Source organism: Marmota flaviventris, chromosome 2 (assembly GCF_047511675.1).
Source record: "Marmota flaviventris isolate mMarFla1 chromosome 2, mMarFla1.hap1, whole genome shotgun sequence".
NCBI lineage: Eukaryota > Metazoa > Chordata > Mammalia > Rodentia > Sciuridae > Marmota > Marmota flaviventris.
In genome coordinates, this window is record NC_092499.1 from 133,245,177 (window position 1) to 133,533,534 (window position 288,358).

Below are 288,358 nucleotides of genomic sequence, written 5' to 3' on the forward strand. Positions count from 1 at the left end.
CATCCTTCAGTGGTTTCTTGACTTAACCACCCAGGTTCAGCCCCACCTGGCAGGAATCTGGACCACTGATCAAGTTTTCAGACCCACAGTCAATGACAGCTATGGCATGACTGCTTCCTAGCTGACTGTCATTACAAACGGCATCATTTTAATATACACGTTGCATCTAGAGAGGCTCAAACATGATAAAACCTTGGGTGTCTCAAAGAGGGAAGATAGCAACTAGAAAGTGAGGACTTCTGAAGGGAGCCCACATCCTACATGCGCCAACTGTGCCATCTACACATCAATCTGCTGCCCTGGTCCCTTGAGCATCTTACACAATTATGAAGGGCTTTTGACACTTGGTTTATTTAGTTCCCACAGTCCCTTGGGTCTTGATCACTACTCATCTCCACTTCCTGGGAAGTGTCTGTTAAGGGAATGAATGAGTTAATAAATGATGAATCCATTTATAGAGGAGGCACCAAGCATGGAGGAGTGAAATACCCTGCTCAAGGCCACAGAGCCCAGAAGCAGCAGAACTCTGGCAGAACTAAGCATGCTTGCTCTCCTTCTAGACCAAAGTTTCCTAATATCAGCACTCTTATTTACTTTATCTTATTATTTTATATTTATTTTCCCCAAATAATTTTTTTTTCTTGTGGACTGTCCTCTGCATTATATGATGTTTGGCAACATGCCTAGATTCTGCAGTAGTTGCACTCCTGTAGTTATGAGAAACGAAAACATCTCTAGACATTGCTAAATGTCCCCTGAGGGAAAATGTCCCCTAGGGGAAAATCTGTCATTCAAGGGTCACCATCCTAGACATTCTTCTCGATGTTTATTTGCCATTTTCAGAGGATGGCATAAAAGGTTCATTCCCTCTCCTCTTTTCTTTCTTCTTCCCTTCTCTTCCCTTCCCTTCTCTTCCCTTCCCTTCCCTCCTCTCCCTTTCCCTCCCCTCCCCCTCCCCTCCCCCTTCCCCTCCCCCTCCCCTCCCCCCTCCCCTCCCTGCTTTCCTGTAGAGATCAGAATATGTGGTCTATGAGATGCGTTCTAGGGATCTTCATAATCTGCTTTGAACATCTGAGCTGGGCTTTAATGCAAACCTAGAATTCTGGCAGATGCAAACTGGCCCTCCAGGAGCAAATGCTATGCAGAGACCTGAATGCACATGTGCCTCAGCAGTGGCCTCCAGTGTGGACCACACAAGTTGGCCCTTGAGATGTGAAAAGAAGACTTCAGGCTTCTATATATATCATTATTATATCCTTCAAAATGCATTCACGTGTGTGCTTTACACTGTTCAAAAAGTTTTTAATGTGCATAATATTTTGGCTTAGTAGGCATGAATAAAACTGATAAATAGAAGAAGTATACTTAAGTGTGTTTCATAGCAAATGTTCAAAATTTGTGGGGAAAGGTGCATAATCACAAAGTGTGGAAACCATCCTACATGCTGTGAGTGCTCACATGTTATACAGCACCAAGTCACTGTTGCTATGACGATGCACACAAAGCTCTGCCTTGAGTTGTGGATACAGTCCCCTCCAAGATCTATGGTTGACTTTAATTCAATTGAACAAATGCTTATTGGTCATTTACTGAGGGCCAGTGTTCTACTTAGGGTGGCCAAGGCAGAGAAGAATGAGGTAAAGAGCCTCTGAATGGGGGAGACAGGGAAAAAGAGGCCTCAGTGTGAGTGTGCTCAGGCTGCTCTAAGATTCCAGTGGAAGCACAAGGAGGTTACTCATACCTGGAGGCCAGGAAGGCTGCCCTCAGATGACACTCGAGCTAGAAAGGACACTGGAAAGCACTTTCCAGGCAGTGAGGCCACATTTCATTTGCAGAGGCCACCTCTATATCCCTGAAGTGTGACATCTGGAATAGCAGGGAGAGGTGGAAACTAGGAATAAGCCAGTTTAGAATAGACTGTGTACAGGTAATACCCAGTGTGGCCCTGTACGGGTTCTTAAAATACTGCAATACCTCAATCCTTATTGTAAGTAGCTACTGAACCTAACCCCTGAGATGCCCCTGGGAGTCTGGTACCCTCTTGGACTTCCCTATAACACAACTGGGGAGTTAATGTCTGGCCAACAGGGGGCCTTCAGGTTCCTGCCTAACACTGTTACTAAAGTTCTTTTTGTTTGATTGGTGTCCAGTGATTTTCAGAAAGTCATACAGGTTGTTAAATATTTTTAACATTGCTCTTGGCTGCATGTGTCTGGTTATTGAATTTGAATTTTATCTCAAAATGATAGCCAACCTTTGAAAGATTTCAAGGAGGAGAGTGGCATGTTTTTTTTTTTTTTAATTTTGATACTAGGGATTGAACCTACCACTGAGCTACATCCCCAACCCTTTTGATTTTTTATCTTGAAACAGGGTCTCACCAAGTTGCTGATACTGATCTTGAACTTGCCTTAGCATCCTGGGATTACAAGAGTGTACCACCACATCCAGCCGAATGGCATGATTTTGAGCTAGAAAGATTATTATGGAGTCATCAGGGAGAATTAGGTGATGAGATTTTGAGTGCAGGCTGTGTCAGAATACAGAGAAGTCATGGGGATTAGGGGGAGAGACAGGACTCAATAACTTGGTGGATGCAAGGTCAGGGGAGGAGGAGAAGGTGGACATTCTTCCCTAAGATTCAAGCATCAGAGGAAGGTAGGTGTAGGACAGCCAAAATGGTTGCCTAGAGACCCTGAGTAGAGGCTATTTTCTGTGGCTGTAGCTGCAATCCAGCTACAGTGCTGTCATCTGCTGGGCTGTTTGTCCCCATCCAAAACCCAACTAAGCCCTTCATAGTTGGTAGCAAATCCAATCTCAGGATGAGTACCTTAACTTTCTGCCAGTAGGTACATGGAGAAATCTAGCAAGAACAGGGAATTGGTGGCCTACCTCCTTGCTCTGAGAACTTCACCTTGGAAGGCTACAAGGAGAATTGCCTGTGTCAGTAGGGGGACCAGGTGCTCTGGGTGTGCAAGGGCTGCCCCTGCTTCCTTCTGCCTTCCTAAGCAAGTTCAGAAAGTGAGTTCATCTCTATCAACACACTTAGCTCCCCACTGCCTGGGGTTGGACTCCTCTTCTTTCCTTTATACAACAGAACTTTTTATATTCAATGAAATCCAGTAGACATCATAGACAGTTTTACACCAGGCATTGAGCTAGACACTGGGATCCCAAGGGAAATGAATGTGTTCCCACCTTTATGGCCTCTAGTGGGGAAATGATGTTTGGGAAGTAAAGAAAGGCTCTTCCTATTGGGGAGAAATGACAATAAATATCAGCATAAGGGAAAGCCATCGACATGGGGAAATGCAGGATGTTCCTTGAAGTAGAAAAGTTTAGTTTGCCTGGAACATGGAGGGAGGGAGGATCAGAAGGAAGTTAAAGACATTGAAAAGGTGGGGGCAAGGGTGTGGAAAAGGCGAAGGGGCAAGGCTGTGGCATTTAAAAGGTAGCCAGCAGAGAGTCACATATTTCTGAGCAGGACAAGGATAGGAAAAGGAAGGAAGGTCAGTCTGGGACGGAGGGGTACAAGGCACATTGAAAGAGGTTGTTTCTGAGTTTGGAATCACAGCTGGTGAAAGACTCCAAAGCCAGGAGATTAGGGAGAGCAGAGCTGGCAATGCAGATTGATGGGTCTGAGCAGAGTCTTTTATTTTTCTACTATCTCTTCACCAAAGGCTAAAATAGTAGAAACAACTTTTTTTTCCATTGGTAAATTCACTCAGTATCTCCCGATATCATCTGGAGCTTTTTTTTTTTTTTTAAAGTTGCTTTATTTTTTGGGAATAACCATTCAAAACCACTTATAAGGTTCTTATTAATTATAAGGTCTTTGCTTAGCATCTGGATGGAAACAGATTAGCCATTGTAAGGAAACAGTTTCACTTTCCTGCCCAAGGGTGTTTCTGAGAAAGGCTGACCACTCCCTCATACCAACACAACCCTTAACCAGCCGCATTAGGACCCACCCAGCTCTGAGTCTTGAGGCTCCTCCATAAAAGTCCCAGAACTCTCCTATAGAGAGATGGCCTTTATTTGTCGCTCTGACAAATAAACTCTCATGTGTATCTCTGCCTGCTCTCGGTCTTTCACTTCTTGCTTACCCATCTCTCATTTCTTGCTTTCCCTTCAATAATAATCCAGTATAAATTTAGTAATGTGGTGAAGAGCCTGATTGGGTTAAAGTGTTCGGTTCCCAAGGGGAAAACATGTTGTAAGGAAGACAATTGATTAGTAGATAAACTCTTACAAGTGAAAACAAAAATAACAAACATCCCTTTAGAGAAATAAGGTAAAGGGCTTGAAGTGGCAATTATAAATAATTCAACTGTCTAAGAAGCATTTCAGAACATATTACAGTCAGCACAATGCAATGCCAATTTTCTGTCCATCTAGTCAGACACCAGCAACAGAGCCATACTATGTCAGAATCTGCAAAGACCAATGCTCATGTGGCTGGTTATTTGCAGATGGGGAAAGGAACCCTGGGAAGGGAAGGGATACACTTGAAGCCTTGGGAAAGACAGAGGCAGGGTCTGGGAAGAATAGTTAGTGAGTGATGGGGAGGATCAACTTCATGATCCCAAGCACCTTGGAGACAGGACCTGGGTTAGGATCTGGAGTGCTTTGAAGCCAGGGAGATCCTAGGTTCTCACCCATTGATTTGGTCTTGCTGTTTCCCAAAGTGGCCACAAGATGTCAATGTTAATAACGTTACAAGTCAACCCTTGAAATTGCTCAACTGTTGAACTGATTTCAAAGTACAGAGGAGTTTCCAGTTTTCAAAATGTACATTTTAAGAGGGGAAAAACCATAAAAACACTGTGGTCAGGGTATCTGTTCATTTTTTTTCTTTATAAAAGAAATGGTGTATGAGTCTCTGTAAAAGCTGGTTTAAACAGCATTCCGGGGGCTTGTGCCAAGGGGAGTCCAGGTTAGAATACAGCTCCTTTGGGATTTTCCATCAGGGAGTCTGGAGTTCTCCAGGAAATTGTGCCCTGAACCCTGGGCCCACAGGTCCAGCATGACTTGTGGAGTGGCGACTCCACGGTCCTCTCTGTTGTTTATCAGCCTTGGCTGAATCCTTTGTCCTCAGCAAGCATCAGTTTTCTAAACTGGAAACTATCTTCCTCTCAGAGTCATTTAAATTTAAAAGAACAAATTAAATGAGGCAATGTATTTTAGAGAGGCAGGAGGATACAATGGGTCCAAGCTCTGGTGTAGACTCAGATGACTCAGTGTAGACACGTGTTACTTCCTCACTGTGTAGCCTTGGCAGGTCATGGCACTTTTCTGAACCTCTTTTCATCCATAGATTATCAAAAGGGCTAAAATAAGATGGGCACAGTGGCACATGCCTGTAATCTCAGCGATTTGGGAGTCTGTAGCAGGAGTATTGCAAGTTTGAGGCCAGCCTAGGCAACTTAGTGAGACTTTGTCTCAAAATAAAAAGTAAAAAGAGTTGCAGATGGAGCTCAGTGGTAAAGCACCCTGGGTTCATTCCCTAGCACTGGAAAAAATAAAGGACTAAAATATTAACCCTCACCATAGACTTGCTGTGCAGATTAAGTAAGGTTATATGTGTTAAACATTCTGCATCCTCTCCAGCTCTACATCAATACAATTCTCATTACTACATGGGTCTTCATGCTGATCTCTGCTTATTTTCCATGTAACCTTCTAATTCTAAAGGTAAGTAAGGGGAAGCTTGGAGAGGGGGAGTGACTTGCCCAGCATTGCACATGAACTAGCACTTTCTCTATCACGGCAGCATTTTCGTTCTGCATTGTCTATTGTGCCCGACAATAGGCTCCCTGAGGACAGGGAAATTCATTCTGGGTTTGTGTTCCCTGTGGTAGAGGATCGTCATCATCACCACCAGCAGGACTTCACTATGTGCCAGGCTCTTTGCCAAGCACTTTTGGCATGTCTTAACCAACTTAATTCTCACATACAACCTGTGAAATAAGTTCTATCATTTTCTGAATTTTACCGAATAGGAAACAGGCTGAGAGAGGTTAATTACCCAGTGTTGCACAACTTGCAAGGAAGGAGCCAGGAAGTCTAAAACCAGGCCCAGAGGACTTAACCATCAAGTGGTGCTGCCTCTCTGGCAGCAATCCTTCATGATTTTTGTTGGATTGAATTTAGTCAGTAAGATTGGGAATTGAGCAATGTTATAATGTATTATAGGGAGTGACCCTGGACATGCATTCAAATTCTATGTTGACACCTGCTTTAAAGGTGTCATCTGAGACACACACAGGAAGAACCATGCTTCAGGGTGTGACTGAAGGGGAGGGAGTGAAAGAGGCACTGGAGGGAGGTGTAAGGAAATTCTCAGCTCAGGGACACTCTGGGATAGCGGGGAGCAGAAGTGGGTGCTGTGGAGGATTAGGAGCTGGCACCCCTCATCCATGCCATGAATGCATGGTGGGTCATTTGTGACAACATGGATAAACCTAGAGGGCATTATGTTAAGTGAAATAAACCAGGCACAGAAAGACAAATAGGGCATAATCTCACCTATTTGTGGAATCAGAAAAAGTTGAATTTGTAGAAGCAGAGAGTAGATAGGTGGGTACCAGAAGCTGGTAGTGGTAGTGGGGAGATGTTTGACAGGTAAAAACTTTCAATTAAAAGATGAACAAGTTCTGTGCTTGCTTCAGCAGCACTTATATTAAGTTGGAAGGATTCAGAGAAGATTAGCTTGGCTTTTGTGCAAAGACAACATTCATGCTTGTGAAGTTTCCATAGTTTTGAAAGACATCTATGATTTGGAAGGTTCACGGTGAAAGGGAAACCAAGATTCCCTTAGTTGTTCAACAGTTATTTGTAAACCATCATTTTCTGCTTCATGGTAGGTGCATGATAGGATATCATCCTTTTGTAATCACATCTAATAAACTCTTTATAGCCATTTCCTAAAGGCAAAAACAGGTTAGTGCAATGTAGAATTTTTCATTTTGTTAAAAACACACTCAAAGATACATGAAATTCGTGGCTCAGCAGACTAACTTATCATAAACTCCAAATAATCTTGTTATTGATTTTGCTACCATTCACCTCAGATTCTACCAAAGAAACATAAGTATTGGTGAGTCTTTGTGACTGAGTTGAAAAACATTAATGAGAAATTTTGGAAAATAATGCTGACAATATTTAATCTATCATGCAATTCCTCCAATTATGATGAAAAGACTTGAACTCCCTGAAATTAAAAAAAATACAGTGAAAAATTGATCAAGTTTTGGGGACCTAATGTAAAACCTGGGTAATGATGAATGTGTTAATTAATTTGGTTGGAATAATCATTACATTATGTATATGTCTATGAAATCATCACATCAAAAACATAGAATTTATGCAACTAATGTCAATAAAAATCTTTGAAATTTTTAAAAAGAATACACAGACTGCCTTGGCTCACTGGTTTCTGAGTTTCTCAGTTCCCCTTCCAACCTGATAGATGGAACCTGGGGTTAGTCTCACATACCGACTCTGACAATGAGAATAGGTTCTCTGGAGCTCTGTGCTAACCAGTATTTGGAAAACATCTAGTTTCAGTGGAGAATGAATTTGAGGTGCCCCACATGTGTCCAGGAGCAGACCATGGGCCATGTTTTAGCTTGCCTAGCTCCAGTTCTTCCCTTTCTGATAGATCCAGATTCCTATAGCTTGTCCTGGCCTCCCAGGCTACCTGGCGTTGGGGCTGTGGGCTCTGTCTAGGGAGCTGAGTGACACAGGCTGACCCACCCAGAGCTCCACCCCAGATTCTTGGCACTGTACGTACCATGTTCTAGCTCACTACATGCAAACACATGAGCACCCTGCCTCCCTCCCATCCAGAGGGACAGAGGCGGTGCCTCCTGTGGCCATCTCCACTGCCCAGCAATTCTCTTTCTTCCTTGTCCCTGCAACGTCTCTGCACTGTGTTGTTGTTGGATGATGGGAACAAGGTTGAACATCTGCCAAACATCTGCTCATGTCTCCTGAATGTGCTCCCAACCAGACGGGCAGGAAGCAGCTCCACCCTTGAACTGATCTGCCAGGGCCTGGGGCTGCCACTCCAGGACATTGCCTGGTTTGCTTGTGGGGAAGGAGGGGGAAACCCTGAGCTGAGATCTGGTCTTTTACTTTAGAGATGGGAGAGGCCTCTGGGTTCTGCATCCTTCCCTTTCTTTCCCAGAAGGGGCAGTGCTGTGGGTTAGGGGCATCCAACAGAAGAGAGAGACCTGCCAGAGATGACTGGAGAGGTAACAGGAGAAGTTCAAAGTCCCTGAGAGACAAAGAGGGGAGGAAGTGGCCATTACTCCTGGAATGGATGTGGGAAGGAGACAAGGATGAGGGTGAACAGCTTATTTGGGAGGTAATAGGAAACAGGGAAGAAAGCAACCTCAGGAACAGGTGTCTGATCAAATAGGTAACATGGGGGGTGGGGCTGGGACTTCATTCCACTGGGGGAACTGAGTTGTAGGATTTTGAGACAGGGTCTTACTAAATTGCCCAGACTGACCTCCTGAATCGAACGAAGTTGAGATTACAGGTGTGTGTCACAGCATTGGTTGGACAGCCCTGTTTGAAAGTGGCAAATAAAGGTTAACGATGGAGAGTAGTTGGGGGCATAGTCCTATTGGATAGTTCTCTTTCTCTTCCTTCTCCCGTCCTTTACTCTCTCTTCTCCTATTATTGTTCCTTACCCACCTCTTCCCCTCTCTCTTCTGTCATCTTCTCCCGTCTCCCTCTCTCATTTCTTTTACGCTCTCCGTCTCTTTCCTTTCCTCCTCTCTGTGTTCCTTATATAACCCAATCATCCCTTGTTTAAGAGATGAATTCATAAGGTGATTTTAGCCAGGTGTAGTTGCGCACACCTATAAACCCAGCAACTTGGGAGGCTGAGGTGAGAAATTTCCAAGTCTGAGGCCAGCCTGGGCAACTTTGTGAGATCCTGCCTCAAAATAAAAATATAGAAAGAAATAGAAAGTACTGGAGATGCAGTTCAGTTGTAAACCACCCCTAGATTCAATCCATAGTACCAAAAAAAAAAGAAAAAAAAAGGGACAACTAATTCTTTCACCTTATCTTCCTACCTCTTGAGGAGGAATCCTTCAGTCCCATTCTTTGGGGTCAGTTCCTCCCTATCCCCTGGATGGACACTGAGCTATTTCCTTTGGCCACTTGATGTTCCTAAACACTTCAAAACCTACTAGTGTAGTTATTAAAATGCTCTTTTTCCACATAATGATTATCTGTTGAACTTGAAGTACAGTTGCGCCTTCCTCCCTCCTTCCATCTGGCTTGATCCTGGCTGGAGACCCCTCCTGGTCTGCTCCCAGTTTTGCCCACTGCAGTTTCTGACCCTCTTGGAGTTGGAGTTTGAGAGAAGAGAGTAGGACATCAGGAAAGTTCTTTCCTGGCGGCACTCATGGGAGACCTGTCTGTGTTCTGTGTTCTCTGGTCTTGGCAGATGGCCAAGGTCAGCCTCTATGACTTTCTTGATATGCCCAGGGGAGTTCACTGGGATATCACTTGCTCTAAGCATCTTACCTGGGGTTTGTGTTTCTTGTCCAATCTGTTGCTTATTTCAGCCTCTGGGTGTCCCCTGTACCTTTGTATTCTTTCTGCTGAGGTCTTTCTACTCTTCCCAGGATGCCACCTAAGTGAGACCTTAAATGAGCCTACATTTTTTTCTTTCATGCGTCCACAGAAACTAGCCATGAATTCTTCGAGCCCTCTCAAATTCTGGGAGTGTAGTAGATCCATCACAATACAGCTGCTTCTTCTTCTTTTTTTGCCATCAAAACAGCAGCTCAATATTTCTTTCTCTCCTTAGCCTTTCCAGGTGGGGTCAGCACCTGGATGTCTTCCTCCCTTCTGAGCATGCTAATCAACATCACCAAATGGTCTCTTTGAAGCTCCTTTCATCGAGTTTGGGGTGGAGGGAGAAACATTCTATACTTCTTTCTTGGGGGTGGAGGGAGGACACGCAAGCCATCAATCTTCTCTCAAATACCTCCTGTTGTGCTTGAGTCTTGTAAACCTCTCTAATAGCAGCAGGAGGAGTGATTGGTTACTTTATTTGCAAATGTTTCCAAGAGAGAGCCGTAACACATAGTTCCCCAAACTTATGCCATTACAGAATTCCTTTTGCTTTATTATAGTACCTGGAACATTAGACTCTCAGAGGACTGCTGTATTCCTCTGTCCCTCCAGTTCTTGCCCATCCAGAAGATTGATCCACCAAGGCTCAGCCTGATTTCCCTGTCCTCTAGGAGGCATCTTTTGGCCTCATCAAGTAGAGTTAGGTACTTCCTTCTCAGTGTTCCTTGGTTGACCCATCCACACCTTGGTCCTCAATGGTGCTGAGGTGGCCCTGCTGCCACTTTGTCCCTGTAGTAGGCCTCTTCTAGTCAGCGCCCAACAAACCCTCAGTTAACTTCTGCTTATTGTCTTTGGCAGATTGGAACTTCTCGATTATGTACATAACACACAGGAATGGGAGCAGCTCACGCGTGCTCCCCTCAGGGATATGGGCTCCATCTCCCTCTCTCCTGCGCACCTTGAGTTTGCTTTGTGGGTTTCCCTCCAGGCTGTGCAGTCTGTGTTCTCCCTATCACATGTGGGTTCAGCTTGAATTAGGCAAAAGTATTTCCTGAACTTCATTAAACACCAGGATCCATGTGTTTTTTGTGACCATGTGCCCTGTTTTCCTGTCCTCACCTCTTTTACCTCCTGTTCATTACCCTTTGGGATCAGAAGTGTGAACTTCCATCTCCCTATCTCCTCTGTCATAGCCTCCCATTTAGGGAGGCATCTTAGACTAAGATTTCCCTCATAGGCCAAAGGCATTTTCTTTATATTATGGAATAAATTATGAAATTCATCATCTATGCCTCTATTTTGATAAGCTTGGTATGAAAATCAATTGGAAAATCCCTTTCTGGCAATGAATCTAGTTTTTAGGAAACTTGTGGCTGGAGATTAAAAAAAATGCTATGAATGTATGAGTAGCCAGATGACTTGCTTTACCTTCCTACTTAAGTGGCCTCTATCTGCCAGCTTCTCCCCCTCCCAGAGAGTGTCCAGGCAAAGAATGAAAACCAAAACACAAAGGAGAAAAGCACATTAATATATTTAAAAATAATATACCAACAAATAATAATACACCTATTCTAAGATAAATAAATAGGAGGAGGGAGAACATCCCAGGGAGATGCTTTTGGAATTAGGAAGACTTCACAGAATGAAAGCCATTCCAATAGTGAGAAGAGCCTACCTTGCAATTGTGAAGGTCTATTCAGGAAATGTAGATTTCAAAGGTGAGTCAAATAAATTGTTTAAGGACCATATATTCTAACCCCAAGCAACTGAATTACCTGTTGACTTCAGAATTTTTAGTTCTATTCTGATTAAAAAGTAATAAATGTTCACTGTGGGAAATGGAGGAAAATGAGATAAATATTGATAATTTTCAGTGTATCTCTTTAACATGTATTGTATATACCACCATCAGAAGCTATTACTAGAGACCTAGGCCAGAGGCATGATTATAGATCTCAATAAATCAGGTGTGACTACTGCCCCCATCTCCACTCCAACCCCCAAAATGAAAAAAAGTACTGGTGAAAAGCAGAAAAAAATCTTCAATTAGTATAGCTACACCAGAAAGACAAGGTGACTCACATCCATCTTGTCTTCAGGGGTACTGATATGAACTTCCATATTATATAGACAAGAGGACCAGAAATGTTCACCATCGCTCAGTCTTTGTCAAAATGTGCTCTGGTTGATTATTGTCTCAGGTTTCATCAAATGGGAACTTGCCTGTGATAAGGAGGGTATACTGGGGTGGGAGGTATTACAAGAAGTTTATCAGAACTGTTGGTTCTGGAATCCAAGGTGACTCAGAGCACAGGAGACATATGCAAGATGGAGGCAGAGATGCCAAGTTTTTGGTTTTTTTTTCCTTTGAGTTACCCACTGGACTTTTGCTTTTCCAGCCTCTGAATCCTTGTTACACTGCCACACTTAGACTTTATATGTACAAGCAAGTGGCTTGTGTTAAAGCACTGAATGTTGGGATTAATTTGTTTCTGCTATGGTTTGAATATGATTTGTTTTCTCTGAAACTCATGTTGAAATTTGATTCCCAATGTAAAGGTGTTGACAAGTGATGGGAACTTGGAATGTTTTCTCTCATATATGGGAGAAAGAGCAAGAGAGCGCATGCAGGAATAAGACAAATGACCTCACAAAAATAGAAGGAAGACTAATAGAATAGAGGAAGGGGACCAAGAGGGGAGGAGGGAGTGAAGGACATGGGGAAGTATTGGGGAATCAAATCTACCAAATTATGCTATGTAGTATTCATCAACATACTACAATGAATCATTTATGTGTATTATTTATATATATCAAACAGCAACAGCTAGAGAAGGAAATTGGAAAACTAAAGCAAGCAGATCAGGAAGAAAGGGAAGGTACTGGTACAAAGGGAAGGTACTGGTACTGGAAGGTGCTGGTGTTTGTTTGTACAAATATGGAATAATGAATTCCACTATTATGTGTAATTGTAATGCACTAATAAAAAATAAAATAAAAAAGAGATGTGATGGAATTTTTAAGAACTGTCTGGCTCATTAATGGTACTCTCACAGGACTGGGCTAATTCTTGCAGGAATGAGTGAGTTCTTGCTTCCAAGGGACTGGACTCATTACCGTGAGAGGCTGCCTGTTTTATTTTGTCTCTTTCATGTGTGCCCAATTGCCCTTCTGCTTTCCTCCATGAGTCAAAGCAGCATGCGTTGGACTTCCACCTCATGCATTTGGGCTTTCCAGCCTCCAGAACCATTAGTCAAAATAAAACTCTATTCTCTAAAAATTAGTAAGTCTTAGGTCTTTGGTCTTAGCAACATAAAATGGACTTGGACATTGACCATAATATAACCTGGCTTTTTCTGACTAATTTAGAAATTGGAAGTAGAAGTGGGATGCTGCTGTAACCAATAACTAAAATATGTGGCACTGACATTTTGGTTAGGCAACAGCAATAAGGAAACTGGATCAGAGACTAAAAAACCAGAAGCCCCTGTTACAAAGTGGCAAAATATTTATAAGAATAGCCTGGGATAACTTGGAAGGCATATTGCTTCCTAATGAACTTGAAGCTACGGTGGAGAGTTTAGAAATGAAGTGTTGGCACTACACGCTGGTTGCTATTGACCATATTTAACAAAATGTGAGAAGGAAGAAGCAAGCACAAAAATTTTACTAGTTTCCAAATAATTGACTAGTTTCAAGAGTAATAAAAAGGAATGGAGAACGGCCAGAAACTAAGGTTGAAAACTATTTGCCTCTAGATGACGAACGGTAAAATATGGGATCATGAAAGGCTTTGAGAGGTCAAAGGCAAATATCAGATTGAGAATTTGCTACCCAGTTGCAATCTGGGAAAAAATGAAATTAAGGGTGTGGCTTTCACACCTATCATTAAAATTTTCCCTCTGGCTATGATATCTTAGAGAAAAATTAGATGAAGCTTTCACACCCAGTACTCCAGGTTGCTTCAAGGTAGCCCCCATTGCAATTGTGTGAAAGAAGCTCAAGGAAACAGGTGAGGAAGCAAAGCAGATCTGGGAATCAAGTCTTGAAGGAACAGTGGGTGTGGCTCCTGGACGAGGAACTGACTACTAATTTTTGAGAGGCACACTGCCAACAAAACAAAACAAGAGGTCGGTGGTAGAGTGCTTGCTTGGCATATGTGTGAGGCTCTGGATTCAATCCTCAGAGTAGAAGAAACAAAAAACAAAAGGAAGCAAACAAAAATCCTTTCCTAAAAAAAAAAAAAAAAAAAAAAAAAGCAAGACACCATTCCCCCCAACGACCACTACATGATTTTGGCTGTAGAAAGCATCTATAGGTAACAAGCAATCTGACAAAGCTATGAAGACCCCAAGGAGGACACATTTTCCAAAGCCCATTTCAGATGAGGCCAAGGAGGCAAAGGAAGAGGAAGGACCTTCTAGAATGTATCCATGGAGCATAATCCCAGGGGCTCAGGAGGTGAGGCAGGAAGATCATGAGTTCAAGGCCAGCCTCAGCATAAGTGAGGTGCTAAGCAACTCAGTGAGATCCTGTCTCTAAATAAAACACAAATAGGGCTGGGAATGTGGCTCAGTGGTCGAGTGCCCTTGAGTTCAATCCCAGTTACTGCCCCCTGCAAAACAAAAAAAGATAAGGGGTTGCCCTCTGGAGAGCAGAATGAAGGATTCTCAGAGACTACCACTCTGGAATCAGAGGCCTTTACCAAGGTGTCCAGTAAGATTTGAGTTTCTATGGTTCTGTGAAGGCTGGTTCTTCCATTTAGCTCCTCAATGACTTCTGCCCTGTCCCTGCTCCACCACTGAATCCTAGGTATATAGAAGGCAGATAACTTGACCTTTAGGTCAGTGGTTGGCAAACTGCTCCCCATGGCTAAATACCACCTGTTGCCTGTTTTTGAAAGTGAAGTTTGATTGTGTGTTACCTGTGACTGCATTTAGTGCTTCAAGTGGTTAGCTAGACTATCATATTTATTTTCTGGCCCATTAAGAAAATGTTTGCTGATCCCTGTTCTAGAATAATAGTCCTCTGGACCAAGAAGAGCCACATCTGACCTGAAGCAGAGATGGCTACTCATCTGTTGGAGATCTGGTTTTCTGATTTAGATGCCCTTTGACTTGATAGGACTTTGGATTTTGCAGGGTAATTTTTTTATTTTTTGTAGGGGGAGGAGAGAGAAAAGGAATAGTTGGTGATCAGACTGGCTGACGCATTGAATGCTCACTCAATATCCATGTGCCCATTCTAATTGCTTTGCAGTTAAATACAGTCAAAAGATTGAGTTCTAGGCGACAGGTCATGAGTGAAAGTGACGTGTCACTTTTGGCCTGAAGCATTGAAAGCCCTTGTATATTTCTCCATGCTGTCTTATCCCCTGCCATGGAACTCTGAATCATCATGTTGAGAAGGTGAAGACACAAGGTGGAGACACCCTAATCTCTGAGTCACCTCTTGGAAGGACTAATAGAATTACACCTATGCCATAATTTCAATATAATTAAATTTATACTTTCATAAAATTTATATTCAGTAGTATAATTTTATATTTATATTACTAATAGTTTCCCATACTACATAAAATAGTCTTTGAGGACGTGATTTTTTAGTAACTTCATAATATTCCATTGGATTGTTTCATTGCTAATGCTCCATGCTTGGGAAGGAATGGTAAGAAAGGTAAACTCATTCAATGCTTGGAAGAGAACAGCTTTGTGCAATTTTTCTGAAATGCAATTTAATAATGCATTTCTCCCCAGTTTTGAAAATTTACTCATTGGAAATTTACCCTTAGGAGGGGCTGGAGTTGTAGCTCAGTGGTAGAGCACTTGCCTAGCATGTGTGAGGCTCTGGCTTTAATCCTCAGCACCACATAAAAATAAATAAATAAAATAAAGGTATTTTGTTCATCTACAATTAAAAAAAAGGAAAAAAAAATTTACCCTTAGGAAATTATGAGTAAAGTTTATCGATGAGGATTTTGTGTTAGCTTTATTTATAATGTCAAAATTGGAAATATTCTAAATGTTCACAGAAACAAATCAGTTTCATAAATGACAATGTGTTTCCAGGCATCGCCTGTTTGTTGATGTGGCTTGTTTAGCATGGAGTGTCTGGAACTTGAGACCCAGAATGTGGATCTGATCTAACAGTTGGCAGATTGGATGCCTCTGCCTTTCACACTGTATCTATTCATTCCCTGCTGACTGCCTCAGATTATGGATGGGGCTGGCCAAGGTTTTTCTTCTCTTAATTTCCTTGGCAGCTCACGACTTCTGGCTGCAAAGACTCTTCAGATGGTCTCTTGGACATCAAACAACTACAGCCCAACATTTGGTTACATAAAGTGCAAATGAATCATGAACACGTGGATTATATTTCCGTTCAAATACACAGGGATTTCAAATTATGGGAAATGGACTCTAGGTTGTACAAATTAGAACTGTGTTGGAGAAACCGGTGCGATCACAGAACAGATCCTTGGTTTTGTTATGTCCATCTGCTCTTCCCCAAAATATTTCTCCTTAGCACCCTAGAAATGGAAGCTATTTAAATCAAGGGGATGCTGAGAGCTAGTTTTTTCTCCAAGAGAGTTGGGAGGCCAGATGAATTTGCCAAAGGTTCTTGAGATTTATTTGTTTTGTCCCAAAGCCAGTGGAGACTAAACAACATGCAAAATGGTTCCTCCCTTCTCCTTGGCTTCTGTATTGGAACTTCTTAATTTCCATCCCTCTTTAGTATCATCTTTGTCTTGATATTGCATGTCTCTTCCATTGATTATCCCCCCAATATTGGAGTTTTCTAAATCCCATTGTTCCTACTGTACTTCTTAGTTATTTTAAATCTGAACCCTTGACTTTCTACTTTCTATATGCAGATGATGCTCAAATTTCTAACCCTATCTGTATCTTTCTCCTGATCTCCAATTCCTGCATTCATATGCCCACTAGGAATCTCCACCCTCTATAGCCCACAGATGCTCAAAACTCCCTATGTCCAGACTGAACTCATTGTGATTCCTCCTCCTTCCAGCTGTTCTCCCTGCATTTACTATTTTAGTAACTGAAAGTGTCAATCATTCAGCCACCCATGCCATTGTTTAACAAGTTTAAAAAAATTTGAGTTCTCACTATATGTCAGAGCCTGAGTTAGGTAAGGAAACATAAAGATGAATAAGATCTAGGCTTTGCTCAGAATGTACTCACAACCTAGGGAAGAGGATGGACATATAAATGAAAAGGAAGAACGCAGCATCAGCAATATGCAGAGGATGTGATAGCATGGGAAGGAGGTTTGACTCACATTGGCATTGGGGGTCTTTGAAGGAGGGTTCAGAAGGGTGACCCCTGAACTGAGAATCAAAAGGCAAGATAAAAAAGCAGGAGGGAACATATGCAAAAGCAGGGAGATGAGAACGGTGGGAACTATCACTTCAATGTCAGTGTGAATTTGATGTGGCTGCAGAAGCAGACAAGGGACAGTTGATGAAAAGCTTATATTCCTTGTTCAAAAGGCTTGTACGACCTTTTGCACAAATAATTGTGCCAAAACCAGTAGAGATACAGAGAGTTTATGTCGCCTCTCAGAGGAATGATAAGTAGAAAATGAAAAGGTCAGATTGCTATGGCTGTGGGAGAGGGTGAAGTTGAGGAGTGTGAGACTGGTGAATGGGTACAGAAGTTAGGGAATATGAGGGTCACCTTGGCTGTAGAGCATGAGAATCTCAAGAAGGAAGAGGCAGGGCAACAGGGAGAGGTTAGTGGGTTTGAGAGAAGGTTAGGATGTCTAACCGTCAGGAAGTTAAGATAAGGAAAAGAAGGAGTCAAGGTGGTTTGCAGACATTGGCTTGGATGATGGGAACACAGTAATGATGCAAGGACAGAAGACAAAGGAGGTCTCAGAAACAGTCTCCACATTTAGATAGTGGTCCCTTGAACTCATTCTGTGTCTCATGTTTTTGAACCAAGGTATACAGTGGTTCCTGTGGCTCAAACATGCTCACTGTCCTTTCCCATCTGGCTCACCCATCAAATCTTCAGAGGGAACTCATTGGAGCAGAACCTTTCTGACTTGGCTCAGTGGGGTCTGTGCCATCTTCTGGGCTTCTTCCACATCACCCAGAGCTCAGGCTGTACTTATTCCCAGATAATTCTATTCCAGTGCGTTCTCTCTGTCCCTTCCATCACTCTCCATTAGACAAGGACAGAAGGCTGGAGCCATTCAGTTGCTGTTTGCAGACTGATGAACTCATCTTGGGAAGAGCTGAGGGTTCTTTCTGGCTATGTAGCTAAAATCCAAGGCACCTGGGAAGCAAGGAAAACTGAAGTTTTGACATTGTGACAGTTGTTATCAGTGTGGTTTCAGGGAAAGAGGAGGAATCGTGAGGAGTGTAGTATGTGACCATCTAATGGTGTGATTTGGGGCTGTAGTAACTTCTCTTCCTATTAGGAGAGTGGAAAGTTTCTTCTGTGTGAGTGAATGACCCAGTACATTTGGAGGCAAAGCATAGAGGCAATCAAGTATGGGCCAAGGTCATTCAGGAACCATGGTGGGAAAAGAATGGCTGGAGGAAAAGTAATAGCAATGGAAGGATCAGCAAGATGGTAACAGGAGGCTGCACTAAGAGCTCAGTTGTGAGGCTTTAGGCAGTACTCTCCCTTGGTTCCTCAGCACTGCAGGATGAAAACCAGACACAATGGGATGCTTGAAAAGGGCAAAGAGGAGAACAAAGATTCCAGGTGCAGAAGCCCAAGGCTGAGACTATAACAGTAGAAGCAAAAGGATCATTGGGGCTGTGTCCCGTACAGATAATACATGCATGGAGACAGTAACTCAGAAGTGCTCCAAGACAACAGGAGCATTGTGTCCAATGCAGACAATGTGGGACAGCAACCCAAGTGGATTTCAGGCCTTCAATGTGGTTCTCATGAAGGTTTCACTGACTGGCAGCCTATTGGTGACCTCTGTTATCTCCATGGCCAGTGCAAAGAAGAGACAGTGCAAAACAGCTCTGGGAGGAGTTGGAAGGTACTTGTTCTGCAGAGAATGGGAAGCTTAATGACTTTCTCTCCATGGGGTCTTGTCTGCATTCTCATTGTTGGAGCTCCTCTCTCTCCATGAGCTCACTCTTGACCTGTACATCTTCCAGTCCAACCCCACCTCTGTGCTTACTAGCACTTTGATGTTCTTTTATTCTACCCTTTGGACTTTGGGCTGAGATCTGGTCTTTATAATTTGACTCTTGGGCCTCCCTTGATAACTGAGCCTTGAACCTCCCTTGAACCTCTTGTGTCAACTCCCTGTACTTCAGTCTGCCTCAGAGAGGAGATATGGCCTTGAGTGGACCATTGGCCTGTTTTTTGTTTTGTTTTGTTTTGTTTTTTTTTTTTTGGTTGACATCCATCCAGACACATTCAGTTCTCCGTGGAGAAGTAGGAGTCAGACAATGGACTTTTGTCCTCTGAGCATGGCATTCTCTGTCAGCCTTCATCCCAGCATTCTGTCAAATAGTGCCTCTTCCAACTTTCCCTAGGTGGACCCATTGAGTAATCTGAGACCAAAGATACTTAAGGCAGGAAGAACAAAACTTTCTTGTACCTTAAAATTGTGGTTGCATTATCTATTTATTCCCCACAAGGGAGAACAAAGACATGATGCCCCAGGACTTAGCCTGAGACTTCTGTGTTGATTTTTGTTCCCAAGTAATTCTTGGGTCCCATCTGTCACTCTTTGTTATTTATTGTTTCCTGGGCCCCTGTCTAAACTAGCAGTGGAATTCTTTTACTTCTCATTTTTTGTACTATGATACCATCATCATCACCACCATCATCATTGTTACCACCATGATTACCACTACCACCATCAGCAGCATTGCCAAAATCCCCACCATCGCCATTAACATTTTTTTTTTTTAACAAGGACATAATCTGTCCAACTATTACTGTGAAAACCCACTTGAAAGTATCACACAGAACTCAGGGAAGCTGGCATATTGTGTTCAAAATTGAAGGCATCAGTGTACCAACGAGCACGTTTCATCTCTATGGAAAAAAGACAAGCCATGGTCCAGGGAGGAAAGCTGCAGGCCTTGAATTCTGGTAGTCTCTGGGTATAGTCCTTCAAAGGTCAGTCTCAAATTGGAAAGAGGCTGGAGAAAAACAGCAAGTCTGGAACCAGAGGGCACAGAGTTCATGAAGAAGGGCTGGGAGCCGGAGCAGGCAAAGTTTTGCTCAGAAGTGGCCTCATAAATGTTGGCACCCATTGCAATGATCCTGTTCTACCAAGAGTTGACTTGAGTCAGATTTGTGAGGACAGAAAAGAATGTAGTTAGAGGGCAGGCATGTGAGTCACCCATGCTGATATGTCTGCAGCACCATTCCTAGCTCAGTTCAGGTACCCAGGAGTCCATGTTGCATTGAGCTGACTTCCTGGTGACAGATAATATGGTGAGCTTCTCTCCATGAACTATGATTGCTTTTGGGACTTATATATAGTTAATACAGTATTTTAAGAATTTTTTTTATGTTGGCCATAGATAAATAATAATAAACATGCATGTGTGTATACATATGCAAATATATGTGTGCCTATATATACACACATATATATATACACATAATGTAAAACATATGCACATAACCTAAAACTTTTACACTAAAACAATAAAAGTCTTCCAGAACAAAATAAGACTTTATATTTCTGGGTCTGTAGAATGTATTTTATGATAAATTAAATAAAAAGACCAGAAGGTTTTCAGGAATGTACTTTCACAAGTTCAAAGCACATGAAATACTGATAAAACAAGATTACTGGTCTTTATAATTTACTGAGATGTCTTTCTGCTTGGGAGCCCCTGTGAGCAAAGAAGACCTTGACCAGGACATCTCTGGGATCCTCTTTTCAGTGCACTGTTTACAACACTGGTTACAACAGGACAATGTAGCAAGCATTGTTGAGAGCCACAGCCGGGTCAGAATGACGCCTGGCATATTGCCAGAGGGAATGGTTGAAAGGTGAGCCAGCGAGCCATTGAGATGATGATTTGAGTTAAGCTGTATATAATTGCTGTGATGCTGGATTGATTGAGTTGTATATGGACCCTGCTTTGGGAATAGGGCGGCTCTGGGAATCTGCCTCTGGCGCCCTCTACTTTGGAGTTCCCGTGCAGTTCTCCTGGGGTTCGGAGAGATTGGGCGCCCAGAGCCCGTGGAAGGAATGTGTTCCCGAGTAGTGTGTGTGTGCAGTGTCGGTGAGAGTTGGGGAATAAAGAGTTGCTGTTTGAACCTACAAGGCTTTGTGGCGGCTCGGTTATTTGTGCCCAGCCAGACTGCAGCAAAGCATAGGTGGCTGAGATGGATTCTGATGGTGCAAGAGTGGTTGGCATGAGTGAGTAGTCCCTAGGGTTTTTCCTATTTCTATGATTATTTGTTCTTGAAAATATCATTTTCCTTCCAGACTTCAGTATTCCCATGTGAGAGGGTTGCAGTGCGAGGGCTGCTTTTGGATATGAGTTTCCCTGATGTGTTCAACAAAGTTCTAGGGGACTGCTAGGCAGGGTAAGGGGGCAAGGACCATAGACTTGTCACCCCACTTTCAGCCAGAGAAACTTCACATTTATCTGTGTTAACTATTACTGTTCCATGCAGGATATTGTTTGAAGAAAGAGATCTGGTCCTCTCAAATTACATGAATTAGATCATCTATTATCCTTTCAGCTCTGACTTCACTAGGTCCATGATGATGCTTGCCCAAGGCTTAGACTGGGTACCAAAGTTCATTTCAGGCCTCTCTGGGAACAGGTCTTGTTAAGTCTTTTTTGCTGATGCAGCTATTTAGTTCTTGATTGAGAAACTATAATTGTCACTTTTATGGTCCTTAGGTAAGAATGTAAGAATACTGGGTATTAATCCCACCTTCATCATTCCTTAGTTTTGTGATCCTTGGCAAGTCCCTGACCTCTGTGGACCTCTATTTCCACATCACAAAATGGGGAAATGATGAAGAGTAAATAATATATGTGGTAGGGTAGTTCTTTGTAACGTGTGAGGTGTGTAAGGATCGACCATCATTATTGGGTGTTTGATAGTTAATCAGATTTTGAGATTTCCAGTGCTAGATGACCTGATGGAATTTCAGGACTTTTCCCTGAGATTTGGGGTTATCAAATCTTCCAGTTTAGGGAAGCAATCTGTGCTTATGCTCTTCTTTGAACTATTGTATGAGGCTCAATTCATACTTAACATAAATGTTTAAAAATTATAAAGCATTTTACTGTGCATGCTGGCCCACTCCTGTAATTCAAGTGACTCAGGAGGCTGAGGCAATAGGATCACAAGTTCAAAGGCAGCCTTAGAAACTTGGGAAGGTCCTAAGCAACTTAGCAAGACCTTGTCTCAAAATTAAAAAAAAAAATAAACAAATAAAAAAGAGGGGCTGGGGATGTGGCTCAGTGGATAAGTGCTCTGGGTTCAATTCCTGTTAGTTTATATATATATATATATATATATATATAAACACATATATATAAAATTTAAAATGCTATAAGTCAGTATAATAGAGTTTTTCTATAATTTTCTGAGTGCAAAAATAAACGATCAGTGTGTCAAAATGCATTCTACTGTCATGTATAACTAACTAGAATAAATTAAAAAATAAAAAAAATTAAAAAAGATAAATGATGAAAGCAATGAACATGTTAAGGCTAATGGGTTTACTGAACAAGAAAAGATTTTTAAATGTATTTATTACCCACAAAGTTGAAGGCAACTGGGTTAATGATTACATTTTAAGCTAAAATATAGTTTACTGGCTTTCACTGAGTCACCCTGGCTCCCTTAGGGTCACCGTCACTCCACATGGTGTGGCAGCTCTATCTGTGAGAATGTGTGGGAAGTGGCCAGCAGTTGGGGAGACAATGCTGACCTCTTCTGATGACAAAGCTTGGGGGACACTGCAGGCCACTTGCTACATAGTGCCCTGGTGGAGAATAAAGAGCAAAGTCTTCAAGGTTTGTGAGCTTGGGGTGGCTCAGCCCCCTTCTGAGTTAAATGTGACTTGATAATGTCAGCAGGGAATTCAGAGGCCCAGGCAATGGGAAATGGGAGGAAGTAGGCTGTGGGAACTGGTCTTGGGGCTGCCATGGGTCTGGCCCCTAGAGAACACGACAGATTCATTATATAACAGGGAGTGGTGGAGTTGGACTGGATCTGGGCTGTCTGCCCTGGGGAAGTAGCCTGAGCTGGAATATGATGGGGCAGTAGCTGGTGGCCTTGGAAGCATGGAGCAAGGGCACACGGCATGTCCAATCTCTCTGTTAGAGGCTGCCAAACTAGATGGAGTCTGAGTCAAGAGGAAGGGAGTGGGAAAGGCTCCAGGATCTTAGGGAATGGATAAGCCAGTCTACTGAAACAAGAGGCAGGCTCAGCAGACCTCTCCAGTACATGAGGACTGAGAGGACTCAGGGCTCCTGCCAGGCCCAGCAGTGAGGTCACCGTGGGCCTCACCAGTCAAGCTTTTTGAGTCCCCCAGCATCTTGGCTCTCTGGTCAAAATTGGCTCAGGGCTGGGTGGGGCCCACTTTGTAACTGTAGGTATCTGTGTCCATACCCCTGAGAGTCTGAGGGACTCCAAGGACTAATCAAGGAAAGGACATGGCTGGCTGAGGTGAGCACAGCTCAGGGTACTGCAGAGTAGCTGGGAGACATCAACACGTTCAGAGCTCCAGCATTCTGCCCCTGAAGGGCTGGTGAGGGGGTGCTGCTACTGGAGGTACGGCAAGGTCAAGGGGAGGACAGAGTGGGAAAGTGGTTGGTTGAGATTACATTTCTCCCCAGGTGGTTGAGTGAGAATTGGGACCTTTCATTTTTTTTTTTTGTTGTTGTTGTTGTTGTAAACTCTTGGATGTAACCAAAAGATGCTTGCTTAGTCTCCTTTGTACAGGGGAAAGATGGCAAGGATTTAGGATTTAGATTTGTGTATGGAAGAGTCACATATAAGGACGAAAGAAATAGAAAAACTTCCCACATGTGGAAATCCCCTCCTCCGCATTCTAGCTTTTCTCTATGATTTGTGATTATAAATGAGGTTTGCTGATTGACACCTCTCCAGTAGCCCTCACTGTGGGATATATTCTGAAAGAAAGGGATTGTACAAAGAAGCTTGGTGATTTAAAATCTTCTGCCTAGAGCTGGTGGTGGCCTGAAACTAAGAAGTCAGTGTCAGGGGCCTTCCATCTCAGACACTTGTGCTTGGGATCCTCAAGCCAACCAGCTGGAAATCATGTGCTTGCACCTTCATTTGACCACTGCTGTAAATTTGGGAAATGTTAACCTCAGAAGACATGGTGTCTGGCTAGTGCTTTCCAATGCAGCCTCCTGAACTTCCCACCAAACCTCCCACAGCACAAAGAATAAGTCAAAAACTTCACCAATGCAGAAACCTGGATTTAAACCACACAATTTGGTTGAGAAAATCAATCAACAAACATTTATCTATTATGTGCCAAGAACTGTTCCAAGCACTTGGGATAAATCAATGAACAAAATAAAGATGTCTTCCTCATTGAGAATGCAATCTCTATATCTATGCATACCTCCCTCCCTGGGAACAGAACTTGTTCCTCTTGGGGGAAAAAAGCAAATAATACAGAAAAAAATATATATATTTTTTCTTTTCAGGGAACAAAATCTGTTTTTGTTTGGAAAAAAAAAATATACAAAATACAGAGAAAAAGAAATCAAAAGCACTCCCAATCCCTCTAGCCAGAAATAACCTCTGTTCACACCTTGGCATAATCACAGAAAAAAAATCATATATAAACACATAGTCTCCCTTATTCTTCTGTAACTGAATGTAACTCTTAAGACTTCTTTTGGGCAGATGATGGGAAATTAATCTTTTTCAATTCAAAATAATTTTACTCACTTCTGATTTAAAATTTAGCCCCTTCTGGGTAACTTGTCAATTCCGGGTTCCTTCCTTGTGTGTCTGCTGTGCAATATCGTGGTGTTGGGCAGGTGTGCACAGCCCACTGTTGCTTCTCTGCTGGAATTCTCTGCAGATGTAGTCATCAGCATCTCCAGCTTGTCTGAGGAGGCTCCATCCTCACTATATTGAAATGAGGAGTCATCTGGTTCTTTGATCTGTGAAAGTTGACCTGCTTCCTCCACATTCAATGGTCAAGGATTCCCTGGAGCAGCTGGCATATCCAGATAACTCTAGATAGCTCTACTAGGACCCCACAGGAGCATTCAAATGCACTCATAGCCCCTCTGTGAGACCCAGAAGAATATTCCAGAATCTTTGTCCTAATACCTTGGATGGATGTTTCTACTCCAGATAGGTTCAGGTTACTCAAATGAGGCTCTTTTGTCCCAGAATTTCATGCAGGAAGTGTGCATGGTGTGTGAGCTCTTCTCTATTGCATTCCAATGCTTAATGCCAGCTTTTGGAAGGGGCAAAGTCCTTTTTTGGTCCAACCTGTGACTTGGAACCTTACTCTCCCTAGTGCTAGGTAGACTTTTATCTCCTTTTGGATATGAAAAATACTGCCCTGGTATCATCCCCTGTCTTCTCAAATGGTCTCTGATATAAATTTTGTGCTTTGCTTAGAGTTCTCCAGGCTTCTTTCTTCATAGTAAAGCCAAGCTTTTGACATCAAAGAAACAAATGAAATAAAACACAAATGCAAATCTAGTCATTTCCATACAAAGTTTGTAAGACAAAATATCATCTTACAGTTCTGAAAGTCAGAAGCCCAAAATGGGCCTCGCTAGGCTAAAATCAAAGTGTTGGCAGGATTGCATTTCTCTCTGGAGGCTGGAGGGGAGAATCTATTTCCTTTCTTTTCCAGCCTCTGGAGACCACCTGCATTCTTGGCTTGTGGCTCCTTCTTCCATCTTTGAGGCCAGCCATGTGGCTTCTTCAATTCTTTTCCTGGCTCTCACCTCCTCTTCTGCCTCCCTCTTCCTCTTGTAAGGATTCTAGTGATTATGCTGGGCTTGTCTGAGAACCCTGGCAATCCCCTTCACTGATTAGCAACCTCAATTCTGCCTGCCATCTTCCTTCCTCCCTTACCATGTGACATTACATATTCACAAGTTCCTGGCATCAGGCATGGACTTCTTTGGTGGAGCCATTATTCTGCCCATAATATCAAAGAATAATTCCTTGGTCAAAGGCTTGATTCATATGATCAAAAGCCAAAGCTGCTTTTTTGATGTTTCTGTACTATTTTTAAATTTATTTTGTTTTTTCACTTAGTGTGTTATAATTACATGTAATATTGAAATTTGTTGTTAGACATTTGTACATGCACACAATATAACAACATAATTTGGTCAGTCTCATTGTCCACTACCTCCCCTTTCCCTCCTCACCTCCCACTTGTTCTCTTTCTCTATTCTATTGGTAAAAGCTATAGCTTATAATATTATAGCTTTGAAATTGATTGAACAAAGTCAGCTTAGGGTTTTCAAAGATAATGATTTGACTTAAAACAGTTTTTAGTTAAAAAAATTTTATCATCCTATAGGTGGTAGACATTGAAAGCCATTGCTCCTTCCTCAATTGTGGGGTAAATATAGTGAATAGTTGAAAGTTCAATGGGATATTGGTGAAAAAAAAAAACACCAATTCAATTTTACTTGTTTGTATTTAATCTTGTTTCCTGTATGTGGATCAACAGTATACCCTATTTTTTAAACTATTTTACTTATTTAGCCACAACATCAGACATGTTTCTATGAAGCCAGGTACACTGGCGCACACCTGTAATCCCAGCAACTCAGGAGTCTAAGGCCAGAGGATCACAAGTTCAAAGCCACCCTCAGCAATTTAGCAAGATCCTCTCTCAAAAATAAAGAAATTAAAAAAGGTCTGGGGATGTAGCCCAGTGATAAAATGCCCCTAGGTTCAATCCCCAGTACCAAATAAATAAATAAATAAACAAATAAATAAATAAGACATCTTTCTGTGACCATAAAAGCTAATTTATCACTATTCATGCCATGCATCTAGGTCATTCCCATTGCTGCTGAGGTTGGGTACTACTGAAATGCGAGACATTGTATATCTCCTGGTGCTCATGCCACAGTGGTGGCGTCCTACAACCCCAGGGCCTAGGAGATTAATAAGTTAGTCAGAGTAAGATAGGACTGACAGTAGTGAGGTGGCAGCTCTGACCCCTGCCCTCACCATGGGTAAGAATGACTCTGGGGGAGCTGTTCTGATTCCAAGTGCTGATAACAGAGATTTTTTAATCTGTAATACTCCCTTGAGAAATGATTAAGTTTTTTTCTTAATTACTAAGGATTTAACCCAGGGCTGCTATACTACTGAGAGAGCAGTATCCCTGCCCCCCCTTTGTTTTAATTTTGAGACAGGGTGTGGGAGGCCATCCTCTCCAGTGATTTGAGTTACCTCCCTGGCTGGGCTGTAGGCGCTTAGGCACAGCTGTGTCAGAGCTTTCCCCACCCTTCTCAGGTCCAAGGGCTCATCGGTGCAGAGGCGTGTCTGGCCACTACCTCGAAGACCCAATAGTTGCCCCTGACCTTGGGATGCTGCCCCCCTTAATCTTCATTGGATAGGATTTTCCCTAGAATTTTTTGTTCCCCAATAAAAGTCCACTCCCTGACGTGTTCTCTCTCTCTCTCGCTAGCCTCTTCAGTAAACCTCGCTACCACAATAGGTGGCTGGAGGCTGGGGCTAGGAGGAGCTGTCCTCGGGCTGGTTTAAAGGTAATTAGAGTCTTCTCTCTCTAATTCAAAACTCCCTAGTGGTTTCTCACGTCTCGAACCTTCGTTCATGAAGCCAGCGCTGGTCGAGGGCTAAAACAGGGCTTCTCTAAGCTTCTGAAGCTGGCCTTGCACTAGCAATCCTCCTGCCTTAGCCTCCCAGGTCAGTGGGATTTCAGGTGTGTACCACCACACCCAGCCTTTAAGGTATGTTTGTGGGGGCAAGTGTGTGTGTGGGTGATCACCTTGATTTTGAGGTGGATTAAGCAGAGTTACAGTGATTCTTGGAGGTCCCAAGTGGTAATATTGGTCAATGGGCTCCAGGCAGCCCCATCAAGGACCATGCCAGGAAGACTTGGGCACCTGGCAGGCCACGAGTTAACTTGGGAACTGGACAGGGTCTATGTTGTGGTGTCCCTGGTAGGTTTTTGTCTCTCTACCAAGCAGAGCAGGCTTTCCCTTCAACCCAGTCACACTGCTATGTCCAGAGACATGAACTGCTCTTCAGCCATTAGAGGAAGTTTCAGTTTTATTTGCTCACTTGTTACATATTTTGCTTTTTTCAATGGGGACCTAAGGATTTATTTAACCCAGCAATCAAATCAGTCATTTAAAATAGTAGTACAACTTGTCCAAGTCGGAAAATAAAGCTTCTTGGTATGAGAAGACAAGCAGGGGAAATTGAGTAGAGGAGGCTGAACACATTTTACAGCAGGGTTACCCAGAGCTGGGTCCCCTTTCCTTTGATCCTTCCTTGTTCTGACACAGGCAGGAGTTCCAGCGCCTTCTGTTTGTCTTGATTAAAGCCAGCCTTCACCTTCCCCAGAGCCTGCCTGCCCTTCTGGGGACACAGACTGCATTCACCCTGAGCAGCTCTGCCCAAGCCTCTTGCAACTTTTATGAAAGGCGTTTTCACTTGGATTAAATGGGCACTGTGTTTGTGTGTGGTGTGTGAGGGAGAAAATGAATCACTTCAATTTGGGGTAAAGATTTAGGTGTTGTGTTTGTCCCACTCAAGTACATAAACACATCAGAACTCATTAGAAACACTGGGGGCGGGGTCAGAGACTCAGCATCGGGACGATGTGAACAGTGGAGCACATTTTCCATACATTAGACCTCAGAAAGAATTGGGCTCTGCCCTCTCACAACATCTTCTGGATCCAAAGGAAAGTTTGAGGTTTTACATTTCTGTTTGCGGTACAGGAAAAGGCTTATGATCTGAGGGCTTGAGTCAGTGAAATAACATTGCTTTTATACACATTTGCTTCGCAAGAAGTGCAGGAGTTGGAAGCGACCGTTGTGAAACATTAAAGATTTTCTGGCAGAGGGAAAGGGATTTTTTTTTTCCTCCTCCCTCCCTGCCGAGGAAAAACAGTTCTAACGAGGAGTTACTTTGTAGTTTTAACTCCCATTCAAATACTCCCAGCCCTGGAGGCTGTGGTTGATCGCCCCCCCACAGCATCTTGATCCGGGTTTGGAGGGAGTTTTCCCGGCTTTCCCTCATCCTCCGAGCCCCCGTGGTCATGAGTTTGCAGAAGAGAGTCTTCCCCAGAAAGGAGACTGGTAAGTGGAGCTTCTTTATCTGTCTCAGGGGATTTATGGGGAGATGGATTGGAGGGGCTGATCATTTTTGACATCTTCTGGGAAGGGTGGAAGAGCAGTTTTTGTTACACTGTGCAGTGTGTGTGTATGTGTGTGTGTGTGTGTGTGACTGTGTGTGTGCACATGTTTGTGTGTACATGTGTGTATGCATGCCCATGTGTGTGCAGTAACAGTCCCTGACTTTCTATCCTTGCAGAGACTGGCTGAGCTCTACCATGTGCTTGGCAGAGGGGTGAAGGGACATATCATAGGACCCCTGAGGGGATAAAAGTGCCCTCCCTTCCGTGAGTGTTGCAGGCAATGCTGAGGCAGGGGCATTCACATCTGAATGCTATAGCTGTCAGGATCCCCATCAGCTGGGCTCCAGTTTCAGCAGAAGCAGAACAGAAGAGGGAGCTGCTCAGCTCCTAGAGGAGAATAGAGCCCAAGTCTCTGGAGCACAGGGACCCTCAAGACTGGAGTCTTGAGCCTTGCCTGGTAAATCTTAGAACTGGGAGGGGCCTCTGGTATCCTGGCTGGACCCTGCCTTCCTGCAGGTACAGCCCATTAGATGAGATCATTTCTTATAATAACCTTCTTCTTTGCTCCAGAAAAATAAACAATGAGGCATCAGGGTAAAGGATTTTAACCCTTCTGCCCAGCTTTTAAAGTCAGTGCTGGCGAAACTTCAGTTCTGTTTTAACTTTGGCATAAAAGAATAAACACATGGTTTTCTTTAAAAAGGAGAATGAAGCAAGTCAAAGTCATACTCTGGCTTTTCCAGCTCCAGGAAGATATGGCTAAAGCCCTTGGGATCTTTTGCTTAGGTTCCATTCAAGCCTTTCCTGAATGCTGAAGAAAGGCTGTGGGTGGTAGGAACTGAGAACTGGGGCTGTAGTGTCTGGCCACCTGGGCTGAAATCTTGGTTCTGAGAGGAATCCACTTGATCTTGGAAGAGGTATTTCACTTTGCTATGGCTCAGTTTCTTCCTTTGCAAAACAGCAATCATAAATTCTTATCATACAGGATGGCAGAAGCAATAAATGAGATAAAGCTTGTGAAGTGCCCTGGGCAGTTTGTGCACAATACAGTGAACATACCAACTCTCAGAAGCAGGCTGCTCCCCTATTCTGTCACACAACCATCCCAAATGTTCAGGGCTTGTGGATGAAAAGCAGCTGTGGCCTCCCTCTCTAGCTAAAAGCACTTGAAGTGCCCTTCTTTGGAGATACACCACGTGAGTGTATCTGATCTGGTGTTCAATAGGTGCTCAGTATCTAAAGAAACATCATCTCCACATTTATTCACAGGGAAGTCTTACCACTTCCTGTCCCTGGCTGTTTTGCCTTTGGTTAGGTTTCCCTGGCAACAGACTCTGAGGCAGGGATTTGTGTGTAGGAAGTTCATTGCTGAGTGCTCTGGGAAGGACACCTGCGAGGGCGAGGGAGGCAGAACTGGACAGATGGAGGAGTGGGCTGTAATACAGTTGCAGCACTGGCTGATCCCAGGGGGTTTTGTACCCCTGTAATGACCAGTCATATCCTAGGAGCTGTGCTTGGAACTAGGGCATTATCCTGGGCAAAGTAGGTTGGAGGCAATGCCTGGCAACTCAGCAATGAGTGGTGACAAGCAACCCTGTGTTAGCTATGGGAATGAACACCTTGGTTCTGGGGTGAGCCCACAACAGCCACTCAGTAAATTTGATCGTGTGCTTTCTTTTTGCTGAGTTTAGCTGTTTAGAAGATTGGGCCTGAAATACATGGACACCTGTCCTCTTCAACTCTTACATAGTAGCATGATATTGGATAAGAGCTCTTCATAGCTAGAACTCAGAGTCCTTGCCTATAAAGTGGAAAGAAGGGTGTTGGGCTATGGATGACTTCTAGGAACTCTTCCAGCTCTACCATTTCACAAGTGCAGACTTCGAGCTTGTGATTATGGTGGTTGGTTGTGTCTCCAGGTGTAGTTAGCTCACGTGACTACAGATGTCTCAATTCCTTCTGCTAGGAAAATAGGAATCAAGATCTCTGGGGATCCTTGTTATAAGACCAGCTATCAGTGGGGAGATGTTCAACTTGAAAAACAGAGGGAAGTTCTGCCTAGTCCTGGAGCTAGGTGGGGAGTGGGGCTGGAGAATTCTGCTGTCTATCTCCCCCACCCCAACATTTTCCCCAGGGGGTAAAAATGTAACCATATGAGACACTGCATATATCTTCAATAGTTAAGAGTATCTACTGTTGCCTGGGACAAACATAGATGTAGCTGGATTTCTTTTATTACCATCCTTCCTTGACTACTTCCCAATTTTATATTTATTTTTCAATATACAAAGAGTGAACTCACTTTTCCAAACACTTGGAATTCATTTTCAACAAATTATTTGTTTAGAGCTTTGTATGCTTCTGGCACTGTGCTGGGATCTGGGGATTATTGGGACACATTAAACGAATATGTACATGCAACAATATAAAAGAAAAGAAGGCTAGGCTGTAGTGGGAGAACTGACCTAGCCTGGCTGATCAGAGGAGGTTTCGTTTGAGCTGTTTTCTGCAGGGTATGTGGGATGGGGAAGAAGATTCTGATATGATCTTTTAGTATCTCCTAATAAAAATCCACACATTCCAAGCCAGGTGCCATGGCAATCATCTGTAATCCCAGTGGCTGGAGAGGCTGAAGCAGGAAGATTGCAAATTCGAAACCTCAGCAACTTAGCAAGGCCCTAAGCAACTTAGTGACACCCTGTTAACCACTGTGGCTCAGTGGCTAAGTGCCCCTGGGTTTAATCCCTGGTACAAATAATAATAATAATAATAATAATAATAAATAAAAAATCACACATTCTAAAGAGGAAAAAATGTTTGTGATGAAACATGGCCAAAATTTCAGTCAGTTATCAAATTTATTTCACCAGTGGAGGGGGAGATGGAGCATTGAGGAGGCCACAGCATCAGTCTGGGTTGTTCCTGAACATGAATCTGATCAGGGAAAACAGTGTGGGCAGATCTGGCATAGGGTCATCTGTTGGGGACAGAGTTGGAGAAGCCAGCCTTAGATGAAAGGGCAACACATTTTTTTATGGTTTGATTATGGGGTGCCCCCCAAGCTCCTGTGTTAATGGAGAAATATTGAGGTGAAACGATTGCATTGTGAGAGCTGTAACCTCATTAGTCCATCCTAGTTGGAATGGACGGACTGGGTGGTTACCATATGCGGGGGAGTATAGCTGGAGGAGGTTGCTCCCTGCCAGCGAGCCATGGAAGGGTTAATATCCCCTGTGGCCCCTTCCCTACCCTCTCTCTTCTTCCAGACTATCATGACTTGAGCGGTTTTCCTCCACCAATCCCTTCTCCCTGATGTGCTGCCTTACCTTTGGTCCAGAGCAATGGACCTGGCTAACTTCAGACTGAGACCTTTGGAACTGTGAGCCCAGAATAATAAACTTTCCTCCTCTAAGTTGTTTTGGTGAAGTATTTGGTCACAGCGATGCAAAGCTGACTAAAGCAACATTGCACAACAGGGATGAGAAATGAAAACTGTTTCATACCTTATGGGTTTAACTAGCCGCCGCTGTATCTTTTTAAGTCTACTTCCATTCAGGCTCTTTTTCTTGCAGCACCTTTTAAAAAACAAAAAACAAAAAAAACCCAGACAGCTACTTAGGAGGCTGAGGCAGGAAAATCACAAGTTCAAGGCCAGTCTGGGCAACTTAGTGAGACCCTATCCCAATATAAAAATAAAAAGGCCTACTGTATAGCTTAGTGTCAAGAACCACTGGGTTCAATTCCCTGTACTAGGAGGGCGGGGCTGGGAGGACTTGTTAGCTCAAGGAGTAAGAGCTTTTTGTTGGTGGGGCTAAAAATCTCACTGTGTATCAATCATCTGTCTATGTTCTTCACTCTGGCAGCCAACCCCCAACCTTGAAAGCCTACTTTATAAAGAGAGGCTCCCTTCTCCTGAGTTGACATAGGGTCACCATGGGCATGGCCTCATTTCATCTGCTCCACTCTTTGAGCAAAGGCTAGTTGTCTTTATTTGACAAGTGAACCAACACAGGGCACAGTGGCTTTCCCTGGACAGTGAGTGACAGGACTGAGATTTGAACCCAGGCAGGTGCATTCCATTCAAAAGTTTATGTTCTTTGCATGCTACATTGTTGCTCAAAAACAACAGTGATCCTTTTACACACAGGTAGTTTTTCCCATGCTCATGTTCCCACTTGATGTTGGGTTATGGATAACTTCACATTTTCCTGCATAGATGTTAGAATCACCATCTTTAATGGCCTTAGATAACCTCTTCAGATGCCTGTGCCATGGTTTATTTTACTATTTCCCATATTATTGACTCTTTGGTTTGATTTCAATTTTATTTTTTCCAAAACATGATTATAAAGATTTTTAAACATGTGGAAGAGTGGAAAGAATTGTAGTTAATAACCACTAGCTAGTTTCTACAAAGAACATTCTTACTATATTTCCTTTATCATGTGTAGCCATCTCTCTGTCCTTCTGTGTATCCAAGCATCCATATTTTCTTAGATGTGTTTCCATGCATGTCAGCCATCACTATAAAATCCATCATAAAATTAACTCAAATTTGAACAATATTTCTTGGCTATTCTCCTTTTAGAGGTAAAATTTACATACAGTGAAACACATATCTTTTATTTTAAAAAATAAATGTAGTTTATTGTTACATTAGTATTTACATAAAGAAAAGCGGAGGAGTGGAGAATAATTTGCACACCTGATTCTAAAGACACACATCAGGACATTTTGTGTGGTAGCAATGGGCTATGACTGGGCTACTTAGGGCAAATGTAATTTCAAGGCATTCTCAACCCCATGGTTTATCCATGTTTACTTAAAAGCAACAATGATAACCTCCCATGTTACTTAGCTGCTACAAAGTCTGTTTCTAAGATGTTACTTCTTCAGAGTGAATGACCCCAATCCAGGAGAACTTGGCTGATAGATATCCTCACAGTGTGACTTCACCTGCAGATCATCAGTGTCACTGACTTCTTTTTATGATGACCAGCAAAATGCAATTATCTGTAAAGTAAGTAATTCATGAGCTAATTTAGGTATATTTGATCTTCAACAAAATGTTGCGAATAAAGAAATATTTGCTTTGGTGAGGTAAGACTGGTCAGGGGTCTGAAGTAAGAAATTTGTTAAGTTCCTGTCTTGCCTCCAGCATCCAGTTTTGCTCCCTTTGCAGTACTGACGGCTGAGTCCATTAGAGTGTTTTTAAAAAATTATTTGTTCTTCTTAGATATACATAACAGTAGAGTGTATTTTGACATATTATACATACATGGGGTATAACTTATTCTAATTAGGATCCCGTTCTTATGGGTGTACATGATGTGGATTTTCACTGGTGGTGATTCGTATATGAAACACACATATCATAAGTGCACCATTCAGTTAGCTTTGACAAGTGTATACACCTGTGTAAGTTGCACATACTCCTAGCAAGATATAAAACATTACCACCACCCTAGAAAACTTTCTCATGCCCCTTCTCAGTTGCTTTGTTTTTACTGATATTATATAACATGTCATTACATTTAAAGGCTTAGTTAAATACAGTATGGTATCTCTTTCATCCTCCCTGAGCCATGGGGGCAGAGTCCTTGCTTGTAGAGACCCCAGCTGTGGTGGACAGGCCTTATGATGTGTTAAAGTGCAGACACTAGTTAGGGTTGTGGGACAAGGTAGCATGCCAGGCAGTAGGTTATCCTCAGCTAAAGGACCAAGGGAAGAAATGTTCAGAGAGTGTCCCAGGCTGTCACTAGGATGAGGTTAAGGTTGTTGTTTTGGGTACTGATAGTGGGGTTAGGAATGGACCAGGCAGGGAAGATGGAGCAGGGGGCCTCATCATGGGAACCTGATGCAGAGATGGCGAGAACTGTATTATGGCTCTGTAAGTATTGGTACATCCTAATGCTCTCCTGTGGGGCCCCAGGATCTTGAGGCAGGTGAGGGGTGCCAAACTGTAATCACTAGGCTGTCCTTATGCTTCCTGCCCTAGTCCATCATGGCTTCGGCACTTGGGGCAACAAGTGCATATTTATTGGCAAGATGAACACAGAAGCAACCCAAAATGGGTTGTAGGTAGTGCAGGGTGGATGGACCTTCAACTGTCTGAATTTCTGTGGTGTTATGAAACATAGATGGAAAGGGCCCAAATGCAGGAATTTCTGCCTCCCACACCCTTCCACTCTTTCCTCCCCATTTCAAAGGGCATAGGGACATTGCAGGTGGGATGGGGTTGAGGAAAGGCAGAGCCAGTACATGTTAAACCACCACCATGTGTCAGGCAATGAGACATCCTTATTTAAGTCTCATGATAACTCCCATTTTACAAATGAGAAATCTGATGCTCAGAAGGGGGAATGTATCATTCCAGGTCAAACAGCCAGCTAGCAGCAGTCTGGGGAAAAGAACTCAGCTGCTGCACTCCTGGACAAGTGCTCTTTCCAATGCTTGCCTGTCTCCTGTGTCTAGCGTGTGCTTATGCATGTGCGGGCTTGCAGCGAGCTTGTCCGTTGGTCCATTTGTTTATTTTGCATCTGTGTCTATGGGTTGACCACAGTGACTTCTCTCTCCTGCTTTCCATTGCACTCCCAATCCCTTCCTCTAACAGCTATTTAGTATTCGCTTTGTGCCAGGTACTGTATTAGATGCCAGAGCTACAGAGGGAAACATAAGACCTTGTTCCTGGCACCAAGGAACTGACAGTTACTGGATAAGGCAGACAGAGATGAGCGAGATCAGCATGGTATGCTTAGAGAGTGCCAAAGGGCAGCTGGTAATTTAATGGGTGAGTTGGGAGACAGGGTTGGGGAAGGCTTCCTGGAAGAGGTGACTTTGAGCCAAACCTTAAGAAACATGTCGTGAGTTTGTTGCACGGAGGGTGCAACATGCCGAGGTGGAGGAAGCAGGGAACATCTGGAAGAACTTCAAACTAAGGGTGGGGGGACAAGCCTGAGACCTTGGGCAGGGATTTAAAATTTTTACATATTGAGTCAGTCATGTTAGGACAATAACAAATAAAGAAAAAAGGGATTTCTTCATCTTTTAAAATGTTGCTTTCCAATGCAAGGCAGGAAGCAGCCGTTCTTCAGATGATTGTGTGGGCAGAGAGATTGAAAAAGTGGGATGAAAAACCTCCTGGCACGGCCAAGCACTGTTCACCTCTGACTCCACCCTTACCCAGTGTAAAAACACATGGGAAGGGCCTGTCCTTCTGTTGGGGCATCTCTGGCTCCCTGTAAGAGCCACAAAAGGTGAGGGACCCAGTTGCCTCTGGAAATGTTAAGACCCCACTGAATACATGGCTCTTGCCAAAGCCTTGCTCAGTGGAACTGTCCTGTCCTTCCCCTCAGCCCCCAGGAGTGTGCTTCATTGGTACCCAGCCTTTTCCTTCTGCCAGGTGGAGAGGCAGGATGCTGGTGCTTTGTAAACTATCTTAATCTTGACCTTAAAAAGCACCACCCAAGCTCCGACTGCTCCCTCTAGTTCTGGTGTCTGATCTTTTCTAAGCCTCTCCACGTGATGGGGGATAACCGGATAGGCAGGGATCTCCAGATGCTCAGCTTGTTGATGTTGATTTACTCTGCTTTTGTTACAAGGTCAGGGACTGCCTGGACTTTGTTGTCGGATAACAAAGCCAGGTTCACACCCTGGCTCTGTGCCTTGAGAAAGTTGTTGCACAGTCCTATGACATTTCTCTTTCCCTTCCTCACAAGGACGTGGGGGATAATTTGGTACCAAGCCTACAGGCTAATTGTGGAAGTAGGGATTGTGCTGATCGACCATGCTTGGCATCCTCTGACCCACAGCAAGGGCTGCATAAATGGTTGTTGTTACTGTTACCAATTAATCCACCAGGGCTCTGCATCCTCAAGCATTTTTCTTTGCCCTGGAACTCTGAATGAAACCAAGTGATTCTGCTGGTCCAATCCAAGGGGTTATTAGTGCTCTTGGAAACTAACCTCTCTTCCCTTGGAGAGAACATTCTTACTATTTCCTAGTCTGTGGCCTTGATGAGCTAGGATAGAAGAGGGTATGTATTAAAGTGCCATTTAAAACTGAGTCTAATCACATGAGTTGGATGAAGGCAATGTCTGTAAGAACTCTTTGTAAACTCTCAAGTACAAACAAATGTAGAAACTCATTATGTGGCATTAGTCATTTATTTATTCATCCAGTTATGCATTAATTCAGTCAGTAAATGTTTATTGAGCCCTTATGGGCCAGGCATGTTCTAGTGCTGGGGCCCCTGCAGGGAACAAGGTTGATGTGGTCCCTGATGGGGGCTCATGCTCCAGATGGAGCAGATGGATGATGCCCAAGTACCTAAATAGACTCTGAGGATGCCTTCCAATGGTGGCAAGTTCGATGAAGAAAACCAACAAGGAAGATGTAACAGACAGTACTGAGGGCTCATTTAGATTGAGTGGACAGGAAAGGCCATATTTAGGATGTTGAGGTAGGAAGAAGTCAGCCATACAGAGATCTGAAAGAGGAAGCTTTGGGAAGAGGGAACAGCTAGGGCAAAAGCCTTCGTGCAATGTGAGTTTGGCCTGTTCAAGAACAAGCTAGAATTCAGAGATGATTGTGAAATGCAATAAGAAAGAGGGCAAGAGGTGGGAGCTAAGGTTGGGAGGACAGTCAGCAAGGAGATCATGTAACTGCTTTGGGCCATGGTAAGGAACTTGGATATTACTTTGAAAAAGTGATGCAAAGTGTTAGGAGGGAATAGGTGGAGCACAAGGCAATTTTAAGTCAATAAATGCATTCTTTTATTTGATACTATAATGGTGGATAAGTGACCCTATGCATTTGTCCAAAACCCATAGAATAATAATACAAAGAATGAATCCTAATGCCAACCATGAACTTTAGTGAATAATCATATGTCTACGTGGTTGATCAGTTATAAAAATGTAGTATGCTAATGTAAGACGTTAATAGTAGGAGAAACTCCATATGTGTGTAAAGAAAGAGGGCATGTGGGAACTCTGTACTTTCTGCATAATTTTTCTGTAAACCTAAAACTGCCCTGAAAAATGAAGTCTATTAAAATTTTTGAAAAGTCTTAAAAAGCAATGCAAAGTCCTTGACTATTTTATGTAGGTGAGTACTATGATCCAATTTATATTTGAAAAAATCTAGCTAGCATTGTGTAGAAAATGGATTATAGAAATCCATGTAGGAGCAAGAAGCCATTTAGAAGGTGATGTAGGAATCAAGGATGGATTAAGAAGGTAGCAGTGAAAATGGAGAGAAGTGGATGGGTTTGGTCTGTCCTCTGGGGATGGAACCAACAGGAATCACCAATACTTTGGATATGATGGAGAAAGTCAGACAGGAGGGAAGTCAGCATTCTAAGAAGGTTTATTCTGGCAGGCAATTTTCTAAGACCTTTATAAGTATGATCACATTCAGTCCTCTAACAATCCTTGTGAGGTAGATAGCAGCACAGTAACCACCCTACAGATGAGAAGAGCAGGCCACAGAGAGGTGGTTCTTAACCTGCCTACAACTATGCATCACCTTCCAGGGACAGATGGTACCAAATGAATCCAGGAATTCTAGCTTCAGAGCCCTTGTTCTTAATGGGGTTTTGTGGAGTTCAAGTTCAAGGCCAGCCTTAGCAACTTAGCAGGACCCTGTCTCAAAAAAAAAAAAAAAAAAAAAAAAAGGGTGTATGTGGGGCAGACAGTGTAGCTCAGTGGTAGAGCATCCCTGGGTTCAATTGCCAGTACTGAAAACATAAAAACCCAGAAAAACAAAAACTAAAAACAAAATTATGGAAGTCTGGGGAAGAAGCAGGTTTTGTTGAGGAGAAATCAAAAGCTCTACTGGGCAATATTACTTTTGAAATATATTTAGTTTCTAGGAAAGTGAATGGTGGGGAAAACGTTAGAAGCCAAGGGCAAGTCCAGGGATGCAGACATGAGTCTGGGAGTTGGCGCACATGCTCGCGCATATGCTCATGTACCTGCATCAGCAGAACCAGTCCCTGAGATTTGTTATAACTGCATAGTGTATTAGTGATGGAATATTACTTTGAAAGGATGCGAGCCCAGAAAGGGTAAGTTGAAAGAAGGAAAAGCCAGAGAGAACACCCATGGTTAATACAGAAGTTAGCTAGAATTTTCACACAAAGTTAAGTGTAAGGCCTTGGTTTGAATATGAACGTGGTGGGTTGGTGAGGGAAGGACCAGCCCTAAGTGGGACTCAAGGGACCAAAATCTTATAACCTCCCACAGGAAACACATTTCTTGGTCTTAGGGTCTTCTCTAGGCCTTCAGATCTGTATCCACAAACATGTTCTTACTATTAAATCAGAAGTCCTGGCTTCAACCTTGTCTGTAAATTGAAAATGCCAACTGGGCGGAGAACTTGTTATTATTATATCATGATGTTAACATTTCTAGTTGGAATTTTAAAGTTATATTCTATGTCATGATAATGTAGTTTGATGACCTAACTTTCACAGCATAAAGACTTCTTGAGGATTTTTAAAGAATACTAAATAATTGTTTGCTTAAAACTCTAAGCAGCTCTCTCAGATTGTTGGATTATTGTTCCCATTGTATGGATGTGGAAGCTGAGGCTCAGGGAGGTAAAAAGACTTGCCACTGTTCACAGTGTTGGTTAATGTAGGAGCTGTGGCCTTAATACTGCTCTGACTCAAAAGCCTTTTTATTCTTCTGTTTGATCTGATTAGGTGACCCTGTTGCAAAGAACACAGTTTTCCATTTGCCTTCTGAGTATTTTGCCACCACAAACATGCATTACCTGTGTAATTTAAAACAAGAGGAGGGGAGAATATCAGAAGAATATATAAGTTGTTGGTGATGAAACTTTAGCAAGTATCAAATAATTTAATAACCGATTTCTGAACTCTGTAGAATGAGGTGAGCCAGCTTCCCCCTGGGAAATACGGGGCTTCCCGACTTGCAGGAAGCATCGCCTGGGGCAAAGTTGAAAGGCTTCAAGGCACACAAACAGCATTTCATAGCAGCAGTGTGCCCAAGAAAGGCAAGTGGTTCTCTAAAGCTTTGGTCTTTCCACCTGTAAAATGGGTACAAACAGAACCTACTTCATGTAGTTGCAGAGAGGACAAAGTGCTCATTGGAGTATATAACACATAAAAGGTCATCTGTCATCTGGTATGTATGTGTGTGTTTGGGTGCATGTGCCTGCACGTGCTTGTGTGCAGGTGTGTACAATAGGGACAACAGGGAAGACCCCATGGAAGCAGATTTTTATTAGTTTTCATGCTAAGGAAAAATTAAAATAATAATGAAAGGAGCAGTGGTTCTTTCCAACACGGCATGTCTGCAGAGCTGTTAGCAGGGAGCCTCCTAGATTGTCACATTCTCTCAATAACACTCTGTGGTAGGAGTTTCTAATTTCATTTGGCCGATTTGAAAACTAAAACTGAGATGTCACCAAGACTGCTCCGGAGGGCTAGGCTCATGGTTCTAAGCGAGGTGGGGCTGTTCCTGCTGTGTTTCACCCTTTCTCTGGGCACAGTGAGCTGGCCTGTGGGGTGCTGGGCAGGTGGGAGTCTCCTCTTTTTTTTTTTTTTCTGCAGGAGGACCTTCATGAAGGGCACACCTTGAGGTATAGGCCGCCCTGTATGTGTAAGGGTCAGGGAAGGGTCCCAGCTGCACTGTTGAGAAAATTCACCTCTGGTGGTGGGGAAGAATGGGTGGTTCAAAGACAGAGGGAGAGGCAGGAGCTGGACTCAGACACAGGAGTCAGAGACGGCTTAATGCTGGAATAGGAGAGAGGCTGTGGGGCCTCTGTAGGCCACAGGATCCGGGAAGAATGAGGCTGGCCTCCAAAGTCCTGGGGTACAGAATCACACGCCCCTTGCCAGATGGAGAGAGCCATGGTAGGCAATGCCTATTCTGATCCCAGATGCCCTGGGCTGAGGAATTTCAAGAGAGGCTGTGGGTGGTACAGAGCAGGCAGCACTGACCGATGCCCCCCATTCCTGCACTTCTGAAATTCTTCCCCTGCACGCCAGACTCAGCCCTACAATGTGGCACTGTCCCCAGAGCCTGCCAACAAAGGCACCCCTATGTCCAGCATGCCCTCCCGGTGCCTCCTGGGTGACCGTAGCCTGGTTTCCCCAGCAGTGGCTGCACGTCCACAGCCATGCCTGGAATTTCAAGAGCTTCCTACAGTTCGCACCTACACCCTCATTAAAGCCCCCAGGAGCCCTGCAGCATTTGGTGGTGAGCGTCACAAAACATTCTATTTTTCAGAAGAGAGGGCCACGCAAAGGTCCCAGTTGGTCACATGGGAACAACTCACAGAGGCCCAAGCTTGGGAGAGATGTGTGGGATGCTCTCTGGGGGCAGCGGGGTTAAATGTCACCCTGAGATTAGACCATCTGAGGGGACATGCAAGGGAAAGGCATTCTGATCATGTGCCGCTAAACTCTATAGGACACACAGAGGTGTCATGTCCCTTTAGGTTGTGGTTTTCAACATGCTTGATCTAAGTTAGGCCATTGGCCCTTGAACTTGGGCATGCACCAGAATCACCTGGGGGGCTTGTGAGTTACCTAGAATGTTGGTCCCACCCTCAGGACTGGGGCCAGAGAATTTACCTTTTTAGCAGGTATTGCTGCTGCTGCTGGTGGTGGCTTAAAAACCAGACTTGAGGACATTGCATGTACTACTGAGAGCCAGTTTGATTTAAGATAAGTCTGGCACAGAGAGGCAATGGGATAGAGCCTGGTGTGGTATTTTGCGGGCTGTGTGACATTGGAGAAGTTGCTTGACTTTGTTGAGCCAGTGATTAGTGTTGACTCCAGGTCACCAAGCACAGAGCATAGTAAGTAGGAACTCAGTGAACTTTGGGACAGTGATTTTCTCTGCCTGTAAAATGGGTATGATAATATTCACTGGATTTTCTGGTAGGAGGGTGAGAGATGAAGTTTATGGAAAGCTCCTGTCGTGTGCCAGTCACATCATAGACACTGAATAGTGTCTGTTACTTCCCTGCCCTTCTTCTGGTCACTTCTGTGCTATCCAGGGAAGGTGGGAGAAAACTGGGCCTGGAACAAGGAGCCTCGCTTGGGTTCTGCAGCTCTGGAAGGGGCCTGCCTCCCACGTGTTCCCTGCCAGCCCAGCAGATGGTGGACTTTGTTCCGAAGCTGAGCTTCTCGGCCCTGGCAGACCCCTTTTTGGACCAAATCTTTTCCCATGGAGATGTCAGATGGCTACAGTGGGGAGTCTTTGAGCAAATCTGTGCCAGGATGGACACATTTGCCCACAGTCACCTGTCAGAGCAGGTGGCATCAACAGTATCTGACTCAGAGTCCCTTCCATGGGAGCTGAGATGTGACTCAGGAGCTGGCCTCTGTGTGAGGAGGGAACATCCACTGCTCACTCTTTGACGGATCCCACCCAGCCTTGGACCCCAGGCCGTTCAGAGATAGATGGTGCTGCGGTCCCTACTGGGCAGTTGGAGAGAAAAATAAGGAAGGTGGCAGCCCTGGGGGGCTATGCAAAGGAAAGTCGATGGGCACCAGGTGAGTGATCCTGCAGCCACCTGCACCAGGGGGGGCTGTTCCCTGAGGTAACGAGCTGGTTTCCCTGGCCTCCATGGGGGTAGTTCTTGGTTGCTAGGTCTCAATTTCACATTTTAAAGTCACACTGGCGTCAGGACAGGAGCAGAAGTGAGAACCCCTGTGCACAGTGGGCTGGGGAGGAGGCTCGGGGGTCTGGGGGTGGGCAGAGGGATGCCGCTTGTTCTGGCTCTGCCGTGCTGAGCTGATCCTGGGATTTCTCGTCTTATCCTTGGTACTGAGAATGTGGAAGGAGATGGGAGAAAGGAAGCGAGGGAGGCAGAAAAGGGACTCGTGAAGGCGCCTGTGAGGCTCTTCCTCTTCCAGGTGGGCACCACTGACCGTGACAAGAGTGTTCTCTCTGCTTGTCAGCCACTCCACTCCACAGGACGGTCCTGTGACTGCGTGTCACGTTGGTTCTGTCCCAGTGCTGGCTTTCCTTTGGTTCATAAGCGTGTTTGTTTTTTGTTGTTGGGGGAATGAGGCATGAGCAGAATGGGGTTCCCCAAGGCCACCGGGAAGCATTGGTTTCTCCCGCCCGTATCCGGTAAAATGGTCTCTTTTCCAGACTGAGCTCCATCATTGTCCCAGGAGCCCAGTGCAAGCCATGCAGGGCTCCCCAAAGCAGCCCTAGGAATCTGCTCTCTGTGGCTCCCCTTCCTCTGTCACCAAGCTCCCCAGAAGGGAGAAGACTCTTCTCCCCTTTCTTCCTAATAGCCCTTATTGTGTGCTGTTCAGTTAGTGTTGATCAACGCTTATGAGAACAGTAGAGGGCACCTCCCCTTCCTGTGAGCTGACAGGGTGGGTCAGTCTCTTGTTGCTATTCACTTGTTCAATGCAATGAGGTTTATTACTGATATTTAATGCTCCAACAATTTCCTGAAAACTCTCCAAGCTCCAGGCACTGTGCTAAAATCTTCACATTCATTACTTTGCCCCAGCCTTACAGCACTGAGTTTCTGCTCATTGGGGTGCCCCCAAACTGAAGAGTAAGGATCACTCAGCTAAAGAGAGGTGTACCCAGGACCTGAGCCCCCAGCTGATGTGACCCCAAATTCTATGCTCTGTGACATGCCTCAACAATGTTTATATTCTCCAAACACCAAATTGTCATATATGCACAGAGTTAAAAAAAATAACTGTTGGATTACAATTACCCAAAGCAGTTATTTTCAAATTCTTCTTATCCACAAACCATTTTAGAATTAAAATCGTTCATGAATAGTCACATATAAATGGCTAAGGCAGAATTGTTTTGGCAGAAGGCAGGCCAAAAGCTTGAGACTGGCCCTCTCGTCAAGGCTTTCCCTCCTTTCTGGATCCCAGCATGGCTCAAAGCTTGGGAAGTTGGTGGGGGGATGTGCTCTCTGCATTGAAATCCACTCTCCAGCACAGAGGGTCCTCATTCCTGAAGGGGCTCCTTGGTTCTCCATGATTGCTCATCATCCTGATTTGGCTTTTGGGTCCCTCTCCTCTCTGCCATATCCCTGGGCTCTGCAGTCACCAAGAGATTTGCTCTGACCTGGATACAGAAGGCTCATTCCCTTATTCTGCTCTCAAGCCTCAGCTCATGGTTTAGCTCCTTGAACTGCCTTTCCTAACCAAAGCTCCAAAGGCTTGGAGCCATTTGTTTATTTTGCCTCTGTGGATATTTTTCTCCCCATATGCAGGGGTATGTGGGATTTACACTGAATTACCACTTCAAGCTGTGGCAGATTATTCCAACCTTTAATGTGTGACTCCCCACAGGAGGAATATTATCTGTTTACACATCTGTCACCCCCAATAGGCTATGAAAGACCATGTCTTTATCTTTGATATAGTGTCTGATATATAGTGAATCTTAGAAAACAATGATTGCAGAAATCAACAACATCGAGAACAACAACTTTAACAAGTGCAAGCATACCTTATATTTGCATTGTCCATTTGGTGTAACAATGCATTTATATATATAACTTTTTACATTAAAACACCCCTCTGTGTAAATAACCACATACTCCTGTGCATAGGGGATAAAAATAGCCATGGAAGCAAAATTTAAAAATAGCTCCAAAAGCTTGGAGTTGGGGTTAGGAAAGGCAGCTTGAATTCAGGGATTCACTCTGACATTTTCTTTTGCATTTCTATTAAAATCAGGACAAATGGATGTCAGTTTTGTAGACTAGGCAAGGTGGCTCAGTGTATGCCAGAAACATGGAGGCATCTCTGCAGGAAACAGCAATGGAGCAGATGGGGGTGCTGAGCATAGCTTGTAGATGAGCAGGCCGCCTGGGCGTCAGGGCAGAGCCCACGGGAACTGTGGTGCTTGTCACACTTGGAGATGCTGGAGAAGTTTGTGTTGGCTAGAAGCAGCTTGCAGGGCTGGTAGTGGCTCTGCATGATGACCCAGATGCTGGGGACTACCCAGAATAAATATCCACATAGGTTTTGCCTGTGGCTTAGGTTTGGCATGCAAAGCATGATGGACAGGTACAGAGGCTGGGATGTGGCTGTCCTGCTCAGCCACTTGGAGATGATCACCACCAACATCATCTTCAACTCCCTACTGCTGGGATTCTGGGAAAGGACTCATAGTATCTCATGTGACAAAGCAAAGTTAGAGTTAAATCTGAGCCCTTTCCTCAATCTTACATCTGTGTCTGAAAAGTTCCAACAGGGAACTTCAGAGCCCATTCTAGCTCCCACATCTGGAAAATTGTAAGTTTCTTGAAGAAGGATGGGCAAATGCAGCAAAAGTCATCTATATATGAAGAGTGAAGAGGTCAGGGAAGGGAACTAGGTGAAGAATCAAAGCAAATATCCCATATGAAGCTGCAGTGAGAAATCAGAGAAAACTTACAAGTGGTGGTTTTCAAACATGATCCTGGAGTGGAGTGAAAATGCATTTAGTGGGTTGGGACCAACTTTATATATATAAATATATATATATATATATATATATATATATATATATTTACATTAAAAATATATATGAATGGATATATCAAAAAGCATCAGGGTCTTGGCAAAATTATACTTTATATGATTTTTTTGTGTTCTTACTTTATTATGCCATAGTGAGGGTATTGCTCCATGAAATGTATGCTTTAGTGCTTTAGTTTAATACACACACATAAATATATATATTTGTAAGCATTTATATACATATGAATCTTATGTGTGTTTATGTGATATATACTATGGTGTAAAGATGTAAATTCTTACTGTAAGTCAATATTTTAAAAGCTTACCAAACAGTACTGTAGAACATGGAGTAGGATTTAGAATAGTGGAGATGTGTAAGAAAAGCACTTTATATCCAAGTGTTCTTGACTTTCTTTTTTGACAAGATGTCCATTCTGCCATTTTCCTAGGCAGGAATCCCCAGCAAAGTCAGCCATGGGCACATCTCTCTCTTTTCCTTCTTCGTAAATGGCTTAGTAGAACTGTGAGCAGTGGCAAGGGCTGGAGAGGGCGGGCAGCTGGTCCAGTCTCTTGTGCCTACCGTCTCTCCCTTTCTTCTCCTTCCCTCCAAAGATGGTTGAGGCTAGTTCCAGCCAAACTGACGGGGCTGGGGGACACCACAGCAGCTGCTAAAATAGGCAGGGGACTGATCACATTAACTAAGGCGATGTCTAGGCAATGTGTTTCCCCTGCATTGAGCTAATTGCCAAAAACAGATAATAAAAGTGGTGTAGTGGTGTGTGTGTGTGTGTGTGTGTGTGTGTGTGTTCATATGTGATTTTACACACTCACACATACAGAGTCATATGCCACACAAGGACATTTTGATCAATGTCATTCAATGTCAGACTGCCTGTACGATGGTTCACAGAACTCTTAAAACACTGTATAACTGATTAAAACAAATAAAAATTTATTTAAAAGAAAACACTGCCACATTGTATACTAGCTTACAAAGTAAACCCCAATACATGCCCACAACTAAAAAGTGCTCAAGACACAGCCAATCAAATTGGAATTTCCTAATAAGAAATTCAAGAACAAACTTGAAAATTTAGCTCCATGGAAGAATGAAATTAGTGATAGCAGTTTTCTGAAGAATTAAGTTTAAACTGGAAGTCAACTACAATTATAGAATAAAATAACAACAGTTAGAACATTATCTTTCAAAATTCATGGGTTTTGGCCAAAGGGACATTCAGAGGAGAAGCCTCTGAACTTTAAATAATAGTGACAATGGTGACCATGGTGGCAATAATAGCCACCCAACAAACTGGGCTAAGAGACCTTATATTTCACTTTGTTATCATAAAGTTGCAATGAGGTGCTCCTGGAGGCATCTCAGTTTTACAGGTGACCGAGTCACAAAAGATTAAGCAAACTTTTAGGGTCAGACACAGTGAATGATTGGACTGAGACTGGTACCCAGGTTGACCTGGCTCTGAAGCCAAGCACATTACTACCACACGAGATGCTTCTGTTTCTAAAGTAGAGTGACTAGGTCTGAGGAAATAAGTCACAAACACTAGAGGATATAAAAACAGAGCAAAGAAAATACAAAAGGAGTAAGAAGGGGAAAAGTAAGTAAAACAGAAATAAAATCTATTAGGAAGCAAATCAAAAAGAGCAGTAGTTGTTTTTTCATTACTTCTAAGAACAGGTCCTTGGAAGGGACCAACAGAACAGGTAGCCTGTCAACAGAACAGGTGGACTTTGGTGAAGACAAGGCAAAGCCAAAAAGAGGGGCAGTGTCTGAAATATGCAGCCTTGGTGATGCGGACACACAGCAGGTGCAAAGCGTCTCAGAAAGTTTTTACAGTCATGAGTCTGGGATGAAAATCTGAGTAGAAGGGCAATTTCAAGACAAGGTAAGTGATCAAAATTAACAAAGAAAAATATTTAAAAAATTTGAATAGACCCACATTCAGGGAAGTCACTGAAGAAATTTCAAAGAACTACCTAAAAGTGATGCCAGAACCAAAAGATTTTATGGAAAAATTAATTTAAGCCTCTTTATATTAGATATATTTTAATCTATTAAGTGGTTTCAGAAAGTGGGAAGAGACACCCAACCTAAGATGAGAGGATGGACCACTTCTTTCTTTTCTTCTCCCTCCTCCTCCTCCTTCTCCTCTTTTCCTCCTCCTCCTCTTCCTCCTCCTCCTTTTTTTTTTTTTTTTATTAGAGCATTGTAGTTACACAGAGTTGTAGTTGATCCTGAAAGAATCCTACAGGCAGGGAATTCAATTTCAGTTCACATTCCTTTTCCCTCCCCCTCCCCCTCCCCCTTCCATTTCCCTTTCTCTACTAATCTTCCCTTCACTCATCTATTTTTGATTGGTTCCTTTTACTTGTTCACAAAGGTGAAATTCCTTGTGGTATATTATACACATAGCATGATTTAAAAAAATTCATTCATGAAGGATCACTTTTATTAGCAGATGTAGATACAAAAATCCTACAAAATATGAGCAAGCTACATCTAGTTCTCAGTTAAAAAGTACATGGGGCTGGGGTTGTGGCTCAGTGGCAGAGCACTCGCCTAGCACGTGTGGAGCCCTGGGTTCGATCCTCAGCACCACATAAAAATGAATGGAATAAAGATATTGTGTCCAACTACAACTAAAAGAATAAATATTAAAAAAAGTACCTGCTGTCATCTAGTGAGACTTAAAATAAGAATGAAATTTAGGGGGCTGAAGCTTAGGCAGGCCATTAACATATTTCTTCACTTCAGCAAGTCACCAGAGGAAAGGTCCATACTAGTGCCAATGAGCCGGAGAGTATTAAATAAACAACTTAATTTTGATGAAAAACTAAAAGATACTTCCTTATATGATAAAAATTAATTTCATCTCACTATATTAGTCATGGTCCTACTTACCAGAGAATGTTAGAGGAATTTCCATTAATGTCTGGAAAAAGACATGGAAAATCTGTATTGTCATCATCACTTATGAGTTTTTTTAGAAATCTGGTCAGTAAAATTAAAAAAAAATAAAGTCAGATGAATGGTACAAACTTTATTAAATGAAACAAGTTTATTAACTTTCAGAGATCACACAATTGGAAACTCAATACAAGCTATTGAATAATGACAGAACCAATAAGAGATCTCTAAGGTTTTCAGTTATGAAATAAATATTAAAAAGTCACAAATTACTTACATATGAAAAATAACCAAATAGATGATACATTTTACCAATGATTCAGTTTAGAATATAAATTAAAATGTTGAGAAATACATGCAAGTAGAGATTTTTAAAGCTTAAATAAAGAAGAATATAAAATTTGGTTGAAGGTTTGAAAAGAAAATTTGAACAAATATAAAAACAAAAAATAATTTAAAAAATGTCTCCAGATGGGAAAACTTTTCCCTACAACTTGTTCATAAATCTGAGACAATTCCAATCAAAATTCTATCCAGATATTTTAGAACTTGAGAAAATTATTTCAGAATTATTAACTGATAGAAATTAGTCATGGATTTTACTTTTGTTCCCCCAAGTAGACAACCTTTGTTTTTCTGATGGTAACTGTAATATTTGACCACTATAAAAAGAAAGCAAGTACAAGAAATTATTACATGGAAAGGACAGACTCCTTGTGAATACACTTTCTGGTGCCTTTCAGAAATCTTAATTGTTTGGTGTTTATTTGTACAAGTCCATTTTGTAAGTAAAACTGAGTCAATACAACTATGTTATGGTATTTCTTATCCTTACAATGTATTGTGTATATCTTTTCCCTATCTTTCCATGTTATTGGCTATATAGTACTCCATTGTATGAAAATATCATGATAGAGTTAAAACCTCTCACTGATGTACATTTAGTTTGTTTATACTCTTTTAGTACTTTCTTTTAAAAATTTCTCCCACTCTTTCTCATTCAGTCACATATCCAAGGAAGTTGGGCCACCATGAGCTAAGCTTTTCATATATACTATTTTTTTAGTCCACTTTTTTTTTTTTTTTTTTTTTGGTGCATGCTATGTGCCAGGCAAACAGGCTAGAAACCTCTTTTTTTCTCATCTGCACAGTGGTTAGCATTGCCATCTCCATCTTATGGGCAACTAAGCCATAAAGGCGTGAAATAATTTGCTTCACGTTCTCAGATAAGAAGAGGCAAATCTGACATGCAGTCTAAGGCTGACTCTCAGCAGTGGGCTTGCGCCTGCATTCCTAGTTCTCGTTTCTCCCACTTACAGACGGCACTGTGTGGAACCCCCATGTGGGCTCTGTGCAGACGATACTCATTCCCCTCTCCGTGGCAGATACTGAGGGCCTTTTACATGTGAAGCCCTGCTCTAGGCCCTGGGTTTCCATGAGGAGCGAGCCTTGGACAGCCCCTCTAGAACAATGATGGAGAGACAGGCCCTGTTTGAATTTATCTAGATTCTCCTTAAGATCAATTATATAGTCCACTTCCACCATCTTGGAAGTAGTACGTGCTGCAGGGAAAATCCATTCTGATTCACCCTGTGTCCCAGGGTCTTGTCCATGGCCGTGGGTCAACGGGCCGGGAGCCCCTTCTAGATACCACACTTGCTGAAGGTACCACAGTTCTTAGGGACTCTCCACAGCAGCAGCTTCCAGAATGTCTTTCCTGAAGGCTCTGAATTGTCTTCTGCTGAGGTCAGCACACTCTGACTGGTGTAAGTCCGGAACTTGGAGCCCTTCATTCTGTGGCCCTAGATGAGGTGGCTTCTCGGGGAATATTTCACATTATGATGGTGCAGGGAGAGCCAGTTGAAGGGGTCTCTGAGACACTCAGCGCCATTCATTTACTGAACAAGCAGATGCCCCTGCACTGAGCCAAGCCCCAGCCAAGTTCATAAGATAGAATCTCTCCCCTCCAGGAGGAAGGAAGAAAAGCGACAGGTATAAAATGAACTCTGACACAACCAGCTCACTTGGCCAGCTGGGACACTGAGGCCCAGAGGTGCCCAAGTCTGTCTTCCCAGTCCTCTGCTCCATGCCCAGAGGCGAACATAGCACCAGTCCCAGCCACAGGCCCCACAGGGCCCTACGAAAGCTATGCCTTTAGGAGGAGAAGGAGCCGTACAGTTCTTCCCTTCATTTCTTATCACTGAGTCACTCTTCACTTCAAGACAAATAAAGACCCCCTGGACTGGAATGACCAAACTTTAAAAATCGCCTTTGATATAGGACACTGTCAGAGAATTCAGACATCTAACACACATCTGATCAACCAGCTCCCCTTTTCTCCATATGGTTATCGACCCTCCCAAAGTTCTCCAGGGAATGAAATATGTTTGATCCAGATGGAAAGACTGTTGGCTTTGTCCAGCACGATGACAGTATATCGCTGTTTCTCAACCAGTCCTTGCTGAGTGAGAAGAAATGACCGTTGGAGGAGGAAGAGAGGGACAGAGGGAGGGAGGAGGGAGAGAAGGCCCCAATCCCAAAGCTGTCTGGTGGAGGATGCACCAGGGATGGAGAAAATCTGGCAAGAATTTGGCAAGTGTTAATGGAGCTTGAGGCCAAATAAGGGAAAGCTCATCAGTTGTGACCTTTGAAAGGGAGCCGGCGGGGAGGGTGGCATGGGCCTGCCCCCAGCTCTGCTGACATTTGGTTCCATGAGGGAGCAATAGCTGGTCCCACTGTCCTGAGCACAATTACCAAAGCTAAGCTGAGCCATGTGACCACAGCGCTGTGTTTTCAATTATTCCTCCTCCTCTCCTTCTGGGTGCCAGGCCTGGAGGGAAAGCGGTCCCCACAGAAGTCCGACGCTGGCTTCTCTACCACAGCCCGATTGTAATTGTTCTTTACTCTCTTTTCATTTTCTGTAATGACAAGGCTTATTTTGAAGACTGTCTTTGCTAACTTTGGTTGGGGGTTAATACCGCCCCCTCTTCCCCAGGCTTCGGCACACTCCCATTCAGCCCCCCCCACCCGCCTCGTCCAAGAGCTGAAGTGGTGGATCCTTCTGGAAAAGCTTATTAAAAAAAACAAACAAACAAACAAAAAAAAAAAAAAAACGACTTACAGAACTCATGAAACGCTCCTGAGAATGTCCCCACCCCACCTGGGATTAGCAGTTTCCGCCAAGGAATTCGACCCTTCTGCTTTCCGAGATCCTGCTGGCAGCCAACCCTTACCCTTTGAGTGAAGCACATAGCATGGCACCTGGCCCCAAAGGTCCCACAGAGATTTTTGTCATGGAAAATGATCAGTGAGGGACTTGTCACCTCTGGGAGAGTTACTGTTGGTCAGGAGAGAATATGGAGGGGAAAGGAACTGGGTTTGCATTCCAGGAATCCATGGAGACTGTGGCAATGTTTGGTGGAACAAGAATACTCGAGCCTGGCACTAGAATGGGGACAGGGAGGAGAAGAATTCAGCTTTGACTGGGACTTGGAGCAGGATAAGAAAGCAGATTAAAAAGCTCTCTTGGCCTTTGTACGTGATTGTTTTTCATGCCTTAAGCCAGTGGAGTGAAGTACCATTGTTCCAGGAGGATTTGCTATTGGCTTACATAATTAAATTGATGGTGATAGCTTCAGGCATGGCTGGATCTAGGTGCTTATGGGATGATATCTGGATTCAGTCCCTCTCATTTTCTCTGTGTCCTCTTTTCTTTCTCTTTACCTCTTTGAGTTCTGTACCTTCTGTATTGAATTCACTCTTAGGCAACCCTTTACAAAACATGGGGACTTTTACTAACTCATATGTATATCCACTCTGTTTAATGCCTGGAATATTCTAGAAGGATTTTAATGCAAAAGTGATGATCTTTCAAATTTTTGAAAGAGAAAGAAGAGAGGACACAGAGAAAATGAGAGGGACTGTTGTTAACTCTCTCTTTCACACATACATTCCTTTCCCACAAGTTCCAGGGCCATCATGGGGAGTCCTAATGAGGCTGATCAAAATGGACAGAACTCTAGGTATATTAATATGTGTAGTGACATTGGTTTTGAGAGTCACTAGTTTGAGATTGATTTATTCATGTTTTTGCTGCTGGGATTGACCCCAGGGGCACTTTACCACAGAGCTATATGCCCAGTCTTTTTTATTTTTTATTTTGAGGCAAGGGTCTCACTAAGTTGCTGAGGCTGGCCTTCAATTTGTGATACTCCTGATTGAGCCTCCTGAATCACTGAGCTTACAGGCATGTGCCGCCACACCCAGGTAGATTCTGGGGATTTGAATGGGCAGAGTGTAGTCCGTCCTGTGTTGAAAGACGGTGGCTGAGGGGGGGCAATGACAGGAGAATGAGGTGGAAGAAAGGAAAACCGGCTCTAGCAGTGGGAACTCTGCACCCAACAGATCCCAAGGGTGAGAGACTGCTCCCAAGTCCTCTCCAAAGAGCTCATGCCTCTGGACTCTGGGTTCACGACTCTGGGACACATCAAATGCAGAACTGGTTCCCCAGAGTTCCTGTGGCTTGAGGGGAAGGAAGCCGACTCTTGGGTGGAGGCTGGAAGAAGCCTTGGCACGGGGAGAGCAGGTCCCAGGTGCAGGGCGTTTACTGAGAAGCTATGAGGAGCATAAAAGGAAGGGCAAGTGACAAGGGGAAGATGTGGAGTCACAGCTTCTAAAAGAAAGAGGAGACATGAGTGTGTCCACCTGTGATGATAGGGACGTGGCACAGAGGGAGGGACCCAGGCTGACGGTGAGAGAGGAGATAATCAGTGTCAGTGTAGAGCCAGGATAAAGGCTCCAGGCCCCAGGGTCACACAGCATGGCTTAATTCCTGCTTTGGTTGCCTCCTAGCTGTGTGGTCTTCACAGTCACTTTACCTCTCTGTGTTTTAGACCTCACTTCTCCAAAACGAGGATATTGAGGAGCCTACAGTAGGTTTCATGAGGACAACGTAGAACACTGTGTGGAACACTGGTCCACCAGAAGGAAGTTTTGAAAGAGTCATTGCAAATGTGTGATCAAGGTGATTATGGAAACACGGCACCATTGTTGACCCAAACTGGAGGTCCCACTGGTGGCCATGAATGTTTCCTGGTACCAATTTGCTCAAGAGGGTGTGAGCAAGAACCCTGTGACCAGGCATGGTGGACCCATCTGTGTTTAGGGTTTCACTCAATTGAGTTGGAAGAACAGAGATAGTGGGACTTTGGGAGGCTGGAAAGAGAGTGCTTGATGAAATGGACCAGCACTGAGATACCTCACCCTGAAGCATCCGGGCTTGCTGCAAAGCGGGCTTCCATGTATTCATTCATTCATTTGAATTTACTGCTACTGGTTGCTATTGATGGCTGGTGAATAAACTGGTAAAGGCAAAGGTTTGCCAGACACACGTGCAATCCCAGCAACTCAGGAGGCTGAGATGGGAGGATGGCAAGTTGAAGGCCAGCCTGGGCAACTTAGCAAGACCTGCCTCAAATTAAAATGTTAAAGTACCGGAGATGTAGCTCAGTGGCTGAGGGCCCCTGGGTTTGATCCTCACCACCAAGAAAAAAAAATGTAAAGGGCTAACACAGAGAAGAATAAACTTGTGTGAAGTAGGTGCTGCACACAGTCTTCTTTCAAGAAGGAATTCCCTTTGACGTGGGGGGTATGTGAAAGGGTTTTGACGTGATGAAATGCTGGGAGGTTGCTGCTTTCCCTTATTCTGCCCGGGAGGTATGTGAACAGCAGTCCCAGTGGGTCAAGCACATCCCACCATGTGCCGTCTACAGCAGGTCTATGGCTGGGCCTGAGTCAGAGCTCCTCGGATGCAGCCACAGGGCCCCCTTGGCCACCTGCCTCATGGAACCTCGACCTAGGGGAGGTGAGACTTGCTGAAGGGCCACACTTGGGCCTGGGGTGGGGAGCCGGTCTCTGGTCCTTGACCCAGTGCAGGAACTATGGTGTCTGCTTGATTGCCACCAGCGTGTGACCTGGGCCCAGGAGAAGGCATACATGTTCACCGAGAGCCGGTCATGTGCTGAGCCCTTTGGCAGACGCTGCCCCAGCCTCACCTTTGTTTACACACGTTGGCCTGGCTGCACAGTGTTGGGTGGGGCTCCCGACCCTCTTAGTCACAAGCCCTTCATTTTTCATTTTTATTTTGGTACTGGGTTTTGAACCCAAGAATTTTTATTACCGAGTGACATCTCCAGTCCTTTTAATTTTGAGACAAGTTCTCGCTAAACTGCTGAGGCTGACCTCAAACTTGGGATCCTCCTGCCTCAGCCTCCTGAGTAACGGGGATTACAGGCATATGCCACCACACCCGGCGACACATTAATGGTCTTTGATTTGAGCTCCCTGGATTCTGGGGCTTCCTTAAAGATGCTATGGGAGTCCCCAATGATAGTCAAACGGGACTAGGCAGGTGGGCTTAGTCCTCCCTGGTTCCCTAGTCAGTCTGCTCTAAAGATTGGAGTTCCCTTATAAACTTTTATTTTGAAGATTGGTTTCCAAGTTTATTTATTTTTTGGTTTCCAAGTTTAAAAGTGCTGGTCTCTATGATACCTAAACTCCCTCCCGGGACCTTGGGTTTGCACTTTTCCTGTCTTTGCCTCAGTTTCTCTGCCTGTTGGATGAGGCTGTGCACAAGCGAAGTTCTGGGATAAGGTCTCTGTGAGCCCGCTAGTGGAGGGGTGTTAACCACTGGGCTAACTGAGCCCCATTTGGCTGGCAAAGGGAAGGGCCAGGGACCCTGAAGGATGACCTGCCCATCTGCCCTGTGTCCCGGGCACTGGGCACCGTGGCTCGGTTCTGGGACGCATGTCCATCTCCACTTGTCAGCAGCAGGTCACGTGGCTTCTTCCCATTTCCTCTTTCCTCCAGGGACTCATGAAGTGGTGGCTAAGCCCAGTTCAGTTGCCACCCATCAACCGAGGGCCAGAGACCAGGAAAGGAAGAAAGGCAGCTTTCCGTCCTCTCTGAGGATGGAGCCACACAGCTGTTCTGCAAAGAGCCGAAAGTCCATGAAATTCCGGTCCCTCTCCCGATCCCTGATCCTCTGCAATGCCAAGACTAGCGACGATGGATCCAGCCCTGATGAGAAGTACCCGGATCCCTTCGAGAGTCCGCTGGGTCAGGGCAAGGAGGGCATTTCCCACTCATCCGTCCAGCTGGCAGACACGTCGGAGGCCAGGCTCAGCAGCATTCCTGATCTGGCATTGGCCTCAGAGGCGGCTCAACTTCAAGCAGCTGGGAGTGATCGCGGCAAGAACTACAGGAGGATGTTCTTCATGAAGGTATGCCCAGGGCTGGGTGCTGGTGGAGCCTCGGTAGCGTGTGGGCTAGAATAAAGTCTTTGGATTCATTTTTTCAGAGTTCTAATCGTGAGCAAAAGCAAGAAAAAAGTTGAGGCAGGGCCCCCTGGAAGTGCAGGAATGAGCGTGGTAGTGAATCAGGCCCAGCTGACACTCCGGCTTCAGAGGTTCAGTGAGACACTCTGTCAGGCCAAGATCGGGGCCTAGATCCCTGACGGAAAGTGGCAGGTGTGACAGTCAGTACTCCTGTAAGTTGTCATCTGCAGTCTCTTTGGGGTCTATCATAGGCATGTCAGGTCACACCGTCATGTACGCACGCAGAGGAGAGGTTGAGGACTTGGACACAGGAGGAGGCCGTGGGCAAGCAGAGGAAGGAGTACAGGTGAGGAAGTCAGCTCCCCAAATGCTGACTGTGAACATTTTCCAGGGTGCTCTGCCAATTTCAACCTAGGTGGAGCGCTGACAGTGCCAAATGAAGCTATAAATTGGGGAGGGGTGCTTAAATAGTGTTTGGGGACTTGGCCAAAATTCATAATGTCTTCTGTTAGAGCACGTTTCAGTGTTTTGCCATCATAATGAGGTGGGAATTGCAGGGTACCATGGGATCTGGGCTGACTGGATTTTGTCCTGTTATCCCCTCTCCTTAGTACTGTGCCTTAGTGCCTTCTGTTGATGGAGGGATTTCTCGTCCAAGTGACCTGGACCTTGGAGTCAGTGCTGCTCACTCAGTGAAGGCCTGCCCCAGGGGGCTTCCCAGCAGACTACTGCCAAGAAACCCTAGGGAGTCACCGACTTGTAAGCCTCCAAAGGAAGTCATTCCAGTGCCTGGGAAGGGTCTAGCACTTTCATACAGCTCAGTTAACCTCCCTCACGAGGGAAGTGACTGCTTAACACTTATATGACAAATGACCTCAGGTTACTAAGGTTCCATAGTATGCAGCAGGAACAGCCCTGATGATCTCCAGACACAAAGAGCCCCCGGTCCAGGCCGTGCCATCACTCATGACTTCTGTTGACATGTCCTGAACTCACCTGATAGGGGAGAAGGAGAATCCTTCCAGTTTGTCATAAATGATGAGAAAAATATACAGTCCACCAACCAAATGCCATATTTACTAATGATGATATGAAAGAATCCAGAGGAGAGCTCAGGTAAACCCAACTCAAAAAATCATTTCAAGATCCCTGGAGACACCTAGAATAGATTATTCGCTTGCTTCTGATTAATTGCATAGGCATTTACTGAGCACCTACTAAGTGCCCCCGGCACTGTGGGGATTCAGACTCTGACCTCCAAGAACTTGCTTTGAATAAAATTTACACTGCAGGAGACACAGGGGGCCTGTTAAAGTCTCAAAGGAAGAAGAGAAGGGACCACAGTTCTGAGGCAGCATCTGTCTGTCTTTCTTTCAGGAAATATTTAAGGAGCACCTGTCTGGGCCAGGCACTGTTGCAGGGAGTGAGTGAGACAGACTCGGTCCCTACCCTGATGCAGGGGACACAGTTGTTAGTTACTTAAATATAGATGTATAGTATTAAGCAATGAAGGTTATGAAGACGTATTAAGGAAGATAAGGGGTTAGAGAATGAGAGGTATTGCTGAACTTTTGAAAAAGATGATGGCAAAGCCTTTTCTAACCACATGACTTTCGGTTAAGTTTCTGAAGTGGAGGAGAGAGTCCAGTAACTGTGGGAGGAGGGGCACCATGAGGGGACAGCCAGTGCCGGCAGGAAGAAGGCCTGTACTCAAGAAGCACCAAGGATCAGAACACGGAAAATAGGGAGAAAGGGGAGAAGGCAGGAAATGGAGTTGAGGTGGAACAGGGGCCTGAGCAGATGGCAAGGGTTTGGACTTTTATCCTAAGAAGGATGGACACCAGGGGAGTGACATGTCTGACTGCTGAGCTGAGAGCGGTGTGCAGGAGGACCTGTTGGGGTGCAGACAGCAAAGACCCAGGCCAGGGATGACCTAGCTTGCCAGTGGCAAAGGCACCGAGAATGGTCCAGGTAGGGATTCATTTTCTATGCAGAGGCAACAGGATTTGTTGTTGGAAGAACACAGAGCATGAAAGAATGAGAGGGATCAACCTTGGCTGCGAACTGAGGTCTGAGCAACTCGGGGTGGGAGAAAAGAGGTGCCCTGTCCTAAAATGGGGGGAAAAACAGTGGGGGCTAGAAAAATGACAAAGAAATGAAGACATCGATTTTACTAAGCAAGGGTGGGTGGGAGAGGAAATTGCAGAAGCAAAGAGGTAGAGAGGAAGGCTGAGTGCTGTGTCTGGACCACCCGGCCCAGGCAAGTGTGTCTGGGGCTCAGTTCTTGCACCTGCTCAGCAGCAGGAGGTTGCACACCTGGGGAAAGTCAGCGACAAGCGGTAGGAGAGGCCAAGGGGAGGTGACTGGGGACCTCACCTTTTTCGGCTCTTTGTAATTCTCACCTACTGCTGCATACTTTAATTTACAAAGCAATTCACTGCTCTGGGGTCATTGTCTTTATTCTCCAAAACCTTAGGAAGGTCACAGCAGTCTTATAGTAGTATTATTTCTTGGAAGCAGTATGGCACTGGGATCAGGGATGTGGGCTCATGACTCTGGTTGCCTGGGTTGGAATCTAACTTGCCATTTACTGTCTGTGTGATCCTGGACAATTCACTTGACCTCTCTGTACCTCAATTACAATTCACTTTACCTGTGTGCCTTAATCACATTGAAGTTGCTGATAGTCTATAACTCATATGGGTCTAATGAATTTATTTCCAGGAGAAAATCTGTGCAGAGGAACATGAGCTGGGCTCAGAGGCCAGAAAGAGTTGACTGGGGTGGTGGAGGGGCCCTGCAGGGTAGAGTGGAGGTTGAGGTAAGGAGGAACAGGGTCGGGAGGGAAGAGTGTGGTCTATGTTGGAGCCTGAGACCTCCTGCTCATTTTAAAGGGGCGCAGACAATCTTAAGGATCCACTAATAAATTCTAAGCAAGTGAGAGTCCAGTCATCTGAGCAGGTGTCATAATCACAGGTGGCAGGTCAGAAAGGGGAGAGGTGACAGCTGGTCCCCATATCCTTTCTGAGGGTGTCACAAAGTAACTCACAGCCACCCGCTCCCTTCTAGCGTCCCTGCCCCAGCAGCCTCCCTCCCTGCGTCCCCTCACCAGAGCAGCCCAGCGCTCAGGGTGACTCAGTTGGCCCAGATGCCCTCCCCAGCTTCCAGCAGTGCCATGGTTACAGTGACTTCAAAACAACATCTGGAATGAGACCCCGTGACATCAGCTTCTCCTCTAGAAACGCCTAAGATGAAAATTAAAGAAGAGGAAGTTGTATAAACAGCCAACTTGGGGGAAAAGTCCTTTTTGGATGGGTTGTGTTTGGCACAGCCAGGGCCGAGCAGATTACTTCCCCGGGGGGCATGCCAAGTTTGGCACAGACGTGAGGAATTCAGAGCAAGCATTCGAGCCTGTGTTATATATTAAGATACTGATGGGCTTGTCCCTGGGGAGCTTCTAGACCCCCGCCCCCCACCTTCCCCCATGGATTCACATGGCAGAATGTTAAATACCAGGTTTTCTAATTAACTAACAAACTCAAATTCAATAGATTAAGCCTAGTCCTTTGAGAGGAGGGAATAGCAGACTCACTAGCTACACCAAACCCACTGTCTTTTTTTTTTTTTTTTTCCAAGTGGAAAGAGTATTTTCAAATGCCCTTTAAGCAGAATGTCGAGGCCTAAGAGAGAAACTCAGCCAGGTTGAACTGAAGCTCCCCACACTCTGCCTCCCTGTTCTCTTTCCTCTCTTTCTTCCCCTTTATCTTTTATTCCTTTTTTCCCCCCGGAGTCTCTTCAAACATTGTGAAGCACCTGTTTTGAGCTGCCCTCTAGGGATAAATAAACAATTTGATGCTGCACTCTCAGGGAACTTGTGTGTAAGCGTGATCAATCCTGTCTCCGTCTCCTCCTTCAACCTAGAGCTTCGCTCCTTCAGTTTTCTTAATGAAAGATCTTATGCAGAGGCTGAGTGGTAGGGAGATTGCATCCTAAAATGAGATTGCTAGGCCTCCAACTAGTTTGCTTTCTGGTACTAGAACAAAATGCTACAGACTGGGTGATTCATAAAGAAAGAAGTTTTGTTCGCTGTTCTGGAACCTGGGAATTCCAAGGCCGTGGCATCTACGTTAGGCAAGGCTTTCCTGCTGCATCGTAACAAGGCATAAAGTGAAGGAGCAAGCGTCTGCAAAAGAGCAAACTCACCTTAGAATGACCCCCTCTTGTGGCAAATAACCAACACGCTTCCAACAATAACATTAATCCACTCATGGTGGCCTCATCCCAGTGGCCCCAAAACCTCTGGCTAGGTCCCACCTCCTAACACCACTGCATTGGGAATTAAGGTTCTAGTTCATCAACTTTGGGGGGGACACATTCAGACCATAGCATTTACCATTAATTTCGCTAAGGCACTGGACAGTACGCCCCTCATTATGGAATTTCCTCAAAGGGAAACGAGAGTCCAGTTAACTTTCTGTGAAAGCTAGGCTATCTCAGAAACAAGCCAATAATTGAGGTCCAGCTGAAAATTTCCTGTTCACATCTCCAGGAAGCTCAGTGTGCGTGGAGGAAGGACAGAGGGTGTGCTTCCCTAGAGAGCAAGAGAGAGCCAGGGCAGTGGGATTCCCAGGCAGGTCGAGGTGCAGATAGAGAGGGTCAAGGTCAGGGGAGGGGAGACAATGGGGCTGCAGAGTGAGAGGGGGGCTCACCTATGCCCTGCACACAAATCAAGCCTGCCCCAGATTACAAAGGATCCTTTTGAAAGGAGTTTTCAGAAAGATATTTTCTTGTGCTTCTTGAAGAATTGCTGTTTGATCTTCCACATTTGGATCTTTAATTCACATGAAATCAAATTGTGCACATGTTGAGGGGTAGGGGCTTTTATCCTGTGTGGGTAGCCCGCTGGCCCAGGCCCAGTGTTGGGAAAGCTGTCTGCCACCAGGCTTGTCTCTTTTATGAATCAAGGACCCCGGGTACGTGGGTTAGTCTCCAGTTTCTCCATTCTTATCCATTCATCTTTTCTTTGTTCTATCCTTGCACTAAGAGCACATAGTTTTAATTATTGGAGCTTTATAGTAAGGTTTTTTTTTTTTTTTTTGATATCTGGCCATGTGAGTCTTTGTTCTTCAAACTGAACTTGGTTATTCTGTTGGGAACTGCATTGGAATGGCACCGACTCAATGGATAAATTTAAATCCATGTACGTGATTTGTTTTTTTCTCCAAAAATTTGCTATAGATACTTTTGGTTTGTTTTCAGCAAGCCAAATCCTTATCTGGGCTGGGGCTGTGGCTCAGTGGTAGAGCACTTGCCTCACCTGTGTAAGGAACTGGGTTTGATTCTCAGCACCGCACATAAATAAATGAATAAAATAAGGTCTATCAACAATTTAAAAAAAGTTTTTTTAAATTCCTTATCTGACATTTTTGAATAATCATAGTTCTATTTCTCCCTTGCCAAATTTTATGCTTTTCCACCTCTTGTTTCGTTGTCTATAGCCTATAGCACAGTGTTGAGTAGAAGTGGTGAGAGCAGGACTCTGTTTTCTCATTGATCTCAAGAGCAAAATTTCTCTCCCTTGTTTTTTTTTTTTCCCTTTCCCCTCACAACCTCTTATATGTAATTTTGTATAACAATGAGGGTCTCTGAACAACCAATAAAAAAATGAGCAAAATTTCATTTTTTACTATGTCACTGGGTATGATTTTAAAAATTTATTATTTTATTTTGTTATTGTATTAAAGAAATTTCCCTCTTTTCACAGTTGGCAGACAGGTTTTCTTCCCCTCTGCTCACTATGAATTGTTGTTAAATTTTATGAAATTATTTTCTGCATTTATTGAGATGATCATATGGATTTTTCTACTTTATTCTTGTTAATTTGTAAATTATGTCAGATGACTGTTTTGAATGTTAAAACATTTTTGCATTCCTGGAAAAAACTCAACTTAATCATCATATGATCATCCAATATAACTCTAGATTTGATATGCTAATATTTTGATTGCTGCCTTTTGTGTTTGTGAGAAAGATCAACCTAAAATTTTCTTTTCTGGTAATGCCCTGTGTGATTTCTCATAATATGGGTATATTCGTCTTTCCATTCTCTGGGATATCTTAGCTAATATTGGTGTTTTACTTTTAAAAATGATTGGAATAATTCTCCTATGAGCCATCTGGACCTAGAGATTATTTTGTAGAAGCGTTTTAAATTTTCAATAAGCCAGGCGTAGTGGTGCACTCCTGTAATCCCAGCGGCTCAGGAGGCTGAGGCAGAAGGATCACAAGTTCAAAGCCAGCCTCAGCAAAAGTGAGGTACTAAGCAACTCAGAGAGACCCTGTCTCTCTATAAAATACAAAATAGGGCTGGGGATGGGTTCAGGGGTCAAGTGTCCCTGAGTTCAATCCCTGGTACCTAAAAAAAAAAAAAAAAAAAAGAAAGAAAGAAAGAAAGAAAATTGGTTAAATGTTTTTAATGAATACAAGGTTATTCAGATTTTCAAAGTCTTTTGTTATCAGTTTTGATAGGATGCATTTTTGTTCCTGGAAGCTATCTGAATTTTCATATTTATTAGCATAAAGTTTATAAATTCTTATTATAATTTATTAAAATTTTGTTGAGATTATTGCATACTTACCTAAAGTTACAATCCTCTATACCATTTCCCAATGTCCTCCTTAGATAATAGGTAATATTTCACAAAACTCTGATATAATATTTAAGCCAGCATAATGATGATGATACAGTTCTCTGATCTTATTGGATTTTCCCAGCTTAACTCATACACATTTGTATGTGCTGTGTATGTGTGTGTGTGTGTGTATTACCTTTTAGATATGGATTGGAACTGTCTTGAGGCCCAATTTTCATTCCCAATGTTGGTACTTGATGTCTTGCTTCTATTTCTTTCTTAATCTGTCATTAGATAGAGAAATTTTGTCTTCTCAAATATTTTTTTTTTGTGTTTATTGAATTTTCCCCGTCCTGTGTCCTCTACCTAATCAATCTTTACTCTTTTCATTATCTTCTTTCTTCTGTATTCTCTAAGTCTAATTTTCTGCTTTTAATCTAACTTTTTGAGAGGGGAAGGTTGGATAATAGATTTTCCTACTTTCTAATGAATGCACTTGTTGGGGTATAAATATCCTATGTTTTGTAGTTTAATCCACAAATTTTGATGTGTCATATTTTATATAGACAGGTATAGATAAATTTTTATCTCTTGTGATTTCTTGTATGATTCATGGTTTATTTAGAAATGCATTGTTTAAATTTCAGGAAGTTGAAAATTTTCTAGCATATATTCTTCTATGTGTCTTGATTAATTCTGAGATTAATTATTCTGTATGAGTAATTTATATAAAAAAGAAGAGAATATACTATAAATGATCCTAATCATTGAGAATTTGTGAGGCAATATATATATGTGTATAGGTGTTATTGGATGCAGTAGTCCATATTTGTCTTTAGGTCAAGTTTGATAGCCATTTTTTCCAGATTTTTTTTATCTTTCTCAATCCCATCTCTATTACTTACTGAAAGAAGTAAATTAAAATTTCCCATTATGATTGTAGATTTTATTTAATTCTTTCAGTTCTGTTAATTTTTGCTTTATTTATTTTGAAACTTTATTTTTATATGTATAGACTTTTATAACTTTTTAAATATTTTCCTGGTGGATTAATACTCCTACAATTTTGAAAGGTCTCTCTTTTGCCTAGGGAATATTTTTTTGCTGAAAAATTGTCTGATATTGGCATAGTTTCGCCTACTAATTTTTGGCTAATATTTGCCTGGTATATCCTTTTTCGTCTTTTTGCTTTCAATCTGTATTTATGTATTTAAGGTTCCTTTTATGTAAGAAGCACATATTGAAGTTGTTGTTCTTCCATCTTGTAATCTTTGTCTTATTTTGTGGGTTTTGACACTATTTGTATTTTATGCAATTTCAGATATGTTTTGATCTATGGCTACTCTATTACCTGTTTTCTAGTTGTCCCAAGTGTTTTATATTCTATTTTCTCTCTCTTTTTGCCACCTTTTGAATTAATAATTTTATTCCATTTCCCTTTTGATTTCCTTATTCATTCTAATTTTCTATGATGATTTTTATTAAAATATAAAAATACACTGAACAGATTAGTCTCATGTAAATTAGTATTTTGTGTCAGTTCTCAAACAATGCTAAGAAGTTAGAACACACAACTCTACAATAGCCCATCTTTTTTCCACTTTTCTGTCATTAATTTTAATTCAACCTATGTTTAAAACTCCAAAATATACCCTTATTATTCAATATAGTCAGTATTCATCTATATTAATTCATATGTTTAACCTTTCCATCATTCTTCATTTCTTCTTGCATTTCTGTCTTTCTTACTGAGATTGTTTCCTTTTGCCTAAAGCAAACTTGCTTCCAACCTGAGCAGGACATGGGCTGAGAGTACAATGAGCTCTACATGCAAAATGTCTGAATATTTAAAAGTTATAAATCAAGGTAAAAGGATGCTTAAAATATGTGTCCTATACCTTCATAAGGACTTATATGGACACGTCCAATTAGATTCTTGGACTCATCAGAGGTATGCCCTGGAAGGTGGTAGCACAAGAAGATCCCTTTCCTGGCTCTTAGCTGTTGACCATGCCCCTCTTTCTCTTAACCACTCTCAGCACTGTTCATCATGTGGAAGCCTGCAATTCTCTAGTCACTCTTTCCCTTAGCAAACAGCCACCTTGTCACCCTTGCAGCCTAGAGTTACACACACCAGTGTTGTGATTTGCTCTTGATGGTATAGAACCAGGAGTTGAAGCATGAGCTCTCCTGATGGAATCTGATGCCTCCCATCTATATTGTTTTTCAGTTTCTCTCGAGCTGACTGTTAGCAGGTCACCAAACAGCCTGCAGTTCTATGTTTACCTACTCTAGAGCTGGTGCTCTTAAATACTGTGGGACGAAGAACTCGATGAGACTGGGAACTGACAAATAGTAATTGCCAATAAAAACATAAATATTTGTGGAAAGGATGGTTGCATAAATGGGTATAATTAGGCCACCCTTAAGGCCAGAAAGTCTATACATGGTCTGGATTTGCATTATTTCTTTTTGAGCCAACACATAGATTTATATTGGACATGGCTTTGTGCATTTCCATCAACTGGGATCTGGAGTCACTGGGTATTGATCTGGAAGAAGGACAGCAACAGATGAGACCAGACGTGTGGGAGGTCCTCTCCTCGGGAGATGCCCATCTGAAAAGATATAAAATGCTTTGATCCACATGGGAATGGCCTCCCTAGTGTGGAAAATGCTGCTTTTCTTTAAAAATTCAAAATATTGGTTAGGCCAAGTCACCACTCATGCAGTGTGACTCAGGATGCGATGAAGTCAGATCAGCCGTCTGAACCTCTGGCTTATGCTGTGGGTGGACAGAGGGTGGTCAAGGCCCCACCAGAACAGACGAGTCCCTTCATTTTGCTGCTTGTGAGCAGCTCAGCCTGTGGCTTTGAGGCCCAGGCTTCCTTGGCAAGCGGGAAACCCAATCCTTTGGCTGCCTGCCTTTTTCTGCCACAGAAGAGCAGCTTGTGGATGCTGAGAGCAGCCACTGGGAGGGAAGCTTGGGCATTCAGGACTCCCACGGAGCTGGCCACATCCCTGAGTGTGCTGGAGGGTGGGGAAGGAGGCAAGGGTGGTCCTGTACAGGAAGCAGGGAGGGGCTGCACCCAGGTATGATTAATGTTCACTTCTTTATGTCTCCCGAATTCCATGTTATTTCTAGTCACTTTTTCCAATGCCAGAAGACATTTGGAGCTATTTTCCTAGAAGCTAATTTGATTGATTGGTATTTGAATCTCATTGGTTCTGGCACAATACCATTTGGTTAGTGAAGAGGAGTTTGATGAAAAGAAGAAGAAGAAAGGAAATTGGAAAGAGTTAGTAAACCATCTACCTTTCCAACTCTATTTCTCAATCTTGCCCTTCATATATACATTACATCCTAGCTAGGTTTCTCCCTGTCAGTTATGGTTTGGATGTCCCCTAAAGACCCATGTGTTGAATCCTTGGTCCACAGTGCACCAATATTCAGAGGTGAGGCTTTTGGGAAGTGATTATATCACGAGGGCTCTGATCTCATCAGAGGATTAATCCATTGATAACTGAATGGACTACTGAGAGATGGAGGAGGTGGTGAGAGGTGGGGCCTAGTTGAAGGAGTGGGTCCTTGGTTCCTGTCCTTGGGGACTATACTTTATCTCTGGTCCCTTCCTCCAGTTGCCATGAGCTGATAGCTTTCTTTCACCATGATGGTTCTGTCTTGAAACAAGCTAACCCTGGACTGAAACATTGATCCAAAATAAATCTTTCTTCAGGTATCAGTCATAGTGATGCAAAGCTGACGAACACACATTATCTTTGCACATAACCCCTTAGACAGTCTCGAAGACAGCAAGACCAGAGCAGCTCTTGCTGCTGCGTCTGGCTGAAATACTTTTCTCACTCTCTGAATCACCCCAAATCTTAGTCATCCTTTTCAATAGAACAGATGTCATAAAGTTTTATCTGACCTCCTCCCTTATCCTGCATCCCTGGTTTCTATGATTCCTACTTGAAACAGCAAACAAAAAACTATGTGTGGAGCTCAGAGGTAGAATGCTCACCTAGTATGCGTGAGGCACTGGGTTCAATCCTCAGCACCACATAAAAGTAAAATAAAGATATTTTGTGTCCACCTATAACTAAAAATTAAATATTAAAAAAAACTTTACGTCTTCCCACCAAAGAATAAACTCTGGATGCCATCTGTAGGCAGGAAGAATTGACTCTATCAATCTGAGATTACAGTACCAGTATAGGAGAATGTCTCAAAACATGCTTAAGTCTCCATGAGACTCTATCTATCACATGGATGCATCACAATATTGTTTTAAAATCTTTGAAACTATTTTATTAAATATACAGCATTAAAAATAAAGTTATAAAATGTATACATACTCTAAAATATAAGTGTCTCATTTACTTTTATATTAGTCATGAAGTTTAAGAAACAAACCTTGAAAAGTCAGTGGTAACTAACTTTGAGGTCCTTGTGTGTCCTTACATGATGCCATCCATTCTCACTCCTCTCAGAGGTACCCACTGTTCTTCATTTTGAGTGTATCGTTCCTTTGCTTTCCTGTATAGTTTACTGTATCTTTTTGTATACCCTGATGATATTTGTTTAGGTTTCTTTATTTCAATATTTATTTTTTAGGTGAAGATGGACACAACACAATGCTTTTATTTTTATGTGGTGCTGAGGATTGAACCCGGGTCCCGCCCGTGCTAGGCGAGCGCTCTTCCACTGAGCCACAATCCCAGCCCAGGTCTCTTTATTTCTGATTTCATGTTTTCAGGGTATGTTTTTATCCTTTTACTTTCATCCTGTTTGTGTCTTAAGTTTCACATGAGTTTCTTACGAAGAGCCTGGTTAGATAATTTAAAATGACTACATCTCTGCCAATGTCTGGATTGATGTATTTTGACCAATTACATTTAAAGTGATAAATGGTATGTTAGGGCTTGTGTTTTTCATTTTATTATTTTTTTTCTGTTTTTTTAATCTCTCCATTTATTTTCACTTGCCATTCTGTGGATTACTTGAAATTTTATTTTAAAGAGTTCACTTCAATTATTTGTAATGCTTTTATTATACCATGTTTACAGTTTTCCCAGGAAGTGCTTGCTGCATATATTACCGCACACACACATCTTACCATGTCAACTATTGGTACTAACATGCTATCATTTTGAGTAATGTGTAGAAACCCAGCTTAAACTTAGGTCCCTTTGCCCTCCTCATTTCTTAGACAGCATTGTCTTAAGTATTTATTTATTTATTTGTATCTATTAAGCAATACATAAGATAATAAGATAACTTTTCCTTTAACCATAAAAATTAATTAAAGAAACTCACTGCGGGAAGATAATATATTATGTTTACTTCTATTTTCACCCCTTCTACTGGTCCTGTTTCCCTTTCTGAAGGTTCTAGCTGTTTATCATTTTCTCTCTATTTAGATGGCTTTCTTCAGCCACTTTTTAAGGGTAGATTATCTGGCAACACATTCCATTAATTTTCATTCATCTGAGAATATTTTTATTTTGCCTAAAGTTAGTTTTAACAGATGTAGAAATTATAATTGACACAAATTTTCTGCACTTGAAAAATATGCTTTTTTTTTCTGCCTTCCATGATGTGAAATCTACTGTCATTCGAACAGGTGTTTCATTGTAGGTAATACATCATTTCTCTCTGGTTAAAGTTTTGAAGAATTTTTCTCTTTCTTTCTTTGGTTATGAGGTATCTGGATATTGACTTATTTGGGCTTATTGTATTTGGTTATATCACCTCCAATTGTTCATTTTTAAAAACTTCTATTTGTTGGTATTTTCTAATTTTTCATTTGCTTCTAGAGAATTTGTTGAATGATTAATGAAAATCCTTGTCACATAATTCCAATATCCAACTCTTCTCAACATTAGCACCAGTTGATTATCTTTTCTCATTTGAATTATGGATTCCTAGTTCTTGGTATTGTAAGTGACTTTCAATTGCCTCTTGGATATTTTGATTATTATGTTAGGAGACTCTTGATCTGATTCTAATCTTCTGTTTGAGCAGGCAGCCACTGTGTGTAGGTGTAGCGTGCAGTTTTCAGCTACTCCTGCAGTCCTTTGTTGAAATGGCATTGTAGTTTTCGGAGCCCTTGCAATGCTATTCTGGTTCATTTCATTTTTTTTTCTGGCACTATGGAGCACTTGCTCAACATGTGCAGTTCTGCCTAGCGATGCAAGGGGCTTTTCTGGGATCCCTGGTATCATTGGGTGACCATGTGTTGCTCTGGGTGGAGGTTGGCAGAAGCTGCAGGGCTTCTATGCCACCCTTTTAGGTGGAGGGTAAGAAAGGAAGCACTTAGTGGATACTGTCTCTTCAGATGGGCTGGGACACTGCATATGTCCCAGTGACAAAGTGGGGGCTGCATTATTCTTGGATTTGTTGGTGCCAATACAACATATTAGACCACACGTTGGTACCATGACCATGGAGCTGAGGCCATGGCTCTCCACTAGGTCTTTGCTGAACGTTCCTCTTCCCTGGTGTTTTAGCCAGGCCAGAGGGAACAGGTGTTTCTAATTTATTTGCTTGCTTGCTTTTCTTGTCTTTGCCTGTTGACAGTTCTGGGTTGCGGACTCTCCAGTTCCTACTCTGGGAGATAGACTAAACAGAAAGACAACCCAGGGAACTCACCACATTGTTCCTTACATCCTGAGGTCCCTATCCACTTCTTTCTGACTTTTAGAATCCTTTTATCATTGTCTAATAATTTCCAGGGTATTTTGTCAGGGAGGAGGGGGAGTAAGCCCATGCTATTTTGTCTTTGACCTGGAAAGTTCAGTTCCTTGAAGTTTTGAATATGACATAAACACAATTGCACAACAATTCCTCTTTGCTGGATTTGCTTCTGTTACTCAACAGTATATTCCAGAAATCCTTTCATGTTATTTCATTTTATTGTGCTTCATTGATTTTCACTGTTCCATGGAATTCTCCACACAGTTTATTTATCCATTCTGCTCTTGATGGACATTTGGAACATCTCCCTTTTTTCTCCTTTAAATTAGAGACTATACTGCCACTCAAATTCCTGTGCATGTTTTAAGGGCTGTAAATCTAGGTGGGGAATTGGTGAGTCATAGGGTATGGGTATCTTCTATTATGTTAGAAAATGCCAAACTATTTTCTGAAGTGCCAATCTATCCTTCCATCAGCAGGTATAAAATTCTTCCTTTCTCTACATCCTCCTCAGTTCTTGATACCATCATATTTAAAACATTTTCTAGTCTGGGGGCTATTACCTTGTTTCTTATTTTGTTTTTAACTTGCATTTCCCTGATTGTTGATAAGGTTGCACAGATTTTCATATGTTTATGGAAAGTTTTAATTTCCTCCTATATGTTATGCCCATTCAAATGTTTTTGTACTTATCTTTTTGGAGTGCTAGCCTTTTTCTTTCTTCTCCCAGCTTTTAACTTGTCATTTCATTCTAGTTGATGAATAGAAGTACTTAATTTTAATGTAAAACTATTGATGATTTCCTTTATAGTTTGTACTTTTTGCGTCTTATTTTTTAAACGTTATCCTTTTCTCAAGTTATAAACATATTCCATTATACTATCTATTTAATTGTCTTCAGGACACCTGATAATTTTGCCGCTTGTATTTATGTTTTTAATACACCTGGAATTGAAGATTTTGAGGAATAGTTGTGTGTGGTCATTTTTTCCTCATGGTAGACCAGTTGTCCAGTGCTCTCTATTGAACTTTTCATCCTTTTCCATGTAGCCAAAGTGTCGATTCTGTCACAATTTAAAATTTCTCTTAGACATGTTCTTGACTGCATTGAGATTACAGATTGTTGTATTCTATGGGTCAATTTTTGGTCCTTATGCCAAAATGCTACTGTCTTAATTGCTATATTAAAAAAAATAACTATTATTCTCTTGTATGAAGATTTGTCACTCCTGTGCTTATTTAAGTATGCTTTTTTTTATTTGAGGCCATTTGAGTCTTTATAAAAATTAAGGATAGGCATGTGATGTTCTAAAAAACACTTGAAATTTTGTTTAGTACAACATAAAATTTATAGATAAATTTGGAGGAGAATTGATATCTATGAAGTCTTCCATTTTCACAAACATAGTACATAAAAATCTCCATTATTCATAACAGAATGTCTTTTAGTAAGATTTACAATTTTTCCCAGAAAGAACTTACATACCTTTTGCTTACGTATGTTCCTAGACATTCTTTATTGTCTGATTTAACTACATGTTGACTTTTTAATATTTTATTTTCTCACTGCTATATGCTGATATACAATTTTAAAATTGTTTTTAACTTTTAATTTTAACTTTTCCAGAATTGCTCTTTTTATTAAGTAAATCTTTTTAAATCTGTGTGTTATAATTACACATAATAGTGGAATTCATCATGCCATATTCACATATGCAGCAAAACATAGTTTGATCAATCTCACTCAGTGCCTTTATTTTTCCATTAATCCTCATAAAGTTATATAAAGTAACAATACTGTAGCATAATACTTCAGTTAATTGGTTCAAGTCGATGCAGTCAAGATAGAGAACATTTCCATCACCAGGATCCCTCAGGTTGCCCTTTCACTTCCCTTTGACCCTCACCTCTACCCCTTTTCTTATTTTTTCTAAAAGTGTTGTAGTTTTAAATTGTATATGTAAGCCCATTTAAGTTAATTTTTTATATGAGGTGAGGTTTAGGCCAAGCTTCCTTTTCTCCCCTGTGAATTTTAGCAGCATTTATTGAAAGGCTATCTTTCCACCCCTGAAATGCTCTTGCACCGTTGCTGGGCATATTCGTGTGGGCTTAGTTCTGGGTTCTCTATTCTGTGTGTCTATCCATCTTTCAATACCACAGTGTGGATTATTCTATCTGAATAATGATTCTTGAAATTAGGGAGGGTGATTCCACCTACTTTTAAAAAGTCATTTTAGCTATAGTAGGCCTTTTGTGTTTCCATGTAAATTTTAGAATAACCATCTATATTTACAAAGATTCTTAAAGGGATTTTAGTAGGAAATACATTACATCTATCTATCAATTTGGGGAGAATTGATATTTACTATGCTCATTTTTTTCAATCTATGAACATGACATGTATATGTATCTATATTTGGACAAAGAAATTTTTGATTTCTTTCAGTAGCATTTTCACAGTTTGTAGCATATTAATCTTGTACATTTTTGTTACATATATGCATAAATAGTTCTTTCTCTCTCTTTTTAAATTCTTCCCTCCCCCTCTCCCCGTGCTAAGGATCAACCCTAGGGCCTTGAACATATTGACAAGTGCTTTTCCACTGAGCTAAATCTCCAACCCCAACATTTCTCCTTTTCTTTGCTGAGTATAAATTATATGCATTTTAAGAAGGCTGTCTGTATATTCACTGCTGGTAGATGGAAAGATGTTTTATTTTTACATATTTATGTTGTATATCGTGAATTGTTGAAACTTTTTAGTTCTAGGAACTGGAAATTTCTATGTAGACAACCACTTCTATAAACAAGAACAGTTTTGAGTCTTTATTGCCGTGGGTAGAATTTCCAGTACCATGTTGAATAAGAGTGTTGAGATTGGGGCATTCTTGCCTCATTCCCAATCTTAGCAGGAAAGCATTCATTTTTCCTAATTAATTATGTTGCTACAGATTTTTGGAGATTTTAAAAATGAAGTTGAGGATGTTTTCCTCTGGCTCTAGTGTACTGGGAGTTTTTAATCATGTTAAGTGTTTAATTTTGTAAGATGTCTTTCTTCATTGACTCATCATGTGATTTTTCTTTACTGTGTTATTAGGGTAGATAACATCAATTGAGTTTTGAATATTTAATCATTTGTGAATACCTGGAATCCCACTTGGTTGTCATATCTGATTCTTTTTATATATTGCTGAGATCTACTCCATAATATTTTTATAGGATTTTTGTATCTATTATTCATGAAGGATATTGGTCAGTAGTTTTTTGTTTGTTTGTTTTGTTGTTCTTTGTACTGCCTTTGTATGGTTTTGGTGTCAGGGTAGTACAGATTTCATAAAATAAATTAGAATGTCTTCTTTCCTGTTTTCTGGAAAATATTGTGTACAATTGATATCAATTCTTCTTTAAATTGGCAGAATTCTCCAGTATATGCAATCTCTCTGGCCCTAGAGAGATTTCTTGGGAGTTTTAAAGTTACAAATTCAATGTTCCTAATAGTTACAGGAGTATTAAAATTGAATTGTGGTAGTTTGTGCTTTTTGAGGACAAATTGGTCAATTTCATCTAATAGTCATATGTGTGTAGAGCTGTTTGTCATAGTCCCTTATTGTCCTTTTGACCTCTTCACTGTTTGTAGTGATATCCTCTGTTTCATTACAGTATAATGAAACAGTGTAATTGTGTCTTTTTTATTTCATCAATCTTGCTAGACAAAGGTTTGTTTCATTATTTTTTTTCTGTTTTTAATTTTATTGATCTCTGCTCTAATTTTATTATTTCTTTCTGCTTTGGCTTTATTGCATTCTTCTTTTTCTAGGTTTTTGAGCTGTGAACTTGTATTATTGATTTCTCTAATGTATGCGTTATAAATTATCCTCTCACTACTGCATTAGTTATGTCTCATAAATTTAAGTATATTTTATTTTTTTTATCTTTATTCAGTTCAATGCACTTATGTCCCCGAAGGCTTCTTTTTTGCCCTCTGAATTATTTAGAAGTGTGTTGTTTCATTTCCAAGTATTTGAAGATTTTCCTGGTATGTTCTGTTATTGACTTCCAGGTTAATTTTGTTATGGTAAAAGAACTCACTCTAAATGATTTTAAATTTGTTAAGGCTTGTTTTCTGGCCCAGGATATAGTCTATCTCAAAATTTGTTTTGTGGGCACTTGATAAGAATTCATGCCTACTAGTGGTTCTATAAATGTTGATTAGATTCTGTTGGTTGATAGTGCTGCTTTCCTCTATATCCATGCTGATTTTCTATTTATGCTATCAATTATTGAGGCAGGGATTCTGAAGCCTCCAGCTGTAACTCTGGATTTATTTACTTCTCTTTTCCGTTCTCTCAGTTTTTCCTTCACCTATCTTATAACTCTGCTGTTTGGTACCTGCATGGTTTAGGATTGCTTCTTTATGATCCTGCAGCTCAGTTAATTTTCTTTGTTTTGAAGTCTAATTTATCTGATGCTGATATAGTTACAACTTCTGCTCCTTTGTGATTAATATTTATTATTAAATATGTTTTTTATCCTTTTACCATCTGCCCGTATCATTATATTTTCCATGAATTTCTTATAGACAGAATATAGATGGATCATGTTTTAAAAATACTCTGTCAATCTCTTTTAATTGGTGTATTTTGACCATTATTATTTATTGTAATATTATATATTAAGAACTAGATATGTCATTTTTATATTTGCTTTCTGTTTGTTCTTTTTTTCTGTTTTCTTCTGCATTCTATTGAGTTACCTGAACATTTTTTAGAATTCCATTGTGATTTATTTAGAATTTTTTCAAGTGTATCTCAATTTTTAGTTGTATGAATGCCATTATGTATACATAACTTATTATAGTCTATTAGCAATCATTTTAACAGTTCAGGTGAAGCATAAAGATTTATCTCCCTTTACCCTCTCTTGCTTATAATTGTCTTAGATATTTCTTCTACACGCATTTGAAAGCACATCACAGGATTACAATTTTTGCTTTGACCATCAAATATTGGTAGTATTATTTATTTGATCTGTCTAATTAAACATTTAATATTTAATTATGATGTGTCTCTGTGTTGGTATCTTTGGGTTTATCCTGTTTCAGTTTCTCTCCGTATCTTCAATCTTTGATGTCTTTTGATAAATTGGGAACGTGTTCGGCCATTATTTTTTCGATTGCTTTTTTTAATCTCATTCTCTTTCTCCTTCCTCAACGCTGCTGACATGAATGTGAGATCTTTTATTATAGTCCCACAGATTCCTGAGGCTTTATTCATTTTTACTCTAGTTTATTTTTCTCTTGCACAGAATGGGTAATTTTTGTTGTTCCATCTTCTAATTTATTGATTCTTTCCTCTGTCCCCTGAGCCCATACCCTAAAGCTTTTTTTTTTTTTTTTTTTTTTTGGTTTTCAGTTCTAAGATTTGTATTTGATGTTTTATTTCTTCTATATCTTTTCTGAAACTTCCTATTTTTCATTTGTTTTAAGCATGTTCATGATTATTTATTGAAATGTTTTATAATTACTACTTTAAAATCTTTGACAGTTAATTCTAATATTTCTGTTACCTCAGTGTGGGCATTCTATTGATTATTGTTTTTCTTACCTAGTTTGAAATCTTTTTTTCTTTTCTTTTCTATTTGTTCTTTTTTAGTTATGTATGACACTATAATGTATTTTGACATATTATACATACATAGAGCACAACTTCCCATTCTTGTGGCTGTACATGATGTAGAGTTACACTGGTTGTGTATTCATATATGAACACAGGAAAGTTATATCCGATTCATTCTGTCTTTCTTATTCCTATCCTTCCTTCCTTCCCTTTATTCCCTTTGTCTAATCCAATGAATTTCTTCCCTCTTCCCCATTTTCTGGTGTTAGCATCCACATATCAGAGAAAACATTTTGCCTTTGGTTTTTTGGGACTGACTTTTCATGTAGCATGATATTCTCCAGTTCCATCCATTTACAGGCAAATGCCTGAATTTCATTCTTCTTTATGGTTGAGTAATATTCCATTGTGTATATACATCACACTTTCTTTATCCGTTCATCTTTGGCACCTAGGTTGGTTCTATAGCTTAGCTATTGTAAATTGAGCTGCTCTAAACATTGATGTGGCCGTGTCACTATAGAGTTTGAAATCCTTCTGGTTTTTGATACTATGAATAATTTTCAATTGAATCCTGGATGTTTTTACTTTATGTTATGAGCTCCTGGATCTTATTTAACTTTCTGTTTTAATTCTCTTTTTTTGACTGTTCTTGCAGGGGAAGGCAGAGGAGTCACCACCTTGTTACTACAGGTAAAGGTAGAAGTCCAGGTTCCCCACTTGGCCTCCATGACATTCAGGGTGAGGGGCTTCTCATCACTGCTGGAAGAGGAGTGAGTGATAGACTGTGGGTGAAGAGGTCCCCTTCCCAGACAGCAGGTGGAAGGTTCCAGCGTTTCACTTAGCTCTCTCTGTTGCCTTCCCGGCAGTGAGTTCAGAGCCCTCCTTTACAGCCTGGCAAGGGTGGAATTTCAGATTTCCCACTCAGCCATGGCTACCAGGGATGGGATGGGTGTGCCGAATTTCTTTGATGAAAAGTAGTTTTCATCTGAAGTTTCCTACCTTGTGGACCATCCCCATTCCTGGTCCTTTGACTAGAAAGAGCAGACTTCCTTTTTCTTTTTCTTTTAAATTTTTTTTTCTAATTAGTTACACATGACAGCAGAATGCATTTTGACACATCATACATAAATGGAGTCTAGCTTCTCAGTTGTCTGGTTGTACATGACGTAGAGTTACACAGGTCATGTAGCCACATAGGGTGAAAGTGTCTGATTCATTCTACTATCCTTCCTACCCCTATGCCCTCTCCACTCCCTCCACTCACCTCTGTCTAGTCCAGTCCAAAATACCTCTATTAACCCCTGCCCTTATTGTGAATTAGTATCTGCATATCAGAGAAAACATTCAGCCTTTGGTTCTTTGGGATTGGCTTATTTAACTTAGCATAATATTTTTCAGTTCCATCCATTTCCATACTGGCAAATGCCATAATTTCATTCTTCTTTAAGGCCAAGTAATATTCCATTGTGTATATATATCATATTTTCTCTATTCATTCATCTGTTGAACGGCACCTAGGTTGGCTTTATAGTTTAGCTGTTGTGAATTGAGCTGCTATAAACATTGATGTCTGTGTCACTGTAGTATGTTGATTTTAAGTCCTTTGGTATAAACCTAGGAGAGGGATGACTGGGTCAAATGGTGATTCCATTCCAAGTTTTCTGAAGATTCTCCATATTGCTTTCCACAGTGATTGCACCAATTTACAGTCCAACCAGCAATGTATGAGTGTACATTTCCCCGCCCCCCCACATCCTTGCTAAAATTTATTGTTGCTTGTATTCTTGATGATTGCCATTCTGATGGTACTGAGATGAAATCTCAGTGTAGTTTTGCATTTTACTAATTACTAGAGATGTTGAACATTTTTTCATGTATTTGTTAATCAGTTGTATTTCTTCTTCTGGGAAGTGTCTGTTCAGTTCCTTTGCCCGTTTGTTGATTGGGTTGTTTGTTTTTTTGGTGTTAAGTTTTTATTTTTTTAGTTGTAGATGGACACATTACCTTTATTTTATTTATTTTTATGTGGTGCTGAGGATCAAACCCAGTGCCTCACACATACCAGGCAAGGGCTCTACCACTGAGCCCCAACCCCAGCCCCTGGTGTTAAGTTTTTTGAATTGAAAGATCAGACTTGTGTTGTGGCTTTTTCCCCCCAACATCTGTACCTGCTGGAAATTTCAGGTTGCCAGCTGCAATTCTGAGATGTATGAGACAAAAAGAATTCTCAGGGAACTCACCTTCTTGTCATTTCTTGGGCCAAAATTTCTATTTGGTCTAAGTTCTTTTCTCTATCTTTCAAAATCTTCCTGCGCTTGTTTTATATGAAATTTCCAGAATTTTTCATTGTACTTAGTGGGAGAATTAGGAAAAATCAGGCCTGCTTCATTTTCCTAGAGTGGAATGGCAATGTATTTTTGTACATTGATCTTATATACTACTTCTCGTTCTTAAGAGCATAATATTTTATTCGTATATTTTGTTTTGTTTTCCACATAGATGATAATATCATCTATGAATAATGATTTTTTTTTGCTTTTTTTCTCCTTTTTAAGTCCTTTTTGTTGTTGTTGTTGTTTGTTTTAAAGTTTAAGTTAACATACTGAAAAAAAAAACTTAGTTTTTTTGGTGTAGAGTTCTATGAGTCTTAATGTATGTTTATATGAAGTCACCACCACAACCAGGACTGTAAATTGGTGCAGTCACTGTGGAAGGTTTCCACAGATGTGTGTTTCATGAAGTCACCACCACAACCAGGACACAGAAGAGTTCTATACGCCCCTTTTGTAGTAGAGTCTTTACTCCACCCTGAATTATTGGCAACCACTGATCTCCTCTCTGACCTTACAGTCCTACCATTTCCAGAATGGCATATACAGTGAATCCAAACACTATCTAATCTTTCCAAGTATTTTTTTTCTTTAGTTTGTTAAAGTGGTAGATTATTTGATTATTTATTTTTCCAAGGATAAAACATTCTTTTGATCCCTGGATGCAGTTGACTACTGTTTGATGATTTTTATTTTTTTGTGTATGATTGTTCTGTAATTGTGTTTCCTACACTGGTTTCAAGATTGGGCCAACCTCATGCTGGTAACAGAATTTCTTTACTCATCTCTTTCACTGGTCTTGAGGTCTTCTCCTCATCAGGTCTCTAAATTTTTCTGGTCTTAAAAAATGTGAGATGTGTGCTTACACTTTGGAATGGTTTATCTTTTTAGGGTTCGCTTGTTTGTTCTAGAGTTTGAACCTGGGGTACTCTACCACAAAGCTATGTATTCAGTGCTTTTTATTTTTTATTTCAAGACAGAATCATATTAAGTTGCTGAGACTGGCCTTGAACTCACAATCCTCCTGTCTCATCCTCCTCAGTTGCTGGAATTACAGGCATGCACCACCATGCTTGGCAGGAAATTATTTATGTTTTGAATGATTTGTAGAACTTTCTGTTTACAACTATCTGGTACTAATGTTTTCCTTGTGGGAAGACAAAACCACTCAGTTTCTTTAATTTGTATAGGCATATAAAGGTTTCCAGAATATTTTTTTTAAATTGATGATGATAACGTCTATTTTCCTCAGAGTTTTCTTATTTTATCTAATTGCTTAAATATATTCTATAAAGTGGTTTATAATGTCTTCTTATCATTTTTAAAATCTTAACTGCATCTATAATTGTGTTTACTTTTTATACCTTATATTATTTCTGTTTTCTTTTTATCCTGAATAATCTTAAACATCAGCATTTAAAAACTTCTCTACAGAACAAGTTATGTATGTATAAACACACACACACACACACACACACACACACACACATTTTTGGTACTGGGAATTGAACTCAGAGGCACTTCATCATTAAGCCACATCTCCAGACCATTTTATTTTATACTTTTTATTGTTTTGAGACAGGGTCTTACAAAATTGCTGAGATTGGCCTTGAACTTGCAATCCTCTTGCTTTAGTCTCCCGAGCCACTGGGATTACAGATGTGTGCCACTGCAACCAACTCCAAGTTTTAATTTTGTCAATTCCCCATTATATGTTCATTTTTATTTAATAAATTTTGTTTTGTTCTTTTATTATTTTCTCTATTTTCTTCGATGATTATCTCATTAGTTATTTTCAACTCCTCCTCTTCTCTTTCTCCTCCTCCTCATTCTTCTTTTGGTGCTGGGGATTGAACCCTGGATCTTGAGCATGCTAGGCAAGTGTTCTACCACTGAGCTATATCTCTAACCCACTTCTCTTCTTTGTTAATATATTAAGAGTTTAACTTTTCCTATAAGTACTGCTTTATCTTAGCTGCATTTCACAGATTTAGTATATAGATTTTCATTATCATTCAGTACTAAATGCTTTTAAATTTCTAACATGATCTCTTCTTTGACCCAGGAGTTATTTGGAAGCATATTTTATTTCTACATTTTCAGGTATATGAGTTATCTTTAAAATCACCTTTTTATTTTGAGATAACTATAGATCATTAAGAAGTTCCAAAGATAATACAGACAGGCCCATATACACTTTGCTTAGTTTTACCTCATGGGCATATCTACAGGGCAATATCAAAACCATAAACTTGATATTACTACAATGTACCTATAGTTCTGTGCTGTTTATCAGGTGCATGCTCCACCTGGACCAAGACACAGAAGTGCACCATCCCCACAAGGTCTCCTCCTGCTCTCCCTGCACAGGCACAGCCAACCTCCACCCACCATCCCTAGTCCCTACAAGATGGTCTGTTATATATCTCTCCAGTTAACTTTTTCAATGCTTTAGAGTAAATTATGTTTTGTCAGAAAATGTGGCGTGTGTCACTACAGTTCTTTGTAATTGTTCAGAATTGTTTGATGACACTGTTTATGATTATTTTTTAAGTATTTTTTTTCTTTTTTTGGGTACCGGGGATTGAACTCAGGGTCCCTCGACCACTGATCCACATCCCAGCCCGTTTTGTATTTTATTAGAGACAGGGTCTCACTGAGTTGCTTAGCATCTCGCTAAATTGCTGAAGCTGGCTTTGAACTCATGATCCTCCTGCCTCAGCCTCCCAAGCCACTGGGGTTACAGGAATGCGCCACTGTGCTCAGCTTTATAAGTATTTTGTTTATGTTTGAAAAAACATTATATTCTGCTCTTATACTTACTGACTTTTGTCCATTGGATCTATCAATTTCTTGTAGGAGCAAGTTAAAATATCTCATGCTCCATTTTCTTTTTAGTTATGTCATTGCTTCATGAAGCCACATTATAAGGTGTAGCAGATTTAGAATTGTTGTATATCCTTCATGATTTAAAGCAGTTATTATACAGTCACATAATCTTTATGCATTTTTTTGTTTAATCTACTTTGTCAATAAAGCACACCACCATTTTGAATAGCATCTGTTAGATCCACTCATATCTTTTTATTTTTTAAAATATTGTTTTAGTTGTTGATATGATTTATTTTATTTATTTATATGTGGTGCTGAGAATCGAACCCAATGCCTCACACATGCCAGGCAACCACTGAGCCCCAGCCCTAGCCCCCATATCTTCTACTTTTTATTCTTTCATTCTCAATCACACATACATATACATTATTTTTAATTATTTCAAATAATTAGTTATTAATTTAACATACTGTTTGGCTTTCTGTTGTGAAGTGACTAAGTTATTTGTTCCCATTTGAAGGCCACCTTTCATTTCTCTCTGGCTGCAGGTATGTCTTGGTGTTTTGAAGTTTTACTAGGAACTTTCTAAGTAAGCTTTACTTCATATTTATCTTACTTAGGATTTGATGAATTTTAGGATTGATTTATATTTCTAGGACTGGAAAATTCTCAGAAATTGTACATGATATATGTCTCTTCCTCATTATTTCTATTACCTTTCTGGAATTCTGATTAGATGTTAGGCTTTGTCTCTCTAACGTGTTTCTTAACCTCTCTTTCCTATTTCTCATCTGTTTGTGTTGCCATCTGGGTTTTTTTTCCCCCCAGATCTCCATTCTAATTCTTGTATCTTCAGTCTTATCTAATACTTTCTTCAATCTATTTACTTCTGGATATTAATAATTCTAGTTTAAAATGTCTTGGTTCTTTTTCCAGGTCTGCTGGGAAAACTTTGTAGCTTCTCCTACAATTTTGCAATTGCTTCTTTCAAATATTATTTGAATTTTGTATTTTGCATCTGCTCTGAAGTTTCAATCTCTGCAGGTCTGATTTTGGTATGTGTGACTCCTTGTGGTTCTGTCCCCCATGGTGCCTGTTTCAATGTGGGTTGCTTTTTCTCTGATAACTCACACGTCCTGTCACTGCCTCTGTGGAAATCTTCTTGACCCAAGTCAAAGCTGGCTCTTCCACAGGAGATTCAGTATGCCTCTGCCAGGTAGTAGGGGCACCACCAGCCTGGAGCCATTTCAGCTGAATTCTTGTCTAGATGTTTTTTAAGATTTCCATGTGGTATGAATTAGGGTTGCCCACTCTTGTGAGAGCCAGCTGGTAATTATTAATTCTCGGGGGAGGGGGTTCCCCTTTCTATTCAGGACCATTGCCAGACTGATAATTTTCATTCATTTCCTGAGGGGTGGCATGCCTTTATTTCCAGTTCACACTTAAAATGAGGATATAGTCCTGTGGGGCTTCCTCTTTGTGCAAAACATCCTATTCAACTTTTCAAGTTCCCATCTTAGGAAGGAGCTGAGACTTCTCTTCTGCTCCTGTTGAGTCTGTGGGAGACAGAATTCAAATTCAGCCAGGTCATCAATCATCTCAGAGCATTAGTCTGCTTTTGAGCTTTGCATTTTTGTTCCCCCTCAGGAAAGATGTGGTACAGCCTTTTATATATTTATTTTGGGGCCTCTCCATTTTCCTTACTCATGTGCTATTTCATTAATAGAGTTTTGTCCACATCCAACACAGGTACTTGTTTTTAGCAGAAGAATCAATGTAATTAGCGTCATATGACCAGAAAGAAGATCTCCTGTTACAGCTCCCCTATCAGAGTGGTCTGCATCCCACTGTGTTTCCTGCTACAGTGTGATGATGAACATCTTTGCACAAACAACTTGGTGAATTTTTCCCAGTTATTTCTCACAATAAATGTTTAGAATATAAAATGAGACAGAGTTGAGAAATATTTGGGGGATAGGTTGGCACTGCTTGTAGACCAATTGGATTGTTTGTATTCTTAGTATCATTCATTTACTCTTCCAAATGTTCCACTGGACCTAACATGATTAAAAACCCCACTGAAAGGTATTTCTATTAAATAAATAAAAACACAGGCACATTTTTGGAAAAAAAGAGCCTATATGTTTTAAGTAATATTATCTAGAATTGTTTTTAAATTTAGGAGAGTGTCTCCAAAATTATTAAGAGGAATAACTAAAAAAACAAACAGATAACACAATCCTATAATTGTTTGAATAAAATAGTCTATAAAAACAACCAGGAAGAAGAACAATGAGAATCGGATCCTATCAGATATTAAAACAACTGTAGACAGCCATTGATATTTTAAGGCTTCCTTGGCCTATTTGGTGGAGAGAGTCCATGGTTTGCTCAGGAGGCAGCTATTGTCTGGGACCATCACTACCGAGGTGCTGACACCTACATTGATCCTGAAGGGATAAAAGGAGCCAGGACAGGTTACCACACAGGACAGATCACACAAGGATCCACCCATAGGAAGTGTGACTGGGAACAAGGGAGGCTTGGGTCAATCTGGGTAGTGTCAGAGGAGAAAGGACCTTGAATGACATGCCAGGACATTTGGGATTGGTTTTGAATTCTTTGGAAATGGACCCATCAGGGATTTAACTAAGCAATCTGCCGGTTTCCTTTCCATTTTTATAAAATCATATTGGCAGCAGGGTTCAGAAGGATTTAAAGGAGAAAAGACTGGAGACAGGGACATTAGGAATGGATGGATGAACAGTCCATTTTTAATGGTTTTATTAAGACACAACTCACATATCATACAATTCAACCACTTAAAAATGTAATATAAAATGGTTTTAGTATATTTCCATAGTTCCACAACTATCAATTTTAGAATTTTAGAACATTTTCATCACCTCCGAAAGAAACCTGGTACCCTGTAGCAGTCACTCCCTAAGCCCCACATTTACCCACTTTCTGTTTCTGTATATCCCCTGCTCTGCACGTCTCATATAGTTGGGGTCATGCAATACATGGTCTTCTGTAACTGGCACCTTTCACTTAGTGTAACTTTAATATAAATTACCATAACTGTGTGGTCACACGGATTACTATTTCACCCCTTCTGGTTGCTGAATGGCGTTCCACTGTATGAAATAATACATCGTATCTTCCCTTTATCAGTTAATGGGCATTTGAGTTTGTTTCTACTTTTTGACAGTCATGAACATTTTGAACATTTTAATGTAAGTTTTCATGTGGATGTATGTTTCAGCTATGAGTACATGGTTGTTCTCGTCTGTCTTCCCTATGCCGATGAGTCTGGAGTAGGTGTGATCATAGCCATCCTACTTGATGTGAAGTGGAATCTCACTGTGGTTTTAATTTCCATTTCTTTGATGACTCATGATGTTGTTTTATTTTTTCATGTTCCTCCAGGCTTCTTGTACATCTTCTTGGGAAAAATGTCTACAGTTAAATCTTTTGTCAATTAAAAAAATTGAGCTAAAAAATCAGATTTCTATGAGTTTATTAGAATGAACCCAACTACTATGTATAACTATAAAGTGCCAATAAAAAATCAGACTACTGGCATTTTACTATTGATTTTTAGAGTTCTTTATATATTCTAGATATGCAAACCCATTTTCAGATATATGATTTATGAATATTTCTTTCAATAGTGTAGGTAGTTTTTTCACTTTTCTTATGCTGTTGTTTGCAGTGCAAAAGTTTTAAATTTTGATGAATCCCATTTATCTATTTGTTATTTTGTCACTCATGCTTTTATTACTATATGGAAGGTGGCTTTCTCTAACCCAAGGTCATGATGATTTACTGTATTTTCTTCTAAAATTTTAGCTCTTACCTATCAGTATATGACCCCCTGTAAGTTAGTTTTTATGTATAGTGTGAGAAAGAAAGGAGTCTAACTTCATCCCTTTTTAAAAAATGATTTTTTAAACTTTATTTGTTTATATTTTTTATGTGGTGCTGAGGATTGAACCCAGTGTCTCACACGTGCTAGGAAAGCACTCTCCCACTGAGCCACAACCCCAGCCCTTCAGCTTCATCCTTTTGCATGTGAATACCTGATTGTCTCTGCATCAGTTATTGAAAATTAATCTTTGAAACATGTTTGGATCCCCTGGTTCAGTGTCATAGTCCAATAAAGAAAGACTATCTTGAACAGTGGCTCAGGCAATGAGACTGGATGTGCTGGGGAAGTTTGGGAGGTGGGATTATAAGAATTTGGGGACTGTGATCTTGCAGTGGGTGAGAAGCAGGAGGACTTGAGTCCTAGGTTCTGGTCCCTGCCTTGTCCCTCATACCAGAGGGTACATGGCTTTATCATCCCACATGATCACGTGGCCATTTCAGAACCTATCTGCTTGTTTGTGCTCATGATTTGAAGATCAAAGCCTATTACTGCATGAGCAGTTCAACCACAGGAAATAAGCCTCACTCAGGAAAGTTGAATTATATTCTGTGGTCCTTTCAGATTAGAGCAGATATAGTATCTCAGTTCAAAGAGAAAACGGAAAGGTTTGTATCAGAGAGAAACGTAGTCATCAAACTCCAGAAGAATCCAGCTTCTGTCTGTAATGACAGCCAGGGGTCCATGCACAAGAGGAGTGCTCTTAACAGGGATCTTCTAATTCTTGGGGAGAAGTTTAAGATCCAGAATTATCTTGTGTGTAGGACACGATGCCCCGGAATTCTTCATCTTCTTTCTGGATTCATTCCCTGTTTCATGGGGATTGTGGGTTTTCCATTTCTTGGGGTAAGCCATTCAGCCCTGAGAGCTATATGATTAATCCTGACTTCGGGAAAAATACTTTGAAGAGCTCTCTGGACAGTTGACCCCAAACCCCACTCCGTCGCCATTGGGACTGGTAAATGTGGACTGAGACCAGGTAATGATGGGGTACGTGACCCACAGAACAGCTGCCCAGGGCCGCAGTCTCTGAGGGGAATAAGAGAAATGTGTTCAGAAGTGACTTTGCCAGCCCCCCTGACCTCAGTCACATTCCCAGCTTGGAGAGAAGCCCCACCTTAGGAGCAAGAACAGAAGAGCTCTGTTCCGTGAGCTGGGGAGGGAGTCCTAGTGTGCAGACGTTCACGGGCTCCACAGAGATGCCTTTGATGAGAAACCACTCCACCCAGGACAGACTTGCCCGAGAGTGACCAGGCTCCCCTGGGAGCCAAGGAAAGTTATTTTTTTTTCTTGTGAATGATCCTCTGTCATGTGACCATTTCAGAGTGAACCGTAGCCCTGTGGCCCTTTAAACATCAGTTATATTCAAAAGCATAGAGCTGGATGTGGTTATAAAGATTGTTTAATGTACCCCCTCATCTTACAAAACAGGAAACTAAGACCAACCACTGTAAGCTTCAAAGTAAGTCATGGTGCTGGTCTCATGACTCTCTCTTTCATCCCACTGTTAATTTCTGGTGAAGAAATCATTAAGCTTGATATTTTAAGAATGAACAATACCCTGAGATGGTACCAAAGCATGGATAAGTACCTGACCTCTTGTTGGTGCCCTGGAAATAGAAAGAAGGACCAAACCCTTGTGCATTGTCTCTATGTCATGGACACTTAGGAATCATGTGGTATTTCATGTTTGATAGAAAATTGCTCCTTAGCTCTCTCATCCTGTGCCTTGCTAGCACATTTCCATTCTTCCCTGTGGTAGTCATCTAGTGAGCCAGTCCACACAACTGCATATCTGTGTGATGCATGTCAATTTCACACAACTGTCCAAGAGCTTGACAGAGTAGACTGGCTAGACCCAACTTACTGGAGCACCCAGCTAGTTCAGAGACTGGCTCCATGACAGAGTGAAAGGACCAGCTGCTGCGTGATCTCTGTCAGAGACCGCTTTGGTGAGAGGATGCATGTCTGGGGAAGGAGCAGGGCTCCTCTATGCAGCCTGTGTGCACACAAGAGCGCCCCTGCTCTGCACGTGGGATGAAGCCGCTGCTCCTGGTCACCAGGGCAAGAAGAGGCCAATGGAATATGGGGCCCCATGGTGAGTCCAGTTGACTCAGTTTCTTTTGGGCAAGGCCTTCTTCAGTCAACATTAAAACCCCCCAAAGAAAGACTTCCTCCTCTGAACGTGGAATTAAACTTTTCCACTTTACTTTGGGGGAAGATGGGTGGGGGGAGGGGCTCTTTTTCCTACGATTCTCTTGACATCAATTAGTTTTTACCCATCAAGCAATTTTTAAATTATGTTTTGGACATGGGACTCTGTAATGAGGAAAAGAAAGAAATTTAACAATAAATAATATTATGTCTACAAATGAGACAATGGAAACAAATGTAAAATTCATACATGCTCACCATAGAAAATATGGGAAATACAGAAAGGTGTTTTTAAAAAGCAGCCATAATCTCATCACCCAAACACATTCTTGCTAATTCAAGAGAGCAGGATCCTGTGTTTCTTGCATACTGCCATATCCTTAGTAGTAGGAATCATGCTTAGTACGTAGTAAGTGCTTAATAAATATTTGTTGACTGAATCTTGCTTAGAATTTAGTAAGTGCTTAATAAACATTTGCTAGTACTTTGGTGCATTTATTTCCAGTCTTTTTAAATCTCTATTTTACATGATTATAGTAGACCCCATTAATAACATATCTTTTTTAACTTACCATGATAACACAGATATGCTGATGCCATAAAAGTTCTTTATAAATACCATTCTTAAAGATACTTAGTATCTCTATCTTGTATGAACCTCATTTACTTATTTACTTTTATATTACTAAATATTTTGTGGAAATATACATTTCAAAAGTACTTTGTGAAATGAATTGAATTCTGCCAACGTGTATAAGAAATTAGAATAAATAAATAATTTCATTTTTAAAAAAGTACTTTGTGAATAAGGCTTGCCTTTAGAGAAGTAGATCAATTGGCTGCTGTACTAGGCCCAGCCATGTTCAGTGGAACCTAAAAAGTTCCTGAAATCACATTCTATTATTTAGTTCCAGAGTCTCACACTGGAGTGCATGAGGAAATAATGCCAGAGGGAAGTCTTGAAATTAGAATCAGGACATGACCTCATCAGACTCTTGTAATTAAAGAATAGCTTTGGAATATCTTGTATGAAGAAATTAACTCAAAGAAGTAGCTATTATGTTAAATTCTGGAAATACAGAGTCTTGAGAATTCAGTTCAATTAAAGCATTTTCTTATATGTAATCCCAGTTTTCTCTCCTTTTCAACAATTCCCTGGTTTAATATTCAGTTTAAAGATGTGATTTTTGTTCAGGTTAATACAGCGCCATCTGGTGCTAAAATGAAAAATGAGCATGTAGGAGTAGGCTAGGATGGATGACTTCTCTGATTTCAAATGCTGACTTCCATAAGAGATGAAAGGGAATCGATATGTGGTTTCTTGCACGATTCCCTGGTGTCAGAACTGGGGAAACGCTTTAGCTGACTTCTAACTCCAGATTGCTACAGCATACGCTTAACTCAACCATCTATTAGAAATTCCTATCAAAATTCAAAAGGAATATACAAATAGGGAGAAATGCTTATCAGAAAAGGAAACGATATAAAGGGGCCACATTCTGAAATTTTCTGTATGACCTAGTGCAGGTGAGACTGGACTTAAGGAAGGCTCATCTACCACACAGGAAGGGAAAGCATGGGAAAGGAGTGAGGCAGATGTTGGCAGACCCCAATACCTACCAGCTCACAGTGGCAGGAGGTGGAGGTGAGGATGGGTTATGGGTCACTTAGGGAGAGGTGAAAGTGGATCTTCCCTCTGCTTTTGAAACTGCACCAGATTTTGGCAACTGCACTCACTTGGCACATGAAATTCAGGCCTGTTATGCCTGCCTTCCAAGAAAGGGGTCCGGTAAGTTAGAAAGTGAAGTCATGTACCCCCAACAGACTTCCCACTGGACCACTAAATATCAGAAAGCATTTCAGCCATTGACTATTTCCAAGCCCAATAATTAATCCCTGAAGATTCTAAATTCAGCCAATCATTCAAATGTGACAACCACAGAAAAACATTCTCAGACGTGCAACTATTCGGAGAGCTTTCCATCCATGAAGCTTTCCCCAAAGAAAACACATCCAGCATTTAAGGATTGTGGCAGCAAGTAATGAAACCAATATAACTCAAAAATTAGGCTGTCTTTGTACCTAGTAAAGATATATTAGAATAACTGCACCACGAAGAGAAGAAAATTAATACCACTGCCCTCAGTATCAACCTTTATCCATATTACTCTCTGTTCCTAAAATCCTGGGAGGAGGAGAGGGAAGAGAGTGACATTGTCTCAGGTTCTCATCTTGCAGAAGGAAAAGTGATGTTTTCTATTTTGTTATTGACCATGATACAGGAATGAGTCCTATAATGTTGTTTAATATATTGCTTAATCACTTATTAGTACAGGATTATTAGTATAGAAAGAAAGAAGTGAAGAAAATTTGTTCAATTTGATAAGGTGAAAAAAGAATAAGAGAAACAGCAAATTTAGTCTAATTACATTTTTTTTTAAAAAAATTGATACTGGGGTTTGAACTCTGAGGTGCTTTACCACTGAGATACATCCCCAGCCCATTTTTAGTCTTCTTTCTGAGACAGGGTCTCAGTAATTTGCTTAGGGCTTTGCTAAATTGCTAAGACTGGCCTCCACCTTGCAATCCTCCTGCCTTGGCCTCCCATGTTGCTGGGATTACAAATGAGCACCACCATGCCAGGCTAGGAACATTGATTTTTAAAGTTTTAAATTAAATGTTTCCTTATATATAATCAGAGACATGATAAATTATGATATAATGGTATATTAAGAATTGTAATGCATAAATAAATAAATAAATAAATTTTAAACAATAGATTAAATCCTTGCAGATATAAATCAGCAATATAGTAAAATCATAATACTCATAAGTATACTTGGACATTCAATATTTAAAAGTCTATTTCTATAACATTCAGTTAGCAGGTATTTTGTGAATGCCTATTATTAAATCTCAGAATAATCTAACATACTCCTCATCATTTCTAATACATAGATCCCAATCACCTTGTTCATGTAACTCTCTAGTTCTTTTCTTCAATGCAATTATCATTTTCTGCAATTATCTTTTACCTTTAGTTGTTTCCTTGTTTACTGTCTGTCTTCCTTTGCTAAAATGCCATTTCTCTAAGGTCAATGTTCTTGTCTCTCTTGTTCATGGCCAGGCTTTTCCTTCCTGTGTAGTAGATGGCAGGCAAATGAGCCTTCCTTCAGCTCTCTGAACATCTCCCACGTCTAACAAAGAAGTTGTCACCAAATTTACTCAATATTTATTGCATTAATTAAATATTTTTGTAATATTTGTTCATTCAATATTGCCTGTTAAATGGATGAATGCATTTCTATGAATGGAAGGATGACAGTAATCCTGAATCCCTGCCCTTGTATTGCCTGTAATTTAGTAAGGGAGACAGACCACCCAACCAGTACCTCCATGATTAGTATTGAAACCCTATTTTGCTAATCAACCTTTTTAATTTTAACCTGCTGAATAAAAGACAGGTATTGTTTTGCAGGAATCTTCCACAACTTCCTCTAAAGAAAAGCCTGGAAAAGTAGAAGCACAAAGTAGTAACTTCCTGTTTCCTAAAGCCTGCCACCAAAGGACACGAAGCAACTCCACCAGTAAGTGTCTCATCAAAACATCTTCAGGAACAGGGCCAAGTGCTTTTGAATATCAGGAATATCAATGATGAGGGGAGGTTTGGGATGGGTGGATCTCTTCTGATCCAGTGGGACCAAACCAAGATGGCAGACTGCTTGCCTCTCTGAGAGCATTCTTTTTGGCTTGTGCAGGTCCTGGCCAGCTAGAGGGCTTCGCATTGGCTTTTTGAGTTTTCTGTGGTAAACTCGTCTTCTAGCTAGGCTCCTAATGCCATGCTGAGAAGATTTGGCCTGGAGGATAAGAGAAAAAGGGTTACTCTTGTTCTGATTTCTGACATTTCCTTAATCCTGAGTAAGCCACTCTGTCTCCCAGGGCTTCTGTCACCCCATCTGTAACATGATGGGGGTTGAGGCTTGAAGACTTCATGATTCTTCATTGCTGCAAATAGACTAGCATTTATATAAAAGTCAGGAAAATGTGAAGAATGCATGAAAGTTTGAAGAAGTTAAAATTACATCAAATTATAATATTAGAAATAATCTATACTGACATTTTCAATTATTTCTCAGTTATTCCTATATAGCCTATAGGAAAATTAGGCACATACATGAACACACATGAATCTATATCTATATCTCATGTCATTGGGAAATCTGTTGTAAAGACTGTTTTTAGTTTCATTGTATGAACATGCACAATCTACTCTTACTAGATATTTAAGTTATTCTCAGTGTTTTGCTAACATAATCCACGTTGCTGAGTTTGTAAGTGAAATTTTGTTTGTAAGTGAAAATTTGTAACATCTTAAAGGAAATACAGTGTGCTACCATATTCGTAGATAGAAATTATTTGAAAAAAAGTTACATCTGCACTGAAATATGTAGAATTTTTTCTTATTATTATTCCCTAAAAAGTATTGACATAGCATTTACATTGTATTATGAATAATCTAGAGATGATTTAAAGTATACAGAAAGATTGTACAGGTTATATGGAGATACTACCCTATCTTAGGCAAAGGATAGAAACACATTCATAGATTTTGGTATCCATGGGGATTCTGGGACCAATCCATATGGATTTGAAATGACTATAAACGAGATAGTGGACTGGTGTATGGTTAAGGGCTCACTTCTGAGAAACAATGCACTTGAATTTGAATCCTGCCTCCTAGAACTAAGTATTGATGTGACTTTGAACAAGTCCTTTAAAAATCTCTGAACCTCTTGCTATGGCTTGAATACAAGGTGTCCTGAAGAGCTTGTGCGTGAGACAATGAAGAAATGTTCAGAGGTGAAATTAGATTATGAGAGCTGCAATCTAATCAGTGGATTAATCCACTTGATGGACTAATAATTTGAATGGACTACAGTACTAGGTGTTAATTGTAGACAGGTGGGGTCCGCGCTTGTAGCCCGGTTGGTGCAGACAGAAGGTGGTCCCCACTTACGGCCCAGTCGTCAGAGATGGAAGGCAGCGCAGAATGCAGAGGCCTTGGTTGTGGGTCACCAGACCAAGCTCTGAACACAGCACAAGAAATGGCAAAATAGAGCCTGGGAACCCACAGCAGACAGGTGGAGTTGAGCACCACGGAGATCTGGCAGCGTAGAGATGCAGGCTTACAGAGCCTCTAAGATTAGAGCGCGCCAGACTACGACCCACGTCACTGCAGGGCACCAGACCGAGGACCACACTCGGGACACAGTGGACGAATAGCCTAGTCCCCTCCACCTCACCAGACACCCGGGCGGGGAATCAGGTGGTCACCATCTTGGAAAATCTACCACATCAGCTTTTGGCGGATGTAGCAGACAGCGAGATTGGCACTAGAACGGGCGTGTGAGTCCCAGCCCCCGCACCCAGCTGTGATAACTCAAAACCTTTCACACCAGCTCTCGGTGGGCATGAATAGCAGAGCCGAGTGAAACTAAAAAGGTGCCTGATCTCCAACTCCCACTCCCCCAGCTGTGATAACCCAAAACCTTTCTCGCCAGCTCTCTCTCTGGGTGTGGCTATCAGAAGGAATACAGACAGAACAAGTTGCTGGTTTCCAACTGCTCCTCTCCACAGCTGTGATGACCTGGTGACTACCCAACACAGAGGTAGTGCTCAGTTGATCAGGAGTGCAGGGCAGCCAGGGCGACGCATGCCCAGAGTGAACCCAGGGCTTCAGAGAAGAGTCCCAGTAATTGGGGCCTGATGGGCAGGAGAAGTGAGGGAGATAGAGACCAGGAGCAACCCAAAGAGACTGGGATTGGAGAGGCACCCAGCAGGGGAGGGTGTGCGGCCTCACACGATTGCTTCCCCCACCCTGAGGGTAGTGACTCAACCTGGAATGCACAACGCCACCTACAGGAAGAGAAGAAAATAGAATTCTAAGAGTATTTTTTTTCCTTCTTTCCTTTTTTCTTTTTATCTTTCTCTTCTCTCTTTTCCTCTCTTTTTTCATTCCCTTTTCTCTATCTTTTCACCTCTCTTTTTCCTTCTTCTTTTCTTTTTACTTTTCTCCCTCCTTCTCTTCCTCTCCCAACCTCCCAAGTGTTACTATTTCTACTACATATAAATTACTAAATGCAAATAGGTAATTCTTTCTATGCTTCTTATTGTCCTCTCATGCACTTAGTCACCCTAAAGTACCTCCTGTCTATGTCCTGTTAATGACCCCCTTCATTAGAGTTCTCCTCCAAAGTAGCTGATATATTAACCCCCATACCCCACATCTTTCCCCCTAAACATAAAGTCCTACACCTGACCCTCAGTTCTCTATATGCCACCAGAATCTGTATGCCTTTGATGAAGCTAATGAATATATTTTAAACTATAATTAAATCCAACATCTCGGGAGGGGAAAGATGGCGGCGAGGGGAGTGCATTGCCCCTGTGTGCTGCTTCACTGTGTGGGAGTATGACAAGTCAGGACGGCTAAAGGATATCTTGTTAGGAATTTCCAGCAATAGTGGGGTGCTCCGGAACCTGGAGGAAGGATTTCCATCGCACGAGGATCAGCTACGGGGACTCAAACGCGAGAGGTTTGTCGCACTGCTTATTCAGCAAATCGGCCCGAGGCTAGAATCTGCAGCGTGCGCTGGGATAGAGACGCAGGGTTACAGCGCTGCAGTTTCTGCCAGCCGCGCAAGCACCGTACTCAGGGCTGAATTCTGGGTTCGAGACGGGGGAAGGAAGCGGTCCATCTCGGTTCTCCACACCGGTCAGACCACAGAGGAGGCCAGCAGCCACCATGTTGGTAAACTGACGTCACCACCGCTGTTTTCGACTGACCGCAGCTCATTCAGCCATAGAACAGGTAATTTCAGGCTGCAATTCGCCTGCGGCTTGCAGACAGATTGCTAGGGCTCAGCGCCTGGGTGCTTCTTAGAACCTGATCTTATCGGAGTGAATACCCAGCGCGGGGCGGCCGAGTTCCGGCTCCCGGAACCGCCCTGGCCCAGGGCTGCTGAGCCTGCGGAGGCTGCTTCTTGGACCCTGCGCCTACCAGAGCATACAACAAGCACTAAGCAGCCGAATTACGGCTCCCGGAACTGAGCCCGCGGGGACTGCTTCTTGGAGCTTACATTTATAGGAGCTTACACCGAGCACGGAGTGGCCGAGTTCCGGCTCCCGGAACTTCCCTGGCCCGGGGCTAGGAGCCCGCGGAAACTGCTTCTCGGTCCGGGTCCTGCTGAGGGCCGGTCAGGACTCACCCGGTGCTTTGGTTGCCCGGCAAGGGGAACGAAATGCTGCCATTCGCATAGGATACCAACATGGCAGAGATCTGATGTCTGCAGAAAGCGGCGGAGGAGGGAACTTCATCAATACCAGTGGTGACATAAGCAGTTGGTCTCCTGGTAGGGGGAGTGAGGCACAGTCACCCGAGTCTCCTCAATTTGTCGTCGAGCCAGAGGGAAGGAGCCGGGCCGCCACCAGCGCCCGGAGCAGGCCCAGTGGCTCGCCAGCGTGGTGACCGTGTGACCCCAATTGGAGAGGGGGCGGAGCGGAGCCGCCACCCGCAACCGCAAGGTGGGCAGACCCGCGACCCAGTGGTACATGGGCATGGTAGGAGGGGCAGGGCAGAGCCGCGGTTCGCGCTTGCAAGGTAAACAGACCTGTGACAGCCTGGTGGGTCAGGCCCAGTGGCCTGCCAGTGTGGTACACACGTCACCCCAACTGGAGTAGGGGCAGAGCAGATCCTTCTCCCACGCCTGGACCAGGCCCTGCCGGTGTGGTGGTCACGTGACCCCAATTGGAGTGGGGGCGGAGCGGAACCGCCACCCGTGCCCGCAGGGTGAGCAGACCAGTGATCAACCTGCAGATCAGGCCCAGGGGTCCGCAGGCGTGGTAGGAGGGGCAGGGCAGATCCGCCGCCCGCGCCTCCAAGGTAGGCAGACCTACAACAGACCGGCGGATCAGGCCCAGGAGCCTGCCGGCGTGGTACAAACACCACCCTAATTGGAGTAGTGGCAGAGCAGAGTCGCCGCCCGTGCCAGGAACAGGCCCAGCGTCCTGCAGGTGGGGTAGTCACGACACCCCAATTGGAGTAGGGGCAGAGCAGAGCCTCCACCCGTGCCCGAAAGGTGGGCAGATCTGCGACCGACCAGCGGGACAGGCCCAGTGGCCTGCCGGTACGACAGACACGTCACCCCATTTGCAGTAGGGGCAGGGTAGAGCCGCCGCCCACGCCTGCAGGGTAGGCAAACCTGCAACCGACAGGCGGATCAGGCCCGGTGGCCTGCCGGCGTGGTACACTCGTCACCCCAATTGGAGTAGGGGCAGAACAGAGCCGCCGCCAGCTCCCAGAACAGGCCCAGTGACCTGCCGGCGTGGTAGCCACGACACCCCAATTGGAACAAGGAGAGAGCAGAGCCGCCGCCCGCACCTGCAGGAAAGATACGCAAGCAGTATGAAAAGACAAGGAAAGAAAGGACCACAAGCAATGCAGGTCAACGCAACTTTAGAAGAGGTAACAGCTGCAGCAGATGGAATGTCAGATAAAGAATTCAGGATATACATGCTTCAGATGATCTGGAGTATCAAGGAAGACATTAAACAGCAAAATCAGACAATGAAAGATCACTTCGACAACGAATTATGCAAACAAATCCAGGAAGCAAAGGATCAACTATACAGGGAGATAGAGGTTATAAAAAACAAACAAACAGAAATCCTAGAAATGCAGGAAGCAATAAACCAACTTAAAAACTCAATGGAGAATACTACCAGCAGAGTAGAACACTTAGAAGATAGAACATCAGACAATGAAGACAAAGTATTTCAACTGGAAAAGAACATAGACAGCTCAGCAAGACTGTTAAGAAACCATGAGCAGAACATCCAAGAAATATGGGATAACATTAAGAGACCAAACTTAAGAGTCATTGGGATACAGGAAGGTACAGAGATCCAAACCAAAGGAATGAGAAGTCTATTCAATGAAATAATACAAGAAAACTTCCCAGACTTGAAGAATGAGACAGAATCCCAAATCCTAGAAGCCTACAGGACGCCGAATGTGCAAAATCATAAGAGATCCACACCTAGACACATTATAATGAAGATGCCCAACATACAGAATAAGGAGAGAATTTTAAAAGCTACAAGAGAAAGGAAGCAGATTACATTTAGGGGTAAGCCAATCAGGATAACAGCTGATCTTTCAACACAGACTCTGAAAGCTAGAAGATCCTGGAATAACATATTTCAAACACTGAAAGAAAATGGGTTCCAACCAAGAATTGTGTATCCAGCGAAATTAAGCTTCAGGATGGAGGATGAAATTAAAACCTTCCACGATAAACAAAAGTTTAAAGAATTCGCAGCTAGAAAACCATCTCTTCAAAACATCCTCGCCAAAGCATTACAGGAAGAGGAAATGGAAAATAACAATGAAAACCAACAGTGGGAGGTAGGACAGTAAAGGGGGGGGGGAATAATCAAAGAGGAAAACAAACCATGTTTAGTAACAGAAATAAACAAATATGGCTGGAAGAACAACCCATATCTCAATAATAACCCTAAATGTTTATGGCTTAAACTCACCAATTAAGAGACACAGGCTAGTAGAATGGATCACAAAACAAGACCCAACAATATGCTGCCTACAGGAGACGCATTTGATAGGAAAAGACTTATATAGGCTGAAGGTGAAAGGTTGGGAAAAATCATATCACTCATATGGACTTCGGAAACAAGCAGGAGTGTCCATACTCATATCAAATAAAATAGATTTCAAGCCAAAGTTAATCAAAAGAGATAAAGAGGGACACTACATACTGCTTAAGGGAACCATACACCAACAAGACATAACAATCATAAATATTTATGCCCCAAACAATGGTGCAGCTATGTTCGTCAAACAAACTCTTCTCAAGTTCAAGAGTCTAATAGACCACCATACCATAATCATGGGAGACGTCAACACACCTCTCTCGCCACTGGACAGATCTTACAAACAAAAGTTGAATAAGGAAACTATAGAACTCAATAACACTATTAATAACCTAGACCTAATGGACATATATAGAATATACCACCCAACATCAAGCAGTTACACTTTTTTCTCAGCAGCACATGGATCCTTCTCAAAAATAGATCATATATTATGTCACAGGGCAACTCTTAGACAATATAAAGGAGTAGAGATAATACCATGCATCTTATCTGATCATAATGGAATGAAACTGAAAATCAACGATAAAAGAAGGAAGGAAAAAGCATACATCACTTGGAGAATGAACAATAGGTTACTGAATGATCAATGGGTTATAGAAGACATCAAGAAGGAAATTAAAAAATTCTTAGAGATAAATGAAAACACAGACACAACATATCGGAATCTATGGGACACATTGAAAGCAGTTCTAAGAGGAAAATTCATTGCTTGGAGTTCATTCCTTAAAAAAAGAAAAAAACCAACAAATAAATGATCTCATACTTCATCTCAAAATCCTTGAAAAAGAAGAGCAAAACAACAGCAAAAGAAGTAGAAGGCAAGAAATAATTAAAATCAGAGCTGAAATTAATGAAATCGAAACAAAAGAAACAATTGAAAAAATTGACAAAACTAAAAGTTGGTTCTTTGAAAAAATAAACAAAATCGACAGACCCTTAGCGATGCTAGCGAAGAGAAGAAGAGAGAGAACTCAAATTACTAGCATACGGGATGAAAAAGGCAATATCACAACAGACACTTCAGAAATACAGAAGATAATCAAAAACTATTTTGAATCCTTATACTCCAACAAATTAGAAGATAGTGAAGGCATAGATAAATTTCTTAAGTCATATGATCTGCCCAGATTGAGTCAGGAGGATATAGAAAACCTAAACAGACCAATATCAATTGAGGAAATAGAAGAAACCATAAAAAGACTACCAACTAAGAAAAGCCCAGGTCCAGATGGGTATACAGCAGAATTTTACAAAACCTTTAAAGAAGAACTAATACCAATACTTTTCAAGCTACTTCAGGAAATAGAAAAGGAGGGAGAACTTCCAAATTCATTCTATGAGGCCAACATCACCCTGATACCTAAACCAGACAAAGACACTTCAAAGAAAGAAAACTACAGACCAATATCTCTAATGAACCTAGATGCAAAAATCCTCAATAAAATTCTGGCGAATCGGATACAAAAACATATCAAAAAAATTGTACACCATGATCAAGTAGGATTCATCCCTGGGATGCAAGGCTGGTTCAATATACGGAAATCAATAAATGTTATTCACCACATCAATAGACTTAAAAATAAGAACCATATGATCATCTCGATAGATGCGGAAAAAGCATTTGACAAAGTACAGCATCCCTTCATGTTCAAAACTCTAGAAAAACTAGGGATAACAGGAACATACCTCAATATTGTAAAAGCAATCTATGCTAAGCCTCAGGCTAGCATCATTCTGAATGGAGAAAAACTGAAGGCATTCCCTCTAAAATCTGGAACTAGACAGGGATGCCCTCTCTCTCCACTTCTTTTCAACATAGTTCTTGAAACACTGGCCAGAGCAATTAGACAGACGAAAGAAATTAAAGGCATAAAAATAGGAAAAGAAGAACTTAAATTATCACTATTTGCAGATGATATGATTCTATACCTAGCAGACCCAAAAGGCTCTACAAAGAAACTATTAGAGCTAATAAATGAATTCAGCAAAGTGGCAGGATATAAAATCAACACGCATAAATCAAAGGCATTCCTGTATATCAGCGACAAATCCTCTGAATTGGAAATGAGGACAACCACTCCATTCAAAATATCTTCAAAAAAAATAAAATACTTGGGAATCAACCTAACAAAAGAGGTGAAAGACTTATACAATGAAAACTACAGAACCCTAAAGAGAGAAATAGAAGAAGATCTTAGAAGATGGAAAAATATACCCTGTTCATGGATAGGCAGAACTAACATCATCAAAATGGCGATATTACCAAAAGTTCTCTATAGGTTTAATGCAATGCCAATCAAAATCCCAACGGCATTTCTTGTAGAAATAGAGAAAGCAATCATGAAATTCATATGGAAAAATAAAAGACCCAGAATAGCAAAAACAATGCTAAGCAGGAAGTGTGAATCAGGCGGTATAGCGATACCAGACTTCAAACTATACTACAGAGCAATAGTAACAAAAACAGCATGGTACTGGTACCAAAACAGGCGGGTGGACCAATGGTACAGAATAGAGGACACAGAAACCAATCCACAAAACTACAACTATCTTATATTTGATAAAGGGGCTAAAAGCATGCAATGGAGGAAGGATAGCATCTTCAACAAATGGTGCTGGGAAAACTGGAAATCCATATGCAACAAAATGAAACTGAATCCCTTTCTCTCGCCATGCACAAAAGTGAATTCAAAATGGATCAAGGAGCTTGATATCAAATCAGAGACGCGCCGTCTGATAGAAGAAAAAGTTGGCTACGATCTACATACTGTGGGGTCGGGCTCCAAATTCCTCAATAGGACACCCATAGCACAAAAGTTAATAACTAGAATCAACAAATGGGACTTACTCAAACTAAAAAGTTTTTTCTCAGCAAAAGAAACAATAAGAGAGGTAAATAGGGAGCCTACACCCTGGGAACAAATCTTTACTCCTCACACTTCAGATAGAGCCCTAATATCCAGAGTATACAAAGAACTCAAAAAATTAGACAATAAGAAAACAAACAACCCAATCAACAAATGGGCCAAGGACCTGAACAGACACTTCTCAGAGGAGGACATACAGTCAATCAACAAGTACATGAAAAAATGCTCAACATCTCTAGCTGTCAGAGAAATGCAAATCAAAACCACCCTAAGATACCATCTCACTCCAGTAAGATTGGCAGCCATTAGGAAGTCAAACAACAACAAGTGCTGGCGAGGATGTGGGGAAAAGGGTACACTTGTACATTGCTGGTGGGACTGCAGATTGGTGCAGCCAATTTGGAAAGCAGTATGGAGATTTCTTGGAAAGCTGGGAATGGAGCCACCATTTGACCCAGCTATTCCCCTTCTTGGTCTATTCCCTAAAGACCTAAAAAGAGCATGCTACAGGGACACTGCTACATCGATGTTCATAGCAGCACAGTTCACAATAGCAAGACTGTGGAACCAACCTAGATGCCCTTCAATAGACGAATGGATAAAAAAAAATGTGGCATTTATACACAATGGAGTATTACTCTGCATTAAAAAATGACAAAATCATAGAATTTACAGGGAAATGGATGGCATTAGAGCAGATTATGCTAAGTGAAGCTAGCCAATCCCTAAAAAACAAATGCCAAATGTCTTCTTTGATATAAGGAGAGTAACTAAGAACAGTGTAGGGACGAAGAACAGGAGAAGAAGATTAACATTTAACAGGGATGAGAGGTGGGAGGGAAAGGGAGAGAGAAGGGAAATTGCATGGTAATGGAAGGAGACCCTCAGGGTTATACAGTGGAGGAGGTAGAGAGAGAGGAGGGGAGGGGAGGGGAGAGGTGGGGAGGGGGGAGGGTGGAGGATGGGAAAGGCAGTGGAGCACAACAGACACTAGTATGGCAATTTGTAAATCAATGGATGTGTAACTGATGTGATTCTGCAATCTGTGTATGGGGTGAAGGTGGGAGTTCATAACCCACTTGAATCAAAGTGTGGAATATGATATGTCAAGAAATTTGTAATGTTTTGAACAACCCACAATAAAAAATTTAAAAAAAAAAATAAAAAAAAAATAAATCCAACATCTCTAGACATTGTCTCCCATCACAAAGGAGAGATCTCGAAACTATAAAAGAGCAATACTAATTTATAGGAAAAAAATAATAACAAAACAGTCACACACAGCTGGAAAGAAATGTGAGAAATATGAAAAAACAAGGAAAGAAAGAGCCACAAACAAAGCAGGACAACTAAAAAATAGAGGAGATGATAATTTCAGCAGAAAAAATATCAGATAAAGATTTCAAGATATACATGGTCAGATGATCTGGAGTCTTAGGAGGACTTTAGACAGCAAATGCATACAATGAAAGATCACTTTGACAATGAATTACATAAACAAATCCAAGAAGCAAAAGATCAACTCTACAGGGAGATAGAGGTTATAACAAAACAAAACAAAACAAAACAAAAACAGAAATCCTGGAAATGAAGGAAATAATAAACCAAATTAAAAACTCAAATGAGAGTATCACCAGCAGAGTAGAACACTTAAAAGTCAGAACACCAGAGAACGAAGACAAAGTACATCATCTAGAAAAGATCGTAGACAGCTTAGAAAGGATGATAAGAAACCACGAGCAGAACATCCAAGAAATATGGGATAATATAAATAGACCAAATTTAAGAGTTATTGGGATAGAGGAAGGTATAGAGGTCCAAACCAAAGGAATGAGCAATCCCTTCAATGAAATAATTTTAGAAAATTCTCCAGACATGAAGAATGAAACGGAAATCCAAATCCTAGAAGCCTACAGGATGCCGAATGTACAAAACCACAAGAGACCCACACCAAGACACATTATAATGAAAACACCTAACATACAGAACAAGGAGAGAATTTTAAAATCCATAAGAGAAAAGAAGCAGATTACATTTAGGGGTAAACCAATTAGGTTAACGGTAGATTTTTCAACACAGACTCTGAAAGCTAGAAGATGCTGGAACAACGTATTTCAAACACTGAAAGATAATGGGTTCCAACCAAGAATCTTGTATCCAGCAAAATTAAGCTTCAGGTTTGAAGATGAAATAAAAACCTTCCATGATAAACAAAAATTAAATGAATTTGCAGCTAGAAAACCAGCGTTTCAAAGCATCATTGGCAAAACATTACATGAAGAGGAAATGAAAAATAACAAAGAAAATCAGTAGTGGGAGGTAGTACAACGAAAAAGAGGAAAAACAAATCAAGTTAAATAATAAAAATAAACAAACATGGCTGAAAGTATAAACCATATCTCAATAGTAACCCTAAATGTTAATGGCTTAAACTCACCAATCAAAAGACACAGGCTAGCAGACGGGATTAAAAAAAAAGATCCAACAATATGCTGCCTACAGGAGACTTATCTGATAAGAAAAGACATACACAGACTGAAGGTGAAAGGTTGGGGAAAATCCTACCACTCACATGGACCTTGGAAGCAAGCAGGGTTGTCCATACTCATATCAGATAAAATAGACTTCAAGCCAAAGTTAATCAAAAGGGATAAAGAAGGACACTAAATACTGCTAAAGGGAACCATTCACCAACAAGACATAACAATCATTAATATATATGCCCTAAACAATGGTGCAGCTATGTTCATCAATCAAACTCTTCTCAAGTTCAAGAGACAAATAGACCACAACACAATAATCATGGGGATTTTAATACACCTCTCTCACCACTGGAAAGATCTTCCAAACAAAAGTTGAATAAAGAAACTATAGAACTCAATAACACAATTAATAACTTAGACTTAATTGACATATATAGAATATATCAACCAACATCAAGTGGATACACTTTTTTCTCAGCAGCACATGGATCCTTCTCAAAAATAGCCCATATATTATGTCACAGGGCAACTCTTATCAAATACAAAGGAGTAGAAATACCATGCATTTTATCCAATCATAATGGAATGAAATTGGAAATCAATGATAAAATAAGGAAGAAAAATTCCTACATCACATGGAGAATGAACAATATGCGACTGAATGAACAATGGGTTATTAAAGACATCAAAGAGGAAATTAAAAAATTCTTAGAGGTAAATGAAAACACAGACACAACATATTGAAATCTCTGAGACACTATGAAAGCAGTACCAAGAGGAAAGTTCATTGCATGGAGTTCATTCCTTAAAAGAAGAAAAAGCCAACAAATAAATGGCCTCACCCTACATCTTAAAGCTCTAGAAAAAGAGAACAAATCAACAGCAAATGCAGTAGAAGGCAAGAAATAATTAAAATCAGAGCTGAATTCAATGAAATTGAAACAAAAGAAACAATTAACAAAACTAAAAGTTGGTTCTTTGAAAAAATATAAATAAGATTGACAGACCTTTAGCCATGCCAATGAAGAGAAGAAGAGCGAGAACCCAAATTACTAGCATTCGGGATAAAAAAGGCAATATCACAACAGACACTACAGAAATACAGAAGATAATTAGAAATTATTTTGAAACCTTATACTCCAATAAAATAGAAGATAGTGAAGGCATTGATAAATTCCTTAAGTCATATGATCTGCCCAGATTGAGTTAGGATGATACACACAACTTAAACAGACCAATATCAAGTGAGGAAATAGAATAAGCCATCAAAAGATTACCAACCAAGAAAAGCCCAGGACCAAATAGATATACAGCTCAGTTTTACAAGACCTTTAAAGGAGAACTAATACCAATGCTCTTCAATCTATTTCAGGAAATAGAAAAAAAGGGAGTACTTCCAAATTTATTCTATGAGGCCAATATCACCCTGATTCCAAAACTAGACAAAGATACTTTAAAGAAAGAAAACTTCAGACCAATATCTCTAATGAATATAGAAAAATCCTCAATAAAATCCTGGCAAATCGGATACAAAAAGATATCAAAAAGATTGTGCACCATGATCAAGTGGGATTCATCCCCAGGATGCAAGTTTGGTTCAATATATGGAATTCAATAAATGTAATTCATCACATCAATAGACTTAAAGATAAGAACCATATGATCATCTTGATAGATGCAGAAAAAGCATTTGACAAAGTACAGCACCCCTTTATGTTCAAAACACTAGAAAAACTAGGGATAACAGGAACTTACCTCAACATTGTAAAAGCTATCTATGCTAAGCCTCAGGCCAGCATCATTCTAAAAGGAGAAAAACTGAAGGCATTCCCTCTAAAATCTGGAACAAGACAGGGATGCCCTCCCTCACCACTTCTATTCAACATAGTTCTTGAAACACTGGCCGGAACAATTACACAGATGAAAGAAATTAAAGGAATAACTATAGGAAAAAAACTTAAACTAGCACTATTTGCTGATGATATGATTCTATATCTAGAAGACCCAAAAAACTCTACCAAGAAACTTCTAGAACTATTAAATTAACTCAGCAAAGTGGCAGGATATAAAATCAACACCCATAAATCAAAGGCATTCCTGTATATCAGTGACAAATTCTCTGAAAAGGAAATAAGGAAAACTACCCCATTCACAATATCCTCAAAAAAAAAAAACAAAACAAAAAAAAAAACACTTGGGAATCAACTTAACAAAAGAGATGAAAGATCTATACAATGAAAACTATAGAACCCTAAAGAGAAATAGAAGAAGACCTTAGAAGATGGAAAGATCTACCTTGCTCATGGATAGGCAAAATTAATATTATTAAAATGACCATATTACCAAAAGCATTATACAGATTCAATGCAATTCCAATTAAAGTCCCAATGGCATTCCTCACAGAAATAGAAAAAGCAATTATGAAATTCATCTGAAAAAATAAGAGACCCAGAATAGCTAAAGCAATTCTAAGCAGGAAGAGTGAAACAGGTGGCATCACTATACCACATCTTAAACTGTACTACAGAGCAATAGTAACAAAAACAGCATGGTACTGGCACCAAAACAGGCTAGTAGACCAATGGTACAGAATAGAGGACACAGAGACTAACCAAACTACAACTACCTTATATTAGACAAAGGTGCTAAAAGCATGCACTGGAGAAAGGATAACATCTTCAACAAATGGTGTTGGGAAATCTGGAAATCCATATGCAACAAAATGAAATTGAATCCCTATTTCTCACCATGCACAAAAGTTAACTCAAAATGGATTGAGGATCTAGGAATCAAACCAGAGACTCTGCGTCTAATAGAAGAAAAAGTAGGCCCTAATCTCCATCACATGGGGCTAGGCCTCAATTTCCTTAATAAGACACCTATAGCACAAGAATTAAAACCAAGAATTAACAAATGGGATGAATTCAAACTAAAAAGGTTTTTCTCAGCAAGAGAAATAATATGTGAGGTGAATAGGGAGCCTACATCCTGGGAACAAATTTTTACCCCTCATACATCAGGTAGAGCTCTAATCTCTAGGGTATACAAAGAACTCAAAAAGTTAAACACCAATAAAACAAATAACCCAATCAACAAATGGGCTAAGGACTTGAACAGACACTTCTCAGAAGAGGCTATACAATCAATAAACAAATATACAAAAAAATGCTCATCATCTCTAGTAATCAGAGAAATACAAATTAAAACTACTCTAAGATACCATCTCACTCCAGTAAGAATGGAAGCCATGATGAAGACAAACAACAAGTGCTGGAGAGGATGCGGGGGGAAAGGTACACTCATACACTGCTGGTGGGACTGCAAACTGGTGCATCCAATTTGGAAAGTAGTATGGAGATTCCTTGGAAAGCTGGAAATGGAACCACCATTTGACCCAGCTATTCCTCTTCTCGGTCTATACCCAAAAGACCTAAAAACAGCACACTACAGGGACACAACCACATCAATGTTTATAGCAGCACAAATCACAATAGCTAGACTATGGAGCCAGCCTAGATGCCTTCAATGGATGAATGGATAAAAAAAAAATGTGGCATATATACACAATGGAATATTACTCAGCACTAAAAAATAATAAAATCATGGCATTTGCAGGGAAATGGATGGCATTAGAGCAGATTGTGCTAAGTGAAGTTAGCCAATCCCCAAAAAACAAATACTGAATGTCTTCTCTGATATAAGGGGGGTGACTCAAAATTGGGAAGAGAGGAAGAGCATGGAAAGATTTCCTCTACATAGGGAAGAGGGTTGGGAGGGAAAGGGAAGGGAGAAAGGGAATTGCATGGATGGTGGAAGGAGACGCTCATTGTTATACAAAATACACGTAAGAATATGTGAGGAAAAAAAAAGAATAGCAGTACCTTAGATTAGGTAGAGAGAAGTGATGGGAAGGGAGAGACTGGGGAGATAGGAAGGATAGTAGAATGAAGCAGACATTTTTATTATTACTGTGTGTATATATGTGACTGCATGACCAATGTGATTCTGCAACCTGTATACTCAGAAAAATGAGATATTGTATCCCATGTGATTCAAATGTATGATATGTCTAGGTCATTGTAGGTCATGTGTAACTAATTAAAACAAAAAAATAATTGTAGACAGGTGAAACATAACTGGAAGATGAAGGTCACTGGGGTTTATATTTCATCCTTTGGGGTTTGTATTTTGCCCCTGGTTCCTTGGGCTTTCTCTACTGTATCCTGGCTGCCATGATCTCAGCAGCTTTCCCCTACCATGCCCTCTGCCATGGTGCTCCTTCACCACTTCAGGCCCAGAGCCCTGGAGTGGCCAGCCATGGACTGAACCTCTGAACTGTGAGGCCTCCTCTAAGTTGTTCTTCTCAGGCTCTTTGACTACTGAATGAAATAGTAATGTACAGTGAGAAGCTGACTAACATGTCTCATATTGTTCTGCAGTAGGCTGCAACATTCTTAAATTAATAACATCCTATTTTAAACTTTTTAAGTTATAAACTTTAACTTTTTCCCCCTTTAGTATTATTTCCTAGAAATGAAATTTAGGGTCAAAAGATAGGTGTAGTTTTAAGCTTGAGATCTGTATGGCCAAATTTTAGTAACTAATATTCCTTCAACAATATATATGAATACCTATTTCTTCAATCACAGGCCACACTGGATTGTAATTTTTAAAAATAATTGTAACGCAGATTCTTCTCTAGTCCCCATTTCTCCCCACCGATTTTGGGTTTCTGTCTGTCTTGCTTTGCACCCAGGACCAGTTATACAATTTGTGGGGCTCTGTATAAAAAGATAATGTGGGAGCCCTGTTCAGAATGATTAAGAATTTCCAAATGTCAGCAGCCTGGTGTTAAACCAAGCTGGGACTTTTCCAGTTACAACCCTGGTGGCCTCATAGGCTACATGCCCACGAAGCCAGCTCTGCTTGTACCCTGGGACCTGACCCCTTCCTACAGAGTCACCCTCTGATTTCTGGTTGAGTTCAGTCACTGAGAGACTTCCACAGGATACTGGTGGTGGAAGAGAGCTGCTGGGGTATTTCTTTCCTGTCCTCTGGCTTGACAGCTTCCAGTACCTAAGGAGGCCTTGCTAGTCTGCTAACTCTGCCCACCCCTGTAAATTGCCCCTCTGTTAATTCTCAAAATCCAAGCCCAGTATGTCTTTTGCATCTTGCTCAAACCATGACTGATGCACTGCTTTATAAAGGAAACCAAAAAGAGGTCCTCCACACACAGGTGAGGTCGAAACCTTCTTCATATATTTATAACATATATACCATATGTTTTTGCTGAGCTCGCCTAGTTTTCTATTGTCATTCATTCATTTTAAAAAAGCCTCTTGGTTAAATTAATATTTCACAGTAATATTTCTTAAAATACTTTTTCAAATTTGTTGTTATTTTAATTTTTTTAACCTAAGATATCTTAACCTTTATATCATCAAATTTTTTGATCTTTTTTTTTTTTTGATGTGAAAGCTTCTCTGCAGATCTGAACCCGTAGCAGGAACAGGAGCCCCTGCACCCCCATGCATGAGGGTTGCCTAGATCATAGAGGGCCCAAGCAGAGGTGGGTGTGGCCTGAGCATCTTGGTGCTGGATTTGCCCATCGCTCTGCAGTTGACTGACTCTGTGAGCCATTCCAAAGTTGCAGCCTGTTTGCATGTCCTTATTTCCTCTGAACCCAAACCACACAGTGCTGTCCTTCTTCAAACTGCAGGTCAACCTTGCACTGCCATGGTCAGAAAAATGGAGTGACTGGGATCCTGGAGGCCTGGATTATGATCCAGACTTCTTTGTTTGCTGCTCTGAAGCCCTCTGAGGTTCCATTTCCTCACTGATGCATAAGAGAGGAAACTCCACCAGGTTCCCCCCCCCCCCACAAACTAATGATGGCTGTCTGCATCATCTGGAGAGCCTGACAAACATACAGGTTGCCCCCGACCATGCCAGTGTGGAGAATGAACTCAGTAGATTGAGTAGGGCACTGAAATCTGCCTTCTTATTAAACACCCAGAAAAATATGACGCACAGGAAAATTTGGATTAGATCCCCAGGCTCTCCTCCCAACTCCGACCCATAATGATGTGTCTCCCTTTCCAGAGTGTGGTTTTCTAAATCATCTGGCTTCTTCTCTCTCTTGGTCCACTGGGATACACTGACCACCTACCTGTACTGAAGCCACTGCTGGGAGCAGCTGTCCTGGCAGGGAAATGTTTCCTCCGTCACTCTTGGAGCCCTGATGGACCAAGAATCTCCCTTTTCCATCACTCCTCCATCCCTTTTGTCACTTCCCTTTTGGCATCTCACATTCTGTCATGCTCATTCTCTCCTCTTTTTTTCTCAACCTACCCTGGCTAGTGGCTTCCTCTCTTCAGCTTATAAGCAACCTAAAGTCTTTCCTATCCTAAAAATGAAAGCAAACCCCAAACCTTGGTCCATTCTTTATTTTCTCTGAACTACCATTTATCTCATTTTTCCCTTGGGGGAATCTTCCACATAGGCCTGTCCGCTGACTTGAGGGATGCTGTAGTCGTCCTTTTAAAAAAATATTTTTAGCCCTTTTTAAAAATTGTTCAAATTTTGAGTTGCTGAGGGTGACCTCAAACTTGCAATCCTCCTGCCTCAGCCTCCCAAATTGTTATGATTACAGGAGTGTGCCACTGTGCCTAGCATCACCTGTTTCTGTTAATTTTTAAAAATATGGCTGCTAGAAAAATTTCAATTGTATTTCAGCTGGGTCGTGCTGCTCCAGACAATTGTGGGTTAAATCAGATAATCTGTGAGGGTTTTCCAACTGTATGCAGTTGTATGCAGTGAGTTCCTGGTTGGGCGAAATGAAGTCTGGAATTCCCATGAAGAAGAGGAAGCGGAATTCTTTGCATTTTCTTAGATCCCAAAGATTTGAGTCGCCTCTTTGTGGGAGGTGTGCACATACCTGTGTGTGAATTCGTGTATAAGAAGTAGATGACTTGTTTGGGAGGTTGGAGGATCCCCTGATCCTCCCCGTCCCTGCCTGGTCTTCCCCTTTGTCGCCCTTGGTTCAGTTCCACCTGTCCTGGGGACACTTGGGGCTTTTTTCCTCTCTCTCCTTGCTGCTTGACGTGCAGGAGATGCATGTGAACTCTTGCAGAGTTGATCTGCAATAAGGGGTGCATGAACAGAGAGAATAAAAATGCCACCCAGGTCTTCAACAGCCGTCTCTCCCCATCGTGCACCTGTTACCGGATGCTAAAGGGTTTATGTTTGCATCAGCCCTGGCTAATGAGGGTTCGGTGGGGGCTGATTTTGTTCCTTATGGAGCTTTTCATCTTGAGAACACAAATGATCTCTGCCTGCTTTTCCTCTCTTGGTTTAGGTGTTAATCCCTATTGCACAGGAGAAATTGATTTTCCAATGACCAAGAAATCTGCAGCTTCCACTGATAGACAGCCTTATTCTCTGTGTAGTAGCCGGAAATCCCTCTCTCAACAACTGGACTGTCCAGCAGGAAAGGCTGCGGTAAGAAGAAAGGGAGGGGAAGCTGGGGAATTGGGAGGAAAGGGAGGGGCCAATGTTAGTAGTGGCTGAGGAAATTTTCCCAAAAGTCCTGTGTCCTGTGTCCTGCCCAGAAGAGGGTCTTGAATCACATTAGGCAAAGAACCACAGTAGGAATGGACATCTATTGAGCGCCCTCTCGTGCCAAGAACTTGTAACTGCAGCCACTTCTATGCAATTAGGAAGCAATAGGTAGTAAAACTCCTTATGTGCAGGCTCATAAGGCATTATGTGGACCCCTTTGTTTCATCTGCACAATAATCCGCAGCGGTAGGCCAGGGGACTGCAGCTTGGACAGGTTAAGGAATTTATGCAAGTTCACACTGCTAATAAGTAACAGGGCTGGGACTTGAAGTCAGCTTTATGACTCCAAAGCCTATGCATCCTATGATTAGGATTACCTTATAAACATTGTCACTATTCTTAAAACAAGCTGAGAAAGGAACACATGATTAGACCCATTTCACAGTGTGCAAACAGGTGTGGCAGGCCATGTCCTTCTCATCTACAGGACATCAGCTTGCAGATTGGGAGCTGAACAGACACAAAGCACAGTGTCCTCTGCACATGCCACTCCCTCCTGCCTGTGATGCCCCCTCCTGTCCTTTCCCTGAGCATTTTCTCAGTGACTCATGCTGCCACTCATATCACACAGTGTCCTCTGTCTGTAGTGTCTTGTCCCTTCTCTCATCTCTGTTACTAGAAATGTTGTCCCCAAACCTTCCCAACACCTCCCCTGCCTGGAAGCATTCCAGGTACCCCCAGCTGCATGGGCTCATGATCTTTTTAAATGCTCATCAAGAGGTGCCTGTATCTCTCTCACAGTGTTTACCAGCTTGGCTTGTTAGTGCCATTTGTTTTAGTGCCTGACCTCCCAGCTGACCATGGGCTCTCCAAAGATGGGCTCCAAAGTCCAATTTGTTTGATTCCTTGCATGGTACATGGTAGATGCTCAGTAAATTTTATTTCTATTTTCCCTTCCCTTCCTTAGATCATTATTTTTCACTTGCAAACTGGCCATGTTGGTGTCCCAGTGTCAGAAGAAGATGCTTTCAAAGTGACTCCCTGAGCTGAGATCTCTCTCAACCCCTGAGTTTCTGGAAGCCCACTGGAGCCATCTAAAATCTAACATCTGCAGCCAGTACTTGTCCTTAAGGCTTGGGATACTGATAGGGAGGCACTTCCTGAGAAGTTGGCCTCTTATCTTTGATGGCTCATACTTTAGGGTTCTAGTCTCTGGAAACAGGCTCATCTGGCCAGTATGGATGGGCTACAGGTCAGTTGGTAGAAGCTATCTGGAAGGATGTGTTGAAGAGCATCAAAAGGGCCACATCTAACCCCTTAATGTTTAATCCAAAGCATCCAGGGGCCCTATCATCCATCTATCTATGTATCTATCTATCTATCATAATGGGCCACGTAAGTATGGAGGTGGGTGAATCTCAAGATCTTCAGGATGAATTAGCAAGCTGGAGACCCATAAGGCATTATGAGGACAAGAAGAGCTAAAGGTTTAGTTCAAGTCCAAGTTCAGAGGTCTGAGACCCAGGAGGACTGATGGTATAGTTTCTGACTGAAGTTCTACAGGTTTAAGACCCAGGAAGAACCAATATTTCAGCTGGAATCTAAGGGCAGGAGGTGAGCTGCCACAGGTTGTAGGTGGTCAGGCAGGATGGAATCTCTTACTTAAGAGAGTGTCAGGCTTCTGCTCTATTCAGGCCTTCAACTAACTGGCTGAGGCCCATCCACATCAGGAAAGGTAATTTACTTTGTCTACTGATTTAAATGTTAATCTCATTCAAAAGCACCCTTGAAAACACACAGAACAATCCAGATATGGTGGCATGTACCTGAAATCCCAGCTACTGAGGCAGGAGGATTTTAAGTTTGAGATAAGCTTAGCAACTTATTGAGACTCTGGCTCAAAATAAGATTTAAAAGGGCTGGGAATGTAGCTTCTTTGTAAAATACATGCCTATCATGTGTAAGGCCCTGGTTTGATCCACAGCACTGAAAAAAAAAAAAAAAGAATGTTTGACTAAATATCTGGAAACCTCATGGCCTTGTTAAGTTAGCACATAAAACTAGCTATTACAGATGCCCACATGCAGTTCATTTGTCTTCAAACCAACACTCAAGGGCAATGGAGAGGAGAAGAGCTGCTTCTAGAAAGGAGGGAGGGAAAGTGGGGCCCACAGCCTTGGGAGGAGCTTAGGGCTACAGGACTTATTTGGTGGGTACCTTTTGGGAGCTCACCCAACTATATGTGGGCAGCTGCAAGCCAGCAAGAGAAGAGCACTGAGAGATGATGAGCTGCTTGTCCAGGCAGTGACAGTAATGAGCAAACCTGCATCCTAGGTTTGCTACCTGTCAGTCATGTTTTATGTAGATTCTTTTATTTAATTGTCATTCAGAGAGGTATAAAACCAAGAGAGTACAACCAAAACAGGTCAGCAGTTTTTTAAAATATTTTTTTTTTAGTTGTCAAAGGACTTTTATTTATTTATTTATTTGTTTGTTTATATGTGGTACTGAGGATCAAACGCAGGGCCTCACACATGCCAGGCAAGTGCTCTACCACGGAGCAACAACCCCAGCCCCGGTCAGTACTTTTAATATCCATCATTTATAGGTGACAAAACCAAGGCTCAGAGAAATTAAGTGGTGTTCCTAGGTGACCTAATCAGTGGGTGGGGGAGCAGCAGGATGTGAAGACAGGCAGATTCAGAGCCCATGCTGTCCTCCATGGCTCTCCTGCCTCCTCTGCCCAGGTACCCTGGGGACAGAGTCTGCCCAGGAGTCAGCAGCCCAGGCTCCTGGTCCTACCTTGCAGCATCCCAGAGCTCAGTGAGTTGGAACCATTTAACTGCCTGGTATATTTGCAACTTGTGTTCACTTTGGTCGACATACAGGAAGCCCCAAAGAGTCTTTCTAGGTCGTAGAAGGTTAAAAGAAGCCAGTAGCAATAAGAAGCGTCTATGAAGCATGTTCTAAGCACTTTCCTAGAACTAGTCTCCAAAACAACACCTTTAGGCAGGCCCTGTTAGAACCATGATCTTACAGTGGAGGAAACTGAGGGACAGTTGCCTAAGCTACTTCCCTAGGGTCACCAGCTGATAACTGACTGAGCCATGAAAAGAATCCAGGCAAGGAGGTTCCAGAGCACCCTCTTAATCACGAGCTGTACTGCCTTCTCTGGGGCAGCTCCCTGGGGCATAGTATGCCTCTGTATAGCATCCTTTGCTTATCCTGTGCACATAGCTAACCACCTGTCTTCCTCCCCCAGAATTTAAATTCCAACTTTATAAATCTTTGGGTTTCTGCATTCTGGGCCACTACCCGGTACCTACTGTAAATGTTTCTTGAATTGAATACCATTTGTAGAGTGCATCCCTGCCAGTTGGATCTTGGCTTTGGGGACTTGTCCTGGGGCAGTGTGGTCTGTGACCTTAAGCCTTTGCTGCTGGGAGACAGGCTGAGGACAGCTGGCTCCTTGGGCTCCTGGGACCAGCCCCTGCCCACCAGAGTGCCAGATTCCATTAACCATGTTCTAGTTCTTGTGCTGTGGGCTCTGGGGAGAGAGGGGACTTGGCTCCTGTCCCTGTCTGGGTCTTCTGCCTTCCCTGGGAGGTGTGTGCTGTTGTTCCACATGGTTCATCTCTGCCTGCCCTGGTTCCTTGTTGCAGAGCGCTTCGAGACCAACACGGTCACTGAGCACAGCTCAGCTTGGGCAGCCATCTGGGGGCCTCCAGGCTTCGGTCATCTCCAACATCGTGCTGATGAAGGGCCAGGCCAAGGTGAGCAAGGACCACTGCCAACAGGGAGTCCTGGAGCAGCACCTCCTGAGGAGTTACTTCTTCATGGGAACAGGCGAATCAGGCATCCCCATGAGTCAGAAAAATTGTCTTTTGAACTCAGAGCCAGCTGAGTTTCAAGCAACACACATTCTTCTCATTAGACGAAGTGATCATTTTTTCTCATTGAGGACACCATTCTCCACCCACTGCCTTATCACTTTCAAAGCTTATTCCCTAATTCATTCTTGGCATGATATTTTTCAGGCCTCTTTTTATCTGTTGCATAAACCTAAATCCTTTACATAGATTTATGGGTCCTAATTTCACCTCTACAAGTCAGATGTTGGAAGAAGAAAGTTGGGCTCATATACAAGTTTAAAAATATGTATACCACCAGCTATGTGTGGATAATTCCACGGTCTATGGTGCTTTTTGGTATTAGTGGGAGCTTCCTGAGTATCCAAAATGACTTTAGCTCTCCATCAATGCTGAGGCACCATGCTTATTTCTGCCCTATAATTGAGGAATATCAAAGGGGAAACAGAAGTGTTGGTGGTGGAGGAGCATCCCAAATGTTCCTTTGTGCTGACCCCAAACATACTCATGTATGGGGTTGACATGTTCCTAAAATAATTAGAAGAGGCATAAAAGTTCTCAGACTAACCCAAGATGCCCAGGTGCTGATCTAATGAAAGCCTGGTTTCTTTAGTCCATCTAATACGGTTTTGGTGTGTGGTGGGAGGAAGGGATTTAAGCAGTGCTTATGGTCTTTCAAGGGCAGAGTTCCACCACACACCTGGACTCCTCTTTCCCTCTGACTCCAGTTTCTTCTCACTCCTGGGAGCTTAGAGAATAACAAAAAAGGTCAGATGTGAGGAATCCTGGAATGAGTGCCCCTCAGATCACCAGGGAGTAACTATCTCCTCTGTGGTTTACTCTGAACAGCCTCACCTTCTGATTAGTCAAATCACAACACTTTCTCTCCTTGAATTTAGAGAGAAGTACTTTTTGAAAAGTTGATTTTTAATTTTTTTTGTAACGCTCAAAAGAAAGCAAAATGGAAAAGGGCATTTAAACTCATGAAAAGATGACCAAAAGTGGTTTAGATGATCCTGGTGTATAATAACATTCAATAAATGTTCTTTATGGAGCCCCAGGATGAGATAAGATATGTTATTTGGTGTCAGAAGCCTGGAAAACAAAGCAGAGGAAATACATTCAGAAATGAGGGAGACCTACCATGTCCAGCTATGCAGTCTATACGCCTATGACCTCATCAATAGCAAGGATGACAGGTAGGGGTGAGGCTGGAGTTGAGATCAGGAGAGGAGGAATCAGAGCTAGAAAGACAGGTAGGTGATGGAGGCAGAGTCAGAATCAAGTCAGACAATAAAACCAGCTACCCAAACCCAGGCCTTGTGCTCAGTGCTTTGTGAGGGAACCCCATGACTCCCCACAACAACCCCATTAGCATCTCCCTTTTATAGAAGTGGAGACTAAGGGTCTGGTAGGTTATGGGGCCTGTCCAAGGTCACATGGTGAGCGAGCAACTGACTCAGGCACTGGCCCTGGACTCCCTGACCCCTGGGTCCCATTCTCACCATTATCCTGTCCAGAGCAATAATTTCAACCAGGATCAAGCTGGGGTCAGCTGTGTTACTCCGGGTAGTTTTTATCCCTGTCATCCTGAAACACACATCACCTTCACCAGAAGCTTTGAATAGCACCCTGACCAATGGCCTTCCTGGAAAGTACAGGCTCACCTCATGGCCTGTGGCATCTTGAAGATGGTTAACAGGCCACCGTCACCATGGTCCAGGAGGAATGCTACTAATCAGTTCCAAGCAGCTGCTGGACAGAGATAAATTGCCAATAGCAGTGCTGCTATTCCATTCACTTTAAGTGTGTCTAGGAGCCAAGCTACTGGCCATGACCTGGTACACTGGTGAGTTGAACCCAAAGACCTGGCTTTATTCCTCAAGATGTGTGTTTCGATCACTTGCCAGAAGCCAGACATTGACAAATAAGCTTCACTTTATGCCTTCAGATTGTTCATAGTCTGGAAACAAGTACCTTGAGGATCAGCTAAGCCTGCCCAAGAAGTTTTCTTTAGCAAAGTGAAGCACATTGTGCTTGAATTTCCTTTGCTGCTCCCTGGGTCTGTCCTAGTCTTTTGGTTACCTCCCTGGTGGGTCTGTAGGGGAAGCCAAACCTTCTCTCCTTTCTCTTCCTCCTGTAGGCCTCATTCCCTCCTTCTTTCTCCTACACCTGACCTTCTCTGCACTGCCTCCTGGAAGATGTCTGCTAGGCCCCAGGTTCTTCCCAGAGCCACCTGCACATCCCAGGATGTGTTTGTCAACTTGTGGGAATGACCTGGTAAAACGATGGGGCAGACAGCAGTGTAGGTTCAGGCAGGAGAACACATGACTGAAGTGATGTCCTTGAGAGGCAGAGGGGTGGGAGGCAGAACAGAAAGGGGACAAGGGGGCCTTTGGTAGGAGAAGGGACAATTTTCCCATGGTAAGTTGCTGCTATTGCTATTGTCCTTGATGTCTTCAATGCTGTTTCCAGGCATGTTGTTTGAAGCACATTGTGCTTGAATTACCTACCTGTGGGTTAGGTAACATCATCATCATTTTACAACAGGGAACTTCAGGTTCAATAAAGAAGAATGAAATTATGTCATTTGCAGGAAAATGGATGGAACTTGAAAGCATTGTGTTTAAACAAAACAAGCCAGACTCAGAAAGTCAAGGGACACATATTTTTTTCTTATGTGAAAGCAGGAAGAGAAAAAAAGGAGGAGAGGAAGGAATTTCATGAAAAAAGATGGGGAGACCAGTAGAAGAGAAAGGAACAGGAGTAGGGAGGAAAGGAGGAAAAGAAAGGTTCTGGGGAATGAAATTGACCAAAGTATGTTGTGTGCATGGATGAATGCCACAACAAATTCCACTATTATGTATAATTATAATGCTCTAATATAAAATTTAAAAAAAAGAAAAGGAAATTGAGACTGACAAGCAAGAAGTGATACGACCTCAGTCACCAAATGGAAAGGTAGAGAGCTAGGGTCTAATCCCCACCCAGCCTCCTTTAGTGTCAGAAGCATCAGATTAATGTGAGAACTTCAGACACCATTCAGGCCAGCTGGATGGCATGCTACTGAGCCTCCCATTCCTTTGTTAATCCCAAAGACATATGAGACTAAAGGTGCCTCCTCCCTTTCTGACTCCTTGGTTCAGGCCAAGGCATGCTCTCTAGAAACATCTGCCCAGGGAGCAGCATAAACCCTCCTGAATCCCACCTTCTCCTCTTCTTTCCCCAGGGCCTCGGCTTCAGCATCGTTGGGGGAAAGGACAGCATTTATGGCCCCATTGGGATTTATGTCAAAACCATCTTTGCAGGGGGAGCTGCAGCGGCTGATGGAAGGCTACAGGAAGGTAGATTTCCTATTCCTTATGAGACCCTGGTTGAGAAATCAAAAGCAGAATCCAGAATCATTAAAGTTATAGAAGACACTGGAGATGCAAAACGTGTCATAAGCACTCAGAACACAGCTTCTGTGGATGTGAGGTTCTGCTGGCAGTGGGGACTCTCCCCCAAGAACTCCATTGTGATGGGCCCATCAGCCCCTGGCACCATCACCTCCCAGCTGGTCCTGTTGCCAGCTTGGGACTGAAGGCTGGTCTTCTCCCTCCCCTTCCTTACCCTGCTCTCTGCTGCCTTCCCTGTCTTTCCAAGGTTCTTTCTTAATTGCTGGGATTCACTGCCATCCCCTTCCTTCCCTTCTTACTCCCTAACCTACGAGTATGGAAAAACCAGTTCTTCTAACAGATGAGTTGGGTAAATATTCTTCTAACAGATGAGTTGGGTAAATATTCTCTGAGAGCTTCCAGAAGACTAGGTTCTAAGAATACATGAAAGTATTAAACATGACCCCTCTTTTGAAGGGCTCATAGTCTACCATGTGGCAACCACCCCCCTCTGACCACCCTTATGCACCCCAACTGTCTCCTCCAAACTCCTTCTTATCTCCATGGAACAAAAGCTCCCAGCCATCCCAGAGTGAGCAACCTGGGGAACAAAGCTGCCTGTCTTCTTGTCCCAGAGGGAAGAAACAGCATTCCACCTCTACCCACAGTCATATTTGGATTATTAGGCAATAGACTTGACCAAAGGAGCTCTCTGGATCTCACTAGGAGGCAAAGTTCAAGGGCATGAAGCCATGGAGCAGACTGAGCCACTGCAAGCCAGGGACTGGTTTACCTATTGGGGGTCTGAAGAGAAGTGACTTCACAGAATCACTTTTCCCTGTAAGGTCAATGTCTGCAGGCTATGTTGGCAGCCTAACCATCTTGAATAGCCTGACTTGTTTAAAACAGGGCATGCACACTGTAGTGTGCTGTAGCCCATTGGCCAAAACACCACGAGCAAAGAATATTTCCACATTTCTAAATGGTTAAAAAATTCAAAACTGCTTTTGATCCTTTTGTGACCTATGAAAATGAAATGAAATATAAATTTCAGGATAATATAAAATATAAATTTCATTTAACGCAATCATGTCCCTTCAGTTACCTACCGTTTCTGGCTTCCACTGTGCTATAAGGGCAGCATGGAGTAGCTGTAACAGAGACTGTGTGGTTCACAAAGATGAAAATATTTACTGTTTCTCTCTGTACAGAAAATGTTTGCCAACCCCAACATGATGCAGCATTAGGCATATGGGTTTCATTGTGTGGGCAGTGGAAGCCTTTGAAGGCTTTTTATCATTTGAGAGGGATCAGCTACAGAGGTTTTGGATGATTCACTTCTCAGACTGTAGGATGCAGTGCACTGGCAGGAGAGCAGAAGTGGGAAGAGCAGCCAAGAGGCCAGTGGGGGAGCCAGGCTCAGCTCCTACGGGCTGCCCAAAGGCAGTAACCCTGTGAAGAGGCAGGGACAGATGAGAGAAGTGACAGAGCCTGAGAAGAGAGGCAATAAGTGAAGGATAGGTTAGGGGAAACTTGAAGGTTTCTGGTCTTAGTCAACTGGAGAAAGAGGAAGAGGAAGAGGAGGCAGTGGGAAGATGTTTAGGTCAAAACTGCAGAGAGAAGACTGATGTGCCCAGGTGACCACAAGGTGGCGCTGTCTATTAGGCCAATGAAAATTTGGGCTACTGCTCAGGAAGGATTCGAATTGAATTTGAATTTGAGGGTCATCAAAATTTTGGAAATAACTGAAGTTACACAGTGAGTGAAAGCATAAAAAAATGAGTGGAAAAGAAAGAGGAGATACAGATACGGCACAATTCTAGAGAAATAGCTACATCAAGAATAGGTAGACAGGAGCCCAGGCCCAGGTCAGGCCCAGGACCATACCCGCTGACAGAAACCCATGTTGGAGCCCAGGCCCTGGCCTAGGACTGTCGCTTGGACCTGTGAGGGAGCCCAGGTCCAGGACCACCCACCAGCCAAATCAGGAGCCTAGACCCCATCTCTGGAAGTGGTTGCCAACATCCATTTTGGGACACCCCCACTGCCATCTTGAGTTACCACTGCTATTGCTGCCACCACCTTTAGTTTCAGTAGCGTCCATCTGGGGACATGGGCTGGGGACTGGAAGCGCAATACCAAAGTGAGGTACAGGTGATCTGCATGGACACTACCAGATTGTAGGTTAGAAACTGTAATATCTCAGATCTGCACTGCAAGAAAGGACGACACATAGACAACACGAAATAAAACAAAGGAAGAAAGTTCCCCAAACAAACCAGGATACTACAACAATAGAATCCATTGACAGAACAGTTGATGAAATGTCAGAGAAGGAGTTCAGAATGTACATAATTAAAATGACCTGTGAATTAAAGAATGACATAAAAGAGAAAAGACAGGCAAAATTTAATTACTCTGACAAAGAGATAAAGAGCAAATGCAGGCATCCATTGATCACACCAACAAAGGGTAAAGGGAGCAAATACAGGTGGCAAAAGATTACTTCAAGAAAGAGAGATTTTGGAAAAAAAATCAATCAGAAATCCTTGAAATGAAGGAAACAATAAACCCAATAAAAAACTCAAAAGAAAGCATCACCAGTAGACTGGATCACTTGGAAGACAGAATGTCAGATAATGAAGACAAAATATACAATCCTGAAAATTTATTGGGTTAGATGAAGGCACAGAGATTCAAACCAAAGGAATGCACAATCTCTTCAATGAAATAATATCAGAAAATTTCCCAAACATGAAGAATGAATTGGAAATTCAAATATAAGAGGCGCTTATAGGACATCAAATGTACAAAATTACAACAGATCTACACCAAGGCACATTATAAGGAAAATGCCTCGCATACAGAATAAGGATAGAATCTTAAAAGCCATGAGAGAAGAATCAAATTACATAAAAGAGGAGACCAATTTGGATCTAAGCCGATTTTAAAACCCAGACCTTCAAAGGCAGGAAATCCTGGAACAACATATACCAAGCTCTGAAAGAAAATGGATGCCAACTAAGAATCTAATATCCAGTAAAATTAAGTTTTAGATTTAATTACAAAATAAAAACCTTTCATGCTAAACAAAAGTTAGAAGAATTTACAGCAAGAAAGCCAGTATACAGAGCATTCTCAGCAAAATATTCCAGGGGGACGAAATGGAAAACAACAATGAAAATCAGCAAAGGGAGGAACTACACTAAAAGAAAGGCTGATCAAAGGAGAAACCAAGTCAAGTTAAAAGCCAAAAATAAACCCAAATGACCAGGAATACAAATCATATTACAGTAATAACCCTGAATGTGAATGGCCTAAACTCATCAATTAAAAGACATAGACTGGCAGATTGGATTTTTTTAAAAAAAGACCCAACAATATTCTGCCTTCAAGAGACTCATTTCACAGGAAAAGACATCCACAGACTGAAGGTTAAAGGGTGGGAAAAAGCATACTATTCACATGGACTGCGTAAACAAGCAGGGGTTTCCATCCTCATATTAGATAAAGTGAACTTCAAACCAAAGTTAGTGAAAAAGGATAAAGAAGGACATTTCATACTGATTAAGGGATTCATACATCAACAAGACATTACAATCATAAATATCTATGCCCCCAAACAACTGAACACCTATGTATATCAAACAAACCCATCTTAACTACAAGCATCAAATAGACCACAACACACTAATATTGGGTGACTTTAATACACCTCTCTCACCACTGGATAGATCTTCCAAACAAAAACTAAACAAAGAAACTACAGAACTCTATAAAACAATTAATAATTTATACTTAACCGACATATATAGAATATTCCATCCATCAATGAACAAACACAGTTTCTTCTCAGCAGCACATGGATCCTTCTCCAAAATATACCATATGACTTAAAGCAATTCTTAGCAAATACAAAAAAGTAGAGATACTACCCTGCATTTTATCTGACCATAATGGAATAAAATTAGAAATAAATGGTAAAATGAAAAATAGAAGCTACTCCAGCACCTGGAGACTAAATAATATACTTATTGAATGCTGCATGAATAACAAAAACATCACAGAGGAGATAAAAAAAATTTTAGGGGTCAATGAGAACTCTGATACAACTTATAAAAATCCCTGGGATACTATGAAGGCAGTGCTAAGAGAAAGATTCATTGCATTAATGGACTCATTAATGCTCATTCATTAAAAGAAGAAAAAGTCAACAAATAAAAGGCCTGACATTACATCTCAAAGCCCTAGAAAAAAGAGAACAAGCCAACACCAAAAGTAGAAGAAGGTAGGAAATAATTAAAATCAAGGCAAAAATCAACAAAATTGAAATAAAATAAACAATGTAAGAAATTGATGGGCTGGGGATGTGGCTCAAGTGGTAGTGCACTCGCCTGGCATGTGCAGAGCGCTGGGTTCGATCCTCAGCATCACATAAAACTAAAATAAAGATGTTGTGTCCACCGAAAACTAAAAAATAAATATTAAAAAATTCTCTCTCTCTCTCTCTCCTCTCTTTAAAAAAATAAATAAATTGACAAAACAAAAAGCTGGTTCTTTGACTAAATTAACAAACCCTTAGCCACCCTAATGAAAAGAAGGAGAGAAAAATCTCAAATTACTAAAATTCATGATGATAAAGAAAGTATCATGACAAACACTATTGAAATACAGAAGACAATTAGAAACTACTTTGAAAATGTATACTCCAGTAAAATAGAAAACCTTGAATACATTGATAAGTTTCTAGAGGCATATGATCACCCCAAACTGAGTCAAGAGGTCATACGCAATTTAAACATATCAATTTCAAGCAAGGAAATAAAAGATGTCATCAAATGCCTACCAACCAAGAAAAGCTGAGAACCAGACAGATTCACAGCTGAGTTCTACAAGACCTACAAAGAAGAATTAATACCAATACTTCTCAAATTATTCCATGAAATAGAAAAGGAAGGAACCCTTCCAAACACATTCTATGAAGCTAGTATCGTCCGCATACCAAAACTAGGCAGAGACATATCAAGGAAAGAAAATTTCAGACCAATATCCCTGGTGAACAAAGATGTAAAAATTCTCAATAAAATTCTAGCAAATAGAATACAAAAACTTATTTAAAAAATAGTGCAGCATGATCAAGTGGCGTTCATTTCAGGGTGCAAGTTTGGTTCAACATATGGAAATCAATAAATGTAATTCATCACATCAATAGACTTAAGGATAAGAATCATATAATTATATCCATTGATTCAGAGAAAGCATTTAACAAAATACAACACCCTTTCATGTTCAAAACACTAGAAAAATTAGGGATAGTAGGAACATACCTCAACGCTGTAAAAGCTATCCATGCTAAACCTAAGGCCAACATCATTTAAAAGTAGAAAAATTGGAATCATTCCCTCTAAAAACTGGAACAAGACAGGGATGTCCTCTTTCACCACTTCTATTCAACATAGTCTTTGAAACTCTAGCCAGAGTAATTAAACAGATGAAAGAAATTAAAGGGATATGGATAGGAAAATAAGAACTCAAAACTATTATTATTTGCTGACAATATGATTCTATGCTTAGAGGATCCAAAAAATTCCACCAGAAAACATCTAGAATTAATAAACGAATTCAGCAAAGTAGTAGGATATAAAATCAATACCCCTAAATCAAATTCATTTCTATGTATCAGTGATGAATCCTCTGAAAGAGAAATTAGAAAAACTACCCCATTCACAGTATCTAAAAATAAAATAAAATACCTGGGGATCAATTTAACAAAATAGGTGAAAGACCTCTAAAATGAAAACTACAGAACACTACAGAAAGAAATTGAAGAAGAACTTAGAAGATGGAAAGATCTCCCATGCTGTTGGGTAGGCAAAATTAATATTGTCAAAATGGCCATACTATCCAAAGTGCTATACAGATTCAATGCAATTCCAATTAAAATCTTGGAAAGTCATATACAGCAGAATGAAACAAAACCCCTATCTCTCACCATGCACAAAACTCAACTCAAAGTGGATCAAGGACCTAAGAATTAGACCAGAGACCCTGTGCCTAATAGAGGAAAAAGTAGGCCCAAATCTTCATCACGTCTGATTAGGCTCCAACTTCCTTAACAAGACTCCTAAAGTGCAAGAAATAAAATCAAGAATCAATAAATGCAATGGATTCAATCTAAAAAGCCTCTTCTCAGCAAAAGAAACAATCAATGAGGTAAAGAGAAACTCTACATTTTGGGAGCAAATTTTTGCCACACACACATCAGATAGAGCACTAATCTCCAGGATATATAAAGAACTCAAAAAACTTAATGCTAAACCCCCCCAAAACCCAATCAATAAATGGGCAAAGGAGCTGAACAGACATGTCTCAGAAGAAGATATACAATCAATCCATAAATATATGAAAAAAAGTTCAACATCTCTAGTAATTAGAGAAATGCAAATCAAAACTACTCTGAGATTTCATCTCATGCCAGTCAGAATGGTAGTTATGAAGATACAAACAACAATATGTGTTGTCGAGGATGTGGGGGAAAGGCACACTCATACATTGCTGGTAGGACTGCAAATTGGTGCAACCAATCTGGAAAACAGTGTGGAGATTCCTTAGAAAACTTGGGATGTAACCACTATTTGATCCAGCTATCCCACTCCTCAATCTATACCCATAGGACTTTAAAACAGCATAACTATAGTAACGCAGCCACATCCATGTTTATAGCAGCTCGATTCACAATAGCTAAACTGTGGAAGCAACCTAGATGTCCCTCAATAGATGACTGGATACAGAAACTGTGGTATCAATACACAATGGAATATTACCCAGCATTAAAAGAGAATATAATTATGGCATTTGCAGGTGAATGAATGGAGTTGGATAATACCATGCTAAATGAAGTAAGCCAATCCCCCAATACCAAAGGCCAAATATTCTCTCTGATAAGTGGATAATGATCCATAATGGGGCAGGGAGCATGAGGAAAATGGAGGAACTGTGATTGGGCAAAGGGAAGAGAAGGGAGGGGAAGGGACATGGGGGCAGGAAAGATGGTGGAATGAGATGGATATCATTACCCTAGGTACATGTGTGATTGCACATATGGTGTGACACTACATCATGTATAACCAGAGAAGTGAAAAGTTGTGTTGCAATTGCATACAATGAATCAAAATGCATCCTGATGCCATATATACCTAATTAGAATAAATATATAATTAACATTAAAAAAAAAAGAGTAGGCAGACAATAGGAGCCAATGAGAGAAAGTAAGAAAAGTAGAATCAGAATCTGGAGAGCATAGCCTTATTTGTTTCATTTTCTTACTTGTTTGGGTTTAAGCATAGTACCAGGGAGAAGTTGAGGTGGCAAGAAAAGATGGTTTTGTATTTTCTTTTCTTCCCTGAGTGCAAGCCTGCCCAAAGCCAATGTCCTTGTATTTGCCTGGGTATTTGTCTCCCATAGTTAATAACAATGATAAAAAATGAAGAATTTCAATGAGCCGAGACATTCTGATAGTGTGCAGTCCCTGGTTCAAGCCTCAAGTAATTGGCCAAATTGCCTTTTGTAATCTTTTTTTCAGCAGTGAAGTTTCCAAATCTACTCTTGAGTCCATGGGGGGATATGCTGGTGGGGACAAAAGTTTGTTGTACAGATCAAGGCTGTACAATAGCCCTTATACCAGCTCCAAAAAATGATTGTGTAAGATGTATTTGGCAAAATCAGGCAGATCAATTCTCACTGGACATGTCCCAATAAGGAAAGGACAGAAGAGTACAGAACTGGGCTACATGACCGTGTTGGGTTCAGCCCCTTACATAATTAAGAATGGACATGCTGCTGTTTTTTCTTTGTCTAACATTTTTTCAGCCCACAATTACTTTTGAACATTTTTTTTTTAATGTGTCTGTTGTCACTCCTGGATTTGAAGACTCACAAGGACAAGGGCTGGGTCATTCCATTTTTTTTACTCTGGTTCCAATGACCTGCCATGCTGAGCTGATGGATGGAGTTGGATAATATCATGCTAAACAAAGTAAGCCAATCCCCCAAAACCAATATTTTCCACTGTGCCTCTACCCTCTATGGCCACACATAGACGTGTTGGATGAAATAATACATCTGAACTCAAAGGAAAGAGATGGGAATGACAAGCTGCCAGAAGGCAAAGAGAGCTTTAAATCCAAACGAGGCAAACTCAAGAGTTGATGACGTGGTGGCCCGGAGGGCTGCTGGACTGTTACAGACCCTAAGGGATGTGTCCTCTGTTCCCATTTGAGTCCTTGGGTCCATGTGAGGCTCTGAGAATCTGCACAAAGCCCTGATACTAAAAGAGCTATGACTCATAAAAGGCCAACAGGCCCCAGGGAAGCAATAAGGAAACTTGACTTTGCTCATGACTTTTTTTTTTTTTTAAATGGTCCTGGGCATTGAACCCATGGGTGCTCAACCACCGAGCTACATCCCCAACCTCTTCTATCTTTTATTTTGAGACAGATTCTCACTGAGTTGCCCAGACTGGCCTAAAACTTATGAGCTTCCTGCCTCAGCCTTCTGAGTCTCTGGTATCCACCACCACATCTGGTTGCCCATGACACTTGAGTGGGGAAAACATCTCTCACAAGGAAATAAACATCAATGCCTGTATCATATGTGGTCTTAAAGATCATATTTATAGTCTCTGTGGAGAACATAAATCCCCAATCTGGGAAATCAATATTAAATTGATTTCCCTAGGGGTTCCTAGTAGAAATAAAGGAAAAACTGGGTGACCTGAGGTATATGGGAATCCCACAGGACAACAGAAACACTCTGAAAAATAAATTTACAATAAAGGTCACATATTACCTCAGAAGGGTCAGCAGAAATAACACAGAGGAATATTGGCCCTCAAAAAATAATATAATAGAATAATATAAAAGAGACAATAGAATTACTGTGTTTAAAATAATTTTAAGTGATAAAAGAAGGAATATAAACTGTAAGGAATAAACAGAACACAAGGAAAAATAGATTAATGTGAAAAAAGTGGTTTCTGGATTTCTTTTTTAAAGCATAGTAATTTCCGTGAAGTATCAATTGATTGGTGAGACAACAGATTCAATGCAGCTATAAGAAAAATTAGTGAACTAGAAATTATCCAGGAGACTACACAGAGCAACAAAGATTAAAAAGAAGAGCATTAAAGAGACAGGGAGAACACAGCAAAAGGTCTAAAATATATCCAATAGAAATTTTAGAAAAAAATAACAGTGAAAAGAGAAGAATAATACCCAAAGAGAGTAAATTTTCCAGAATTTATTTAATGCATGAAACTATCGCTTGAGGAAGAAGAGGATTTTCTTCTGCCCTAGGACACCATAGTGAAACTGCAGAATATCAAAGACAAAGGAAAAAAATCTTTAAAACAATGAGAGCAAATGTATAGATTATATACACTGTAACCATAATTAGTGACAGCAAAGTCAGTATAAAAATAGCCTTTGCATTTGAATTGCTCAGCACAGTGTGGAATGAAGAGAAAGTGTTCCTTGTTTGTATGTTGAATAAATTGAATGAAAGGGAGAAAGTGGTTTTCATTCACATAAAAATAGACTTCTGGATAGAGAAAAAAAAATTATCCTAGGGGTATACTGTTAGGAAGAAAATCCTTGAAGTTGAAAGATACAAGTCCTAATTCTCTTTACTTTGTGACTTGGGATTTCTCTGAGCTGTTTTTTCCTCTGTAAGTGAGGCCCACATTGCATTCTGGAAATATCACATCCAACCCACATCTATTGAGCATTTTGTTGACCTTACCCACAATTGGCTCTGGGTTATCATCTAATATGAAGAAGTCCCTCTCCTCAAAGATCTGTCACCCTGGCCATGGAATGATTTTTGCAGGTTACTGATTACCACACAGTGTGACGAGTGCTACAATGTGGTAGGTACAGAGTGCCATGAGCATTACGAAAACAAAAACAAAAATCAAAACACAAAAAAAGGATAAAGATAACAGGGGCTGAAAGGTTAAGAGAGAGTTGGGTGGAGAAGGTAAGAAAAGTACATTTTAGTTGAGAAAATGGCATGAGCCAGGCATTTAACTGCATAGACCATTGTGAAAATGCAGATCATATTGAAAATGATACATGGGAGCAAAGGTGTGAGGGTCAGGGAGGCAGGGAGGGTGAATATGAAGCAAGGAGACCTGATTAGGTCACTGCTGATCCTGCCTCTCAAAATTGTTCTTCTCTGTACAAAACGTTGGGCAGTGGTAAGACCAGAGTTCAAAGTAAGAGCTTTGACCTGTGATTGACAAAATTATTCCGCTTATCTCAACAGGTGATGAAATTCTGGAGCTCAATGGTGAATCGATGGCTGGATTAACACATCAGGATGCTTTGCAGAAGTTCAAGGTGACTGTTTCTAATTACCATCTGGTCAAACCCCAGGGCCTTCAGGAAACCACATCAACTGCTCCCCGCTTTACATGAAGGGTCCCTAGCTGATGCTGCTCTTGAGCACAGTGTTAAAATGTCATTACTCAGAAAATCAGAATGTAATCAGGATTGTTTTGGGGGAATATTTGAACTACTTAAAATGTATAAAGCTATGTTAAAACAGTATGCATAATACTCTATGTATTTAGACTCATATATTTATAAATATGTTTGGGGGTTTTAAAACATCACTCAAAGATATTTTTGAGTCTCCATCTAGTTGGTTCAATTTAAGACTACTTTGTAATACACATACATATCTATGTGTGAATATATACACACACACACACATATATATATATATATATATATATATATATATATATATATATACTTATGTGTCTGCTTATATGCTATGTAATATACAGCATAATAAGCACTGCACATAATATATAATATGTAGTACTCATGCATGTATATCTGGTATATGACATTTATCATATATTACATATAATATATAATACTGTGTGTGTCATAAATATTATGTACAATGCTATAATGCAATGTCATACATGATGTTTTATATTATATGTAGCCTATAATGTACGATATGTAATAGAGTACTTTTGTGTGTGTCATATATGTCGCATATATGAATAATACACATGTTTATATATGACACACACATTGAGCTGCATTTCCTTTATAAAGTATTTTATTACTGTCACTCATGAAGGACAGTCTGCCTCACTGGCCCTGGCATTGCTGCTGGGTATTGTCACACTCTCCCTTTTCTTTCAGCAAGCCAAGAAAGGGCTCCTCACCCTAACCGTGAGGACCCGCCTGACAGCGCCCCCTGCCCTGGGCAGCCACCTGTCTCCACCCCTGTGCCGCTCCCTGAGCTCCAGCACGTGTGTCGCCAAGGACAGCAGCCTCTTTGCCCTGGAAAGCCCTGCGTCTCCTGCCAGCATTGCCAAACCCAATTACAGAGTCATGGTGGAGGTTTCCCTGAAGAAAGGTAAGAGTGCTGACCACTGGAGGCTCTGCCAGCATCGCCCAGCCTCCTTCCAGGTTTCCATACCTGGCTGAGTTCAGGCTTCCCTGTTGGAATCAGCTCAGGGTGGGCAGGATGCTCTCAACTAGCAGACCCCATGGCTGTTGCTGGGCTGGGATGAGTAGAAGGTTGAGTTTTCTGCTTCTAGAAGCTCAAGACAAACTGTCCAAATCTAGTCAATGTGTCCTGCAGTGGTGGAAAGAAAACAAAACAAACATAGATAAGTGGTGGGGAGGAAATGGATATAAGGGACAAGGCTTTGTAGCCTTGCAGCTAATGTATTCAGTGTCCTTGGGAGGTCACTTAATCTCTCTGGGCCCCTGTTTTCTTACCCAGACAAGAGAATTGAAGTTCTGACATTTGAGAGTCACAGCCATTCATTGTGTCACCACAGGCCCATGGCTAACAAACCCCAGAGAGCCCACAAAGTCCTTTCTACCAAAGTTCAACTGTGCTGAGACCAGAATGATGGAGAGGAGGCAGCTAGTCACAGAGTTGAGCTCCAGCAGAGGGGTCATGTGTTCTAGGAACAGAGGGAGGGTCAGCATGGCCAAAGCAAGGTGAACAGAGTGAGTGATGACATTAGAGCACTTGGCATTCAGCCATTTGGGTCTGAGCATAGGAATAGTGCTTTGGAGAGAAGTAGATGGATTGAGATGAATTGTAGAGAGAGGAGAAGAGGGTGTGGAATTAATTCATTGCACAGGAGTTTGCCTGATGTATGTCTTAGCTCCCCTGCTGTACTAGAAGCTCCTGGAAGACTCAGACATCTCTGTGTGCCGAGGCCTGGCGCGGTGTTGTAGATAAGTGCAAGGTGCATATGGGTGTGTGCAGGTGTGCTGTGAATAGGGTTCATGCAGGGAGTTTTCTGAGTAGGCATGGCCTCAGAGTGGTGTTTCCTCTGATTATTGGTATCAGAAGCACCTGTATGGAGGGTCTTTGCCTTCTTGATTTAAATAAGCCTCTTCTTATTCTTAGACTCTACCCCAACAGATTTTGATGCAGCCATTTGGGCTGAGGCTCAGGAATCTATATTTTAAATAAGGACTCCAGGTGATTCTGATGCCCATTAAGCTGAAGAACTCTTGCTGGAGTCAGGAAGCTCATCTAGGGTTCTGACCTGTGTTGGTGGCTCATGTCACAGCCCAAATTCTTTACCTGTAGAATAGGGTCACTAACAATGGCCCATGACATCCTTCAGGTGGCTTTTTGGGAGAACCAGAATCAAAAAGGTAAAAATATTCATGAAAGTGCTTTGTAAAACATGAGAAAAACCACTGAGGAGGTCTTCCTTTCACTCTGTGACCATTCCATCTAGTCCTTCCTGCTGACTGCTTCTCGTTCTCCAGGTCTTTGCTGTGAGACCTGAAGTGGCCTTCCTGTCACCTTCCAGCAAACCCCTCGTTTTCCCCCTTCTGTATTCTGTAGGATCCCCATGGCCCTAATACCACCTATATGCTGCTACAAACTTTTAACTTTAGTCCCTCTTTCTGCCTGGGTTTTGGGCCACTCTCTGCTGTACAGGTTGGCTCAGATACCTCCTGGCATCACAAGTGCAACTTGGGTGTAACTGAACACTGGGTCCTCATCCTCATCATCGCTGTCCTCCCTGGACTTCCCTGTTTGGTAAACAGCATCATCATCTATTCAGTTATTTTTATTTCTATTTATGAAACCCCTGTATTTCATCCCTCAGAAAGTCTGTCTTCAACAGATATTTCACACACATAGATTTCTCTTTCTTCATTAGTGGTGAAGTCAAAGCCACTGTTGTCTTGCTCAGCAGTGCCACTCCACTGGCCTCCATGTTTCCCCCTCTTAAACACCATAGTTCTTTCTCCAGCATGTGCAACAGAAGACGTTAGGTCACGCCACTGCCTTGCTCACAGATCTCCATGGCATGTCTTTGCAGTACGGAGTAGCATCGTTTCAGTCATGCCCTTGCTTACAAAGCCTTGTTTAATCCAGTCCTTGATCCTGCCATTTGTCATCTCATGCCATGCTCCTGTGACTGACCATGCCCTTCCTAACTTGCAACACGGCATGGTTTTTCTCACCCTTTGCCTTGTGCATTGGCTGTTTCTCTTGCTGGAATGCTCTGCCCTGTCTCCTCATTCCTAGCTCTTTCTTGTCATCCACATTTTAGCCTAAACGTCATTGTCTCCTCTGAGGCCCATAGTGACCATCCTGTCACCTTATAGCACATTCCTCATTGATTCTCTGCATAATACTCCTCACTATTGGATACCCCCTCCCTCCTTTCCTTCCTTCTCCCTTTCTTTTTCATTCCCTCTTTTCTTTTTAGAGTTTCTCCACTTGGAATTGCTATACTTTGTTTATGTTGGTCACTTTAGAACCTTAAGCAGTACCTATACATAGAGGATGTGCCACAAATGTGGGTGGAATAAATGCCATGATAAATAAGGGACCCTAACAGACAGTGCTGGTGGCACCTAACAGACTAGTGCACACCTGGGGAAGCTCACAGTCTCCCGCCTCTCACCCTGTTCTGCCTTGCAGAGGCTGGCGTTGGCCTGGGCATCGGCCTGTGCAGTGTCCCCTACTTCCAGTGCATCTCGGGCATTTTTGTTCACACTCTCTCTCCAGGATCTGTGGCACATCTGGATGGACGACTGCGGTATGTCCTCACTTCTGTTTTTGAATAGCTCCCTGACTTACAACCGAGGGAAGAACTACTTAGGAAGGTCAGGAGATTGATTTGAAGATTGATGCTTAGAATGACATAGGCATGGCCCAGAGATGGCTCTCAAAGTAGCTGGACCAGCAGCATGACTTAGACATCATCTGGGCCCTGGGCTCAATCCTCAGCATGAGAGAGAGAGAGAGAGAGAGAGAGAGAGAGAGAGAGAGAGAGAGAGAGAGAACCAGCTGACTCAATCTACATTTTAACAAGACCCCCTGGGATTTGTATGCATGTGACAGTTTAAGAAGCCAACCTCAGAGAATATCAGTCTGCAACAGAAAGTGAACTAAACACACTTTAACTCAGATTCAACTAGCATAGAAATCATAGTGTCATAAATAGGAGCTTCCAAGGTTTGCCCGTGAGCTCTATATAGAAAAAGCAGTTAGTTCTCTGAGCAAATCAGTTGCATAAATATGGTTTCTTGCTGGCATAAACAAAATATTTTCAGGCACTCCAGGCATATTTTTTAACAGATAAGTTCTAAGAGAAATATAAATCTAAATTTTCTTTTCAATAAGTAACCTGATTTTTCTCAAAATATTTGATCTCCATTCAACTTGTTATAATACTTCATACACACTCTAATATTTGTATATAGTACATTTTCTTTCATTGCATTTGCATTTTGCTAAATCAAGATATTTCTGCCCTATTTTAAAAGTTTTCTTAGAATTGCAGTATACAGGCAAGTCCTTGATGGAGCTTCTAATTAGAGACACACTGCTACTGTCATCTGTTGGAGGGTGACAGCTGATTTGCTGAGCCTCTGTGCTAGTGCACAGGGCATAATAGCAGGGTCAGGGTGATAGCCTTTGTCCTAATACCCTCTAACAGAGAGTATCTCCCTCCTAGGCCTACACTGGAATTATTCAGGAAACTTCTATTTTCCTTGGCATTTGGGGCTCTATGACAGTAATTTTTAGTCACATAAATAAATTGTGTGCTTTCTTAGCAAGGGTGAAAGCATACCTGCTCAGCAGAAATATAGGAGAAGGAAGCAGCAGACCACAACAGGGGGAACAGGAAAATCAGCACAGGAACCTGTGTTCTCATCCTGGTCTAGGAGTGAGGCCAGGAGTCTGCAAATTGCAGACCTCTTGATTTTTAAATAAAGTTTTATTAAGAAAGCCATAAACATATGTCTACAAATTGTCTATAGCTGCAGCTATCATCTTACAATAGCGCAGCTGTGTCACTGTAACAGAGATGGAAGGGCCTGTGAAGCCTAAAGGATTCACTCTTTGCTGCTTTATTAAAAAAAAAAAAAGTATCAATTTCCCGGCTAGGATGTATCAGAGACTATTTCACATTCTGTGTCATCTATGATGGGGAAAGAAGGTAGATTGCACAAATCTTCCATGAATCAATGACCCCTATCTTTCCTACCTCATTTCTTTTTCTGTTTAGGTAGCTGTGTTAGTCAGCTTTTTGTTACTATAACTAATGCCTGAGATAATCGATTTATAAGAGCAAAGGTTTATTTTGGCTCATAGTTTGGAGGTTCCAGTTCATGTCTGATTGGCCCCATTGCTTTTGGGCCTGTAGTGAGGCAGCACATCATGGCAGGGACCATGACATGGAGCAAACCGTTCACCTCAGGATGGAGATTTGAAAAAGAGAGAAAAGAATGGGAGGGTGTCATCTGGTTACAGGGAAGGGAATTGCCTTCCCTTCCCTGTAACCAGAAGGCCTCTCACTTGGTCCCACTTCTGAAGGGTTCTATCACCTCCCAGTAGCACCAGGCTGAGGATCAAGACTTTACCATAAGGACATTTGGGGGACACTTATCTAAACCAGAGCAGTTGCTGGTAACTCCTGTCCCATTTTAAAGCTAAAATGAGTTCCAACACCTGCTTTTTAGATTTTTTTTTTGCAGGAACTTTGACTGATCTCCTACCCAGTTATTTCTTCTTTGCTCTTCAGCACATCCTGTCCAATCTTTCCTCCTAATCATTCTACGTGTGAGAACACTAAGTTCCAAGGAGGAGATGCAATGGGTTACATCATGGTTGACCGGTCCATCAGTTAGTTCAGATAACCCCTGCCCTCATCCTGATTGAGTGTGATTAAATGGGAAAAGAAGGAACAAAGTTACAGATGAAACTTTGTTCGTGTTGGAGCTCTCTGGGTATGAAATATTGGGTACTTTGTGGTTGTGCTTTGGTCCACCTTGTTCTGAGTTTTGATCAAGCAGTCAGGGAGGTCTACTTATTGATATGATGTTTAGGTCTCCCAGAGAAGCAACCTTCCAGGTGTCAATATTCATTAGCTTTCTGATGGTTTCCTGTTGGTGCTTTTGCAGGTGTGGTGATGAGATCGTAGAAATCAATGATTCCCCTGTGCACTGCATGACACTCAATGAAGTCTATGCGATCCTGAGTCACTGTAATCCTGGTCCAGTGCCCATCATTGTTAGCCGACATCCAGACCCACAGGTAACATCCCACTGGGTTATGTTCTTCTTCTCACGCCCACTCTTCCAGTACCAAGTTGGAACAAGAAATAAATGAGAATAGAACATTACTGGCTATGGTTTGAACTGAATCTTCAAGAATCCATTCCAACATTCTATGTTAAACCAAATAGTTATATCAGAGATCCATTAATAATGTCCTAGACATCAGGAGCAAATGGCTTCAACTTAGGAAACGTCTTGCAACTGAGTTACAAGCTCTGAGGCAAGAAGATAGAGACCTGGGGTCCCAGCTATTATATGCAAGAGATTCATTTGCTCATGCATCTACTAGATACCCATTATGGAGTGTCTGGAGCCCGGCGCCGAGGATAGAACTATGTACAAATTCACAGTACATAGTCCTGAAGAAGCCCACAGTCTCAATAAAGAGACTGATAGAGAAATAAGTGCAATACAGAGGGGTAAGTACTAAGTTGAAGAGATGGGTTTGTGAGGCAAGAAACCCTAGAAGCTAGTTTTCTCCAAAAAATTTGAAGGAGATCATTCCAGGTAGTAGGAATGCAAAGTTCAGAGTCATGAAAGAACTTATCATGGAAACAATATGGTAGGCAGTTTTGGTGGGACTGGGATGTAGTGTGCTAGGCATGAGTGATCAAGAACCATGGTTGGCTGGTGAGGCACTAGGGTTACCTTGTAAAGTCATTAGATTGCCAAAGAGTCTATAGAAAGATGCTATAGAAGCTAGATAGCTATAGATGTGACATGTTCAGATTTTTTTTCAGTATAAAGTGGGCTGTGTGTGAAATTTGTAGGAGGAAGGACACAGATGTTGAGGGCCCGAATGGAACAGTAGACATGGGAAGAGATTAGAGAAAAAGGGGCAACAAGTGGCAAAGCTTGGGAACAATCAATGATATCGATTGGCTGGGGAGTGGGCTTGGGAGAGAAGAAAATGACTTCAGGGCGGGACATATTGAGGTTGAGTTGCCTGGGGGATGTTCAGAGGGAGATGCCCAGTAGACATCCAATCTGGGGCTGACAGTGGCAGTAAATGAGATTCAGGTTGGAGTTAGTTGAAGCCATGGCCCTGGTGAAATCACTTTGGGGAACCTGGTAATGATCACTGACACCTTTTATTTAATCCTTATTGTGTGCCAGTCTCAATGGTCGAAGATGTGACACACACAACTGCATTTAGTTGTACCACCCTCTGCAGTTGGTATGCTACCCCCCACCCAACTCACTACAAGGAAAAGAGACTGGCCCAATGATGGAGCTACTAAGTGGAGGAACTAGGATTTAAGCTCACCAAAGCCCATGCTCTTAATTAATTGATCCCCAAACTCGGTGAAAATAGGACAGGTAGTGGAATAATGGGGAAGATCAACATACACAGTGTAGAGCAGGTTCAAACTTAGTCCCCTTTGACCATTGCACACCCAAGCTAAACTCCCCAGGGAAAAGCAGACTTCTTACTTAATAAACAAATAATTGACCTAAATCTTTGGGACATAAAAGAAAAGAAAGGAGTCTCAATTAGTTTATGATGCCTCTTGCTGCCTGAGGACTGTGAAGAAAGAGCTGTGGGACAGGGCCAGGATGTGGGGCTGATGCTGTGGCCCTGGTTGAGGGAAGCTGAGAGATACGGCTGGAGACTTGGGGCAAACACTCAAGATCTCTTAGGAGGTGAGGGTCTTGGGAGTGAGGGAGTCATACACATGATGCAAAACTTACATTTTAAGTGCACAGTTTAGTGGCATTAAGTTCATTCAGTATTGTTGTGCAAACATCACCACCAAGTTTCATCTTGCAAAACTGAAGCTCTGTACCCTAGAAACAAGAAATCCCTACTTCCTCTCCCTTGGTAGCCACCCTTCTACTTTCGTTTCCATGATTTTGACTGTTCTGCATTCCTCATGTAAATGGAACCATACAGTGTTTGTCCTTTCACGACTGGCTTATTTCATTTAGCATGATGTCCTCAAGGTGCATCCATGTTGTAGTCTGTGTCAAAATTTTCTTCCTTTTTGAAGGTTAAATAAGATTCCATTTTATGTGTGTACTACATGGTGTTTATTCATTCATCTGTTGATGGATAATTAGGTTGCTTGTACCTTTCAACTACTCTCATAATGCTGCAATGGCCTTGAACTCGATATAGCTTTGAGACACTGATTTTAATTCTTTTGGATATGTTCCCAGAAGTGGAATTGCTGGATCATATGGCAATTCTATTTTTAAGTTTTTAAAGGAACTTCATACTGTTTTCTATAGAGGCTGCACTATTTTATATTCCCATCAACATCGTATAAGGGTCCCAGTTTCTCCACATCTTTGCCAAGACTTGTTATTTTCTATTTTTTTTTAATAGTAGCCATCCCAATAAGTGTGGAGTGATAATACATCGTGGTTATAATTTGCATTTTCCAAATGATTAGCACATTTTTTCAGGTGTTTGTTGGCTATTTGTAGATCTTCAGAGAAGTATCTGTTTCTTTTCCTTTACCCATTTTCAAATTGAACTATATTTGATCATTGTTAAATTGTGTGTGTGTGTGTTTTTTTTGTGTGTGTGTTTGTGGATTTTCTGGATTTTAGCCCTTTATCAAATATATAATTTGCAAGTATTTCTCCCATTCTGTGAATTGTCTTTTCATTCTCTTGATCTGTGTTCTGTGATGCTGAGAAGTTTTAAATTTTTACTTTATAAAAATACTAAAAATAGATAATACTAAAATTACATAAATACTCCAATTTATCTTTCTTTTGTTTGCTATACTTTTTCTTTCAAATGGTTTCTTAAATATCTCTGTCCATACTGTGAAGCAGGTTCTGTTATCATTATTACTTTACAGAAGAAGAAATTGAGACTCAGCTTGTATGGAAAAAAGTCTGTTTGACTCCAAAATTCATATTCTTAACTTTACTGTAAAGTGATTAGTGACCTGTGAGGCAACAACAGAGAGTACAATTATGGTGGGATGGTGATGATGATGGGGATAGTGATGGTGGTGATGGTGATGATGTTGGTGGTGATGATGATGATGATCATGGTGATGGTGATTATGATAGTAGTGGTGATGATGTGGTGGAGATGGTGGTGGTGACGATGATGATGACGATGGTGGTGATGGTGATGATGTTGGTGGTGGTGATAATGATGATGGTAATATCATGAAAGCATTTCCAAGAAGGGAGTTGCTTGCAGGGGTAGACTGTGAAATAGTGACTTTGCTTTAAGTTTTACAGCAAGAAGTGGGCAGAAGTTTGGAGAGACAAAAGGGCCCACCCAACTCCTTTATCGGCAGACTTTGGACATAATCTGGGAGATTCTGGAGAATCACTAAACCCCAGGATATTTCTGGAAATGGGATTGTCAACTGTTTGTAGATTGGACTAGAAGGAAAGATGCTAGAATACAGGGGCACAGCGGGGTCAGCACTTGGAGCCTAGGGCAGGGGTTTCCACTGTTTGAGAAAGGGACCAATGTTTTCTAGGTCTCTGAGCAGCAACTCAAAGAAGCTGTGACTCAGGCTATGGAAAACATCAAGTTTGGAAAAGAGAGGCATCAGTGGAGCTTGGAAGGTAAGGAAAATAGTGGACTTTGATTTAAAATATCTTCTCCTTTGAAATTCAGGGTATTGCCCTCTATCATAAGAATATGTAAGAATAGTCATTACAGAAAGGCGTGATGCATGGGCAAGCATTGAAAGTCAGGATTCCACTTGCTAAACATGGCTCACACTTTTACTTTGTTTGGAAAGTGCAAGATTTTGAAAGCATCTGAATTTGAATTATTTTAAATGTGGCAGGCACTCTCCAGTTCTCTGTGGTCCCCACCATTTCTGTTTTTTTTTCTGTCATTTTGCTTTTCACACACATTTCCCCATACACATTGAATTTTGCAGCCACTATTATTTAATAATGAAATCTTGAGAAACTGTAATATCTAATAATACGATATCTAGCACTTATTGGATTCTTATAATATCAGACACTGTGCTAATTCATGCATTATTTTACTGAATCTTCATATCTAAATTTTGTGCACATTTTACAGAAAACAAGTGAGGCCCTGAGGGGCTCCCTTACCCAAAGACATAGTGCTATTGTGCAGAGAGAGGATCTGGGTCAGTGACCCAGCTGGCTGACTCCCATGCCCAGCTGTTGAACATTAGGGAGCTCATCATGGAACATTCATGTGCAGCACTGATGCTGACAAAGGGAATAAATGGTACAAGAAACATTGAGAGAAAAGGACAGATGACACAGAATGGTATTTCAACTGTGTTCTACTATTTCCATCCACCCAAGATACATATATGCTATGGGGAAGGTGCCTGAAAAATTCACCGTTTTAACCATGGTAATCTCTGGATGATTGGAACACAAGAGAGTGTTTACTTTCTTCCATCTTTTACTCTTTTTGTGGCTGGTTTTTCTTAAGTGAGGATGCATTACTTTGTATACAAGAAGAAGAAAAAGAAAGAAAGAAAGAAAGAAAGAAAGAAAAAACTTAAAAAAAAAAAAAAGGATTTGAATTATGAGCTTGGCTGGTGTTGGTTCTCTCCTAAAGTCTCAAGTGCCCTCCCATGGGGCTCACTTGGCTCTCTCAGCCTCACAGAATGGGCGGGAGTTTGAGCAAGAAACCAGGCTTCAATCTACTACCACCTGCTTTAGCTGTGATTCTAAGAAAGGAGCCTCTTTGACAGCTCACCACTAGAGAGAAGGGCCTCTCAAGGATGTGTGGGTGGCTCTAGTGTGGGGAACTATGGTGGCAGGGTTACAGTTTGAGGACTAGAAGGAGGAGCTGGGCTGGAAAGGGCAGGAAAGAGAGGACCACAGCAAGAAACTGGTTTTTCTGAGCTAACTTCTTTAGCTGGAAAAAAAAAATTTGTAACCTGTTGATATAAGTTTCAAAGTGCCTTCCTTGCATTCTCTTTCTTTGATAGTGAACCTCAAAGGAAGCCTAGAAACCTTGCAATTATTATCCCTATTTTACAGATGAAGAAATTGAGTGTGGTGGGCTGAGTTTCCCCAGGAAGCTGATCCTGAGATAGAATTTAGCATGCAAGATATTTTTAGTAAGGTTTCCTAGGATTGAAACCTGTGGAAGGAAGGAGAGAAAGTGGGGTTGGGCAGAGGGAGAGAGGAGCTGAGATGGACCAACCCCTGGAAATCTGCAGCTAAAATAAGGTGGGCCTGTGTTGGCAGCAATGGCAGGACTATTCTCACCCATCTCCATCAGTCACTGGAACTAGGCCACCCCCTTGGCAAGGCAGCTCTCTGAAGCTGAGGCAGTTCCCGGAGGAACAGATGTTTGAAAGCCATCTGCCACCAGTCACAGCACAAGAGGGATACCAAGTCCTTTTTGATAGGCAATCTGAGCAGCACAACTTTGTATCCATCACCAGTTCAGAATTTCCTCAACCCAAAGGCATACAGCTCTTTGGGGACCAAACCAGAGGCTGCTGGGCTCTAAGTACAAAGTGGTCTTGGCTGAGCAGCCGACGTCTGGAGTCCCGTGTGCTGTCTGGAGAGGTCAGGGCAAGGCTGGAGTGTTTGCTGACTTCCAAAGCTCAGCTATGGAGGTTCCCTTGTGCTTCCCTTATAGGAGTCAAAAGGCTGGAGAGCAGCTGGCACGGGCGGCCTACCTTGGAGAAAGAGCGAGAGAAGAACTCAGCACCCCCACATCGCAGGGCTCAGAAGGTCATGGTCCGCTCCAGCAGTGACAGCAGCTACATGTCTGGGTCCCCAGGGGGCAGTCCCTGCAGTGGCAGTGCTGAGAAGCAGCCCTCTGATGGAGAAAGCTGCACCCACAGCCCCAGCCTGCCCCTGGGGAGGGAGTCAGGGGTGCTTCCAATGGCCTCATCCAGGCCACCCCAGGAGAGCCCGCCCCTCCCGGAGAGCTTAGATGGCCATCCACCTCTGAGACTGAAGAAATCCTTCGAGATCTTGGTGAGAAAACCTACGTCCTCCAAGCCCAAGCCTCCGCCCAGAAAGTACTTTAAAAGTGACAGTGAGCCTCAGCAGAGTCTGGAAGGGAAAGAGAGCTCCTTATGCCCTTCTGGGCACACCTTGCCCAGCTGCAGTCAGGTAAGAGAACATGGGGATGGACTGGATTTCCTTTGGTTGATGTCACACACAGGAATTCCTGAGGATCAGCAGAAGCAGCAGCCATGGCACAATACAGTTTCCTGCTCCAGCAGTGAAAGGCTGATGCTCAGGAGTCAAGTGAAATCTCACTATGCGAAGATAAGTTTGAAGCTTGGCAGACCCAAACTGGAAGCCCCAGTCCTGTACATTGGCTCTTGGCTTCCCATCCATAACCCAGTGGAATTTGAGTTCCCTGTGTGTGGGTCGATTGTTACACCCTTTGTGATGGACAAAAAGCAGATGTTCAGGAGGGCCACTCCCTGATGGGGGAGGCAGAGGTCACTGCACAGAAATTCTCAGGTGCTCTGCTTGCAAGGATCGTAGTTGCCTAAATAGCTAAAAGGGGACAAGAGTTAATTATCCTCTTTTTTTTTTTTAAGTAAGTAGACAGATGTGATTATGAGAAATTGGCTTCTATTTCTCCTCCAGTTAGCTTAGACTTCCAAGGTGGAGATCCTTGGAGAAATCCCAACTTCTCTAAGCCTAGGTTTCCTTATCTGTCACTTGAGATTGCATTTAGTGATTCCCTCAAAGAGCTACTGTTAGGATTCAATGTTACCAGTTAACTGAAGTGTCTAGCATAGTCTCAGACACAGTGTGCTCCTTGCTGTGATCATTCCCCCATCATACCCCTAGAGACCTTCTTCCTCATAGTCCTGCCCACCTCCTTAAAGGAAGACTAATGGACAGACAGGAAGCAGCTATATCGGGAATTATTTTTATGTGCAGGCAGTATGCTAAATATTTTCATGTATATTGTCTCAGCTCTTGCTTGTAACACCCTGAGGGTGAGGTCCCAATTATGTAAAGACAGAAATGAGAAACTTGCTCAAGTTCATATTGCCAGTGGTCCCTGTTAACCACTGTGCCACAAATCTTCTCTAGGTAGTTGCTCCTCTGGGCAGGTAGAAGGAAGCCTCAGAAGTTCCCTACAATGAGCTATAATGAGGGTTGATGAACTTCGGGGTATAAGAAATCCCAGTTGGTGGTGGAGGTGGACATGGATGGTCTAGATGGAGAGAGTCAGTAGAGAAGGGTAGAATGAGGCTGGGTTGCTAAAGAGGAAGTGCTCTTTTGCAGACAGCAGGAGGATGTGGCTAGCTACCAACACATGATGAAGTTGTCAGTGTGGATCTGACCCTCCACCTTCATCCTTTCAGCAAATAACTCATTTTCCTTTGGGCCTGAGAAGGACAGATTGGAAACAGGCTGGCTGAGAGGCCATGATTTTATCCTCTTCCTGGAATGAAGGAGGGTAGTGGTCCTGGTGATGCCCATGGGTCACTTTCTCAGGTGGGACCATACACAGGGCAGGGATTAGCCCCAAGTAAGATGGCAGGAGGAGAAGGCAGGGTTTCTGGGCAAAGAGCTGACACAAGGAGCTTTCTCACAAGCAGGTTCCCTCATCTTTGGTACCTCCTCAGTATACCACACCTTCCTCAATCCTCTGTCAGCAGCACCGTCCCCGGCAGCACAGATAAAATTCTGCAGCTGCTCTTCTCTGTCCCCAGGTGTTTTCCCACCAGGCCTTCTCCTGTAATCTATTCCACCATGCACAACAAGCTTGTGCTGGGTATTGGGGTTAATAAAGAAAGGACTATAGCCCAACCGGATACAGGAAACAATCTACTTGACTTGGCTCCTCTTAAAAATTGTTGACGAATCCTGGTCACTCCTCATTGGATGTTATCCTGTGGCTCCAGTGTACAATATCTCTCCCTCCCTCCTATCCTCTCCCCTCTACTTCTTTTTCCATCCCTCCTTTCCTTACTCCCCTTTGTAGACTTTTTTCTTCATAGCCCCAAGGCCCTTCTCAAGTTCCTGTGGATGTCCTTCAAATCTTTCTTTTCTACTGTAACTCAAGGGGACTTAACTTCCACAACCAAAATGACCATCAGGATCTTTTCCTCAAAAAAACACCAATTCTTCTCTTTTTAGAAAATCATCATAAACTATAATCTGTGTTAAAACAACAATTACTTTCTTTCTTAAATCCATCTCTGTCTCTCTAGACCTTTTTCTCTTTTCCTTCTCCCTCCCTCATCCACCAAACACTGTACCAGAAAACTTTTGTCAGAAAAATATTTTGTATAAAATTAAGCTTATTTCAGAAACTAATTTGAAAAACCTCCCATGAAGAGGATGCAACATCAAACGAAACATATCTGTGTCTATTCCAAGATGTCAAGCTACTTTGATGAGCCAGGCAAGGTGATGCACGCCTGTAATCCCAGCCATTTGGGAGGCTGAGGTTGGCGATCACAAGTTGAAGGTCAGCCTCAACAACTCAGGCTCTAAGCAACTTAGTGAGACTTTGTCTTAAAATAAAAAATAAAAAAGGCTGGGGATGTGGCTCAGTGGTAAAGCACCCCTGGGTTCAATTCCCCAGTACCACAAATAAATAAATAAATAAAGCTACTTTGATGACTGTACTTGCTAGAAACCATATCTGCCTATACAAGTGCCAACAATTCATGGATATGGACAGGTGTCACTTTACAGAACTTGGAATGGGGTGGAATAAAATATCCTGAGTAATAAAAGTCTTAGAGACCTTCAGGTTAATATTTTAAGTGTTTAATGCCATGGCCAAGCCGTACTTTTTCAGATGACTAGTTTAAGAAGCCCAACAATTCCTTTAGATTGGTTAATCACTTGGTATTTCCAAAATGCTCCCTTTAAGCTCAGTTTTACAGTAGGAACTTGCATTGATGCAATAACTTGTGAACACGTTTGTAACTTCTGTACAACTTTCCTTCCCCCAAAATGTTTCTTTTGTATGTGGATACTACATCTCAGATGGGGGGGCCACCTATGGTCCCAAAGGATGCATGAATGCGCTCCTGCTTCCTTCCTTCCTCTCTGTAGGGAGGCCTGGAGCTTTGTCAAATGGCCCACTGTTACATGACTCTGGAACCAGTACAATGCAGAGGTCACCACCATCCAATATAAGGAGCATCATTCTGATGATGTCTGCCTTCTCATTCTTTTTTTTTTTTTTCTGGCTCTAAGCAACTTAGTGAGACTTTGCCTTCCCTGGATTGGCCTTTTTCTACAGAACACTCTTATTTGGCTTATCTGTAAAATTTTACTCTTTTTTCAAAAATGAGACTAAAAGCACCTCTCTGGCAAAGCCTCCTCCCCTGTAGAAGAGAGCTGGTGACCCCTGCTTCCACAGCCGTGTTCTGGACACCAGGTTATTGGAAGTCAAGGGTTGTCTGGGGCCTTCAGGCAGTGCTGTTTTTGCCATGATGGCACCTTGGAGGAAAGAACTCTCTTTACAAGGCTGCTGATGAATTTTCCATTAAAGGCGGCTCAATATCCGCTCTCCTGTCCTAATCAAAGTGCGCCTTGCCTTCTCACAGCTGAAGGCTACCGTTTTGACACAGTCTTGCTTCCTGTTTACACCACAGGAAGTCAGAGAGCTGCTGCCACCACTGCCTCCACAGGAAGACGCAGCAGGGAGAACCCAGGGTGCTGGTGCCTGCTGCTCAGAACCTGGAGTCAACCCTCCGACCACGTCCTCCACAGAAGGCGAGCCAGGGAGGAGAAGAGCCAGCCCAGGTAAGCTCTCATGGAATCTTCTAGAAGGTAGGGCCCCGTAGAGAAAGGTCCAGTGATAAGGTAAGAGCCCGAGTTTAGTCTGAGGATCAGCGTTCTGCATTGATGTGTCTGGTGGCTCAGGCTGATGAGCCATCAGGAGTCTGGGGCTCTGGGACAGCAGAACAGTGAGTGCTGTCCAGGCTGGGAAATCTCCAGATTGAATCAGTGATGCTGTAGTGGTTGTGGTGGGAATGCAGGCCAATCCAGGAAGGCAACAGGAGAATGGGGTCCTTGGGAAGCAGTCCAAAGGCACACTCACTCAACCGTCATGGGAGCAGCTGCCTGTGGGATGATAACATCTACCGCACTGCCTTCAGTCTTTCCAAATCTGAGAATGTAGTGTCAGGGAAGCATAAGTATCATTTTGCTGGTGGTCACCACATCCATGAGGTGGATAGCAAGTTTGTGTCCCCCGTGGTACATTGAGCAGTACTAAGACATGACTTTAGTACTCAGTGTCTTGCTAGAAAGAGCTTAGGATTTGGTGTTGGGAAATACTTAATCATCCATCATTATCTGTGATTCTGGATACCCTCGTTTGCCTTTGAGAGCCTCAATTGGCTCATCAACAAGGAATGGAAGATCTCAGAGAACCCCAACACATGATTCAATTCAGCAAGCACACACTAAGTGCTGGATTCAAAGGCCCTATACTTGGTGCTGGAGGAGAGATAGGGAAAAGGATGAAACAGGCCAGTTCCTGCCATAAGGAGCTGCCAGTTATGACAGAGAAATAAACATGTAGGCTATAAACTATATGCCTGGTTGAGAAACACTGCAAAAAAAAAATAGCAGATGACAGGCTCCTGGAGAGTTAAGGAACATTACGAATGGAAAGATCCAGCACATCTTAGACAGACAGGTGCCCAGCCCATGGAGGCTTCACCCCTCCACACTCCCTTCCCTTAGTCATCCCAATTGAGGAACACACCAGGGGACTATTAGTCCTGCCCAGCTTGAAGAGGGCTTGCCTCTAGAACCTTTGACTGCCACATCTCAACACAAGAGCCCCTAACTGCTGAACAATTTATAAATGCAGAAACAGAACAAGAGAGCTAGACTCACTTTCCCAAGTCCTGGGGTCATTCATTCCCACCCAGATTGTCCGAATTGAGCAGAGCTTCTCCTTGATATCATCAAAGTTCTGCCGTCTACATAGATTATTGCCCTTGTGATCTGGCATTAAGACAAGGGATAGGGCGGGACAGTGTTTCTTAAGCTGGTTTGCATTCTGGCATCAAACATCTCCCTTGGAATCACACAGCATCATGTGCTTAATCATAGAAATCTAGCATGTGTGGGAAACATGGCAGGGCCACATGTCGACTTACTTCCTGCCTTCAGAACTCAGGGGCCAACTTTCTCCTATCCCTGGGAAAGACAGCCAGGGGCAAAGTCTTCTGTGCCCATGTAGATGGGATGCCAGTGCCATGCTCACTGCCTCCTAGATCAAAGGGCTGACCGTGTCAGGGCATGCCCAAGGTCCCTGCTGGCACAGGGCAGGTGTTACTCTGAAATCCCCAGTAGGGTTTATTGCATCCCCAACACCCAGGGTGCATCCCAGCTGTATTAACTCAGAACTTAGGGGTGGACCCTTAGATCTGGATGTGTAGCCAAGGTTGAGAATCAGTGTCACTGAGCTTTTGTCTACCTGGAACATTGTGATCAGCTCTTAAAAGTGTATATTCACAATGGACGTAGGCAGTCCAAACCAAATATGGGAGCCGATTTGGCCTAAAAGTTCAAAAGGGAAGAAAATTAGTTTGGCCTTTACTTTAATGGGTTATCTGGGAAATGGGTTACTTTGGGCAGTGGAAAGGGCATGTGAGTGAGGAGACAGGAGGGGAGGGGTCTTGTCCTTGCTTTGCCACTGGATGGCCCCTTGCTCTTCTTGAACGCTGCAGTCCTCAAGTGCAAAATGCCAGAGATTAGACCAGATATTTCTTGAGTATATCTTCAATGCTGGAACATTAGGATGCCAGGAAGTTAACTCCCCTTTCTGGTTCTCCTGTCCTGCACCTCAGTCAAGTGACAGCAACTGGAGCTGGCCCATCTCGGTGTCCACCACTTCCGCTCATCTTCTCCAGAGCTCTTTTGCTGCTCAGCTTTGAAACTAGAATTTAGGAAGAAAAGTCATAATAAGATTAATGCCCAGCTCTGGCTTTGTTTCTCCTCCCTAGTGACCCGAGCATCCCCAATTAAACACCCGCTGCTTAAGAGGCAGGCTCGGATGGACTATAGCTTTGATACCACAGCTGAAGACCCTTGGGTCAGAATTTCTGACTGCATCAAAAACTTATTTAGCCCCATTATGAGTGAGAACCATGGCCACATACCACTGCAGCCCAATGTCAGTCTGGGTGAAGAAGACGGGGCACAGGGACACCCAGATGGGACCTCACCAAAGCTGGACACTGCCAATGGTGCTCACAAAGTTTACAAGTCAGCGGACAGCAGCACTGTGAAGAAAGGGCCCCCTGTGGCCCCTAAGCCAGCCTGGTTTCGTCAGAGTTTAAAAGGTCTGAGGAATCGAGCTCCAGACCCAAGAAGGCTGCCTGATCCGGCCTCATCCCTGCAGCCAACACCTGCTTCCAGGGAGCCCCTGGGGCCACACCCAAGGGCCACCTCCTCCTCCATTAAGCAGAGAATCAGTTCCTTTGAAACCTTTGGCTCCTCTCAACTGCCTGACAGAGGAGCCCAGAGACTAAGCCTTCAGCCCTCCTCTGGGGAAGCCTCCAAACCTCCTGCAAAGCAAGAGGGAGGACGGTTTTCTGGCCTCTCTGGGCGAGGGGCTCCATTCTCTGTGGAGCACAGGTATCCAGAGCAGGAGCAGCTGCCCTCAGGTTTCCCTGCAGCCTCCAAGGTCAGTGATGCAGGTGTGTCGGAGTCTCCTCCTCCATGGCAGCGGCCCCATCAGAAAACCTTCTCCCCTGACCCTGACCCGCTCTCGAGGCTGCTGTCCTCACAAATTAAGGACTCTCAAGGCCCAGTCCTCAAGATGCCAAGCCAGCGGGCACGCAGCTTCCCCCTGACCAGGACTCAATCTTATGAGACTAAGCCATTTGATGAAAGGACCAGTAAGCTCTACTCCATCAGCAGCCAGGTGTCCTCGGCTGTCATGAAGTCCTTGCTGTGCCTTCCATCTTCAATCTCCTGTGGCCAGACCACCTGCGTTCCCAAGGAAGGGGCATCTCCAAAGTCATCGTCCAATGAAGATTCAGCTACAAATAGTTCCGAGCCAGCCTCCTCAGACCTGGGGTTTTCTCTCAAGTGAGTGTCTACACCAGGGTTTTTCTCACTGTCCTCACCTTTCTTTCCTTTCTCATTTTTCTTTCTTTTAAAGTTCTACTTACCACTTAGTCTTATTTTTATTATACCAAAGATGGAACCCAGGGGTGCTGTCTCACTGAGCTCCATCCCTAGTCCTTTTATTTTTTTATTTTGAGACAAGGTCTCAATTGTTGAGGCTGGTCTTGAACTTGCAGTCCTACTGCCTCAACCTCCTGAGTCGCTGGTATTACATGCATGTGCTAGCCTCCTGGCCTATACCACTTTAAAAAATTTCTCAGATTTACTATCAGATGTACTAGTTTAAAATTGTTCCTCCTCTTCTGCTGCTGTTCCTCCTCTGCCTCTGCCTCTTCCTCCTCCTTCTTTGAAAATTTAAGTTGGTACATTATAATTAAATATAATAGTGGGATTCCTTGTTACATATTTGTACAAGAATATAATATAATTTAGCCTTTTTCATTCTCCAGTACCTCTTTGTGTGCATGTGCTCACATGTGCACATGTGCGTGCCACACCTCTCCCTTCCATATTAAGGAGAAGGTTTCACAACACCTAGCCTCAGAAAGTGAAGCACAAGATTGGCCCCCTGGCAAATTACCCATGGAGATTTTGGAAGGCAGGTGCACATCTGAAAGGTCCCATTCTTAATTCAGATGAAGCTAAGAGATTATCCCTTGGGAGTTCCTGCTGCTCCCCAAAAGGAATTCACTTGTACTCTACTCCTAGGCTCAGACCCTTGGACAGGAAGTTAGGACACCTGGGTTTTGGCCCCAGTTCAGGTACTGACTCCCTGACCATGAGCAGGTTCCTTCAATGCTTATCCTTAGTTTCCACTTCAGCTGAAATTGAGAGGTGAAGGAGAAGACCTGCTTCACAGAAATGTGAAGTGGGCAGAAGTATTTTGGGGGCTTCTTCAGAGTTGGAGCTTGGTCCTCCCTCTTTAATCAGTGCAGTTCTGCATTTGTTTGTGTTATTTATTGTTCTTATGCTGCATCAAAATTTAAAATGCCCCAAAGTGTTTAGCATCATGCCTGAAATAGAGTAATTATGCAACAAATATTAGCTCTTCATAATATTGCTATTCATGCACTGTGCTCTTTCTTCTTATGAAAGCCTTTCAGAGCTAAGAGAATATACAGAAGGTCTCACTGAGCCCAAGGAAGCCGATGACAGGGACCATTGTTCCTCTCAGTCTGGTCAGTCAGTCATCTCCCTGCTCAGTTCAGAAGAATTAAAAAAACTCATTGAGGAAGTGAGAGTTCTGGATGAAGCAACATTAAAGGTAGGTTTCTTTTGTAAGTATTTACAGTGGCAAGAGGTTATTGTGGGTTGTTTGGTTACCACAGTTTGGACAAAGGGGAAGCAGCTCATGAAGTTCCATGGGTCTTGAAGCTAGAGAAGTCAGCTCCTAGTTGCTGACACAAGAGACCCAGGTCTCTCCTTTCCAAGGTAGAGGGACACTGTATCACTTGACCACAGTAAGACTTTACATTTGAAGGAAGTTTTCCAGCATGAGATGCTTTTAATACACTGCATCATTTTTCCCATTTCATAAACGAGAAAGGCAGTGTTCAAGGACACAGAGCCTCCTTGGTACTCCAAGTTCAAACTCAGTACTGTGTCCACATCCCATGAGCTACCAACTTGGCCTGTCTCAGTGAGATGCTGTGTGGTAGGTAGCACAGTGTTCTCTGTAAACAGCATGGGCTATGAGAGGTCTCACTTTGGAGCTTTCAGCATTTCTGATCCACATTGGAAGGTGAGCTCACAGAGTCCCCATGCATCAGCCAAGTAATTCTGGAAGCCTTAGTTCCCATATGCTTTCTGAGCACAGCCTAAAAGTGAATAGTGAGAAAGCGGCTGGGCAGAACTAGGGCCAACTGTCAGATGACCATGGGATTCCCAGGTCTCATATAGAATTCCTCCATTGGAATAATCCAGATTAGAAGGAGAGAACAAGGAGACCCTCACTTCCCTATAAGAGAAACATCATAGCTGCAATTCCCAGGTGTGGTAAAATCTGATGAGTATAAGGTGTCCCTGGGCCTTGATTCCTCCTCTGTGACTCTCACACCTAGCTGGGACCATGGTTCCCCAAGGCCTGATTTAGCTCAAATGAAATAAAGGAGGCAAAAGTGCATAAAATACAAAGAGCAGTCCCACCTAAGGTGTTATTGGGAGGGTATTTGTAATCTAACCTGGCAAGAACCTATAGGGCATCCCAGGGGGGGAGATTTGGGCTGGCACTGGAGCAGTGAGGGACACTATCCTTTCATCATGTCTGGTCTTGGAGATTCCAAATCAAAGGATCACAGAGCCAGCTGCAAGTCAGGGACTCTGATGGTGCTTGGAGCAAGTGAATTCTTTGACATAAATTCACTCCCTAGCACAGGTTGCAAAACAGTGACTGCCGAGCTCTGGGACCTGAAGGTGTATTTTATTTCGTCTCAATGATGATTTTTTTTGTTATTGAATTCTAGATATTACAAAACCTAAATCAATACCTGGATTTCTAACTCTATTCTTTAAAGGAAATGATCTAGTAGCATTGGGTCTGTCTTCCTACGTAGTCGCCAACCCTTTAGAGCAGGAAATATATATTTGTTGGCTGTGATTCCTTCATCTCACATCTACCCATTTTGCTCATTTAAGTGACCTGCTGGCCTCTGTAGGAGCCGGAGCTTAAAGACTGCAATTCTAGACCAGAATAGGGGTTGCTGGCTTTGGTCTATACAGGGAGGTTGTCCTGGCTCTGTGGGAGCCCATGTCCAGGCTGGGAAATGCTGTGTGTGTACCTGCATTTGTGTACATGTCTGGTTATGCATGTATTCTAGAGAGAGAGGTCAGCTGGGCCCCAGACTGCTGCTACTGGGCCCCACAGAGGAGAAGGGAGAAAGAGGGAGTAACCAACTTCTGCAAAACAGTACTGAATCTTGGCTTTCTGACCCAAAGTCCTTGTCCTAAAGACATGGTAGAGCTTCATTATCTATCATGCTGGGATTTTAGCTAACTCCATAGCGGCTAGCCCAGCATGTATTAGTGCGGGTACAGATGGGGTAAGGAAGAGAGGAAAAGAATTGTGCTTGCTGTTTTACATACATCTTTTTTCTACTTCTAAACTTCCTCTGAAAGTACAGTCTTCTCTATAGATGATGAAACTGAAACTGAGGTTTGAGGAAGTGAAAGAACTTGGAGCCTGGCCCAGCTGAGCTTGATAAAATAAATCAGTCTGATGTTAAAGCATTTATTGAATTGTTCATGCTGCTGCCCTGAGGTGTTTATGTGTTTTCATTTGCAGCAATTAGACAGCATCCACGTCACCATCTTACACAAGGAGGAAGGCGCTGGCCTTGGCTTCAGCTTGGCAGGAGGAGCAGATCTAGAAAACAAGGTGATTACGGTAAGTGGGCCAAAGATGGGGGCGTTTCTGAGCCTGAGAGGATGTCTCTGGGGGAGGGGCAAACTTGCCAGGTTGGGGCCCTGTGCTGGGGAACAGAGGAATGCATGACGCCAGGTCACTGGGCAGGCAGTTAGACAGGATCTTAAAGGAGAGCCAACAGGACCCTCCTTTTCAAGAACCACAGACGGGTTACTTGTGTGGGACTTCATATTTAACCCTCATCCTAATCCTCACTTTAATAAAGAAGGTCTCTGGGTACGCAAAACAACTTCAATGTACCCAAATGAAACTGAATCACTTGTGGAGCTTCAAAAATGTGTGTGTATGTGTGTGTGTTTATGATTTTCACACCAGAACATCTGAATCAGAATTTTGCAGGATTGAAGCCCTATTGCCTACATTGTTTAAGATTCCAGGGGATATTTTAAAAACTGAAACTACATTTTATTCAATGTCATGTCTCTTCCTTTGGAAATATAGTCCTAGTAATCACTAAGATTTAGATAAGAGTCGTTCTGTAATGCCAGATTCGTGGGACCCTAATAGACCTCCAGGAGTCGAGCCCCGGCCCTTAGTTCAGTGAGGATTTATAGGTTTTTTTGGGATACTCTATGCATCACAACATCACACAGCAAATCATTTCACACCGCGGGAAAGTGAAACAACAACTCTTAACATTGATTAGCACATTCACTGGCGGAAACAAGTTGGGTAGGGGTGATTGGTTAGTGTAAGAGGAGGATTCGTTTGAACTGATTGGTTTAATCCTCAAGGGGTGTACGTATTGAACTATATGGTTTCCTAACATGTTATCAGCTACCCAGACTACTGGGGGGGTCATCTGGCATCCCAGGTATTCTCCCTGTCCCATGCTGATTGGTGGTTGTTAGGGGGTTGCTATGGGTCCTCACCTAGCCTAACTGAGTCAGGGACACCTGGCCCCTGCAGATCTCTCCTGTTATTTGTAGACAAACAACTCAGCAGGGTGGATATGTGCCTAAGAGTGCTCTGTGGTTTTTTCCAAGGACAAGGGTCACGTCCCCTTCCTTGGACAGGCTTTGAGGTAGAAGCTGCTGTTATTTATTTTTTCAAAAATGGAGTCACATCAGTTTCTCAGTTTATGAGCACAGGCGCCTTTTTAGAAGGCTGTACAGTCAGGATTGAAGACCTGGCCTGGGGTACAACACAGATCACCTCATAGGAAGGAACGTCAAAAGGCAGAGCCCTGTAAAAACAGTGGCTTTCCTACTTTTGCCCACTCAGAGGGTGAGACTGTTCACTTAGGCAGCTGAGAAGCCAATCTGATGGTTAGTTGAGCACAACGGGCCCCAGCTGGAGGAAAGAACAGTTACTGTGCATGCATGTAAATAGCAGTACACATCCCAGGACTTCAGATCCCGTGGTCCAGCCCCTGTTCACAGAGGAACTGCTAAAGCCCGGATGGTGCTGAGAGAGCAACACATCAGTGGACCCCATGATTCTGGCCTGGGCAATCTGATCAGCCCACTGCTCCAGACCAAGTGTACTTGACCCAGATGGTTTCTGATCCTCCTATCTTCATGGACCAGGCAATGACATAGCTGCTGTGTCTCTCTAAAGCTGAGCGCATATAGTTGTCATCCCACAGCTGTGTTGTCTCAGGGTATGTAGATGGTGGTGGGCTCATTTGAATGTCTTTGCCCAGCTGCAATAAATCCTCCAGTCCATAGCACCGGCCAGCTTTAAACACACCATATCCCCTTGCAATGGTGATGTGGTACATTACTATTTGTCACTTCAGTTGGTCCTGAGTGAGCAGTGACTTCCTTGATTTATTTATAAGTTCTTTACCACAAAAAAGTACATAAAACTAAAAAGTACCTATTTCTGTTATTAAGCACTTGGCTGAATACTATAAACAGGTTCCTGATTCTGTAGTTAGTTCCCTTTCAATTTATAGAGAAGGCTCTCTTGTGTTTGAATAGAGCCTGCCTGTGGGAATAGCACTTCGGACCTTTTTCTCTGTCCTTGAGTAGCAATTTCTCTTCACTCTATTTGGCCAGCCACCCTGAGCACTCAAATTCAGCACGCTGAATGAGCATGTGAGCAAAATTTCCTCTTTCTCCTTCCGTGTTTAACAGTTCTCTTCATTTATAGATTTGTAAAAAGAGAACCAAGTATGAGACCATGCATGACCAAGCACCATGCTCAGTGACCTCAGTGTGCTCACCACCTTAGTGACCTCTTGTCTAAATTAATCTTCCCACATCTTGGGTTGAATAGTTGTTTTATAGAGGAGGAACCTCACAGCAGAAGTTCTGCTTCATGCTGGGGGCTCACAGCCTAGGAATTCTGACATTATCTGACCACATAATAGAATTTTCTAACACCAAAACCACTTCAGAGACTAAAGTGCTTGTTCACATCATAAAAAGTAAAACAATCTGTAGCCCCTTTAAGTGAGTGCCCATCAATCCTCTTAATTATAATTTACATCATTAAAGAGAGCAAGGCAAAGACATTTTGTTTGAATCCTGCATATTTTTGTGAAAGTGATCAAGAAGTGACTAATGTCTAGACTGCCTACGATGGTGTATATCAAATATATCCTGCAGAAGATGGGACCAGAGAGAGCATTTCTCTATGGAGAAAGGGTTCTTTGTTGGAACACTATGGGCAATCACCATATCATATTGCCCGTTCTTAGAGATCTATGCAAATTTGCATTGTAGTGTTTCTAATGTCTTTAGAGAAATAGACGTTTTCAGAGGTTTTTTTTTTTTATTTTTTGCTTAATTCAGTATTTCTCAAGTTTCTTTGATCTTAGAAACCCTTTATTACTCATCACCTATTAACATGCCATAGAATCAGAATTCAAGGGAAGTAGTTTGGGAAATGCTGATCTAGGACAGGTAAGGCAGAAGATTTCCCCGGGAATGTCCATGAAGATTGTAGTGATGTGGTCCAGGGCATGGTTCTGAGAAGAATTCTGAAGGCTCACCTGGACGTTATTGCTGGTGATCTCTGCTATGGGTAGAGGACAAGGGGAAGCTAGTCCCTGTGCCAGTAGCTCTGATCTAGGACACAATTAGTCTTAGTTTTCTTTGGCTTCAAAAATCCCTATAGAGTTGACTGCCTGACAAGTTCAGATCCTCTATCAATATGGATCTGACTTCCTGATTTCCTTTCATTTACTCAGGTTCACAGAGTGTTTCCAAACGGGTTGGCCTCCCAGGAAGGGACTATTCAGAAGGGCAATGAGGTTCTTTCCATCAATGGAAAGTCCCTCAAAGGGGCCACCCACAATGATGCTCTGGCCATCCTCCGCCAAGCTCGGGACCCAAGGCAAGCTGTGATTGTCACAAGGAGGTCAACTCTGGAGGCCACCCTGGATTTGAACTCCTCCACTGACTCTGCAGCCTCAGCTTCTGCAGCCAGTGATGTTTCTGTAGAATCCAGTAAGTTCTCCCCACTCAGTGGAAGCTTTATGGACCATATTGCCTCTGGCCACTTGGAGCCAGTGTAGGTGGGGATGCTTAGTAATTTGTGGCCCCAACCACATGTGACCTGCCTAGTATCTTGTGGAGATGTGTGTCTTGTGTTCACGAGTGTGTGAACACAGCACCAGCCGGGTCATCCACGGCTTGGGAGTAGAGCAGCCTCTAACAAGTCCCTGCATCTTCCTCAGCAGCAGAGGCAACAGTCTGCACCGTGACACTGGAGAAGACCTCGGCAGGGTTGGGCTTCAGCCTGGAAGGAGGGAAGGGCTCCCTGCATGGAGACAAACCTCTCACCATCAACAGGATTTTCAAAGGTGTGGTATGGGCTTTTTGAATGCTCTCCAGTTTCATGGGCACTTTCTGGTGACATTGGTTTCCCATAACCCCATGTCCTCTTGAGAGGCATGCAGGTCCATTTAGGGCTCAGTTTTGCTTTTCAACCTTTACCCCTTTGCTCAGATAGCCCCTTAACCCCTCTGTTTTACTAGGTCCTTGTTTTAGTCAACTTTCTCACAGCTGTGACTAAAATATCAGACCAGAACAATTTTAGAGGAGGAAAAGTTTATTTGAGGGCTCACCATTTTAGATGTCTCAGTCTATAGACAGCTGACTCAATTCCTTAGGGCTCAAGGTGAGGCAGAACAACATGGCAGAAGAGTATGGCGGAAGGGAAGTGGCTCACATGATGATCAGGAAGCAGAGGGAGAAAGAGACTCCACTCTCCAGATACAAAATATATACCCCATAATCACACCATTAATGAACCACTTCCTCCAGCCACACCCTATCTGCCTCAAGTTGCCACTCAGTAATCTCATGGCAGATTGATCACTGATTAGGTTAAGGTTATAACCCAATAACTTCTTCTCCAAATCTTTTTGCTTTGTCTCACCTGTGAGTTTTTTTTGGGATACCAAATTTAAACCATAAAAGTCCTCTTGCAACTGAGCCCTGGGCTTGGTTCAGCTTAGCAGAGCCAGGACTAGACTGAGGCAGGTGAAACCCTGGCCTGAGGTTCAAAATTTAATGGGGCACCAAAATACACAGTAATCAAGATCAATACAATTTCAGTCCTTCCTTTCTTCCTTCCTTCCTCCCTGCCTTCCTCCCTCCCTTCTTTCCTTTCTTCCTTCCTGGGGTACTGGGGATTGAACCCAGACACCCTCTGTCACTGAGCTATACTCTCAGCCCTTTTTATTTTTGAGACAGGGTCTCCCTAAGTTGCTGAGGTTGGCCTTAAAGTTATGATCCTTTTTGCCTCGGCCTTCTATATCACCAAACCCAGCTCAATGCAAAATTTCAATTGATTAATTAATTTTGCAGTCTCTGGGAATTAAACCTAGGGCCCTGAGCATGCTATACAAGTGCTCTGTCATTGAGCTATATCCCCAGCCTTCAGTGCAATATATATATATATATATATATATATATATATATATTTTAAATCAAACTAATTTTAAAAAATTCATGTTGAACAAAATACAATCAAAGTCTGGCTTTGTACCTGCTCCACTTGACCTTACTGGCCTTACCCTAGTCCTAACTCATCAGCTCCCACTTTTACTTACAATTTTGATATTTTCTTCACCATAGATTGGGGAGGACTAAATATCCCATACATTCCTGTAGCCTCAGCCTCTGTCTCTGGCCCCAGCATTGGTTTTCCACAAAGGGATGCCCATGCAGGGACGGTGCTCTCTGCTGGCTTAAAGTCAGGGTGGGGAAGCCAAGGTGTGGGGGTGCAAGAGTATTTGACGTGGGGGTCACTGGGTTTGGGTTTTCCTGTGAAAATCATGAATGACCTAAAGCTGCCATATAAATCTTCCCTGAATTCTTTGCTACTCTTCAACTGGAAGCCTATGCACCACAGGGCAAGGTGTTGTGAGACCTGAACACAGGAAAGGATGCTAAGAGGTCTGGGAGCTAGTTCCAGCTCTGCCTCTGAGTTGCTGGGTGACCACTTCTTCTCATCCAAAGGAAAAAATAAAATAAAAGAGGCAAAGAAGTATAGGTATGTGTCTGAGAGCTCTTAGAACTGGGACCCTAAGGGCCTCCCAACTCTGCTCTCTGTCCTACATGGATCCCTGTGGCCAACTGGTTTTGTTAGAGGAATCTCTGTGGCAGCTATGAAAACCCAGAGGGTAGGCTGAGGTGTATATGATGATTCCCCCAGAATCTATGTTAATTCCAATTTTGAGAAAGATAATTTGAACTTTTTCAAAGGTCAATTTGGAATTAGAATGGGGTCCAAAGTCAACAGAGTCAAAAGACTTGGACCCATGAACTTGGTTCCAATGCTAATTCTCCTCCTTAGAGTAGGATGAGCTTGAGCAAGTCAATTCACCATCCTGGGCCCATTTGCTCCTATGGGGATAACTAACCAGCTGCAAGGTTCTAAGGGATGTGGATGCTAGAGCCAGAAGTTCTGGGCTTCAATGCAGGTTCAACCACTTTAGCAGTTTTGAAGCTCTGAAAGAAGCACTTTAGTCTTTGGTTTCTTCACCTGTAAAAAGGGAATACTAAAGGCATATGCCTCATAGGATTACTGTCACCAATGCAAACCATTAGCACAATGCCCATCATAACAATTAACCAAAATAATTTAGCCATTTTATTATTTTGTATTTTTTTTCATTATTTGTGAAGGTCATGGTGTCAACTGGGAAATTTATAAACTGTATAAAAAGTCCTGTTTCCACATGCAGCTTTTGAAGAGTGGGTACCATACAAAATTATGTCTTTCTTATATGGGCACAGAGGCCTTCTCCATGCTGCTCAGAGCCAAAAGCCCATGAAGACTGCCTCATGAAAATCTCACCAGCTCTGTTCCTGTACCGCCCAGTACTGTTCTCACAAGAAAGGGAGACCAAAAGCAAGGGGGTGGGATATTGGCTCAGTGTTCAAGGGAGGCATTGAGGAGGATTTAGCACCCTAGAGTCTTCTGTGAATTGTATAAGTCTTACTAACCGGGCTCTGGCTTGGTGCTGCCTGGAATCTCCTTCCTCTGGGAATAGCAAGGGCTGCAGTTTTCCACAGAGAGCTGGAGCCTGGTGTCTAAGTGCTGAGACACCATTTTATAATATTCCTCATTTTGGAACCACCACCAAGCTTCCAAGAAATGGATGTGTCATTCTCTTCTCAGCTGTCCTGGCTCCGAGATCACAGGTAGAAGTAACTTCTAGTTTTGTCCTATCACCAGTCTAGCCCATTATAATGTTCTTCTCCCTTGTTTCAGGGGCAGCTGCAGAACAAAGTGAGATGGTCCAGCCAGGAGATGAAATCTTGCATCTGGCTGGCACTGCTATGCAGGGTCTCACACGGTTTGAAGCCTGGAATGTCATCAAGGCACTGCCTGATGGACCTGTCACTATTGTTATCAAACGGAAAAGCCTGCAGTCCAAGGGGACCACAGCCACTGGAGACCCCTAGACAGGGCACCAACTCTGAAGCCAAAGCCATGAGCACACAGCTCCCATAACTGCTGATTCTCAGGGTCTCTGCTGCCCACCCCACCCAGATCAGGGAAAGCACAGGTGTGCTTCCTGGGGATTGCTGCTCAGGTCCAGACCTTCTGGAAAACAATCCAGCAAGAGGATTGTCATCAAAATAAGGCAGAGTCATGCTGGGGTGGCTGATACAAACTGTATACTGTATATATATGAAGTTTAATGATAATGTTGTGGTGCCATAATAAAATGGATATATTACAATTTGATCTGAACCCATGTCCTGCTGTGCAAAATCTTATGAGTATTATAACTGTAACAACCTGCCCCACAATAGCAACATTTGTTTTTATCATGATTCTGAAGTGTGGGCAGGCCTTGGCCAGAGAGCTCACCTCTCCCTACTCCCACTTGGCATCAACTGCAGCAACTCAAAGGCTGGAAGTCTTTGACCGTGTGAAGGATCATTTCATAATACATCTGGGAGTTGTCTGCCTGGGGATGCAGCTGGGCTTTGGCCTGAACATCTACAGGTGGCCAACCCCTGTGGCCTGGGCTTCCTTATAACACGGCTCCTGAACTCTCTGGGTGAGCATCCCGGGAGTGCAAGAGCCAGGTAGAAGCAGCATCTTTTTTATGCCCTCATTTCAGGAGTCCCATAGCATTGCTTCCCCTGTAATCTGTCAGAGCTGGCCCAAATCCACTCAGATTTATAGGATATGAAAATATGGCCAAGGCCATATTTGGAAAATAAAGTCTTTCACACAAAACATTTGTTTTCGAATAAGTGATCCTAGGCAAGGAAGGTGTCAGGTGATAGAGCCAGTGAGCAGAGTAAAGGTGAGACTCAAGGTGTGGAGACGTGCACCAACAGGATGTACCACCATGTATGTAAGCATAAGATAAAAATGGCTACCACCTTCCTATCATATGCCAAGCTCTGTGTTTGATGTGAAATGGTGTTTAGTAATCACAGCACCTTGTACAGCATGTGGTTCTGTGCCACTCTATTGATGAGGGCACTGAAACTCAGGGATAGTAAGTAACTTGCCCAGCTGTGAAGTGATCAGAGAGAGATTTGAGTCCTTCGGTGGTTTGGGAGAGATCAATAATAGGCTCTTAGATCTTTGAGGCCAAAATTTTTGTAAGTTAGGGAAAAATACCTATGAATACCCGACCAATGGGTATTACCTTTGGTCATTGCTGAGCACCTGTTGCCAAACTCAGGACAAGTCAATGAAACTTTGAATTAGCAACAGCCAGCATACTTTGACCAGGTCTAGTCCAGAATACCAGCCCCTCCTGTGCTTCTGCTCCTATACACTGAATGTGGGGGAAGGCCTGACAAGGATCACAGATAAAACACAAAGTAGTTTATTCCCAGGCCATAAATCCATGGGACCATGCTAATGTAATTTGATGGCTTCTCCAGGGTCCACAGGAAGCCAAGAATCTTTCAGAAGACTGGACTCAGAAAACCCAGCTGGGTTCCTACTCTTCAGGTAAACCCCTTTAGTGTTCTCGTCACAGTTAGCATCAGCTGATTGTGTTTTATTATTCTGAGAAATAATGGGCTTAGTTTGTTTCTTGCACATTGTCTTGCTCACCCCATCCTGAATTTCTTCAAGCAAGTAGATAAGAAATTTGAAATATCATGTTATCAGTTTTTAGATTTAATAGGAACACTGGAGGTAAACTTGATGAAAGTATAACTCAATACAATGCCCACACCCCAGGGTCTTACTGTGTGCCTGCCCAGGGCCGGGCAATGAGGTCACACTCCATACCTGCACAATCTCATCATCTGGGCACGCATGTGACCGGGAATTGTTCTGAGTCTTCTCAAGCAGCCAAGTGATAGAGTGGGACCAGCCCAGGGAAAGAGAAAGGAAGGTGGGGAAAGGTAGGAGCATGGAGCTATTATGGGCCTGTGATCCTGAGACTCCTTGGGAAATGAGGCAAAGCAAGCAGGTGGGTAGGAAGAGGTTGTCTGAGGACAAGGGCATGAATATGGTGAGCCCATGGCTCTCCAAGTATTCTTCCTGTCTCTGCCCTCTTTTAGAAGTTCCCTTTCTCTTGCTCAGGTTCCTGGTCTCCAAGTCAAGAGAATTCAGGGCAGTTATGGGCAAGAGGGCCCTGAAACTAAAACTCATCCATCTGAGTTCCATCGCGTGAGGATTTCATTGTGAGGTTTCACTGTCCTTGGCCAACTTCTTTGAAGCTGACAGAGGCTTGGAAAACAGTGGCTTAGAAACAATATTTCCAGTTACTCTCCAACACTGCAGACATTACAGTTAATAACCCTGGACCTAGTACTCTCCATGAGAAGGAATCCTCTCAAGGGCCCCTCCCTGGCAGTCCTAGTTCTTTGCTTTGTATGGCATTTTACTGGTTAATACATTATCTCACTGTGTCAAAATTCAAGAAACGGTGTGCCTCCATACATTAGAAAGTCAAAGCAGACCTACTTTCTCCCCCGGGTCTTTCTGTGGGCCTGCCCAGGGCTGGGCACACTCCCTGTGCCTGCACAATCTCATCATGTGGCATGGTGATGTTTTCTGTAACAATTGTTCTGAGTCTTCTGGGCTCAAACCAGTTTAACCTGATGCAAACTGATTCATGTAGCGTCAGCACAGAATATCACATGGGCCAGATTCAAGTCCTTAAGTGACTGGTCATCCAAGAGTTAGTGACTTATGTTTGGAGTAGCAAAGGTGGAATGCCATGGAAATTTCCTGCATGGGCAATAGTAACAGAAGCTGCCACATGAAGGGCCTCTGATCAGACACAGGAGGGGTCTTCCTTACAAAGGTGGAAGCCAGACAAGGTTTCAAAGGAATGCTAGAGGATCATTCTGGCTATGATGCCTTGACTGGACACAGGTAAAAGAAGTTGTGTGTTGACTTCCTGCTGAGTCTCTTCTGGGTGATAAAGCTGTGCTCCCTGGCTCTGATGATATACAGGTGGGTATGGACACTGCAGGGTTGTACAGTCTAGTAGCAGACTCTTAGAGGAAAGATTCTAGCCAGGGATGCTAGAGGGAGGCCTGCTCTGCCCTCCTTCTCGGTGGCAGTGTGGCCTGATGGGGCCCTGGAGGCCAGAGCACTCCAGCTTTGGCCTTCTTAACAGAGGGCAAGAAGAGGTAGATACCCTGGGGAAGGAGACGCTTATCCCCAGAGTTCTGCACACAGACAGGAGAAGTTTACTCTATTTAGAGTCACTCTCAAAGAAAACTAATCTCAAAGACTGCAGATTTGGCCTGGGGCAGATTCAAACTCCCTGGTGTTACTGGTGATATGAAAGTTAACTCACTCAAAGGAAAGAAGGCAGAAGACCAATTCCAACAGAAGAACCACGGAAAGTATTGATCCAAATGGAAATAATTTTTTCTTAAGGCTTATTCAATTGTTCAAAACAATTATTTTTCCAAGTTGACATGTTTTTAAGGGGAAAATCTTACGTGGTGTTAAAACATGTATGAGGGTTTCCAAAAAATGCACTGAGGACTTGGTTTCAGTGTTCATCATGATTCTCTAGGACAAACATGGAGACATGGCCTCTGACAGTGAGAGGTACACACAGGATTGGAATCACAGTGCTGAGCTGAGTTCTTGTCAGGTAGCCAGAAGTTTGGGTCCATCCTGAATCAGGTGAATTTGGATCACAGGTAGAATTAGAAGTATGTGAATGGTTCCTCTCCTGCCAATCCTGAGAGGACAGAGGAAGTAGGAGTGGGTGGGCTATCGCCCTTGGCTGGCATTCTTAGAGACTCACTGCCCAAGAGTAAAAGCAGGCTTGGGTTCTCCTAGATCTGAGGTATTCCAGCAAGTGGAGCTCCTCAATGAGTCACAGATGTTCTTTGCCAACAACTGAGGGCATCAGTCATGGAATTTCTTCACTGCTTTCTGAAGGTTGGCATAAAAACTGGTCATGCTCCGAGGGAAGAAGGAGTCCACTACGCTCTGTGGGAGGTAACCGCTGAGGTCAGTCTGGAAGAATGTGACCAGGTTGGTCTTGTTGGGCTCTCTGTGAAAGCAACAGCAGAGCTGTGTTAGGCATCTGCCGCAGAGGGGCTGGCACAGTACCAGATCAGGCAAAGAGAGCCTGGCCCAGGAGAAACGGCTGTTACACAGCGACCACATTCAATCCCTTGCAGGATTCACTGCCCAGGGGGCCACTTTGTACTTTCTTGTTTAAGATGGGAACATGGCCTCTAGTGAACATATCCTATAGTCCCATCAGGCCCTCGGGGGTTGATTGGGGGGGGGGGGTCCCTCCTTTCTAAGAAGAGAGATTCCCTCTGACAGATTTGTTTGTAGATGCTTTCAAGAACCCTCACTGTTTGAGGCCCTGGGAGGAGTGAACACAGAAGCTGGTTTTGTCTGTCTGCTCAGGCGGCAATTCTCAAAATGTCAGGAGCTCCTGGGGGACCCTGGCACCCTTTCCAGGGGTTTACAAGATCAAAACTGTTTTCATAACAATACAAATATATGGTTTGCCCTTTTCACACTTGCATCTTTAACACATTATGTCCCATCATCCCATTGATGAAAACACCAAAACAATTGAGCAACAAAACACTTGCAGTAAATGAAATAATTTGTTTTTAGAGTTCTATTCTTTTGAAAAAATAATAGGTGAATGATTAGTGATAATTTTCATTAATACAGTAAGTTTCATAATAATTGATTAAATAACTTATTAGTCACTCAATTATTAAATAAATGATAAATTATATAACAAGCTCTATATTATGACTTCCAACCCACCTCAATGTACCTTTGTCAATTTCATTGAAATAATAGCAGAATTGAAAACTCAGAACTTTGTTGAGTGGACAAGAGCTGGGCAAGTGAATGCTTGGTTTAAAACCTGCATACTAGCTGGGTTTTGTGGGGACTTTCTGGTCCCAACCAGGCCATCTGCAAAATTTGTGCAATAACCTTTGCTATCTTATATGAGAACTCTTATTCTGAAAAATTCCTTTCCAGCAGACATGGCACCATGGAAAGGTGGTTCTCAGCACTGACAGCCAAGTGGGGACAATAAGGAAATGAAGCAGAGGTTAGAGCCCTGGATCTAGGGCACCTCTGTACTGAGGGGACTAAAAATCCTAGTGTGTGTTAAAAAGCATGACTATGCTATTTTCAGACTTAAAATGTTGTTACATTTAAGAAAAGTCCTTTGAAAGATGTTTGAAAAGCCAGCTTAGCAAACACAGTGTTAGGTGGAGTCCAGGTCTGGTTTCTAGTAAAGTCCTATGGCATCAGGCCTGCCTCCTGGGGCTGAGAAAGCTCAAGCCCCTCCCCTCTTGGAGTCTGTAGGAACACAGGGATACAGTGGCAGGTGTACTCTCTTTTATTGTCAATTTGGGTGGCACCCAGAATACACTAGTGACCTTCAGGTTATTCATTACATATAAAGTTCCTTGTAAAAACCTGGCCTTGTGAGCTGTGGGTAAACAGGAAGGGATCCCAGGCTCAGTTCCATGATTGACTCACAGTGTGGTCTCTGATTGCCCTTCAGCTCCCAAGACCAACCCAATCCTTGTTGAGATGATCACTGTTTAGAATGTGCAGTAGGGATGGTCATACTCCCAGCTGCTCCAGGCTGGTGGATGGTTCCCAGGGAGTGCAGGAGAAATTTGCCAGAGCTCAGACTCTGCCAACCTCCTAGACTGATCATAGATACATACTTAACTACCCGAAACTGTTTCATCTTCTAAATGGGACCATGGCATTTGTTCAACCTGACTTATGGGGTGGGAGTAAGGATTTTACATATCAAAAATTTAAATTATAACAGCATCCCCCAACTCTTTCCCATGTGTGAGATGCTTTAGCATATTATATCACTCATGTGTTTGTGTGTAATAGTGTTTTGTAACATCAAAGCCTAAAGAGCCTAAGACATTTTGTTCTTATGAATCCTAGTCAAAGTACCTATTCTTACAGTGTCCAGAGTGAAGTCAGTCAGGTCTGAAACAGGGGCCTCCCTCTTCATTATTCTTACCCTGGCAGAGGTTCACAGAAGCAACCACAAGGATGGTTGAATCCTCTCACAAAACCTGGCTTCGGGGGGCATACTGGATGTTCCACATGGGTAGCTGGAAGACAGTTCAGACAAACAGTGATCTACAGCTTCAGTCAGACCTAGCCACTTAAGTGCTACAATGTGAGCAGAACCAGTTACTGAGAGCTGGCGAGAGGGCAAGAGACTCTTGCTACATGGCCTCAAATTTCTTCCCCACCCTGTACACCCACTTACATTCCCATACATGCGCACATACTCAAATCCACACACACAAATATTACACTCCCACATGCAGCTTCCCCAAGCCGATAAGAATATTGGAACAAAGAATATTCTATAATACAAGGTTTGGGGGTGGAAGGAGGGAGGTGCCTTTCTTAAATCTCAGCTGACAGAAGCGGGATGTGTCTATAATCTCCCCCATGAAGCAGATTCAGAGGAACAGTATGGGCTGTGTGGTAGCAGCTCTGCTCTTTGTTGAGCAGGAAGGGAGTGGAATGTGCTCAACCCTCTCAGGAGGACACATGCATGAACTCAGTGAGTCACTGCATATCAAGGTTTTGTGATACCCAACTGTAACCTGCATGTCCACAGCACAAACTACCAGTCTCAGCAGGAAAAAGAAGGGGTGCTAACAAGATCTGGGACTAAATAAATATATCTATATAAATAAAATTACTGGCACAAGGATTCTCCCACCTCAGACCCTCATGGCATGGAATCCCCCCAAACTGTGAAGGCAAGGCACATTCTGTTATTGAGATGATCATTGTTTAGAATGTGCAGTAGGGATGGTCACACCCTACTACTGCTTGGTTTCCAGCTGCTTGGCTTTCCTTAAGAATCTGAGGAGTGGAGGAGAGAGCCCAGCCTCCTGGGCAGGCCTGGCAGCACCTGGTTGTCACTCACCATTGGAACTGATGGTCCCATCCTCATATCTCTTGACTAGCACCAAGTCCACAAAGTCCCTGGGAGAAATGAGCTTCATGGCAGCTGAGGGGGTGGAGGTTCTGCTTATGCAAAGTGTCTGCCAAAGAAAAAAAGGGAGCCTAGCTGTGTCTGAAGGTCAGAGATCTTCTCCTAGCCCTCCCCTGTCTACCAGGGTCCAGGGGAAAGGAAAGCATGGCACTGTGCACATGAGGGCTCAGAGGGAGGCCCTGGTGATGCTAAAGAACTTTCCACTGGGTATACTGGGGATGAACTTCCAGATGACTTCACTTCCTAAATTGGCTGCATCTGCAGTTAGGGTCTCTTTTCCTGCTTAAAAAACAAAACAAAACAACAACAACAAAAAACCCCCCACATACACAAAAAGAGCATTCTCCCATCTTCCCTCATGTAGAATCATCCTATCATGAATTCTCTCTGGGTGTACCCCTAGGGTACCAAAGACAATCAGGAACACTGATTTAAATATTTAATCAAGTTATCATATACACTGGGGTTAGAATTTCATGTTTTTCCCTTTCTTAAGCATAGTTGAAAGTGTGGGGTCAGAAACAAGGTGATTTCACTATTTCTGAATTCTGGTATTTCATAGAAGAAAAGAATAGCAGAAGAGTTTTTTAAATTGGTGCATTATAGATTTTGCTAAGTGAAGCTAGCCAATCCCTAAAAAACAAATGCCAAATGTCTTCTTTGATATAAGGAGAGCAACTAAGAACAGAGCAGGGAGGAAGAGCATGAGAAAAAGATTACCATTAAACAGGGACGAGAGGTGGGAGGGAAAGGGAGAGAGAAGGGAAATTGCATGGAAATGGAAGGAGACTCTCACTGTTATACAAAATTACATATAAGAGGATGTGAGGGGAAAGGGAAAAAAACAAAACAAAACAAGGGAGAGAAATGAATTATAGTAGATGGGGTAGAGAGAGAAGATGGGAAGGGAGGGGAGGGAGGATAGTAGAGGATAGGAAAGGTAGCAGAATACAACAGTGACTAGTATGGCAATATGTAAAAACGTGGATGAGTAACCGATGTGATTCTGCAATCTGTATATGGGATAAAAATGGGAGTTCATAACCCACTTGAATCAAATGTATGAAATATGATATGTCAAGAGCTTTGTAATGTTTTGAACAACCAATAATAATAAAAAAAAAGAAAAAAAATAAATTGGTGCATTATAATTATACATAATAGTAGGATTGGTTGTTACATACTTGTACATAAACACAATATAACAATATAACTCAGTACTTTTTAAAAAAAATAGCCACACTGCTTCCATGCAATTCATTGAGTTGCATGAAATGGAAATCTGAGTTCAAGGAAAATAATTATATACTTCTGATTATTAGCCTCAAATATATCATTTCTGAGAGAAAGTGTCTGGAGACCAAGATGAGGTCCATAGCAAGTCATAGATGTCAACATATTCATGGTATGTTTCATCAACCCATCCATTGATCTAATGTTTATTTCAGAATTAGAACATTTAAGATTTGTCAAAATGATGTCAAGAAATGCCAATCTATAAGAAAGGGCCTTTTCTCCATATTTTGTTATTTTCACTAAATTGTTAAGAGCTACCAATTGTCAGCTCTTCTCTGCTTTTTTTGTAAACCAGTAGCATGTAGTAGCCTCTGCTATTTGCAGTTAATGTCTATTGAAGACTGTATCTCTCTGGCAAGAAATTATATTTTTTCATGGACACATGAATTAATTAAAATAAAGAATTCCATTTATCTTATCCAGAGATGCATAATACTTTTCTTTTTGTGTTTAATAATTCCCCATCAAAAGTTGTAATGTAATCTTGTCATTTTAATAAATTATACTCAATCCGGATTAAAAACATACAATTAGTCTTATAGTCAAAGGAAAGATACAATTAAAAAATAATTTCAATTTATATGCGTATCTATGATGTAAGATGATGACTTCCAAGAATAACATGCAGTATATTAAGATAAAATTCATTGAGTTGCATGAAATGGAAATTTGAGTTCAAGGAACACAATTAATTATATATAATTTCTGACTATTTAAAGAAAAATTTACTCATATATTTTTAAAATGGGTGACAGTAAATACAAATTCATATGCTATTTAGATACAACTAAAAGAATGATACCAATACTTTGTTCAAAATTGACAAACTTATTAATATGTCAGAAATGACATGCTTTGTAACTTACAAAAATCTAGCTGTCAACTAGATGTGTGGGGTCATACAAAATTTCTCAAAAATTTGTCAGAGGTATGTAAGCAAAAAAGTTGAAGACCCTTGCATCAGAGACCATCTGGGATCAGGAAGGATACATGGGCAAATTGTGGCCCATCCAGGGACGAAGGGCCCTGTGTTGCCTGGAGCAGCAGCCCCATATAGGGAAGCAGGCATCACAGGCACAAACCAGGGTACCAGAGGAACAGGAAGACCTGCCAGCATGACCCATTAGCAAGCTGATCAAGAAGGCAATAGCAACTTGCACCAATGTAGAATTCAGCATAGGTGAATAGCTGGCTATCTTGTATGGTTCTGGCAAGATGGGAAAAGTGAGGAGCTTACAGTGTAATAACAATGAGGAAAACAGAACTCTGTGGGGCCTCTGAGGGATCAGGTCACCAGAACCCAGAACTGGAGCTGGGGAAAAGGCAGTGGGGTAGAAAGAGGTTCTTGGACTCCTCTGGAAGATAGTTGGCACCTGTGGTGGCTGAGAGGCAGGAAAGCTGGAGCCATCAGGTGGCTCTCAGGTCCCAGGTCAGCTTCTTATCTGTGTGAACTTGGGTGCTTCTCTTTACCTCTGTCAAACTATTTCCCTTCTCCAAGGTTTCAGTTAAAGCACTCTGAGTTTGTAAATGACAGCTTAGCCTTTAATCATTGTTATGGCAGATTAGTATCATCCTCTAACTTTTGAAGCCTCTTATTATCACTCCCACCAGTCACTGTGTGAAGACAAAGAACTGTAAACATGCTAAAAATATAACAAATATTAAAAAATATATAAAATATATAATATAAAAACTATTTTTTTAAAAAATTCTATATATTACTTTTTTTTTTTTGTACTGGGGACTGAATCCTGTCCCACTTTACCACTGAGCTATATCCTCAGCCCTTCTTAAAATAATTATCATTTTTTTAAAATTTTGAAACAGAGTCTCATTAAGTTGCCCAGGCTGGATTCAAACTTGCTATCCTCCTGCCTCAGCCTCTTGAGTTGCTGGGATTACAGGCATGCACCATCATGCCCAGTTGTATTATTCTTTAAAGGACATTAACCCAAGTTTCCTCAGCTTCAATCATTTGCATATAATTATTTGAATACTCTCTTAATTTTTTTGCTATTTCTGGTATCACCCATCATGTTAATTCACTTAATATTGCTGTCTAAATGTGCTGCCTTTTAAAAACTTAGATCACTTGATTTTAAAAGGAAGTTTTTATCAGAAATGAAAAAAAAAATCACTTGCCATAAATTAAAAGCAATGCAAAGTTGCTAATTCTGACCCTGGGACCAGCTATCTATCTTGTTATAAAGGAGATCAACAAATGTGACACAGGTTTCAAGGGCACATCAGCACCAGAGACAGTCCCCTTTAAGTCATCAAAGAGATTAAAGAAGAATTAAAACAAGGCATTTTTTTTCCCCACTATGGTATTCAATTTCAGCTTTGACTGTGTAGGACCTAAGTCCCCTTTTATTCCCCAGGGAATGTGTCTCATCCTTCAGAAAACATTGACAGAAACCCCTGTAATACTGAACAGGAGACAAATGAAAATTCTTGGATAGGGCTGAGAATACGTGGCTGCCAAACATTCATCAGTTGAGAACTCTTGTATGAGATTTCAAAATACCATCTGTGTAAACACTCAAGAGGGTGCCAGGTCTCTGAAGTCAAAATCAAGATACCATTCAAATTGGACAGTTCAGCAATGCTTACCCTCAAAAAGCATTAGTTCTGGTTATGACTTTCCCCCCTACAAAGTCTGTAATCAAAATGAGGGGACCTCAGGGCAGACTTATCAACATCTGAATTCTACTCTGATAGCCACCAACTCCATGTGGCTATTTAAGCTTACATTTAGATTAGTTAAATAAACTTAATTCATTTCCTCAAACTAGCCACCTTCTAATGCCCTGTGGCCACAGGGGACTTAGTGAATAACTTATTGGACAAAGTGGATTACAGAATATTTCTATCATTGTAGAAAGTTCTACTAGGCAGGGCTAATCTGAATGGTATACATATTCCTAAAGGAAAGACTGTAATCCAGAAACTGCCACTTGGCACAGCTCCACAGCTGGCAGAGAATTCTGACTCCATGCCAAAGGTCTCTCCACTCATTCTCTTGGCCCCATCAAGGGGCACTATTGCAAACTAACAAATCCAGGCACTGCCTTGGTGTCCTTGGAGCCTAGACTCATTCGGTACTTCATCAACTACTGCCATTTATATTTTCTTGGTTCTGTTAAGGTCTTCTCTGCCTCTCAAAGTCATGGTTTCCTACCTATAACTGGGCCAAGGCTGGCTTAGAGTGTTTCAAGCAGTGGGCAGCCAGTATGTTCAGGACATGCTCTTTACCAAAAAGTGTCACAGACACCCTCCAGAGGAGATGGGGCCAGGTTACTGCAGCAAGGCCCAGACAATGTCAATGGATAATATGTTTGGAAAAACTTACATCTGTGATGCTTTGGATTATTTCAAAACTGGTCACATTCTCATCCCACTTCTCTCGAAGGCCCCCAGCAGCTGGCTTTACACAGTCCCATACTTCCTCTGGTGTCGCACACAGGATCCCTTCTCCTCGATACCTGAAGCACAAAAAGGAATTTGACCCCAAAGCATCAATCAAACTTGTTTATCTTGGGATTATACTTAAGGAATGGAAGGTGGACCATGCCAAAGCCATCATATTTCCTTGGGACAGGCTGGCAGAGAAGGGGCTGAAATATGTTAGCCCACCTCCCCTTGGGCCTGCAGAAACAGGTGCTCTGTTTTTGTTTTTATTTTGTTTTACAGGAATATGGCTTGCTGGAAATGATTTAGATATAAACAGAAGCTAGTGCTTTTGGGGAAGATAATTGGTTAGTTGATCACAGTGTGTTAGGGTCGATTGGAATCTTTTGAGAAGCAAACTCTGTGACAAGCTTTGAGCAAGTGTGCACTTACAGGTTCCCTGGAAACTCCACAGATGGCCTCCAGGAAACTGAAACTCCATTCTGTGAAAAGGCACAGAATCATAGAATTTTAGAGCTAGAAGGGCTCTGGGAGAACACCTGGCTCAGTCCCATGTTCTTCAGAAGAGGGGATGCACTATCCAAGGTGACCCAACCCATTCAGGCAGAGTTGGGACTAGTAAAGCTGTCCCCACCGCAGGGGATGGGGAGGGAGGTCTTAAATGCTGAGGGTGGTTTTCAAATCATCTTAAATGCCATTAACCATTTTAAGTAAGTAATTTGGGGGTATTTGTTAAAAATTACAAATGTTAAGTAAGAAAAACGATTCCCATACCACCTCTGGGACAAAGATGCTCATGCTAAAGAACGGTATAAAGGCTTGGAGCTTGGAGTTTCGGGTTCCAAATCTAGCCACTCAGAGTCAGACTCAGGGTAAGTCACTCAGAGAAAAGAGCAGATTCTTGCTTTCTGGAGTCATTGTGAGCACAAGTCCAGTATTTATTAAGGAAACAACCCCCTAAGAGATCCCCCTCAATCCTGCTACGGGGGCTTGGAGTGCGATAAGCAACCGGGAGAGGAGTCTGGGGACTTTGGGGTCCAGGCCCCAGGGAGCAGTCTCCGAGACCCCTTGCCGCCCAGCTTCTCACTCACGCTCTCCCGGCAAATCTTCCAGCCCGAGGCGTCTCGCCGGTACTGGAGCACCTTCTCTGCCACGGTCTCGCTCACGTGAGCAGCTTCGGCCGGGTCCATCCCCACCGGAGACGTGAAGTGAGAAGGGTGGTGCACTAATTGGGAGGCCGGAAGCCAAGCCCTAGGTGGAGCCTGGAGCCCCGCCTCCGGCCTCCTGCTCCAGGATTGGTTCGGATCCACAGAAGATCACGCCCCACACCGAGATTGGCAGGTCGGGAGACTGACTGCCAGGCGCCGCAGGTCGTGCCACCGCCTGGGTGGGCTCACGATGCCCGGGCTGGTTCGGCAGTTTTGCAGCACCCGCCCAGAGCCTTGGTGTGGTTGGGGCGCTGCGTTGCTCCCAGTAGCACCGGGACCAGAAGAGGTCGATGATGGCCAAGTCTGGACAAACTCCTAGGGTGGTTTAACGAGGGTGTTCCGGGTACTGCTCTAAGGGAGGGAGAGGGAGTATGCCTGGAGGCTTGGAGGCCCATTAAGGAGCAGCCTAGAAGGTGAAAGAAAATTAGTGGCCTGGCGCAAGGTCTGGAGAAGAGTGAGGAGGGCCCGGTAGGAGTGAGGAGCAGGAGGTGCAGAAAAGAAGACCAATCCAGGTTGAAGTGATTAGGAGGTACAATATAGAGCTCTCTGCCACTGATTAAAAATTCAATGTAGAATATTTCTATAAATCTGTGGCTTGAAAGTCAGTCTGGGCCCTATTAGAATTTTGTTTGGGTTTAAAGCTCTATGGAATGTCTTTCAAACCATTGTGAAAAGCAAGAGTTTCTGGGTCAAAGAATTTTGTTTGGGTTTAAAGCCAAAAGAAAGTAAGGTTGGTGTAGAAAGTGATTTTGTTAGACATCAAACATTCAGGGGATGATTACACTTATTAATCATGATTGTGAGGGATGAGGAAAGAGGAAGAAGCATCACGATTCCCACGTGGCTTGCATAGCTGGCGGCTTAAGTGACATGGGGAAAGAGATAGATTCTAGGAAGAAGATGGTGAAATTAGTTCTGGACATGTTTAGATGCCGGTGGGGCCTCTGAATGGAGATGTCCAGTGTGATGTGATGTGCTGTCATGTGAGAGAGGTTCTGGCTTTATATAAGGGATCTTATCAGGAATTCTTTTCATCCAGGTGGCCTGGCCAGGGGGCAAGAAGGCACTGGGAGTGAGGTCTGAGGTTGGGTTGGAGTCACAGCCCCACAGTGAGAACTAAAAGGGCAACCTTTTTCTTCCTCAAGGTTATGTCCAGCTAAATTTTTTAAAAGGTTGTTGCTGATGAAGCCAGAATTATACAGGCAGTCAGTATAGAGAGGTAAACCGAGTCAGCTCAGATCAAGGAGGTCAATTTTGAGTGAGTCTGAGAAGTTGGAGACTGTCCCCTGAGGGATTGAAATGTCAATTCCTTCAGAGCCCTTCCTCCACTCTTATCAAGAACCTGCCCCTGCTCTAACCTAAGGTAACCTGTCCCAGAAATTTCCCCTCCCTACAGGGAGCTATAAGGTTGTTAATTAATGTGTTCTGGGCTGCTCCATCCCGCCCTTCCCCCTTCACCCACCTGTTTCCCACCTTTTGGCCCTCCCACAAGCATTCCTGGGCCTAGTCACTTATGCAGGAAGGATAGAGATAAGAGGAAGAGAGCAGGAGAACAAAGGAAGCCTAGGACATTATAGAAAGGGTAGAACACCTTGCTTCTTAGTATACCAGCTATGGCCCCCCTCTCCCTCCCAGGCGAAGTCTCAGTGTGCTTCTCTATTGTTCAGACTTCAACATGTGAGGAAGCAGAACTGTCACAGATAACCAGCAATATCTCTGAGACCTATTTATGTTATCTTTCTTTATTGCATACTCATTTTTAAGGTTTGAAAGAACAGTTTGGAAGACCTGAAGGGCTACCGCTTCTGAGGGCCTGGATAAAGAATTGGGGAACCTCAAGTGTCACACATTATTTGTTGTATCATTTGGGTCAAGTCCCTTAACCCCTTTGAGCCTCAGTTAACTCCAAGGTGAAATGGGATAATAATGAATGTCTTCCAAGCCATTGTGAAAAGCAGGTGAAAGAATACATATGAATAGTTCTAGGAGCCATAGAGGATAAACTAAGTATCCACATTTTAAAAAAATATTAAGCATACCAAAATACCATTACAAGTTAGATAATAGGCAAAAAAAAATATTGGGACACATTTTAACCAAAATTAAGTATCTTATTGGACAAAATGTTCTTAAAAATCATTAGGAAAATTTTAAGCAGCTCCATAGAGAGAAAAAAATGCATCAGACATAGATACTTTGTGGAAAAATAAATCAGCAGAGCTAATAAGGACATAAAAAAATATGTAGAACCTCAATCAGAGAATTTCAAATTAAAAGGGACTTTTTTAAAAACCTATCTAATAGCCAAACACAAAAAGGTTTGTTAATACCCTGTGTTAATGACAGAATGGAGAAATAGTTTTGTGTTTGTTTTTAGACTGTGTATGGGACTATAGATGAATGCAACTCTCTGGGAATAAAAGAAACATGTTAAAATTTGCTCTACTTGTTCTTTGACCCAGACTCCTCCTATACAAAGGCATATAAGATTGATTTTGCAACTGGAAGCAAGCTATTTGTCAATATATTATACAACGTTACATTATATACATTTATTAGAATATTATGTAATCATTACAATAATGCAGCATGAGGCTAGATTAAAAACCAATTGCTCAACAGAGCTGAGGCCCAGGCAGTCTGGCAATATTTGTTGAAATGAATAGACTTTTCTCACCAAGTACAGTTAACTCTCGCTAATGGACATGGATGGTGTTTAATGGTAGTAAGTTCTTACCCTTCTGCAATAAAACTTTTTTGCATATGAACCAATAGGTAAAGGAATTCATATATTACATTATGTATTAGATAAAAGAATACAGTTTGAAGGGCAATGGCATTATGGATAAGTGAGCAGATTGTCTGGTTCAAATGCCTGCAGCATCACCTACTGGTCATGACCTTGGCAATTCATTGACCATTCCATACCTTAGCATTCTTGTTTGGACAGTGAAATAAATAATAGGACTAACAGAGTTGATGTTTAGGTGAAATGATTTAATAAAAAACAGAATGATGCTTGACATACCGTAAATGTTTAACATATGTTCATATATATCTTGAGTGAGAAAGAAATAATCAGAGATTAGAGATGTGCTTGAATGCGTTTATATGTTCATGCTTATATATAGTCATGTGCTACATAAGGGTGTTTTAGTTAATGACAAACAGTATACATGATAGTGGTCCCAGAAGATTATAACACCTACTGATGTCATAGCCATCTTATCTTATGTAAATTCACTCTATGATGTAACAAAATCATCTAATGACACATCTCTTAGGATGTACTCCTATTGTCAAGCAATACATGAACATGTATGTAGGATGTTTATGTTCATATGTGTGTATGTTTAGGATATTCACTTCTAGGAAGGGATAAAATGAATACTTAATAATGGAGAGTAAGGCCAACAGACATTTCTCTTTCATTTTTGATCATTATATATGTTTTAGTTATTTTACTTAATAGCATATAGGACTTTTTAAATTAAAAAAGACTCATTAAAAATTCAATGTGGAATATTTCTATAAATCTGTGGCTTGAAAGTCAGTCTGGGCCCTATTGGAATTTTGTTTGGGTTTAAAGCTCTATGTAATGTCTTTCAGGCCATTGTGAAAAGCAGGAGTTTCTGGGTCAAAGAATTTTGTTTGGGTTTAAAGCCAAGGGAAAGTAAGGTTGATGTAGAAAGTGATTTTGTTAGGTATCAAACATTCAGGAGATGATTACACTTATTAAAAGAGAGCATGGAATACAGGTTTAAAAAAATAGCACTATAATAATCTTTAATCTTTGCCTTCCCCCAAATGGGAAGTCCTGGGTGTACAAAATGTTTGGAGATGGAAACTGTCCTCAAGGACTGTGACAAACTGGCCGACTCAGTGGTGAGGCCAGGGCAGCCTTGTTGCAGGTGGTGGTGACCTATTTTGCCACTAGAGGCCAGGCAGCACAATGCAGGATGAGCAGGTAGCAAGAGCAAAAGGGAGGTTGCCACTGCCCACACAACTGTCCTGGGGCAAAGATCTGTTTTGCAATCAGTTTGGGGCTGGAATGGAGAGTTGAAGGGGAAAGAAGAATGACTGAGCTTTATAGATTCCATTGACCAGAGCCCCTCCCATGGGCTTCTCAATCACCCCCAAAAGTTGTCCATATCAGATCTTAATCCTAGTTTAATTTCAAACAGGTGTTTATGGGGCAAGGGGATCCAGCATCATATTACTGTTAGCTCAGGAAAATGTTATGTGTATCTACACAAGTAAGCACTTAAATGTATATGGTTATTGTTTGCTGAGCCATAAGTAATTGTTACTCAACACTACTGGTCAGCCCCTATTCTGTGTGCACTTTATGTATCATGCCTTTTAACTCTTGCAGAACCATGAGGTAATGAGTACTATCTTCATTTTGCAGGTTAAGAAACTGAGGATTACATAGAGTCTCTAAAGCCACATAGCTAATGAAGTGGAGTTTGTGGGTAAATACCCAGTTTCTATTTTCCAAGACTAAATGTATACTCACATGCTTTATTAAATCCACTTCATATAAGCATATGTAACGTTTCCCATGACACGTGCACAGGCTTGGAGTAGCTTGAAAATTCTACCTTAGGCTAGAGAAAATGGTCTTTCAAAGATGTGCAGAAAGCTTGTCTCAAAATTTTCTGGCATTCACAAATTCTGAAACACAAATAGTGACAAAGGAAGCATCCCTAGTTTGCTAAGATGTTCACCAGACAGTTCTTATCAGGAGGAATTTGTTCTTCATTTTTAATGAATAGTTGTTCTGATCTCTGACACTTGAAAGGAGTTTGTTATAGAAGTGCTTTTGGTGAGATGTTTAGAAAATGCTTTTAGTAGTGCATTCTAGTTATATATAACATTGGGGTTCATTTTGACCTATTCATATATGCATGGGATATAATTTCCTCCATTTAGGTCCCGAGTACTTCCTGTTTCCCTCCGGTCCTCTCCCCCCACCCCTAACCCCTTTCTCTATTTCACTGGTCCTCCTTCTATTTATTTATTTATTTATTTTTAAAATTGTTGATGTTTGTGTGTGTGTGTGTGTGTATCATATATATATTCCATATATATATGGAATCCACTGTGGTATATTCGTGCTTCTTTATTAGTAGTTTTCACAAGTAACCCTGTGCCTCAACAGATAAGATGCCCATTTTCTCAACAGCCTCACCCAAACTTAATCTTTGTAGCCAAAGATAATTGATTCAAACTATAATCAGTTTGCTTTTAAAAACTTCCCCTTGCCACAAACACTTCATAGTCTACTGTGTCATTTGTATTACCATTGTGATGTCCACTATTCCTGAAGAAATTTAATCCTTTGAGAGTGTCCCTTGCTATTTTGATTGACAGTAGCAATAAAAAACAAATATCCATTATATGACAGTTACTGGGAATGTAGAAACTAATGAACACCATTTTTGTTCTGAGGACACTCAGGGTATGCTGGAAGAGACAGAAATGTTAAAAAGACACAATTTAGTATGGAAAGAATTATATGGAAATACAAATAGGGGCACAATCCTGGTTGACATGACAAACTGAACACATACCGCTGCCCAACACTGCAAAATGCCTGTCAAAGGATTAAAAGGGATCAGCCCATAAAGGTAAAAAAATTGTGAAGTAGGGAGTTTTTTTTTTTTTTTGGTAGCAAAATATGGCTCAATGCTTCAAACTTGGCATTTTCTATGGCTATGAATTCATCTTCCACTTACCACAGGGAGGAAGCCTACTGGTAGTGGGAGAAAAGGAGGTCATTTCAAGCCACTTAATTGGCTACTGCAGTGTGAAAACTGTCAGAATCAAAAATGCAGTCACTTATGTCAAGCCCTAACAAGAAAGCAACAGAGCAGAGAGGTGAAAAAACAGATATTCTCGAAAAACTTTGATGTCTTGGCTCCAACTGCACCTATGAGTGAGCTTTGATCCCCATCCTTTCCAGTTAAATGAACCAATAATCCTTAGGTTAAACTTTGACTTATGTTTAGTCCATAGTGTCATAATTAATAAGCCCAGTAAATGGTGTAAAAGAAGCTCTTGATACATTTGTTACTGTCATCATTACGAAGTGGATTATTACTAGGCAGATTATTCCTACAAGCTAGGCATTGTAAAATCTTTAAGGGCAGCTACCTAATTTCTGTGTGCTTATTATTGGCATTTGTATGCTGAAAACCGCACTATATCTATATCACTCAAATCACTAAAGGAAAGAGCAGACATCTCTGGAGACTTTTGCTGTTGCAGTGAGATATCTGGCTAGTTTATGATTTGCAATCACCCTGAATAAAGGCAAAGGACTCACATTTTCTTGAAATGATGGCCTGAAAAGACTCCAGGAAATCACACACTCGTGTACAGATACTATAGAATATATGGTTGTAGCCCTGTGAGTCTCCAGGCCTCCACCAGAAACCATAGATGTGCTCGAATATGCTATGGCGCCTTCTAATACCCACCGGATGTGGTAAGACCAGGTGCAGTCCCAGTACTTCAAAAGGGGGCCAATCTGTGTGAATAGGTCACTGGAGGAAGCCTAGACATTTGAACAAATTAGATCACTCAGATCCGTCATCAGTGCCTGCCTGGACTTGGCCTTTCTCCTACCGAGTTGGCCCGAAGATCTTGACAACTTGCCTTGGCTGTGGATTACTTGTAGGTATTGGTCAGTGCCGCTGTTCTGCTGGTCGCTACTGGAAGCTGCTGATATAGAATCAGATTCTGTGAAGGATGGCTCAAACTTGGGCTTGACTCTGGGCTTCAGCGGATGCTGTGGGTATTGGAAATGACGGGAGCGTGTTTTTTTGTGCACATACATAGGCCTGTCATGGTGACCCTCAAAACCATTATTCTCAGAACTGTAGTGCATCCATCCCTGGTGTGCAAGATCTAGAGCCTCACTTTCTGACCTTTCACCAATATAAAAGTGAGGAGCCTGATGAAGTTCTGTCAGTGAGTGAGGTGGGAAGGACTGTTTGACCAGCTCTCTCCTCAATATCTCCTCCTCTTCTTCACTCAGCTGTGGAGAGCAAGACTGGTGAGGGGCCCTGGATATGTAATGTTGCGTGTTCCTGGGGTACCTTTCCACAATGTCACCTGAAGCATCTATCTTGAAATGTCTCTCTGAACAGAAAGCTGGATGGGATTTTTTGTGAGAGTCACGTTCATTAATGATATAATATCTGGGAGCATGAGGTCTGTGACCATGTGCCACCAAGGCAGAGACCCCAGATCTATGGAGAGGAGTGTTGATTTGTTTAAAGTCTTTCCTGAAAAGAGGTTCTGAGTGAATATCTTCAATGTGCCGTGTCAATGTCACAGGTGTGCAGGATCTGTTCTTGTGAAGGTCACCTGTGCTTGCACACAAACCATGTTGATACCTGTAAGACAGAGGTCAGTAAGTAGCTACCACCTTAGTGTCTCCTAGCCCCCACCTGAGCACTATGAGCTAGGGAAGGGCTAGGTTGCCTCAGCATTATGACCAATTCCAGAATGTTCATGTGGATTCTGTGGCTTATATGTATAGAAACACTTGGGGAACTGGACCAAATAGATTTCTTCACTGCTGGAATGCTCAGAACCCTAATGCATTGTCATGTACTGCCAATCTCCATGGGTGGGAGTGTGTAGGGCAATGTTTTGTTTTCCTAATGTATCTTACTATGGAGCTCTCATTCTGCTTAGGAGCATGTCATGGATGTTGGCAGAGCACATGTTATGTTCCTTCTCATTTCTACTAAGCAGCTATCCAGCCTCTGTGGAACTTCCTTGAGTTTCCACTGGGAGGAGTTGATGTCTATCAGAAAGTTTTTCCCCATAAAGACATGACTCCCACCTGTGTCTGGTTTGACCCCCCAGTGGCCTTTCCAGGAGAATTTGAATCCTGCTCCTTGTCAAGAGCCTGCACAGGTGAGAGACAACCCCTCATATAGCAGGCTTCATATTCTTTGGTAACTTAGTCATTGCTTTAAAAAAAAAAAAAAACCCAAAATGAAAAACTCTTATCTATATTGCTTCCACTCTGCTATATTCTTGATACGATTTTGGGTCAGCATAGGCCTGTCCTTTTGTCTTTTTAACACTCTACTTCTATCAAAGGAAGCAGGGTCTTTGCTTTCTTTTATGGAAGACTGAGCCCTTTAGCCCCACTAAATGCATAGATGACCTTGCTGAGACCTTGATGGCCCAAAGCTGCAGTACTGACTTGCAAATTATATGGCCAGTCTGGAGCTAAAAAAAAAAAAAAGAAGAAGATAATCAATTACAAATGCTTTTTGTTTTCTTAGGTTATAGGAATATGTATCTAAGACTGGCAGGAAGATTTGCCTATAAGATTATCCTACAGAGAGTGTAGGAAGAAGAATTTGTCCTATTTGACAAACTCCGACCCCCTTCCCTTACTGCTTTTATTTCTTCCCAGTACCAGCTGTCACAGTCTGTTGAGCTCCTAGCCAGCCTCTGGCAGAATGGAATTTAATGGCCCTAGTCTCCTGAAAGTGTTGAGTCCTGCAAACTCCTAATGGCCCTTCTGCCTACAATCTCTGTGGCCTCTGAGCCATTACTGGCATCACATTCAAGGATGCCAGATTTCCTTCTGCCTTCGGTTAAGCCTCACCTGTTAGAATTGTGCTCTGGCCTTGACTGGGAGGTGTCAGGAAGAGGTGAGCAGGGCCCCCTGTGCCCCATCCTAGGACTCTGGAGCATGGGTTGGGTAATTGTTTCTATCCTGCTGCTCTTGCTGCTCAGTGAGTCAAAACTGACCACATTGCCATTGTTTTGGGGTGTTGCCATGTGTGCTGAGGACAGCTGGCTGATGAGGTCACTGTCCTTTGGAAGTTTCTTGGTGCTTTCCTCCTTGGTCTGGATTCGAGCTACAGGTAAAGACAGGGTATATAACAGCATGACATGTTAGTAAATGACACAATCAGGCTTATTATACTATACTATGTATATCTTAAATGTCTCCCAGTGGCCCTATGTTAAATGCTTGCTCTCCAGGACAGTGCTATTGGGAGGTGGTAGAGACTTCAGAGGATGGGGCTTAATGAGAGGTCTTTAGGTCATTCAGGGAATACCCTTAAAGGAAGTTGTAGGACCCCACTCTCTTCCACTCTTTTGTGCCTTGGCCATGAGGTAAAGCATGACCACATGCTCCTGGCCAACTAAATCAGTCCAATCATGGACTGAAACTCCTAAACTTAAGAGCCAAATTAAACCTTCTCTTTGAATAAGTTGATTATCTCAGGTATTTGTCATAAAAAAATAGAAAGCTTACTAACACAAGGCTAAATTAGCTGTAAGAGTTTCATGATTGCTAACGATTGATTCTACAAAGCAATTGGGTGCATTTGCAAATACACCCAACCCATGGGCAACAGACAAACTGTAATTCAAATCATCCTATCACGAAAAGTCAAAGCAAGGAGACTAAAAGGAACAGAATGGACCCAGAGACTCTACACTGTGCCATTTGATGCCTCCATGAGAAAAGACAGCTCCATTAACAACTTTGGAGCTCTAATTCTTCCTCTACACGATGAACATAATAATGCTTATGTGCCTATTAAGATTTTTGCAAATAGTTCATGTGACATTCTGAAAAATCATGTGGCTTTGAACTGGAAAATGAACAATGCTATTGTTACCTTGAGAAAGTCACTGTAAATCTTGACTTTTGAAGGTACTACCTGAACTAAACTTAATTATTCTTAATTAGCAAGTAATCCCTGACAATTATGGTGAAGTTTTATAGCATGAGCCATGGTCACTTTCCATAGTTAATTGTTCTTTAGTGGCTTCTCTCCACAAAGATGAATGCAGCAGGCATATCCCTTAGGCCTCACGACTCTCACTGGCATCTCTTTGGAGGGGACTAGGTATATTCCAATAAGCTCAGTATTAAAACAGTGACAGAAGATGGCCCAGGGAACCTTTCTGGGCCCTTTCTCATTCTCATTCTGAGGGGCAGCATGGGCTATTCCAGTCTAATGGTACCAGATAAGCCTTCTGGCTCAAGGCGTGCTCTGTTAGTGGTCCCAAGAGGCAGACCCCCTCCCTCTTATTTTTGAGCTGCACCTGCCCACTTGCCTCCCTTATGACCACACCAAAAATCTGCTCCCCATGATTTCATTTCTTCTGGAGCACAGTTCTTTCTCATTTTCCCAGTGAGCTAAGATGGGAATGAGTTTGGAGAACCTGGGGAGAAAAGGTGTACTCTTGGAGAGTCCTTGGATTTGGATCCTTACTCAGGAATCCATTATTCCGGGTCTGCCCAGCTGGCATCACTTGGTGTTACTGGGATGGAGAGGACAGGACCTATGGAGGCTGGGCAGAGACCTGGGAGGACAGCATTGAGGACGAAATGGTGGAAGAAACAAGGTAACACTGCACAAAAAGAAGAAGATAAGGATGTCCTTAGGGTTTTGTTCCAGATGTGCTGTTTTTTTTTTTTTTTTTTCTCTCCTACTTCAGAACCTCCTCTGATTTCTCTGGGGGTTATTTATAGGCATGATGTAAAATTTGATTATTTAAGCAAATATTTATAGTCCTAAATTTTATTTATTTATTTTTTGTGCCTAGTTAATTGTGGAAACCACTATGGGCTCTCGGGGAATTTTTATTAGTGGTGTACCTTACACTACCTTACTGCTATATTTAAAAATGCCCATCAATTGAGATATCAGACTTTTGCTTTTTTAAAATATACTTACCTTCCACCATTTGAGCAACCTTTTTCTTATCTTCAGATCTTGCCTAAAATATAAATGATAATCATTATATTTGTTTTGGACTTAACACAAAGTAGTAAAAATTTTTGTTTTTCAGAGGAAAAAGATTTATGTGCTATTGTTGATACCTTGCACCATGACTGAACCCTGGCAATAGAGTGTCCTGGGCTGGGTCTACTATTTGAGTGCACAAATGAAGACACGTAAGAGTCAAAGTTTCATACTTAATTGGTCTTATATAGGGATAGCTAACTCATGGGCCATGTGTAGATTCTGACAATATAGTTTGAGTATCCCTTATTTGACATGTTTGGGACTTGAAGTTTTTTTGATTTCAGGTTTTTCTGACATTTGGAATATTTGTGTATACATGCTGAGAGGTTTTTGGGATGAGACCCAAATCCAAACATGAAATTGATTTATGGTTCATGTATACCTTACACAGGGTTTACAGGTAATTTTATATAGTAGTTTAAATAATTTCATGCCAGAAACAAAGAATTTTTGCCATGTAGAATGTTCCACTGTGGCATCATGTCATTGCTCAAAAAGTTTTGAGTTTTGGAGCATTCCAGATTTTGGATTTATTGATTAGGGATGATTAGTCCATGATAGCTTGCCCAAGTAACAGAGAAAACATGGATCAACAACAATGGAGATATATATTGGCAAAATGCCCTTTGCAAGTCCAGATGAATTTTTAATTTGACTTTTCATAAAACTAATTTAATAAATGTACATGAATTAATATTTATGGAAGTCTTTTTTAACTGAAAAGGGTGGAAGGAGCTTTGTTTGCTTGGGGTCAGGATGAAGGTAAAGTAAATGAGTTATACAGGGCACTTCATTTAAAAGTGTGTTTACTCTGGGGACAGTGAAAGGGCAAGGTTAGCACAACCTCGAGAAAGCTTCTTTAAATTTGCTATCCTAGGTTTCTTCCTGGACTCACCCTCGCCCTGACCCTGAGGGAGCCCCTGAGTATGCAGAGGAAGAGACACTGTGGACAATTTGGGGAGTGTTTGTCTCTGACTGCTCTGAGAGGGTCTGAGTTGCAGATATGAGAGAAGGTCAATAATATACAGAATCTAAAGGATATGAAAGAGGTGAGCCTTTGGGGAGAAGACAGCATGGTTGGGTTGAGATGTCCAAGTTGACACAGGATAGAAAGTGGCCCTTTCTCTTCTCTGCCAGTCTAGCAGAGTCTGCAGAAGTGCCTGGCACATGGAGGGCTGGCTAGGTGAGGCCATGAGGAGCATTGAAGTGCCCAAGACCCATTGCAGAGAAGGAAAAAGATAAGTAGGCTTGCTCCTGACCTGTGTGAGCTGCCTCTGGGAATCCTGAGAAATACATCTTGGAAGTGGTGGACTTGGGCCACAGAGGGCATCCAAGAGTCATAGACATCTGAAGGGCAAACAATTTTCATTTCTGTGCTGGAGAGAGGGTTGATGGGTGACCCACATTCATGATAGGGAAATTTATATAGTACTTGCTTTTTGGATCTGCATTCTGAGCTGATGGTTGCTGAGCTTCAGTGATCGTGCGATGCTCTGAAGGTAATAGATGAGCATGCTAAAACAGAAGACAGACTGGTGAGTGCACTGCAATTGGGCTCTTTGACTTTCAGGACACATTTCCCAGCTCAGGTGGTTGGTGGAAGTAAAAATTCCCAGGGCCACCCCTGTAGGCTATTCCCTGACCCCTCTGCCATGGTCAAAATCTAGTGGGGAGTTCCCAAGCCCGTGAGCACTGGAAAGGAGGTACTGTCCTCTTTTTTCTCTTGCTTTCTTCAGCAACCCTATTGACCTGGAATGCTGCACTGGTGATAGCAACAAGAAGTGGGAAGAGATGAGGGCAGGGACATTTTGCAATGATGTTTCAAGCTGTGAATACTGGCTTTACTTGTTTTTAGGTTTCTGTTTAAGTCAATATGAGCTAAAGCTACTCAATTGAATTGTGAAGTTCATTTTTAAGGTTAATTAAATAAGATATTGATATGAATGGTGTTCAGCTCCTCCATTTTCATGGCCATAGTAACTGACCAAAAGCTGAGGATGAGTCCATAGATAGCAGTAGAAACGTCCCTTCTCTCACTGAGCACAGTGGTTGTGTGACTCTGGGATATGACTCAAGAGTCCGTGCTTAGATCATCAGGCTTGGTAACTGATTAATGAGTGAACTAATTAGTTTTTTATACTTATTGGGAAGTGGTGTTGTTTTGTGGCAGAGGCTGGCAGGCGTGGATGGTACTTACAACAGAAGCAGCACAGCTGGCAGGATGACTATGGGGCTGCTGATGTACCCAACCACAGAGCCAAACCACACGGGGAAGTCGTTCTCAATCGTTTCTGACACGATGTCATAAATTTTCTCTTGTCCGCTGTGAGAAAGAAAAACATAACTCTGGATTTTATTGCTTTTAGCAGAAAGATGCTAAGACAAGACATTGAAAAATGCCTGGATGCCTAGAGGCAGACACTTAAAGTCATCTAGAACCGATACAGGTAAATATCCAAATGGAAAAGATAGATAACATTCTCAAGGTACCCATGAAGCCATTAGCTAATTAAATATGTAGGATTAATAATCACATTGCATATGCATGTGTTTTATAGCATACACAAAGATAGACTCTTTGTTACATATATGTTGTATCAAAACTGATTTAAACTCTAAGTGGAAATGGTATTATACTTTTCTGTCTGGAGATAGTTAGATAATATAGAATAAAAAGTGATATGGGCTATCTTTTAATAAAACTGTCTGGGGTTTGACCAGGTGGAATTTCACTCTAGCCCAGGAGTAATATTATTTCCTCATTTTATTCTAACTAACTAGTTTATATATTTATTGTTTTTGTGATGCTATGAATTAAACCAAGGGACATTGTACTACTGAGATAGACCTTTTTAGTTCTTGAGAGAGGGTGTTGCTAAGTTGCTGAGGATGGCCTTGAATTTGTGACCCTCCTACCTCAGCCTTCAAAGTCACTGGAATTACAAATGTGCACTCCTGTGCCTGGCTCTCTTTTATTTTAAAGGAGCTTTATTTTTTTTAACATAGGCATAGAGATGACTAAATCTAAGGACAGCATGCTATCAAGGAAAGAGTTTCAATCTTGGCTTCAAATGATGCAGATTTGAGCTCCTTCTGTTCTGTCTGCCTATTCTGTGAGCCAAGAGAAAAATGTGATTCACTATGACTCAATTTCCCTATAGCTCAAAGTGGCTCCAGGAATAGTCAAAAGAACTAAAATAACTTACCTGAATGGCCCGCAGTTTAGAGATGGCTTGTATCGGACAATAGCAAAAATGGTTGGCAGCATACATAGGAATAGCATGAACAGGAGCATTGCCAAATAGAAGTTATTGGATCTGCCAAGAATCCAAATGCACTGGATTGAGTTCATTCCATAGTGATGATGCATATAAGAACTGACACAGAAACTGTCACCCCCAACTTTTTGCAGACAGGAAGATGTTTCATCAGAGCTACCTAGGAAGGAGCAGGCCCTAGGGCCACATACAACTCAGAAAACTGGAAATCAGTACTAAAAGGAACCTTACAGACCTGCCAGCCCAGTCTGTTCATCTAATAAACACTGGAAGAGCACACGTCCGTCACAAACCATGAGGACAATGAGCCCACTTATGTACCCATGGCTCTTACCCAGTAAGCTCAATTTATGGAAGAATCTTGGAACCACTGTCTATCCACTGGGGCCTTACCTAATGCTTCCCTCTCATACTCTCACCTTTGAACTGTGTCTCTTATGTTCCAGAATGGTTTGGTTCTTTTGTTTTGACCCTTGACTCTCTCACTTGGAATGGACTGATACTCAACATCTTTACCTGTCTGCTTCTGGCTGTTTAGGGTAAATGTTCTGCCTGATTGAGCTCTGGTCCCTGGTCTCTGAGCCCTGAGCTGCTATCAGCGAGCTTGACCACCCAGGCCACCCCTGAGGGTACCTGAAACCTACTGGATGTGCAAGGCCCCACACATAATTCTGAAAAGAGAACTTGATCAGTCCATCTAGTGACCCTCAGCTAGCACTCTTGATCTGTTTCTAAACGATGAGTCTTGATCATAGTGTACAGGATGTAGTACTATGCTGTTAGGGTTTAAGTGTTTGTTCTCTCCAAAACTCATATTGAAATTTGGTTTTCCTTGTGGCAGTGTTAGGAAGTGGGACCTTTGGGAAGTGACTTGAGTCTTGAGGATGCCACTTTTATGGGTGGGATTAATATAGATATAAAAAAGTAAGCTCAGTCCCCTTTAATTTTTTGTGTTCTTCCTCTCCTCTACCATATAAGGAATATTGTTCTTCATTCTGCAGAATGCAGCATTTAAGGTGCCTTAACTCAGCTCCCTGGTTCTCACCACTCACCAAACCTGCTGGTGCTTTGACCCTGGACTTCCCAGTCTCCAGAACTGTGGGTCAATAAATTTGTTCATTATAAATTACCTGGTCTCAGGTATTCTGTTATAACAGCACAAAATGGACTAAGAAGGTGAATGTTAATTTACGAAAATGTCTCTCTTTCTACCCCCACTACACAGAGAAAATGTGGACACACATACGAAACAAATTTTTGTAAATATATTAAAACATATATCTGAATGTAAGCATATATGTGTACTGTTCACCACATAAACTGTAAACACATTGCCATGCACACCATAGTTAAACATTTTGAAAATCACTAATGTAGATACACCCCCCTACACAAACTATTAATGTCAAAGTAACATAGCTGCACTATAATCTGGTATTCAAAATGTGTTATGAATTCACTAACATGGCTAAAATGAGAAGCAGAAAAATAACATGTATTGACAAGGTTGTTGAACAACTGGAACTTCCACATAGTGCTGGCAGAAGTATAGAATGGTGGTGGCCACTCAAGAAAACTTTCTGGTGCTCTCTACTAAAAGTGAACATCTGCATGCCCTACAACCTGGCAATTGCACTGTTGAGCATATCCCCAAGAAAAGACATAAGAATATTCAAGAATATTCAATATTCATCTATAGGTAACAGCTGGAAACATACATGTGTATTGGTAGTAGTATGGATAGAGAAATAGGGATATATTTCCTCAGTAAGTGACCCTTACCAACACAATGTTGAGTGAAAGAAGCTGAACATGAAGGAGCCCATCCAATATGTGGTTCCATTTACATGAAGTAAAAAGCTAGGCAAACCCAACCATGCCATTAGAGGCCAGGGGTTATTGGAATGGAATATAACTGGGGGTGTTCTGAGCATCATTCATATTCTGTATTTTGATTTAGGTGCTTATCACATATTTATGTTCAGCTTGTGAAAATTCATCAATATAAAAATTGATGATTTGTGCATTCTTTCCCTAAATGATTATCAATCCTCAGTTAAGTTTTTAAAAATGTATGTTATGGTTTGGATATGAGATATTACCACCCCCCAAAAAAATTCCTGTGTTAATGCAGGAATATTCAGAGGCTAAATGATTGGATTGTGAGAGCTTTAACCTCATCAGTACATCCTAGTTTGAATGGACTGACTGGGTGGTTTGTAAGTAGTTGGGGTGTGGCTGGAGGAGGTGGGTCACTGGGTCTTTGAAGCATCTTTCTCTTCTCTCTCTGCTTCCTGGCTGCCATGAATGGACAGCTTCCCTTCTCTGTGCCTTTCTACCATGATGTTCTGCCTCATCTTGGGCTCAGAGCAATGTTGTTAACCCACCATGTACTGAATATCTGAAACTGTGAGCCAAATTAAACTTTTCTTCCTCTAAGTGGTCCTTGTTGGGTATTTTGGTCACAGTGGTGAAAAGTTGACTAACACAATGTATCATGAGGTACAGAGGAATAACAAACAGTTCTGAGGGTGAGGCACAGGAAATGGCTCCATGAAGAAAATACAAAAAGAACAGAGGCAGAATTTTGACAAGTAAAAAGTGGGGAGACCCTTGCTGGGCACAGCATCACGGATCATGTATATTCTCTGCCAAGGCAGATCTTGTACTTACTGACCTGGAGGCTCGGAATACCTGCTGGTGGGGCACATTACAAGTCAGCACAGCCCAGCTCCTCAGATACATGAGCCCAATGAGCTTGAGAACATTGAATGCTGGGAGACATGGGGAGAAGAAGGCTCCCATCCTAGAACCATGAAGAAAGTCAGTTTGTGTACATTATTTTTCCAGTGCATCTTACAGGTCTGTGGTCTGGAAGCCCCAGAGAGGAAAGTGGTTCAGAGACTTTGGGGTTTACACCCTATGCTTAAAGCATTGGGGAAGACCTCTGAAGATCTGAGAACCCAACCTCCACATTCTAGAGAAAAGATAAGTCCCTGCAGATGGTTGGTGATCCTATTTTTGATATATCCTTTTGCACCACTATTTGTGTCTGAACACTGGCACGGCCCTCCTGGGACAGGGAATGCTGGATACCTATACCTTGGGGTAATCTCAGATTTTTCCTGTCTACAGTGAAGATGATGTTAATGAACTACTGAGTTTCCATTTTAATCATATAGGTTGAGCGCCGACTTTTGAAGAACATCCTGACACATTTTAGTACATCTACTCTTTTGTAATTACAAAAGGAAGGGTAAATATGCAAAGCAATTTTACTAGTATGAAAATAAGTATAGGTAAAAGGGTATGTTTAATAATAAAAGACTTAAATGTTTGATTTCTTGTGGCAGGCAGAAATGTCATTCTGTCTGACGTTAAGAAAGATACGTGACTTCCTTGTGCCTCAGTCTCATCTTTAACAGGCAGACAACGATGGCCCATTAAATCACAGGGTTACAATAAAAATTAAATCATTTACTTTTAAAAAATGCCTGATATCTAGCAATACTGAGTACACGTTACATGTACTGTATTTGTGAAGACATTTTTCAAAATATAGTGGACTATAAGAACACAGCATTTGACTGTAGGAATATTACCTCATGGCTCTCAATTCCCCAGACATTTTAGTATTTTAGTGAATGATTTTGAAGCAATATTGTGCATGTGTGAAAAATCCAAGGTTCTTTTTCTTCGTTTGCATGTGAACAAATAGCACTGTTTGTGGTCCAATAGGTAAAAGCAGGATGTGGGATAATTTACAGGGTTCTCCCTGCACCCCAACACACATTCTTGTGCATTGGATGACCCCTGTGGGTTGACAGTGTCTGTAAGAGCAGGGCTGCCTTGCCTGGGAGGTGCTTGGATGAACAGACTTCCAACCTTCATCTTCTGCCTCTCCTCTGAGGTGGGTCTGTTAATCTGTAGTTTGGCTCTGCTCCTATCAAAGTGAAAACCAGGAGCAGAGGGGAAGCTGAGGATAGGACTGACCCCAGGTTTTCCAGTTGTGAGCACCAGCACTCTTGAAGCCCTCGCTGGGCAGAAGCAGCCCCTCCCACTGGCCTCCCCCAGTCCTGCTCAGCAACTTATTCTATTGATTCCTATGCAAATTTTGTTGTTGTTGTAATCAATAGCAGCTTAGAATCAGACTATTCCCTTCATCATTCCTTACCACAAAGCCCTATAAAACCATTAATGAAATTATTACATGTGTGGTATATTTCCCTTGCAAGACACTATTACTGATTTTTTTCTGGTCATGACCTATCCAAATGAATCAAAATCATATGAGCAAAGACAAGAAGTTTTAATGCCTACCAAATCATTCCTTGGTTGTAGACTAAGTGTAGCACATTCTCAGCTATTTTGAATTCCCCATATTCAGGCTAGAAGAGAAAAAAAAATTCCATATTAAAAATAAAAGTTGGATGCTAGACATGGTGGTGCATACCTGTAATCCCAGAAACTTGGGAGGCTGAGGCAAGAGGATCACAAGTTTAAGGCCAACCTCAGCAACTTAATGAGGCCCTAAGCAACTTAGTGTGACCCTGTCTCAAAATAATAAACAAACAAACAAATAAATAAAGTGTTGGAGATGTGACTCAGTGGTTAAGTGCTTCTGGGTTCAATCTCTAATAATAATAATAAAAAGGAACATTGCAAAGTCCTTTTATAATCCAGTTCTTTGCTCTGATAGACACTAGAGAGTCTTGCCTGTGTGGTCACTCAGCAAATGGGAAATTTAAGATGCAGGGTGTAACTCAGACCTCTCCCATCTTCCATCATGTATTTTCCCTGATATGTCCTTTCAGCCATTCCTGGCTATTTCTCATGTCCTGGCATCAGGAAAAGATGCATTTAGCCATAGAAACTTCCCCAAGGACACAGCATTTTACTTACAAACTTGCTTTCCAGGTCCCAACACCAGTAATCACTTAAGTAGCGAACAAAAAGTCCTCGGAAGAAGTCTATGAGCAGGATGCTTGCCACTGTAAAGAGCATATCAATGATGGACAGCTTCAGCATCTCCTGCAACATGGGGTAGGAGAGAGTCTCAATTGCCACCATGTCCCCCACCCCCACAGCCCTCTCTTCCTCCACAATGTTCTCGTCTCTGTCCTGGAGCAGCCAGTGGGCCCTCCAGGGGCACCTTCATTTTTGCATCTCTATTGGGTGCAGTGGGTAGAGGGGGCGGCTTCTGGCACATAATAGATGCTTAATAAATATTTGTTAATTTGAATTTGGATTCTAACATATACAGCCAGAGTTACAGAAAACTAGGAAAGAATCTGAGTTCTATGGTTCTGAGTCACAGGAAACTCATTTCCATGGGATAATAATGCAGTATTGAGATGCTCTGTACAAGGTTAAATATCAAAGATGAAAGGCAAAATGGTTGAGGACACAGATTTTGGAGCAGATGTCTGGGTTCAAGTCTTTATCCTGCTGTTTACTGGGTCCTTGGGCCTCATCTGTGCCTATAAAGGGTGATAACAGTAAAACTCTTATAATGACATTACCCAGAACATAGTTACTACTGCACAAATCTGTGCACTAATTATAATTATTAATGCTTAGACCTTGAGAAGCATAAATCTCACTGAATTTTACTTTCTTTTTCTGGAAAATAGGTGCAATAATGCCTCTAAGAGTTGCTAGATTGGAGGCAAAATGACTTTGTAAGGGACAAAGGGAAGCACCTGGCCAACATATGTTTCCCAGCACTGGCCTTGCAGGCTCAGAGTGTGGAGCGTAGTCTTGTTGGCCTTGGTGAGTGGCATGGTGTAAGTTGGAATACTGGTATCTTCCAAGACCCATGTGCTGTTTGTTCTGAACCCCACTCCAGACCAAGGTGTGGACCATTTCCCTTCTTCAGGGGCTGCCTTGGTGGCGAAGAAGGTGGCAGAATCTATCCAATGACTTTTGTTATTTTTGGTGTTAGTCTCCTGTGGAGAGAAAGGGAAGAAAGGGAGGAAAGGGAAGAAAGAAAAAAAGACTGAGCACCTGTTTATAAATAAGAATCCACAATGGACACCACACCAAAGTTATCATTGGATTACCTGGGAATAATTACATTCTCTCTCTCTTCTTCTCATCCCACTTGAATAGAGTTGGCCCCAATCATGGGACACAGAGATGTAATGGATAGTGCTTGTTGGTCCCTGGTGTCCTGCCTGCTCCATAGCACATGGTATCTCTTCTTCAGGTAAAAATTATCACCCCAGGTTTATGACTAGAAGATAATTGCTCAAGCTCACATTGCAAGCAGCAGGTAAGGACCTAGGTCTACGTAACCTCAAAACCCTGATGTGGAAAAAATGACACTCTGTGGTTTCTTCTGCCTACAAGCTTTGAGATCTGATGCTAGTATGATGTATTCTGGACAAACAACCCTCAGAAAGATCTTCCTCCTCCCAGACATCCCCTCCCCCCACCACTCAGGGGTCCTCAGTCCTCAGGTTGGAAAGGGAAAGCTGACCCCCTGGGCTAGGCTGGTGAGTCTCACTGAGAACTGTTTGCCATGAGATGATTATTCTCTGCAAATTGTCAGAATGAGCCTCTTGGCCTGCTGTTCTTTCTGGGATCCTTTGTAATAGCTGCGGACAGCTTCTCCCGATTAGATTCAAGGATATAGGGCACAGAGAGATATGGAATCAAAAGCTGCAATCACTGTTCCTCACTAGCCATGAATCCCAGCCTCAGTTTCTTTATTTGGGAAATGGGAATAATTTTTCTATCCTCATCTTGAGAAGACCACAGCTGAGTTGAGTTTGGATGTGATATATGAAATGCAAGTATAAGCAGTGATGCTGACAATTATGATAATGACCCAGGTGTAGGGAGACGAGGTGGAGTGGGGAGGGTGATGATGGAGCAGGCGTTTATCCCCATCTGGGCACTCACCTCAATGCTCATGCTGTTTACTTTGTCCAGGAGGGCAATGATCAAACTGTAGAGATTTCCCAAATACAGCACAAGGACCCTGAAAGCAACAAACAAGTCCATGGGTAGACCTACCCAATAGTTCTAGACTACTGGGGATATTCTAAGACAATGGCTGTCATGCTTCTATCTTTTAAATCACCTTGAGGTTATTCAAATACAGAATTCCAGAATCTACCTTGCTTCAGTAGCTCTGTGTGGGGTCTCCATGTCTTACATTTACTCTTTCCAGATGATTTCCACTGTAGCCCATCCTTGGATCAGCATTTTAGGAACACTAGTGTAGTGGGTGTGTGTATTTAGGAAGTGGGGTACTAAAGGGTAGTATAAAATACATGTCTCTGTACCATGTTTTCTGGTTTATAAAGGTTCTTCCCACGTACTATCTCATATGATCCTCATACAGCTCTATGAAGTTCACAGCCAGATGAACTCACTTAAGACACAAGTCAACTAAAACATGGAGAGGCTGAGTAACTATTCAGTCTGATCAGGTTAGAAAGAATCAGATGCAATCTCTGAATCTCTGTGCTCCCCTTAGAAACACAATGGGCTTCAGATACAGCTGTACCATGTGGACCACTGGAAGTGAATGGAATCTTCCAGCAACAGTCTCCATCAGCCAAGGACCAAAGACTTGATGTCAGTTTGTTCAGAGTTGAAAAGTTGGGGAAGCCTATCATGGAATAGCCCAGGATGCAGCTTTGATTTCTTATGGGAAATCTATATGGAGAAATGAGATGGGGGGTTTCTTAGCACATGGAGAATCATGAAATCAATGTCAGTTACTGGGAAAACAGCTTTATCTTGAGAAAACAGAAACCAGGACCAAATTGAACCCTGAGTCGACCATCCCCACAGACTTTCTTTACCTCCTCAAGGTAGAGGTGACCACCCATGTGAGGGCAGAGGCATCACAAGGGGAAAACCATGCTATATCCAAGGCTTTCTCTCTGAATTGTGAAGGGACTTCTTTTGGTTCAGTGCCAGGACCTTTTTAATTCAGCACTTATATTTCCTCATGCAGGAAATAGACCCTCAGAGTACATATAGTAAGAGTTGTCTGAAGGAAGTGTGGAATGAATCCCACCTCCTCAGTCTTGGCATCCCATGGCTCTGGTTTTCACTATGCCATGGATGAAAGGTAACATGGTCTGCTGGTGAGTTAATGGAACTAAAATAATATGTCTTGCTGTTATTATCAAAATTAGCCCTGATTTGTCTGGGGCAAGTCTTCCAATGTCTCTGTTTCTCTGGTTTTGAACATGAATAACGAGGCCAATCTGTATAATAGGATTGCTGTTAGACCAAATGCAATAATGGAATTGATTCTCCCCAATGCCTGCTAGTGAGGAAGGAGCTGAAGAACACACTTCTCTTGTTCAGGTCTAAGAGGTGCTGAATGGAGCAGAAAGAACCAGGTTAGGACTAGCCAGGGAACTAAAAGCCTCATTCTCCAGCAGAGCTACCCTGAGAGGTGAGGTTCAGGCAAGCCCTTTATTCTTTCTAGTCAGTTTTTGTTTGTTTGTTTGTTTTTCACCTTTAAAATGACAGTTGTATATCATGGGGTCAGCAAGTGATGGCCTTCAAATCAAACCTTACCCTTCCCTATTTTTGTGAACTGTGCTGGAACACAGCTTCACCCTTTCATTTGCATATCGTTTCTGTGGCCACTTTCTTGCTACAACCTTAGAGCTTAGTGTTGTGACAGAGATATCTAAAATCTAAAATATTTACTATAAGATCCTTTCCAGGTGTTTGCCAACTCCTGAATGGGAGCAAATCTTTCCAAAGTGGTTTGTGAAAATTAGTTGTGGAGAATGTTATTAGGTGTTACAGGAGAAAACTGGGTGAAACTGGTAGGGGTGCAGGTGGGAGCAAGAAAGCAGGGCTCTGACTGCCTCCCTCACCATGTTCATCTTTCCTCACCTGCACATACGGGCTTAATTTATGAATGAGGAGACCATGCTCCAGGGAAGAGAAGTAGATTTTTTAAGAAAGCAATGGTGAAGTCATGCTAGAAATGAACCCGTTTGTTCTGACTCCCAAGGGGGATGTCCAAGGAAGCTCCCTTGGATACACCAGCTGCTACCTGTTCTTATGGCCATGGATTATCCCGGCACAGCCCTAGAATCTTCCAGGCAAATCCAGAAGAATCTCTTTGAGTCTGTGCTTTTGGGAAATTATTAGCAAAGCTCAAATCTTCCTTTTACACCTGGAAAAACAACCTGGGTCTCTTCCGCCACTCGTAGTCAGACCCTGGGGGCAGTTCAACAATGAGGAAAACCCGACACACAACCCATCATCCTACTCCTCTTTCTTCTCAGCTTATTCTGCCTATTTCTCCCTCTCCTCATCCCTCTTTCCTCCCCTCTCCTTGTTCTCCTTTTCCTCTGCTCTCTTTTCTTCATTACATTTTAATCTGTTCCTTCAGTCCTTGTCATCCTGGTTCTCCTTCCTGTCCCTCCTCTTCCCTTGCGTCTTCACTTTTCTCTCCTATTGTACCCTGTTAAAGTTCTGGGCTAAGATGGGGAAAATAAGCGAGCTCTGGCTCACAAGGGACTCATGTTCCCACTGCAGTGGCCAGGTGGGTCAGCCACAATGTGGCACAGCCTGCCAGGGCTGCCATACCTTGCCAACTGGAAGCGCAGCGTGGTCCGCGGGTGGTACATTTCCAAGGCAGCAATGAGGTCAAAGACAGATGGTGCCAACATGGTGACCAGAGAGACCACCACACTCACCTGCCAAGAGAGCATGTGTGAGACCCTGCATTCCCAGGGTCCCCCAACCTACCTCACTTACCTCCATTTGGTCTCTTAATCTAATATTTGGAATGTGGGTATCCTCGGGGTCATGCAGTTCCTAATCTCTCCAAATCTCTGCTAATTATCTTTTTTTTGAAAGACCACTGTTATTTTATCATGGGTTTATTCTTTTTAGGAACATTCCTTTAGTATTCCAAGGATACTCCTATGGGCCATTGAGGATTCACTAGCATTTCTACCACATTTTTCAATTACCATCTCATCTCATTTATACTTACTTCCCCGACCTGGGATGGAAGATGGAAATAACTGTGATTATTACGAATAGAAAAAGGAAGGCAGAGAGGTAATTTAATATTCTTCCTGTTCATGGAAGATTAATTACCCAAAGAATTATGCCTGGCTCTTGTTTCTCTGTACTTATAGCAAAAGAAAGAGGCATTTTAGCTGGTGTACAAGAGTTTGAGCTAAAATAAGACATAATTTCTGAATATATCTTTAAAAAATGTATCCATCTATCTGTAAAAAATATACATATTTACATAACCTACTTATTGATATAAAGTAGAAAGAGATAGGGACCTAGTGTAGTCTTAGATTTTGATATATTATTGTACATGGATAGATATATGTGGGGTAAACTGATGATCATCTTACTGCTTATACACTTTGCTTTTTAAATGGTGATAATTTTTTTTCATAGAAGTGGTCTGAAAGTTTCTTTTAAATTTTTTTTTTTTGATGTGGTATTTCTGCCTTTCAAATCTTTACAGGTAAAGTGAGTCAACCTTTTAGAACAGTCTCATAACCAACCAATATTAAGAATTGTAAAATTGTCCATAACCTTCTATTTGGTAATTTTCCTTTTATGGCAATATTTACACAGTGGGGGAAAACTGTTCAATATACAAGCCATTTATGTGGAGCCGTTTCTAGGAGTGTTGTTTGTAATTAAGAAATATAGAAACTACCTAAGTATTCAACAGCATGCACCAGGCCACTTTTGACACATACACTAGAATACAAGGCAAGCCTGCAGGTGGCGCAACCTCTGAAGCTCAGATGTGAAAGAACAGAAGTGAGAAGAGCAGCTGGGTGTAGGTATGGTAATGTGAGCCTTTAATCCCAGTGGTTCTGGAGCCTAAAGCAGGAACAAGTTCAAAGCCAGCCTCAGTAACTTAGTAAGGCCCTAGGCAACTTAGCAAGACCCTGTCTCAAAATAAAAAAATAAAAAGGGCTGGGGATGTGACTCAGTGATTAAGTGCCAGTGGGTTCAATTCCCAGTGTGTATGTGTATGTGTATGTGTATGTGTATGTGTATGTATGTATGCAGAAACCTATAGATTTAAAGGTAAAGATCTGAGCAAACACTTGAAGGTTCTTTTGAATCAAAATCTTCCTCTATGGAGACCAATAAAATTATTTATCCAAGGCTTGACGTTGCCACTCAATGGCTCAAAGCCCTTGAGGTCCATGCTCTAGGACAAGACTGGAATTATTCCCTAGAGGTAGTTCTACGTAATCCACTAATGAAGCAGAAGAGCAGCTACTTTGAAGACAGAATGCAGGTAACTAACAGGCACTGAGTACCTCATTCTTTTCCCAAAGGGTCAGTTCTTTCTTCGATTGCTCCAGCTTCTGGGACCGGTCCACCACAAAGTAGATGAGATAAATACTCCCAGCCAGTGAGAGAAGAACCAGGATGTTTGCGATGATCCTCAGGCAGATGGTCACTGCCCTGTGGAGAGAAGCAGGCACCATGACCATCAGACCACCATGATGCACTGACAAGAATCACATTCCCTGCTGAGAGGGTCCTCCACCTTGAGGAACTATCACTTCCCTTCACCTCAAATGCCTCATTTTCTATGAGATCAACAATGAGTTATAAATTTAACCAGCCAGAATTTTGGGGCTTAAAACACATGAACAAATGACACTGGTTTTAGAATCCGAATATTTGGCTTTCAAAACAATCTCTGCTACTTAAACTTGGAGCCCTTTGGTTTGCACATTCATGTTTTAGAAATTGAAATAAATGTGTTCTGCAGAGGAAGGGAGAGATAATTTCTGTCACTCCATATGACAAATCTGACATTGCACCGCATACCTTCCTGGGGCCTTATGAGCTGTCTTTCTCTTCTGTAATGTAAGCTCCCAGACTTTTTAGTGTTTTTGTTCCTATATCCTCAGCTCTTAGAATAAGCCTAAGCACATCTAAGCATACGATAAATATCTGATAGATGAGTGAGCAAATAAAGAAGCAACTAAATGACTCTGAGATGCGACATGGGACTCATCTCTCTCCTCGTTAGCTCTCACTGTCACAAGTCTCTTATAGTGTGGGAGATTTCAGAATCAACAGTGATTCTGGAATTTAGTATAACTGATACACATCTACTTTTTGTCACAGTGGGGGACAACTGACTTACTGGCTCTGGTTGGCCTATTTTTAAGGTAATCTGTCAACTTTGGGGCCAATTTCAACCTGGTTCCCCTGGTAGCAGAACCCCAGGCAGAGGCCTGTTTGTACATGTTAATTTGGGAGGGGACACCAGAAAGTGGGACAAAAAAGCCATTAACACAAGGATGTGTGGTAGAGTTGGCCAGTTGGAGGCAACTGCAGGACCTCCTTAGGGACCTACAGAATGCCTCCCAAACAGTCCACCCAGAGGGAAAGAGAGAAGCATTTATCCCATTCCCTATGGTCAGCACTGCTTCCAGCCTATGGCTGTATGAGTGTTGACTGGGACCTTGTGGGTACTCCTCAGAGGACCTCAGGGCAGCAAGCAGTAGGGAGAAGCAAGGGGAGCATGCATATGGCCAGCAGCATCCTGTAAAGCTCTACCTGGGGATAGGGACAGGAGAAAGAGATGTGGTCAAGAGGAATTGAAGGTATACAAAAGAAGGGCATCATCTCCTCTGTGAAGTTGCACCAGCGGGGGACCTTGGACAGGTCAAGACACCCTCTTCTATAGGTGTCCTGGCCCTTCATCAGCAGAATGAAGGAACTCATTACCAAATTGCAGTGATAAATGTCACCTTTCCAGGTAAAAAATAAAAACATGGCATACTATGATATTATTACCAACTCTGGTGGCAGAGGAGTAAGATCAAAAAATCACAGAGCACTGGAGACAGAAATCCCTGAGAAAGTTAGGTCCACGGAGGCAATCCCAGTGCTTCTTTATTCCCTCCAGTCTCTAGACCACACCTCATCACTTCTAGGGTCATGCTGCCCATGTGGTGAAATGTGGCCCTGGGGCAGTTCCTGCAATTGATTTTCCCTTCCAGTACCTGGTGACCTTTTCAGGGACTACACTAGAAAATGCATGTGGGGAAGAAGGAAGTAGCCAATTAAATGTTAGTTTTCCCTTTTCTCTACCCTCTTCTTATGGGTCCTGTTACAGCATGCTGTATATCCCAGAATGGCTACCATTTTTTTTTTTTTTTTTTTTTTTGTAGAAGAGAGATGAGGAAAGGTTTCTCCTTAGTTCCTTTGCTTGTTTTAATAATGACTTCAATGATCTGGAATGAACTTAAGATAACTACAATTTTCAAATTTGAGGAACCCTTTAAATCATGTTGTGAGATCTGCTAAAGATATATATTCAGTGCTCTATTCTCAGGGATTCTAATCTGGTAAATTGGGGATTGGGCCACAGGAGTCATCATTTCCAGTGACTGCAGGTGATTCTGATGTGGGTGGGAGCTCTCCAGCTTCTGAAAAGCGTTATTAGAGTCCCATCCTTCCATTTTTCAGGAGAGAAGCTGCAGGCCAGGAAAGTTCAGGGAGTGAATGTCAAGAGCAGGGCCAGAATCCATGTCCTCAGACCACCTACACATAGCCTTTCCCAATACCACCCCTTGCTTCCTGCCATTATCCCTGTGGCTGGTGTGTTTCTTTGGTTCTCCACAAATTAATTATGAGAACTAACCAATCAGTAAGGATACCAAATGAATGCACACGTCAATCTCAGTGCAGACAGAGCCACTGCCCCTTTGCCCCTTCCTGGGAACACCCTTGTCTTGCATCTGTTCTCTGGTTATGGTGTTGTTCCCTCGCCAACATACTTCTCAAGTCCTTATGAAGAACCTCACATAGAAGAAACCACCCTGAAGGCCTTGTGAAAACAAAGGATGCTGTTTGTATCTTGTGAGCTTCAGAGATTTGTTTCTAAATAAAACTAGTCCTAACAGTTTTTGTAGATTTGTTTCATTCAGCAAATTGGAAATTGGCATTAAATATAAGAGTTTTATTATCTAAGTAAAAAGGTAGGTGCTAGTTAACTTCAGATCTCTCACCCTGAGGCTCTGAGGAAGGAGGAAGCACTCTTAAATACTGCTATAGGAAAGTATGGGGTTCCCACAGACCACAGTACTAGGGGAACCGAGATCACAAAGAAAGAAGACCTATTTGACTTGTGAAAATAAAATATAGATAATATAGTAAATTTCTGTACTAAGTTGAAACAAAATGCATCACTGACTCTTAGCACAGGACATATTAATACCTACAGATTTTTGCTTTTCTTCTTTTCCTGTTCTTCCAGGATAGCCTCCTTTAAGGAAGAATACATATAGCATTAGGAGCTTAGCATTATTGTTAACTATAAAAAAATTCAGTATTTTAAATCATATGTTTAATACTTTCTTTTGTAAGATTCTATTGATATCAGTGAATTAGATATAAATTGTTTAATAATCAATTGAAAGGAAATTAGAAATTGGGAAGAAAGGTTAGAGACGGGAAGATTGTGATAGTCTGAATTACCGAAATACATTTTTCTCAAAATAGGGTGCCATTGAGTTGTTGCAGTGGTTCTACTGGCCCAGGTTTTTGACTGCTTTTGATCTCCTTTTCTAAGTTAAAAATAAATGCTTATATCCCTAACATCTACATATTGTTTCATTTACAGATTATATTATGGGTCATGGTAATAATCCATTATGTGAATTATGAAAAATACACCAACTGAAATTTTTAAAGGATGAAATATAAACAAACAAACAAATGAATAAATAAATAAATGTTCTAGCCAGAGGCAGTGGAGCGCACTCCTGTAATCCCAGTGCCTGATTGAGGATTGCAAGTTTGAGGCCATGGCACGACTCTCCAGCAGGGGGCGCGCTCTGAGTCCGGACAATGCGCTAGCTGCAGGACAGCCTGGACAGGTTTTCACTCACCCTGATGCTGTTCACGACTGCAGCGGTTTTGCTCTCCGCAGCCTCTGGGTTTCCGATGAGGTAATCCCAGGCGCAGAACACACGCCAGCAGAAGGTGTAGTTTTCATTGGAAGCACTAGCAAGGCTTGTGCGGGAGTTTTTGGCCATCCTGCAAAAGAGGAATCAGAACAGGTACTTGGGGACAGCTTCAGGACTATGGTCTTCCTCTCTGGGCTGTTGCTACTTACTGACTTGGAGTTTTACGTGAATTAGAAAAGCTGCTTCATCTGGGTTGAGGTAACTCCTTAGGCAAAGTGCCTGGTGGACTTCCTGCCCTCAGCTAACCTTTTTGAATACTCTGAAAAGTGCATTGACACATTAGTGTGTGAGTCCTTTTTGACAAGGAGTCCCACCACTGCGGTGGCCCAAGCACTTCTGTCTGCACTTTAGTAACTTGCCACAGATTGGAAGCACAAATTAGAAAGAAGTGCACGTGAGACAAGATGGTGGGGACCAAGTTCTTCTCTAGGTTCAGAAACTGTTAGTCTGTGTTCCTTTTTTTTTTTTTTTAATATTTTTAGTTGTAGATGGATACAATACCTTTATTTTTAATTATTTTGTATGTGGTGCTGAGGATAGAACCCAGTGCCTCACACATGCTAGGCAAGCCCTCTACCACAGAGCCACAATCCCAGCATCTCTCCCTTTTATTTTAATTTTTTTTCTCTAATGTATTAATTTAATTTAACATAATTTCTTAATAGGATATTAAACTTTAAGGAAACCTGGTGATTTTCCAAGCCAAACTGCCCATTTTACAGATGAAGTGTAGAGAGGGAAGCAAGTTGCTGTGGGGCTCCCAGTGGGGGTGGTGCAGGACTCCCAACCCTTGGCCAGTTCACTTTCTTTTGCTTTGTGCCTCCAGTCAAGAATGAGCTTGAAATTCCAACTGTGTCACATCATAGATAAACTGGTCCATAAGAATCTATAATCAGGTGCAGGCAAACATACAGCCAACAGAGCATGTTTTGCTTTCTGTAATCTCTGGTCACCTGGATCATATTATTCATCTCTATTAAGGCATCTACTTGTCTAAAATTGCATAAACTGGTAAATCTGTATGATCCTTGTCTTTCCAGTCTCAACACAACACCTAGCTCGAAGCTGTAAGTGTTCAAAAAGTACTGGTTAAAATGAGCATACCTCCTTGGTCCTGGTCTCCTCCTCTGTAAAAATTGGTACATTTATGCCCTAAATTAGCAGGGCTATTGACAAGATTAAATAGGATCACACATATCATAATTCCTCATGTGAATCTTGGGGAAATGAGCAGTCATACTTTTTTAAAAGAATGATGAAGCTGTAAGCAAACACTGCCATCCCCACCAGGAAATACGCCAAGGGCAGCCGGTAGCCTGCTCTCCCGATCCTCCTCTCCCGGCCATAATAGCCATAGAAGAGAACTGAGTACTGGAGGTAGCCCTGCAAAGAAAATATTCTGTGTCATTTCTGATTCCCCAGGTCTCAGAATAGTGCCTTACTCAAGACAAGAGTGTGGCAAGCATCAACCTCACCCCCAGGGACCAGACGGTATCCAGGTCTTGGGCAGATGCAACATGCTCCTGGGGGATGCTCTTGCTGGTTGTGCTTCCAAAGGGCTGGCCTGCGATCAGCTGGTGAGAGAGGAAGAGATGTTATGTGGTCCTCCAGGTGAGGGGACCAGAGAAAAGGGGGGAGGTGGATGGATTTCCATGAATCTGTAGAGGTGTCACATGTAAGAGCTCTTATGGGGATGTTTTTCTTTGCTTTATTCACGAGTGGAAAGTTAATCATTGGTGATTAGTTTTTCTTTGGCTGTTTTCTTTGTGTACCTGCTGGGTGCACTCTCTCTGGACTAGATGTAGTATTTGTGGGTGGATCAGTGAGGTCCCTGGGATTTTGGGACTGCATACGAAATGAAATGGCCCCATTTACTTTATTAGGATGAAATTAAGTTGAATAATGTGTTTTACTTTAACAGGTTGGCAAACTGGCAGCCTGTCACTTCTTTTGTAGAGCCTGAGAGCTAAGAATGGTTTTTGCATTTTTGAGTCGTTGGGGAAAAATTAGAAGAAAAATAATATCTTGGGATAAATTAAAATTATATAAAATTAAACTTTCAGTTGGCATAAATAAGGTTTTATGGGATCACAGCCACATTAATTATTTTATGTGTTGTCTATGGCTGCTTTTGCTCTACCTGGTAGATTTGAGTAATTGTGACAGAGACTAAGTGGCCAACAAGGCCTGAAATGCTTAACTGTATTGCTCTTTATAGAAAAGATTTGTCACACATGCATTATCCTTCCCACAAGAGTAATAAGAGAGGTCATTTTATACTGTTGTAACATTCCCCTTTTAAACAATGGTACTGTTTTCTCTTCTGAAATAGTTCTTACCTCTGGGACGACAATAAAAGCACCTGTCATTATTGTGAGCACAATATTAATTCCAAATAACCATCTCAAGAATATGAAATAGGAGGCCACGCCTGATCCAAAATGACCTAGAGAAAGGTAAGACAATATAGTCCTTTTATGCTCAATCCTCACGGTGCAAGAAATCTTCATAAAGCAACATTAACTTTTCCTGACATCCTCAGGGTATAGAGTAAAAAAAAAAAAATGCTATACTGTGCACATAAGAGCATTCCGCCAAATGGTTACTTAGATCGGTCAAGATGACCATGAATATCTACTAGTTTTATATGAAGAAAAAGAAATCCCTAGTTTACCAAAAATAATAATTTCCCTAATGACATATTCATCTAAAATGCTCTATCAAATTTACAATAACAAATGTATGTTAAAAAGTGTGAGCATCTTTTGAGAATTTGATATATTTCTCTTCTATTTGAGGTCCTTTGGAGAATTCCAAGTATTTTTCTAAGGGTCCTTTTGGCTAAATTTCAAAATAAAAACCAATTTGTTAGATGTTTACAATTGAGAAAACCAAGTGAAGGATTCATGGGAATTCTTTGAAAATTTCATTTTGCAAATTTGTAAAAATTTTTTGCGAATATATCTCACTTTAAAAAGTAAGAAATTGCTTGATTCCATTTAAACATTAAAAATATTTTTCCATATTTTTAAATCTAACTTTAGATTTATTTATTTTTTAAAAATATTTTTTTTTTAGTTGTAGTTGGACACAATACCTTTATTTATATATTTTTATGTGGTGCTGAGGATCGAACCCAGGGCCTCACCCATTCTAGGTGAGCACTCTACCACTGAGCCACAACCCCAGCCCTAGATTTATTTTTATATATATAACATTTCTTTTAAAAATATTTTTTTAGTTGTAGATGGACATAATACCTTTATTATATTTATTTTTATGTGGTGCTGAAGATCGAATCCAGTGTCTCACACTTGCTAGGCAAGTGCTCTGCCACTGAACTACAGCCCAGCCCCTATATATAACATTTCTTTTCTATGCCATTAAATATAACAGTATCTTCCTTGATAATTTCCTCACTCTTAAAATTAGATGGGGGGGTTGGGGTTGTGGCTTATTGGTAGAGCGCTTGCCTAGCACATGCGGGGCCCTAGGTTCAATCCTCAGCACCACATAAAAATAAATAAGTGAAGGTATTGTGTCCAATTACAACTAAAAAAATAAATATTTAAAACAAATTAGATGGGTCTCCATTCTGGGATCACATCACTGATATTTTGACTCTTTCATGATTTCCAATTGGATGTTTAAATATACAATACAATTTTAAAATAAAGGAATTACTCCGCCCATGCCTTCAAGGTAGGCAGACCTGCGACCGACCGGTGGAGCAGGCCCAGCGGGTCGCCAGCATGGTGGACACATCACCCCAATTGGAGGAAGGGCCCAACTGATGCCCACAAGGTAGGCAGAGCACGTGTCCCGGAGAAGGGGCCCAACAGCCCGCTGGCCTAGTTGAAAGATCACCCCAATTGAAGGAGGGGCACAGCCACTGCCTGCGCCTGCAAGGTAGGCAGACCTGCAACCTGGAGAATAGGCCCAGGAACCCGCCAGCGTGATAGACAGATCACCCCAATTGGAGGAGGAGCACAGCTGCTGCCCGCCCCTGCAAGGGAGACTTTGCAACTATACAAGAGCAATATAAATATATAGGGGGAAAATTCAATAACACAACAGTTTCACCAAGCAGAAAGAAATGTGAGCAGTATGAAAAGACAAGGAAAGAAAGGACCACAAGCAATGCAGTTCAACTCAACTTTAGAAGAGGTAATAGCTGTAGCAGATGGAATGTCAGATAAAGAATTCAGGATTTACATGCTTCAGATGATCTGGAGTCTCAAGGAAGACATTAGACAGCAAAATCAGACAATGAAAGATCATTTTGACAATTAATTACATAAACAAATCCAAGAAGCAAAAGATCAACTATATAGGGAGATAGAGGTTATAAAAAACAAACAAACAGAAATCCTAGAAATGCAGGAAGCAATAAACCAACTTAAAAACTCAAATGAGAATACTACCAGCAGAGTAGAACACTTAGAAGATAGAACATCAGACAATGAAGACAAAGTATTTCAACTGGAAAAGAACATAGACAGCTCAGTGAGACTGTTAAGAAACCATGAGCAGAACATCCAAGAAATATGGGATAACATAAAGAGACCAAACTTAAGAGTCACTGGGATACAGGAAGGTATAGAGGTCAAAACCAAAGGAATGAGCAATCTGTTCAACGAAATAATATGAGAAAACTTCCCAGACTTGAAGAATGAGACAGAATCCCAAATCCTAGAAGCCTACAGGACGCCGAATGTGCAAAATCATAAGAGATCCACACCTAGACACATTATAATGAAGATACCCAACATACAGAATAAGGAGAGAATTTTAAAAGCTTCAAGAGAAAGGAAGCAGATTACATTTAGGGGTAAACCAATCAGGATAACAGCTGATCTCTCAACACAGACTCTGAAAGCTAGAAGATCCTGGAACAACATATTTCAAACGCTGAAAGAAAATGGGTTCCAACCAAGAATTGTGTATCCAGCGAAATTAAGCTTCAGGATGGAAGATGAAATTAAAACCTTCCATGATAAACAAAAGTTAAAAGAATTTGCAGCTAGAAAACCATCTCTTCAAAACATCCTCGGCAAAACATTACAGGAAGAGGAAATGGAAGATAACAATGAAAACCAACAGTGGGAGGTAGTACAGTAAAGGAAAAAATAATCAAAGAGGAAAAACAAACCATGTTAAGTAACATAAATAAACAAATATGGCTGGAAGAACAATCCATATCTCAATAATAACCCTAAATGTTAATGGCTTAAACTCACCAATTGAGAGACACAGGCTAGTAGAATGGATTAAAAAAAAAAGATCCAACAATATGCTGCCTACAGGAGACGCATTTGATAGGAAAAGACATACATAGACTGAAGGTGAAAGGTTGGGAAAAATCATATCACTCATATGGACTTCGGAAACAAGCAGGAGTGTCCATACTCATATCAAATACAATAGATTTCAAGCCAAAGTTAATCAAAAGGGATAAAGAGGGACACTACATACTGCTTAAGGGAACCATACACCAACAAGACATAACAATCATAAATATATATGCCCCAAACAATGGTGCAGCTATGTTCATCAAACAAACTCTTCTCAAGTTCAAGAGTCTAATAGACCACCATACAATAATCATGGGAGACTTCAACACACCTCTCTCACCACTGGACAGATCTTCCAAGCAAAAGTTGAATAAAGAAACTATAGAACTCAATAATACAATTAATAACCTAGACTTAATTGAAATATATAGAATATATCACCCAACATCAAGCAGTTACACTTTTTTTTCTCAGCAGCACATGGATCCTTCTCAAAAATAGATCATATATTATGTCACAGGGCAACTCTTAGACATTATAAAGGAGTAGAGATAATATCATGCATCTTATCTGATCATAATGGAATGAAACTGGAAATCAACGATAAAAGAAGGAAGGAAAAATCATGCATCACTTGGAGAATGAACAATAGGTTACTGAATGATCAATGGGTTATAGAAGACATCAAGGAGGAAATTAAAAAGTTCTTAGAGATTAATGAAAACACAGACACAACATATCAGAATCTATGGGACACAGTGAAAGCAGTTCTAAGAGGTAAATTCATTGCCTGGAGTTCATTCCTTAAAAAAAGAAAAAACCAACAAATAAATGATCTCATACTTCATCTCAAAATCCTAGAAAAAGAAGAGCAAAACAACAGCAAAAGAAGTAGAAGGCAAGAAATAATTAAAATCAGGGCTGAAATTAATGAAATTGAAACAAAAGAAACAATTGAAAAAATTGACAAAATTAAAAGTTGGTTCTTTGAAAAAATAAATAAGATAGACAGACCCTTAGCCATGCTAATGAAGAGAAGAAGAGAGAGAACTCAAATTACTAGCATACGGGATGAAAAAGGCAATATCACAACAGACACTTCAGAAATACAGAAGATAATTAGAAATTATTTTGAATCCTTATACTCCAATAAAATAGAAGATAGTGAAGGCATCAATAAATTTCTTAAGTCATATGATCTGCCCAGATTGAGTCAGGAGGATATAGACAACCTAAACAGACAAATATCAATTGAGGAAATAGAAGAAGCCATCAAAAGACTACCAACTAAGAAAAGCCCAGGACCGGATGGGTATACAGCAGAGTTTTACAAAACCTTTAAAAAAGAACTAATACCAATACTTTTCAAGCTATTCCAGGAAATAGAGAAAGAGGGAGAACTTCCAAATTCATTCTACGAGGCCAACATCACCCTGATTCCTAAACCAGACAAAGACACTTCAAAGAAAGAAAACTACAGACCAATATCTCTAATGAATCTAGATGCAAAAATCCTCAATAAAATTCTGGCGAATTGGATACAAAAACATATTAAAAAAATTGTGCACCATGATCAAGTAGGATTCATCCCTGGGATGCAAGCCTGGTTCAATATACGGAAATCAATAAATGTTATTCACCACATCAATAGACTTAAAGATAAGAACCATATGATCATCTCGATAGATGCAGAAAAAGCATTCGACAAAGTACAGCATCCCTTCATGTTCAAAACTCTAGAAAAACTAGGGATAACAGGAACATACCTCAATATTGTAAAAGCTACCTATGCTAAGCCTCAGGCTAGCATCATTCTGAATGGAGAAAAATTGAAGGCATTCCCTCTAAAATCTGGAACAAGACAGGGATGCCCTCTCTCACCACTTCTGATCAACATAGTTCTCGAAACACTGGCCAGAGCATTTAGACAGACAAAAGAAATTAAAGGCATAAAAATAGGAAGAGAAGAACTTAAATTATCACTATTTGCAGGTGACATGATTCTATACCTAGCAGACCCAAAAGGGTCTACAAAGAAACTATTAGAGCTAATAAATGAATTCAGCAAAGTGGCAGGATATAAAATCAACACGCGTAAATCAAAGGCATTCCTGTATATCAGTGACAAATCCTCTGAAATGGAAATGAGGACAACCAATCCATTCACAATACCCTAAAAAAAAAAAAAAAAAACCTTGGGAATCTACTAACAAAAGAGGTGAAAGACTTATACAATGAAAACTACAGAACCCTAAAGAGAGAAATAGAAGAAGATCTTAGAAGATGGAAAAATATACCCTGTTCATGGATAGGCAGAACTAACATCATCAAAATGGCAATATTACCAAAAGTTCTCTATAGGTTTAATGCAATGCCAATCAAAATCCTAATGGCATTTCTTGTAGAAATAGAGAAAGCAATCATGAAATTCATATGGAAAAATAAAAGACCCAGAATAGCAAAAACAACTCTAAGCAGGAAGTGTGAATCAGGTGGTATAGCGATACCAGACTTCAGACTATACTACAGAGCAATAGTAACACAAACAGCATGGTACTGGTACCAAAACAGGCGGGTGGACCAATGGTACAGAATAGAAGACACAGAAACCAATCCACAAAACTACAACTATCTTATATTTGATAAAGGGGCTAAAAGCATGCAATGGAGGAAGGATAGCATCTTCAACAAATGGTGCTAGGAAAACTGGAAATCCATATGCAACAAAATGAAACTGAATCCCTTTCTCTCGCCATGCACAAAAGTTAACTCAAAATGGATGAAGGAGCTTGATATCAAATCAGAGACACGGTGTCTGATAGAAGAAAAAGTTGGCTACGATCTACATACTGTGGGGTCGGGCTCCAAATTCCTCAATAGGATACCCATAGCACAAGAGTTAATAACTAGAATCAACAAATGGGACTTTCTCAAACTAAAAAGTTTTTTTCTCAGCAAAAGAAACAATAAGAGAGGTAAATAGGGAGCCTACATCCTGGGAACAAATCTTTACTCCTCACACTTCAGATAGAGCCCTAATATCCAGAGTATACAAAGAACTCAAAAAATTAAACAATAAGAAAACAAATAACCCAATCAACAAATGGGCCAAGGACCTGAACAGACACTTCTCAGAGGAGGACATACAATCAATCAACAAGTACATGAAAAAATGCTCAACATCTCTAGCAGAGAAATGCAAATCAAAACCACCTTAAGATACCATCTCACTCCAGTAAGATTGGCAGCCATTATGAAGTCAAACAACAACAAGTGCTGGCGAGGATGTGGGGAAAAGGGTACACTTGTATATTGCTGGTGGGACTGCAAATTGGTGCGGCCAATTTGGAAAGCAGTATGGAGATTTCTTGGAAAGCTGGGAATGGAGCCACCATTTGACCCAGCTATTCCCCTTCTCGGTCTATTCCCTAAAGACCTAAAAAGAGCATACTACAGGTTCACTGCTACATCGATGTTCATAGCAGCACAATTCACAATAGCAGGACTGTGGAACCAACCTAGATGCCCTTCAATAGATGAATGGATAAAGAAAAATGTGGCATTTATACACAATGGAGTATTACTCTGCATTAAAAAATGACAAAATCATAGAATTTGCAGGGAATTGGATGGTATTAGAGCAGATTATGCTAAGTGAAGCTAGCCAATCCCTAAAAAACAAATGCCAAATGTCTTCTTTGATATAAGGAGAGTAACTAAGAACAGAGTATGGAGGAAGAGCATGAGAAGAAGATTAACATTAAACAGGGATGAGAGGTGGGAGGGAAAGGGAGAGAGAAGGGAAATTGCATGGAAGTGGAAGGAGACCCTCAGGGTTATACAAAATTACAAACAAGAGGAAGTGAGGGGAAAGGGAAAAAAAACAAGGGGGAGAAATGAATTACAGTAGATGGGGTAGAGAGAGAAAAGGGGAGGGGAGGGGAGGGGAGAGGAGGGGGGATAGTAGAGGATAGGAAAGGCAGCAGAATACAACAGACACTAGTATGGCAATATGTAAATCAGTGGATATGTAGCCGATGTGATTCTGCAATCTGTATTCGGGGTAAAAATGGGAGTTCATAACCCACTTGAATCAAAGTGTGAAATATGATATGTCAAGAACTATGTAATGTTTTGAACAACCAACAATAAAAATTAAAAATAAAATAAAGGAATTAAACCTACTCTTTAAGACAATTGAATCAACTATTCCAGCAATATTTATGGAGTAATTTAGACTATAATAATTATAACATGCTAAAGGTCTGTATTTCTGCTTCTGATTTTTTTTCTTATTACTTTGATTTGTCAGTAAATAATTCCTGCACTATGCTATACTGTTTTGATTGTTTAGCTTTCTGACATATTTTTAAGATTTTGGTCACACAACTTCATTTGTATTTTTCCTTCAAATTTTTGTTTAATTGATCTCTTCATTGTTTTTCTTCCTTAAGTTTTGTGATTATTTTGTCAAATACTTAAAGCAATACATCGAGACTTTTACTGGAATTGCATTAAACTTGTAAATTAATGCTAGAACTCATAATCTTCCTAATATTAAATCTTCTCATATCTCCTTATAGAACTTTTATATTTTATAGTCCAATATTACAGTTTTCTTTATCTCAGAATTATTGCCAACTTTATTCATAGAGGTCTATGTGTGTTGTGTTATTATTGTGTGTTTAAATATGATTTTATTTACTTTTAAAGCATATTTTTTAAACATAGCTATTTCTATAAAAATGTGATTTTTTTTTTTTTTTTTGTATTTTGCAATTCCCTACATTACCATCTTATTTATCCTCAGAGTTTTTCACTTCATCTTTTGGGGTTTGATGTGTCTGATTCAGTGAACTGGGAGAGAACAAACAGAGCTATCTTGGAATGTAGCAAAGAAGCATGGGGATTATTCCTGTCTTGCTGGGGACAGACCAGGTCTTCTTGCTTTGCCCTGCTATGCAAGTCTCCCCAGTTGCACATTGTGGGGACTGGCACACACCAGACTATTCCTAGACTGTGGATTGATGACTGATCCTGCATCCTTGACCCCTTTTCCAGGTGCAATTACTTACTTTCAATTTTCTTTATCCTCATTTCCCAGGGAATGAAGATGACCACAAAGTTACAGGCAAGACGAGCAAATTTCCGCCAGAGCTAAAAAGGAGACGGCAGGATTAGAGAACTTCCTGTAGCACTAGGGTCCTAGCTGGAGGAGGGACTCCCAGACATACCCTTTGGTACATTTAATGATGGCTTCATAGGCCATTAAGCAGCTCTAGGACCAAAGTAGCACTCTTGTCTTTCTCTGTGCTTCTGACCAGATGAGTGGACAACTGCTTTGGGCTCTAAGCTGTGGTGTCTGGGTTGAGGTGCATACTCTTTAAGGATGTAGCTCCTCTTGTTTATAGCATTCCTGATGCAGGGACGAAGGTCAGACTTCGAATGATGTCTAAAGGCACCACTTGAACCTGCCATGGACCTAAGGTAGCTCCGGGAGTGGGGACCAGGAATCCATACAGCTAACACAATCACCAAGTGACCACACCTGTTTTTCTGTTTAAGGCCCAAGAGTTTAGAGCCTACTATGAAAATGAGCCACACCCAATATGTGTTTTGTATCTTGAGCAGGGTTAGTTTTCCCAGGCTGAAGCTGTCAGGAATAAGGTCTAGAAATTTATCTTGTGGATTTAAGATGCAATTGTTAAAAGTTTGAAAAAAAATTTTTTTTTCTCAATGAAGAATGAAGTAAAACGTGTCCTGACACTGGCTGTGCTCTCGGACAAAGTTGGCAGGTTGTGCATTTTAACACACAAACAATCTGGGTTTGTGTTGGAAGCAAATGATATCATTGCACAAAGAAGGGTTACAAATGTGATTACCACATTCTGAACTGTAAGACAGCACACGGTCCTGATACAGACATGTATGATAATGTCATTCTGGATGTGTCTGCTAAGGCCAGACGGCTGCTTGGAAATGAAAATCTGAATTTTATCAGAAGCTGGAATTGTTCATCTTCTGCTCATGATTCCAGAGCCAACTCAAATAGGGCCACTCCCATGAAGCTGTCACACAGATTTTCTGTAGCCAAAAATAAATTTGTCCTGTCTATAAACTCCCTAGTCTGTCTTATAACATTCATCATGCCCTACCTTGCATTACCTCTATTTGGTTTGTATGGCTTATCTCCTCAAGCACAAAGAACAAAAACAAGGTTTTCTGATCTCTGTCCCCAATAGTGTTCAGAGTCAGGAGCTCTCAGACATCTTTTGGCAAGAAGTCTGGGGTTAGAAAATGTTTGGGTCTGTGTCCTGCTTTAAAATATAAAGTCTAGCCAGGTGCATGCCTGTAATCTTAGTGGTTCAGGAGGCTGAGGCAGGAGGACCTCAACAAAAACGAGATGCTAAGTAACTGAGACCCTGTCTCTAAATAAAATACAAAATAGGGCTAGAGACATGGCTCAGTGGCAGAGTGCTCTGAGTTCAATCCTTGGTACCCCCCAAATATGTATATATGTATGTATGTTGTGTATGTGTATGTGTGTGTGTGTATACACACACACACACACACACATACACATACACACACTCAGGTGTGGCAAGCCAGAGACCTGAGTTCTAGCTCCACTTCCTCATTTCTCTTACTCTGTGCTGCTGGGGAAGTCATTCTCTTTCTTTGGGATGCTGCTGGCTCATTTGTATAAGGAGCAGTAGAAATCAATCAGTGGCTTTGCTTGTGAAATTGCTTGAGAATTTCAGTACATGAAATCTGCAAAAGCAGGGCAGCTTTTGTATATAATTTTTCAGACATGTAAATTTATGATCATCTTTAATTTAAATTTTATTAAGACTGTGTTGTTTCAGAGAATTTAATGAGAGTATATTTATCAATTTTTCTGTTAAAATAAACGTTTTAAAAATGCAATACTTAACATTGATGCATATGAGACCAATAAATTATTGCATTGTGTGAGACAATATTTATGAAAAAGACTTTTGGAAAATAATTTTTTAATATTTACCAAGAGCCGAAAAAAAAGGGATTATAGTCTTTTCTACAGGGATCCCTTAAGAAAAAAAAAATTAAAAAGAGGAAAAACTGTATGCAAAGATGGTCTTTGCAGAGTTATTAATAATAATGAAAAGTAGAACCAATTTAAATGTCTACTAGCAGGCAAATGATTAATTAAACTAACATACACTTATCTGATGGAATATTAAACAGTCATTAAAAACGGTTAAGTCTAACAAGAACCATAAGCAACATAGGTAAACTTTAAAGTACTAAGTGGAAAAAGTAGCAAAACAAAAATGTGTGTAAGTTACAATTACTCTGAGGTGAAAAGGACATATTTATGCAATGATTGACATATGAAATTTTTAAAAATATACTATATTAGGGGTGGGGGCCATGGAAGTGATTTTTTTTTTGTTTTCTAAAAAGATACATGAAATATCTTTATAAACATATGATTTTTAAGGTATACTAAAGTTTAGTTTAAATGATTGCTTGGGACTGCTTGGGGAAAATAACAATCAAAACCTTTCACACTATATTATAAAGTGAGAGCTGGAATATGCCTCTCTCATTGCGAGGGATTCAGTGATACAACTGTACACAGTGACACAACAAACAATACCTACCTGTGTGGATGGGGTTAGGTCAGAATGGACACTAGATTATTCTCACAGGGAAGTCATCTTTTCCTGATGATCTTAGCTTATCATGGTCACACAATTAGTAAGTGATGGCATCTGGGACTAAAACGAATTTGGGGGAATTCAGATTTTCTGGCTCATCATCCTGCCCTACACAACCTATGTCCAATGGCAAGTGCAGCTTCCTAGCCTTGGAGACCCCAGGAAGGAATGGCTGTGCCCATGTGCCTGTGCTTTACCTCTGCACCTGCTGCTTGGTAGCCTCGGGTCCTGGTCAGCCTCCCTTCAAATTTCAGCACAATCTCCTTTGCTCGTCTGAGAAAAGGGAAATGAGAGTGAGCACAATTTTATCACCCAGTTTTTGAAAAATATGTGAAGATGTAATAGAAATGGATACCAAACCTGCAGGGTAGGATGCTGTGGGAGGGTGGAGTTAAACTAATATTTCATTTCCTGACTTTTGTTAACCAGAAAACTCCTTCCAATTGTTTTTCTTTAGAACTTAAATAGATGAATTAACCTAAAATGATGAATTCATGCCAAAATTAGTTAAATTGAATTTCTTAAAGTCCTTCTCTGATTCAGGAGTTTGGCTGGGAATCACTAGCTTTGGAAATCTGTAGCAGGGTGGAGTATCTTGGCTTCTTCAACCTATCAACCTTTCTCTTTCAGTCAAGTCTTTAGAAGTGATAATCAGACCTGGCTTCAGAGAACTGGCTTCAAGAAAAGGGTGGTGTTTGGTTAATGAGAGGAAAATGTTCTGTTTAGATAGCCAAGAGCAACCTGAATCATTCCAATCAAACTATTGACACATTATTGATCATTTTGTTGAGCTGGTGTGATTTCTCAATTTAAATGTTTGAGTCATAAAAACATAATGAATTCCTTGGAATAGCTGCTTAAGTTCACAATTAAATGAGCAAAAGGATTAGAAAAGAAATGTTAGTGCTGTAGGACAGACTGAATATTTCCCCTCAAAGCAACTTAGATATATGTGACTCCAATGCAGAGATCCTCCTTATCTGGCTGTCAACTACCCTTTGCTTGATTGCACTCAGTGATAAAGAACTTAGTTCTTCAGAATCAGCCAGTTTGCCAGTTTGACAAGTTTACTCATTGGGGTGTTCTTTTGTGTGTCTTCCAACAACCTCCCAGTAACACCCACCAGTTGTGAGTCCTCCCTTAGGAGACACATGTAACTAGCCAGCTCCCTTTTCCATATCCAAGGTGACTCTCCAAAACATGACCTAATCTGAGTACTGGGTTTTGGCGTCTGCCTTCTCAATGCAATGTCCTCATTATCATAGCTGATCCAAGGGACTGGCTTCATTCTGGTCAAAATAAGAAGAGCAGATAAGGGTGAGGTTGATGTCCTACTCCACACCATGACCATATTGGGGGTCATCTTCAATACAGTTGCATGCTAAATACATCTAGATGATGAGAACCCATCCAAGTTGAATAATAATTTATTTTGTGTATTTATTTATGATGTTTTTCCTGCAAACATTTTCTGTATACTTGTTTTGGATCAAGTGCAGTAGAATACATGTATAAAGCATAGTCAATGTCCTGGAAGAGTGTGTCACTTAGAAAGGATGAAAGATCTAATTATACAATGACTGAGAAAGAGTGGGATAGCATGTTCTCTTTTGGGGGAAGGGTGATCAGGTGCAGAGGTGGCAAGGAGGGGTGGATCTGACCTAGGCTGGGTCATAGAACTATGTTGATCCCAGCCATCTGACCACTCATTTCCCTTCAGGGGAAACAGGAGTGTGCCATGTCCTCTGAGACAGTGGCTTTTTATCTGTGTTAGATGATGCACCCTTAATTCTCACGCAGTCAGGGATCAGTGCTTTTTGTAACTTCCACTCAAGTGCAGGGATAAGCCTCAGCAGGTCCCATTAGTGAGGTGTTGCTCCAGTAGCTTCTTAAGGTGATGGAAAGGAGATGTGTGTGGCAGGGGATGAGAGATGGAAGTGCTCAGAGGGCAAGCTGCCTTACCTTTGGCTGATGCATGGCTGGCAGTAGCCTGCTTGGAGCTCTTGCTGAGTCATGCAGCCAAGCATCATGGTGGAAGGCCTGGTTTTATCTTTTGTTTCTGAAGTGCCTTGACAATAAAGCAATACTTTTCTCTGTTCTGGCCTTAAGGTTAAAAAAGCTTAGTTTCCTATTATATAGGTAACAATTAGTCATCATTTCTAATTGATTTTTTTTAAAGTTTTAGTGAAACATATGCTCTTTTTATTTTTTAAATTAATTTCTCCCAATGATCACTTTGATAAAATTCCTGTTTCAATACCATGGAACCCTGAACTTGATGTCAGAAGAAAATCTTGTTTAAAGCTTAATTCTAGCACTCAGAAGCCATGCATAGGTTGATTGGTCTTTTAACATCTCCGAGTGTCAGTCTTCTGAGCTGAAAAGTGAACATAGGGCTATCCTTACCTCCAAGAGTAGAAATGATGAGAGCTGAAAAAGGAGAGTTAATTGGAACCTTCTCAGGGTGAAAACTATGGATGACTAGTTAACTGTTGCAGCCACCTGAGGGGCAGGTTAGTCCAACTGGAAGAACAGTGCGTTGAATGGAATCCTAAGGAAAGAGTGATTTATTTGATGGGAAAGTGTAAACTCCATAGATGTTAGGTATGGAGAGAAAGGAATGTCTGGTTGGCATCTAGAAAATGGCATTAAAGAGCAAGGTGTGACAGTGGGGTTCTGTCCACACAGTGGTTGCCTGATGGCCAGGGTGGTGACTGCTTTGGTACGAGGGTGCTCTGCTAGTTCACAGTAGCTCATTGGCATAGGTGATGGAGGCCATCCTACTAATTCCCCTTGCTAGGATCCCTGGCATCAGCATAAGCAGTCATCAGTCACTCTTACTGCCTACCTGATACAGTGTAAATCCTTCAAGGGACTGCTGTCAGTGGTCTCAAACTTGAGTTTGTGCAAGAATCAACTTGAATGCATGTTTAAAATACCAGGGAAGGTAGAGGTGTAGCTCAGTTGAGCATTGACTATCCTGTGAGAAGCTCTAGTTCTGAGTGAAAGCGCTAGTTCTAGCAGTGGAAGATGAAGGGAGAGGAAGAAGTGGAAAAGGAAAGGAGAAAGGAGAAGAACAAGAGAAAGAGGAGTTGGAGGAGGTGGCTGCCAAAAACGCAAGGGCCTTCCCCCACAGTTTGGTTCAATAGGTCTGAGGGCAGCCAGGGTCTTTTGAGTTTTAAATAGTACTCTGAGAACTTAGCAGTTGACATTTTTGGGATTATTTCTTATTATTTCATTCCTTGTTAACACTTCAACTTTACTGATGTTTGGAGAAACTAAGAAAAGTTCCCAATATCCAATGACTAGAGATTGACAGATAGTATTTGAATTCAGGAAATCTGTCTTTGAATCCTTAGCACTTAACTATTATACAGACACACTTTGTAAAATGACTCTTAAGTATAATAATCTGGCTTCCCATGGAGATTATTTCCCCTCTAGAGGAAGTAATAGCAAGGAAACTAAAATGAACATTTCTTTTCATTCTGACTTTTACCTGTCTCCTATAAGTTTGGAGACAATATTAAAACCTACTGTTGGAGTAGAGGTAGAAGACCAAAAACTTTCCACCAACACACACACAAATGACACATATATATACACCATATAGACACCCTTCCCCCCAACACATACACTAGCTATATGGACCAGGCAGACACCTCTGTGATTTCTCTGGGTCAGGTCAAGAGCCACCAGGGCACCTTTCTCATGTGGATCTGTCTCTTTGTTTCCATGGGCAGGGACTGGAGGCTTATTGGAAAGCATATTTACAGTAATTAGTAACTGCTGTTGAGGACCTTACCTCAGTGCTTTTAGCTTTTGTCCCATGGTCCAGGGCCTGCAGCGAATATTTGCCATGAGATCTTTCTGGAACTGTATATTCTGGAAGATTTGTTCCGGATCATTGCTGTCCCCTGTTTCATCAGCATTAAAGCTGTCATCCAAGTTACTGAATGGATCAGGGCATTAAGGAGGAAATCTGATTAGTAGAATTGCTTCCAGTGAAGATCATCTTTCCTGGGGAAAGTTCAGCATCTGACTGCCCCAGGGTTAACTGTATGAAGTGTGTGTGTAAGGATCCATGAAGGTGGAGAGAGAATTTGGCAGTGTTAGCAGCCCACTTAAACACATTTCTTAGATTCTATTACTTCTGAGGTCAGTGAAAGAGAAAAATTTCTCAGGATGAAATATAATATTGGAAAAAATAGAAGGGAGACCAATGGAGGAGAGAAAGCTAATAGGGTAGAGAAGAGGGGAGGGAAAGAGGAGGTACTGGAGAATAAGCTTGATCAAATTATTTTATGTGCATGTAGAAATATGTCATAATAAATCTCACTATTATGTATAATTATAATGAGGATAAAAACCATCAGAAGACACAAAAGGAAGCAAGAGGAGACTTATTTATATGATGCAATTCCTGAATAGCAGCAATTTTGGTAGACAAAACAATTTTTTAATAGGATCATTGAAATAATTTTGGAGATTTCTCCTTAGCTCCCAATTCTGCAGATGAAATATATAAATGTCAAACTTCAGTCACCCAAAGACCCTTCTCTGCCCTTCCACTTTGATTTATTTTAAACCTGAGATAACAGAGGCAGCATTTTCTATGAACAAGAAATTAGCTAAATGAGTGTATATGAGCAAAACATGTCAGGGAAATGGTTACTCTCTAGAAGAACAATATTTGATGTGTAGTGAGGTTCATTTCCAGTAATAATTGATATGCTAATCCTAATGCAATCTTTTCAGGAGATGAAGATTCTTCTGTAACTGTTAGAAAATGTTTTCTTTATTATTTTCATTCATATTGTTTCTGCTTACTCAATAGAGAATTTCCTCCAATTTCTCTAAAGTAAGTGGAGGTCATAATACTTAACAAAATATTCATTATAAATATTTAACAAACTCAAATAGCGCTTCCACCCACTTCTAACTATTCAGAAGCCTTTTCCAAGAGACACCTTATTTATTGTGACAGATGTATTATCTGCTTTCTCTCAACGTTGCTGATTGAGTAAACAGAGAACAAAGACAAAGCACATTTATGGAACTGGCAGCAATAAAGCCAGTCTGGGATACAGGTTTTGGGAGTCTGATCCCCTCATCGAGAACCAGCAGCTTAGAACCATCTCTCCCTGTTTCCTTGGCTCATGTTGCCATCTTAGTTGTATGAAACCTGTAGGAATAAGTTTCTGAGTTTGTTCTGAAGAACCAAGCACGACCGAGAGAGTTGTTGTCCCTGGCTTAGGTGACACAAACATGCATCCCTTTCTCACACACCTGCCTCTTCTGCCCAGGTGATGAAGGGGACCTACTCACCTGAGCAGCAGGGACTCCTGGTAGAGGTAGTGCTGGCTGGCATTTCTCCTGATGCTTCTGTAGCGCTGGGATGCCCTTGAGGCTTTCATGGGAACAGACCTGCTGCCTGTGATCCCTGATGTCAGCCAGGGAGCTAGGAAGCTGGCAGGCAAGGGTCTGTTGCAACTGGAGGTTTCTAAACAGGAACTGCAGAGTTGCTCTGTCCTCCCCTTCTCAGGAGCAGGATTGCCTGCCTGCAACTGGCGCTGGGAGCAGGGGAGAAGCCAGAGGCTGATCATGCATATATAATGTTAAGGTGGCCGGAGAAGCACTGATTGGCTGGAGTCTGGGCAGCCCAAGGTGGGAAGCTTGGCCAGGTGATCTAGGGATGACTTGCACTGCCCATGGAACCCAGCCAAAGCCCCTTGTACTCAAGGTTTTATGGTTTGCAAAACACTGTACATCTATTACCTTGGCTGGCGTTCATTAAACACTTAAGGAATACAACAGACAGGGCTTAATTTCTCCATCTTTACCTCTCAAGAAAAAGGCTTAGAGACAGCAAGAATCATGCCAAGGTTCACATAGTAGAGTCCAGGAGAGGTATCATCATGGCTTGGTTTTAATTTTTTCCTTTTGACTTTTTTCTTTTCTGTTTCTTTCTATATGCTTTCCCCACTCCCACACTATTTGAAAGTACATTGCAGAAATAATGATATGGCCACCCCAAATACTTGAGCATGGTGTTAACAATAATCAAATTAATATTTCGTCATGTTTTTATGTTTATCAAGTGCTTTTAGCTTTTGTCCCATGGTCCAGGGCCTGCAGCGAATATTTGCCATGAGATCTTTCTAGAACTGTATATTCTGGAAGATTTGTCCCAAATACTTGAGCATGGTGTTAAAAATAACCAAATTAATATTTCATCATGTTTTTATGTTTATCAAGTGGGGTCACATTCATGAGTATGATGACCCCATGAGACTGAGTCTAAGGGAAATGAAGGAATTTCCTAGAGTTTCTTGGTAAGAAAGAATATGATAAGAGATTAGAGATCCTAAAAGTAAATTGCCTCTGTAAAACAGGATGTCTAGCCCAGGCTAATCCTTGGGCAAAAGTCAGTAGGACCACTTCCCTTTCCCCAGCCACAGGCAGAATGGTCCCCTGTTCTATTGTCACTTTTGGCTTCCCCTCTTAGCCATGCACTAAGATTCTCAGTCAAAGACTTTACCCCAAGTCCAAGACCTGACTATGATTTCACGATATCAATCTCTGTTTGCTAGTTACCATAAGAAGTGTCTTGTTTATAGTAAAGTTAATTGTAGATTTGTACCAACTGAGTGGGAAATGCAAGAATGAAAACGGAAATATCTTAGTGCATACACAGTATGCACTAAGAACTCAACAAAGGGGTGAATTTTTAAATTACTGAGCTATTTACCAGACAACAGAGCAGAGAGCAAGTCCATCAGCAACTTCAGGTGTGGGGAGAGAGGCTCCATTTATTCTATCCTCCATTACTTGATTAGCAAATCATTAGATAGTGTTGTAGGGGACAGATGAAGCAGAGCACTGAAGATAGCAGGAAACAGTTTTATTTTACTGCAGCCAGGTTCAGAGGGTACAGTTTTGTTGTAATCAATTAATCCCCTGAACCCTGAGTTCAGGTAGTTTCAGAACTTTATACCCAGCGTGTAAGGGGAGGAGCTCAGAAGTTCACAGTCTGCAGAATTTCACATGAAAGCAGCTTTTTCTTTTAGTGTTCTGGGCAAGTTAACCCTTCAAGGACAGTGCCTAAGGAGGAGAGAGCTTCTTCTCCTCTTTTTTCCTCCCCTGCCAGCTGTTACTAGGGAGCCCAATTGGTAACTTTTCTTATCTTAGAAATATAGACATCTCCGTGAAGCTCCATCTCAGGCCAGAGGCCTTGTTAAAGGATCTGTCTTTTTTTTTTTTTTTTTTAATCACATTTTGCATTTGCAAACACACTTTTCCAAACTACTATACTGGATAAATGTTTGTGAAAAACTAAGAAAAGGGGAGTTCAGCACTTGGAGTGCAGATCTCTTCCAGGTCAATAGGAAAATAGGAAGTTTAACTACATGGAACTCTTTTTGTAGAGACTCTTGCTGATAGTTCTAAAATCAATTATGGTGAAGATTTCTGAAGAAGCGTAATTAAAGTTTTCTGTGGAGGAGGAGGTGCCATACAATAGCTCTTATTATCTGTTACATGAGCCAGAACCCCAGCCCAGGACCCTGGGGTACAGGAGCTACCAAGCAGGTAGCTTGGTACCTAGGGCACAGATCTAGGGCACAGGGCCTGGGAACAAGGCAGAAAGTCATGTGCTGGAGCTGACCTTGACTCAGAAACAGATCTGGGGGTCTTTGAGACCAGGTCATGTGTCTGTCAATATGCCTGAGGCAATTTTGTCTGATAATCTACCAGGAACACTGTTATAAAATATGTGCTTATCAAATGGACAAATGGCACTTACAGAAGAATTCTTTCTAGATCTACTGAGTTCTATCAGATTGTTTTAGAGATCTTTACATATTTACATGGATAATTTCTAAACATTTCAAAGTATTTTAATTCTACTTTTTCTAAGACCCTGACTTAGAAATATTTACTTGAAAATGTAAAATATTTTATATTGATCTTATGCATTTAAAGTATTTTGAGCATTTTTGTTTCTTCTTTGCTATATATATATTTCTCTTTTTTATTATTTTTTTAGCTATACATGAGAGTAAGAGTGTATTTTGACAAATACATATATAGAGTATAACTTATTCTAATTAGGATTCCATTATTGTGGTTAAATATGATGGGTAATTTCACTGGTCATGTATTCATATATGAACACAGGAAAGTTATGTCCAATCATTCTACTTTCTTATTTCCATCTCCCCTCCCTTCCTCTCATTCCCCCCCTTTTTAAAAATATTTATTCTTCAGTTGTAGTTGGACACAATACCTTTGTTTTATTTATTTATTTTATGTGGTGCTGAGGATTGAACCCAGGGCCTCGCACACACTAGATGAGCACTCTACCACTGAACCCCAGTCCCAGCCCCCATTCCCCTTTTTCTAATCCACTGAAATCTGTTCTTCTCCACTACCCTTCTTGTTGTGTGTTAGCATGGGATTGGCTTATATATTTTTGTGGGGGAAGGTAGAGAAAGATGGTAGCACATTTCAAAGTACTATGGGGATTTATTAAAATAAGTGAGTGCAAACCCCATGTTATTTTTTTAAAAAAAACTGTACCAACAGGCCATTGAGTGAACATCTAGACTCTGCCCATTTCTTGAGCCTCCATTTCATTCTCCCAAATACATTCTTTTTGCCATTGATTTTCTTCTGCTTTGAGAATCATTTCTTTAGAGTTACTTTTACAGAAGTGAAATTACTGGATGAAAAGGAATATTATTTTAAAAATTAAATATCAAATCAATGTTGCCCTTTTTACGTTTATATTAAGTTAATGCATCTTATTATTGCTAAAATAGATTTTAAAAATTATTTTTACATTAAAATTACTTTTAATTGGCACACAGTAATGGTACATGTTTATGCTATTTTGATACATATATCTAATGTGTAGTGATCAAATTAGGGTAATTAGCATATCCATTGTCTGAAACATTTATAATTTCTTTGTTTTGGGAACATTCAAAATCCTTTCTTCTTCTGGCTCTTTTGAAATCTACAATAACTTAAAAGGAGTTTTTGACATGGTCACATTTGTCTGTGATCTCCTTATGATTTCTTTGGTCTGATGTTTTAAAATGCCCTTGCGAGTCTCCTTGGCCTCGAGTTGGTCATGTGATTAGGGTGAGGCTCTGATTGCTGCTCCTTAATCCCCAGTGGGAGAACTCAGCCTCACCTCTTCATTTCCTTTCTAGGTTTCTGCCAGTCCTGGCTCCAAAGGACTAGGCAGAAAGTGGGCATCCGAGGATGCTGCCTTGTGGATGCAAGAAGATTAATTACTCTGCTTACATTTGACTTCCTCAGGCAATTTGATTAGAAGCTTTAGATGCATTGGGTGATTTTAAGGTAAGCCAGAATATGTCTCAAATATGTCTATAGATAAAATGACTAAAAATCCCTCAAACACTTATAATTGGATTATTTTTAAAAATTCAGAAAGGACCTAAACAATGTCAAAATGGGCTGCGACTATCATTTCCCAGACCAACTGCTTCCAAGATTCATATGGTGGGAAAAGAAAAATCATACAGGGAGAGAGAGAGTGAAGCAGCAGGATAAGACTAATTGTATAGCATGTGCATCTCTTTGAGTTCAAAAAAGAAAAAAAAAGGTGGGGGGGGGGGAAAGGGAATACAATTTCGTTATAAATCCCAGAAGGTTTTAACAGAAATCATTTGATGGCTTAGTTTACAGGAACAAAAACATTCATTTCCTACATCATCAATTAAAGAATTTTTCCTCCTGCTAAGTGGATTCTATTCTGAGACATCAGTATCCCTGGGCACATCTTAGAGCATACATGTGAGTCCACTGTGTCCCATCAGCAGTGCCAGGCTCCTGCTTCCTTTTCAAATTTTTAAGTCTGGATTTTTCAGGACATTTTCTCACTTCTGGTCTATAGTTACACAGATGTTATATTGTGTTGGCAAATCTGAGAACTTTTGTTTAAAGTTGGGAAATATATTTTGAGTCTGGAGAATGTTATGCTGGGAAGATACTCAAGAGTAGATTATTTCCAATTTTCTGAGCAACAACTGAATTAGTTGAGACTGAGAACAATTTTAATTTAAAATTTTTTTTTATTCCTCAAGAAATCAACTGCATATAGACTGGAAACCCTGAAGACTGGCTGATATTTCCCTTATGCGATACTCTGTTTTTCATTTTGAATAGTGAGTGATGGGTAAATGGGTTGGTGGCCATGGTTGCCCTTTGCCACAGTTGCCCCTCCTAGTAAATGAAGACCAGTTGTTACCACCACAGCACAGTCCTTTACAAAGAGGAAGTGTTTTTACCATCAAGAAATGATAAAAGTTTGAACTGAGTGTTGTTGAACTGTAATGTACAGGTGCATGTCTGTAATCCCAGCAGCTTTGGGCAGCTTCTTGGGTTTGATCTTGGGATTCCGTTCATAATAAAATTTTCTCAAGTGCACCACAATACATATAAACACTACTATGCTGATGTTTAGATGCAGAGAATATTCTGAGTATCCCAGAGGTAGGCTGAAAAATGTCCCTTATGCACATTGATTAGTCACATTCTAATCCCTGGAACCTGTGAATATAAACTTGATTGGCAAAATGGTGACCAGAGCAGGGAGTGTGTGTCTGCAGATGTGATCAAGGATATAGAGATGGGAAGATTTTTCCGGGTTATCTGAGTTGGCCCTAAATGCAGCTGCATGTACCTCACAAGAGGGAAGAAGCCAGAGATCTTACTACATGCAGAAGAGGAGGTGATATGAAGACAGAGCAGAGAGAGATTGGAAGGTGCTGGCCTTGAAGATGGAAGTGATACAGTCACAAAACAAGGAGGTGCCAACACTTACCAGAAACTGGGAAAGTCAAGGAAGCATCCTGCCCTAAAACCCCAAGAGGGAATGGCCCAGGCAGCGTGTTCATCTGGCCCAGCAATACTATCAGACTTCAGAGTGCAGACTTCTGGCCACCAGAAACCTAAGAATAAATTTCTGTTTTAAAACATGACAATTTGTTACAGCAGTACCAGTGAATTAATAGTTACTTTATATATAAAATGAGATTAATAATAGCACGTACTTGGAAGTGTTTTTGTAAAGATAAAATGAATGAATGAGTACCTGAAGGAAGCTTAGAATCGTGCTTGGCACAGTAAGTATTCACAAATGTCAGATAAAGCCAGGTGTGGGGATGCACACCAGTAATCCCAGCGACTCAGGAGGCTGAGGCAGGAGGATAACAAGTTTGAACCCAGCTTGGGCAACTTAGCAAGCACTGTCTTGAAATGAAGAACAAAAAGAGCTGGGATGTAGCACTGTTAGGTTTAATCTCTACTACCAGCAAAAAAACCCACAAAAACAAACAAAAAACCCAAATCTGATATAATTATGAACGACTTATCTAAAACATGAGGCCACATAATTTCCCAACATCAAATGTTAAGTAGCAAATATATTAATGAAATATAACCTTTTATTCAAACTAACTGAACCTCTGAGCATGATCGGCACCTGCTTGTGTCACAGACCTCCATGACGACTCCCCTAGACACTATCACTGCTCACTTAGCTTGTCACTATCATCTCCTGATTGTTTTCCTGTCTCTTTTGACAACCTTCAAAGACTACCCCCACCAACAACATCCCTTTCTCCTTTCAGCAGCCACAGAGTTCTTTGTAAAAATATAAGTCAGTTCAGGTCTTTTCCCTTCTAGAAACCTCCAGTGGCTTCTCTTCTGAGTCCAAGAAAGACAAGTCCCGAGTAAGACCCTCAATTCCTGACAAGAATTGGCCCTCTGTTGCCTCCCTGAGCTCTTCTTCTGAAGTCGAGGTAAATAACAATAGGTGCTTTGTAGGGTTCTGTGAGAATAAAATGAATGCATAGCAGAGAAAGCTCAGAAGGTGCTTGGTGTAGTAAGTGTTCAGAAATGTTAGATATACTTATGATAGATTTAAGACACTGGGCTACTAATTGTGTTGGATTTATTTATTTGTGACTTTATTTTAAAATTTAAAATATATCATATTTAAAAACATACTTAAAAAATGTCAACTCTCTTTCTGGTCCCACTGGCCACATTGCTGTGCCCAAGCGCTCCGAGTCTGGCCTCAGGGCTCTGCTTGTCTGCTCCCTTTTGAAATGTTCTTTCCTCACATATTCAGTTGCTCCTACTTTTCCTCCTTCACGTTCCTTCTTATATGTTGTTTTTATTTGGTGAGTCTCTTCAGCAACCTTGGCTAGAAGAGCAAAATCCAACATTCTTTACTGGCAGCTTATAATATTAATTTTTAAAAATAGTACTTACCCCTACTAGATGTTAAATGTTTACTCCTTGGGAGTCTACTATTACAACACTACATTAAAAAACAAAAAATCAGTTTATACTTTACATCTTTCTTTTAAAAATGTAGACTTTATTTGTGTGAATGAATGACAACTGAGTCTAACATTTACTCTGCTCCTCCTAAGAATCTAGCTTATAAACCAAAATAATCTGCTTGATGTGTTGCAATGAACATGGGATTGTTATAGTTTAGAATATAGGTATTTGTTTTAGTCAGATTTTTTTTTTTTTTTTTTTTTTTTTTGCTGCTGTAACCAAAGACCTGACCAGAACAATTTTAAAAAAGGAAAAGAGGAAAAGTTTATTTGGACTCATGGTTTCTCAATCCAAAGATGGCTGACTCCATTGCTCTGAGCCTGAGGTGAGGCAGAATATTGAGGTGAGCAGGTGTGGAAGAGGAAAGCAGCTTAGGAAGCAGAGAGAGAGACTTTTCCTCTCACCAAGGACAAAATATATACCCCAAAGGCACACCCCAATTACCCACCTCCTCCAGCCACATCCTACCTACTTACAGTTACACCCAGTTGATCCCTATCCAGGGGATTTATGCACTGATTAGGTTAAAACTCTCATAACCCAATCATTTCACCTCTAAACTTTTTCCATTGTCTCTCACACATGAGCTTTTCAGGGACACCTAAGCTTTGGGGTTTAGCTAAGTCATACAATCTTTAAATACCAGTTCTAGTGCTTGCTAGATTGGTTTGCCTTAGAAATATTACTGCATATCTCTAAGTCTTTTCTTACCTGCAAAATGGAAATAACCTTGCAATTTTCTCAGGATTAGCAAAATTATGTATAATGGACCTAATACAGGGCCTGAGGCATAGTAGGAGCCTAAAAACTGGCATTATGCCCATAATAGTCATGTTAAACTCCACCACAGAAGCGTGGCCAAAATGGTTTGGATTCATATGAGCTATTGTTATAGCCATTATTGTCATGACTATTGGCATTATTGTAGCATCAGCATAAAAGCTTGGTTGGAATGCTTGAAATTAGTTATGTTTTAAAAACTAACCTGATATGGAGACTTTTTAATAAATAACTGTTTTAGTCAGCTGTTTCACTGCTGTGACTGAAAGATCTGACTGGAACAATTTTAGAGGAGGAAAAGTTTATTTGAGGTCTCACAGTTTCAGATGTTGCTCACAGAAGGCCAGCTCCATTTCTCAGGGCTCAAGGTAAGGCAGAACATCATGATGGAAGAGTGTAGCAGACGAAAGCAGCTCACATGGTGAATAGGAAGCATAGACTCCACTCACCAGATACAAATATATATCCCAAAGCCATGTCCCCAATTCCCACCTCCTCCAGCCATACCCTACCACTTCAATTACTACTCAGTTAGTCCCTGTTGGGTAATTAACTCACTATTTGGGTTGAGACTATTATAACCCAATCATTTCTCCTCTGAACCTTCTGGCATGTGTGTTTTTGTGGGTGCCTCACATCCAAACTATAATAACAACATTATAAATATATTTATTAACTACATGACAGACACACTATCTATGCTCTTTAATCTAGCTTCAAATACAAATAAAATTCTAAAAATGCCTTCCTGCTTTAAATAAGTTTGGACTGTATCCAGGGACATATATAGAATTTAACTCAGGGAGTTTGAACTTCCTGCTGCAGGTGTTGAATGTGGGAAGCAGCCTGCCCAGGCCCAGAGATACAGGGATTAATTCCCAGAGCTCAGGGAGGCCTGCTGATTGGTGAGTGAGACTGTGCTGTGTAATTGAACATGTGGTCCCAGCCCGACTGCAGGAAGGATGAAATTTGTTAAGTGGTATCTTTCCTGAAGTTAAAAAGGGAAGACCAACTGTCACTGATTATGGTAAGGTCTTATTAAATTTCTACTCTACTAATTTGGAAACTTTGATAATTCAGACTTGGAAGCTATGATACAGAATAAAAATGTACAATGAAGTACTATCATTTGGAAACTTCACATTAGAGCATTACTGCTAGATGATATAGGCCTATCATTAATTTCATTACAATTTTTAATTATTTTTTAAATTGTATTTATTTCAATACAGTTTTTAATCTCCAAGAGTCATTTACTTGAAGGATGGTTTGGGTCACTTCTGGTATAGAGCTCAGAGTGTAAGAACAGCACCAAGGCACCAGCAAACCATTTAGGTAGTTGCAAAACACAGAGAAAGGTCCATGAGGACTATTTTTTTTTTTCTGAAGAAACCCCTGGGGGAAGCAATAGGGATGGATTACAAAGAAATAGCATTCTGTGATGCACTTATCAGGCCCATAAAAAACTAACCAAATCCTGGAGCAGAGAGCTCTCTATTGTAACTGAGAAGGGTGCCACAGTGAGAGCTTTTGAGACCTGTGATGTTGGATTGGATGACCACAGTTTCAAAGAGACAGCTCCTGTTGGAGCTCACTGGGACCATGCCCATGTCGCCTGCCTCCTGACCTCATCAGTCAGGAGTTCAGCTGGGCTGAGAAAGAGGACTGTCTGTTTTTCCTTGTTGGTTTAACCATATGATGCACAATCCTGTAAACAAATTAATTTCCCCCGGGACTTTTGAAAGCATCCTAACTGCATTATCATTTTTCTGCATAAAGGAAGCTCAGCAAGAGAACAGCTATGGAATGGGCTTCAAATGATCTCCAAATGGCCATAAAATAGAGGTGGTGGTTAGCAGAGATGCAGGTGGGGGGGGATTAATGAGGTTTTGTTTGCTAAAATCCAGGATTTGATTATTCTGAAAGCTGCATAGTCTCACCCCTGTTCTTTCTCCCTTCTGTCAGCTCTCTGCATAAATCTTTTGAACTCTTGTTTTTAAAATTTGTACTCCTCTCCTACTGTTAGTAGCCTCACTGATCTGGCCTTCCAAGTCAACCTCATCTCAAGGTCAAAGTAGAATTCTCAAGTTTGGCTTATTCTGGGACAAGGTGACACAGCCGGGACAGGGGGTACATGTGAATATTTCAGGATGATAAGAAATGAATTTAGCATACTCACTCATTTATTCTCTCATCAAGCATTTGCTGTTTGGTACCTGATTCTCTGCACTTCCTTGTGGACTGACATAAAGAAATTACTGAGTCTTTCCTGGAAGTGACTTGATGCTTAGTGGATGAAAAACCAAGTGAGGACCACAACAAGGCCACGGGATTGCCGTGCTGTGTGGACACTTAGAGCTATGGAAGGGGCGGAGGAAGAAGAAAGTCAGGAGTATTGCTCAGTTAGGGACTTGGAATATAAGTTTCTATTCTGAAAGTACAATATGTAATGCATGATATATGTTGTATTGTGAAATTATAATTAGGTATGTGACTGATCTTCTATCTTGATTTTATGAAAAAAATCTCCTGAAGAGCATTGGCTATAAGGAGTAATAATCAACTGAGAGGATTATAGCCTTGTTTCACACTTTTTATTAATCCTTCAAGCATATCTTTCTGGATCTTTCTAATCCCAAATGGCCAGCCTCAACCCTTCAGTGTAATCTCATATATTCTGACCTCTGTCCAAAATTTCCACGTGCTTAAAGATCTTCTTAAAGGGAGTGATGCAATTGTGTCCACTTGCCAAGGTGCAGATAAATAGGTAGGAGTTTGGACAGGTGTCTCTCTGAGTAGCCTTCAGTGTCTAGTGACTTTTGATACCAATAGTATGGAGTTGGGCCAAACTTCACAGGCTAAGGGCACAGTCCTCCACAAGACCACCCAAACTTTAGACAGCAATCACAAGTTCAGGGGCTTGTAGGCCACTCTTACTTCTGACCAGCTGGCTTCAACTTCAGGGATTCCCTTTACCACTTGAGTTTCTATAATTCAATAGAAGAGGTCACAGAACTCAGGAAAGTGCTATAGTCACAGTCAGAGGTTTAATACAGCAAAAGGAGACAAATTGAAACCAGACAAAAAGATGAAGTCTGAGAAAGACATAGACTATCAATCACAGAATGGACTTGCTCCAATGATATCATTAGTTCCTGGACAACGGCGATCATGACAAACCATTTCAAATGAACATCGGTCAACACAGATCATATCAGAATTCTGACTCTATGGTGAATAAATTAATTCATTGGATCTTCAGCCCACAACCAATCTTCCTTTAAAACCTCTGTGTCACAGAATACTAAGCCCAGGCCTGAGTCTCTTCAGACCATAGAGTCATGATCAGGTATATTGGGGGATGGGGTTATTGTATGGGCCAGTGAGAGATTTATCTGCATGAAAAAAATGGAAGTTAGATGACTGGCAAGATTTCTGTCCCTTTGGAATGAGATCTCCAAGCTCTTCCTTAATTCTATAGTTGCAGTTCTAGAGGGAAGAGCTATAACTCCTGGTTCATTATAGTATTTGTCTGATACATAAGAATAAAAATAGTGCCCTTTTTGATCCAGCCCAGGACAAAATACAAGTGGAGAAAAGTTTCTTCTTATAGTCCTCAGCCTTGAGACAGTAGGAGTAGAAAAAGAAACTTTCCCATTTGGGCTGAGTAGATGCAAGGAACTATTTTAATGTGTGTTTCAAGAGCAGGGTCAGGTTGGGCATGGTGGCACATGCTTGTAATTCAAGCAACAGGCTGAGGCAGGAGGATCAAGTTTGAGGCCAACTTCAGCAACTTAAGAAGACCTTGTCTCCAAAAAAAAATTAAAAGAACCGGGGATATAGCTGAGTGGTAAAACACCCCTGGATTCAGTCCCCAGTATGAAAAACAACTACAACAATAAAATTAAAGAGAGAGGTCAGCACTTGGGAACTGAGGTACTCCAAGAGAAGCTGGGAACCCATTGTGGGGATTTAAAGGCCAACAGGCTTCCACAAGAATGCGGAAGATGACAGCGTTTGAAAGAGCCCAGAAATTCCAATTCCTTGAACTAGAGGACAGGACCCTTTCCCATGTCCTTTCATACTTAGACCTAGTCTGAGTTAGCTCTCGGTTTCCCCATCCTGCCTCTGGTCCCACTTTGGCCCCACATTCCGACTTTATCTGACAATATCAACAAAAACTCATCATTATAACTGTGATATGATGTTGAAAATTGGTACTTCCCACAGCCATTTCTGGTCACTGTCCTTGTTTTAACTGATGTGTAATAAAGAATACATCTAAATTTTTCCCTGACCTGAAAGTTAGCGTCTAAACTCTCAGCATTTCCCCAGTGATAGGAGAGCATCTTTGTTATTCATGGAGGGCCATTTGGACCACACTTAATAGTTTATGCTAAAGAGATGATTCAGGATAATGGCTAGTCCTGCAGAAAGACCAACCATATGATTAGAGGGTGGGGGCTTTGAGCCAGGCAATATCAGCTCAATTTCCAGGGAGAACAGGGATTTGGAGATTGAATTTGAATGCATTGTGAATGATTCACACCATTATGCTTATTTAATGAAACCCCAATGGAAACTCTGGACACAAAACCTCAGCTCAATGATCGATCCTGGTTGGTAATATTCTGTATAATGTCACACACTGATGTGCCATGAAGGTAATGCATTCTGCCTCCATGAGGATAGGGAAACAGAGACTGTGTGTCAGAACCTTCCAGACTTCACCTCATGTGTCTCTTTCTCCTTTTGGCTGGTTCTAAATTATCTCTTTTTGCTCTACTAGAACTGCAATCACGAATCTCTGGCATTTTCGTTAGTTTTGTGTGTTATTCTGAAGAATCATTAAACCTGAAAGATTCATGTGAACCCCTGAAATTTGTAACCATCTGGTCAGAAGTGAGAGTGGCCTGTGAACCCCTGAAAACATGCTGGTGTCTAAAATTTGGGTGGTCTTGTGGAGGATGGTGCCTTTAGCCTGTGAAGTTTGGCTCAGCCCTGGGTAGTGAGTTCCAGAAACCACTGAACAAGGCACAGGTAGAAGACCCTGATGTCAGGGCCACTCCACTTCAGCCACATTCTCCCAAGTCTTCTCTGAGTCCCTTTCACCACCTTAGTCTTCTCTACCTATGAATAATATCCCACTCCCTGGTCATACAATGGCCTGTCGCTGCATTTTTTTTGTTGTTTTGTTCCTCAACTACAATAACACATTCAAACTCTTAATTATTCCAAATATTAGCCTTTTTCTATCCTCATAATTGCCAATCTTGAACAGAATCCCATGATGTGTTAGTCAGCATTACTGTGACCAATGTGCACAACAAAAACAACTCGGAAGAGGGAAAATTTATTTTGGCCCATGGTTTCAGAGGTTCAGTCCATGGTTGGGAGACTTCATTGCTCTGGGCCCAAGTGAGGCAGAACATCATGGTGGAAGGGCCTGGCGGAGGAAGATAGCTCAGGAGGTGGCAATAAGGAAGCAGAGAAAGCTAGAGTGCAAGGAGCCAGGGATAATATAATCCTCAAGGGCATGCCCCCGGTGATCTACTTCCTTTAAGTACCCACATCTCCAGTTGCCTACAGTTACCACTCATTCATCCATCAAATGGATCAACCCACTGATTGGATTACATCTCTCATAATCTAATCACCTCACCTCTGGATATTCCTGCCTTGTCCCACATGTGAGCTTTCAGGGGACACTTCATATTCCAAACCATAACAATGACTAATTTCTGAAATCAAACTATTACAAGTATCTCCTGGCATTTCTGCCTTTCTGAACACTTGTCCCACAAAATCATGATTCAGAATCAATCTTCAGATATGCATAGCAGTCAAGTATTTGTAGCCTTAGTTTCCTGGTTCTATAGCAGATCACTAATACCTTATTGTCTGACCTCTTAGCGGATGAAGAATCAGATAAGAAAGACTCAAGGATACCAGTGATGAAATTATGGGGTACTAAAGTGTGTGTGTGTGTGTGTGTGTGTGTGTGTGAAGTGCACAACCTCATTTTACTTTTGAGACTCTGAGACTTAGTGATGATAAGTGACTTGAGCAAGGACAATTAAGATGTCTTCTACCATTTTGGACTTGAAGAAATTTGTCTTAAAATTTGAAAGCTTGAATTTTCCCTCCACATTTATAATTCCTGATTGGGAACAGTATTCCCTGTGATAGATCCTAGACCTTGCCTTATTCAGTAGCAAAGAGTGGGTAAAAAGGATAACTGTAGAAAGTTATGTCAGTTTTTACAGGATTTCATCCTAAAGACATTACCCTCAAGACCAGAAAGAAAGGGTATCTTCTCTACTCTTTCTGTACACTGATCCTAACACTCAGCCTGTTATCCCTGTGTTTCCCATTACTATAACAAATATAACAAATAACAGTTTTCCATTACTATAACAAATACTTGAGACAATCAATTGATAAAGAGAAAAGGTTTATTTTAACTCACAGGTTTGGAGGTCCATGATCAGTTGGCCTGGTGCTTTTAGGCCTGTGTCAAGAAGGAACAAACCCAACTTACCTCATGGAGAGGAAGTGAAAGAGAGAAATAGGAGGAGATCAGGGTCAAACACTTTTTTGGGGTACACCCAATTACTTGAATATCTTCCCCGAGGCCCCTCCTTTTGAAGGTTTTATACCACCTCCCAATAGCATTATGGGTGGGGGACAAAGCCTTTTAAACATATGGGCCTTTGGGGGACATTCTAGATCTACATTCTAGAATTGCCTTATTAAATAAACTGCTGTCACCTTTATCCCATAGGAATTACTTGGATTGAGTTTCTCTGTATCTGGCCTAAACTCCTGAGGGCATCTGGCCCTGCCTTTGGCTCCACTCTTCAGCTAACCCTGATCTAACTAGGCAATCTGGGTTCCCATCTGCCTGACACACAGGCCTCCTCCCAGATGCCTGTGAGTCTTCCCTATTGTCCTGACATGATCTGGACAATGTGATACTCAGTACATGCCTGAGCGTGTACCTCACCACCAGCAAACTCAGTGTGGGCATAACTGTGGGCATAAAGAATTCTTTAGCTCAGAATACTCCATCTGAATAGACTAATACTTTCCCAACCATCTTATTTTATTTGACTTGAGAAGACTTCTGAACATTTTCCTAGTTTAATGCTATCATGTTTTGTTTTTTTTTAAATAGAATTCGTAAACAAATTTACTTTGCTTCATTAGAAGGCAGGCAAGCATTATATGCCTACCTTCCTGTGATGAAGTTCCTGTACTTTGGTTTTCATGGGGGCAGGAAGCAAGTAATAAATAGACCATACCTGTTCCCTGGGGTTTGTCACAGGTGGGGCTCTGGTGTCCTAGCACAGAATTGTTCTGTTCTTTCAGCTATTTGATTGTAATCCAAATCAAGTTTGAGTCTTTTGCCGCCCTGGTACTTTTCCTTGTTATGTCAAAAATAGGAGGAATATAAATTCTTTGGAAGGTTCATTGACATGAAATACTGGAAACCCTCTTTTATGTCTTGGATATGAGGTATCCCTCAAAAACTCATGTGTGAGACAACGCAAGAATGTTCAGAGGTGAAATTATTACATTATCAGAACTGTAACCTAATTGGCAGATTAATCCAACAGATTGGACTAACTGGGTGGTAACTGTAGGCAAGTAGGGTATGGGTGGAAGAAGTAAGGCACTGGGGGAAAGCCTTGGGGGCTTATATTTCATCCCTGGTGAGCAAGCTTTTTTCTGTTTCTGTATGTCATGGACTGAGCTGCTTTGCTCTGCCGTAAACTTCTGCCGTGATCTTCTGCTTTCCTTCAAGCCCAGAGCTGACCATGGAGTTGGCTGACTATGGACTGAGACCTCTGAAACTGTGAGGCAAAATAAACTTTTCCTTTTCTAAGATGTTCTAGTCAGCTACATTCATCACAGCGAGGCAAATTGACTAAAATACCATCTGTGGCTCTCACTTCCACTCTCCGTTTCCCTACCCAGGAATTTATTTCCTTTGTTTACACTGGTATCGGGAACTCCCAGATCTGATTTTCATCATGTGGCCTGGAGGTATGAGAGGTCCTTGGAAGCCATTCTAGCCTCTTTGCAGAATTAATTAAAAATCTCATGGACAGTAACGGAAAAGCTTTGCTGCTCACATTTGAGTTCTGACAAAGCCTGGATGGTTGGGAAACAGAATTCTGATGGTCTCAGAATTGAGGTGAATCATTTTTCTTTCACCAAGACTTGACAGGTTTTCTACATTAAAATCCACAGTAGTCAATTTTTGAATTCTTGTGGCTGAGAAAGTAGTATGTATCAAATGGTCCAGGTGTTCCCTTTATATTTATAGTTAGTCAGGGTTACGTAACCAGTTCTGGCCACAGTATATGAGTGGAGTGATGCTGTTATGGTTTGAATAAGAGGTGTCCCCTCAAAAGATCTCATGTTAATTCAGGGATGTTCAGTGATGAAGTGATTGGATCATGAGAGCTGTAACCTAGTTTTAATAGACCGACTGGGCGATAACTATAGGCAGGTGGGTGTGACTGGAGGAGGAGGGTTAGTGGGGGCATGCCCTGGAAGAGTTCATCTTCCCCGTGGCCTCTTTCCCACTTCCCTCTATCTACTTCCCTTCTGCCATGTCTTAAGTAGCTAACTTTTGCCACACCCTTCTGCCATATTCTTCTGCCTCACCTTGGACCCAGAGCAATGGATTCAGCCAATCATGTACTAAACTTCTGGAACCAGGAGCCAAAATAATTTTTTCTTCCCTTAAGTTGTTCTTGTGGGGTATTTTGAGCACAGTGGTGAAAATATACACCCATTTAGGCAGGAAGAGTTTGGAACATCCATGCATAATATTTCAGTTTAATTTCCTCTACTATGACAATTAATTTTCTCCACTATGACAGCTAATGGAGATGCAGAATGATGGTATGTATCTCAGCCAGGGTCCTCGTGACTATGTGGGGTAAAGTTCCATTGACACTTGTTGGATATGACCACAACTGAAAAGTAAGCCTTTGTTTGTTAGGCCACTAACCATTTGTAGTAATCTGATACCACTGTACAACTGAGAATATCCTAACACAACTCTGTTCCCCAGTTGTTTGCTTTCTTTCTTGGCTACATAACTTGCTCCAGTCATGGGCTCATAAGATTTCATGGCTTCTTGGTGGTCTAGCCCATGTTATCTTTTCCCTCAAGGATCACCCGAGTCTTCTATTGCATGTGCCTCCCATCCCCTTCTCTACTGATGGAAAAAGCATGTATTTCACTTACAACAATCATCTCATTTGCTTGTCTGCCTCCTCCCCTTAACTCAAAGCTCCTTGAAGGTGGAGACCACATCTGATTCATCCAAGTACCCCAAGCACTCAGCTCAGCATTTAAGGGTAGCTACTGATATTAGTTGGTTGGAATGGAGTTTTATCTTTCTGTTATAAGGATAATAAAGCATAAGCTGAGGATTATAGCACTATGAAATGATTTTAAATAAGCTTGCTGCCTGATACATAACAATGGAAGGAGATGGAAAGCCAAAAAAAAAAAAACTTTACATGAATAAATGTGATTTTCAGAATGTAAGAGAATTAACATCTCTTTTCAGAGAAGATGGAGGAAACAGAGTGATGCTTACTGAAGAATACCAGATAGGGAATTAGGATAAAACATTTTTAGATATGAATCCTTTGAGAACTGATCCTGTGGCCTCTTTAGGACACTATAGGCAGGCTCTACATGTTGTGGATGGGGAGTCAGAGGCTGGAATAGAAATTAAATATGGTGTTTCATTCTGCCATTGTTAGATGGAAAGATTCCAGGAACTAGGCTGTTTTCTATAACTAGCATGAAGTCTCCATCTTGTGGCTAATTTCTGATCTGCATTCATTCTTCGTATTCCTAAGAATATCAAGCAACCAAAAAATCAATTTACAGTCCAAGGACTTCTGTGTGGAATAGAAGTCCTGCTTATCTCAATACAGCAGGACAAGTTTCATCCACAGCCATTTTGGAAGGGATTTCCACTTGAACAGTGAACTGTGCAAAGATTCATTCTTTTAGTCAAGAGGGGGTCTTTTCCAGCTTCTAAAACTATGTCCCCTGCCCTCCTTGCCCTATAATTCTTTTCTTTCTCTTCAAAGTGAGCAAAGTGGCTTCTTGCTTCATTTTTCACTTTGTATTATTCTGTATCAAAACTCTTCCTTGCTCTTAGAAGGGCACTCACATAATACATGATAATCTCCCATCTTAAGATCTTCCATTTAATCACATCTGTGAAGCCACTTTTGCCATGTGAATTAATCTCCACAGATTCCAGGATTAGGACCCAGGGTACCATTATTTAATCTGCCATGGGAAAGAGGTAGAGAGTGTTCCCAGGACCCTGGTATTCCATTCAGGCTACATTCATTGGATAGCAGCTAGGAGGTGCCATTAAGATTGGCCTTCCTTCAGCTCTCATCAGCTTTCAGTGTGTATTCTGAAAAGTATAAACCCATTACTATTCCCCTGACTTCAGTGATCTGCTCAGGAATGGACACTTGAACTATTTCAGATCACCCTCATGAGCCCCCACCCCATGGTTGGGGATAGAGAAGTTTCCTTTTTGTTTCTAATATTCTGGAAGGTAGCAAAAAGAAGTCAAAGGGATCGCAGAATTTTGTTTATTTGTTTGTAAGCCTGTAGTATTATTTGGCTTTTAGAATTATGTGTATGAATTACTTGAAGTTATTTTTAAAAATTGAAGTGGAAAAATAATCAAATTTAAAAGAGAGACCTAACAAAAGTAATGCAATTTCAGAGTATTGGTTATTATTGTGTAGAATATGCTTTGTTTTGTTATTTTTTTTTAAATTAATGTACATTGTCCAAGTAGCATGCTGACTCCAAGAAACGTTTTTTTGAATGGATATCCTGAGATGTATCATTGTGGAAAGGTGTTGGGCATCCTTGATCTTTTCTGCTCATTGCAAATACTTTCTAGAAGATGGCTCATCTTAAAAATATCCCTGCTTCTCATGAAGTAAATAGTGAACCCTTCACAATACTGTCTTTTCCAGTTTTATTAGCTTTTCTTGAAGAGCCACTCTTGTAGGAGAGTTCCTATAGTTATTTGTGACCTTTTCTTTGTTGATCATTTCCTGTCACTGAGAGTATGTGAATGGCCTCTATTCAGTACGCCCTCCTCATAAGAACTTGGGCACACCCTATCTGAACATGCTTTTTGGAAACTACCATAGCTTCATGGGCTGTAGGCTGGACTCTTTTGCAGGCTGTCCTTCAGTGTGTTGTCCACCATGGTTTATTCCCTCAGTTTTGAACCACATGCTGAATATGTTCAAGAGAGAAAACTCTGCCTTCATAGCTATTCTGAAAGCCAATTTCCTCTCTTCTTTTTGTTCTCGTGTCCCTCTTTTTCTGGTGCTGTGGAGGGCTGAATTGTTTCTGGAGAGAATGGCAATTTCTCCATGTGTCAGCTTGTTTTTATTTCCAGGCACACTAGTGATCCGAGATAAGGAGTGCTCACAAGATGTGTAACATTCTTAACTAGGAAAGGGTTTTGAAGGCCAGTGAGTTCACTATCTCGTCAAGGAAGGGAACACCTGTTAGAAACTCCCTGACCTACTGATATCTTCCATCCATTATGAAGAAGGTGTGCCTGAAATTCATGGAATAAAGTTTTTTTCAGATGAAGTGAGGCCTTTAAAATGATCTCAGGTAGTATTTCTCAAGGTGAGATTAGTGGATCATTTGCATCAGAATCATCTGAGATGTTCTTTTAGGATCCAGATCTTTGGGCCTTGCCTCCTGCTGACTCATACACTCCAGGGATAAAATCTGCACAAATGCCTGGAAGGGGAATCTTAACTACACTCCCATTTCAGATAAATTATACTGGACTAACTGCCCTATCCAGTCTTCAGGTCATGTTGACATTGACTTGATGTATGTTATGCCTTCGTTTCAGAAAAAAGACGTACATGTACCTACACTGTTGCTTACTCCACCTCCCACCCCCTGCCACCCATACTACTAGCATTTAATTAGAAAAGTCAATGCCAGTGGCTTTATAAAGCCAGGGGCCTCCCAGAGTTAGTTTTCTCAAAATGCGAAATACAAATTGCTCATGGCACATCAATGTTTGGTTTGGCAGTCTTAGAAATGAAAGTGAAGAAACAACCCAAGTCACATGTTTTATCAATTAGAGATGTAATACTAATTATTACTTTAAAATTCCATTTCATTCTGAACTATTGTATCCTAAAATTAAGATATTAATATTATATTGTTATTATTATATATTATTATATATTAAGATGCTCCCAGAACAGTGTTAGTGAGTTGGTACTGGCTATCATTCAGATAACAGGGTCTCATGTTTTCCAGGTTGTTTGTATTCTATTGGTTGTGATTTGCACTCATAAATTACTGTACTGAAACTAATTGATGGTGACAGTAATCAGGAAAGTGGGGATGGTTTGCCTGCAAAGAGGCCCATGACCCTGGGAATTTTGGGGGGAAAAAGGAATTGTTCTTTATCTTGATTGGAGTGGTTACGTGAGTGTGTATATTTGTCAAAACTTTCAAACTACACACCTGAAATGAGTGCCTGTTATCATATGTAAATGATACCTTGATAGTTGATTTTTAAATAATAAAAGTGTTTTAATGTATCATACCAACTTATAACTAATTATTATCAAAAATGACTTATTAAAGAATTTAATGGTTAAAATTTAATGAAAATACTTTAATTCTAGTAAATATAATAGGTATAAATAATAAAAGGGTCACCAGTAAAAAAAGAGAAGGGAAATTGTATATACTGGGAGAATCAATCGAATGAAGTTACAAGAGTGGTGATTTCACACAAGCAGAAGAGAAAGAACAAAGACAACAATGAATACCTGAAAAGTGGACTTTGTTGATATTATGGATTCATCCACGTGTTAGTCCCATTGTGTCCATTGTGAAGTTTTCCGAAACATGTTATGAAATCTTTCAAGGGTTTGTGAAAATTTCCAAATGAAATGCAGTATCTTTGTTGAGAAGCAAATGAGAGTTTTTTTTTTGGTTGCTGTTGTTTTGAATGAGCAAAAACTTTTTAGCTTAAGACTGATGTATTTTAGGACAAGAAATGAAGAGGTTGTTAAGTATGATGGCACGTCAGGGCCAGAGTTCTCCTTGCTCAAATGGAAAGTTCCAGAGCAGCAAAGGGAAGAGGCTTGAATTATCCATAGATAATTAATTAGAGTTGGAGATATCAGTATGAACTCATATTTAGCTTTGTATCCATGAATATTCATAGACATATGTGTATACACGTGTTAGTATTCATATATACATTCAGTCCTATGTATATGCAGGTTTTACACTCAGTAATTCAACAAACTACAGATAGAAAATATTTGGAAGAGCTGAACTTGGCATCATGTAGAGACATCTTTTATTATTATTCCCTAAATAATAGAGTGTAGCAGCTATTCATATAACATGTACATGGTATAAGAAACTATAAATAAACTAGAGATGATTTAAAGAATTCAGGAAGATGTGCATAATTAGCAACCATTAGTCCTGCGTATGGTGTATGCCCCTGATACAATGGGATGAGACTTCTAGTTTACTATTAATCACTCTTTCCAAATCTGGTTATAGCAGCCTAATCATGAGAAAGATATTTGGCAAATTCCAACTTATGAAGATTCAATTCAGTTGGTAAATGGCAAATACTACATATTTTATATAAAGAGCTTGAGCATCACAGATTTTGATATGCTCAGAGGATTTTTGGAACCAATCCCCCATGGATACTGAAGGGAAACTGTATTTCTTTGCTTTGTTAGTTGAGAGGCACTAGATGTAATTGACTTGAGTAGCAAGTACATCTGGCACTCAGATCCTAGTTTCTAATACTATTATCCAAAAGGAAGAATCATCAATCAGGAATCCTTGAAAAAATGGATGATTCTATAGTGGAGGGAGAAATATACAAGATGATCCAGAGCATCTTGTAGTGCCAGAAATAAGGAAGTGCTTAAAATATAAACAACAACAACAACATAATACTCACATTGAGGGGTAAATCAAGGGACACATGAGCCATCAGGAAACCCAAAGAGAACTAGTTTGTACAACAAAATAAAGTACTACTGAATTTTAACCAAAAGTATAAAGTGCACATATCAGTCCACACTGCCATATATAAATGGCTACATAAATAAATGGAGAAGAGAACCCAAATTTCCAGAGCAGAAGAATTCCAAATAATTTATGTAGATATTCTGATGGTTAATTTTATGTGTCAATTTGGAAATCTCATCCAACTTTTTGGATGAGATTAACATTTAAATTAGTGAACTTTGAGTAAAGTAGATTGTCCTCTATTACAAGGATATTTCTCATTTAATCTGCTGAAGCCAGAATAAAATAAAGAGTTTGGTTTCCAGAAAAAAAGAGCAAATTCTCCAGCAGACTGCCTTTGGATTTCACCTGAACCATGGGCTTTCCTGGTCTTGAGCCTGCCACCCACACTGAGAGTTTTGACTTGCCACCTTACAGAATTACATCCCCACTCCTTATAATAAATCTTGAGAACATGGACTAATGCAGATACTATGACTCAAGAAAAGTGATCAAATCTCCCCATGTCTTGATTGTAGGCTGCACAGAGCTACTTCCTTTCATAAAGCATGGTATGGGAAGTTGAGCGAAAAGAACTTTACAGTGGAGAAACTTGATAACCACTGTCTCAGGTGAATCCAAGTTAACACAAGCAACCATCGGGGTCATGTTGGTGTTTGCCCTGATAGGAGATGATGAGAATCACAGTTTACCTCTGATTTTCCTTTCCAAAATACAGGAGAGCAGTCTGATCATGAGAAAAAAATAGATAAATTCCAGTTGATGGATATCCTGTTAAATACCTAACAATCCTCAGCAGTGTCAAAGTCATCAAAACATAGAAAAACTCTCACAGCCAAGAGGATCCTGAGGAGACTGACAACTAGATGTAGAAAGGATATTGGGTGGGATTCTGGAAGGGAAAGGGGCTATTAGGTAAATACTAAATAAATGAGAATGAAGTGTGAACTATAGTTAATAATAATGCATTAATATTGGTCATTAATTGTGACAAATATACCCTATTAATGTAAGATATTACTAACAGAGGAAACTTTATGGGGGCTGTGTGAGAACTCTCAATTTACTATTTCCCTAAAATTAATTTCTTCTCTCAAATAAAAAGTTTATTAAGAAAAGGAGGATGAGAAGGAGACCAAATGAGGGAGCACTCCCCACAGCAAAAAAAAAAAAACTACAGGTTATATGCTACCAAGAAGCTGTGGAATTAGCCACAAAACCAAGGATAAACATCATACCTGAGAAAACAATAACTCAGTCGTTGCAAATTTTAGGTAGATTATATTACTGAACACCACATAACAATGATGTACAATGTATTCAAACATATACTATTATTTCAAAATTATCCAAAATGTGGAAAAAAAGAAAAACAGAACTGTTTGTCCTTTCAGTGTTCTATGCTGGAACCTTGTCTAACAGGACCACCTGAGGACTATTTGATTTTCTAGAAGATGGACGTTTGCTTGATTTACTATTTTCTGTTGATTGAGGCCAAGTCTCTGGAGTTGCAAGCTAACTCCTAGTTTTTGTCTGATGGAAATGCAAAACATGAACTAGTTAGGTAGTATGTTATTTTGGTATTTCTTTGCTAATATACTATATAATCCCTGTTGTTCTCATTTTTCTTTAAATTATCCTGTGGATGCTGCTGGTTTCCTCACTGAGTTAAATGACTCATTAACACATGTTCCCTTTATGCTTATATGAGAGTAATGTTTAAAATTTTTTGGAAAATCATGCTTTGACAATAGAAGACATGTCTTAGTGGCTATTTTATGCTACAATTAGATCACCAATTGATCACTGGTGCATGATTCTGTATGCCTGCAGTGCACATATCAGAGGAGCTACTTGGTGGTCAATTTTTCTATTTATTAAAACAGAGTCCTTTGTAAACTGTATTTTAAACTAAAAACAAAACAAAACCTAGATACAACATGGAGATAGCCACTGCTACTCAAATATGACTTGTTCTTGAATGCCAATCCATGTACTCTTTTTCCCCCCTCTTAAAAAGCCATAATTTACCAAAAAACAGAAATTGATTCACTGTTCACAAAAATTGTAAACATTTTGATTATAATAAAATTGTGCCTGCCGATAACACATTTTTTAGCCAATCCCACCAAGAGATTTGTAGCAAAGTATACCATTTTGCTTTTTCCTATTGATCCACCCTGGCTGCCCACAGAAAGGCTTTTGAAACAAAAGAAGACCTTTAAAAAGTTTTTATGACACCCATGATCTTAATGTGATAAATGTAAAGAGGCTCTTTCTGTCCTCTGACAGTTTCAGCCTGAAGCCTCTGAGCTGGAATAGGAGGTGTAACGTGTTGTCATATTCCAAAACCAGAGCTGCCCAGGAGCTGCTAAGAGATGGTAGTACTTACCCCTATGTCATTAGCTTGCCATGTCCCTCAGCAGATGTAAGAGCAAGAGTCGGGAAGAGAACAGAGCCTTCAGAGTTGAAGCTGAGGATATGGCTTCTTAGTGCCCACAGAAAATGACAACTGCTCTAAGAGTCACTTGGAAAGATATGGACATTCAATAATGTCTGGGAAGTGCGTGGTGAAGAGACTCAATCCCCTTCTAGACAGCTGGGTAGGCAGGAATCTGGCTTTTGCCTGTCCTCTGTGTGCACTTAAGCAAGGGAAATTGAGGAGGCAGACCATAGGACAGGCAGAGGAGCTGTCCTGGAATACTTCCTCCATATCTGGGGTGGGTAGATTCCTCCTTTGAAGTGGACACCATGGGAGGGTGCTGGGCTTCAGTCACCTCCAAAGGACTTTATTAAAAGGGATACAGTTCAGGTAGAAGGAGCTGGGGGCTGGCCAGAAAACATGAGGACCAGGGCATCCCTGAGGGGCCAAGAGCTGTGGAGGAGGTTTACCAAGAGGTTAAGCAGGAGTGATTCTCTCAAATAAAGAAAATGTGCCCAGGGGAGCACATATAGGACACACATAGGACCCCAAAATAGTCATCCTCCTACATAGAGCCACGAGATACCTATAATGATACCAGTTAAATAAAGACTTTGCCTCTCATTTCTAGCTCATTCTCTCCTGCCCAAAAGTAGAAGCAAAAAGGAGAGGGGCAGAGAGGAACTGAAAAGCAGAGGGGAACTGAGGAGCACAGATCATTCTGAAGTCTCTTGTCTTGTGCCTGGCTGGTTCTGGGGAGCAGAAGGGAAGCAATACAAATGAGTGATTGAGATTTAAAATGAACCACTAGAGTGGGTTTTTAAACATCACTTTGGTACCTGAAAGTGACTAAAAAAAGCTATGGGATTTGCCAAAAACATCTAAAGATGAAAAAGAGAGAAACAACTAATCAAGTTTGAAAAGCAAAAAACATTTCATGTTGTACCCCATTTAATTTAGATGATTCAATAAATTCAATTACATCTGCTTAGAAGTATATTTCAGCAAAATAGTTAGTATCAAGATTGATCAAGATTCAATTTTGGGCAAACAAATTGATCATCAAGAGCTTTATTTTCTCAAGGCAATAATTCACTTTCTTCATTGAAGAGGAGAGAGTCTCATATTGAATGTGTTTTAAAATCACTTCTATAGGTTGCACATGATTGTGAAGAAATTCTTAGACCCAAGTGTTACTGGAAATCATTTGCCTCTACTGATATTATTGTTAAACATTTATGTAGACTTGCCTGTGTGGCAAGTACTATTCAAGGTATTTTGCATATGTTTTAGTCAGCTTTTTTTACTGCTGTGACTAAAAGGACCCAGCCAGAACAATTGTAGAGGAGGAAAAGTTTATTTTTTTAAATCTTTATTTAATTAATTAATTTATTTTTATTTCTTACATACATGACAATAGTGGAATACATTATAATCATAATTATCCATCCACAGCACAATTTTTCGTAACTCTGTATATAAAGTATGTTCATGCCAAATTATGCCATTATACATGAGCTCTCTTTATTATTTTTTTTTTGAATTAAAATTCTTAATACACCTTTATACCACAATTTATCATATCTCTATTTGTATATAAGGTATATTTATTTGAGGGCTCATGTTTTCAGAGGTCTTAGTCCATTTCTTGGGGTTTAAGGTGAGGCTGAACATGGTGGCAGGAGAGTGGTGAAGGGAAGAAGTTCATACGATGATCAAGAAGGAGAGAGAGAGAGAGAGAGAGACTCCATTTTCCAGATACAGAATATATACCCCAGAGCCACGCCCCCAATTAACCACTTCCTCCAGCCACACCCCATGTGCCTCTATTACCTCATCAGGGATAAATTCACTGATTAGGTTGTGGCTATAACCCAATCATTACTCCTCCAAACCTTCTTGAACTGTCTTACATGTGAGCTTTGGGGGGACACCTCATATCCAAACATGACAGCAAATATTAATTCACTTGATATATATATATCTTTTTCATATATATATGAAAAAGAAAAGGTCTTTTAAGCTGTAAAATGTGGCACAATTATCAAAGTGTATTACTAATGTTATAATAATAATCACTGCCAAAATTAGAATTTTTCCTTGTTTCAGAAGTTAATTTGTGTTAATATGAATTGGAAAATGAAAAAAAAATGTCCATAGTAGTATGTTCTTTAGTCGCATGTTAACCTTGTTACTGTTTCAGGGGTCAACATGTTGTGGACAATGGTCCTCATTTTGATCTCACCAACATCTGGATTTTTTTCCTCTCTTCTTCTCCTCTTTCCCTCCCTCTGCCCTATGTGTACCCAGAAATTTCTACCTGTTATCTATGATGACATTCTTTTTTAATTTATATATAACAGAGATGACTTTCTTTTTTTAAAAAAATATATTTTGTTGTTGTTAGACCTTTATTTTATTAATTTATTTATACGTTGCGCTGAGAATCAAATCCAGTACTTTACACACATGAGGCAAGTGCTCCACCACTGAACCATAACCTCAGCCCAAGATGACATTCTTCAAAATAAACATGAATTATGAATGTGCATGTATGATGTCCATAACTAGATTATAAAGCAAGAAAATAATTCTGGTTGAGAGGGAATGTATCTTACTCAGCATCCATCACATTGAGGACCCAGGGGTTGAAACTACATTGATGGGATTTCTGGGGGTGAATATGAACTCTGACAATTTGTTTTCAGAAGCAAAGCCATCTGCCCAGGCTAGCCTGATCTCATGCCCTGGAAAGCCAGAGAGAGCGTGGTCCAGTAAACCCTCAGCCTTTCAGGAAGTGCCTGCTACATGGGCCTCATTCTTTTCACTGGTTAGAGCCTACTCTTACACTCAGACTAGAAAACCTTGTGATTCATAGGCCATTAGGTTAAGTACACAGAAAGGTCTGGTCCCACCTAATAAATCCCAATGCTTGTTGGATGCTGCTGAAGTGCCTCTGTGGCAAGCACTTTTATGCACATTATGCCATTTTAATCTCACAACAACCCTACATGGTAGAGACTATTAAACCCATTTTGTAAAGAAGATAGAGGACAGAGAACTTATATAACTTGTTTGAGGTCACACAGTTTCTAAATGGTGGAGCTAGTATTTGAACCAAAGCAAACGTTCTCAGAACTCATGTTTTTATATGGAAATGCTCTAAATGTCTTCCCATTGTCCTTCTAACACTTGAACTTGGGCTAATGCAATTTAAATTAGAGTCTATGCAAAGTAAGTGGAGAGATTTTCTTTAGACAGCCTCTCTACATAGTCCATTCTTTCCCACCACTTAAACAATGATTGACAGTGTTATTTGATGTTACATTAGGAAAGATATGTGGTCAAACCTGCATAAAAATTTCTTCAGTTGGTGCCTCATTTCACCTTTATAGGTATGATTAGGACTCTTACTTTATGAATTACATACTTGAAACTTTTCACCCCACGCCTGTTTTGAATTACAGGATGTGACTCTAAGTTAAACCTCCAGATGGCACTAGAGAACTGAGAAAAATAGAATTCTGTTTCCAATGAGCCTTTGTGTTATTTTTTTAAATTTATATATGACAGTGAAATGCATAACAATTCTTATTACACATATAGAGCACATTTTTTCCATATCTCTGGTTGTATACATAGTATATTCACACCAATTCGTGTCTTTATACCTGTACTTTGGATAATAATGATCACCACATTCTACCATCATTAATAACCCCATGCCCCCTTCCTTCCCCTCCAACTCCTCTGCCCTGTCTAGAGTTCCGCCTATTCCTCCCATGCTCCCACTCCCTATCCCACTATGAATCAGCCTCCTTATATCAAAGAAAACATTCGGCATTTGGTTTTTTGGGATTGGCTAACTTCACTTAGCATTATCTTCTCTAACTCCATCCATTTACCTGCAAATGCCATGATTTTATTCTCTTTTATTGCTGAGTAATATTCCATTGTGTATATATTTAAGAGAGGCAGATAGGCTGAGGAAAATCACCCTTTTTGTCATTTGGTCACCTTTCAAGAGAGAGAGACACATGATGATGCTCTTTGCACATTGTGGAGGTGGGGGTGATGTAAGCATGCAGGCCTTGTATTTTTGCAAGGCCGTTAGAAGGTCAAGAGGGTGGTCCTCTGGGCTACCTTTGGAATATATTTGGGTAACTGCCCAAAGATATGTGGTAAAATTCCTGTGGGAGACATCTGTCTGAACTTCCTATCTAAAATACTCATGCAGAGATACCTGGTAGAAAAGCAGGAAAATAAAAGGGCTACATAGTCTTGGGTATTGTGTTTGTTCATTCTCATTTGCAATAGAAGTACTGTTATAGTCTCTCATCATAAAGTCACAGAAAAGGTAATACTGAAAACTTTTATTGATAAACTATTTGCAAAACATTTGAGAGGGGATTTGTTGAGTACAAAGTGAAATCTGTTGCATCTCTATGCCATCAGAGACTTGCAAACACTTTGTCTTCTAAATAGATGAATGAAAAGGTATCACCCAACTAGGGGAAATTTTTTAGGATAAAATTATAACGAATAGTCATCACCAACCATATCTTCTTCAGCCAATTATTAGCTTATGTTTCATACACTGGCTCTACCAAGAGAAACCAGAGAGACACCTTCCCTTCTTGTCCCTACCACATCATGCATCTAGACTCCCAGTAGCATGGGACCACAGGCTAATGGGGCACATCCCAATACAACACTGGCAGCACCAACACCATGAAACTTATAACTCATGACTTAATTCTGTAACATTTTGACACTTGATGGGGTCAGAGCCCAGGGAGCAACTGGGAACCCCAAGTGCTCTTTTTCTATCTTTTCTCATGGCTGTTTATCTCATCTCTCTGTTAAACGCCACCTGGTGGGAGACATCTGTCTGAACTTCCTATCTAAAATACTTTCTAGTCATGCACTCATCTCCCTGTTTATTCCCATGTAGCACTTATCAAAATAAACTTGTCTTATTTTATACATATTTGTGTGCCCTGCCTCCCTAGAGTTATTGTTAAGGAGGCTCTGCAATCTGGTTCCTACTGCATCTCTACCATTTTATTTTTGATATTGGGAATTGAACCCAAGGATGTTTTAGCAATTTATCAATGAGCTACATCCCCAGTCCTTTTTATTTTTTTGAGACAGGTTCTTACTAAGCTGCTTAGTGTCTAAGTTGTTGAGGCTGACTATAAACTTGCCTCCTGACTCAGCCTCTAGCATCCCTGGGATTACAATCCTACATCACCAGGCCTGGCATGTATCTCTACCTTTGAGTATGTCACATTGTAGAAGGCTCAATATGGATTGAATAAATGAATGAACGGTCCATTTATCTGTTTCTTTCTGGTTATGAAATTTGAGACCACAGCTATTAACAGAGAATATTCTATCAACATATGTAACTGAATGATGCTTTCTAAAAATAACATAGAACAAGAAAGAATTATAGATAACCTAAAGGAACACCTTCCTTCCAGTGTTAAAAAAGTACAAAACTTTAAAATAAGTGGCCAAAAGGAGAACTAAAAAGCGCAGGAGTCCTGCTGATGAATTGTTGTGCATAAAAGGATTATGATTTCTACAAGTGTATCCTAGCTCAAAAACAGCAGAAGAAAACTGGTACAACCTCAGGTTTATTTTGTTATTATATCTAGAATTGTACAACCACATGGGACGTCCTCCAACTCACAAGTCCTGAAGGGGAAAGGAATACCTTGAATTCCTCTTATATTTATAGGAATGCATATTAAAAATTGCATTATCTCCAATACATCTCTGGATGAGCTAGAAAAGGTCAACTGTCAGCACTTTCAGAAAACTCTTTCAGACTTTCAGATAAGCTCAGCTTCCTCTGTCATCTTTTCTTCTTTCAAATGATCACAATTATAATTGAGTGATGAGTTAGCAGATTTATGTAGTCTCTTTCACCTTCTTTGGAAAGGTAAGTATCTTAAAGGCTGAGATCAGTTCCTGCTGAATGATGTCTTCCTAGCCCACTAAATCAAAAGTAATACAAAATAGTTGCTGAATGGATGAATGGATAAATTGAGCACTTATGCTCCAAGGATTGCTAAACTTTTTTTGTGCGTAGTATTAGAAACTGAACCCAGGGATGCTTTGCACATGCCAGGCAAGAGCTCTACCACTTAGCTACATGCCCAGACCTTGTAATATATTCTTATATACATTTTAAAATTTTCATTTAATACAGCTCTGTCTGGTATATACTAGATTTATCTGTGTTTTATAGATGAAAAAATTCAGAATTAAAAAGATCAAACAATATAACGGAGTAAGAATCAAACAATAAAAAGATTAAGTAATAGATAATTGAGTAAGAATCAAACAATTATCCATAGCAAGCTGCTCATTTTAAACGGTAGTTGTTGAGGGCTTGACTAATTGGGGAAGGAGGAGGCCTTTATCAGAGAAATGCCTAGAAGCTAACCCCATTGATAGAGAGCACTCTGACCTACTGAAGGATCAAAAATGTACACATTCAACCTGGTGGCCCCATTTTTGTTTGTGTTAGACCAATTACAAGTCACACAGAGGCACACTCTGATCAAACATGAATGATTTGTTTGTTTGGTATGTTGAACTTAGCATAGTCTGGAAACAACTTTATTTTCCTCTCACCAAACCACTTAGTTGCATCACGTTTTTCCATCTTTTAACGGAATCTTGGACAGATCTCACAATCATTTACTTTCAACCATTAACAGCAGACTCATTTCAGGGTATCCAAAATTTATATTGCTTTATATTTTGTTAAGCATAACAATAGCATTGTGAATATATTAAAAAGTAATCTCCATATGTCTTAGGAATGCAAAAGAAGTATATTTTGGTGAAATGCTATGGTGCTTCAAGTTTTCTTTGTAATAGTCTGGGGCGGGGAAGGAATAGAAAAGACAAAATCACAACGAGATTTAATTTTACTTTTCTCTTTGCTTGTGTGTGTATGTGTATGTGTATGTGTGTGTGTGATATGTATATCACACACACATATATATATATGTATATATATAAAAGGTTTTGTAATATGTATATATATATAAAAGGTTTTGTAAATTTTTTTTTCTCTCCTCTAGTGACTGATGTTTCTTATTCTTTAGGGCTGGAGAAACTGGGCAAGGAGGAAAGGTGAAGAGAAAATACTATCATGATTGACTGGTGCTGGTCATTGTTCCCTCTGGATGGTAAACACCGCCTATTTTGGTGGGTTCACATGAAGGTCCTTTTATGGGTTCTTTAAAGGACTCTTCATAGATATCCTCCCACCACCACCATGTTTTACTGGACCCTGACTGGCATGGGACAGGTACTTCCTCAATGCTACATCTAAATATGTCTCTCCAATTTATATGCTGAAACCCTAACCCACAAGGTCCTGGTATAATGAAATGGGGCCTTGGGGAAGTAGTTCTCCAGGGTTCTACCCTCATGAATGAAATTAGTGTCCTTATGAAAGAGGCCTCAGAGATCTACCTTGCTCCTTCCACAGTGTGAGGATGCAGAGAAGATACTATCTGGAAAAGGGACTATCTCAGACACTGGATATGATAGTACCTTGATTTTGGACTTTCAAGCCTTTAAAACAGCAGTAAGTAAATATTTGTTGTTTGTAAGCCACCCAGTTTGTGGTATTTTTGTTATAGCAGCTTAACAAACTCATCCCTGGAGGTCTACTTGGACTCTGCTATGCTGGTATATTTTCTTTGTTCAGCACTCAATATTTGTTTCTAATAGTGTTTATTGTTTTATTAAACAAAATAACTTTAGAATTTTTCAGAATGGAGAATTATATGCACCCCTAAAATATAAATGTGTATGTAACTTTCAATAGTGGGCAAAAAATAATAGAATAAAGATGTGTATGCAATCAATCTAAAAGAAAAAGCAGGACTGGAGATGCAACTCAATGAGAGAACACTCACCTAGCAAACCTGAAGGCCTGGATTCAATCCTCAGCCTAAGGACAGAGAAGGATGGCAACGTGAAAAGTAAAATGTGAAAAAAGATTCATTAAGGCAGGGTCAGTGGCACATGCCTGTAATCTCAACTACTTAAGGGGCAGAGGCAGGAGTATCACAAGTTTGAGGCTAGCCTTGGCAACTTAGTGAAACCCTTGGTTTCAAAATTTTAAAAATGGTTGGGGATGTAGCTCAGCAAACTGTTAGTGTGCCCCTGAGTTCAGTTTTCAGCACAGTTAAAAAAAATAAAAAGATACAGCCAGGCAAATACTAGCCAAAAGAACTCTGGTATTTCTATATTAATAGAAAACAAAATGTTTTTTGAAACAAAAATATTAGCTAAAACATTCTAGCATTCTTCACATTCTAATGTTTAAGCAAATGTAAATTTGGGGAATGTATAGTCTACATTTGGACTGAATTGTATCTTTCTCAAATTCATTTGTTGAAACCTTACATCCAATGTGACTTATTTGAAGATAGAACCTTTAATGAAGTAATTGAGGTTAAATGAGATCTTAAGGGTGGAGCCCTGATCAACAGGATTGGTGTCTTTATAAAACCAAGAGACACCAGGTCTTTCTCCTCTCTGTTCCTCCCTCTCTCTCTCTCTCCCTCTCTCTCTCTCCATCCACCGCCCTGCCCTTCAATGCATGTAGAGGAGAAATCTAGATGAGAGAAATCTACCCTGCTAGCACTTTGATCATGAACTGCTAGCCTCCAGAACTGTGAGAAACACATTTCCAATGTTTAAGACCCCTAGTCTGTAGTTTTTTGGTTTTTTTTTTTTTTTTGGAAGGCACAGCAGATTAATACAAGTAACTACAAGTTCTAGAAATCCAGGTGGTGTCCGTATGTCATCTCATTGAAAAATTAGATATTTCATAATGTTCATATTCTATCAAAGAAAGGGAGTTAGTTAACAAGTGCTTAATGGATCCTGTTTAATCCTCATTTCCTTATGTCCTTCTTCCCCTGGATGTGATTTCAAAACAGAGTCACATTATACCCTCCTGCCAAGGCAGAATCTGAGAAAGGCAAGAAAAAGTTTTGCTACCCTAATCTGCCTTTTTTCTGCTCAGCATTTGGCTTTAAACTGTAACCTGAGACCCTGGAATTGCTGAGGTCCTTGATTTCTTCTTACATTTTTGACTCTTATAATGATCTCAGTGGGATAGGTCCTCATGTTTCCTTTCATGTTTCAGAACATGACCAAGATCAAGCAAACAGAATCTTGATTCCTGATGCCATGTGTCTCAGAGTTCAGACAATTTACCCTGGTCACAGAAAACTGAGACAGAGTCATTTTTCTTGCATCTGCTCCATTACCCTCTGTGCCATTAATTCTCTGATAGTGGATCCAACAGTCTGAACTAAAGAGTCTCTGAGCAGTTAGGATGGATGAGCTTATGTCACTTTGCTAAAACCGTGATAACCAAAACTAAAGGAAATATAAATTTAATTGCTTTCTCAGCCTCTGAAATGTGAGTTTTAGTTAAGAAGTAAAGTGATTCTCTCTACCTTCTTGTTAGGAAGCTAAAAGGGAAAAATTTATTCAAATCTTCAAAAATTACTAGAAACCCAGTATAATTCCTCTCAGTTATTTGTTAAAATATATGATCTGTTTTAGGTGAATAAAATAAAAACTTTAAATTGAGACATTTAAAATCATGGAATAACCTAATAACAACACTCCATTTTATTCTTTCTCAAATGACATTTTGAGCTTCTAATTTTTATAAGGAACTACTATAAATAAACAGCAAAATAGTGTATCAACAAATGAACTAATTTTAAAATTTTAGTATAGGGAAATATAACATTGTTAAAATAAGTAACAATCTGTTTTTATATTATAAATCTTTTTTTTATTTGTTTTAGAATTTAGGTTTAGGTTTTGGTAAGGGCTAATAATTATGACAATTGTCATATTATGTCATAATAACATGTAAAAGCATAATATGCCCATAATATCTTTGCATAGATCTTTAGCTATAATATTATTTTCTTGTTAAAATTTAAAAACAATACATTTAATAAATAGATGTTACTTTCTATAACTGTTCAAAAATACAATTTCTAGTAACTTTTATGATACAGTGATTTGTATCCAATATAAAAATAAAATGTATATTATATATAATGATGTATGTGTAATATATATAGCATACTATAATATTAGCAAATAACATATTAAAATATTGATTCAGTTTATCAATCAGTGCTAATGGACAGCTGCTGTGTATTAATGAGTATGTGTGAAGGCTATCAGTTACATTAATGTTAGGTGCAACAATCAGCTCAGAATCAAGTTGTCTTAAGGAAGTTTATTTTTTCATGTACTTAAAAGTCCAGAAAAAGAACAAAGACACAGCATATTTCATGCCTGAAAGATCCCTCCATATCTTTGCAGATTGGGAATTCTTGCATCTCTCTCTAACTCTGCCACATTTAGCATTAGCTGCATTATGAGGGCATTTTCCCCCATGAATTTAAATAGCTTCAGTTATTCAGGGAGCATCATTTAATTTAGCCAGTGTCTAAAGAACTTCTCTTCTCATGTGTCCTCAAGAATGTGAAAATTATTACCGAGTACCCTTGGTTGACACCTGTTGTCACTTCCTTAGTTATAACTCGGTTACATGTCACTCTTGAGCTGATGGAGGATGCCCATGCATCTCCTTGAGATTGGCTTAGACCCGTCAGAACTCTGCCCTGGAGATAGAGTTTGAGACCTTGTTTCTAGTCTCAGAGGACAGGTGGAAACATGAACAAAACCAGAGGCCTGAGAGCAAGAAAAAATGTAGAGAGACCTCTCACTGGGTCTGCCACAGCCCTGCTGAGCTTGGATAGCAGAGGTCAGGCAGGTGGAAGAACAAACAACAGGGAATTTACACAAGGAGAAACCATATGTGATATATGGAGAACTGAATCATAAAACTAAATATGTATCTTTAATCTCTCCTTGGAACTAGGAGGGGCATATAAAATACATTAATAAAATATCAAGTAATATATCATAATAGAGTTCATCATTTACAGATAATAAATTTATATGGGATCAGAGGAGAAATAGCAGGCAGGCAATCTCTCCAGAGAAAATTTTACAGAAGAAATACAACTTGAAAAAGAGTTAGGTAATTTTAGAATAAATAGAACCATTTCTTTTTTGCCTTTTTTTTTTTAAGGCTTTGAATCTGCTGGCTGGTAATACCACCCACTGAGAATGCAGCCGACCCTCTCCTTCTGTTCTTGGATGACATCAGCTCTGCTTTCACTTTAACACGTTCCTGGTATCTTCAACTCCAGGCTCTTTACTAATCAATCTCTGTATTCACTTTTTAAAAGAAAGACACCAACCCCACCCACCGTTTTTCAATCACTATCCACTGGCTTCCCTTTTAATAATCACTCAAAATACCTGCTTGGATAACATGATGCCCTCACTAGCCTGGCTCATCCCTTCTTCTATTTCATTTCTCAGACTTAACCCAAGCCCCAGAACTCTGCCTCTGCCCTAGTGTCTACAATTGAAATCTCCACCATACTCACCTATGATGGTAGAGTCGACTCAATCTCTCTATCTTCCACCTCCACATCTACAAAATGGGCACATAATCTTACATTGTTGGGTTATCATGAAAGCTAAAGAGTTAAAACCATGTAAAGTATTTAGAAAAATATCTGGATGGAAAGGAAGGGAAGGAAAGGGGAGGTATTTGGGGATAAAATCCACCAAACTATGCTATGTGTATAAATGAACATATCACACCATTTTCATGAATAATTATAATGTACCAATTAAAAAGATAAATAGAAGAGAGACCAGTAGAGTAGAAGAAGAGTTTGGGGAGGGAAGAGAAAAGAGAAAGAAGGAAATACTGCAGAATGAAGTGCAGCAAATTATGTTATATGCATGTATAAATATGTCAGAATGAATCCCACTATTATGTTTAATTATAATGCCCTAAAAATAGTATTGGAAAACTATCTGGAAAATAAATGCTCAATAAAAATTAGCTACTATTAATATTATTGTTGTTGTTATTTTTTGTTTTTACTTTCCTGCTGGTCTAAAAAGCTTGGGTTTGATTGCAGAGGTAATGATGAATATTTCATTTTACAATTTATGTAATAACAGTGACAATTTAGGGCTTGAATAGATTAAAATTGGTGAGAAGGTAAAATACTAGAAAGAAGAAATAGCTGGTACTATAATAATTCAGGCTTGTCAAAATAAAGAACTTGAGATTTGGTCTGGAATTTTGGAATGAAAAGGATTAAGAAAGCATTTCAAACAAAAAATTGAAGGATTTAAGATTTTTTTTTTTTGGTATAACTGGCAGGTTCAAGGAGAAGATGTGAGTTCGCATACCTGAAAGAATTGACAGGAATGGACATTTTAAAACTTTTTTTCTCGGATTTGGGGATTCTTCTAGCTATACTTTCCATTATCATTTTTTTTTCCAGAGTAGCTATATTCAATCTATTAACTTTACATTAAATATTTTCTTTAATAGATGATCAGAAGGAGTTCCCTTTTATTCCAATATACTTGGATTATAGTGGGAGTTTAACTCCCAGGAAAGACAAGTAGTTTTAGAAATTTAAAAACCTTTATTTTATCATGCAACATGGTCCTCTGTGTAAAATCACAAGAATCACAAGTGTGTTGAGTTTCAGCAAATGTAATTAGGCCCAGAAATCAAATTAAAATATGAAAGACACTCTTTGCCCTAAAACTTTTCTCTTTATATCAATCAGGCAGAAAACATGTGGAATTTATGAGAATGCTGATTAAATTACCCTTTAGCAACCACCTTTCGTAGTATTGTTCTTCCTCCAAAAGCCAAAGAAGAAACACAAGAGATGTTATGATCAAGTGAGAATTTTTTTCCAAAGAACTTTAATGAAATAAAATTAAATAAGCTCAAGAATCAATTCAATGATGATAGAAGACATTGGGTGTGCTAATCTTTGGAAAAAAATTTTTGCCTTCAAATGCACAATTCTTTGTCAGATTATAAAATCCATATGGGTTCAAAATTCCATTTATATTTTATGTTTGGGTACCAATTAGTCATGGATACCTGTGCTTTTGTGACTGACTAGAGATGGTCACTGAGACCACAGAAAAGTAATATAGTGTGTACACTTTCATTCATTTTCTAACTATACACATACCCTGATTCAATGAGGTAAAAGCAGAGATAGGGGCAAAAACAATGTCCCTAAAATGACATTACACTATTCTTGAGTGTCAGTGACCTAGGACCTAGGAGGTGCCTCTTCTACCTTCCTCTTTCTGGTATATGAAGGAATTTGGCAAACATGGCAGCCAGAGAGCCTGGGCTGCTAAGTGATCCAGGTTCAGCAAATTGACTCCATCTCTTTCACATTCCCACTCAAATTACAGAAGGAACATGACAAGTGAGAAGTACTTTACCAGCAGAAGAAAGCATGCCTCCATGTGTCAGAGAACAATTTTGTCCAGAACAATTTTGTTTAGTTAAGACCAGATGAAGGGAAAGACCAACAGATGTTGGTGTATCAAGGACTGAATGTTTAGGATTCCCAAATTGGCAAGTTGCAATCCTAATCTTCAATGTGTTGGCATCAGGAGGAGGGGCTTTTGGAAGGTAGTTAGTCAAAAGTGTGGAGGCCTTGTGAATGGAATCAGTGCCCCTTGTGAAAGGGACCCAAGAGATCTCTCCCTCTCTCTCACCATGTGAAGATGCCATCCACAAACCAGAAACGGAATCTGGGTGAAACTTGATCTCAGTCTTCTCAGCCTCTAGAACCATGAGAAATAGATATTTGTAATTTTGAGCTATTCAGTCTACTGTAATTTCTTATAGCTGCCTGAACTAAGATAATCTGTAAAGCAAGTCATGTGAGAAAGAGGAGCCAAATCCAAGAGTGACTATAAGAGACTCCCAAGAGAACCCTGCCAACATTTCTGAGCTTAGAGAAACAGAATCAGGAAGCAAGTGATATTTTCCTCAGGGGTCCATGCAAAATGCCAGGTTTGGTTTGAATTCAGCCTTCATACCACAGGGACTGTATATTAAAGCCTAGTCCCTGGACTTCTTAGGGCTTGCACAAGTTGTATAATTCAGTTAATAGTAAAAATATAGACATTTAGTGTTGAAATTTTGAAAATAATATCTGTCATTTGACCTTTCTGAGGAAACAGTTATTTATCTTTTGGCTTTCTATTTTCTGTTATTTGCATGAATATACATGTTCATGCATGCAGAATTTTTTAACCTTATTTTTTTATATTGTGGTGCTGGGGATCAAACTCAGTCTCACACATGCCAGGCAAGCACTCTACCACTGAGTTTTATCCTAGCCCCTAACATGCTTTTGAAGTCAATTTTATTTACATCATGATCATTTGATAACATAAATTATTCCAGAGTATGATTTTAGTGACCAGCATAAATGACTGTTCTATAAGATACTGAATTGTTTATCTATCATTGGATATTTACACAGTTTCTTATTTTCCTCCATTTTCATTATAATTAATGTTTTTCAATGTAAATCTAACTCTGCATTTGGTTATTTCTCTAGGATTATTTTCTAAGGGATAGAATTGGTGGAGACAGTGTGTATTATGAAGTCTAGTAAAGGTAAAATTTTAAATTTCCCTTTCGTGTTTGAATTTGTTTACATTCCACTACTGGATCTGAGAAGAGCCCTTTAGCCAACATTGATAATTCTGCTACGTATCATTTCAAAATCTTTGCCAATTGGCCAAATCAAAAGGCCAGTATTCTTATAGAAATTGTTCACTTATTTGATTATTCATAAAACTTGAACACTTCTGGCACTGGATTGTGACATTTGTTTGGCAATGGTAAACTTTTAAAATCTTGTGCCAATTTTTCCATTATGAGAAGAGGGCCAAGGGAGAATGAGGTTCTACTTTGCATTCATATGCATCTCTGGTTTCTCCCTTGACCACACATTTAACCCATCATCAAATCCCAATCACTCTTCCTCAAATACATCCACAGAATCTGCCCTTTCCCACACATGCAGGTAACCCCAGGCAATGCCACCACCATCTTTCCTGTGCATTAACTTAACAAGCTTATAGCTAATCTTCTTGCTTCTACTCTTATACCTTTACCATGTCATTCAGGGGAACCAGAGTGATCTTTGAAGAACGAACCTAATTCAGTCTTCCACTTAAACCTCTTCATCTCTCTCCATTTTCCTTCTCATCGAAATGACCGTTGGGCTACTGTCTGGATTTTTCAAACATGCCAAACTCTATTCAGGCTCAACACCTTTGCACTTGCTGTCTTCTCTGCCCAGAAATCTCTTTCAGATATTCTCATGGGCCCTCCCAGAGAGACCTTTGACCATCTGACCAAATTGGTTCTTCTCCATTCAGCCTAATTCTGCATTCCATTAGCCTGTTTTCTTTAAGGCAGGTTTCAAGTTAAAATTATATATGCAAATTTGGGTGTGTGTGCATGCCTGTGATTGTGGTCTCACTTCTCATTGGTATAACACTGGAAGAGCAGAAACTTATATATATAAGTTTTTAATTTTAATATGAAACAACTGCTTCACAAACTTGCATATCATCCTTGTGAAGGAACCTTGCTAATCTTCTCTGTATCATTCCCATTTAAGTATATGTGCTACTGCTCAGAAATTTTATAGTTTATACTTTAAAAAATATGAGAGTACTTGACACATGAACATTCAATAGATATATATAGTTAGGTAAGTGAATGAGCAAAAATCTGTAAGGCTTATAGCACAATGCTAAATGCTAAATGTTCAATACATGGCATTGATTGTTACTGTTATAGTATATTAAATATTATTTATTCATCATTGGAGAGAGCTTGTCATTTTACTTTATGTCCCCTTTATCCTTCCTACCCCCTTTTTGCCTCCTATGATGCTGCCTTTATTTGAATAAGAAAAAAATCCTGGCAAAAACAGCATCTCAGTATGTATTTAAACACAAAGTTAGATAGGCAGAATCTATTCTGCAATCAGGAACCCTCTTCTTTAATGGGAATGAAATTTGTGAATTGGAAAATGACCTATAATGGCTTTGCTTGAGGAGTTCATTTTGGACTGACCAAATGACAACATGGCTAAATGCACCTGTGATAAGATGACAGAGAGCTCCTGTCTTCAGAAAGGTTTTGAACTCTTATTTCACAGACTGCACAGAAAATCTAATTTTACCATCAATTACTCTTGGTGCCTTGGAATAGCTTATGCTAAACACAGATTCACATAATGTAAATGATACATTAGGGTGTGTTTGAATTTTTAATAAAGACAGGCTGCAAATAAAATTCAGAGCAAAAGAAATTATGTTCACCAATGGGTAGTGCTTCATGAATAGCAGAGCTTTTTGACTTTTTGTTTTTGCCACAGGTATGGCAACATGTGTGCTTTATCTTTTTGGCAATGTTAGTCCGTGTGTATGTACTGGTGCTACAGAGCATTATGGGTATCTTTTTTCCCCTAAGGATATAGCTGTTCACAAGCTGGTGGATAGAAGGGAATGTATACAGAAGCAGGGGTTACAACCAGTCATTCCAAAGAACAGAAAATGCAACAGGAAAAGGAAGAGACACCCTGCAATTGTGGCGGCTACCTCCATGGAGTTATTACTCCATGCAAGAGCCCCATTTGGCAGTTTCCTTCTCTCTCTCTCTCTCAGTAAATCTTCTCTGGCCAACCTGCCATCACCTGGCTCTTGGTTTTGTGAATAGCCTAGATTGGAATGTCACCTACAACTCCAGTGGGACACAATCTCAGCAAGCTGACCCTGGGGGCCACATTAGCCAAAGTAGTCCCCCTTTACTCCATCTCTTCATCATTCTCCCAGGGACAGGGATTCAGATGTCTATAAATTTGAAGAGAAGAAAAGGGGAGTCACGCTGACTTGCCTAGAAAATTATTGTAAATTCCTGACAGGTTAGTAGAAAATTGTGATTTATTTTTTCTTGACTGTGTTTCTTTTTTTAATATTTATTTTTTAGGTGTAGATGGACACAACACACTACCTTTATTTTTATATGGTGCTGAGGATTGAACCTGGGCCCTGCCTGTGCTAGGCAAGCACTCTACTGCTGAGCCACAATCCCAGCCCCACTGACTGTGTTTCTTAACATCTATGGTCATGGAATTTTGTTGTTTTTAAGAAAAATGCATCTGTGCACCTACAGCAATCAGATGAATGAAATTTTAGAAGGCTCATGGGCAGATGCTGTGTCCATGGACACTTGAAAAAGGGAAGTTTCTTATATCTTACCAAAAAACATCAATGGCCTCAAGCAAAAGAGGACTGACTTGTTATGAGTTTTCAGATAATGAAACATGGAACCAAGTTAGCCTTGGGAAGGAGAAAATCATTTTGTATGTTTTTGTTTTTAAACAATGCAATCTACCCTAGCCCTTCAGGATTTTAAATATAGAAAAAGACAGACCCAATGTTTTATCAGGGCCACTGAAAAAGTGTGGTGTTGGTAAAATTATCCAACACTTAGAAACAAGGCCAAAGGATGACCACACTTACTTTTGATGTTGTAGGAGACCATTATTTTATAATCCTTTCCTAGGGTTATTTCACTATATTGCAGAAAAAAAAAACTGTGTTTGACTTTGTTACTACTAGATTAGAACCCTGCAAAATTACATGTTAATTAGTAGATTTCTGCCTGGTAAAAAGATAATTCCAAAGGTTTCTGTCACCTTGTAAGATACAACATAGTTTTATGCCTATTAAAAATTCATTTCAGCATTTTTGAATGGATTAACTCCGTCCATCCTTATTCCTTGAATTGTTCTTCGAACCAATTTTACCATCCTACAAGTCCCTCATTAAAGAATTGAATCAATGAGTTGAATCGAATACTCAACATATGTATGGAAGTTGCATTTTTAACTTTTTGATCAGTAAGGATGGAATTGCATCATGGTTTTAAGAATGAACTGCAGAATAGAGGTTGTCTGGCAATTACGGGTCACAAATCTCAGGCACAGGTGTCCTTTATCAAAAGGGTCCTTCACATCATCTTGAGCATTGATACAGATAACTAAGAAGACACAGAAGCAAGCTCACTGCTCACACCTGGACTTGTAGTGAAGGATCAGCAAGTCTTCTTGAGAAAAAATGGATGGTTGAGAAACTTGGAGGGTTAGGGGATAGCTAACATCCAAAGATAGAATCAGAATTTAGAAAAGTCTTGAAAAACTGGAACATTTGGGTTGAAATAAACCACATGTAACATATAAAAAGAAAAACTATATTTGAAGCTTCATAGCATCAATCGCAAAACATCTGATTCCTTTTACTCTATATTCCCACATATGGAAATCTATCTAAAGTTAATAAAAATATGGAAAGGGATTTTTTACACAAAAATGTTAATTACAATGATGTTAAGAATAATGAAAAATTGGAGGCAAAAAAAAAAAACCCACCACCAACATGGGAATGATTAAGTAAATTGTAGTGCATCTAATTCATGGATTTTTCACTAGCACATTAAAGTGAATGTTTATTGTGAAATGTAGCACATAATACAAAAGTGCACATTACACACATGTGACTTATTGAATTATACACATGAATGACTTATTGTTCACTATAAAATGAACAGCTGTGTTGCCATTGCCATTACCATCAGAAAGTGGGGCATTACCAGTATCCCATTTAGACCTCCAAACCAAAAAGCCCTTCTTAACTCCTAACGTAATCATTATCCTGACTTTTAAAATAATTGCTGAAAATTTTTATTTGTTATAGTTTTACCACCTAAGTATGAATCCCTGATCACTATAGCTTTGACTTTGGAACTTTATAAAGGGAATTTTTGTGTTTGGCTACTTTTGCTAAGCATTGTCTTATCTTTTTTCTTTCTTTCTTTCTTTTTTTTAGAAAATGGAGAAATAATACATATATCATGAAGTTCAGCCTCTCACAGCATACAATTCAGTAGATTTTAGTATTGCCCCATTTATTGTGTGATGGACATTGGTTTGTTTCCATTTTTTAGTTATTAGAAATAATGCTGCTATGCAATTCCTATATTAAAATCCCAATGACATTCTTCATAGAACTAGAAAAAGCAGTCATGAAATTCATTTGGGAAAATAAGAGATCCAGAATAGCCAAAGCAATCCTTAGCAAGAAAAGTGAAGCAGGAGGCATCACCATACCAGAACTTAAACTATACTACAGAGCTATAGTAACAAAACAGCATGATATTGACACCAAAATAGACTTGTAGACCAATGATACAGAATAGAGGATATAGAGAAAAACCCACATAAATATGACTATCTCATACTAAATAAAGATGCCAAAAACACACATTGGAGAAAAGATAGTCTATTTAACAAACAATGCTGGCAAAACTGGAAATCGATATGCAGCAAAATGGAATTAAACCTCTATCTCTTACCCTGCACAAATATCAACTCAAAGTGGATCAAAGACTTAGGCACTAGAATAGAGACCCTGTGCCTAATAGAAGAAAAAGTAGGACCAAATCTCATGTCAGCTTAGGAACTAACTTCTTTAACCAGACTCCTAAAACCCAAGAAGTACAATGAAGAATCAATAAATGGAATGGACTCACACTAAAAAAGCTTCTTGTCAGCAAAGGAAACAATCAATTACGTGAAGAGAGAGCCTACAGAATGGAAGGAAATCTTTACCACACACACCTGAGATAGAGCACTAACCTTCAGCATATATAAAAAACTCAAAAAACTTAACACCAAAAAAAGTAAATAACTCAATCAATAAATGAGCCAAGGAACTGAACAGACACTTCAAAGAAGAAGAAATACAATTAATCAACAAATATATGAAAAAATGTTCATCATCTCTAGCGATTAGAGAAATGCAAATCAAAACTAATATTTCATCTCACACCAGTCAGAGTGGCAAACATCAAGAATACAAGCAACAATAAGTGTTGGTGAGGATGTGGGGGGAAATGTACACTCATACATTGCTGGTGGGACTGCAAATTGGTGCAACCACTATGGAAAGCAGTATGGAGATTCCTCAGAAAACTTGGAATAAAACCACCATTTGACCCAGCTATCCCACTCCTTATTTATACACAAAGGAGTTAAATTCAGCATACTACAGTGACACAGCCACATCAATGTTTATTACAGCTCAATTCACAATCTAAACTATGGAACTAACTTAGATGCCCTTCAACAAATGAATGGATAAGGAAACTGTGGTACATATACCCAATGGAATATTACTCAGCTTTAAAGAAGAATGAAAGTATGGAATTTGCCAGTAAATGGATGGAGCTGGAGAATATCCTGCTAAGTGAAATAAGCCAAACCCCCTAAAACAATAACTGAATGTTTTCTCTGATAGGTAGTTGCTACTCCATAATAGGGCCATTGTGGGGAATAAAGGACTGTGCAGATGGGGGAAGGGGAGAGGAGGGGGTGTGGGGATAGAATGGATGGCCAGAGGAAGAAGAAATTGTGTTCCATTTGTGTAAGATGTGTCAAAATGCACTGTACTGTCATGTATAACTAATTTGAAGAATTTGAAAAATAAAAAAAAAAATAAAAAATAATGCTGCTATGAACATTCATGTGCAGGTTTTTGCATACACATATATTTACATTTATCTTAGGTATATACTAGAATTGCTGGCTCATATGTGTAGTGCCCTTAAGGAAATTGGGGATAATAAAACACCATGTCCCTGAATGCCCCCTTTCTTTTTCCACAAACCCAGTTAACTTAGGGGAACAATGTGAATAAGCCTGGACCAGAATGTCCAGATACAAATTCTCTTGAAAGACACTGGCTTTCTCCTATGCCCAGTGGAAACTAAGACAAGTTAGTGTTATCTGTATAATGCTCCTTTCTTGCATGTACACCAGGACAGTTGTTCCTTGGGATGCTGATCCTACAAGCAAACTAAGTAAGATAATACTGATGTTGTCACTGCTTCTCCAGCCTAATCTATAATACCTCTCTCTCAGTGGGACCGGTGCATTACTGAGGGCACCGTGGAAAGGATATGTGTTATTTGTCCAGCTGGCCGCCACTAGACAGGACATCATGAGGAAGAGGAGGCACTGCTGAGCTAAGAACCATGAGGAATTGAGATGCAATCTGTTGAGCCTATTGGCACAGAACTCTTCTTAGCACAGTCACTGATCTCTGGTAGGCTTTTTCCTCAGTAAATCATGTCTCATATTCTGTCTCTGGGCAGAGACATTATTTGCCATAAATGTAAAGGTATATTTCCCACTTTTTCATTGGAGTTAATTGTCTTTCTATCATTGAATTTCAGGAGTTCTTTATATATTAGGGATACTAGTCCTTTATCAGATATATGGTTTGCAAATACTAAACATTTTATCATATTATCTGGGTATTGCATTTTTTTCCAAAAATTAAATTGCTATAAATGTAAAGGTATATTTCTGCATTTTTAATTCTACTTCACTGATATCTATATCTATCTTATTTCCATAGCATAAAGTTTTGTTTACTATAGCATTATAATAAGTTTTAAAGTATGGTAATATGAGTTCTACAGATTAGTTTTTGTATTTCAAGATTGTTTTGGCTATCCTGATCCTTGAATTTCCTTGTGAATTTTGTATTTAACTTGCCAAACAAAGTAAGGCAGCTGAGATTCTGATAAGGATTTCGTTGAATTTGTAGGTCAGTTTATGGAATATTATTATCCTAACAATATTGTCTTTGGATCCATGTATGTGGATAAACCCCACTTGGATAAATCCTTTTTTACGTTGTTGGATTAAGTTTTCTATTATTTTGTTGCTGAGGATTTTTAATCTATTCTTTATGAGGGACATTAATCTGTAGCTTTCTCTTCTTATGATATCTTTGCATGGTTTGCCATCAGGATAATATTAGCTTCAGAGCATGAGCTGTGACATGGTTCTTCCTTTTCCTTTTTTTCTGGAAGAGTTTCAGAGGATTGGTGCTAATTCTTCAACTTTGGTTAGAAATTTACTGGTGAAGCATCTAACATTTTCTTTATGGGATATTTAATATTAACAATTCAATCTCTTAAAATAAGTTTATTCAGGTTTTCTATTTATTCTTGAGTCAGTGTTGGGAATTTTTTCTTTCCAGAAATGTGTTCATTTCATCTAAATGATCTAATTTGTAATATACAATTGTGACTGAGCTAAGAAGAGTTGAGTGGCAATAGGCTCAACAAATTGCACCTCAATTCCTCATGGTTCTTAGCTCAGCAGTGCCTCCTCTTCCTCATGATGTCCTGTCCAGTGGCGGCCAGCTGGACAAATAACACATATCCTTTCCACGGTGCCCTCAGTAATGCACCGGTCCCACTGAGAGAGAGGTATTATAGATTAGGCTGGAGAAGCAGTGACAACATCAGTATTATCTTACTTAGTTTGCTTGTAGGATCAGCATCCCAAGGAACAACTGTCCTGGTGTACATGCAAGAAAGGAGCATTATATAGATAACACTAACTTGTTTTAGTTTCCACTGGGCATAGAAGACTTAAAGTCTTTTATTTCTGTAAGATCTTATGTAAGGGCCATAGTATATTCCCCTTTCATTTTCTTGAATTTGGTACCTTGAACCTTCTTTCTTTCTCTCTTGATAAATTTAATAACTTTGTCTCTGTGATAATGATATAGATAGGTGTGAAACTCTTTAAAAACACATCTATTTGGGTTGAGCTTCTTCACTATCTAGACAAATGTCCTTCCATCAGATTTGTAAGTTGTTGGCCATTATTTCTTCAAGTACTCCCTCTTGTCCTCCTCCGGCTCTCCTCTCCTTCTAGGACCCAACATGCATCAGCTGGCACACTTCAAGGTCCACACTCTCTGAACTTTGTCCTTCTCTCTTCATTCTTTGTTCTTTCTGTTCCTTACATTGGATGGTTTCAATAGCATTATCTTCATTCTTGCCAATTCTTTGTTCCTCTTGCTTGAATATGGTGTTCAGCACTTAGTTTCTCTTTTAGTTATTGTACTTTCAGGTTCTATAATTTTTATTTGGTTTCTATTTCTGGTGTGTGTGTGTGTGTGTGTGTGTGTATGTTTGTGTGATTTTGAATCTCTTTACTGATATTCTCTGTTTGATGAGACATCATTCTCATACCTTAGTTTTTTTAGACATTGATTTTCCCTACATTTTTGCCTTATTTTAATTAATAGACTTAAGTTGCACAGTGTTAGATTTACAGAAAAAATCAAGTGGAAAGTACATATATGACTCCTCACGTCTCCTCTGGTTTTCCCTGTTATGAACATCTTGTATCCATGATGTGGTGCATTTGTTACAGTTGATGAGGAATACCAATACCATGAAGTAATGTCCACAGATTACACTGGGGTTCACTCTACATATTGTACATTCTATGAGGTTTGAAAAATACATAACTACATGTATCTCATACAAAATAATTTTTAGTACCCTAAAATTCTCCTCTGCTGCACTTTGTCCTTCCCTTTCCTCCTGTCAATCACTGATCTTTTTACTGTCTCCACAGTTTTGCCTTTTCCAGAATGTCATATGGTTGATATCGTACAGGATGGAGTCTTTTCAGGTTGGCTTTTTTTTCACTTAGCATTTAAGTTTCACATACATTTAAGTTTCCTTCATGTATTTTTATGGCTTGATAACTTGTTTCTTCAAATCACTGAATAATATTCTGTGATATGTTTGTGCCAACAGCTTGTTTAGCCATTCACTAGTTCTTGGTTTTTTGAGATTTTGGGTAATTATAAATAAGGCTGCTGCAACCATCAGTATAGGGGCTTTTGTGTGGACATAATTTTTCAACACTTGAAGAAATACTAAAGAGAATTACTGTTAGATTCTATAGTAGGAGTATGTTTAGTTTGGGTAAGAAATCATCTAACTGTCTTCCAAAATGGCTGTACCATTTTGCATTCCCATCAACAATCAGTAAAGTTCTCAATGCTCCACATCATTACTGGCAATTGCTGTTAGAGTGTTTTGGATCTGGGCTCTTTTGATAGAAGAGTTGTTGTATCTTACTGCTGGTTAAATTTGCAATTCCCTAATGACACATGATGTGTTGAGCACCTTTTGTCCTTTCATTCTCTCAGCAGTGTCTCTTTCAACAGAGCAGAAATTTTTAATTTTAAAGACTCCCACCTCATCATTTTTTTGATGGAGATAGACCATGGTTTTTAGTGTCCTCTAGTTTTGAACACATTTAAAATAATGATTAAAAGTCTTTGCTTAGCAATTCCAACATTTGGGCTTTCTCAAGAACATTTTCCCCTCAATGTAGGGCTCATATTTTTGTTTATTGGCACGTCTCATAACTTTTGTGTTGAAAATGACATTTTAGATAATACAATGTGGCAACTCTGAAGATCCAATTCTCCCCTTCTCTGCACTTTTTGCCATTGCTGCTGATTGTTTTTGTTTTATTTGTTTGTTTTTACATTTTTTTTGTTTTTTTGTCTTTTGAGTAATATATCTGAACTAATTCCATTAAGACTGCATTTTGCCAGGCATAAGCACTGAGATCTCTGCATAGTGAATTTAATGATCAGGTAATGCTTGGTCTGAGACTCCATTAAGTTTCTGGAGTAAATAAGTCTCTCTTTATTGGCCAAGGGTTCTGTGTACACGTCAGGGCATGCCTTTGACTCTCAGCCACCTCCTTGACAACACAAACTTAGCTTCCTCCTCTTACTTGTTCAAAGCCAAGGTCATCCAGCGGTGAGAGTTTAAGGCCTTCTTAGGTTTTTCCAAAGCTTATTCACAGCCCTGGGCTTGTGTTCACCCCCCACACATGTGACTTCCCAGGTTCCCAGGAAGATTTCAGGGCTCTGCACAGCCCCATGGACATCTCTCACTTCTCTGGTTTTACTTTTAAAGCTTTTGGTCAACTTGTGTGTTTCAGTCAACTTTTGTGTCTTTATGACCAAAGTACTAATGTGAACAACATAGAGGAGAACAATTTTATTTTGGCAAATAAAAATCTAATTTTTATTTATTATGGTATCAGAGGTCTCAGTCCATAGACAGCCATCTTCATTGCTCTGGACCCAAGGTAAGGCAAGACATCATGGCAGAAGGACACGGTAGAGGGAAGCTACTCTCTTCCTGGTAGCAAGGAAGCACAAAGAAGCAGGGGAAGGGGCTACAGAGAAGAACATCCCTTCCAGGGCATGCCCCCAGGGACCCACCTCTTCCAACCAAGACCCCCCTGCCTACAGTTACCACCTAGTCAAGTCCATTCAAACTAGGATGGCCTGATTAGGTTTTAGCTCTCTCTGTCCAGTCATTTCACTTCCGAATTTTCCTGTCTTAATGCAGAAGCTTTGGGAGGACACCTCATATCCATACCATTTCAACTCGTTGGCCCCAATTGTTATTGACACAGCAATGTTAAACAATTACTGAAGCTTTTTTGTTGTTGATGTTGTTTTGTTTCAACTTTGCAAATATGTTAGTATATTTTTTCTTCAAATAAATGAGCTATATTTTGTAACACATCTAACTAAGTCTTTTAATGGTAAAATTTGACAGTTTTTTACATGACAGTATAGAACTTTTCAAAATATTATATATACATAGAATAACTGTTTCAACTAGGATCCCATTATTATGGTTATTCATGATGCAGAGTTACATTGCTTATGTATTTATATGTGAGAATAGGAAAGATATGTCCAATTACTTCTGCTATCTTTCCTATTACCATGCCCATTCCCTTCCCTTCATTCCCCTTTGCTAGTCCAATAAACTTCTAATCTTCCCTTTCCTTGTGGGTTAGCATCTACACATCAGAGAGAATATTCTGCCTTTGGTTTTTTGGGACTGACTTATTTCACTTAGCATGATAATCTCCAGTCCATCCATTTAATCAGCAAATGTCATAATTTCATTCTTCTTTATGGCTGAGTAAATTCCATTGTGTATATATACCACATTTTCTTTATCCACTCATCTGTTGTAGGGTACCTAAGTTGGTCCTATAGCTTGAATATTGTGAACTGAGCTGCTATAAACATTGAAGTGGCTGTGTCATTGTAGTATGCTGTTTTTAAGTCCTCTGGGTATAAACTGAGTGGTAGTACTTGTCACCCAGATGTTAGTAGCCTTCTGTCCAGGGGCACCTGTCACCCCATTTCACCCCAGTCTGAATGGCAATTATCCAGAGTACTTTCTTTGAGAATGAGATTTTGAAAGAGTCCCTCCCTCATCTTTTTTTTTTTCAGGTAAATTCAAAATTAATAGATTTTTATTGGTGAAATAACACATTAGAATATAACTTCCTCTAACCTTATAAAATAGTCATTTTGAATCAGCAAAAAATATTAAAGAATACAATTAAAATATCACTCTGCTCTGGTTTCCTTAACTATGTTCAACACCATGTTGTAAACATCAGATATTTCAGTAAATTGATTAAAAAAAAAAACAAGGACTTATTTACACTCTAACACCAAACAACTGTAATAATATGATACAGAATATGCTCTGTAAGGGTTTGAGAAACCACTGTTTATCTCACCACAATACAGGTACTGAAGACGGAGGGCAGGGGAATAACTCTGGAAATGGCAAGATGCCCTGACACTTTCTTGCTTCCCCTTTATAATCTACTCCAACCAATCTGCCTTTTCTAACTGAAAATGTTACTGGAAAAAAATGTAGTAGGCAGCTGGTTGTGAACACAATATTGAATTCTAAGGGAGCCCTGAATGACAGAACTGGTGGCACATGTTATCTCCCATGAAGAGGCTCTTATCTCAAAAGAGTGCAGACCTACAGAATAAACAAGGAGCCCAAATAAGTATGAACCCAATGTGCAGGGGAGAAACAGCCAACGGGTGAAAGCTACCAAATTCATAGTGCTGGAAAGCAAAGCACTGGATGGGAAGGGAGGTATTGATCATAAAAAGAACACATGCATACATGTAAAAGAAGCTATTCTAACAGAATCCATTTGTTGATTGTAATATCAATTTATGTATCTATATTTATAAAAATGCAAAGAGCTAATAAAATAATATTTTTTTTCTGTTGCAAAAAGGCTTAATTTCACATTTTTTTTTACAAAGAAATGAGAAGCAACCAGTTATTTTGAATTTAGCAGTACTTTTATGTATCTTTTGGCTAGATCACAGGAAAAAAAAAGGATATTCAAGTTCAGCTCTAATATCTTTGAGGTGGTGGAAGAACTCAATAAAATCTTCCTTATGGTTATCAAAGACTTTCAGTTGGATATCCAGACCATCATGATTAATATGCTTTAATTTGAAAATAGTTCTTTAAATCCACAGTGCATAATTCATTTCTGATAGGAAGCCTGAAGTCCAAATCATCAGGAGATGTAACAAGGGCATTTATGAGCTGCATACAAGCTACCTGAGGCTGTCCTCCCTGCTCCACCACAGCCAACAGAAGCATGGTGGTGAGGGCAGGCTGCCCCGTGGGAAGCCCCACATCCTCACCCAGAACCCCGACAGGTAAAAGGCAGCTGCCAGACCTCCCCAGAGGGTGACAAAGCTGCACTTGTCCAATCAATCAATCATGTTAATTGAATCAATGTGTCAATGAGCAATGGATGTCCTACCCAGGTAATTTCCACATTCACCACTTTAAGAAAACTCAAGAGTATTGTATAGTTAATAAAAATCATGGGCCAACTAATACCAAGTTCAAGTTGCTTCATCATGTGAGGTAATGGTACACATTACTGAGACTTTATCTTGTTATGGGATGAATTTCTAATACTCTTCTAAAAATCCAGATCGCATGAGTTGGTGAAGAAATCTAATCAGACCAATATTCCAAGACTCACTATAAGCCATTTGATTTCCATCAGAAGAGAACTGATGTAGGCTTTTAGGGTAGACTTCACAGCTGCCACTCTCTTTGATAGTATGTCCCCCACCATTCTGTTCTGCAGTAATTCTGCAGGAACAACTTAAGTCATTGAGGAAGCGGGTAAAGGGCCTAGATCAGGAATATCTAGTTTTCCATTGGATTCAGATCAGTGGATTATACAGTTGAGTCTGCCATTTACAGTCTCATTTGAACCCTAATCTCCTCATTCATAAAAGAGGGATAATCAGACTCACTTCACAGCTTGTAGGAAGATTAAATAAAAATTCTGTAAAAGAAGTGAAAGCAATTCTAACATAAGGTCTTATAATGATGACCTCAAAGAAATGCCCTTGAACCTGGGTTTCAAGACAATGGTGCTGCCAGGAGGCACCTACTTCTACCATGCCCTGTGAATACCTCACAAGATTCAGCTTTAATTGGCCTTGGATGTGTCCTGAGCATGTGGGATTTTTGAAAAGCTCCCCAGGTGATTCTATCATGTAGTTTGGGTAGCTTCACCCTGTTAAGAATAGTTGAAAGAGGAGAAAACTTCAAAAATGATGGCTTTCAGATCTCTGTTTATCTCCATGGCTGCAATCGACAGCTTGAGTTTTGCTTCCAGAAGGCTTAAAAAAAGAAACAAAATCAGTGAATGTGTGAAAATGGTTCTTGAAATAACTCTTAGAGATGCTTGAATCAACACAAGAGAGAATATAGATGAAAAGACCAGCATGATTCTTCCACTGTTCTGGTTTTCTCTGCTGAAAACGAAATCATCTCCTAACCTAGATACAGCTTTTTGAATTCCTTTTCAGGGCTATATTTCCTACAGCAATTTCTCCCACTTCTGTTAAATATCTTAGCAATAATAAAAACATGCAACTATGTTTCAATAATGCAGAAGAGGACAACGTTTGCGGCATTCCTAGACAAGATGTCTCTTACACAGAAACGACCCAGCTGCGGCACCTCCAATGCAATGAATCCAAGATATTTCTTTGTTCCTTTCTTCCTTTGGTTCTCTTTGACTCATCTCCACAGTATCCTGACCTAAGAGTATAACCTGGCTGTTGAAGTGAATTGCAGACTCAAAATTTCTTCCTTGTTATTTCCTTTCTTTCTATTCAGAAAAATTACACAGAAGCCATGAAGCCTGAGTTTACACTACTCAAAGATTAATTGATTGATTGATTGATTTCATCTAGGCTAATCTCATTCTGAAAAAAAACCCTATATGCTTTGCTTGACTATATTGTCAGTAAATGGAGCACAAAGTGGGGATATTCCCCAATACTTGGCTATAAACTAGTAAAAGTCACATCATTAGCCATCTGAGCTACCAAAGCTGAAGAGTTGAAATTTGGGAGACATCCACAACTCCAATCATTATGCTTGGAGAGTAATCTTGAATGTGATTGTATTGAATTAAAGGTTCATAAACATCATATCTTTATTTTCAAGTGTATGAATTACAGAATTAATACCATTTTCCCTTGTCCCATTCAGTTCCTTTTCTTGAAAAATTTTTTTTGGCCTGGTATTAAATTTGCTACCCTTATCTTTTATTCTAGCTTTATTTCATTCTTGATTTGTATTTGCTTGTAACAACTCATTTAATTCCTTTATCTTAAAATTTCTATTTTTAACATTGTATTTTTAAAAAAGTGTCTGTTATAGTTTAGAAATCAGGTGTTCCCCCCAAACTCATGTGTGACACAATTAAAAAAAAAAGCTTGAAGGTGAAACGATTGGGTTATGAGAGTCTTAACTTAATAGGTGCATTAATCTTCTGATAGGGATTAACTGGATGGTAACTGTAGTCAGGTAGAGTGTGGCTGGAGGAGTTGCATCATTGGGGGTGTACCATTGTGATATATATTTTGTCCTTTGTGAAGGGAGTCCCCTGCCCTCCTCCCTTCCTGGTGTGATGTCCTGAGCTGCTTTCCTCTGCCACACACTTCTGCCATGATGTTCTGCCTCAGGTCCCAAGGAACGGAGCCGGCTGTCTATGGCCTGAGACATCAAATACACTTTTCCTCCTCCAAAAATTGTTCTTGTCATGTCTTTGGGTCACAGCAGCAAAAAAAGCTGATTAAAACAGTGTCAAAGTTAGATTTTTATTTTTTAACTTCTGCATCCAGCCTCCCTGTATTCTCTCTTATCTTTCCCTGGACCCCCAAATACCTGGAGTAGCATCAATGAGATAGATTTTTTTTTTTCTAATGGAAGAGTAGGAATTGGGTGAAGGCTTTGACTCTTAACACATATCGAGATGCCATGTCTTTCCATATCTGTATCAAATTTTATGTCCTCTAGTAAAATGTTTAAAATATTTTCCAAGTCCTGCATGATTCTTAAGTTCTATGAAGTTTCATCTTTTATACCTAAGGCTTTATTTATTTACCTTTCTTACTGGGGCTGAGCCAAGACTCTGAGCCAGACTCTGATGGTAATCATTTGACAGGATTGCCAACTCTACTGCAGTGGTTTTGGAGGATGACCATCAAGAAGGCTGCTTTTTATGTGAATTTGGTTGCTGGTGAGACACATCCCAGATGAGGTGGCACTATTCTTGAACCAGAGGCATGGCCCCTTTAGCTCTAGAACAGCATACGTGCCCAATGGAAGGGAACACCTTGCTGAGGAGGGGTGATGGCCGTGCTGCTCCAGGATCCAGCTTCCTCCCCCTGGGTTAGTCAAGTGACAGAGAAGCTTGACATCTTAAGACACCAATGGTTTTTGAGTGGTCCAAGAGGAATCCATTCACCTTTCTACAGAGAAAACACCAGTCCTGGCTCTGATGCTGACCTGAAGAATGGAGTAGGAAAACACTCCAGGCATCCCTAAGCATACAGCACACGAGTGCCAGGAAGGTTGCTTTAGTTTTATTTTGTTTTTGAGGAAGAAAAATCAAATCAAGACACCGTATTTCATTCAGTTTTTTTTTTCTTTTTCTTTTTCCCCCATGGTGGGGATGGAACCATGGATCTTGTACATGCTAAATGTGTGCTCTATCATTAAGTTACACCCCAGTCCTAAAATCCCAAATTTCAAATCTTCAGCTTTGGTAGCTCAGATGGCTAATTATGTGACTTTTACTAGTTTAAAATTAAAAAAAAAAGCTTTGCTAATTTATCTTTTTCTTAAAATCTTTTTTAAATTGTTGATGGACCTTTACTTATTAATTTATTTCTTTGTGGTGCTGAGAATTGAACCCAGTGCCTCACACATGCTAAGCAAGTGCTCTACCACTGAGCCACACCCCCAGCCCTGCTCTATTTATCTTGAAGATATGCCATGCTGTACAGAGAGGTTTATGACAATGGTTCATCATCTGAATTGTTCCTCTTTTCAAAGTGTGACTTTATTTTATATTATCTCACATATTTTCACATTTATTTAAAATACACAGTTGTCTAACCTAAATTCATCTTTGTTACTTAGTTTTAAATATTCTTTTGAAAATAGTCTAAATATAGGTTTATTATTATTACAGACTATTACTAGTCTGTAAGCTTTTGAATTTTACATAAAAGCTTTAAGCCATATACATTTGCTATTCTGATTGTTTCAAAGGGTGGTTAGGTGTATATAGGTTTGTGTGCTAAGTCTCAGATTTTCTCAATTACACTCACATTTGCAGAATAAATTCAATTTCTTTAGTTTTAATCTAATTTCCCTATGATTCTCCGTTTTCAGTGAACAGTTGGAGGTAGGTAAGGGTATAAGATTGTTTGTGTTTTCCTGTTTCTTTTGGTTAAATATTTAATATTTCACATTCTCTCCCTGTCCCTCTCTTCCTTGCTAAGCAGAATCTAGGTGTGTGAGTACAACATTCCAGCCAGTTCACATGGGCGCTACCTGCCCCACTGAACGCTACATTCAGGCTTTGCTCAATTATCCAGTGTCTTTGTTGGACTATTCCATGGAATTCTGGATGTGACCCAAGCCAAATTACAGACTTAAAGGAGCACAGCATATGGAAGTGGACCATTACCTTCAATTTTATTACATACTCTTATTTCATGAGAATGATATTTGACTTATCCCTCAAGGTTTATTCTCAGAGAGAGGACTCAGGGAAGATGGGTCAGGCTTCTGATCTCTTCCCCCTTGCAAATAAAACAAAGTTTGTTTCCTCTTCCTACTCATTCTAGTGGTTACCTTTGGAATTATGAAATCAGACTTATTATGTTAATGAAACTTTAAAATTTAGAAATAAAAATTGATAAAAATACCAATTTTTTGAAAATTATGTCTCATGGAAAATCTAGGCTTTCATTTTTAAAAAATATATTAACACATATTAGTTATACATATTCATGTGGTGCAGTGTGGCAATTGTGTACAATGAAGCATGCACTGATAAAATCCAACCTCCCTTTTTCTAACCTTCATACTGTTATGGACTCAGAAATCCTATTCTGAATCCTATTCCATCAGTTGAATATTTATTCTTCCTTTTTCTTTCTGCAACAATCCTAAATCTCTGCAGGCTAAGAGGAAGAAGTCACGTAAAAGAAAATGCCAAACAGGGTTAAGTATATTAACATATTTAAATACTGATATATGCTATATTCTCATATGTACGAAAAGAAAATCCAGAAGGATATGTACCAAATTGTCAAGGGTGTTTGTATCTGTGAAACAGAAACAGAAGGGACTTACGGAACATTCATTTTTAACTTTATCTAGCATTATATTATCGAAATATTTTAAAAACCATGCTTACCTTTCCAAAGTAAGTAATCATTTAAAATATGAAAATTTAATTTATATTTTTATCTTCTTCTTTGGTTTCTGCTTTGAATGCATCCTTGGTTTTTCCTTTGGTTTATGACTAGCATTTCATGGTTTCCTTTGGTTGGTCTTTTGGTTTATGTTATTTTTTTCCTATTTGCCTGGTACAGTGATTACTTGCTTTAAATTCTGCCAGCGATTAGAGTGGAGTCACATTATATGGGTATTTAACTTAGGCAGACTTACTGTGAGACTACAGAGGGTGGGAGAGAGGGAGAGAGGGAGGGAGGGAGAGGGAATGAGAGAGGGGGAGGGAGAAAGAGAAAGGGAGGAGGGGGAGTGAGGGAGGGGGAGAGGAGAGAGGTAGAGAGAGACCAGGGCAAGAGTGAGGAAGAAATGAATCCTTTGATCCTTTGATCCTCTCACTTGCCTTTCCAAGTACTTTTTTTCAGTTGCCCGAAGGTGGGGGGTGGGGAGAAAGCCATTACTAAGGAAAAAAAAAATCATGTCTCTTGAACTTAAGAGACCCAAGACATGGTAATTTAAGGAGAGATTTCATTTTTCCCTCCAGGGTGAATTTAACTATATACTTTTTCTGTTTTAAAATCTTGTTTCCTCATTTTAGAAACTCACCCCAGTATCAGAGGCAATCCATTGTAGTTCTGAATTCCCCAAGAGCCTTTTAAAATCCCTTTTTTTTTCTTCTAATTTTTAGAGCTAACACTGTGAGTTGCACATTTAGGAAGGGAAGGACTATCAGGAACTGAGCTCAGGGCACTCTGCAAGGTCAGCACTGGGTCCTTCCACATCTGCCTCTGTCAGTCTAGAGAAAGATTCTTTGTGTTCAAGGGCAGTTGATAAGCATCCTCCTCGTGATGGCTCCCCAGTGTCCTTGTGAAAATAGTAATTGTACCAGCCTCTCTGCTCCTACAGCTTCGCCTGTCACCTCAGGTCTAGCATGAAAACACCATATGATAGTTCATTACATAGATTTTTGCCTTAGCCTTTTGAGGGCACAGTGTCCTTTTTTTTATCATTTTAATTCTCAGTTCTAAACAGTGCTTTTAACATCATGGGTTTAGAAAACATATTTCTGAATCACATAGTGAATAAATGGGTAAGTAATTTAATGGTAGGAGGGAGTACCATACTTTCATCAAGTGGAAGGTGAAAATTGTTTTCACACTTTGACATCAAGCACAGCAGGATGCATTTCCCAATCAATGGCATGCCCTAGTTGATTTGGAAGCTTTTTCTTATTTCTTCCTGGTTTCATAAAATAATGAGGCAATTTATAATCAAAGGCATCATGGATGAAACAAAATGCACACTTTAGTGTTTGTTAACCATTCTCAAATTAGTCCTTTTTGGTAAATATCATGATTAACATAGGCACTTATCACATTTTCCCCTTAAATAAGCAAGTAATTAAATGTATAGTCACTCAAAAGAAATTGATTTTCAATTAGGTCTGCATTTTTGGAAGTCACAGCTTTTTTTCTTATATGGAATTACAGTATCAGTTTTTAAAATGAAAAAAAAGGTGAATATATACCTGTTGCCCCAAAGAAAGAAAGAAAGAAAAAGCATAAAGGAGACAAACACAATTCTCATCATTTGGCTTGTGTCTTTCTAGATAACTGTGTATATGAGTATTATGGTATGACTGATGCTATAAAAGAGATATCATATTATACCTGTCACTGTACTATAGGAATGAATTGCATATATTGTTTTTTAATAGTAAAATGGCAATGAGCTAATATCCATCAATAAAGAGTAATTAAATCAACTATGATACAGTGCAAACATTGTAGGGAATATTAAAGTGGAGGTTTTTAAGAGTCCATTAAAATGTCAAGTTAGAGCTAAATGTGCACAAATGAAATGCTGTTTACGCTTCATAATTTTGCATATTAATATAATCTCATTCATGCAGTGTTCCTTAAACTTCTTGAGAAAGAAATGGAGGATGATGATGTCAAGAATTTGCCAATTTTTAGTCACTTGCAACTGGGAAGGAATGAATGGGTCAGAAAAAAAAAGTCATTCATTTAAAAATGACTTTCTAAATGAGTACTAAAGAGCAAGAATAATTTTTGTTCTAGTAGAAAGCAAAAACTACGTAGGTAGAAAAGTTTTGATTGAGTCACAAGCTGATACTAATAATGCTTCACAGCACTGAGCACTTTAGTGTTTCAGGCATTACACTAAGAGATTTATATGTATCACCTACTTATTACTTATTTAATTTTTTACAGTGTCTCCTGGAAAGGTCAGCCCTCCATCCAGATGAGTCCTCCCTTTGTCCCAGGAAAGTGAAAAATATCTAAGTGATTAATTATTCTCTTGTTTATTGATTTATCCAAGATTTTTTAAAATTTCAAGTGCAGTTTTAAAATTTTATTTTCAATCCATTATTAAACTGAAATAAATACCTAAGTTGTACACATTAATGGGGTGTCACATGATGTTTTGAGACATGTTCCCATTATGTAATGTTTCAATCAGGTTTAACATATTTATCTCCTCAAACATTTTCATGGTGAAAACATTCTAGTTTGTGAAATATGGTCACTCTGCCGTCAGTAGCACACTAGAATTTCTTACACCCTCTAACTGTAACATGGTATCCCTTGGTGGACATTTCCCTATCTCTGTCACTTTGTACAATTCCTTAAGCAATCTAATTTTGTTTCCTTTTTAGAGATGGGCATCTGGACACTTTCTTTTGCACATCATTGATTCTCAGTGAGGGTAGGTTGGGAAATAGGAACCTGGGGTGTGAAGAGTGTATGATTATCACAGGTGCAGCAGGTGGGTAAGGAAGTCAAAGGAGCACTATGCAGAGGCACAAACTTAAGAAAAGGAGGGAGGTTGTTTCTCTCAAAAAGCAACATTATCACTGGCAAGTGGAAATAAACAAATGCAGGTTTCATTTATGTTGGGGTTAAAAACAAACATCTCTTGTGCTCTTCTTGGATATCAATAATTGGAGTTTAAACTTTGAATGCAGATGAACCCAAGTTCCAATGAAGCTCTGTTGGTGTTCATCTCCTTGGGGCTTTGGAAAGATCACACAAATGTTCCATTTTGCTTTTATGAAGTAAACATTTGTCTCCTAAAAGCACTAAAAAAGGTTAAATCATTCCTTGGGCGCAGCACACAGCACAATGCCTTTCCTGTAATTGTTTCATATATATATATATATATATATATATATATATCATATTTAAATAATCTCATTCATGCAGTGTTCTTTAAACTTCTTGAGAAATAAGAAGTAAATACACACACACACACACACACACACACATGGGATTTAACCCAGGGGTGCTTTATCACTGAGCCACATCCCCAGCACTTTTTACTTTTTATTTTGAGACAGGGTCTCACTAAGTTGCTCAGGACCTCACTAAGTTTCTGAGGCTGGCCTCAAGCTTGTGATCCTCCTGCCACAACCTCCCAAGTCACTGGGATTACAAGCATGTGCCACCATGCTTGGCTTGTTCCTTATATTTTTTTATCAAAAATTTTATAAAACCTATGCATGTTATACTGGGAAACAACCTAGCCTCCATCATTGATTGATGGATAAAGAAAATGTGGTGCAGATATATGGTGGGGTATTAGCCTTAAAATGGAAAATGGAACAACCTGGATGAAACTTAAGGTTGTCATGCTAAGTGATATTAGCCAGTCTCAAAAGGACAAATATGTTTCCACTAGTGTAGGGTATCTAGGGTAGCCAAATTCATAGAAACAGAAAGTAGAATGGGACTAAGAGAGGGAGAACTAGGGAGTTATTGTTTAATGGGTATAGATTTTGAGTTTTGCAAGATGAAGACACTTCTGGAGATTGGTTGCAGAAAGTTAATGTATTTAACCCTATCTCCTACACTTAAAAATGGTTAAGATGATAAATTTTATTTTGTGTATATTTTGCCAGCATTAAAAGAGCACATCACCAAGCTTCATTGAAACACTGTATATATTGTAAAAAGTTATAATTTTCAGTCATTAGATAAACCATAGCAGGTGTGTTTGGGAGGTAGGAGCTCCTCTGCATCCTGGGCGTGATATCTGTCACAACCATTGTGGCTCTATCAGTTTCAATTTGTAGGTTCAGTGTTCTGTGTTGTATAGTTATATATTATTTTATTTGGTCCATAGATCTTCACTGTGATTGTATCTTTGACTTTGTCATCTCTCAGTGGTTTTTATGCTTGCCAGCTGACAATATCTTTTCCTATTGCTTTTCCTTTCACGTATTCTATGTTTTTTTGCTTTAGAATGCCTCTTTTAAAAGACATATGGGTCAAATTTGTTTTCTTGCCCACTCAGGAAGTTTTGTCATTTAGTAGAGGATTGTCAGACTTATGTGTGTGTTTGCAGAATTGACGTGTGTCATTTTTAACACTAACTGTTTTTGATGCTTCATTACTCTTTCTGTCCCTGTCCTCTTGCTAATGGATGGTTTTCCTTTTGTTGAACTCTTTAATAATTTTGAAAAATTGCAGCTAACTTTTATCCTCCAAGTGGTTACTAAAATGTATTCACTTGGAGATTGAAAAACTTTTTGAGTTATTTTTCTAATGCCATTGATGAGAATAAAATGTGTTGGCCAATCAATAGGTGAAATGAGAAATTAAGCGTTCTTGTACAACTCAGCGCCCTTCAGTTTTGTAGTTTTATAAGTATAATTTGAGACTATATCAGGGGTTAGTTGCCTGGGTTCAATTTAAGCTCTGCTGCTATTTGCCCTGTGATCTTAGCAAGTAGCTTAACCAATTTGTGTCTCATTCTAACGACTAATCATTCTCACTTTTTAGGGCTCTCAGGAGGATTAAGTGAGATAAATGTATGTTTAACTTTTAATTACACCACCTGGCTTATCATAAGTTCTCATTAATTGTTAACTATTATTATTCTTATGGTGTGAGCTGCAACTTTCAAGAATTATTTAAATTCTTTTAAAGAACTTTAAAAATCATCTTAACAATAATTAATTTTACAAACAATTCTATATATGAATGATCTAAGTGCAGCCTCACCTGATAAAGAAATGAGTTGGAACCACCAGGTATTGAATTGCATTTGGTCCTACCTTGTTCTTCAAGCTGGTGGCCTCTCTGCTGAAGGAGGAGTGTAAGTTGAGTGTCACTTGTGCAGAAATAAAAATGGGCACAGTTACGAAGACACAGAGCCTTAAAATTTTGTGTCCTTTATTTTAGTAAATCTGATATTTTTTTCCCTATGAAAATGACAGTTTGAAGAAAACTACATGCAAGAGAGTTCTGTGTGGCATTATTTATATTGGGAACATAGTAGAAATTAAAAATGATGAAAAATAGAAATAAAAAATGGCAAACCGTACAAAATTTGTGTGTGTATGTTTGTGTCCCTTTAAGGTCATTTTGTTGTAGAAGGGTATTTAATAACATGCAAAATGTACAATGTCAGAATGAGTAGAATATGTATAGAATGGTCTCTTCAAGTGATATATGAATTACATGAATGTGTGTATTATGCATATATTTACCTGTATTTATAGAAAAAAAATGTTGGTTAAAAGGTGACTCTTTTGGGTCCTGAAATTATAGGTGATTTAATAAAAAATACAAAAATTCAAATATAATAGTACGAAGCATAGAACAATGATCTTCCCTTCTCTGTCTTGATTTTCTCGGGACAGTCAGAGTTGGAGGAACTGGCTGTTCATCCTGAAGAATCCCCAACTCTCTGGATCTTGCTGATGCTCCCCAGAGTATGTGTAATAAGTTTCACTGCCTCCTGTATTTCTCAAAGCTTGTGCCTACCACCTACTTTAAAATATTAACTCCCGTGGATCTAGTTTCATCTGCACTCCAGCATTACACCCTGCACCCGACTGATTTTCCTTGAAGCAAGCATAAACATTGTATAGTTTCTGTTACAACATTTCAATGTGCACATCGAAAAGGGAAAAGGATCTTAAAACACTAGTCACTCCTGCTGTATTCATACTATGCTCAGTACTCCTTAATATCAATATTCAGTGTTTAAATTTCTCAACTGTCTCAATCACACAAACATGCATATAATTTGATTTATTCAAATCAAGATCCAAAGGACTATACACATAATGTCTTGTTGGGACATGATTTAAGCACACTACAGATTCCTAGTTCCTGTCTCTTGTTTTTCTCTGGACATTTAGATTTGAAGGAGGTGGCTGTTCACCCTACAGAGATCCCAAATGTTTGGATCTTGCTGATGCTCCCCAGAGTATGTGTAGTATGTTTCACCAACTTCTGTGTTTCTCAAAACTTGTGATTAGATCAAGAGGCTTGAAGAGATTTGGGTTTAATTTTTAACAAGAATACTTCCATTGATGATCCTGGCCTTTATCTTGTATTCCATTAGGAGTTGCAAAGTGGAGATATTATTTCTTTATTCATTAGTTAAAAATCTTATAAAACAAAAAATTTTTCCTCATCAATTATTTGATTGTCTTAGGTAAAACTCTGACAATAAAAATAGGATAATGCTTGTCTTTTTCTCTACTTCATTCATTGTTGGAAAAAAAATGAATCAATTCTCTTACATCTTTCAAAGATGACCAATAAAAAAGTATCATTATGAACACAGGAATTATATATATTTGGCACCCTCCATCTCAGTACATTCCCCATCTAGAACCCCTTTTCCTAATTTCCAGTTCTTTTAAGAGCCTTGAAGAGCTCACATCTTTAGATAGTTAACCAGAGTCATCCAGGAGCAAATCCTGCACTTATGGGCTCCCTGGTCTCCGTTATCTCCTCAGAAATATAGAATCTAGGGCAAGTTATCGGATTCCACAAACTTGTGCTGTTCAACAAAGACAGAGTTCACCTTTATTAACTTTTTAAGTATCTCTGAACAAAATGGAAGCTTTCAAGCTGCACATGCCCTTTCATCAGGCGTTATCTAGGGCAGTGCTGCTCAAAGCAGGGTCTGCAAACCAGAATGTCTCCATGGAGTATTTGTCACTGGTGTGCACTGTGATAAATATAGGAATTGAGCATAAGTGTTGGAACTTTTATAGCAACCTGACACAATGAGCACTTTATGTCTTTTTAGTCTGTTAAAATAAATAGTGTTTATTTCATATTTTAAAAATTCCACCTTTCTAATAAATTACTTCATTATATTTCCCCAAATAATTGGTCAGTGGGATTAGGGAAAAACCCTATGTATTTTTTTCCCCCACAAAGTTCGAGAAGCACTGGTATAGGAAGCATTCTAATATATCCTTATGGTGCTGGGAGCTGCTAATCAATTGTATGTGGTGATTTTAAACACTCATTTGGAAATCATTTCATGAGAAATCCACATATAAAGAGGGTTATGCTAGCAAATAACAGAGGAAATGTAAAAGCAATTATCCTTGCAATGTAGCACGCATTTATAGTCATTGTTAAGTACTTCTGTGTTTTAGATTATGAACTTAAAATTGCAAAAGAGGAAAATGTCACATATGTGATGCCTGATTGTATTAGTTCCACAAACCCAATTGAACCTGCTTGTTTTTATAGGCACAAAGAAAATGTATGCCATTAGCATAAATTATGGATGCAGATGAAAACATGCACTCACTCTTCTTAATAGCCCTTATAAATCTGACACACCCCTGCTTAAGTTTCCAAGGAATACACATGGTACAAACATTACCATTTTTGGTAACCAGGGTCCATTTTTGTCAGACTCCAGGAGTCAGAGCAAAGCCAAGCCATTGATTTTGTTGCTTTTGAAAGTCCTTTGTTTGGTGTGTCATCCTTGCTAATAAAATTGAAAGTACATATTAACAGGCTTGGAAGCTTGACTGGCTCCAGGAAGAATTAGAAGATGTAGCAGTACTGGTATGGAATCGTCAGACTGTCTGTGATGTGGGATTGAAAAATTCACTTTGGGCAACGATTATTTAAGTGTGTCCCCATTTCTCCGCTTAGACTATGCTCAACAACACACAGATGGTGAAGCTCAAGAAGAAGTGTGTCCATGACACATTCTTATTTCTTTGTCCACCACAGAGAGAAAAGGCATTGGGAAGATTTTTACTCTGCCAAAAAATTGTTTCATAAAACTATTTGAAGACTAAACATATTGGCAGAACTGCAAAGTTTACAAGTTCTGATAGTGAAACACACAGGACAGGACTCCTTCAGCATGGAGATGGAGTTTCTCCTCCCCACCCAGAGCTCAGAGAGCATCTCCAAAGAGACCCGGGTCTCTGGTCTGTGCCCTGCTCTCTCCTGATTAAGATAGCATGATAATAAATTGACTTAGGTTTTGATTTTCTCATGACAAATACTCAAAGAGGTGGCTTCATTATGCATTAGCCAAACAACTAAGTGGATGGTTCCTTTTCGTTTCTCTTTGCAGTCCCTAACTTATGATTACTGTGCTGCCTGTAGTCGATGTACATGGGACTGAGGTGCTGTACGTCTGCACCTTATCTCATCAAATTACATAGGACCTAGAGTTTCGGGTTGACTACTTTCCTGTAGTAAATGTCAGACACTCAATTGGTCTAAAAAAATGAATTTTATTGGCTTGGTTATAGGAAATCCCCAGGGAGGATGTGAACAGAGCTCCACTTACCTCTGGTTATGTTAGCACTCTTCTTCTCTGTGCAGGGGTTGGCTTCCCTTTCAAGAGAGCTGCTATAAAGTACAGGGGGCCTCTTGACATTTCCATTCAACACAGAAGTCCTCGCTACAGCAATTAGTCAAGAAAAGAAATAAAAGGCATCCAAAGCAGAAATGAGGAAGTCAAAGACATCTGTTTGCAAAAATGACACAATCTTATGCATAGAAAACCCTAAAGACTCCACAAAAGACTGCTGGAGTTATTAAAAAAAAATTCAGGATATGAACGCATCACACAATAATGAATTATATTTCTATACAAGGAATATTTAAAAAGGAAATCAAAATAATTCCATTTATAGTAGTATCAAAAATAAATAAATAAAATACTTAGGTATAAACTGGAGGCAAAAGACCTATATGCTAAAAACTGATGGAAGAAGTTAAAGAAGACACAAGTAAATGGAAAAATATGATATTCATGATCGGAAGTCTTGATATTGTTACAATATCCATGTTATCCAAAGCAATCTATAGATTTAGTGCTATCCTCACCAAAATAGCAATGACACATTCAGAAAAAAAACATCTCTGAAATTCATACAGAACCACAAGAGACCTGAATCACCAAAGCAATCTTCAGAAAGAAGAACAAAGCTGGAGGCATCATACCTCCTGATCTCAAAATATATTAAGATACAGTAACCTAACAGTATGTTCCTGGCATAGAAACAGACCTAGAGACCAATGTAAAGTGTAAATATAATAATATTAATAACAACAACAACAACAAAAATGGATAGCATAATGTATGAACATACCACATTATTGTATGACTATTATAATACAGTAATTGATTGAATTAGGATGACCTATAAGAACATACAATAACTGTTAAAACATAATCCAACTCAAGGCAAGTTGTAGAATATGTACAGTATGACAGAACACATGGATTATCTTATTTTTTTTTTAAATTAAAACATTAAAAAATTAATGTTTTTCATTCCAGCAATAGGAAGCCTGAGTGAGAAGTTTACATATTAACTTCAGGGCAGACCTTACCTCTAGGGAAGAAGAAAAATGAGATGCACCTTGCAGGTTGTGAGCAGCCAGCCCCTCTTCTGGTTTGTTGAGCATTTGCTGAGCCTGGCTCAGTTGTTGAGCAGGCTTAGTATTTTCATTGCTCAGTTAATATTTTACTCTTATAATTATTTTTTTTGTAAATTATTGTTTGCAAGAAGAATTTTAATGGAATAGGAGAAACAGTAGAGGTGGGCACAAGAGAACACTTATTTTTGCTCTTCTACCCTCTCCCAAGTTGTAACCTTTAAAAGCCATCGCAGAATGAAATAATTAAGAATGTGGACAAAAATTTATGACAAAATAAAAAGATGTGACAATATGACATAGTAAGAGAAAAAAATGAAAGCTTAAGAAGAACAAAAATTAAAGAATTTATAAATTAATAAAGAGATTTAAAAGAGCAAAAAATGTGAATCAGGACTTTGATAGGTAAAATTAAAAGTCTAAAATATATTAATAACTAAAGGAAAAAGAAAAAAATCCTAACAGATAAAACCAGTAGCTCAGAACATTGTTACTTAATTATGTCAAAGTTAAACTACAAAAGGTTAGATAAGAAAAATTTTAAAAAGATAAATAATTAAAGGGAGGTTTATAAAGCAAATTGACAAACCAAAAATACCAGAGCTATAAGCTCACTAGTTACTCAGTGATATGAATTTGGATCCCTTTATGTGCCAGGAAAAGTATTTGCCACTAGAAATGAAAACTCAGCCATTAAAGGTCATAAAAATTATGTTCATGCTGAAGTATTAAAAAGTAAATAATAAAAAAAATTAAGGGACAAATAGACACAAATTTTAAATGGCAAAAAAGTAATGAAAAGGATTATGAAATCCTGAAAGCTTAAAAAACTAAAATGAGATGAAACAAATTAAAGTACTTTAAAGGAAATGCACTACCCCAACATTAAGAAACCATGAAGCTCCATGTAACACTCAGTACAGACTGAGGGTTGTCACTTGGGAGTAGTGTGGCATGGAGCCACCTCGGAACCTTCTACCTACTGGATTTCTGACTTGTGAGGAGGGGAATAATCGTGATTCCTAACTGGGTCTCATGAGGTTCAGACAAAGTTTTGAACACTTAGCACTTTGCGACTGGCTGAGGTCAGTTCTCAACAACAGTTAACTGCCCCTAAAGTAAACCAAACGAATTTTAGAAACTATAGGTTGGAAGAAAGGAAAGACCAGGTGGGACCCACTGAAGTAGCCAAGCCTTATTTTTCCTGCTCAGCCAGGCCCCAGGCTGAGCTGCCTTTGCACTATAACCAGATGACGTTTCTAGGGACAAAGAGTTGACACAGAGAGAATCGTAACCTCTCACTTCCTGCTTCTGCCTCTGACTGTTTCCAGATTTGGGCCTCTAGTGTCTACCTCAGATTCTGAGAAACTCAGCAGTGGCAGTGAAAATCTTCTAGAAGGCAGTCTTCCTACTGGGACTGGTGCCCTTGTCTCCGACACCCCCATAATAGCAAAATTGGCCCAGTTTAGATTCCCAGTTTCCCCATCCCCAAACACCCTAGGAATCTCTTTGGTTTCTTTTTGGGCCTGTTCTTGTCAGGGTGTGGGAAAGAATACTGGAATGCCAACCTTCGCATGGTGCTGTGAGGTCAAACCACTGTGGGGTTTTAGTCACTCACACTAGCATTGAAACTGCTCCCCTGGGAGTTTTGCTCACAATGTGATTGTGAGTTTGACTACCTAGACAAGTTGGCTAGTGTGGCCAAGAGGCCACACTGTAAAAATATTACTTATAACAGTCACTTTAGACAAATGAAAACAATAAGTCTGAGACACCTCCCCCCCTCCCATTTTATTTTCGGCTTCACCATTGCATTGGAAAAGAATAGGAACTTTATTTTAGGATGTGGATAATTCTAGATGATTTACACACTGGCATTTGTATATTGCATGGGAATGTGTTAACAGTGAAAAGAAAGAGAGAGAGAGAGAGAGAGGGAGAGAGAGAGAGAGAGAGAGAGAGAGAGAGAGAGGATATTGGCAAAAATCTGCATCAAATCTCAGAGAACAACTTTCAGGGATTGCTAAGTTGGAAAGTAATATCTTAAGTGATCGTACAGCCAGGAATATTGGCAATGTGAAAAGTGTTCCATTTTATCCTCCAGCGGGAGCAGAATTTGCAAGCAAATTTGGCAGAGGAAAAGATCCTAAAATGCATTCTTAACTCTCTACAATTTCTTTCATGTAAAGTGCCAATAAAAAAAAATTAAAGAGTTGAAGAGGGTACAAAAGGGACAAAATCCAGTTTGCTGTCTACTTGTAGCACTGGAGAAAATTAAGAAGGCAGCTGTATGCATTGGATTTATTCAAAAGGATATGAGTTTTCTTCCCTCCTCCTTCTCCTCCTTTTTCTTCCTCTCCCTCTTCATCTTTTCCCTTTCCCACTCTCCTTCTTTTTCCCCTTTCTTTGGTCAATGTCAGCATTCTGTAGAGAGGGTCATTGAGCCACTCATATAGTGAAACTATGCAGACGTTAGCATGACACAGGGGCAAGGTGACATATAGTTGGATTTCAAAACAAGGAATTTAGCCTATGTGGGTAAAGCCTCTTCCTTCCAAATTTCTGTTCAAATGACCAAAGAAATGTGAAAATAGGAGGGAAAAATAAGCATAAATACTTAAAAAGGGAAAACATCATCGGTACGTAGAATCTTCAGGGGAATTCTACAGGCTATACACAGCTAGGAGCAGATTGAGGGATGCACCAACCACCAAGCAGAGGATCCTTGCTCTTATTTCATTTTGCAAAGGCCGCAGACAGCATGTTGAGAGTAGCCATCTGAGACTTCCAGGAGGAACATTCACTCCCACTTTTTGTCTTGGATGAGTTCTTGAAATCAAGCTTTGAGGCTCTCCCTTCCACACTACCCCCAGTCTCATCCAACTTGGTGACAAGAATCATGGCCTTTGGTGGATATATAAGTGCCTTGGGTGGTACCAGAGTTCTTAATGGGTACAGTGCAGAAGGATATCCTTTGTACTGTATAACCAGTGGGTAAAGTGTTGGCTGTTCTCAGAGAGACATCTTTTGGAAAGATGATGGACATCACTCCTGGATTCACACAGTGGATGGGGATCCTTGCTCAAGTGGAGCCCAGACAACTTGTAAACATGACAATTCCTGTTGTTAGAGTGGATCCTTGTCCCAGACTCTGCTATCTCTTCTCTTGGTCTTGGCTACTCCCATCTGTTAAGCCCAGGGGAGTGAGTGAGTGTGAGTGCTTGCATGTGTGTGAGTGTTTGTAGGGTAAAGATAGGAAGGGAGCTTTGCCTTCTGCTCTTGTTTTTTTTCTTTCTCAAGTAGGTCTACCTTTCATTCTTTCCCTCTTCTCTCAGGACCCATCTTTTGACACTCAAAGCCAGAGAGCAGCTACAGTTTTCTTTTCTTTCATATGTCATATCTCTTTGAGAAAGGAGCTGAGGATACTCCAGATCTTGAACAGAAAGGGTTGGGAGTGAAACACAAAGATGGAGTAAACATTGGCAGGACAGGGACATACCTACAAATACTGACAAAATACCATTTCATCATGCACACGATTACCTTCTGTCTTCTTTACTAGCATTCCTCCTTGATGGTTGGTTGAATGCCCTAGGCTATAATTTTCACCATGTGCCAATTAAAAATTATTGGTATTAACCAAAAAAGCACAGAGACCAGCAGGGTTGTCTCACCCTCTCCTCCTGCCTCCTTTTGCTCTTGTACACACTTGTCTGTTGTCTAGGGCAGGAAAGACAATCCAGGCTAGCGGAAGTGGGTTGGGAGTCTCTGACACAAGCCAGAGTCTCTGACACAAACCACATTATTAGATTCTATTTTAGTCAGCCTTTTCATCACTGTGACCAAAAACCCTAACAACAACAAATTCAGGGAGGAAACGTTTATTTTGGCTCATCATTTCAGATCTTCAGTCCGTAGTCAGCCAACTCCATAGCACTGGGCCCAAGGTGAGGCAGAACAACATGGTAGAAATGTGTGGCAGAGAAAAGCAACTCAGAACATGGCAACTGTGAAGCAAGGAGAAAGAGCTCCTCTCACAAAGGACAAAATAAAAACCTCAAAGTCACACCTGTAGTGATGTTCTTTCTCCAGCCACACCCTAGCTGCCTACACAGTGACCACCCCGTTAATCCATACCAGTGAATTAATACACTGACTAGGTTAAAGTTCGTATAATATCATTATTGACCTCTGAAACTTTTTATATGCCTCACCCATGAGCTTTCAGAGGACATCTCAATCCTAAACCATAACAGATTCTTTGGCATTCTGATAGCATGGAAGCATAGCCAGAATTCATTGGTTCATAGAAGCATATGGTACATGCCCCTCCAACTGAAGGTGAGTAAAGTAGGAAAAATAAAGTCAGCCATTAGCTGCAGGACAAAGGGATAACCGTAAGTTTATCATTACTACACAGCTGGGAATCCCAGCTTAGCATGGATCAATATTAGGAAATTGATGTTAAAAAAAGTAGGATGGTCCAATACAGTGGTTCTCAAGCAGGGATGACTTGGTGTTCAGTAGATATTTGGAGATAATTTTGTTTTTCACAACTTGGGGGATGCTAGAGGAATCTAGTGGTGAGAGGTCAGTGATATTGCAAAACATCCTAAACTGTACAGAATAACCACCCTTCACCTGCAATAAATTGTTTGACTTAAAATGCTGCTAGTCCAAAGTTTGAGAAACTCTGGTCTAACAGAACTATAGTTATTCATCCTTTTCTGTTGAGGCCAACACAGTTTCTCTCTTGAGGAGCTCCCGACACTTGTCTGGTTGTAAGGTCAGGTGCCTTCTTATGTGTCATTGTGCGCGCAGGCTCATCCATGCCTTGGCATCCTGCCCTTGCTCTCCCTCATCTCTCATATCTTTGCATGGCCAGTTACCTTGATCCTTCTGTTCTCTGTGAAATGCCATGTGTTCAGAGAAGCTCTTTTTGATGGCCCAATCTAAAGCAGAACCTCTTCCCCTGGTGCATTCTATAAGACCTTCCCACACTTCTTCATGACCCATCTCTCACTGTTGGCCACTAGAATGTCAGCTCTCTGAGAGAAGGACCATGCAGTGTTGTCCATCACTCACCCAGAAGAGCACCTGGCACGGCAGAACAAAAATCCATTGGTTAATGACTTCTCTCGAGTGTTTTCTTGGAACGAGAGCTGGAACCATTGCCATGATTAAATAGGACCTTAGCAGAGCAAAGGTCAAGGCATTTGTACAGTATAAGATAATATAGTGAGTCCATGTGGGAGTATTACCATAATTTAAAAATATGTGATCAAATATGCCTATCATTTTTATTACTCCGGATTTCTTGTCTTGGTTAGAAAGATCTCTCATAGTTTTCCTAACTAGGTTATTTATTTTAAATCATTAATTTTTCAATATAAACTGTAAGTTTATTTTATTACTCCAAATGGAAGGGATTCTATATGGAGCTTTATTAAATTCATATGTTAATTAATTTGATATTAATCCATTGAACTTAGAACATAACCATGTTCCTCCTCATGGTCTCCAGGATGCTGTGAGACCTGCCTTTGCATATCCCTTCTCTCCACTTCCCGTCTTTCTCCTATTCCT

General features: G+C 40.7%; 3 protein-coding genes, 1 non-coding gene and 1 pseudogene across 6 annotated transcripts; 2 read left to right on the forward strand and 3 right to left on the reverse strand.

The window, feature by feature from the left end:
• Positions 1-6,658: 6,658 nt before the first annotated feature.
• Positions 6,659-6,764, forward strand: LOC114081280 (U6 spliceosomal RNA). The gene has a single exon (XR_003580766.1). It is a non-coding gene; the product is annotated as a U6 spliceosomal RNA (small nuclear RNA).
• A 48,551-nt stretch (positions 6,765-55,315) lies between these two features.
• On the forward strand, positions 55,316-156,026 carry Il16 (interleukin 16). 3 transcript variants are annotated; one of them, XM_027920231.2, is made up of 18 exons: positions 55,316-55,642; positions 89,369-89,477; positions 108,330-108,472; positions 112,195-112,305; positions 115,631-115,745; positions 126,102-126,175; positions 127,001-127,217; positions 129,774-129,891; positions 132,263-132,395; positions 135,874-135,961; positions 137,991-138,472; positions 141,946-142,096; positions 144,316-145,405; positions 146,540-146,708; positions 148,725-148,826; positions 152,005-152,263; positions 152,494-152,619; positions 155,541-156,026. In XM_027920231.2, the coding sequence occupies exons 1-18, from the start codon at positions 55,331-55,333 to the stop codon at positions 155,732-155,734; spliced, it is 3,993 nt and encodes a 1,330-aa protein (XP_027776032.2). In that variant the 5' UTR covers positions 55,316-55,330; the 3' UTR covers positions 155,735-156,026. The 3 variants fall into 3 exon arrangements, with proteins under 3 accessions (XP_027776032.2, XP_027776046.2, XP_027776058.2); XM_027920245.2 differs by having other exon boundaries at positions 152,497-152,619; XM_027920257.2 differs by lacking the exons at positions 55,316-55,642; positions 89,369-89,477; positions 108,330-108,472; ... (6 more) ...; positions 135,874-135,961; positions 137,991-138,472 and having other exon boundaries at positions 142,006-142,096; positions 144,160-145,405.
• Positions 156,027-159,113: 3,087 nt separating this feature from the next.
• Stard5 (StAR related lipid transfer domain containing 5) lies at positions 159,114-168,699 on the reverse strand. The gene is made up of 6 exons (XM_027922373.2): positions 168,561-168,699; positions 167,902-167,951; positions 167,411-167,543; positions 162,694-162,811; positions 161,764-161,857; positions 159,114-159,777 (listed from the first exon to the last, which is right to left on the reverse strand). The coding sequence occupies exons 1-6, from the start codon at positions 168,657-168,659 to the stop codon at positions 159,630-159,632; spliced, it is 642 nt and encodes a 213-aa protein (XP_027778174.2). The 5' UTR covers positions 168,660-168,699; the 3' UTR covers positions 159,114-159,629.
• Positions 168,700-175,037: 6,338 nt separating this feature from the next.
• On the reverse strand, positions 175,038-216,152 carry Tmc3 (transmembrane channel like 3). Its single transcript, XM_027920265.3, has 22 exons — positions 216,064-216,152; positions 214,541-214,687; positions 210,933-211,008; positions 208,108-208,189; positions 200,078-200,184; positions 199,214-199,312; positions 198,979-199,121; positions 197,661-197,808; positions 196,992-197,035; positions 194,064-194,211; positions 192,340-192,449; positions 189,670-189,748; positions 188,466-188,711; positions 187,666-187,794; positions 187,084-187,151; positions 185,441-185,569; positions 182,692-182,802; positions 181,683-181,808; positions 180,922-181,000; positions 179,414-179,456; positions 177,319-177,574; positions 175,038-176,083 (listed from the first exon to the last, which is right to left on the reverse strand). The coding sequence occupies exons 1-22, from the start codon at positions 216,150-216,152 to the stop codon at positions 175,240-175,242; spliced, it is 3,303 nt and encodes a 1,100-aa protein (XP_027776066.2). The 3' UTR covers positions 175,038-175,239.
• Positions 216,153-256,006: 39,854 nt separating this feature from the next.
• On the reverse strand, positions 256,007-256,106 carry LOC114081249 (U6 spliceosomal RNA; annotated as a pseudogene).
• Between the last annotated feature and the right edge of the window lie 32,252 nt (positions 256,107-288,358).

What these genes read in the sequence shown, in the direction of transcription:
- Tmc3 (XM_027920265.3), bottom strand. Translation starts at nt 216,152, where the DNA reads ATGAAAGCCTCAAGGGCATCCCAGCGCTACAGAAGCATCAGGAGAAAT. An exon ending in CAGGAGTCCCTGCTGCTCAG is followed by an intron (nt 214,688 to 216,063) that starts GTGAGTAGGTCC and finishes TGATCCATTCAG; the next exon opens with TAACTTGGATGACAGCTTTA. An exon ending in CAGGTATTCCGAGCCTCCAG is followed by an intron (nt 182,803 to 185,440) that starts GTCAGTAAGTAC and finishes GATTCTTGGCAG; the next exon opens with ATCCAATAACTTCTATTTGG.
- Il16 (XM_027920231.2), top strand. Translation starts at nt 55,331, where the DNA reads ATGGAGCCACACAGCTGTTCTGCAAAGAGCCGAAAGTCCATGAAATTC. An exon ending in TGGATGAAGCAACATTAAAG is followed by an intron (nt 146,709 to 148,724) that starts GTAGGTTTCTTT and finishes TTTCATTTGCAG; the next exon opens with CAATTAGACAGCATCCACGT. An exon ending in TGATGTTTCTGTAGAATCCA is followed by an intron (nt 152,264 to 152,493) that starts GTAAGTTCTCCC and finishes CATCTTCCTCAG; the next exon opens with CAGCAGAGGCAACAGTCTGC.
- Stard5 (XM_027922373.2), bottom strand. Translation starts at nt 168,659, where the DNA reads ATGGACCCGGCCGAAGCTGCTCACGTGAGCGAGACCGTGGCAGAGAAG. An exon ending in GGAAGATTTGCCGGGAGAGC is followed by an intron (nt 167,952 to 168,560) that starts GTGAGTGAGAAG and finishes GCCTTTTCACAG; the next exon opens with AATGGAGTTTCAGTTTCCTG. An exon ending in TGGGACCATCAGTTCCAATG is followed by an intron (nt 161,858 to 162,693) that starts GTGAGTGACAAC and finishes ACTGTCTTCCAG; the next exon opens with CTACCCATGTGGAACATCCA.